General features: G+C 42.8%; 5 protein-coding genes, 1 long non-coding RNA gene and 1 pseudogene across 10 annotated transcripts in view; 2 read left to right on the plus strand and 5 right to left on the minus strand.

Moving 5' to 3' along the window:
• Nucleotides 1–15,508: 15,508 nt before the first annotated feature.
• LOC307176570 lies at nucleotides 15,509–41,597 on the minus strand. Its single transcript, XR_013824836.1, has 3 exons — nucleotides 41,337–41,597; nucleotides 30,738–30,824; nucleotides 15,509–15,696 (listed from the first exon to the last, which is right to left on the minus strand). It is a non-coding gene; the product is annotated as an uncharacterized lncRNA (long non-coding RNA).
• A 177-nt stretch (nucleotides 41,598–41,774) lies between these two features.
• On the plus strand, nucleotides 41,775–194,005 carry UBAC2 (UBA domain containing 2). Of its 3 annotated transcripts, XM_079902689.1 has the most exons (9): nucleotides 41,779–42,121; nucleotides 65,000–65,127; nucleotides 67,290–67,409; nucleotides 68,274–68,383; nucleotides 131,835–131,958; nucleotides 135,414–135,461; nucleotides 156,463–156,708; nucleotides 184,385–184,507; nucleotides 193,528–194,005. In XM_079902689.1, exons 1-9 carry the CDS (start codon nucleotides 41,917–41,919, stop codon nucleotides 193,633–193,635), a joined length of 1,212 nt encoding a protein of 403 aa, XP_079758815.1. In that variant the 5' UTR covers nucleotides 41,779–41,916; the 3' UTR covers nucleotides 193,636–194,005. The 3 variants fall into 3 exon arrangements, with proteins under 3 accessions (XP_079758816.1, XP_079758817.1, XP_079758815.1); XM_079902690.1 differs by lacking the exon at nucleotides 135,414–135,461 and having other exon boundaries at nucleotides 41,775–42,121; XM_079902691.1 differs by lacking the exons at nucleotides 184,385–184,507; nucleotides 193,528–194,005 and adding an exon at nucleotides 166,134–166,629 and having other exon boundaries at nucleotides 41,775–42,121.
• Nucleotides 63,493–64,703, minus strand: LOC307176488 (small ribosomal subunit protein bS18m-like). Its single transcript, XM_079902647.1, has one exon. The coding sequence runs from the start codon at nucleotides 64,482–64,484 to the stop codon at nucleotides 64,053–64,055; it is 432 nt and encodes a 143-aa protein (XP_079758773.1). The 5' UTR covers nucleotides 64,485–64,703; the 3' UTR covers nucleotides 63,493–64,052.
• Nucleotides 72,155–73,712, minus strand: GPR18 (G protein-coupled receptor 18). The gene has a single exon (XM_079903152.1). It carries the CDS (start codon nucleotides 73,538–73,540, stop codon nucleotides 72,524–72,526), a length of 1,017 nt encoding a protein of 338 aa, XP_079759278.1. The 5' UTR covers nucleotides 73,541–73,712; the 3' UTR covers nucleotides 72,155–72,523.
• Nucleotides 113,507–126,000, minus strand: GPR183 (G protein-coupled receptor 183). 2 transcript variants are annotated; one of them, XM_079903166.1, is made up of 2 exons: nucleotides 125,988–126,000; nucleotides 113,507–115,024 (listed from the first exon to the last, which is right to left on the minus strand). In XM_079903166.1, exon 2 carries the CDS (start codon nucleotides 115,004–115,006, stop codon nucleotides 113,924–113,926), a length of 1,083 nt encoding a protein of 360 aa, XP_079759292.1. In that variant the 5' UTR covers nucleotides 115,007–115,024; nucleotides 125,988–126,000; the 3' UTR covers nucleotides 113,507–113,923. The 2 variants fall into 2 exon arrangements, with proteins under 2 accessions (XP_079759292.1, XP_079759291.1); XM_079903165.1 differs by lacking the exon at nucleotides 125,988–126,000 and adding an exon at nucleotides 115,908–116,034.
• Nucleotides 194,006–208,965: 14,960 nt separating the features above from the next.
• Nucleotides 208,966–210,579, minus strand: LOC307176489 (G-protein coupled receptor 183-like; annotated as a pseudogene). The gene has a single exon. The product of its transcript is annotated as a G-protein coupled receptor 183-like (transcript).
• Nucleotides 210,580–268,858: 58,279 nt separating this feature from the next.
• The window catches only part of TM9SF2 (transmembrane 9 superfamily member 2), a 57,676-nt gene continuing 41,085 nt past the window's right edge, over nucleotides 268,859–285,449 (plus strand). The window contains exons 1-3 of the mRNA XM_079902837.1: nucleotides 268,859–269,072; nucleotides 282,875–282,942; nucleotides 284,992–285,085. Of these exons, the coding sequence (XP_079758963.1) occupies nucleotides 268,908–269,072; nucleotides 282,875–282,942; nucleotides 284,992–285,085 (327 nt within the window). The 5' untranslated portion in view covers nucleotides 268,859–268,907. The remainder of the gene's footprint in view (nucleotides 269,073–282,874; nucleotides 282,943–284,991; nucleotides 285,086–285,449) is intronic.

Raw genomic sequence — 285,449 nt, forward strand, 5'->3', positions numbered from 1 at the left:
TAAAATAAATTTATTTATTTATTTTTGGCTACGTTGGGTCTTCGTTGCTGCGTGTGGGCTTTCTCCAGTTGTGGCGAGCGGGGGCTACTCTTCATTGTGGTGCGCGGGCTTCTCATTGCGGTGGCTTCTCTTTGTTGCGGAGCACGGGCTCTAGGCTCGCGGGCTTCAATAGTTGTGGCACGCGGGCTCAGTAGTTAGTTGTGGCTCACGGGCTCTAGAGTACAGGCTCAGTAGTCGTGATGCACAGGCTTAGTTGCTCCGTGGCATGTGGGATCTTCCCGGACCAGGGCTCGAACCCAAATCCCCTGCATTGGGAGGTAGATTCTTAACCAGGGCTCCACCAGGGAAGTCCCCTATATGGATTCTTTTAATTACCAGTGTACTTTAAAGCCTTTTTAAATGGAAGAATATGAAATTCCTAAACATGAATCTACCTAAATGGGAAAGTTTGTATTTTATTTCCTGTGATACTTTACTTAATTTTGGAGGCTATACACTACAAATTAGTGAATTGTTAAAAGTTATACATAAAATAGCCAAATATAAAATAATTATAAAATAGCCAAGCAAACTGAAAGTAAGTGTAACTATTATTTATATAGAAACGTCTACATGACAAATTATATAATGCATGAGAAGTTCTTAAGAGAGGGTCTAGCACATAGGAAGTGCTTAATAAAAGTTCGTTTTTACTGACAATATTGATGCCTTTAATTTGCTTCATTTTAAGTCCATGAAATGCGTAATAAAGACTTAGTGCACTTTTACTAGATAAAAGTCCTCTTGCTAGGCTGTATGGGGGAACAGAAAATTGAAGGAAATATATATACCACAGAGAGGAACATCAGTTCTCCTAGGGATGGGGAGAAAGCAATTATATAAAAAAATAAATGACACGACAGAGAGTTACCCAAATGTTATGGAGATTCAGATAAATCAGGGGAAATTTCACAGAGGAAGAGGCATTTATCGTGGCTCTCGAAGGATGGATGGGATTTCAAGTGGTAAATATGAGGGAGGGAGATGGAGGGGGTGGGGAGAGCACAGATGCAGACAGAGGAGTGAGGGCAGGACCGGATTATCAGGTTTATCTGGAACACAGGACGGCAGCAGGAGAGTTGTTGGAGATCAGCCTGGAAAGGCTGGCTGGGGCCAGAGCATGGAGATCTCAGATTCTGAGAGGAGGGAAACCCTTAAAGTTGTTTGTACCTGAAAGAACATGACTAGAGGGGGACTTCCCTGGTAGCTAGTGGTTAGGATTCTGGGCTTTCACTGCCATGGCCCGGGTTCAATCCCTGGTCTGGGAACTGAGTTCCTACAGGCTTCGCGGGTGCACAGCCAAAAACATGACTAGAGAAAGTTTTTGGAATCGTGATCTAGAGGCATTCTGCTTCTGCTCTATTGAAATAAAGAGGAAAATTCCTTTCATATAGGAAAATGGTTAGTTTCCATTTCACAGATGTGGTCGCTGGCTCACCTTAGGCCAGAACCAACCCTTGGTTTTCAGACTTGAGGTCCGGTGTTTGTTCCGTTTCGGTTGTACTTTATAAGAGCTTGTCGCTGCCACTGTATCTGTATGGACCTGCAGACAAGGTGTCACCAGTGGCTGTTGGGTGGGCTTCCTGATGGAGTCTGAGAAATGGTTAGTAGAATCTGCATCACTCTGATGCTCTCCGAAGGCCCTGGCTGCCATCTTCCCAGGTCCTCCCCTCCCCCAGTCGTGCAACACATCTCAGTGTTCTGGATGGACCGAGAAAAAAGCTGGAGAAATCGCCAGCCAAGATGGTCCGTCTTGGTATGAGCTGTGCCAGTTTAGGGGAGGAGGGATGCAGGTAAATCAAAACTGTTCCTCTTAACATCTTCAGTGTGTCCAATCCCCATTTTTTTTTGCTTCACTGACATGCTGGAGCTCCTCTGCTGGACTCCTGGACTTCCAAAAAGACATTCTTGTCCATAGGCAACTGTCAGAATTGGTGTTCTTTAGGGGGAAGATGGTAGAAAACACCTATTCTTCCAGTTTGCTGACATCACCCCACAGGATCCCTTTTAAAGAATGAGAATTCCCCTGGGAAGATCTATTTACCTTTGTTTATTCACACCTTGCAGAAAATTATCTTATTTATACTTTGACTGTGTAAAATCTAAGCAACTGAGGGCATCTTCTTTAGAATCAAATTGATGGATGTCAATGATTGACATCATTCACATGTTGAATAAATTCAATCCTTTGAATATTGGCTTAAACCAGGGTGACTATGAAGAAATGACCTTCTTACTGTCTCTGAAGGGAATTCTAAGCGTGGCGGTCCAAAGAACATTTTTGAAAACAGACAGCACTACTTGAGTAAGATTTATGACCTCTTACAGAGCCTGCTTTGAAGGTCAGTCTGTTGGCTTTTCTCAAATTTAACAAATTTGTTTTCAAAACTGAGTTTTATTCTTTCTTGTAACAGAGGCTGTTAGAGCTCACCAATATCAAGTTGGCCATACAGCCAGACGGTACTTCCTGGGTCCCGTCGTCTAGGGGTGGTCATGTAACTAGTCTTGGCCAATGGAATGTGGCATTCCAAGTGATGTGTGGCATTTCCAGATGTGGTCCCTAATCCCTCCTTGGATTCTCTGTGTGTCCCTCTTGCCTTGTCTGTTGGCTGGATGCAGAGAATCTTCTGAGACTCCTGGGCTCTAGAGGATAGAAGGGCCACCAGATGAATGAGGCCTGAGTCCCTGAATGATTACATGGAGCAGAGCCTGCTCCCCACCAGCACATTAGACTGTGACTTTTTTGGTTAAGCCAGTTGGATTGGGCTATTTTATGTTATGGCTGTGAGCCCCTCCTGACCAATATACATGATTCCTCTTAGATTCTGATGAAGTTGCTAAGACTTTAGAGGTGACACCTATCCCATGTCTGAACCCCAAATCGCTAAAGCATTGGACACAGCTGTTGCTTTTGGATTTACTTAATATTAGTGTTGTGCTCTCTGGGGCCCCAGGCCAACCACTCCTCTTGATTTAGTTTCTGATTCACTGTCAATCAGCGTCAATCAGTCCGACCACCTTTGCAGGAGATTTCTCGAGGACAGCTAGCTGTGTTGCTGATGAGAAGCTTAGACTGTCCGGGGTTCCCTGCCATACAGTTTGTCTTCAACAGTTCTGTCAACAGGCTTTAGAACTTCACCACCCCCTGCAAAGTCCCAGAATCTTTCCCACATTTTCTTGAATGTGTGCTTAGAGATTGCGAACGGTTAGCACCCAGTAAAGCCTGACCCACGGTGCCAGAACTTTCGATAACATAACCAGCCCACTGAGTTCCCAGAAAATGAGAAATCTATTTTAACATCAGCCTCAAGTTCGCTTTTCGTGTCGTCAGGGAGAGAGACGCACACATTCATTCTATTTGGCTTGTAGAATGAGTCAGAGTGCAAACCAGTAATTTGACACAAGTGACCAAATTCTCATGTACTGGGCTTCAAACTCCTCAATAGACATAGTAAATGAATGAATTTCTCTGGCTGCTCAGACTTGCCAAATGTATATTTTTATGGAGTTAGCTACGTAGATTTATGGGCTTAGGAATAACTAAGGTGGACAGAGGTCTGGATATTGTCTGCACATCTCCTGGAGGGGCTCTGAAGCAAGGACTGGGTCTGCTAGAGCAGCGGCCCCCAACCTTTTTGGCACCAGGGACCGGTTTCGTGGAAGACAAGTTTTCCATGGACTGTGGGTCTGGGGGTGATGGTTCAGGCGGTGATGCGAGCGGACGGGGGGCGATGGGGAGCGGCAGATGAAGCTCTGCTGGCTCGCCTGCCGCCCACCTCCTGCTGTGCAGCCCGCTTCCTAACAGGCCACAGACCGGTGCTTGTTCGCTGCCTGGGGGCTGGGGACCCCTGCGCTAGATAACCCCGAGTGTAAGTGTGGGCTGGGATTCTGGGAGCTAGCGGCTGACAGCTGTGGTGAACAAAAATGTTTCATAATATTTTACTTCCAACAAAAGTGTTAAAGTGTTAAAAGTATAAAAGTAAGAGTAGCCCATGGGCATGTATTTTGGGTGAAAAGAAATGACTCAGAACCACTAGTCTAAATAGCCCTATTTTGAGATTCTGCATTCAAACATTTTTGTACATGCATTAATTTGAAGCACTTGTCCCTTTTTCAGAGCCACATTCCTTTTATGTGAGACATCAAATAACAGTTGACATGGTCAGCCAAGAGATGTTATTGTTCAATTTCCTCAAGTGACAGCCCCACACCTAATAATGCATGCAACTGGGAATAAAATTAAGTGTTCTGAGTAAAAAAATGTTAAGAGACCTCCAAAGGAAGAGATGTTATTGCTCGGATATTCACAAATGTAGGCAAAACCATGTCCCTGAGGATTAAATCAATGCTAGGAGGAACATAATTGCATAGAAAAATGCTCCATAAGCTATGAAGCATGATATTAAGTAAAGCTGATCATTGCTGCTTCTTTTTTTTTAGAGATTTTTTTGATGTGGACCATTTTAAAGTCTTTACTGAATTTGTTACAATATTGTTTCTGTTTTATGTTTTGGTTTTATGGCCATGAGGCATGTAGGATCTTAACTCCCCGACCAGGGATCGAACCCGCACCCCCTGCATTGGAAGGCAAAGTCTCAACCACTGGACTGCCAGGGAAGTCCCTGATCAGCTTCTTTTACTACAAATGTTTATCGTGCATCTACAATATGTCGGGCACTGTTCTTAGTCATTTGGATGCATCAGCAAACAGTTCCAAGTCCGTGATACATATTCAAATAGTGGACAGACAAAATATAATCTATTTCTAGAAGAAAATCAGGAGGTGACTGATTGTGCTTGATATAAAATAAAGCAAGTTAAGTATAGGGGGAGATGCAGGTGCTGCTATCTTACATAGTATGGTCAGGGAAGCCCTCTCTGAGGAGGTGATATTTGATGGGAAGGATTGAGCCAAGTGGAGATATGAAGGAAGAGGGTAAAGATGTGACGGTGGAATGATCAGCATACAGATGTTATTTATAGTCATGGACTCGGGTGAGAAGGGTTAGAGTATCCAGACAGACAAGTGAGGAGGGCACTCCCAGTCACTCTTCATGTAGAGTCTGCAAAGAGGAAGAGCTGGCAATGGACACCGAGAAGAAGCAACAAGCCAGGGACCTCCCTGGTGGTCCAGCAGTTAAGACTCCATGCTTCCCATGCAGGGGGCCTGGGTTCGATCCCTGGTCAGGGAACTAGATCCCACAAGCCACAACTAAAGATCCCGCGTGCCACAACTAAGAGCCGGTGCAGCCAAAAAAATTAATAAGTATTAAAAAAAAAAAGAAGAAGAAGAAGAAGCAATGAGCCAGATGGGAGGAAAACCAGGAGGGGGATGTCCCTGAAGCCAAGTGAAGAAAGTGTATTAGAAAGGAGGCTTGAGCAAGTGGTAGTCCACACAGAAATAAGCATCAGACTTAAATCCCCACCTCCCCTAACGTGCCAAAACAGGTTCCACTTGACCTACACGTGGAGAGCAACACTTAAGAACTTTTTGAAGGAAACAGAGACAAATATTTTTATGACCTCAGTCAGTGGAAGTATGTCTCTAAAAAGACATAAATAGCACATACCACAGGAGGAAAGAAGAAGACGTTTTATATTTCTGGTCATTAAAAAACAGTATTAAAAAGTAAAAAGACAGAGTGCAAACTGGGAGGAAATATTTGCAGCACATATAATAACCAGAAGCTTCTTAATAATTCAGAATAGAAAAAGAACTCCTACAAATTAGTAAGACAAAGACATATAATGCAATAAAAAATGCGCAGATGACATAAATAGGCATTTATCATTAAAGGAAGCTTGAATGGGCAATAAACATACGAAAAGATGTTCAACCTCATTAGTAATTTGCAAAAATGCAAATTTTAATCTGCAAAAGATATCATTTTACACCCACCAGATTGGCATAAATTTTAAAATATGACAATACCAAGTATTGGCAAGGATATAGAGATTGGGAAATATTATTCACCACTGGTAGGAGTATAAATTGGTAAACAACTTTGGGGCAATTTTGGTTTTATCTTATGAATCTGAAAATGCACATACCCTATGGCCCAGTAGTCTCCCTCTAGAGAAACTCTTGCCCATGTGCATCAGGAAGCCTGAACAAGAATAAGAATGAGCATAGAAGCACTGTTTATAATTTTAAAAATTGAAATAATTAATGTCATTAACAAGAGAATAGATCAATAAATTGTGATATAGTCATTGCAGTAGCCAGCCTCCAAGATGGCCACAAATGTCAACTCCTGGCATTCACACGCTTTGAGCTGTCCCTTCCCACACTGAATAGAGCTGAACTGTGGAACCAATAGAATATTTTAGAAATAATAGTGTGTGACTTTCAAGGCTAGGTAATAAAAGTCATTGTGACTTCCGCCTTGCTCTCCTGGATCTTCCTCTTTGGAAGAAGCCAGCTACCATGTTGCATGGATACTCAAGCAGCCCTGTGGTGATAACATCATGGCAAGGAACTGAGGCTGCTTCCAACAACCAGCACCAACTCTCAGTCTCCTGAGAGTGAGCCTCACTCAGTGAGGCTCCTGAGTGAGCCATCTTGCAAGCAAAGTCTCCAGCCACAGTCAAGCTTTAAGACGACTGCATACTTAGCCAATATCTTGACTGCAGTCTCATGGGAGATCCGGAGCTAGAACAACTAGGCTAAGTCTCTCCTAAATTCCTGCCCTACAGAAACTGTTTATTGTTGTTTCATACTTCTGAATTTGGGAGTAATTTGTCACGCAGCAGTAGATAACTAATACAGGCATGTAATAGATACTGCATAGCAGTATAAGTAAGCTGGGGTTACAAGCAGCATCATGAATAAATCTCATAAAAATAATGTGGAGAGAGAAAAAAGTTCCAAAGACATATGCGGTAAGTTTCTGTTGATGTAAAGTTCATAAAACCAAAAATACATACATTGCTAAAGAAATAATACATTGCTGGAGAAATACACATATATAATGAAGCCGTGCAGGATGGCAAGGGAATCATAAGCACAAAATTCAGGAGGATGGTTACGTCCAGGAGACAAGCAATCAGAGAAAGACACACGAGAGTTTCTAGTGGAAGTGCTCTACTTTTTAAGCGACCAATAGGTACATTCATGTTTTATATTAATCTTTATATCTTTTTTAATGTATAAAAAAAGTCACAATTTTTTTTAAAAAAAGGTGGGAATAATTGACTCTCATCAAAACCACTGAGAGTCAATTATGCTGAGGACAAAGGACTGACCGTTGGGTCTATTTTTCTCTTTTTAAAATATACTTATTTATTTATTTGCTTGCACCGGGTCTTAGTTGAGGCGGGCAGGCTCCTTAGCTGCAGCTCATGGGCTCCTTAGTTGTGGCAGGCGGGCTCCTTAGTTGATGCACGTGGGCTCCTCAGTCGTGGCATGCGAACTCTTAGTTGTGGCATGCATGTGGGATCTAGTTCCCTAACCAGGGGTCGAACCCGGGCCCCCTGCATTGGGAGCACGGAGTCTTATCCACTGCACCACCAGGGAAGTCCCTGACTGTTGGGTCTTGCCAGGCAGAGGCCATCAATGACCCTGATGAGCATGATTTCAGTGAATCATGCATCAAAAGTCTACCTGGAATGGGTTGCAAAGAGAATGGAAGATGAGGAAATGGACACAGCAGGTACCAGCTCTGAGATTTTTCGTAAAGGGGAACAGAAACATTGTGTGGAAGCAGGAGAATAAAAGGATATCTATTTGGGGGCAGGATATTTTTAAAGGATCTAATGAGAAGTGGAAAATTGTTGTTTCAAGAGAAAGTAAGAACTGTGTCTATTCTTGGATATTTGGGAGATAATGAGATACAGTTCAAAAGTGAAGGAGTTGGCCTTAGATGAGAGTACAAGAACGGTATATTGATATTATTCACAGGATACTGGTGGTACCAAGGCTGGGTGGGCAGCAGCCTTCATACTGCTGCTGAGAATAGAATACACAGACTTACATGGTCTGAATTAAGGTCAGATTATTGGTGACGGGGAAAACATCAAACCATCCCTGGTATCTTAGGACAGGGATAAAGACAAAACTATGAAGCAGATACATTGTTTCCAGGATCCATCTTTTGATTATTCCTTTGTCCCTATGGTCCTCTCTCCTTTCCTTTCTTTTCAGATTCTCTTCCCAGTCACAAACTTTCAGAATCTCATCTCAGTTAGTGAAATCACATATAAGAAGTAGCAAGTTCACATGGCTCCCTTTGGGGGAGCTTTGGCACTTTAATTCAATTCCATAGTTAAATCTGAACATAGTTGAAGTGGAATTCCATAGTTCCAGGGATTTTTTGTTTGTTTTTTTTGTTTTTGTTTTTGTTTTTTTGCAGTACGCGAGCCTCTCACTGCTGTGGTCTCTCCCGTTGCGGAGCACAGGCTCCGGACGCGCAGGCTCAGCGGCCATGGCTCACGGGCCCAGCCGCTCCGCGGCCTGTGGGATTTTCCCGGACCGAGGCACGAACCCGTGTCCCCTGCATCGGCAGGCGGACTCTCAACCATTGCGCCACCAGGGAAGCCCCATAGTTCCAGTTTTGAATCTCTAGGTCCCTCCTCCTCCTAACATTGTGTGACTCCATGAATTTGAAGTTCTTAGAACAAGTTAGTGGACATTGTCTCCACCCAATTCAAATCAATCTGGAAGGTATTAATATTATACTTTAAACGATGAAGTGTGAGACCCAGTTATGAGGGAGCCACCCTTCTTTTATTGTATAGGTATAGTTATATGTGTCCACTGTGTGTGTCCTGTGGTCATGATATTATACAGTTGGACCAATGTTAGGGCTGGAGCCAACCATCTCTATACTCAGGAACCACACCTGAGAATGGAAGGTAGGGATGGAAGGGGAATCCTTTCATGATGTCAAATACCCGGGAGAAAGGTAAATCTTCCAGGCCAGAAACTAGAATGGGGAGGGAGGCTGTAAGTGATGAAAAGAGACCTTTTCTTTTGGGTTAAATTACAAAGAGGTCAAGGTGTCCAGGAGGAACCTGGTGGTGGGAAATCAGCTGGGACCACCTAGAGAGACAAGCCAGGAGCACTCTCCTTTTGGGACCCCATGTGCAAAGGCAATGGAACCTAAGCCTTGAGGACAAAAGGAAAGCTGTGGTGGCCTTAGAGATTATTTCTAACGCAGACTGTATTTATATTCCTCGTATTCCCTGTTCATCTTCACTAGCATCCAGTGAAATCTTTCTGGGTCTAGCCTGTCTCAGCAATAATGGTATCTAACTTTACTGAGTACGTACTGTGTGCCAGAGACTGTATAAAGTCACCTGACAATGTGACTCCATGGGTTAGGGAACACTCAAGGGACAGAATTAAAGCCCCTATAGACTAGCCACGCCAATGCACCAGCTTCTAATTCTAGGACTAAACTTCAGAGGCACTGGTGCTTCCTTACACAGGGGATGTGAGATCCAAATAGCAGAGGATATTGCACCTGAGAGTTGAGAGAAACTGATGAAGTCAGAACTCGGAAAAGCTGTGATGGGAAAAGGCGGTGCAAGAAGATGTATTCAAAGGGAGACAATGAGAAACGGTGCTGAAAACAACGGTTCCAGGGAACAAAGTGTAGAGAGAGGATGTTCAGGGCAGGAGTGCGTCACATACATAAGTGGAACAAGCATTATCCTCCTAACAGCTCTAGGTGTTTGAAATTATACATTGGTTGCCTGCATCTTTTATTTGTAATATCTAATCTGCGGTACTAAAATCTAGTTTGGCAGTAAGTAGCTTCTGTTTTGTCAAGAACCGCTACCTTAAACAAACCATTCTACATTCACCCAACCAGTTTGGGGGGCACTAGAAACATTTTGCTGGTTTTAAGGTATTTTAAAAGGATTGTTTTATTATAGTTCTTGTAATTGGATCTTTTATCTCTGCTGCTTCCAATTCATCTAGACTAGATGCACGGACTAGAATCCGTTCCAGTGTCCTAAAATGAAACGAGGTCAGTCCAGGTGAAATTTTTGTTCTAAACATTTCAAAGTTTCTATTCTTGTTCCATCGGTTGGGGTTTGAAGTGTGGGGACCTGTGGGCTTTTTTTTTTTCTTTCTTTCTTTTCATGTCATAGGTCAGAAACTGCAGCATTTTTCTACGTCTGAGGCAGACAGAAGAAAGAAAAATGTGACACAAGTTTGGACCCAGCTGCCTCCACTGAGGGGCAGGGTCGTTTCTTGGCCCCAAAGTGTATCTGGTCATGTTCCTTCAAAGTGTCCCCTGGTCATGACTTTCTGAAATGGACATGAGATAACCATGGACCAGGGTGAGGGTAGTGATGAAGATCACAGAGCAGAGAGAAGCATGGGAGCAGAATTCCTAGCAGGAAACTGAACTGGCCACACTGGCTATAGCTGGCTCGCAGCAGGGCGAAAGCACTCCTATGTGAATTCAGGTTAATTGCTGCTAAAATTATACCAGATTTCTTTTTACTCTTTATTGTCATAAGAAAAAAATCTGGGAAATTCTGCAGTTAATTGCTTGATGAACAAAAATACAGCCTGTCAAAAAGTAAGTCTTTAGCACTCGTCCTCAGTAAGTCCTGTGACAGTGAGTTTTCTCCACCAGCAGACTCAGGCCTGCCCAGTTTCTGAGCCAACATCTATGAGTGTAGGAGTACATCAGTCTATCTTTCCTCACTTCCAACACCATCACTACCAGGCCAGGTCAAGACTCTGGTACACTGTTAAAGGCCTGGTATTTCCCGTGTGGAGTAGAGGCCCTGTTATAGGCTAAATTGTGTCCCCTTCAAAATTCATGTGTTGAAGGTCTAAATTCCAGTAGCTCAGAATATGACTGGATTTAGAGATAGGGCTTTTAAAAAGGTAATTAAGATTAAACAAGGTCGGGGAAGGCAGGGAAGGACAAATTAGGAGTTTGGGATTAACATATACACACTACTATATGTAAAATAGATAACCAACAAGGACCTACTGTATAGCACAAAGAACTGTACTCGATATTTTGTGATAACCTATAAAGGAAAAGGAAAAGAATCTGAAAAAGAATATATATATATACACACACATATATATATCTCTGAATCACTTTGCTGTATACCTGAAACTAACACAACATTGTAAATCAACTATACTTCAATTAAAAATTAAGATTAGGATTTCCCTGGTGGCGCAGTGGTTAAGAATCCGCCTGCCAGTGCAGGGGACATGGGTTTGATCCCCAGTCCAGGAAGATCCCACATGCCACGGGGCAACTAAGCCAGTGAGCCACAACTACTGAAGCCCACGCACCGCAACAAGAGAAGCCACTGCAATGAGAAGCCTGCACACTGCAATGAAGAGTAGCCCCCGCTTGCCACAACTAGAGAAAGCTTACACGCAGCAAAGAAGACCCAATGCAGCAAAAAATAAATAAATAAATAAAGATTAAACAAGGTCATTAAGGTGGGCCCTGATCCTAACCAGAATAGTGTCCTTATAAGAAGAGGAGGTTAGGACACAGACATACACAGGAAAAAGACCACTGAAGACACAGGGAGAAGGCAATCTTCTACAAGCCAGGAGAGAGGTCAGAAGGAACTAACCCTGCTGACACCTTGACCTTAGATTTCCAGTCTCCAGAACTGTGAGGACACAAGTTTCTGTTGTGTTATGCCACCCAGTCTGTGGCACTTTGTTATAGCAGTCCTAACAAAGTAATACAAGCCCCAAACGTTCATTCCACCAAGTAATATCTGTTTTCTTGTCCTCGTTCAACAAGCCAACATCAGTGGGCTTCTGTGAGGATCACTCTCTGTCCTGAACCCACCACTTAAACTAGGGGTTGGCAAACATTGTCTGTAGAGGGTCAGATAATAAAAAGTTTAGGCTTTGAATGTGAAGAAGCAAAAGAGAGAATGTTATGTAGCTGCTTATATAACCATTTAAAATGTAACCACTTATACCTGTACACCTACATTCATAGCAGCGTTATTCGCGAAAAGGTGAAAACAACCCAAGTGGCCATGGGTGGATGAACAGATAAGCAAAATGTGGTCTATACACACAATGGAATAGCCTTCAGCTTTAAAAAGCAAGGAAATTCTGACACACGCTACAATATGCATGAACCTGGAGGACGTTACGCTGAGTGAAATAAGCCAGACACAAAGGGATGAATATTGTGTGATTCCACTTATATGAGGTACTTAGATTAGGCAAATTCATAGAGACAAAGTAGAATAGTGGTTGCCGGGGGCTGGAGCGGGGAGGGGGGATGGGGAGTGATTGTTTAATGGGTACAAAGTTTCTACTGGGGATGATGAAAAAGTTCTAGAAATGCTTAGTGGTGATTGTTGCCCAACATTGAGAATGTACTTAATGCCACTGAATTGTACACTTAAAATAGTTAAAATGGCAAATTTTATGCTATGTATAGTTTATCACAAAACGGCTATCCCACCCCTCAAAATGCAACCATGGGGAAGTGGGAGTGGGAGCAGGTGGGTAGGAGGAGAAGCAGATTGGCCCATAGGCTGTAATGCGCCTACTCCTACCCTACACTGTTTGGTTAGGGCTCTGCCTCTATCTCTGTTCCCTGAGCGACAAGCATGAGACCTGCTCTAGAGAGACAGATCGCCTGGAACCATCAACATCTGTCATTAAGTATTATGACCACTGTCTGGAATGACCTCTTACTTTGCCCCTTCTAGATTGTGCCCTTTGCATAAGAAATCAAGCCCAAATTTATCATGTTCCTTTAGACATTCCTGGCTACTCACTTCTGGGGGTAACCCTGCACCTGGAAGGCCCCCCGATACCAGGAGCTCGGGGTCCTCTTTCTCCATCAGCCTGTGCTGCTGACATCTCTGCGTGCCTTGGCGCCTAATCCACCGAGGCTATGGATGGAGATGGTTGAAGGATACAAACAAGTTAAAGAACACGATTCTGCTTAATCGTAACAGGACCTGAAACAAGAAATAGCTGAGTTTGCTGCCTACTATAGTAGAGCTATGCTGGTTAGGCTCGGTATCTCTGAGCAGAGTACAGGGTTGGCTTATGTAGGGATTGGGGAGCATGGAGCTCGGGGATTGGGAGACTTTCAGAGGCATAAGCGGGTTGACATCATCTGTAGGAGCGTGATTGCTCGCTGAGCTATTGTTGATTGGTTGGCACTGGTGTATTTATTAAAGTGAGTTGATCTCTGATTGGCTGATTTTCAGAAGCTAGGGGTTGAACTGATTGATTAGCTTGTACAAGTGTGTCACTGAGGCAAGTTGTCATTAATCGATTAAAAAGGATGTAAAACTAGTTCGTTGGCTACTTGTTACCATGGTTGCAATCATTTTTTTCCTAGGTTGGTGGGAAATTTTTAATTTTCATGTATTATCTGTGTAGCTGTCTCTCCAGCCATTAAAAATTTGCCTTATAGGGCTTTCCTGGTGGCGCAGTGGTTGAGAGTCCGCCTGCCGATGCAGGGGACACGGGTTCGTGCCGTGGTCTGGGAAGATCCCACATGCCGCGGAGCGGCTGGGCCCGTGAGCCATGGCCACTGAGCCTGCGCGTCCGGAGCCTGTGCTCTGCAATGGGAGAGGCCACAACAGTGAGAGGCCCGCATAAAGCAAAAAAAAAAAAAAAAAAAAAATCGCCTTATCTTCCATGGCAAAGAATGTTAATTGCCAGAATTCCCTGGTGGTCCAATGGTTAGGACTCGGCACTTTGCCGGGGCCTGGGTTCAATCCCTGGTTGGGGAACTAAGATCTCGCAAGCCGCGTGGTGCAGCTGAAATAAAAAAGAATGCTAATTGCCTAGGTAATATCCATTCTCCCCTTCTTCCTTACTAACAGAACCCTGTTTTTGTCAAGTGTAACAATGTTCCCAACAAGTACCTTCCCCAGACAACCGTGCCGATTGGGTTGAGCACGTGACACAATCCTAACCAATGAGCTATGAGCAGAGGCGCTGGGTGCCCTTTGGGAAAAGCTCCTTCAAAGCCGAGCAGAGTCAGTGGGCATGCCCCGTCTCTCCTTCCTGACTGAAAGGGGGTCATGCTGGCCTGGGGGGCAGGTGCCATCTTGGATCCATGGAACTACAGCCATAATGATGGCAGATAGGAAGAGAGACGGAAAGAGACCCTGAATACGGTGGAGCTATCATATCAGCTCTGGACCGCCTGCCTCCCGTCTTGCAGGTGTGTGAGAAAAATCAAACCTCTATTTGGTTCAGCTACTGTGAGTTTTCTATTAAGTGTACCTAAACCTATGCTTATTTGATAAACCTGCCCTTCTGCTTTCCTTATGCTTCCCCTCACAATCATTATCAATGGCTCCCACGTGGCTTCACTGGATAGCAGAGTGCTCAGCACATCACACGATACACCCTCAGTATATATTTGTCGAGTGTGCAATTCCCAGATGAGGTTTTTGTGCTTCCAGATACGAGGCAAAAAGAAGTACAAAACATCACCTACAAAGCAATCTTGCCAAAAATATTTAACGTGAATTCAATCATGAAGAAACTATTAGACAAACTGCATGGGAGACGATCTAAAACAACTCACCTGGACCTTCCGAAAAGTTCCACGTGATAAAAACAATAACCAAGAAGGCGGGAGGGAGGATTATTCTAGATTAAAAGAGACTAAACAAACATAACAACCCAGCGCAATGCATGAACATCATTAAATCCTGGATCAAACAACAAAAGATATCTGCATCACCCAGTATACCTGGACTTACCTGCCAGAAATCCCGGAGGCAGCCACAGTGGCCTATGTGGTATGGAAAGGGCACTTTTCAAGGGATAGATTCCCCACTCAGAACCCCAAGCAGATGACTCAGATCAAGAGAGAAATTTGGAGAGTTATTTAGTCCCAAAACCACTCATGTAGTTGAGATAGAAATCCAGGAGTTTCTTTACCATTCTAAGCATCAATACAGCCAGAGAGGCTGAGGAAAACTCTGAAATCTATCAGGGATGCTCCTGCAGGGATTGAAAGGCCATTGTAACCAACATATGATAATCTTGCCACAAGCCTTGGAAGCCACCAGGGCTGCTCTGGGGATGCTCATTAGGGGTGTAGCAAAACTCAGCCACTTGCAGTGGTTAAGAATCTGCCTGCCAATCCAAGGGACACAGGTTCAAGCCCTGGTCCAGGAAGATCCCACATGCCACGGAGCAACTAAGCCCGTGCACCACAACTACTGACGCCCGTGCGCCTAGAGCCCGTGCTCCGCAACAAGACACTGCAATGAGAAGCCCGCGCACTGCAACTAGAGAAAGCCCGCACTCAGAAATGAAGACCCAAAGCAGCCAAAAATAAATAAATTTTTTTCAAAAAAGAACATGTTTAAAAAAACAAACCTCAGCCACTGCTGCCACTCGCTGTAGCAAACCTGGTGTGGTGCTAGGGCTGAAAGAGGGGTGTGCTACATAAAACAATAGAAGCATTATTAATGCATAAAGTAACGACTGTGAAATGCCTTCTTACCGAGAGGGAGAAAAGCTGCGTCTCCTACCTGAGGACCAGGTATCAGTGAGACAACGCAAGACCAGGGGATCCACTAGGGGGCGGTAGAGTCCACCGGTTAAAGGCACAGTCTGGAATCAGAGAACCCCATCAGTCCTGGCTTCTCCACTTCGCAGGTAGGTGACCTAAGGCTGGTCACAAGCCCTCTGAGCTTTAGTTTCCTCATCTGTGAAATGGAGATGAGAACAGTGTCTACAACAGAGGTTTGTTGTTGATAATAAATGTTCCCGGCATACTGTAAATACCCAATTCATATTAGTTATTATTCATTATTTACAATAGCTAAGATATGGAAGCAACCTAAGTGTCCATCAGTCCATCAACAGATGAATGGATGAAGAAGATATGAGATACACACAAAATGGAATACCAGTTAGCCATAAAAAAGAATGAAATTAGGTATAAAATAAGCTACAAGGATATATTGTACAACATGCGGAATACAGCCAATATTTTATAATAACTATAAATGGAGTATAACCTTTAAAAATTGTGACTTGCTATATAGTACACTTATAACATATAATATTGTACAGCAACTATATTATACTTCCATAAAAATAATAAATAAAAATAGCCAGTAGTTTAAAATAAATAAAATTTAAGTGTAAAAATAAAGTATTAATCCAAACTTTAACTGCAAAAAATGTATATATTAGTCATTATTTTCGTTCACTGAAATAACACATCGTTCACAGGAAAACTAGAAGGGAAGGCTGCACCTGCACATACGCATCTGGGTAGGAGGTGGGTGTGCAGCAGAGCAAACGAGGACAAAACCCGTTGGAACTTACGACGTAAAGTCTGGAAAATGCTGCGCATGAAGGTGAGTTGAGGAATGAATCACTGTGGGAAGATGCAGACCTGTGACACATCAGGTGAGGGGTGCCCACCCAGAGCCCCCAGCTGGAACCTTTTAGTTCCTTTTTAAAAATACATAATTGTGGTAAAATACACATAACAAAATTCACCACCTTAACCATTTTTAAGTTGCATTTAGTGCATTCACACTGTTGTACAACCATCACCACCATCCACCTCCGGAATACTTTTCATCTTGTAAAACTGAAACTCTGCACCCATTAAACAACAACTCCCCATTCCTCCTGCCCCTGGCAACCACTGTTCTACTTTCTGTCTCTATGAATTTGACTACTCTATACTCTAGGTGCCTCATATAAGTGGAATCACAATATTTGTTTGTAACTGGCTTATATAATGGCCTCAAGGTTTGTCAGTGTTGTGGTATGTCAGAATATTTTTTCCTTTTGAGGCTGAATTCCATTGTATGTATATATGACACCTGGTGTCTCCATTCATCTGTCGATGGATACTTGTAACCCTTTTTTAGTTCTTTTTGAACTAGATAGTCCATCAGGAATTTTCTGGGAGGGGACAAACAACCAAGGGAACCAGCAGCTGAGCCCTGGGATGAGAAGAAAGCTCCAATTCAGCAAGAGGCCGTAGAAATGATTCTCAGACAAGGGAGGAAAGAAATTCAGCCAGTATACATGTGTGTATAGTGTATAGTTTCTAAATGTCACCATATAGTTGAGGACTGGCTTCCCCATGATGGTCATTGCCTCTCAGCTCCAAACTCATGCTTCTCCACTTGGCTTCATGATGCTGGGCTGAGATTCTGCAAACCACACTTTGGGCTCTAACAATTAGGGATGCAGCAGGAAGGCTGCAAGCCTGGAGGAAGAAGGAAGGATTTGCAACGTCCTTTCTGCTTGTGGTTCTTCAGAGCAACACCCCGGCAATGCCTCTTCACGCGGCAGGGGCTGTGCCTTCCTGTAGCAACAAGTGAATCCAGTTTCCATTTGTTCCAACACCTGCAGGGACAGTGTCATTGCTCCCCGACCATCACCAGCCAGCCAGCACCCACTTCTCAGAGGACTGGGTCCCGGTCCCGTGGGACCACTTCTGCACGGTTTAAGGTTTTAGTAATTCCACCCACCTGCCTTGGTTTGCCCAGCCCGAAAGGTGGTAGCCGCCTCCTCTGTGATATCTTGGCATAAAGTTATAAAAGTTCTCTTTTAACTTTAATGTAGTTAACAGTTCTTCACATTTAGTTCTCTCTTTTCACATTGCTTTGGGTTTTGTCTCCTAGATTAAAATTGATGCACCCCCAACCACTATCTCAAAACTTTAATGGCCTCCCAGGCCCCGTGTTTAAGCCTAAACCCTTCACTCTAAGTAAGAATGACCCGTCCTCCCTTTTCATCCAGAAAATTAAAGCCATTATAAGTGACCTCAAACATGCCCCCGTGATCTATAAAAATGTCTATGGCCAATTTTCTCTTCTTCAGTCTCAAAAGATAAAGCATTTTCTTCCTATTTAATCCCAAATCTTCCAAGGGTGCTTTTGAGCCCAACTCCATCCCACATTCTCGGGGCTCCTACTCTGTCCCTATATCCTCTCTCCAATTCTTAGCAGGCTCTTTTCTGTAGCCTCCAGGGAGCTGAGTAAGGACAGGTCAAAGGACTGGTAGGTACTTCTCTTCCTCTCTCCTGTTAACCACATCCATGTTTTCCCCCATTGCATGTCCACCCCCCAAGTCTGAATTTCTGGACAAGTTCCGCATGCCCAGCACCCAGCACAGCGTCTGGCAAGGAGTAAAACCCTGGGTTATGAGTCAAGTCCATCTCACCTGCCTTCGCTAATCAAGGTCGTTTTAAGACTTGCATGGCCTCCAAGCTGTGTGTAGCCTAAACAATAAGATGTTTGCCAGAGTTCTGTTCCAGAAACTTGGAGTCAGCTGTGTCTACTTTGAGCTGAGCTGGTTAAGACCGGATAGGACCATGGACCCTCCAACTGGGCATGCGTGAGTGTCCTCGGGGTGACCTTTTGAACACACGGAGGCCTGCAGCCTAGTTACTCCTGCGCAAAAGGATGGTTACCGCACCTTTTCCCAATCACCTTTCCCCAGGCTCCCCACGCCTCAGCCCGCCCTGCTTCTTTATTCGTTATCCCATGCATACCCTGAGCCCCTTCCCTTTAAGGAGGCAGATTTGAGATTTGTTTCCTAGCTTGGCTGCCTTGCGACTAAACCCTCTCTTTGCTGCAGACCTTGGCGCCTCAGCATTTTAGCTTGCTGTGAGTTGGGCAAACCAGCTTGCTTCGGTAACAGGAGGAGGCTGCAAGATGACACTCAGTGTTTGCTGAATGGGTAAGATCAACAGAGGAGTCACCCCTTACCTGCTTGCTGAAGGGATCACTGAATAGCTGGGATTCTGTAGCTAGAGCTCATGGCACACCTTAGGGCCATGTTTCTCCCAGTGTGGCCCTTGGACCACCTGCGCCAGAATCACTTGGGGATTTTGCTAAAAATGCTGATTCAAAAGTCACGTGGCGGGGGGAGGGGTCAAAGTGACAGGAGCCAAAACAAAGCAGTATTGGGTTATAACCCAAAGTATAAAATAAATATCCGTGAGTCCATACTGATGTAAATAAATGGTTGAGTAAATAAACAGGGAGAAGAGACAAATCTTCTGTGCAGAAGAATTCCAAATAATTTCTGTGGATCCTCTGTCCCCAACAAGATGGAGCTTAACTCCCGCCTCAAGTGTGGGCTGCACATAGCGGCTTCCTTTCAAAGAGGACAGTATGAAAAGGCGTGTGTGTGTGTGTGTGTGTGTGTGTGTGTGTGTGTGTGAGAGAGAGATTAATTTGACAGTAGAGAAACCAGACTAACACAACCTCACCCAGGTGATCAAGGTCAACACAAACAGTGAGGAGTCAGATTGACAGTATGTATACTTGGTATGAAGTGATGAAAATGGCATTTTACCCCTGGGTCTTCCAACAATCAATCCATGACCTCAATCTTAACATGAGAAAAGTATCAGGCAAGTTCCAATAAAGGAACTTGACCCTACTCCTGACCCCTACCTGACCCTACTCCTCAAAATTTTCATGGTCATCAATACAAGGAAAATCTGAAAAACTGTCACAGCCAAGAAGAACCTGAAGAAATGTGACAACTAAATATGATGTGCTATCCTGGATGGGATCCTGGACAGAAGAGGACAATAGGTTAAAAAGGAAATATTATGAACTAAAGTATGGACTTTAGTTCATAATAATGTATCAATATTGGTTTGCTAATTGGGACAAATACACCACAGTAATGTAAGATGTTAATAACAGAAGAAATTGGGGGTGTAGGGCTTATGGGAATTCTTTGTACTATCTTCTCAATTTTTCTGTAAATCTAAAGCCTTTCTAAAAAATAAGGTCTATTGAAAAATGTTTGGTTCTTTAACAAATGCAAATTCCTGGGCCTCCCTTCAGAATCTCAGGTAATGGGCCTCAGGACTCTGCGCTTTAAACAAGCATCTTGTTGGTTTTGTACACACAAGTCTGAAAACCAGCGTCTTAGAGACTCTCTGCTCAGAGGTATCGAGGCTTCTTGCTTGTTGTGGTTTGGACCCATGCCACTGTGTTGCACAACCCCCAGGTCATCATTGGTACTGTGACCAAACTTACAATGTTAATGGCAGCTGTGGAGTGGACACCATGCATTTTCATCTGCTGCAGGCCTTCCTTTGGCCCACAGATATCAATATGAGCCAACAGTTAACAGCTGGGAAATGCTTCATCAAAGCCCAAAGCCCTGGGCTGCATTTCTGAATCCCCCCAGTCCCTTCTGGCATTTTCTCATAGGGCTCAGAGTGGCTCAGCTCTTCAGATGGGATGTGTGCTGATCAGTTCCACACAGTCTCTACCACACCCTATTGTTCCTCACACTTTAAGAGCTGTTATTATCATGACTGTGTTGTTGACTTTTTTTTTTAATTTTTATTTATTTTTGGCTATGTTGGGTCTTCGTTTCTGTGTGAGGGCTTTCTCTAGTTGCGGCAAGCGGGGTCCACTCTTCATCACGGTGCGCGGGCCTTTCACTGTCGTGGCCTCTCGTTGCAGGGCACAGGCTCCAGACGCGCAGGCTCAGTAGTTGTGGCTCACGGGCCTAGTTGCTCCACGGCATGTGGGATCTTCCCAGACCAGGGCTCGAACCCGTGTCCCCTGCATTGGCAGGCAGATTCTCAACCATTGCGCCACCAGGGAAGCCCCTGTATTGTTCTTTTTACAGAAAAAAAAAGTTCTCTGTATCTGGGTCACGCTCAAAAGTGGGAAAATGAAAGATACATGAAGTGAGCCTGTGTCCTTAAAAACTGGAGGAGAGCATCTTTATCTGTGTAGGTAGGAGAATCTTACTGCCTGATTAACATACAAGCTAAGTATGTCTGTTGATTGCTTATGTCCAGCCTTTTCCTTCAGTGATGGCCCATTAGGACCTCAGGCCAGCAAGAGATGCTGCAGCGATAAACAGACTGAAGGTGGATCACAGAGGAAGGAGGGGGAGAATGACTCTTCTCTCCCCTCTGTTTTTGCATGCCCTGGGAACACAGCGGGGAGAGCAACTCGACTCCCCAGAGAATCAGGATCTGGCGGAGCTAAGCCAGAACCTGCATTCCCAGGTCCTTTGTCAGATGGCGTGATCATACCGTTCTGGTCCTTATTTCTAATTACTATTTTAGGAACAAACTGTCTCATGAGTGCCCGGGCACAAATAGGCAGACTTGATTTTGAGAACTGTTTCAGCCTCCTTGCCAATGTTCAGAGTATAATTATGAAAATGACAATGATAATAATTGCAAGAAATTACTACAGGCAGGATCTGTTCAAAGTGGTTTTTCTTTTTTTTTTTTAAATTTTTATTTATTTTAATTTTGGCTGTGTTGGGTCTTTGTTGCTGCACGTGGGCTTTCCTCTGGTTGCGGCAAGCAGGGGGCTACTCTTCGTTGCGATGCGCGGGCTTCAGTAGTTGTGGCTCGCGGGCTCTAGAGCACAGGCTCAGTAGTTGTGGCACACAGGCTTCGTTGCTCCGTGGCATGTGGTATCTTCCCGGCCCAGGGCTCGAACCCGTGTCCCCTGCGTTGGCAGGCAGATTCTTAACCACTGCGCCACTAGGGAAGCCCTCGTTTTTTTTTTTGTTTTTTTTTTAATGTATTAACTTATTTAATGCCCAGAAGACCCCTAGAGGCAGATACTATTATACCACCATTCCCTGTTTACAGATGAGAAAATGAGGTGTGGAGAGTCAAGTAGACCTACCTGGGGGTCTACACTAGTTGAGAGTCCAGCTGGGATTTGAAGCCAGGCTCCCGGCTCTGAGCATTAGACCACCGCACTGTACTACCCTGTTCAACTCCCCAAAGTTGAACAGATACCTAGAGCTGTTCAACTCTTACAGTATATCAAGATGCTAGAGGACATAACTACCTATTTATATTTTAAGTACATAACACATTTGTGTTCACGTTTTAAGATGATGAAGAACATGCAGTGTATGGTAACAGTATACACATCATTTCTTTAAATAGAATCCCTGGACTTTGTAAATTTGGCATGATGGATTGTCAGCTGGAGTTCCTATAAACTACTGGTTGGTGGCAGGGGGAGCAGTTGTTCTGCTGTGAATTTGCCTGGAATAATTTTTTAAATGATACCTTTTGTGTTAAAACTTGAGGTAAACTATTTTCTTTATCCACCCAGCTCTTGAGTTGACTGGCAGATTGTATTAGAACTTCTTTTCCTTTCCTTTAGGAAGTCTGGAGTAAGGGATTAGACCTTGTCAGTTATCATCAGAAATATATCATGATCAATGATATTGTATGCCTCTCTTTTATATGTAGAGTCTCATATACCATTTGAACTCCATGGTGTAAGAATAATATGGAATATTGGAGAGGAATTTAAAAAAGAATAAAAATGATCAAAGGGTTAAAAAGTTATAGAAATATTTAGTCTGGAGAAGAGGAGGCTGAAGGTGTTTGAAAAACTCACTTCAGAAATGACTAAGGAAAACAACCCAATCCAAAAATGGGCAGAAGACCTAAATAGACATTTCTCCAAAGAAGATATACAGACTGCCAACAAACACATGAAAGGATGCTCAACATCATTAATCATTAGAGAAATGCAAATCAAAACTACAATGAGATATCATCTCACACCAGTCAGAATGGCCATCAACAAAAAAATCTAGAAACAATAAATGCTGGAGAGGGTGTGGAGAAAAGGGAACACTCTTGCACTGCTGGTGGGAATGTGAATTGGTACAGCCACTATGGAGAACAGTATGGAGGTTCCTTAAAAAACTACAAATAGAACTACCATATGACCCAGCAATCCTACTACTGGGCATATACCCTGAGAAAACCATAATTCAATAAGAGTCATGTACCAAAATGTTCATTGCAGCTCTATTTACAATAGCCCGGAGATGGAAACAAAGGCAGTGGTTTATTAAAGGGCACTCAGCCAGATGGACATATGCTCGTAGGCACGATCAAGGTCAGTGTCAGGATCCCACCACTCCTGTGGGCATCCCTTCCTCCCTGGAGTCAGGCTCCCTCATGCAGGGTCCACCTGAGTCCCAGTCTGTCCAACTGGCATGTTTGCACAGGTAAAACCTCCTTGGCCTGCACACAAGGACAGACTGCTATCAGCTAGTTCAGAAAACGCAGGTCTTTATTCTTTCATGTCTTTTTGGCCATTGGTAGGGCACTTGTTGCTGAATAATTTCCTTATAAATAAATCCAGCAGGTATAAGGACATAAATACTTGCCAGATCAGAACAATCACCTCACTTTAACATTTTAAACAACACCAGTTTCTAAACATACATATTATCATTGAAACAATATAAAGGAGAATGTTAAATGCCCTTGTTTATGCAGTTCTACCAGTAGACTCTATGAGACTCTCCTAGAACATAATTTATCTTACAATGACTTTGGAAATCCTTTGTCCATACCCGGTGGAGGAAGGGGAATGGAGGGATGGAAGGGAGGGAGGGAAGGTGGGGTTATCTTGAAACCTACCTGGGGTTTATTTTAATCAGGTATGGTATGGTGACAGCCACGGAGACAGCTGCCTTTGAAGAAAAGTTTATTACTACAATTCCCACGAGGAGGGGGACCCGCCACTCAGGCCCACAGCGGGAAGTACTAGGGTCAGTCAGGAGGTAGAAGGAGAGGGGAGAGAGCATGGTCTAGAGCCTTTACTGTGGTTTCTGTTGGGAGGAACAGGAGAAGAAGGGTGGGCAAATTTGAGCAAGTTTAGAATTGGATGGTTTGAATACTTTGGGCAGGCTCTGAGCAATAGGGGTGATCTCTAGTTGTATATTACCTGGCCCTGGGGTAATCAGGGCAGGGGAAGATTGCTTTTGGGTATGAGAGTTAGATACAGGAGGGGCCCGAGAGTGAGGGCTTCTACCTGGTTGGTTTGCATATGAAAGGCATGCTCCCAGGCAAGTTATTCACCATCTCTGGGAATCAGTAGCCCTTAGAGGAGCAGTCTTTCCAAGCCCCAGGATGTTAAAGCCTCATAAAGTAGGAAAAGCCCCACAATGAATACAGGAGTCTGGTATCCCAGAACCGGGTCTGAGTGACTCTGTGAAAGGTTGAGGGCAAGTCTAGGCAGACAGGCTGCACACACAGTCTGGGGAGAGGCGCAGCTGGCAACGGGGGTGCCTGTCAGAGCACAAGGGGTCGGGACTGTCCACTGATCACAGAGCATGCGGATAGCACAAGCATACTCTACTTAGAGAGCCAAGCAGACAGGGACCATCTCTCAGCAAGGGAGCTGATGAGCCCAGCATTCCCAGGAAGGTCACTGGTCCTTGAAAGTGGGTGGGATGGTGTACTGATCAGGGTTCTCCAGACAAACGGAATCAGTAGGATGTATAACTATATCTCTGCATCTATACGTTTCTCTGTCTCTCCATTAATAACTACCTATCTGTCTATCTATCTATCTATCTACCTGTCTAACCAAAGAGAGAGACTCATCATAAGGAATTGGCTTACGTGATTATGTCTGGAGACTTGAGAAGAGATGCTGCTGCAGTTTGAGTCTGAAGGCTATCTGCTGGCAGAATTCCCTCTTCTTTAGAGGAAGTCAGTCTTTTTTCTTAGGGCCTTTTACTGATTGGATGAGCCCCCCTTGCCCCCATTATGGAGGGTTGTCTTAGTCTATGTGGGCTGCTATAACAAAAATGCCACAGATTGGGTGGCTTAAACAACAGAAATGTATTTCTCACAGTTCTGGAGGCTAAGAGGTCCAAGATCAAGGTGCGGGCCAATCTGGCTTCTGGTGAGGTCCCTCTTCTTGGGAAACTGACACCTTCTTGCTGTGTCCTCACATAGCAGAGACAGAGAGATCATCTCTCTCATATCTCTTCTTACAGGGCACTAACTCTACCCTCATGACCTAATTACCTCTCAGAATCTCCATCTCCAAACCCCATCACATTGGGGATTAATGCTTCAACACATTTGGCAGAGGGATGGAAACATTCAGTCCATGGCAAGGGTCATCTGCTTTACTCAATGTCTACTGATTTAAACGCTGATCTCACCTAAAAAGTACCTTCATAGCAACTGCAGATGTGTTTGACCAAATGTCTGGGTATTGTGGCCTAAGCAAGTTGATACATGAAATTCACCGTCACAGACGGGGTCAGCAAAGTATAACTGTAAGTGTGAGAAGTCTGGGAGCACGGGGCATGCACTACTCATTCACTGGGGCATGAGATAGACACTGGATCTCGGGAAAAGCTGGAGCCCGCCCAAATGTAGAACTGGGGAAGCAGCAAGTGTGGCTCATTCACCTCATTCAATAAATATGTATATTGAAGCCCTACTGTGTGCCAATCACTGGGCCAAGATTTGGGGAAACAAAGATGAAAGACAGGCCCTGCTTACAGTTGAGTGGAGGAGATAGGCAATTACCCGATGAGTGAACTTAGTGTCTGCTGGCTTTGATAGAGGAATGTGATGCCCAAGGTGCCAAAGGAGTCTGAGGGCATGGAATCCAGCCACCCTCACAGAGCAGGGGACTGGAACCTTTTAAATTACTCTTACCCTACATCAGAATTAGACCTAGTGACAGGACCACAGGTTCATCTGCAGAGGGAGGTCAAGGTGGGAGCCGTGACTGTGGCAATGGTGGGTGTCAGGTGAAGAGGCGCTAAAGCCAGGAGAGTGAGTAACTGGTAGTTTCTCCTTGATGCTGGAGTGACCAGAAAACAACAGCCTTAACTTAAAGCAGTTTTAGATTTTGTGAGCATCGTGATCATGAGCAGAAAGATTTTATCAGTGCATTTCTGGGTTCATGGTCTTATCATCAGACACATGGCATATGGGATCAAACATATCGTCACCTTTGGGACAAGGGGGTTGTTAGAAAGAGCATGGTGAGCTGTGGCCCTGTGGTTGGCGGGCAGAAGTAAAATCTCATCTTTTACCTAGGTGGAAATGAAGAAAGAGGAAAGGGGTAACAGATGAATACCAGACGGAATAAGATATTTTAAAATATGAATTAGGGGACTTCCCTGGCGGTCCAGTGGTTAAGACTCCATGCTTCCAATGCAGGGGGTACAGGTTTGATCCCTGATCGGGGAACTAAGATCCCATATGCTGTGCAGTGCAGCCAAAAAAAAAAAAATCTATATCTATATCTGTATATGTATCTATATCTATATATGTATGAATTAAAGAGAAGAGTGTTGCCTAGTACTGCCACAAAAAGCACACAACCTAGGTGGCCTAAAACAACAGAAATTTAGAGCTTCCCTGGTGGCGCAGTGGTTGAGAGTCCGCCTGCCGATGCAGGGGACATGGGTTCATGCCCCGGCCTGGGAAGATCCCACATGCCGTGGAGCGGCTGGGCCCGTGAGCCATGGCCGTTGAGCCTGCGCGTCCGGAGCCTGTGCTCTGCAACAGGGAGAGGCCACAGCAGTGAGAGGCCCGTGTGCCGCAAAAAAAAAAACAAAAAAAAACCACAGAAATTTATTGTCTCACAGTTCTGGAGGCTGTGCTTCCCCTGAAACCTACACGGGAGAATCCTTCCCTGCTTTTTTCATTTTCTGGTGTTTTTCCAGAAATCCCTGGTGTTCCTTGGCTTGGAGATACAGCACTTCAATCTCTGCCTTGGTGGTCACATGGCATTGTTTCTGCGTCTGCCTGGGACATTTTCTTATAAGGACATCAGTCATGTTGGACTTTGGTCCCACCTACTGCATTATGACATCATCTTAACTAATCTGCAATTACCCTTTGTGCAAATAGGATCACATTCTCAGGTACTGGGAGTTAGGACTTCAACATACCTGTTTTGGGGGGCTACACAATTCAACTCACAACAGGGAGAGAACTGAAGATGCAGGTAAAAGAGAGTCCTGAGTTTAGTTTTACATAATAAAAATAGAAAAGCTAAAGTCAATAAGCAAAATTAAATGTCATATGATGGTCGTCAGTCTTTAGTACTTTATTTTGTATCTCCAGCTGAAATTTAGGGAATATTGCCACGTGTTCTCTCTCTTTTTTTTTTAACCAGCTGCTATGGTAATGATACTCTTCCATGTATGCATATTTCTGTTGTATTTCTATGGATTTACTATAGTAAATATTACTAATAATGGAAATAAGAGTGATAAGGAGTTTCCTACACAAAATTGTTATGATTATCTCAGCTTGGGAAAAGAAGAAATAAAAGATTAAATGAATATGACTTGTTTTAGAACATTATATTGAACACATCAAATCAATGTGCTATTACTGGTCAGCATGACCTGGCCATGAGATGCACAGCAAAATTAAACATTTGAGCCAATAATGACCCTCACATTTCTGAGTAAGCCAGAGACAGATAAGCTCCCGCTTCTTGATACAACCCTGGGGGAAGTAGATCCTGGGCGTTGGCCTTGCTGTGATGGACAGGAGGTGGCTGGGCAGTTTCATAAAAGGACATATCCTAGGCACGGGAGGAGATTATGAAGTTTCTCCTGTCTGTCCTGTTTTGATGATGCCCTGAAATCCAGCTTGCACCCTGTCAAGGATCCAGGGCAGCTACATCATGGTCCAAGAGAAGTCACTTACGTGGCATAAATCCCCAGCCACATCCATCTAGTCCCATAAAAATGTCCTGCCCTGGGGCCTGGGGTAAGAGGATAAGGGGAATTGGTCATTTGGCCTCACTTCCTTCTTTCCACTTTTAGCAGATGCTGGTGATGTCCCAACCATATCCTCTTTGTCCACGCTGAAGGTCACCTAGAGCTTCAGTGGACAATTGTCATAAAAAGACCTGTGTCTCTCTGCCTGAGCACTTTCTCTGGATGCAGGAGCATGGCTGAAAGTGCAGGAGGGTTTATAACCCCCAGGAGCAAACCTCATCCAATGAGAAAGGGAGTTGGTGTGAAATAGCCCAGCTTCCTTGGTGGTTGGTGAGACAGTTTTGAGGTATGTTTTTTTGTCTCTTAGGTCTCTAGTAGGACTTAGTTCCAAGTGCTCACAGTTGTAACCAACTCATTACTGACTACCCTCTTCCTTATCTCACTTCCCTAGTTCCTCATCATGCTTCCTAGGGTCACCTCTCAAGTAGAGAGGTGGGATTTGCACCCAAATCCTTGTCTCAAGGTTGGTTTTTTGGGGAACACAAACTAATAGCATTATATCCAATATCCCCTTTGAATGAGGAGTACTCAATTTGTTCAAACAACATGGATGGGCTAGGAAGTGAAGGCGTGGTATTGACAACCTTGCAATGGAAAGCTAGGAATCCGTTCCACTTTTATTACTGCACTGTACTATGAGCAAGAGCCCATCCACTTGATCAAAATTACCCTCAGAGAAGAAAAATGGATAAGGAATAGAATAATCCTGTCTGTGAACAATATGATTATAACTTATAAATATTCTAACCAATGGTTAGTGTTATGGAATATGTATGGTTGTATTAAGATAATTAAAAGCTTCTATGTCTCCTGTTTATAAGTCATATACCTAAAAACAAGACGTAAGAAAATGTCTTATATATCTGATATGTAATTTTGAAGATGACCTAAGACTGCATTGTCTTTATTCACATTAGGCCATACAGAATCCAATTCCAGTTTGTCAACTGTATGCATGGCATAAATTGTATACATCTAGTCTAATGGTTCTCAATCCTAGGAGACCCAACTCTCCCTTTTATAACAAATATTCTACAATTCTGTCTTTAATATCCTAAATGAAAGTCAAGAAAAATATGCTATACATAATTTTAATAATCAATACAACAAACACCCTTACTTTGATGTGATGAAACAAAGGAAAGAAATGTATAAGAAAATAATACATATTTTGATCTGTGGGTGTTGGGACATGACTACACTAGGAGACAAATGCTTGCATTCACCTGTAAATATATTAGTTTGTATATAAGAGAAGTAAGAAGATCAGCAGTGATGCCACACAGGATGTATAGAAAAATGAATGCACAGCAGAAAAATAACTAATGGAGGATGAGAAGGTACATGTGTGGTACCAAGAGACCAGACATGTTTGTATGTGACATGAGAAAGAGAAGTAACCTTCACTTAGCCTCCAAGAAAGAGCAGATGGTCAGGGTGGAGAAGACGAGGAAGTTTGACTGTCTCACAATCAGGCTCCTTATTAGTTGCTCTAACATACTTCCCTATGTTTTGAGGGGTAGTGATGAAGTTTGATAGAAAACTGATTTCCTGTTTTGAAATCCCACCACATGTTACAGCATAAGTTCTGTCTCTAAAACTCAGACCCTGGAGACCACATCCTTTACTATGTGATAGAACACAGAGATGAAAAAGGAAGAAAGAAAAAAAGGAAAGAAGGAAGGAAGGAAGGAAGGAAAGAACTCTAGAGAAATGATGCGGTGGACTTCTAAGGTGGGTACTGAAGACTGGAGGGAAAAAGGCACATCAACACATCACTTCTGTAAAAAAACCCCACACCCTGATTTCCATATGTAGTTTTCTCAGCACAGCTTTCTTACCATTGTGCTACACAAACGAGAAAGCCAGAGGCAGGACGGTGCAGTAGTGTCAGTGCCCTGTCATGAGTCCCAACTGCGTGAGAGCATACTTCCCAACCGCAGCGCTGGCTCTGCCACCAGAGCCTCTGCCCACTCATGTCAGGGGCTGGAAGTGCTGGGGAATTGCACCGCTTGGGGGTAGCCCTTAGTTACTGATGGGAGTCAGTGGATAAATACCCCAGCTGCCTCCCCCTCTGGCACCATGACTGTGGAGCGCTGGCTCAGTTGCCCACAGTGCTAATTTTTTTGATAATTCATCTCTATTGGCATCCATCCTTCCCTTCCCATTCTCCCAGTGGTCTTTTCTAGGACCACTGCCAGAGAAACTTGAAACTGAATTTGAAACTTTGCCTCAGAGTCTGCTTTTGGGGAGACCCAAACTGAAACAGAGGGTAATAATCTCAAATATTTTAAAAAATCTGATTGATGAAATTTAATGATGTCCTAATTCCGTTAAAAGAAATCTCAGATGGTCTCTTACATTCTGTTGCTTTTGCCAGAATTGTTTAGTGAAACTCTTCACCTAAATATGCCTTTGGAAATACTATAATAAATAACGTAGCTCTCATGTTAAAGGAGGATGAACGGAAGTCCTAGCCGAATCCAAATCTTTCCATAATTAAGTAATTCTTTTGTCCCCAAATCATGTTTTAGCCCAATTCACATTTTCTGCAAACATTGGCTAATACCTTTCACGATTTTCAAGTGGATTAATCACCAAATCTGATATTGTAGATCCATACTGACTTTTAGATCTACTCATTATTTTAAAATAGCATCAAAATTAGCAATATAATCCCAAACCAGTATCTTAGACCTAGTCTTATCTGCTATAGATAACGGAACTGGGAAAATTCTGGGCAAGAGAGCTTCTCTTAAATCAAGTAAGTTTGTTGAAAAATCTCAGGTTAATTCCTTCCTCTTTAATAATATCAATCTCGCTTGCAGATTAAGGACTTGATTTAACATTTCTGATACACATGCAATATATGTCAAATCTCTTCATAATATTTTGATGTCACTATTTAATTTTTACTGATTGAAAACAAAAATGCATGTTAGTATTAAAGAATAAATAAAATATTTTGAAACAATTTTCTTTGGAATCACCATCTTATTTCTATATGTAGGATAAGATAGTCAAACTCCTTTTCAATGTTATTGCAAAGTTTACAAAAGAATCTTTTACTCAAGGCATTAATTTAAATTTTATTAGTAGCAGTGATAACATTCACTGACTTGTGGGCCTTTCACTAAGCTTTTGGCGAGTGAGGTCGTCAACGAGTAATGCAGTGACTTACCAATGGGGCTGTTGCTACTTGTGAGATGTTTACAACCCTACTTTGCTGGCGGACTGTAGCTGCAGCTCCGTCTGCTGCCCAATGACACTGGAAAAGGAAAAAGGTCTTCCTGTGAAACATTTTTAAAGAATTTCAAATTTTCACAACTCTTAGGATCCAATGTCCATACATATGGAAATAAATTTTCTGCCCAATGGTTTTATTCCCATGAACCTTAACATTTGTGGTCAGTAAAGCTTCATTATCATAGAGGTTTCTTGCAATTCACTTGCAACATTCTTTTGACTGTAGATCATTTCAGAGCCTATTTTCTACTTCTGGATTTCTCATAGATTCTCCTACATACAACATTATTGCTCAATTAACAGAAGAAAACATTTAAGTTTCTTTCTCTCATAAAAATAACTTCTTATACAGCAGTTACAATTAATTTTCCCTTATATTGTTTGGATTTCCACAGTATCATTTGTGCTATTCTATAAGAAACGGTACCTCATATCCTTCAGATTGGATCAAAAAAACATCTCAAGGACAATACTATGATTTCCAAACTTTCCTTAAATCTCTGAAGTTTGTATCTTTGCCAACTCTGTGTCTCTCTTTATAAAATATTCACTTGGTCTTGATGGGTTCATCTAGATGAATTAGAAAAAAACTATGTTGCCAATGATATTTTCAAATATTCAGCTGAGTACTCTCAACCTCTTTTCTTAATATCTAAATTATATATAGTATTTTTAAAATAAGGGCTAAATTTGTACATCTTTGTGAAAAATATAGAAGCACTAAGAATGCCATAAACATAAACTGATACTGGTGACTCAAGTGCAACGAGTGGAGTTGTTGTAGGTGGTGTTGTTTTCTGAATTGGTAAACAGCTCCTGATTTTCAAATATCAACCAAAACAATATTAGTGGCATTCCTGGAAAATTCGCCGTGAATTAAAACTCTGCAAGGCATACATGTTTACATGTGAATTAGAATTGGTTCTCGACTCAAATAAATACAAACGAGCTTTTACCTACATAAGAAGCATGAGCTGGGAGAGTCAAAAGTTGGTTAGGAAAGAAAACAATTGGTTTTTTTGTAAAAAGGTTTGGTCTGGCATCAGTGGACCCCATGCAGTATTTCCCAGTTCACTGTGACAGCCAAAAATACGCTTACGTATTTCCCAAATGCTCCCTACTCATTAAACATGTATTATGAATATTACTGTATCATTGAAAAGGCGCAACTGCTCTTTAAAAAGCTTCCACACCTACTTTCTCATAAATATTGATTTTATAGATATTATATGCCGAAAGTGCATTTGAAGCAGTACGAAGCCTACTTTATCCAAGTACTGACCATCAACCCTAGTCATTATCTACTGATTCCTCCAAAAAGTAGCTGACTAGAATCCCTGGGAATTTGGAAAGGGGATCCTAAGCCAGAAAGTTGGATAGGTTATGGCCTAATAACCTTATGGCATGGTAGCTCTCATCTGTTCAGAACTTGTTACTTCGGAAGTTCGTGCTTCTTATTTTTGTTGTTGTTGTTGGCCCCCTCTGCTACTTAGTAATCTTTAGGAAAAGTCCAGTTTATCTCTGCTATTTGAAAGGAATACTATGCCAAAGGCAGGGTGAAACATATAGGAAAAGGGGCTTATCAGGGATTTTGGTCAGCAGCCTTCCCCCAGCGCTCACCTGGAGATTTTCTTTCTGATGCTAAAACCTTAGAGAAGCTGTGTTTTATTTTATTAAAGGAAGACAACACCTTCACATCAAGAGACTCAAAATGGGTAGGATACAACATTTGTACAACACATTCCTTGCCCGGGAAGGGGCTTACCCTCTCAAGTGTATCGCTATTACCCCAATGTAGAAAGTAGATCCATAAGACATAGCGAGGCAAATGATGATTCCTAGTAATTGACAGAATTAGGTCTCCATAAATATGATCCAGAGAAGACACAAAGTAGAAATATAGGCATGGACAACAGAAGTGATATACAGGAAGAGATCTGGGACTGTGTGATAAAGGTTAGATGAATTACACTAGTTACGGTAGGGTTTCTCCACCTGCACTACTGACATTTTGGGCAGGAGAATTCTTTACTGTGGGAGGCTGTCCTGTGTATTGTAGGATGTTGAGCAGCATCCCTGGCCTCTGCCCACTAGATGCCAGTAGCAGTCTCCTCCCCCAATTCTCACACCAAAATTGTTTCCCAATATTGGCAAGAGTTCCCTGGAGTCTAAAATCGGCCCCTGTTGAGAATCACTGCTTCTCAGACTTCAGTGTGCATAGGATCAGCTGGGAGTCTTCTAAACACTGCTTTACTAGGTCTGCGGTAGGGCCTGGCACTCTCTAGTCCAAACAAGATCCCAGATGAGACCGATGCTGCCTGTCCAAGGGCAACACTTGCTTCTTTTAAGGCAAACTTACAGCCTTCTACCAGTCAACACACACGGGTCATCAGAATGCAAAGGAGGTGTATATTCAGGGTATGGAGTGCTGAAAATACTTTCAAGCAAGAGCTGCATACCAAATTGAGTTATCATGTACTTAATTAAGCATGTTTAAGAAGTGAACATAAATAAGTGAGGGGTTTGTATTTGTTTTTTTAAACTTCAGAGTGCTTTATCTCCTAATTCAGCAGTTCTCAAAACTTTTGGTCTTGGGATCCCTTTAACACTCTTAAAAATAATTGAGAAGTGCAAGAGCTTTTGTTAACATGGGTTTGTATCTACTGGTATTTACTGGATTAGAAATTAACTAAGAAACTGAGTAAATTGTTTAAATATTTGAAATTAATTTAAAAATAGTATACCCAAGGATGCAGCCTTTGAGAAAGTAAGGCAGTGTTGACACCAGCAGCACTGAATATACGACTGAAACCTAGTTAGAGCCTCTATATAAACTTTTAAGATTCTGGTGGGCAGGTGCAGAGAACTACTTGTCTTAACAGCTTCAGGAGACAGTCTCTTACGTTCACAGGCCAGGGACATGCAAAAATCAAGAGCAAATGTATTTCCAGCTGTGTGGCTGACAGGGTCTTGGTGCTCCAGCTGGGCGTCAGGCCTGCACCTCTGAGGTGAGCTGAGTTCAGGACACTGGTCCACCAGAGGCCTCCCAGCCCCACGTAATATCAATTGGCGAGAGAGATCTCTGCCTCAATGCTAAGACCCAGCTCCACCCAATGGCCAGCAGACTCCAGTGCTGAAAGCCCCATGCCAAACAACTAGCAAGACAGGAACACAACCCCACCCGTTAGCAGACAGGTTGCCTAAAATCATAATAAGGTCACAGACACCCCAAAACACACCACTGGACGGGGTCCTGCCCACCAGGGAGACAAGATCCAGCCTCATCCACCAGAACACGGGCACCAGTCCCCTCTACCAGGAAGCTTACACAACCCACTGAACCAACCTCACCCACTGGGGGCAGACACCAAAAACAACGGGAACTATGAACCTGCAGTCTGCGAAAAGGAGACCCCAAACACAGTAAGTTAAACAAAATGAGAAGACAGAGGAATATGCAGCAGATGAAGGAGCAAGGTAAAAACCCACCAGACGAAACAAATGAGGAGGAAATAGGCAGTCTACCTGAAAAAGAATTCAGAGTAATTATAGTAAAGATGATCCAAAATCTTGGAAATAGAATGGAGAAAATACAAGAAATGTTTAACAAGGACCTAGAAGAACTAAAGAGCAAACAAACAATGATGAACAACACAATAAATGAAATTTAAAATTCTCTAGAAGGAATCAATAGCAGAATAACTGAGGCAGAAGAACGGATAAGTGACCTGGAAGATAAAATAGTGGAAATAACTACCACGGAGCAGAATAAGGAAAAAAGAAGGAAAAGAATTGAGGACAGTCTCAGAGACTTCTGGGACAACATTAAACACACGAACATTTGAATTACAGGGATCCCAGAAGAAGAAGGGAAAAAGAAAGGGACTGAGAAAATATTTGAAGAGATTATAGTTGAAAACTTCCCTAATATGGCAAAGGAAATAGTCGAGTCCAGGAAGCACAGAGATTCCCATACAGGATGAATCCAAGGAGAAACACACCAAGACACATATTCATCAAACTTTCAAAAATTAAATACAAAGAAAAAATATTAAAAGCAGCAAGGGAAAAGCAACAAGTAACATACAAGGGAATCCCCATAAGGTTAACAGCTGATCTTTCAGCAGAAACTCTGCAAGCCAGAAGGGAGTGGCAGGACATATTTAAAGTGATGAAAGGGAAAAACCTACAACCAGGATTACTCTACCCAGCAAGGATCTCATTCAGATTTGATGGAGCAATTAAAACCTTTACAGGCAAGCAAAAGTTAAGAGAATTCAGCACCACCAAACCAGCTTTACAACAAATGCTAAAGGAACTTCTCTAGGCAGGAAACACAAAAGAAGGAAAAGACCTACAAAAAGAAACCCAAAACAATTAACAAAATGGTAATAGGAAGATACATATCGATAATTACCTTAAATGTAAATGGATTAAATGCTCTAACCAAAAGACATAGATTGGCTGAATGGATACAAAGACAAGACCCATATACATGCTGTCTACAAGAGACCCACTTCAGACCTAGGGACACATACAGACTGAAAGGAGGGGATGGAAAAAGATATTCCATGCAAATGGAAATCAAAAGAAAGCTGGAGTAGCAGTTCTCATATCAGACATAATAGACTTTAAAATAAAGACTATTACAAGAGACAAAGAAGGACACTACATAATGATCAAGTGAGCAATCCAAGAAGAAGATATAACAATTGTAAATATTTATGCACCCAACACAGGAGCAACTCAATACATAAGGCAAATGCTAACAGCCATAAAAGGGGAAATCGATGGTAACAGAATCATAGTAGGGGACCTTAACACCCCATTTTCACCAATGGACAGATCATCCAAACAGAAAATAAATAAGGAAACACAAGCTTTAAATGACACATTATACCAAATGGACTTCATAGATATTTATAGTACATTGCATCCAAAAACAACAGAATACACTTTCTTCTCAAGTGCTCATGGAACATTCTCCAGGATAGATCATATCTTGGGTCACAAATAAAGCCTTGGTAAATTTAAGAAAATTGAAATCATATCAAGTATCTTTTCCGACCACAAGGCCATAAGACTAGATATCAATTACAGGAAAAAAACTGTAAAAAATACAAACACATGGAGGCTAAACAATACACTACTAAATAACCAAGAGATCACTGAAGAAATCAAAGAGGAAATCAAAAATACCTAGAAACAAATGACAATGAAAACACAACAACCCAAAACCTATGTAGTGCAGCAAAAGCAGTTCTAAGAGGGAAGTTTACAGCAATACAATCCAACCTCAGGAAACAAATCTCAAATAAACAACCTAAACTTACACCTAAAGCAATTCGAGAAAGAAGAACAAAAAAATGCCCAAAGTTAGCAGAAGGAAAAAAATCATAAAAATCAGATCAGAAATAAATGAAAAAGAAATGAAGGAAACGAAAGCAAAGATGAATAAAACTAAAAGCTGGTTCTTTGAGAAGATAAACAAAATTGATAAACCATTAGCCAGACTCATCAAAAAAAAAAAAAAAAGAAGAAGACTCAAATCAACAGAATTAGAAATGAAAAAGGAGAAGTAACAACTGACACTGCAGAAATACAAAGGATCATGAGAGATTACTACAAGCAACTCTATGCCAATAAAATGGACAACCTGGAAGAAATGGACAAATTCTTAAAAAAGCACAACCTTCCGAGACTGAACCAGGAAGAAATAGAAAATATGAACAGACCAATCACAAGTGCTAAAATTGAAACTGTGATTAAAAATTTTCCAACAAACAAAAGCCCAGGACCAGATGGCTTCACAGGTGAATTCTATCAAACATTTAGAGAAGAGCTAACACCTATCCTTCTCAAACTCTTCCAAAATAAGCAGAGGGAGGAACACTCCCAAACTCATTCTATTAGGCCACCATCACTGTGATACCAAACCAGACAAAGATATCACAAAAAAAGAAAACTACAGGCCAATATCTCTGATGAACATAGATGTAAAAATCCTCAACAAAATACTAGCAAACAGAATCCAACAGCACATTAAAAGGATCATACACCATGATCAAGTGGGGTTTATCCCCGGAATGCAAGGATTCTTCAATATACACAAATCAATCAATGTGATACACCATATTAACAAACTGAAGGATAAAAACTATATGATCATCTCAATAGATGCAGAAAAAGCTTTCAACAAAATTCAACACCCATTTATTATTAAAACTGTCCAGAAAGTAGGCATAGAGGGAAGTTACCTCAACATAATAAAGGCCATATATGACAAACCCACAGCCAACATCATTCTCAAAGGTGAAAAACTGAAACCATTTCCACTAAGATCAGGAACAAGACAAGGTTGCCCACTCTCACCGCTATTATTCAACAGTTTTAGAAGTTTTAGCCACAGCAAGTAGAGAAGAAAAAGAAATAAGGAATCCAAATTGGAAACGAAGAAGTAAAACTGCAACTGTTTGCAGATGACATGATACTATACATAGAGAATCCTAAAGATGCTGCCAGAAAACTACTAGAGCTAATCAATGAATTTGGTAAAGCAGCAGGATACAAAATTCATGCACAGAAATCTCTTGCATCCCTATACACTAATGATGAAAAATCTGAAATAGAAATTAAGGAAACACTCCCATTTACCATTGCAACAAAGAGAATAAAATACCTAGAAATAAACATACCTAAGGAGACAAAAGACCTGTATGCAGAAAACTATAAGATACTGATGAAAGAAATTAAAGACAATACAAAGAGATTAAGAGATAAACCATGTTCTTGGATTGGAAGAATCAACATTGTGAAAATGCCTATACTACACAAAGCAATCTACAGATTCAGTGCAATCCCTATCAAACTACTAATGGCATTTTTCACAGAACTAGAACAAAAAATTTTACAATTTGTATGGAAACACAAAAGACCCCAAATAGCCAAAGCAATCTTGAGAAAGAAAAACAGAGCTGGAGGAATCAGGCTCCCTGACTTCAGACTATACTGCAAAGACAAAGTAATCAAGACACTATGGTACTGGCACAAAAACAGAAATATACATCAGTGGAACAGGATAGAAAGCCCAGAGATAAACCCATGCACATATGGTCACCTTATCTTTGATCAAGGATGCAAGAATATACAATGGAGAAAAGACAGCCTCTTCAATAAGTGGTGCTGGGAAAACTGGAGAGCTACATGTAAAAGAATGAAATTAGAACACTCCCTAACACCATACACAAAAATAAACTCAAAATGGATTAAAGACCTAAGTGTAAAGCCAGACACTATAAAATTCTTAGAGGAAAACATAGGCAGACACACTCTATAACATAAATCACAGCAATATCCTTTTGACCCACCTCCTAGAGAACTGGAAATAAAAACAAACAAATGGGACCCAATGAAACTTAAAAGCTTTTGCACAGCAAAGGAAACCATAAACAAGACGAAGAGACAACCCTCAGAATGGGAGAAAATATTTGCAAATGAAGCAACTGACAAAGGATTAATCTCCAAAATATACAAGCAGCTCTTGCAGCTCAATATCAAAAAAAGCAAACAACCCAATCCAAAAATGGGCAGAAGACCTAAACAGACATTTCTCCAAAGAAGATATACAGATTGCCAACAAACACATGAAAGGATGTTCAACATCACTAGTCATTAGAGAAATGCAAATCAAAACCACAATGAGGTATCACCTCACACCGCTCAGAATGGCCATCATCAAAAAATCTACAAACAGTAAATGCTGGAGAGGGTGTGGAGAAAAGGGAACCCTCTTGCACTGTTGGTGGGAACGTAAATTGATTCAGCCATTATGGGGAACACTATGGAGGTTCCTTAAAAAACTAAAAATAGAACTACCATATGACCCAGCAATCCCACTACTGGGCATATGCCCTGAGAAAACCACAATTCAAAAAGAGTCATGTAGGGGCTTCCCTGGTGGTGCAGTGGTTGAGAGTCCGCCTGCCGATGCAGGGGAACGTGGGTCCGTGCCCCGGAGGATCCCACGTGCCGCGGAGCGGCTGGGCCCGTGGGCCATGGCCGCTGGGCCTGCGCGTCCGGAGCTTGTGCTCCGCAACGGGGGAGGCCACAGCGGTGAGAGGCCCGCATACCACAAAAAAAAAGAGTCATGTACCACAATGTTCATTGCAGCACTATTTACAATAGCCAGGACATGGAAGCAACCTATGTGTCCATCAACAGATGAATCGATAAAGAAGATGTAGTACATATATACAATGGAATATTACTCAGCCATAAAAAGAAACAAAATTGAGTTATTTGTAGTGAGGTAGATGGACCTAGAGGCTGTCATACAGAGTGAAGTAAGTCAGAGAGAAAAACAAATACCGTATGCTAACACATATATATGGAATCTAACAAAAAAAAAAAGGTTCTAAAGAACCTAGGGGCAGGACAGGAATAAAGATGCAGACACAGCGAATGGACTTGAGGACACAGGGAGGGCGAAGGGTAAGCTGGGACAAAGTGAGAGAGTGGCATGGACATATATACACTACCAAATGTAATATAGATAGCTAGTGGGAAGCAGCTGCATAGCACAGGGAGATCAGCTCCATGCTTTGTGACCACCTAGAGGGGTGGTATAGGGAGGGTGGGAGGGAGACACAAGAGGGAGGAGGTATGGGCATATATGTGTATGTATAGCTGATTCAGTTTGTTCTACAGCAGAAACTAGCACAACATTGTAAAGCAATTATACTCCAATAAAAATGTTTAAAAAAATAGTATACCCATTACATGTTAACATAACTAATAAATTGTCGTGAAAAATTACCGTACTTGCCCAAGCAAAAAATTATGGGGAAGAACAGCATTATTTAGCATTTTTGCAAATGTCTAACATCTGGTTTAATAGAAGACAGCTGGATTCTCATATCTGCTTCTGCTTTGGTTTTTTGTGATTCACTGTTTTTTTTAATAAATTTATTTAGTTTATTTATTATTGGCTTTGTCGGGTGTTTGTTGCTGCATGTGGGCTTTCTCTAGTTGCAGCGAGCAGGGGCTACTCTTTGTTGTGGTGCACGGGCTTCTTATTGCAGTGGCTTCTCTTGTGGCAGAGCACAAGCTCTCGGCGTGTGGGCTTCAGTAGTTGTGGCACATGGGCTTCAGTAGTTGTGGCAGGAGGGCTCAGTAGTTGTGGCATCTTCCCGGTCCAAGGCTTGAACCCGTGTCCCCTGAACTGGCAGGAGGATTCTTAACCACTGCGCCACCAGGGAAGCCCGATTCATTGTTTTAGTTTAAGTATATAAAGAAAATCTGGCCTCACACAGATATGAGGCTGGAAAAGGAAGCATTTTAATAGTCACTTCTGATAACATGGATATTCTTTTTTTTTTTTTTTTTTTTTTTTTTTTTGCGGTACTTGGGCCTCTCACTGTTGTGGCCTCTCCCGTTGTGGAGCACAGGCTCCGGACGCGCAGGCTCAGCGGCCATGGCTCACGGGCCTAGCCGCTCCGCGGCATGTGGGATCTTCCCGGACCGGGGCACGAAGCCATGTCCCATGCATCGGCAGGGGGACTCTCAGCCACTGCGCCACCAGGGAAGCCCGCAGATATTCTTTTTTGATATGACACCGCAGCTTAACAAATGGTAGTTTCTTAAAGACTAGTTGCAATGAGAAGTCTGAAACCCTATCCTTTGTACTGTTGACACCAAAATTTATTGGTTTATCTTGCAGTTTGAATTGATCTTTTACCCATGCATGATTTTGTAACACCACGTATTGGTCAACTGGAAAATACTAGCTCATTAAGTTATACAACTGTTCCGAATGTGCAGTGGAAAATTCCACTGGATACTCCAGAGCAATTAAGAGTAAAAACGACAAATAATATCTTTATATCATTGTAAAGATAGCTTTGGCCTTTGGTACTCCCTAAAGTGTGGATGGCAGTCCCCACACCTACCGTGAGAACCACTGTCCTACGTTGGCTGCAGCTGACAGCTTCTGCAAACATAAAGGACCTTGAGAGTACCATTTTACGGCAAAATAACTCAATTGGATGAATCTTAAGTTAAACATAAAACGTATTTCAAGATTGTGAACACGCTTCACGAATAAAGAAAAGCCTGAAGAAAATAAAAGTCACTTTATACTTCTGTCTTCTAGAAATAAATGTGTTAATATTTTGGCCCACTGTCACCTCTCCTTAAGGGCAGAGACTGTGTTTTACTGATCTACAAATTTCGGAGTTAGCATAATGCCTGGCCGTTATGAGCACTCAAAAAGAATTTTTCTTTTTTAAAAGTATACCGTACATAGTTTTGTAGCCTATCCTTTTCATTTAGCCTCAGAGTTGGTCAGTTTTCCCATATGCGTTCTATAACTACTGCATAACATTAAAGTTTTCAAGCTCAAACTCACTTTAAAAACCGTGACTTTGCTTTGGCAAGGAGTAAAAATTTTGCAAGGGAAAAAAATTTAAACGACATGGGTCCAGCAGGACTCCAGGGAAGAAGTTTGGGGAGCAGGATCGCTCCGCCACAGACTCACCGCGCCTGGGACACCTGGACACAGGCCACCGCGGCGGGGAGGGGTGAGGGTCCAGGGACCATGGCACTTGGCGCTTTTTCGGGGGCTTTCGCGCGGGACCGACATGCGAAAAGAGGGGGAGGCAGCTGGACGGTCCCACTCCCCACGACAGGGAGGGTCTTCCAGCTCCGGCTCCCCTTTCCTCGGAGGAGCTGCCTCTCCTGCACTTGTCTGGGCACCGGAACTCGAGACAGTTCTGTCAACAGTCAGCGGGAGAGCCAGCCCCCGGGACGGCCCAGAAAGACTGAGCATGCGTGGAACGCACCCGGCGTGCAATCCTGGGAGAGGTTAGAGGTCGCGAGGTACATCACGGCGCCGGCATTCCAGATGAATTAGCTGCTTTGGTGGCTCCACAGGGCGAGTGGCGCCGCTAAAGCACTAGTGTGCGGCTCCCAGGAGTTACACCCGCTCCTCCCACGCCATCCCACTCCTTTTCTAAGGCTCCCGCGGCCGTCAGAAAAACCCGGAGAGGCGGACCACTTTCGCTTCGCACGCACTTCCTTTCCCCGGCCGGAAGGGAAAGGGGACAGAGAAGCATCGCATGCGCCGTTCGCAGGCGGCCCCTGGAGTGGAGTCGAGTTGCTGGTTTCGTTGGCCCGGCCGGAGTGCGCCTGCGCGGTCTCCGGCTTCCCTCCACCTCCGCTTCCCCTCCCCTCCCTCCACCTCCGCTTCCCCTCCCCCTGTCCCCCGCGGGGCCTCTGGGTCCGGCGGGACCATGTTCACCAGCACCGGTTCCAGTGGGCTTTGTGAGTACCGGACGCCGCCATCCTGGCTGTCCCCTAAACACCACACTGGGTACCTCCTTGAGGAGGCTGGGGGCAGCGGGGACTCTCGGGGTTACAGGCGGTTTGGGTGTCGATCTGCCGTCCCTGTGCCGGAACCTTGGTAGTTCTTGCCCGGTGGGGGGCAGCGGACAACGCCCCCATTTCAGCCTGAAGGGGTCAGTGGGGACTGAGTCAGCCCCCAGCCCCCCACCTGTGAGCCCCAGGTGCGATGCTCAGATGCTCCTGGGGCTGCTGTAGGTGGGCTGGGCAGTTAGGGTCGGGCTGGGTTGCCCTGGTCTTATGGCCCGGCCCCCTGCCCTCAGCGGTAGGTTTGCCAGCTAGAAAGAAGAGGCTGTCCGGGTGGAAGCGATGCTGGAAGCCTGCTCCCTTCCCAGTCACCTTGCTCCATTCATTTGGGCTACAGAGGGACCGAACTGGCTCTCCCCCGGATGCAAATTCCAACCTCTGCTTCAGGAGCTGACCCCTTAGTTTTACTTAGATTCTTTTTTTTCTCCTCAGTCTCTCTTAGGAGTTTTTAGACAAACAAAAACTGATTAAAGTACTTCAAAGTGGAAGGAAGTTTGGAAGTAGTTTGGCAGGAAAGCAGAGACATTGCTGCTGGATGTTGCTAAATTTTACTGGAGTGTCAGCTGTGGAGTGTCAGCAGATAGAGGGCAGAGAAATATATATAGCCTTTTAAACGACTTTCTTTTTCTCATTGAAATGGTTTAATTGACTTTTGATAAGGTGGACTGTATGTTAACTAAACAGCGCTGAGATTAGGCACTGATACAGCAACAGTGAATTGTTTGAATAGCTATAATTTTTGCAATTGCTTGTCACTGTTAACGCTTCATATCTCTATACATGTGAAGTTAATCTTACTGAGTACAGAGGCAGTTGACATTTCCAAATATTAATGATCTGTTGTGAATGTTAGGAATCTTTTTCTGAGAATACATATCTTAGCCTGGGAGTAAGTTAGTATCAGGGCAACAGGCATAATTATAAATCTTCCTCACTTCTCAACTTCTCAGGTTCTGAAGTGGGTTTAATATTTGTGATTTCCCTTGTTTCATACTTAATTTGATTTATGGCATCTTTCAGGTATTGGCCTCAGAGTATTTTACAACTGCTAGGTAATTAATCTTCCCCAAACTACCCTTTAGAAAAAGAACATGACTGTTGAAACTGATACTCAAAAGGTGGTGTGATTTTCCTGGGATCTGTGAGCCATACACTGGTGGATATGAAATTAATGGTAGAATTCTTCAATTTTATTTGTTTTTTTTCTTCATTTTGACTTATCCTTCCTTGCTGACCAAAACACATTAAAGAATTAAAAAGGCAAGCAAAATCTGTTATTGGTTACTATGCTGTATTAGCTATTATGTTGGCAAAGTGTATTCAGATTTGATACAGGGTGACTCTGGGGAAGGTAGTAATATGTGATTACCTGTGGCACATGGTTGATGATTATTGAATTCTAGGAGCCAAACTGCTACCCAGGGAGAGGCCTAGGCCAAAGGCTTCTCCTTAGCTGTCTTGCCCTTTTTCTAAAATAAATGTATCCACAGCATAAGAATTGATGGAATGGCCATTCCTCAGAAGTCCATGTCTTATATGCTCATTTAACAAACATTTTGAGCATCTCGGAAACTGCGAGGGGCTGGGAATGAGACATTAGACAAGTCTTGGTCCCAGTGTTTGCAGAGCTTACAGTGGTGTTTAGGCACTGGTTTTCCAAGACTGGTCTTTCGGCAAGTCTGGGTGGGAAAATTTACTTTGCTTTGAAATTTTTCTTTCCAATGCGCCCCACTGAGAGGGAAGTGATTTCCTAGATAAGTTGTGTAGCCCTTTGGTAATTCAGAGTTCTGATCCTGAGTAAGTGTCCCGAGGATGAATAATCTGCCTAGCAGCACCCCCAGGGATGCTGAATAACATTCTCTTTTTAAGGGAAAAATCCTGGCCATTTCCTACCACTGGCGTATTTCCCACATCTGTGACTAGTAGATAGTGTATTTGTGTTATACTTGCTTTCCTCCCTCTCTCACTCATTCATTTATTTATTCAACAAGTGTCTGTTTACTACCCACATAAGCCACACACTGTTTGTGTATAGAGGATAAAGTGGTACACAGGATGAAGGAGACCAACATCCAATAAGTAGGTTATGTGTTTTCACATAGTGATAAGCGTTGTGAAGAAAATCTGAGGGTAGTGGCATAGACTGTGGTTATGGAGGACTTTAGCAGGACGCTAAAAGAATGCTAAGGATGCTGCTTTAGCAGGTGTGGTCAGCAAAGATGTTTGGGAAGGTGACCCAAATGGCGTGAAGGAACCCACCTGTCAGTTTTTGTTGAAAAGTGTGCATCAGATGGGTGCCTCTCAGTCCTTATCTTAGTGGAATGTTCTCTCACACTGGCCTTGATGAACACTTCTTTCTAAAATTCTTTTTTTTTTTAATTGAAGTATAGTTGCTTTACAATATTATATTAGTTTCAGGTGTATAGCATAGTGATTCAATATTTTTACAGGTTACACTCCATTTAAAGTTATTATAAAATATTGGCTACATTCCCTGTGCTGTATATTACATCCTTGTATCCTATTTATTTTACACCTAGTAGTTTGTATCTTTCTAAAATTCCTTGTTCTTTGACTTTTTCTTCATATCTCCTGACCACAGCTACGTAGTTTTTCACATCCTCAGGGTCTACTGGATTTGGCATTAAGTTATTGTTACCTTAAGAAGAGTAGTTTCAGTGGATTATTAAGGCCAAAACCTATTTTTGTTGAGGTACGGAGTGAACCAGAGGTAGAGAGTAGAAATAGAGACGACCGTTGGGATGGACAGCTGGCAGTCTCAGGGAGACACAGCTGGAGTCATCCCTTTGAAGACTCAGTACCCAGGATATCTTGCTAACTCAAGCCACACAGTCCTGAGGTGAGAACCAGTACAGACTTATCAGAGTGAGAAAGTTCTCAAATGAGCTGGAACTTTCCCTTGAGTGAAACTCGTTTTGATCCAAAACATTAGTTAGGGAGCCTAGAGTCAGGTGCAGTTAGGGGAGGTTGATGAATGCGAGGTCCAGCGGTGGCAGCCTATGGTGAGGACATTCATTTCGCTCTAGAGATGGGTGAGCCACAAGGACTGGTGGGTCATTCAGGGTCTGTAACCCCCTCTTCATTTCAGCTTTAGGGTACTGCCTTGGAGCCCGAAGGCTCTGTCCCCAGCATCATCCTGAAATGGACACTTTGCAGTTTCCCAGTGCAGCTGTGGTTGTGCTCCCAGGAAGGACCAAACTGTGTTCTGATTGATATATTCTTTCTTTAGGTATGTACTCAATGTGTTGAATACATAACTTGTGGGAGATGATTAAAATAAATCTTTATTTTTGTCTCTCACCATCTCTTTAAAATGCACTCAGCTTGGAAAGCCTTTTCCTTTTATGAGAAGGCATCAGGCCTTATGACTTTTTATTCACTCTTCAAGTTATTGATTCAACAGCTGTTTAATGAGCATGGCTCATTAGGTGAAAGACAAAAGGTGCGTTCAAGTGGCAGTGATCTTAGGGAACAGAAGTCACAAAGCATAGGCTCAATTTAAAAATATCCAGTTCAGTGTATTAATCAACACTCAGCCTTCATTCAAAGGTAAGAGTTTTTCTCCCTCTTTCTCCCAGTTAAGATTTGTAGTTGGCAACCACTTGCTGTCAGAGAAAGTGGTATAGTTGGCTTCTGTCCTTTTGTGTCCCCTCTGACCCCCCAGTTTCCTGTTTCTGACCTTACTGGGTTCTAGATAAGGTGGGGTGGGAGGAAGAAGGAATAGTGAGGAACTAGGATTGTTCTTACGTGGCTCTCTGAGCCTGGTACGTGGTTAAAGCTGACTCTGTGCTGTGGGCTTTTTAGAGTCTCTTGGGAGGCGCCCATTCCGGCTGCTCCCCTGACCTGGGGGGATGCATTGTTATGCTGGTGGGCTTTATTTGGTGTCTTTCATAGCTCCTAGGAACTTAGGTCCACCTACAGTTTCCTCCTTCTAGGGCCTGTTTGGCCTGCTTGAGGACACTGCTGGACTGATTGAAAGATGACCCCACTGTTGCCTCTGGCCTGTGGTCCACCTCTGCTTGCTGGAATTGCTGATTCTTTGCCCTGGTCATGCACTCTTATCTCAGTGATCAACATGGCTTCTCCTCCTCCTGCTCTCTAGAAACCCCGGTACCCCGCTCTCAGGGGTCACGTGTTCATCTCACTCACTAGGCCCGTTTCTCTCTCTTGACCACGGGGGTATTCGTAGGCTCATGATGAGTATAGCAGCTCTGCTTAGCAGTGGGGCTTATTTCCCAGCCCTTGAACACTTATTCTGGGTCCTGGCAAGTTGCTTTTTATTGCCCCCCTTGTGACTGCTGCAGCTGGTTCCTCGTGTGTCCGCCATGTTCCTTCTTTCAGTCCATGAGTCTCCCTCTTTCTTCCTAAAGCAGAACCGAGATCCAGTTTTGCTTTTACTAGAGATGTTTTATGTCCTAATTAGGATCTTTTTGTAGGAGCTAATGCACTATTGTTGTTTTTATTTGCACGTTTTTCTTTTTCCTTTATTATTATTATATTTCTCTTCCCTTTAGTCAAGTTATTATCTAACTTCTCCAACTTTTTCCATTCTCAGCTTGTGGCAGTATCAGTTTTAGTCATGAAGGCAGAACCTACCTTAAATCAAGCTACTTTAAAACTTGCATTTCTATGGAATTTTAATAAATACAACCTGATAAAGAGTATCTCATAAGTAATTTACTCCAGCATTTTTGAGGTGTGCTTTCTAGAACACACTGGTACTGTGCAGGGCTGCTTAAAATTTTTGTTTAATTAAAAAATATTTTTATTTTTAAACCCCAAATTTTATTGTTCAGTTTATTTTTTCCAGCTTTATTGAGATATAATTGACAAAAATTTTATATATTCATGTTGTATGTGATGTTTTGTCATTTGCATACATTGTGAAATGATTACTGCAGTCAAGGTAATTAAAATATCCATCACCTCACAGTTATCTTTTTGTGTGTGTGTGTGTGTGTGTGTGTGGTGAAAACATTCAAGATCTACTCTCTAGCCAATTTCAAGTATACAATTCATTATTCCTACCTATGGTCATCATGCTGTACATTGCTTAAGTTTTAGCCCTCATTTAAATTATAATTATAAATGAAAATTATCATTTAATCCTCATTTAAATCATGATTCTCTTTCCCAGACATTTTTCTCAAGATTTTTATGTTATATTGCAACTGTTCTCAGACATTTTCCAATGCTTATGTTACCTTAGTCCCTTGAATGCAGCATGATACAGTGGAAAGAGCACAGTATTAATATTTGGAAAGCGTTCAGAAGCCAGGATGTCCCTAATGTTGTTTTTAAAGATTGATGATGGAAATTAGCACTTCCAAGGCTTATGGGCCCTGCAACAAGGAAATTTAACTTTTTATTAACTCTTTGTTTCTAAGACTTAGTGGGAATGGTTTTCATTGTAGAAAATTTGGGAAGTAAAAGGAGGAAACATAAAATTCCATTTCACTGTGCTACCCAGATTTCATCCCTGTTAGCATATTGGTGTTCTGTAAATTTTTTCGTATGTATGTATGTAAACAGATTTAAAAGCAAAATTGGAGCTACGTACAGTTTCATATTCTGATTTTTTCATTTAACCTTAAATGAATTTGCCCCATGTTATTAATAATGTTCAAAGATGACTTTTAACATTTTTTTGTTTTGCCTTATTACAAAACTGAAACATGCTTGCTGCCAAAAAAATTAAAATATTACACAAATACGTAATATAGAAAGGAATAGTCACACGTTACTCTCCCACCCAAATAATCATCACTGCTATTTTAGTGCTCATTCTTTTAGATTTTTTTCTGTACAGGCTCTTACCTGTGCATTCTTTCTCTCTCAGACACCCACACATACGTGTTTTATACAGACATGGCATTCAAATAAACATTTTGTTGTGCTCCCCTAACATTTTTTAGATACAGAATCATGACTTTGAAGTATTACAACGTGTTATATTTCAGTGTTTTTCTCCAGTTTTTTCCCATTTAAACAATGTTATGGTGAACGTCTTTTAAGTTATTAATCACATCTTTGACTTCTTCCTAAAGAAATGATCACAAACGTGGAAGTATAGTGTCAAAGAATAGGAACATTTTTAAGCTCTTGATCTGTATTGCCAAATCCTTCCAGAAAGGATGTGTCACTTTACACTTTTCAGCAGTTTAGCAGAATATCTTTCTCACCAAACTCTTGTAACACTTGAGTATGATAATTTAAAATGATTTTTGCCAATTGAGAGATTGAAAAATGACATTTTATTGTTTTAATCTGCATTTCTTTGAATGCCTGGGAAAGTGAACTTATTTTCATCTTTCATATTTATTGGCCATTTTAATACATTTTTGAACTGATTTGACTATTTATGTCCTTTGCCCTTTTTTTATTGGAGTATTTGTTTTGTTTTTGTTAAATTGATTAGTAAAAGTCCTTTAAGGGTACTAGCTTTTGTCATGCTATATGTTACGAATATTTTAATCACTTGTCAGTTGCTTTTTAATTTTTTTTTTTTTTTTTTTCGGTACGCGGGCCTCTCACTGTTGTGGCCTCTCCCATTGCGGAGCACAGGCTCCGGACACGCAGGCTCAGCAGCCATGGCTCACGGACCCAGCTGTTCCGCGGCGTGTGGGATCTTCGCGGATCGGGGCACAAACCCGTGTCCCCTGCATCGGCAGGCGGACTCTCAACCACTGCGCCACCAGGGAAGCCCCCGCTTTTTAATTTTATTCATGAAATTTTTCTCATATAAAGTTTTTCATTTAAATAAGTCATTAAAATAAAGGGATTTAGCTCATAAATTTTATTTAGCCAAATTCATCCTTTTCTTTATTAAGTCCTGGGCCTCCTGAGATCTGTTAAATATTCATTTAATATTTTTGTATCTTATATTTTTCTGATTATATAGGTAATATATACTGCTGGTACAAATTCAGCCTACCCAGAAAAGGAGAAAGTGAAACGTGAAATTCTTTCTTCTCAGTCCCAGAACAGTTTGGAGAATATTCTTGTAGATTGTTTTTTGTTTATGAATCCTGTGTGTGCATGTGTGTGTGTGTGTGTGTGTGTGTGTGATTAATATAAGAGTAATATAAGCATATGGTAAAAATTTATATAAGGATATAATATGAATTCTCTTCACTAGCAGTAGCCACTTTTAAGTTCCTCTTTCTTTGTTTCTTCTGTTATTACAGCTTTAAATGATGTATTTATGCCTTTATTGATTTGTCAACTACTGGTTCTGCTTATAGATTCCACATAATGAAAGATGAGGAACTTGCATACCTCCAGCCTCTCCATGTTTTAGTTTTGGTTTGGTTACCCCTTGTAATGGTTACATTTATAATTTTAAACAATGGACAAAACCCTTTATTTTTTATTTTTATTTTTTTTATTTTTATATTTTTTTGCAGTACGCGGGCCTCTCACCGTTGTGGCCTCTCCCGTTGCGGAGCACAGGCTCCGGACGCACAGGCCCAGCGGCCATGGCTCATGGGCCCAGCCACTCCGCGGCACGTGGGATCTTCCCAGACAGGGGCACGAACCCGTGTCCCCTGCATCGGCAGGCGGACTCTCAACCACTGCGCCACCAGGGAAGCCCAATCCTTTATTTTTTGATTCATCAGTTTTTGGCACAGTCAGTAGACTACACTATGAAAATGAGAAAAATTAGCCCAAGAACATGTACTTTTTTGTCTCTCAGTTCTTGATTCGTGTTCTATGTGTGCTGTGTGTTTTTATAGCCTGTTCTGTAATGACAGTTAAGCCTTCCATGCTTTGTCTGTAGGTTGATTTTATATAGAAAATCATAACAATATTTACATTATTATGTTTGTGTATTCATTGTTGAACCAAGGTGTGTGATTGGTGTCATAGAAGAAGATAGAGCCCTAGGTCAGAAAACCTGTGCTACTTCAAGGAGTCTCTTAATTTCTTTTAATATTTCTTCACTACTTAAGTTCATGCTCAATTTTTGCTGTTTCTTGACCCTTACATCATTTTCTTCTCTGAGTCTTCTGTTTTCTCCCCTGGCATCCCTCCTGCAGTAAACGTTTTGGTGCAGAGGACACGGGGGTGAGCTTTCTGGATGCTCACTTGACCATTCTTGTACGTAGTGAAAGACTGGATTTGTAAGTAGCTGGTGTGGGTTTCCTCTTTATTTGTGGGTAGGTCTTTGTCCCCAACAGGCCCGAACCTCGGCTGGCAGGGCCGCCTGTAGGCTCTGTTCAAGTTTGCAGAGCTTGTGAACAGGCTGCTCTCCATATAGGGTGCAGAAGCGGGGAGCAGGAGATGGGCAAAGATGGTGAAAATCCCCCGCTGTGGGCCAGGGTAGCGGGCTTGGCTCTTTGTGTAAATCTTACTCTGAGTGAAGCTGCCCTTCCTCTTACCACCTGCCTCCCACTGTGCCACGTTACCCAGGCTAGCATCTGTTGCGGGCGTCTGAAGATGCCCGAGCTCTCTTCTAGTCTTTCTCAGCCCTCAGACCCTTACAATGTCCTCCCTAAGTAGATCGCCACTTTTTTTGTGCATTTCTCGGATTTTATTTTGGGGGCAAAGCCTTTTCTTTAGCTGGGGTGGTCAGATGAATGGTTGTGTATGAGGAAATGCAAAGGAGTGTGTCTGGTGGCGGGGTTTTGTGGAAGGGCCTGGCCCAGCTGCCACAGCAGGCACGTGCGCCATTTATACCGGGGATGGTTTAAACAGGATGTGGGCTCAACACTAAGGGCCATTGAAAGAAACTTAAGATAATAATTCCCTTTTCAGTTCTTTTTCCTCTTGATTGTAACAAAGAGAAAGTCTCAGTTAGCTGCTAGTCTGAAATACGTCTCTAATAGCAGCTAGTTTCCTCTGGTAACGTAGAGAACAGGAGGCAAGCCCAGATCTTTCTGCAGCAACAATATTAGTTAGAATTTAGTAAACTGTGTTTATTTTTATAGTTACCACCTACTGATGACAAAGTGACACTCGTTTTGCACTTATTATAGTGATATAAAGTTTCCTTTAAAATACATTTATTTAACTAAAACATAGTAAGATGATTTAAAGAAAAATATTAAACAATAGGATAGGTAACACTGGGATATAACAAAAATTGTGGCTCTGTAATGGGACTGACTGAAGTTTGAGAAATACTGTAAATTATTCTGTTGGGTAATTCTGTTTGCTCATCCTCCTCTCCAGGTCTTGGTATTTATTCATTAGTTCCCTGGACTATTTGGAAGGAGGCATTTCTCTGGTGTTTTGAAGGTCCTTTTATTTCAGTATGACTTTGGGAGGGGGGAAGAGTGGACAGGTGTAGGAGCCTGTCATCTTGAACTGAAATTTTGTTGAGCTGTCTTTTTGGTTTCATTGCTTTTATTTGATTCTTGAATCCGTTTAGCATTAATTTTAGTGTTTATAATGTTTAAGTGGGGATTTTTTGTCCCCCCAACCAGCCAGTCTCAGCATCAGTGGTTAAAGATGTTAGTAGCATCTCTACTCACAAATGGATTAGGTGCTAAAGGCCGTGTACAGGTCCAAACTTAAAAGGATTTAAGCTTGGTTCTCTATTTTAGTAGGCTTTTCCACCAGACAGGAGTGGAAGAGGTTCCTTGTATCATCAAACTCTAAAATCAGACTTGGGTTTCTCCATCTTGCAGATGTATGTTTTGTTTACGTCTTTCCCCCCAATAGACCCGTTTAGTCTACATTAAACATCTGCTGACAGGTAACTCCCTCTCCTGCTTACCTTCTCAGATGTTCAAGTGTATGTCTTTATAGGTGCGGTATCCTTACTTGTCAGTCTACTTTGGTTGATTCGAAGATTCATAGGGTCCTTGAACATATAGAACCATCCTTGGTTTGTTCTGGAGCTGTTACCATTAGGGCAGCACCTTCACCAGCCTTGGTCTTTACGACTCAGCCTTCTCTTAAATTAGCATTGCTCTGATAGGCATTCACCTCAGTGATGATTCTCTAGGCCAGACGTTGAACACTGGCAGGCCACACAGATGTGTTTTGTTTGAGCTGTGTGTTGGTGGCGAGGGTAGGGGGGTGGGAGGAGAGTCACCTTCCAACATTTTAAAATTGGTGTCTTTGAGACAGAAATCCAGATTCCTCTTAGTTCTTGAGATGATGATCTGCCACACCAGGGCTGAACTGTTGTGTGACAAAAATCCACTGGTACGTGCCTTTTGCCACCTACCTCCCCTGTTTCACTGCCACCTGCCTGGCCTCCTTAGGTACTTGAACTTACAACAGATCTTTTTTTTTTTTTTTTTTTTTTGCCAATAACCACACATTTTCTCTTAAAAATTTTTTTTTCTTTTCTCTTACAGTTTATCACATGGGTCTAGAACAAGCTTGTCTTGACAAGCTTTCTGATTCACTTTTTCAGAGCTGTTCCTACCGTTGAATAATTTATCATTATTTATGTGTAACATTTATAATTTTCTTCTTTTGGCTTTTAAAATTATTTCATTTTATTGTATTCCTTGTCTAATTAGCACTTTTAACAATGACTGCCTTTTTTTTTTTTACACTTAAGGAAAGGCTTTATGTTTGTATAAAATCTCCCTAAGAAGGCTAAACCCAAGTAGTGTCCAGCGTAGTGGCAGGACTAAAATTAAAGTGCGGGAGCCTGTTGCCACTGTTGCTGACGTGCAGATCTGACACACTTTTCTCTGGCGTCACGAGCCTTTGTGTTCGGCTCTGTTTTAGAACTTCCTTTTTCAGTTTTATTGCTCGTTCTTTTTTTCCCCCTAATTCATACTATTGAATATTTTAGATATAGAATACATTCTTGTCTCTAGAGGGCAAATCTTCCTCTTTCTTGCCTTTTTTCGGAGTTCTTTTCTGGAAACTTCCTAGCCTTTTCTCCTGTTCATTTTCCTGATGAGTTTTACAAGCGTTGGTCCAGTGACAAGTGTTCACGGGCTGCCCTCCCAAGCCAGGCCTCCGGGCCACCTGTTGGGTGAGGAGTGGTCAGTGTAGCAGATGCCCAGGGCCTTCACATTCTCCCCAGTGTGTTAGGAACAGCAGCGGGTTCATGGATGGCTTACAGTGTTTTACTTCTGAGCATCGTAGGTAATTGACTGTCACAAAAATAAACTTGGGACCTTTTGATTCTCGGGCAGTTTTATGAATGTCTTTGTGGAGACGGTCACCAGAACGCACTTGGTCACTGAGGGTGTGTTTCATCAGGTTTCCTTCCAGGAAGCTCATAGGCCCAAAGAGTAAAGCAAGGTGGATGCAGAAGGTGTCCCTCGTAGTGCACAGGTTTCTGCATTTTCGTGGACTTACACACGTTGGTTTAGCCCCTTTTTGATGAAAAGGTTTAAGGAAGTGACTTCATAAAACACCAGATCACCCCATTCTTGTGGAACCCCTGAGAAGTTTACCAAATAGTTGAGTAGTCAGAAATAGGAAAACGATCTGGTAGGGTATGGCAGCCCCTCCTCCAGGGGCGTGAACCACACCGGGGTTTTTGATGAGTATACTTTGACACGGTGACTTGTGGGGATGGGCAGAGTTGCTGGGTTACTGCCTTTTCCTTCCCCCCATCCCCACCCCCTGCATCTCTCCTCAGCTACGATGCTTCTGTAACAGCCCACATGGCTAAGCTTTGCCAAGACCTGTGGTTAGTATCTTTAGTACCTAAAAGATGCATATTTTTATTCAGGTAGAATTCACATAACATAAAATTCACCGTTGTAACCATTTAAAAGTGTACAATTATTGACTTAACAGCACATTCACATTGTTGTGCAGTCATCACCAACCACTCTCTAATTGCAGACCATTCTTATCAACCCCAAAAAGAAGCGCAGTTCCCATTAAGCAGTCCCTCACCATTCCCTCCCCTTCCCTGCCCCTGACAACCACCAATCTGCTTTGTGTCTCTGGATTTTTAAATTCTGGACATTTCATGTATATGGAGTCATAATATGTGGCTTTTGAGTCTGGCTTCTTTTGCTTAGTATAATGTTTGCAAGGTTCTTCCATATTGTAGCGTGTGTTACTAGCATGTGTCCTTTTATGACTAATAGTTCGTTGTCTGGATATACCACATTTTGTTTATTCATCTGTTGATAGACATTTGGGTTGTTTCCACTTTTTGGCTCTTAGGATAATGCTGCGATGAATATTCAGGTTTTTGTTTGAATATCTGTTTTCAGTCCTCTTGGGTATATAACTAGGAGTTGAGTTGTTGGGTCATGTGGTAATTCTATGTTTAACTTTTTGAGCAACCAAAAAGATACAAGTGAAGTACTAAAAATAGTAAGAGTGAAAATCCCTTTGGACCATGGACCATGATATAAAGATATCAGATTTCCTTGTTATATATTACAAAAACTTTTTCTTTGGAGTCAGGCAGAACTGGTCCAGATCTCAGCCTAACTAGTTGTGACTTTGAACCAATTATTTAACCTTTCTTAGCCTATTTTTCACCTAGAACATTCAGATAACTAAGTATTGCCTCAGGTTTACTATAAGCATTCACTGAGATGGTATTACACAGAAAGCGCTTTTTTTAGCACAGTGCTCGGCATGAAGTAATCCACATATACTGGAATAATTATTTTAGGATAATACGCAGTCACCATAGCCTGATTGCTATTCTTTGCCACAGAGAGATGGCTTCGTACTGCGGTCATACCAAAGAGGTGAATGACCCAAAAGGAAACACCTTAAACTTTGGTGTTTTATGTTGTCTTTACCGTAGATGTTTTGCATTTTTATTTTTATATTAATGCATTGTCTGTCATTCTCAAAATTTGTTACATCCCTATTTTCAAAAGTGGAAGGACCCATTGTAAAGAAGTGACATTTTTTAACCTTCCATTTGATCACTGCTTGGGTTCCTCATGTATGAACCACTTCCTGGCTCCACTCACATGGGGGGCCAGCAGATTGCTAGCGATTTGCCTTATCTCACTGCGTAAGGATTTAATGAAACTTTTAACTGAGTTAATAACTAGTTAAACAAAAATTATTTTTTCTAAGTCTTAAAATATTTTCATAAAAATTTAAAACCTCCCGTGAACAGATCATTCAGAGATTGCCACTGTTAATATTTTGATAGGTGCTTTTAAAAAACCCATGTATTTATGAACTATTTTTTTAAGAGCATTATTCAATATATAATAATGCTACTGGAAATATTGCACTTACTATTTAGGAACATATTTCCAAAGCACGAAATATTTTTCTACAACCTAGTTCTTAAAATTGAGTATTATTCCATTTTATGGATAGAACATAATTTATCTATTTTCCTTTTGGACATTGATGTTTCTAGTTTTTTCACTATCATAAACAATGCTGTGATGAGCGTCTTTGTAGCAAAAATCTTTGTGTATATCTGTGGTAATTACTTTGGGCTAAATTCCTAGATGTAGATTTTTTTTTGGATCAGAGGGTTTATATATATTTTTTAAACTTTTGATCAGTTTAACATTTAATAAGTACCCACCACTCTGTGTTGTACCCTCCCAGACTGCCGTCTTTTTATATCTCCATTCACAAGTGCATTTACTTCTGTTACAGAGGGTACCACCTGGATTTCTGTTATTGCTGTTTGTGACTATGTATGTCTTTCAATTAAAATCCACCATGCAGGTGACAGTCCCTTTGGACCATGGAGCTCCGTGGCCGCGCAGCATAGGGAGCAGTTTTATTTGTAGTCAGATTGTCAGGGTTTGTTCTTCCACTCCCTGGCCATTGATCAGACACCTCTTCTTGAACAGCATTCCTGTGTCCTCAGCCTCACCTCTTATTTCATGTATTTCTATACTCTTGTTTGGTGTAACCTGGTCTGATTTGGTAAAGCTTATTTCTCTGTTTTTCCCTTGGGGCTTCTTTTCTGTGGCCACTCTAGACGTTTGAGGGATGATGGATAAAAATGCTTTCCTGTTTCTTCCCTGGGTGATGGTTCTGAGATACATTCACAAGGCTTCTTAGAAAATCCTGTGGGACTCAGCACTTGACAGAAACATCTGTAACTCATAGAGGTGGCCAGCTTCGTAATGAATCCTTGTATTGACTCTCTCTGTGTTTCATTCCCAGTGTCCCTCACTCCTGCTCCCTGGAACCACATTCCAAAATAAACTACCTGCCGGCTAGTCTTTGTCTTGCCTTTTATTTTAAGTGGAACCCAGGCTGAGTCATTTGTGATCACGGACAGGTAACTCACTCTTTGAGTCGCAGTTTTCTCATATTATAAATTTGGAGAGGGTCATGTCTACCTCATATAATCCTTTCCTTCACCAGATACTTACTAAAACACTACTATATGCCCGATACTGTCCTGGGTATAGAAATATGTAGTAGTGAGCAAGACAAGGAAGACCCTGCCTTCATTGAGTTTACATTCTGATGAGGGAGACAGACACGGAAGGAAACAAAGACAAATTTCAAATAGTGAAAAGTGCTCTGCAATAAATAAAAAGTCATGAGGGAATGCTACTGTGAGATGCTGTCTGAAATGAGGACCGAGTGGTGAGGACAGGCTGGATGTGGGGAGAACATCTTGAGCAGAGGTGCTGTGAATGGGACTTTGCACTTGCCAAGTGCTCAATAAACGTTGGGTAGTATTAGGAGTAAGGTTAGATCAAAGGGATAACCTGTCATTAACTACACAGCAGTAGGTGACCAGTTTTGTCTCATGAATGGACAAAAATTGGCTTCATAGAATAAGCACATAATTGTACAGGATGTGAATAGAGTTGTGCAGTACATTTTTCTTTACCAATGTAGTGAGTTACATTGATTGATTTGCTTTGCATTCCTGGTATAAACTTCACTTGGTTGTGATGTATTATCCTGTTTATGTATAGCTGGATTCAATTTGCTAATATTGTGTTGAGAATATTGCAACAAAATATTAGCAAATTGGTCTGAGATATTGGTCTCTTGTTTTCTTTTAACATCTTTGTTTTTGGAATCAGTGTAATGTTGGCTTCATAAGATGAATTGCAAAGTGTTCTCTCCTTTCTACGTGGTGGAAGAGTTTATGTAGGATTGGTATTCTTTTTCCTTTAAGTGTTTGGTACAATTCTTCAGTGAAGCCATCAGGCCTAGAGTTTTCTTTGTTGGAAGACTTTTAACTATGAATTCAGTTTCTTCATTTCTATAGGACTGTTCAAATTTCTTTTTGACTTTGATAAGTAGATTGCATCTTTCAAGGAATTTGCCTGTTTCATCCAGGTTGTCAAATTTGTGGCTAAAATGTTGTTTCTGATATTCCCTTATTATCCTTTAAAAATTATTTTATTTATGATAAAAGTACATACATAAAATTTACCATTCTGACCATTTTTAAGTGTACAGTCCAGTGGCATTAAGTGCATTTCACAATGTTGTACAACCCCTTACTAGCCTATTAATGTCTATGGCATCTGTAGTGATGTCCTCTCCTTTATTCTTTTTTTTTTTTTTGCGGTACGCGGGCCTCTTACTGCTGTGGCCTCTCCCGTTGTGGAGCACAGGCTCCGGACGCGCAGGCTCAGCGGCCATGAGAACCTCCCGGACCGGGGTACGAACCCATGTCCCCTGCATCGGCAGGCGGACTCTCAACCACTGCGCCACTAGGGAAGCCCCCCTCCTTTATTCTTTTTTTTTTTTTTTTTTTTGCGGTATGCGGGCCTCTCCCTGTTGTGGCCTATCCCGTTGCGAAGCACAGGCTCCGGACGCGCAGGCTCAGCAGCCATGGCTCACGGGCCCAGCCGCTCCGCGGCATGTGGGATCTTCCCGGTTCAGGGCACGAACCCGTGTCCCCTGCATCGGCAGGCGGACTCTCAACCACTGCGCCACCAGGGAAGCCCCCCTCCTTTATTCTTGATACTGGTAATTGTGTCTTCTTTTTCTTTCCTGATCAGTCCTGCTAGAGGTATATCAATTTTATTGATCTTCTCAAAGAGTTAGTTTTTAGTTTCATTGATTTTTCTCTATTATATTTTGGTTTTCAATTCCATTGATTTCTGCTCATAATTCTGTCTTTCCGTATGATTGCTTAAGGTTTAGTTTGCTCATCTTTTTCTAGTGTTTTAAAGCTTGTACTCTTTATTGTTATTTGAGACCTTTTCTCTTCCTGTATAAGCATTTAATGCTATAAATTTCCTTCTAAGCATTGCCTTATTTGCAGGTCACAAATTTTGCTTGGTTGTACTACTTTTTATTCTATTTAACATATATTCTAATTTCCCTTGTGACTCCATCTTTGACCCAGGTATTATTTAGAAGTATGTTGTTTAATTTTCAAGTAGAGTTGACCCTTGAACAGTGTGGGTGTTTGGAGTGCTGACCCCCATGCAGTCGAAAATCCGAGTATAACTCTGTAGTTGGCCCTTCATATCCATGGTTCTGCATCCGTGGATTCAACCAGCCATGGATTGTGTAGTGCTGTGGTATGTACTTATTGAAAAAAAATCATATAAGTGGACCCTTGACATTCAGACCTGTGTTGTTCAAGGGTCAGCTGTATTTGGAGGATTTTCCATCCATCTTTCTGTTGTTGATTTCTAGTTTAATTTTGTTGTAATCAGGGAACGTACTTTGTATGATTTTAATTTCTTTAAATTTATAGAGGTGTGTTTTATGGCCCAGAATATGGTCTGTCTTGGGGAATGTTCCTTATCCATTTGAAAAAAAATGTGTAATTTTTTGTTGTTGGGTGGAGTATACTATAAATGTCAATCAGGTCAAATTGTTATTGTTTTTCAAGTCTTCTATATTCTTACTGATTGATATGACAGCGTATTACAGCATGGGTGGCTGGCTTAAACAACAGAAGTTTATCTACTTACAAGTCAGGAGATTGGAAGTACAAGATCCAAGCATTGGCAAGTTTGGTTTTTCCTGAGGCCTTTCTTCTTGGCTTGTAGATGTCTTCTCCCTGTGTGTTCACATGGTCTTTCCTCTGTTTGTGTGCATCCCTGGTGCCACTTCCTTCTCCAATAAGAACAGATTGGATTAGGGCCCCACCTTTGTGACCTCATTTAACCTTAAACTACCTCTTTAAAGACCCTATCTCCAAATATAGTCGAATTGGGGGTTAGGGCTTCAACATATGAATCTGGAGGAGGGCGAGGGACATTTCAGTCCATGACACTGATTTTCTGTCTACTTGTGTTATTGATTACTGAGAGAGGAGTGCTGAAGATTCCTACTATATTTGTGGATTTACCTGTTTCTATAAGTTTTTGCTTCATGTATTTTGAAGTCTTATCTCAGCTCTCATATTCTGTGATTCACTATTTGCCCACCTCCACAGTTGAAGAATGGTAAAATGAACACCATATACTTACCACCTAGATTCTGCAATTAACATTTTACATATTTGCTTTATTAAATATCCATTCTCTGTTTCATCAATTTGCCTTATTTTTTGGTGGATTTCAAAGTAAGTTGTAGTCACTTTATCTCTAAATACTTAAGCATACATGTTGTTAACTAGAATTTAATAATAATTTAAAGTTCTTTTTTTGTTTGTTTTGCAGTAAACTTCATATGGCAAAATGTACAGATCTTGAGTTAATCGGTAAATTCTGCTGTCCATAGTAATACTGTATACTTGTCCTGTGATGTGGGCCTTCTTGGACCATTGTATATTATCTGTTACTTTCCTCATAGGTTTCTGGGATCTGATTTTTGCTCATCTTAAGAGGAGGACTTAATGGTAGTGTTATCTGAGTTAAGTAATCAGGTCTGTATTTTTAGGGGTTTAGTCCTAGACAGAATTAAAATGATTGTATAAATAGTATCCATTATTAATTCAGTAAATATTTTATTTATTTTTAGTCTTTAATTGTGTAAAATACACATAACATAAATTTGCCATCTTAACCATTTTTAAGTGTATGGTTCCATGGCATTAAGCACATTCACGTTGTTGTGCATTTGTGGCTAGAACTCTTCATCTTGCAAAACTGAAACTCTATACCCACTAAACAGCTCCCTATTCTTCTCTCCCCCCAGCCCCTCAAAACCACCTTTCTATTTCCTGTCTCTGAATTTGACTCCTTAGGTACCTCATAGAAATGGAATCATAGAGTATTTATCGTTTTGTGTCTGGCTTATTCCCTTCAGCATAATGTCCAAAAAGTTTATCCATGATGTGGCATGTGAGAACTTCCTTCCTTTTAAAGACTGAATATAATTCATTATATTCTGCTGTATGGATATACCACATTTTGTTTATCCACTTATCCATCAATGGATGCTTGGGTATTTATTGAGCAACTCTTATATATCAGTCACCTTTCATTAGATAAACACTTGTTGACTGCCTTTATGGACCTGATCCTGTTATAGGCATGAGGGATACTGCAGCAGTGAACACAGGCAGACAAAATTGTTGCCTTCAAGAGGCTTATATTCTAGTGGGGACTGAGGATGGGAAGATGGACAATACACAGAGAAATGTATTTCTTGATTCCAAATTGCATTTTTTCACATTTTAGTGTTTCTAATATTGGGTTGTACTTTACAGTTGATGCCATCTTAGAATTATTTGACAGTGTTTCTTTTTTAGTAACACCTAAAATAATGGTATATCTTACAGTCAGTTTGAATCATAGATTTGGTGAATCACTATTAATAAGTCAATTGTTGATAAGTGCTGTGAAAAAATAAACCAGAACAAAGGGGATAGAGAATTACATGGGGTATCCACAAATAAGGTGACATTTGAGCAGAGCACGTGTTCAGTACAGGTGATATTTTTTTCATAGCAGGACTTCCTCCCTGCAGGACATAGTGTGTTGGTTCACGTTCTGTTCTCACTCTGGACTGGTAACAGCTTGTGGACTAGTTACTTTGAGCAGCATTGGTATAAAGGGTAGAGCCCTAGGAGGTGGTGGGTGGAGATGGGGGTTAGGGAACAGTTTGCAAGGTGGGCCCAGATCTTGTAGGCATGGTAAGGGCGAGGGTGACAGAATTTTCCATCTTAGGAACTGGCAACAGTTCTACTGGCTCGCCACAAAAACTTTGGGTCATCTTTGATTTCTCCATTTGCCCATACATTATACCCAGTTAGCCAGCAAATCCTGCTGCTGTACCTTCCAAACATACTCCAGTTCTGACCACTCTCACTACCCCCACCCAAACCACCCTGGTCCAGGCCATCATCATCTTTTGTCCGGATTATTATGATAGCCTCCTAACTGGTCTCCTTTCTTCTATGCTTGCCTTGCTGTAATCTCTTCTCAATTTAGCAACCAAAGCAATCCTTTGAAAACATGTCTGATCATGTTACTCCTTTCCTGAACATCCCAAGAGCATCCTGTCACTCTCCAAGGAAAGGTTAAGTCCTTATGGCCTATAGGGTTCTACACTGTTTGCTCCTCGACTTCTTTGGCCTTATATCCTGCCTCTCTGCTTTTTGCTTATTCTGCTGTTAGCTGCCTTGGCAGCCTTACTGTTTCTTGATCGTATTGAGTGTGTTTCTGTCTCACAGCACTTGGACTTGCTCTTTTCCCTGCCAAGAATACTGCTCCCCAGATATCTGCAAGGCCCACATCCTCAGGTGTCTGCTCAAATTTCACCTTGTCAGAGGGCCTTCTAATCATGCTATAAAAAAGAGCACCCTTCTTTCCCTACTAGCACTATGTTTTCCCCTAAACCAGGATAGGCTAGTTATGCTGCAGTAGCAAACGGCTCTCAAATGTCAGGGACCTGAAACGACAAGGTTTGTTTCTTACTGCAGGCGTCCCTCCATTGTGAGTCGCCTGGCAGGGCCTGTCCCGTGTTGTCTTGAACTCTGGCATCCGGCTCGTAGCATGGCCACCATCTTGATCATTGGCCAAGGGAAAGGCCATTCACTGGCTCTCCAGTATTTGCCTGGAAGTAACATCTATTATGTTGACTTGGCCAAAGCAAGTCACATTGCCATATGCCACTTCAGTTAGGGGCAGGTGTGGGTGGGTAGCAGTCCTATCTTTTATCTGAAAAGAGAGCAGGAAATCCATGGTGGGTAACACAGCCTCGCTCTTTACCGCTTAATTTTTCTATAGCATTTATTTGTATCTGACATGATATTTACCTTGCTTTGTGTATTTTCTTTTCTCTGCTGTCTAGACTGTAGGTACCACAAGGGGAGGGACTTTGTCCATCATTTGCTGCTATACCCCAGGACCTAGGATAATGCATGGTCTGCAGCAGTAGGTGCTTATTAATTGTAGAGATATGAGTGAGAACACCAAAGCAAACCATTCATTTGTTCATATGGCGACATGTAAGCCATTGGGAGTGTGGAGCAGGAAGGTTTGAGGAGAGAGCACACTTACTAGAGAAGAGCAGTAGCATTACTGGTCAGTGGAGAGTGTCAGTTTGAGATTTGAGACCATGAACCTACAGTGGAATCATGCAGGCAGCAAGGAAGAGGCAGGAATGAATAAATAATGGGACCCATTTCACAAGGATCGGTGAAGTCCAAGTTGAAGGAGGAAACCTTCAAGGTGCACCTCTGTCACCTCTGCTCCGTCTTCAGTCCTGTCGGAATAATAAGGGAGGAGCTTGCCTTTCACCAAGGAGGCCCAGTCTCCTGGGATTGTGACTGCGGTGGTTGGAGCAGTTTTCCCTATATTCATTCTTTTTTTTTTTTTTTTTTTTTTTTGTGGTACGCGGGCCTCTCACTGTTGTGGTCTCTCCCGCCGCGGAGCACAGGCTCCGGACGCGCAGGCTCAGCGGCCACGGCCCACAGGCCCAGCCGCTCCGCGGCACGCGGTATCCTCCCGGACCGGGGCACAAACCCGCGTCCCCTGCATCGGCAGGCGGACTCCCAACCACTGCGCCACCAGGGAAGCCCCTTATATTCATTCTTTATTTACTTCTCACTACTCTTGAGGTAGTGTCTCTTATCTTCATTTTACAGGTGAGGAAAACAGGCTGAAATTGCTTGCGTTAGGACTTAGGTTGGTCAGGCTCACAACCACGGTGCTTTCCGGTACGTTTGGGGTACTAGGTGGAGGGGACTCCACTTTCTGGGGGGCGGGGAGCTCCATTAGCTCTTAGATTCCCTGGAGCCTCGATTGCATCTTGGTCATGAAAATAGTATGCAGCCACTTTACCGATGGTTCCAGTTTAGCTGTTTGTAAGACCGTACCAGAGAGGAAGTAGTTGGGCTATTTTTATATATGCAAACAAGTGCAGTTACCACACTACCAACCATAACTAGTAGATTCACTCCCCATTGAAGTGCACCTCACACAATCTGAGAATGTCTCTGTCTGAAAGTGTCCGTGACGCTTTCCTGTGGTCTTGCCTGTTGATGATCTGGACATTTCATTCCCTCAAGGAGCTGTGCTAGGCTTTATGGCCAACATAGAGAAGAGAAGGCAGGTGGCCTCCCTCGGGAATCTTTAATGTAGTCGGGAAGGCGAAACAGGTTCCAGACCCTGACTCCTCAACTAGTACCTGGAAACGGGGATGCAGGTTGGGGGAAGAGCCCCTCAGGCTAAAATGGGAGAGACTGATGTAAGGAAGTGGGAACTGAGCTGTTGTTTGAAGTCTGCGTGAGATTTTTTTTTTTTTAAGTGAAAATCCCATAGTACCTTTTTTAAATTCATATGTATGGAAAATGTAACAAGTATTAACATTTTAAATAATCTGATTTACTTAATGAACATTCTGATATGGAGAGGAAACGTCACTCTTGAAACACTTTTTCCTCATATAATTTCAAATTATTAAGAATTAAAAACATAATACTTTATAGTTTGATAAGATTTAGCCTATCACTTCTCTACTCAAAGGTTATTAAATCTTACAGTCTGAGCCAGTATTACCACCACACAACTGTAAAATAAATTTATTGATGATAACTTTATAGAATTTACTCCCTGTATTTGATGTTACAAACTTTAGGGTCTTTGAGATATGCAGGATCCTTGCATGTAACCGGCATAAACCCCATTATTTGAGCTCTCTTAATTGCTTTTGTGATTTCTTTTTGTTTCTTCCCACAAAGACCTGCTATGTGCCTTCCATAAATGCATCTAGTAAATGGAGAAATAAACTGGGATAAAAGCTGTACATTCTTATAATCTACACGTTTTCCACACAAGATAGATTTTTTCAGAGGCTCCTTATAAGGATTTTCCATTGGAACAGGCAGGTCCTCATTGCTGGTTGCCTGTTTATATTGTGAACAACTTCTCCACAGCACTGCATGAGCCCCAGAATCTGTGAGGCAGACAGCAGCCGTTAGGAAGTGCGTTAACGTTCCCCTTCCTAGCCCACTGCAGAGGGCTACCATAGCTGCCATGGTTCGTTGCCCTTCCTCTGCGTGAGATTTAGACAAGGCTCCAGGGTGCCCGTGGTGGAAAATCTCAGCAGACCACTGCAGGCAGCAATGTTAGCACTTTTAACCGCTTCTTAAATTTCTTAAAGTAAATGTTTATGTACGTGAATCCCAATCATGCTCAGGAGCTAACTGATCAGTTTGATAGAAAACATACTCCCCTGTCTATTTCTCTATACTTTGGTGACCGTTTTCTGAAAAGGTATTCCATGGAAGTAAACTTGGTTTGGTCTCGTCTAAGAGCCAGATGATAGTGGAGCCTGCATCAGCCGATTTCGCTTGTTTTCCAGTGCCCTTTGATCACTTACCTCTGCAGGAAGATGCTTTGAAAATATATGTTAATAAGAATTAAATTCCAGAGTGTGTGAACTTTGTCTTCATTCTAATTCAAAAGAAGTGAATTCTCTTGCTTTTCAGTCGTGTGGTTTTTAAAATCTTAGGGACAGTCATTCTGAAAGCAGTTTTGTTTTTCCCTCCAGACAAAGCACCTGTGTCCAAGGGTCTTTTACTGGTCCCCAGTGCCCTGTCCCTCCTGCTGGCCCTCCTCCTTCCACACTGCCAGAGGTTCTTTGTGTACGACCTTCAGGCAGTCAAGGACGACTTCCAGGTGAGCTCCGCTCCACTGGCCTCTGGGAGGGGAGAAGGCAGGCCTTCTTCTTTGATTTACCTTTCTTCCTGCCATTCTTAGTCTCTCAAAGCCTCTAAATTTGTAAGAAATATTATTTATTATTAATATTCCACTAACAAGTAACTTCTCTAGTTGTATTTATTGATAATTTCAGCAAAGCAGATTATAATGAAGGAGTTGCAGTATTTCCTTTTACACATCTCTTTTCAGCTTCAGTTTTTACTCATGGGAATGCAATTTTTAATTTCAAGAGAATTAAACAATGTTAAATCTATTTTTTGTATGATTAGCATGCATACTTAACATTTTCAAAAACTTGCCTCAGTTTGAATATCTGTTAGAGGAGCTAAGCTCTCTCAGCTCTAATAGATTGAGAGTCTGTGAATTACTTTTATAGTGGTAGTTAAACCAAGTAGGAAATTTCTCTTGGGTTTCTGCTGGTGGGAAGAGCAGAAGTCTGTGGCTTTCAAGATTTATGGGTTGATCACATGAAAAATGCTGGTGCTGGGTCTTGTCTGTGAGCTGGAGTGCAAAAGGGGTATTCCGGTACCATTTCCAGCTTGACAGGGATTTCCCCACGCCAACAATAAGCAATTCTCAGACACCAACTTGGGTGTCCTACAGTTGAACTCAGTTCTGATGCCATCTTCCCAGAGAGCATCAGATTCCACAGGGTTAGGGCTCAGTCCCACAGGACTGCCCACTGTGCTCGCACTTCAGATGCCAGTCACCAGCCCAGGTAGTTACTTGGACTTCTGACCGAACGGCTATAAATCGGAGTTCCCACGACCCCCTCCCTGGGCTCAATTAATTTGCTAGAACAGTCCACAGAACTCAGAGAAACATTTTATGTACTGGATTACCAGTGTATTATTAAAGGATATAGATGAACATCCAGATGGAAGAGATGCATAGGGCAAGGTAAGGGGAAAGGGTGCGGAGCTACCGTGCTCTCTCTGAGCCCCACTCTCCTCAGATCTTCACATGTTCATCACCCAGGAAGTTCTCAGAACCCTGTCCTTTGGGGTTTTTATGGAGATTCATTACATAGGCAGGATTGATTAACACTGGCCATTGACAGTTGATCCACCCTCCAGCCCCTCTTCCTCCCCGGAGGTCAGGGTGTGGGACTGAAAATTCCCACCTTCTAATCACAAGGTTGGTTCCCCTGGAAGCCAGCCCCCATTCTTAGGTGCCTCCAAAAGTCACCTCATTAACATGACAAAAGACACCGTTATAGCTTTCTTCACTTTGTAAATTCCAATGGCAAAGACCAAAATATATTTCTTATTATAAATCACAATATCAGAGAGTGTTAGTGCAAATTATGGTTATAACCTGCCACTTTTCTTTGCTAAATACTTCATTAGCCATTTTAAGCATGATAATCCATTCTTGAGCACTGACATCTTTTCTTCATAGGGATGTCATTAATGCCATTGCTTCGGTGGGCTTTGCCAAGTTCCTGTGATTCAGTTATTTATCCATACTGCTGCTTTCTGTTGGAATATAATAGAGCTTCAGTATGATTTCAGTTGCTGTAATACAATGATTCTTAATCCTGTCTGCACAGTAGAATCACCTACATAAAGTGTTTTTTTTTTTTTTTTTTTTTTTTGATGCCAAGACCTCACCCTAGACCAGCTGAGTCAGGGAGCCTAGTGGTGGGGCCTGGGCATTGGTGTACTTTTTTAGAAAGATCCCCAGGGGATTCTAGCATATGGCCAGCCCTGAGAACCACTGCTGTAAGGCAATGTCAGGGCCCTGTGGCCCTGAGTTGGTACCTTTCTGTTTGGGGGGTTAATTTGGTTCACCTGGCTAAGTTGGCAACAGTCCCCTTCTCCTGCACCACTTTGTGGGCATTTGTGCTCTAGAGGTGGGACCTGCCTGGATGGAGGACAGTCACCCTCTGTCTAGGAGTGCAAATAGCCACACTCTCCTGGCAGAACCTCTTAAGGAGCCCTTAGTGTGCATTTCTAAGAGCTGCTACAGAGATATGGAGAGTTTCAGTTCTACCTTGGGGAATCTGAGCTTAGAGTATTAAAAATAAGCAGTATAATGTAAACGTAATAAATGTGCCAAGGAAGAGACCTGAACAAGTCTTACTCCTATTTGTTATTCTTTTTTAAATCCCCATCTAGATTTGGCGGTTGATTTGTGGAAGAATAATTTGCCTTGATTTGAAAGATACTTTCTGCAGTAGTCTGCTTATTTATAATTTTAGGATATTTGAAAGAAGATATGGAAGCAGAAAATTTGCAGTAAGTTTTTATGTATTTTCCCTTTGCTACTTAGGTGATAGAAAAAAATGTTTCTGTTTTCTTGTTTTTAAATAGTTTTATTTTGTTAAGCTTGGTGTTTCATTAACAATTATCTTTTTATTACATGATCCTCTGTCTGATTTGGAACATGGACATTAACCAAAGAAAAAATTTAAATTTAAGCGATTAGCATAATAAAATAATAATGATGATAACAGATAATAATATCAGTGTGAGTGGGCAATAACTTTTTTTTTTTTGGCTGCACTGAGTCTTTGTTGCCGCGCGCGGGCTTTCTCTAGTTGCGGCGAGTGGGAGCCACTCTTCGTTGAGGTGCACGGGCCTCTCATTGCGGTGGACTCTCTTGCTGCGGAGCACGGGCTCCAATCACGCGAGCTTCAGTACTTGTGGCTCACGGGCTCCAGAGCACAGGCTCAGCAGTTGTGGCGCACAGGCCCAGCTGCTCTGCGCATGTGGGATCCTCCTGGACCAGGGCTCGAACCTGTGTCCCCTGCATTGGCAGGCGGATTCCCAACTACTGCGCCACCAGGGAAGCCCAGCAATAACCATTTTAATAAGGATTTTTATTTTAATAAAATTCTAATCACTTATTTTGCTTAATGGTTTGTGTATTAGTTGTAAAAATAAGTCATGCTATAAATATCTTTTCTTCAACATACTTAGAAATTATGGAAGTTAATACATTTGACCAATATGGTTTTACTCCCTCACTTTGAAAAGTCTATTCAAACAAAAAACAAACTTTAAAAAATATATATATACCTGAGCTGGTTCTAAATAAATAAATGTTAGTTTATTTTTAGAAGACTCCTCTCTATAATGTTCTTCCTGTTTTATTTTTAGTCCTTTCTGCTGGGTTCCTGGGTTTTGTCGGCGGTGGGTGACTTTATCCTCGTTGAAGCTGTGCGGTATTCCTTTGGTATCACTGCAGCCAGGAATTTGCCTTCTGGATTGTAAGTAGCTCTCAAATATTAGCTTAATTCATAACTACTTAAATCTGACTTAAAGCATTATTATACATGAAAGTCAGTAAGAGAATATTTTAAACTTTTAGATATAGTAAAATTGATTTTATATGTAAAAATTCCAGTGTATACTTAACATTTTCATTATGTTCTTGACACAGAATCTGTTTTACACTCACTCTTTTTTTTAGCTTTCAAATCTCATATTTTAGAGAATTTTTAATGAATTTTCTCTTCTGGTCCTGAAGATAGAATTGTGTTTTCATAGTGAAATTTTGTCTTTGTAACTTTGTTAACTAATTAAACATAAAAATACAAAATTTAATTAATTAGATTAGGAAACAAAATTTATTTGTCTGAAGTTAAGCTTCTGAAGAATGTTGCTTTTCTTAAATTATATTGTTTATATATTTCCACCAAAGGTAAAAGAAAATCAGTATATAGGTTATAACTTTGTAGCCAATCTGCAGTGGGCAACCTAACTCATAGAGTGTCTGTGCTTTCATATTGTGTTGGTTTTCTTTCAAAACAAAATGAGAAAACATGTATTAGTTTATGAAATGATTGGCATTTAGGAGCAGAGTTGTTAGCACATATAAATGCCTTTAAAGCATCTCTGAATTAAGTTTCTGAGACAGTTTTTAAGATATGAGATACTATAAAATAAAGGTAACATATTTAAAATTTGTGTGTACTAACTTCAGCCTTATTTTAATTTTCAGTATATATTTTTGAGAACTGTTAGGCTATTGCAAGTACCTTGATTTAGATTCACTTTGTATCTCTATTTTTAAAATACGGTTAGTGATCTTATAGCTCTCACACTTACATTGTTAATATTTATGGTAATAGCTGTCCTTCGTGGGATTTACTGAATTATTGGCATGAGTATTGATGTTTAGTTGTCTTAATAATGTATGATTCTGAATAATATTTTAATGGAGACACATAAAGTTCTGTGTCATAATTATGCAGTTTTTTAGTTGTACGGGTTGTAATTGCAGTTAGACTAAGAAGTTTAAGTTGACTATTCTGCTATTGTGGTAAATAGTGTAGTCATTAGGAATGATTCCATGTTGATTCAGAAAAGAAGTAGCATTACTAAATCATTAGTTTTCCCCTAACGTTTCTCATTGAGGCCAATTCTTTTTGGTTCTTTATAAGGCCTACTGAATTGTAGAAGGGTTATGTGTATCGTGTATGTTTGTGTTAGAATAAATTTAGTGGATGGGTAGTAACATAGCTTTTAATTCTTATTTACATCGTCCCCTTGTGTGATGACTTTTATTTTCTATTGCACATAGAGTTGAATGACAGTTATTTCTTTGAATGAATGACACTTTTTTCTTTATGGAATCGTGACTGGTACATATAAGGAAGATTGATTCAATTTTGAAGTTGGTGGCAATGTTTTTACTAATTCTTAAGGCCAGGAGGCTTTTACCTATTTAAATCTTAGCTAGTAGCAAGAATTGAAAATTTGAGTAAATTCAAAAGTTATAGGATCCCCTTTGAAAGACAGTGTGAATGTTAATTCAGACATCACCTGAATGAGAATATATTTCTCTTTCCTTTTAAATCATGAAACATTATAATATGTCTTTTTTGAATCTTGACGCGTTCTCAAACATAGACTTCTTGGAACCTAAATCTTTACTTCAATAAACTTTGCATTTTGTAAATATATCTTTTATTTGATGGTAAGCAAAGCTTCAAAAACTCAGGAGAGGAAACTTTTTTAGTCAATGTGTTTTATAATTTGCAGTGTTTTCCACATAATGTCTTGTTACCTTTTTCTTTCTCATCAATGCCAAGTTTACCTGCACTTCCTGCAATTCTTCACTTCCTATTTAATTCTCTCTCTTTTTTAACCTCACCACTATTAAAACTTCTCTTATAAAGGTCACCAGTATCCAACTAATTTCTAAAGCCAATGGCTTGTTTTCACTTGTCTTATCTGACCTTTCAGTGGCACATTAAATGCTTTTGACATCCCGTTATTTCATGAAATAACCTGCTCACCTGAATCCTAGCACCCTACTCTCTCCTGGTCCTCTTTGACCTCCTTTACTCTTTGCAGCTCCTTTCTCAAGCTTACTCCAGGTGCTCTCTCTGTGCCGTCGCATCCACCCCCATGACTTCAACTACAGTTAGCATCTGTTGTTTGTTTCCCAGCTCTCTATTTCCAGTCCATATTGCTTTCTTGATCTTTCTTCAGTCATATTTCCTAGTGACTTCTAAGACTCAAGGAAAATTCATCATGTTCAGAAGCTCTTACCTCCTCTGATCACCTCTCTTTTTGCACTCTCATCTCCTCCTCCTTCTGTACTCCTTATTTTAATTAATGGCATTTTCATCTACTCAGTCATCCAAGCTGGAAATCTTTCCCTCTTCTCATCAGTGGCGTAGGGCACCGACTTTTATTCATTCGAAGTCCTATATAAGTCAGCTTTTCATCGCATCTCCTTGACTCCTTCTGTCATTATCCCAGTCTTAACTAGCCTTTTCTTGCCTAGATTTTTGCAGTAACTCTCCAACTAGTCTTCCTATCAATTCCAAAGTATTTCATGCAATGTTTTCAGAAGCTGTCTTTCTAAAATACAAGTTTGACCATGCTAATCTTCCTTTTAAAAACCTCTAAGTCCTTATTTTCTTCAGAATAAAAATCAAGCTTCTTCAAGGTGGCATCAGGGCCGTCTAGAATAGTACAGATGGCTTAGGCTTTGCCATCACATAGCCCAATTTACCTGAGATTCCAGCTCTGCCGTTTATTATTTGTGTGTCATCTTGAGCAAGTTACTTCTCTCAACTTCCCTCATCTGTAAATTGGGGCTCATACTCTGTAATTCACAGGGCAGTGGAGGGAACTAAGTAAGGTCACCTATGCAGACATCCTAGCAGTAGCAGCCTCCCCACCCCATATATTGTTGTTTGTTTCTTTCCCTTCAAAGCCCTCATAATCTGACCCCAGTCCAATGTTTCAAGCCACTCCCCCATCAGTCATTCAGCTTTCTTAACATGCTATGTATTTGTATTCTCGTACCTGCTGGTTTTCTTTCTGCACCCTGTTGCCCTTTGGCAGGACTAATTGTCCTTTTTTAAAATAAATTTATTTATTTTATTTATTTTTGGTTGCATCGGGTCTTCATTGTGGTGCGCGGGCTTCTCATTGCGGTGGCTTCTCTTGTTGCGGAGCACGGTCTCTAGGCCCACGGGCTTCAGTAGTTGTGGCACGTGGGCTTCAGTAGTTGTGGCATGTGGGCTCAGTAGTTGTGGCTCGTGGGTTCTAGAGCACAGGCTCAGTAGTTGTGGCGCATGGGCTTAGTTGCTCTGCAGCATGTGGGATCTTCCTGGACCAGGGCTCGAGCTCGTATCCCCTGCATTGGCAGGCAGATTCTTAACCACTGCGCCACCAGGGAGGTCCCCCCACCCCGACTAGTGTCAAGTAGAGTCTGGTGCATACTCGGCTCTCAGTAAGTGTTTATTGAATGACTATAGTCTGTTTCCAAAGGAAAGTGAATTTAGAGTAGGTGGGGGCTGATGGCAATGGCCTTTACAGCATCCTCAGGTGCTTGCTTCTGCAAATTTTGCTCTGCATCAGTAACAGTGATGAGTTGAACATAGTTGTTTGTGTAGGAATCATGGAAGTTTGGTGTTTAGAATACAAAGTACTGGATTTAGACCACCAATTTGGAGTATAAATTAGACCAAAGGGAGCTGCATCTAGTTGGAAAATAATTCAATCAAATTATTTCAAACAATAGCTCCAATATTTTGCCTGCTGACCTGATTGACATCATGACTCACCTGCACATAGAATTAAATCCAAAAAGTCAACTATGTATTTAGATAAGGCTTGAATATGAAACACGAATTGGATGCTTTTCTCCCAGTAATTCATGAAAATGTTTTATACAGGTTTTAAAAGTAAAGATAATGAATTTATTAAAATACTTTAGTGTATTTAATTATGCTGCCGCAATAATAAGATCTCACAAAGGAGGAAGAGTTCTTAAAGTTTATTATTTGTTTTCAGGAGAGAAGGGACTTGATGATATCATACAGAATATCCACTGACCCTAAGTTAGTAAAGTGAATTTAAAGAGATCGAAGACAAACAATGACCGTTCATAACATTTCACTGTTTATGTTGCTTAGGGACCGTAAACTACCCGAGCGGAAGCTCTTTCTGCGCACGCTCCGAAGATAATTGCGGTATAGCATGACACTAATGACTCGAGCCTGAAATTGTTTTGAAACAATGTAGTAGAGAATCACATCCAGACAGGTGCTGAGGTTCATGAGGAAGGTGGCAAAGGCTCCCCACGGGTTGTAGCTGTTCTCCTCCCCTCCCAGCATCAGGAAAGCAAAGCAGATGTGGAAAGGCATGAAGCAGACGAGCACCTGCACCATGAGCGTGATAATGATCCGTATAGACTTCTTCTTGACTTTTGGCTTCAGCTTAGATGTCTTACCGTGAAGGAGACTATGAATAATGACCAAGTAGCACCCAATCATGATGAACAGAGGAATCAAGAAAAAGAAAATCAGTCGAGTGAAGTTCAGCGCATTAATAGCTTTTAAGTGGATGATGTCAGAAATCTTGAGGCAGGTGGCAGGGTTGGAGGCTTTATCTGGGTCTTCATAGAGCAGTAGGAGTGGGATGGTGGTTGTCAGGGTCATTATCCAGACTCCCACACACGCTAGCATGGCCTTGCATGTGTTTTTAAGTTCCTTGGTGTATTTCGGCTGTACAATGGCCATGTATCTGTCGGCACTAATGAAAGCAAGAAGCCATAGAGCAATACTTGGATAAAACACTGTGAGAGCCCCAAGAATCTGGCAGAAGTACTCTCCAAACGGCCATTCACCTTTTGCGTAATAAAACATTCGAAAGGGTAAGCTCATTATAAATATCAAGTCCAGTAGTGCCACATTCATCATATAGATGGTTACAGTGGTTCTCTTCTTGGTGGTACAACTGAAAACCCATAAGGCAGTGACATTAACGAATAAGCCAGTTACGAAGATACAGCTGTAGAAGACAAGGGCTGCTGTTTTGTATTCATCTGGATATGGGTCGATAGAAGGGCCAGGTTGAGCTTGACTGTGAGGGGTGGTCATCTTATAGCTTGTTGTGGGCATGACACTTAGAAACTGTAAAATAGTTAAGAATAGGAGGAATAAAACTCTTGTTGAAAAAATAAATGCTTAACATTCTCACACTCGACTTGGCATATCAGTGGATTTTAATTTTGACAGTATTTTATGTCATAGAGTCAATATATGTGTCTTAGTATTTATTAAGAAATACACTCCCTAGGTATTATTACTAATATGTACTAACATATCAGTGTATTAAGATGGTCTGGTGTGTCATGATGCACTGGCAAATGTATTCATTTTCTCTCTGTAGTGTGAAATTGGGTAGCAATTGTGCCTATGGTAGGTATCCTTTGTTTGGGACTAATTGGGGAAAGGCCGTTCTGAAGTTTGAATCTTAGAAAATATTGATAGTTTGCCACCTTTTATCATCTTCATTCTGTTTCAATATTTGGTAACCCAGATTAGTAATGTCCAAATAATGAATTTTTACTCATTAAATATAATTTTAATATATAAATTATATATTAGAAAACTAATAAAAAAAAGCCATATAACTGGTTGCTTACTGAATATTCACAGTAATTCTCATTTGAGAGCAGGAACTTTTCCTTTTTACTGCTAAATCCCCACTGCCTGATGAGTACATAGTAGATACTCAGTAAGTAATATTTGCTGAATTGATGGATAAGTGAAGGAAGGAAACTTTGGCAGGGTGACCCAGAGCAAGCGCTCACTAGTTTGTCAATGAAGGCTTGCTTAATTGGCCATTAAACCATTTTGTTTTTTTTAAGTGGCAAACGCTTCTTCATAGTATTATGTTTTCTCTAGATTATCATAGGTCTAGAAACAGCAGTGTCTTGTGCCATGGTATACAGATCAAGAACTTTTACTCTCTCTGGGGTTTTTTTGGCCACACCTTGCGGCATGAGGGGTCTTAGTTCCCCGACCAGGGATCGAACCCCTACCCGCTGCACTGGGAGCACAGAGTCTTAACCCCTGGACTGCCAGGGAAGTCCCACAAGAACTTGACTCTTAAAACAATAGGTGGGCTAGTTTTTAATGCACATTTGGGAGTGCCTAATGCTGAGTCTTCCAGATGGTGTTTACCAGTGCCCCAGAAGCAGATTACACTGCTGCAGTGGTGCACGGAGAGCAACACCTTGAGAATAAGATATTGCTAGTATAGTAACTTTCACGCCCTCACTCTACCGAGATCCAGAAGCGTAAGTATTATTTGTCAAATTTAATTTTAAAAAAGGAATATCAAAGACAAATAGTTATTAGTAAGAAGTCACTCAGTAACTTTATGTGTTTGCAGAAACTAATTTCCACCCCCGCCAAATGCCCATTTCTACTGGAAGGGAGTTTAACTGTGACCCCCTCAGTGTGAAATTTCTATCACCCACGATATAACATCAACAACAGTGATTTTAAAAATAGACTCGCTACAAAGAGATGGAACCTTGTGGCATCCCCCTTGAAATATGGAGGTGTAAGAGAAGTTTCCCTCAAAAATGTCACTTTGCAGAATGGTCTCTCTCTCATTCAGCCCTGAGTCTCTCTTTAGTGAAAACTGGGGGAGGTTAGCCATCTGGTAGTGGCATCATGGGCTGTAATTTAAAATTAATTTGAGCAGTTGCTGAGGACAAACACAAGGTATGAATTTGTTTTCTTCTCCCTCTTTTCTTCCCTTCCTACCTTCCTGACTAGCGAGTTTGCCAGATATTTAGGTTAAATATGATTTTGGAGTAGAATTCTATATATTTAAAAGCCTGTATTTATTAAAATTTCCAAATATTGTGTTGACTAGAATATTAATTTCTCTAAAATGAGAAAAATACTACATAGAAAAATTAACTCTCTAGTATTATCATACAAAGGAAAATAATTTTAGAGACTTAACTCATTATTAACTTTCCATGAATTTTTAAATAGTAAAAATTGTAATGTAAATGACATTTTGTATCCTTTTTTCTTTTGTATCAGAACTCCCTCCACCCATCCTTATTCCCGAATTTTGTCACATAAATTCCTTACTTACAAACCATTTTTGAGTAAATCTTTTTCCCCTCATTGGGTTCAGGCTGACTTTATGTCACCAACAGTTGTGTTCATTTGCTTAAGGTTAACTAAAATACGTGTGATGCATGTGTTTTAAAGGCATTACCATACAGGTTGTACTCTGTACACACGGATAAATTTTTGGATAAATGTTGAAAAGTGATTGGCTTTTAAGTCAGCATTTTAAAAGCTTTAGATTCCATGATTAGCTATAGTCTTTTCTTAAAAGACTTTAAGTACATTCTGTGAAACAATGTAATTGAAACCAGGTGACAAAGACTCCTAAAGATATTTATGATTTATTGTATCAACATTTTCTTTAAGTTTAAAAAACTTACATTTACTATTAAGGTAAAACAGTATTGAAAATAAATGAAACAACATGTTAATAATGTAGGAAGATGACAGTATATCCCATTTGAGGGTCCTTCACCAACATAGTTTCAGTAATATATTATTAAAATAAAACAAGGATTTTGAGATTTAGTAAATAAGTACAGCATTATTTCTGATAATCTGTGATGAAGTTAATTAAATGCTACTTACCTCCTGTCCATCAAAAGGCTGTGTTTGAGAGGAACATTTCTCGGTATACCCAGTTCTGTAAAAGGGATTTCTTTGAGTTGCTTGTGTTAAAATAGCTCTTTCTAGAAATGGTATATTTAAGAAATGCTGTATTTCTTTTGTTTTAGGTTCTTCCGTTGCTTTAAGAAGTTGTTTCAAATATAATACTCGGTATACGAGTTGGTACTTGTTCAGCTGTAATTGCTGCTTTGTCTCTTTCAGGAAGTACTCTCTGAAATAAGGCTTTTTCAACTTATGACTTTGCCCTGGATGTGGTTTTTCTCTTTCACAAATGATTTGTTTATGAAGTCATGCTTCGCATAAGCTCCCCATGAAATGATGGCATATATTTAAGAGAATCATACAGAAAGGAGAAAATGTCTTGAGTTTGTTTACTTGGTGCTTAAAGTCTGCATCATCTGTTGAAAGAGAATGAGATTTGATGTTGACTGAATAGAATTCATAGTATAACTTAGTTTCTAAGCTGTGTGACTTTGTCTAGTTACTTAAGCACTCTGAGCCTTTGTTCCTGCTTAGTTTCTATAGTGCTAAAATAGAGATAATACCCATCTGGTAGGATTTTGAGGACTCTAAACCAGAGAAGTCCAAGGGCTAACCTGGCACCTAGTAGGTAACTTCCAAACAGCGTTAACCCTTTACTACAAAGTTCCTAAAATCATTGAATATCCACTTTTTACTGCTAAACCATTTCTTTTTTTTTTTTTTTTTGTGGTGTGTGGGCCTCTCACTGTTGTGGCCTCTCCTGTTGCGGAGCACAGGCTCCGGACGCGCAGGCTCAGCGGCCATGGCTCACGGGCCCAGCCACTCCACGGCATGTGGGATCTTCCTGGACCGGGGCACGAACCCATGTCCCCAGCATCGGCAGGCGGACTCTCAACCACTGCGCCACCAGGGAAGCCCTAAACCATTTCTAAATGGTAGAAATTTTGGGACCCTCAATTATTTGCTTCTGCTTTGCATATACCTTTACCTACTTTGGTTTGCTTTATTTATTAAGTCCCCAATGCTTCATATCCCTTTTCTGTCACATGGACGTCTAGAAGTAATTCCTTTTGCAAAAACATCCCTACAAATTGTTAAGAACTTTGGAAGTCTTTAGTGGAATAATTTACATATTAGGAGTATTTTAACCTAAGAAGGGAAGTGAAACCAACGAAAAGGGAAGTGGGCAACCCCAATCATTGCCTGCCTGCCTAGTTACATTAAAGTTTTTACTTTCTCTTTTCTTTAAAAAAAAATCATAATTTCATTTGCTTGTACTAAAATTTTAATTATCTTTATACTTGGTTATGCGTGATTTATCAGCCTTTAAAAGGTACATGAACTTAACTGGTGTTTTAATTTAAGACAGTTTGAGGGCACATGCTCCTTTTTTTTTTTTTCCTCAGACAAAACCGTAGTAAATCTGTGACTTATAAATTGTTTAAATCCTTTCCTTTGGTGATTAAAGTACTTTTGATTATGTTAATGCCAGAGTAATGGGTTTTAGAAGCACAAGCAACAGCCACAGCAACTATTTCTTGTGTAAATGAGGATTTGAGGCCCAGAGAGGGCCAGTGACTTGCTGCAGAACTCAGACAACCAGGCCGAGCCTCTTCTGTGCCAAGTTCAGGGCCCTCCCCTTTCTGCCCTAGCTGCTGTAAAGACTTCCCCTTGTGAGGTGATTACATTGACTTATTCACTAGACATGATTTGCTCCTTGCTGAATTACAGTAATCAGTTTTTTATACATGGAGTTATGTTTCATATGCAGGCTAGGAGTTTGATATTTCACTTGGAGATAGGAACCGCTTATCTGCAGATCCAATCTTTTCATTGCCTTAATTTCATATAGCCTGTGACAGGTCTTCTAAAATTCAGTATTGATTAGTGTTCTCTGTGCTGCTGAAATCAACAGGCACAGGGAAGGCAGATATCTCATTAAGACAAATCCCCTTGTACACAGGGAGATTCTTTTTTCTGACTTGCCAGTCTCTCAGAGAGAGGCACCCAGGGGCACAGCTGGAAGGTGGGTCCCGCCTTTCTCTCCCTCTTAGCCTTACGGGATTTCCTACTCCCGGCCTTTCACAGGCTGTCCCACCAGCAGCTGTGACATTCCTTCCCACCGCACTCCCATCTCTTGGCTTGGGCGGCGGCTATTTATCTGAAAAGTGTTAGCTTGGATGCTGCCTTTCCCAGGAAGTTTTCTCTGACCCCTGAAGCTGGTTGGTTATTCGCCCCTGTAAGGTTCCTTAGCACTGGATTCTTACCCCTGTAGTGGCTTGTGTTTGTATTATTATTGGGAGTTTATTTGCCTTTTATCCTTCACTACATTGAGGTCCTTAAGGGTTTGCATGTGTTGTATATGTATGTATTTAACAGTCAGTTAGTAAATACTGGTTGAATGTGTGACTGAAAAAGTAGGTGAAGAAATGGAGGGTCGAATTACTGAGCCCAGTGTCAGCATCAGGGACACTTTGACTTGCTAATGTGAGGGGAACCCGCCAGTCGCAAGGCAGACTGGAGGCAAGACCCACTGTCCTTCTCCCCATGACCCTGCAGCACTTAGCATTGTTGTCTGTGCTCCTGGCTCGTCACACAATAATTTTATGTTGGAAAAGAATTACAGTTAAAAAAAAAATTTCCCCCAAACCATTTGGCAGCAAGTAAGTAAACAACGGATCAAGAATTAAACTTTTGGGGCTTCCCTGGTGGCGCAGTGGTTGAGAGTCCACCTGCTGATGCAGGGGACGCGGGTTCGTGCCCCGGTCCGGGAAGATCCCACATGCCGCAGAGCAGCTGGGCCCGTGAGCCATGGCCACTGAGCCTGCGCGTCCGGAGCTTGTAGTCCGCAACGGGAGAGGCCACAACAGTGAGAGGCCCGCGTAGCAAAAAAAAAAAAAAAAAGAATTAAACTTTTATAGTGTCTGGTTTGCCTCTTTAATACTTGAACCTAATGAAATTTTTATTCAAATAGAGGAGCTTATCTCATTCGGGGACCAATATCCATGCAGCTTTAATTTCCTTACTTATTTTGGGATATGAATGAAAGAAATTTTTCACCTTGCGAAAGAGGGATTTCACAGAGTTTCCTTCACTTTATAAAGTCATCTGTTTTAGCTCCTTTTTTTTTTTTTTTTTTTTTGCAGTACACGGGCCTCTCACTGTTGTGGCCTCTCCCGTTGTTAATAGACACAGTAAATCCCCATTATAAAAACGTGCTCTTTGGGACTTCCCAGTGGTTAAGAATCCACCTTCCAGTGCGGGGGACACAGGTTCAGTCCCTGGTCGCGGAACTAAGTAAGATCCCACATACTGCGGGGCAACTAAGCCCATGTGCTCTAGAGCCCGCTCACCACAACTAGAGAGCCTGTGCACCACAACTAAGACCCAACAGAGCCAAATAAATAAATATTAAAAAAAAAAAAAGAAAACATGATGTTATATCAGAGATTTGTCTATGCCACAGATAAAATTGTATTTCTCGTTCTTAACACATTTCTCTGTACCTCAGCAAGTGTGAGTGAGCCTTATCCTAGTTCCTCAGACCAGTATTGTGATGAGGGGCCCACTGTAGTTACTGTTTATCTTTCCCAGCTCAGGTGGCCATCAGCACACACAGCCAGAGCAGTTGGTAGACAGCCAGTCCCCAGAAAGGAGAGGTGGTGAGGGACATGGAGGGGGCCCCAAACTAGGGTGAAAATCTTATCTTTTGGCCCTGACAGTCTCCCACTTTGATCTTATGGAATCTTGTGCCATACTCCTTTCTTTTTCAAGCTTGCATCTAAACTCACTGCTCTTTTTTTTTTTTTTTTTTTTTTGAGGGGCACATATATTGAATAGTGGTTTCTGGATAAAGAAAACTGAGATACTATTTGTTTAAATCTATTTTATTTTAAATCCAGCAACTTACAACTGTAGTCTTATAGCCAAATTAGTATGGACCTCGTTTCCACTTGATTTCCTAAATTGTATTATAAATTTAACATTTCCCAAATTCCTTTTCCTTGGCAATTTTTCTTCAGTTTCACAGACATACGGACAATCAGATGATTACTTACCTCACAGCAAGCAAGTTGAACCCAGATAACCAAAATGATAGATAATTCTAAAAATAAAATTGATCTAAATTGGCAATCAAAGTAGAGTTCCCTAAAGATATTAAAGATTCTTTCACTTAGAGGATCTTAGGAGAAGGCATCAACATGACAGTGAAATCATTCCTGGACCCACCGAAATCCCAGGCCAAGAGTTTGCAGGGTGACGTCTCACTAACTGCGTGGAGAGCCATTCAGTGGTCCCCGGGCACAGCCAATTAATTGGAACTCTCTAGTTATTGTGATGTACATGGCCACCTCCTACAGATTCTGGTCTCACAGTTAAAGGAGACATGTAGAGGGAGATGAGTTTCTAGGGGAAAATATCTAGTAATATGGTGAAGTAGCAGCGTAGAAGAAAAAGGTATTGTGGAGAGTCAGGATTGGTAAAGAAATGAGAGGTGTGTTATTGAGTTACTTAAATCCAAACTTGTATACTGGTGTGTGTGATGGAGGATTTTAGTATCAGGCATCTGTATACTAAAAAGTAACTACATGACTATAGGTTGAAGTTTGTTGGTTTAAAAAGTTACATAGGATTTTTTATTATCTCTGCTATTACTCTTATCTGTATTATCAGAGGTGAACAATCATTAAGCAGAGGTCTAAGTGCTTTACATGCTTCACTGAATTTAATCATTATGCCAACAGCAAAGTATGTTGAGGACACAATAGTTGTATGGATGGTGTAACCCAGGGATATTTACTCAGGAGTCTCAGATTGTGAGATTGTGTTGTACTCTTTCTGTATTATGGTATTGTACTTTGTTTTAGTAAATTTTGTTGAAGTTGGTCCTACTTAATGGAGAATAATCAGAATAGTAATTTGATCTGTAGCAAAAGAATCTTCTGAGGGAATAGACCATCCTTTCCTTTCCCTGTTTCTCACTAATGAGTTGATATTCCCAAGGAAAGATTTTGTAACTGGATTCTGTCAGCCTGTAAGTTTAATTTTGGGAGGGAGATCTCTGCCGTTCAGTGAGCCAAAGACTTTTAAGCACTCAAAAATGGGTATATCCAAAAGGTTGATAAACATGTATAAGTATGCTGGACCTCATAAGTAATCGGGAAGCGAAAATTAAAACCATAATAAGGATGTTACTACCCACTCACCAAAATGGCTACAGTGAAAAAGACTAACAAGAAGTGCTGGCTGAGTAGTATTCCATTATATATACTCAGCCAGCACTGGAATATTACTTGTCCATAAAAAGAAACAAAACTGAATCATTTGTAGTGAGGTAGATGGACCTAGAGTCTGTCATACAGAGTGAAGTAAGTCAGAAAGAGAAAAACAAATACCATATGCTAACACATATATATGGAATCTAAAAAAAAAATTGGTTCTGAAGAACCTAGGGGCAGGACAGTAATAAAGAGACAGACGTAGAGAACGGACTTGAGGACACGAAGGGGAATGGGGAAGCTGGGGCAAAGTGAGAGTAACATCGACACATGTACGCTACCGAATGTAAAATAGCTAATGGGAAGCAGCAGTATACCACAGGGAGATCAGCTCGGTGCTTTGCAACAACCTAGAGGGGTGGGATAGGGAGGGTGGGAGGGAGACGCAAGAGGGAGGGGATATGGGGATATATGTATGCATGTGGCCGATTCACTTTATTGTGCAGCAGAAACTAACACAGTATTGTGAAGCAATTATACTCCAATAAAGATCTATTTAAAAAAAAAGAAAAGTGTTGGTGAGGGTACAGAGCAACCAGGAACTCTTGCGCCTGGCTGGTGGGAGCTTAAATTTGGAAAACAGTTGGATATTAAGTACTAAAATGAAGATGCATACACCCTATGACTCACATTCCACTCCTAGGTAGAAATGCATGTTCCTGTGCACCAGGAGTTAGAGATAAGAATGTTCACAGTAGCATTATTTCTAATCGCTCCAAATTAGGGACAACCCACATGTTCAGCAACTGTAGAGTGGATAGATCAGTTGTGTCGACAAGCAGTTGACTGCTTTTCACAATCAAAAGGAATCACATAGAAGGCGCATGGAACAACACAGGCGAATCTTGTGCGTATGGTGTTAAGTGAAAAGAGCCAGACGTGAAGGAATTCATATTGTACGATTCCATTTATATGAATTTCAGAAAGCAGACCAAACTGAAATAGAGTTTAGGGATTCGCGCATAGGGTTGCGGGAGCATGTAATATGTAGGGCACACGGGAGAGCTCCCAGGATGCTGGGAAGTTCTGTTTGTTGACCTGAGTGCTAATTATTTTAGTGTTTGTTCTGTGATAATTCACTAATCTGTCTATTTTTGTTTTGCCCTTGTATCTATAAGGGTCTCAATAGAAAACAGATAGCACACTTAAACTAGAATAATTCAAGGGCTTATGTATAAAGATCTAATGACAAAAGAATGGAACCTAGTGACAAAAGGGGGACCTTTGGCAGGACCGTTTCCTTGTTGTGCCCACCACCTTTAGGCCCAAAGAGGTTAAGGAAGGGAGAGGTTACTAGAACCTGGAGGGGTCACCCCTGGAGAGTCAGCTGCCTTGGAAACAGTAAGTGTGAGGTAACAAGGAACAAGGGGAGTAAGTACCCTGGCCTCAGGCTCCTCCTTGCCCAGATGTCCTCTGAGGCGCTAGCAGAACTCGGCAGAAGCCAGGGGGCCCTTGAGCCTTTGGGTGGAATCTGTACCCTCAGCCTCAGGAACAGAGCAGGGTGGAGAAGAGAAAAGAAGCAAGTGGATTTTTCCAGCATGCTGGGTTTTTCTGTGTGAGTGTTACATTTTGTATCAAAGAGGTTTCTTTAAAAAAGCTTAGGCTTTGAGTTGGCAAGACTGGGTTTGAGGCTATCTGCTTCTTCTAAGCTGTTTCCGTGAGTAATTTTTTTTAAACACCTTGAGTCTCATCTCATCTGTGAATCATCTCTTCTTATCTATGAATCATCTCTTCTTATCTGTGAATCATCTCATTCTTATAGCTTGTGCAAAGTACATGTTTTAGACACCGAATACTAGTTCTCATTGTATTGTTCTCTACTGCCTCAAATACCTTTTTTTTCTTTGCAGCATATTTTTCCTGGGAATTTTCAGACTGGGAGTGAGTAACAGTGCAAGAGGTCTGTCTATGCTACTCATTAATTAGCTGAGTTATTGTTTTTAAAAGTTAGTTAATTTTCTCTGATCATGACTTTTCCCAGCTGGAAGAAAGGGGAATTTGGATGAGACTTTCTCGAAGGGCTTCCCACCTCTGGCATTATACAGTTCTAAGGAACTCTTCCCACTGCAGTGAGTACTTTATCATTGTCTCCTTTTGAATTTTTGTAGGACTGGAGATGAGAGACGTAGGATAGTACTTGGGCCTCTGTGCCCTCACAGCTTCTGGGTGGAACCCGAAATGTGTCCAGGAGTCACTTAGTCAGACCTCATTGCAGGGAGCCTTGAATGTGTTTGTTGGTATTTGGGTCCTACTTGAAACTCAGAGCACCCGGAACCCTGTGGGGTTCCCATTAATTCCTGGCCGTTGCCTTCCTTTCATATCCTTTATTGTGTTGATTTCTTTAGTGTGTATTTTTAAAAAATTTTTAAATTGAAGTATAGTTGATTTACAATGTCAGTTTCTGGTATACAGCAAAGTGATTCAATTATGTATATATATATATTCTTTTTCATATTCTTTTCCATTATGGTTTATTACAGGATATTGAATATAGTTCCCTGTGCTCTACAGTACGACCTTGTTGTTTACCTTAGTGTATATGTTTTAAATCTTATTTAAAATTTATCTTTAAGTCAACTTAATCTTCTTAACATATTTGATATTCTTTATTCTTTAGACATTTAAACATTTCTAGTAGACTGTTAGATTGTTCCAACTAATTTTCCTATCTGCTTTTTCCTTTTTCCTTTAACCATTACTTTTGTAAGTGGCAAGCAGGAAGTGCATCTGTGAGGATGGGCCGGGTCCAGGGCTGCCCAGCTCCTAAGCCTGCAAGGCTGCCCACTCTGTCACTTGCCCTCCGCCACTCTCTCAGGAGAGCTGTTGTTCTTCGTGGTGGAGAACCTCCTTGAGACATTATAATCAGCCTGCAGAGGAAGACATAAAAATTGTGCGGGCTCTTTGTTTCCTTGGTAATAAATCTGTACTCATCTGCGTTACTCAGAATTGTTGTTTACCAGAACTCTCCCTCTTATAATTAGTCTAGCCCCAGTGACAAATCAGTTGCATTTTTGCAACCATGGTATCTCCTTATTGCTAATGCTCTTCATGTGGATATTCTTTTTTTTTTTTTTTTTTTTTTTTTTTGCGGTATGCGGACCTCTCACCGTTGCGGCCTCTCCCGCTGTGGAGCACAGGCTCCGGACGCGTAGGCTCAGTGGCCATGGCTCACGGGCCCAGACGCTCCGCGGCACGTGGGATCTTCCCGGACCGGGGCATGAACCCGCGTCCCCTGCATCGGCAGGCGGACTCTCAACCACTGCGCCACCAGGGAGGCCCCATATGGATATTCTTTACGAGAAGTTTATGGCTTTTAACTCATATGGCCTCTTGCCATCAACAAGCCGTGCTATCTGTATAGTATCTTAACAGAAAAGGGAAGGAAGTGGGTGGGTAGTGCCACCCTCAGAGACCTGCAGGGCAGCCTGCTGGTGTGCATTTGGACGGAGGGACATAGATCCTTGGCTTCAGCCTTGCCTCTAGTGGAGGATTTATTCTTCTAATGTTAATGTAGTTCTTTATTTGGGGATCAGTAATCCTATGTTTTTAGAGTTGGGAGTTGGAGGTTTCCATGGCTCTCTCTTTTACAGTTGTGTTTTTATTCATACCTTGATCGTACTCTCATCTCATGTATTATTCTTCATATTTTGTGTCTGTCTTGTTGACAAGGACCTGGTGCATTCGTCTTCACATGTATCAGAGCACCTAGCATAGTGCTTCACACACAGTAGACCCTCAGTAAATAGGCTTTTTGATTTGACAAGTGTTTGTGTGTTTCTTTTTCTAAAGGAAAGAAAACTATACGGTGTACCCCCAAAATGAACGCCTAATGTTTCTAAATAGATATGATCACAAAGACAATATCAAGCAAAAGAGTGAGACAAGAGATAGATTAGAGTTGGTTGAGGAGAGGCCCTAGGGTGAAGGTATTTCGGCAAGATAAATATTTGATGTATCAGAAAAGTTAATACCATTTATTTCATGTAGGAGGACGTACACTCATGTGTAAGCTCATGTATGTTTTCCACTGTTCCATACTGATTGACATCCAAGGTTGTTTTGACATAAACACTGTGCTTTTACTGCCACCTACAGGTGACAGCGGGTCGTGGAGCTCTTCACCTTGACCCGATTTGAAGTCTTGTTGAGATTGAAATCAATGTTTTAAAAGCTGTTAATTGGTAGAAGATAATACATATATTTTAATGTTAATTTCTCAATATTTCTGTATTATGCAGAATTATATAGTAGACATATCCTTATTCCTCTAAAACGTTTTGGCTTAGAGACCATTTCTGCCTTCATGGGAAGCATTCTGTCGTTTTTAGGAAAGTGTTTTCCTCTGTAGGACCGTGTATTCCTGGGCTAGGGCCTTGAGAAGATGCCACTTTAAATGTTATTTGTGCCTGGTGTTCTACTAAGAGTTAAACATAAAGGTGGCCTTGGAACAAATTTGATATGGTTTAAATGTTTTTTAATTGTAGTAAAATGTACACACATGAAATTTACTCTTAACCATTTTTAAGGTACAGTTCAGTAGTGTTTGAAGTACATTCACATTGTTGTGCAGCCAATCTCCAGAACTTCTTTCCTCTTCCCAAACTGAAATTCCATGCTCGTTGAACAACTCCCATCCCTCCCTCTAGCACCTGGCAACCACCATTCTATTTTCTGTCAGTGAATTTGCCTACCCTATATACCTCGTGTAAGTGGAATCGTACAATATTTGTCTTTTGTGATTGGCTTATTTCACTTAGCATAATGTCCTCAAGGTCCGTCCATGTTGTAGCATGTGTCAGAACGTCCTTCCTTTTTAAGGATGAATAATATTCAGTTGTATGTATATATTACATTTTATTTATCCATTCATCTGCTGATGGATACTTGGCTTGCTTCCACCTTTTGGCTATTGTGACTAATAGATGTACAGACATCTCTTTGAGACCCTCCTTCAGTTCTTTTGGGTATATATCCAGAAGTGGAATTGCTGAGTCATGTGGTAATTCTATTTTTAATTTTTTAAGGAACCACTGTACTATTTTCCGTAGAGCTGTACCATTTTACATTCTCAGCAGCAGTGCACAAGGGTTCCAGTTTCTCCACATCCTTGCCAACACTTTTTTCTGTTTTTTGTTTTGATAGTAGCCATCCTAATGAGTTTGAGATGGTATCTCATTGTGGTTTTGATTTCCATTTCCCTGATGATTATTGACATTGAGCGAGTTTTCATGTGCTTGTTGCCCATTTATACATCTTCTTTACAGAAGTGTCTATTCAGGTCCTTTGCGCATTTTTAAATCAGTTTTTGTTGTTGTTGTTAACACGTAGGAGTTCTTTATATTTTCTGGGTAATGACCCTTTATCAGATACTATGATTTGCCAATATTTTCTCTTATTCCATAAGCTGCCTTCTTGCTCTGCTTGTTTCCTTTGATGTGAGGAAGTTTTGGGGCATGGTTTTAGGTCCACCCATTTATCATATTCTCATGATAAGGATGAATTGAAATGCTTTAAAATTTTAAATGTTAAGATAGGGTAGAATAGATTTTCCTCAGTAAAATCCATTTGTCCTTTAGAGACTTTCCCCAGTGACTTAATCTGAAGAGTATTTATCTCCAGTCCTCAACACCTTTCCTTCATCCGGGAGGGTGTGAACAGGGTGAACAGAAACAAGCTGTATCCCAGAATTGGCTCCCTTCAGAGCCTTCCACTTACAAGTGCTTCCTTCCTATGCTCTGGAAATTGTTTGTCTCTATTATTGCAATAATATGAAAATGAAAGAACATTTACCTTTCTGTAGTGTTCTTATTCCCTGCTGGGCCTGATTAATATGTATCAATGATTGCCTTGAAAATGTAGCATGTTTGCAAATGAAATTTGCAAATTACAAATGCTTTGGGAGATATTTTAATAATAGTAGAGCAAAGAAACCCCGGAACACAGTGGCTGAGAGAACACAGGTGTCTGTTTCTCTTTTGTAACATCCCTGGTGGGCAGGTGGGCTCTGTTCTAGGAAGTCATTGGGACCCAGCTGGTAGGGCAGCTCTGTTATCCTCACCATGTGCCCTCCAAGGTTTCCATTTCTAGCAATAGGGAGGAATCAGAAGGGAAGTCCAGGATAAGGGATTGCTCTTTCACCAGGTACTTTGGAAGTTGTAAATGTCACTGCTGCCCGTACACCATTGGCAGGAGCTTGGTCACGTGGCCACACCTAATCATAGGGGAGGCTGGGAAACTAGCTTTAGCGAGGGAGCCAAGTCCCTGGAGACAAGGGAGAATGGGTCTGAGGGGAACTGCTAGCAGTCGCCTTCAAAGACCAAGAGCTGTAATACATTAACTGGTTTAGCAAGTTATGGGCTCTGTGATCAACCTATAAAACACTGAAGAGAGAGAACATCAGGTCTTTCTCTTTAGCCTAAACAATCAACTGCAGAGTCACTGAACGGCAGGATTGTTGTTTCGGTAGTCGTGTGTCTGGGAAAGCTAAGGAAAGCCTGTGAGATGGCATTGTGATGTGACTGCCAGTTGACACTGATGTGCTCATGGATGCTGCAGGTAGTATGACAGGGCAACAAGCACGGCTCTGGTGGTCCTCGTCCGCATCAGAACAGGGAGGGGATGCAGACCTGCCATGTGAGGAACAGTTGAGAGAGCAGGCAGTGTTGATCCTGGAGAGGAGACGATGGGGCAGGAGAACAGTCTTCAACTGTTGAAAGGGGCTGCAGTATGAAAGAGGAGTTAAAAATTGGGGGGGTGGGGCATGGCCAAGGGTGAATTAAGACTTCAGAGATGCTGCAGGAGGTTATTGGGCTTGGTAAGCGGTAACTCAGAGGCACTCACTGTCTTGAGGCAAAGTGATTCCCTTGGGAGGTGCTGACTTGCGGACACTGAAGATACTCAAGCAGTGGCTGGAAAAGCACCAGGCAGGGATGTCCAGGAAATACACATTGGGCAGATGGCAGGAGTGAAATCTCCGTGCAAGCCCTTGAAACTCTGAGCATCTCTGCTCGTATGCTCTTCCTTACTGTGGGATTCGCTGGTAGGCTTAGAGAACTAGAGACATTAATAGGAGTCTAGCAGAGGGACAGTGTTTCCCAGGAAGTTCTGTGCAGCCCAGCAGCGGTATAGCAACCTTGTTCTCCTATTCTCTAAATAACAAAGACATAAGTGTTCATTAGTGGATGAATAGATTAAAAAAATATGGTGCGTGTACACACACACACACCCCCCGGAGTATTTATTCGGCTATATAAAAAGGAAATCCTGTCATTTGCAGCAACATGGACAGACCTTGAGGGCATTATGCTAAGTGAAATAAGTCAGACAGAGAAAGACAAATGCTGTATGATCTCACTTATATGTGAAATCTTAAAAAAGCTCATAGATATAGAGGATAGATTGACAGAGGTGGGAGGTGGGTGGCAAAATGGGTGAAGGGGGGGTCAAAACGTATAAAATAAAAATAAATAACTCCTGAGGATCTAACATACAGCATAGTGGCTGTAGTTCATAATACCGTATTGCATATTTGAAAGTTACTGAGAGAATAGATCTTAAAAGTTCTCATCAGGAGTTTTAGGGTTGGTGAACACACGGAGATTCAGGGAGAGTCGAGAGTGACTCACTTGGAGAGAGCATGGAAGCTCCATGTCCTTTCCCTATATCTTGCCCTATGCATCTCTTCCATCTGGCTGGTCCTGAGTTACATCCTTTTATAATAAACTGGTAATCTAGTTACAGAAAAAGTTTCATCACAAGAAAAAACAGTTTTGTAACTTTGTATGGTGATGGATGTTAATTAGACTTATTGTGGTGATCATTTTGCAATATATACAAGTATTGAATCATTCTGTTGTACACCTGAAACTAATATAATCTTTCATGTCAATTATACTCAATAAATATAAAATAACAAGAACATAATTCACTGTAGTAGATTATTATACTAGTGAAATAAACTATTTGTAAAACGAGGAGGTGTTTTTCCTATATAATCTAAATAATTGCTTTTGCTTATGAACAAAGAATATTTTTAAATTTTTGAAGTATATATACTTCCAGAAAATACTTTATAAATACTTAAAATTAAAGAGAAACAGAATGAAAAAAATCTTGAGAAAATTAAAATTTAGGGTTAAAATGACTAGACCTAAATAATGAGTTCGTAGAGAGGGTGACATCTTTGAAACATTTGTAAAATAAAGTATCCAAAATAATTTCTATTTTTCATATATTACTAACAATTCTTATAGAACTTTAATATGAACTGTTTAAGCTTCCATGTTCAGGATATTTTTCCCTTTCTGAGTGAGCCCATCAGCAGTTTAATTGGCTTTTGCCTGCAGTCGCGTGGTTAACCATTAGATGGCAGTGTTAGGCAGAATTTGATAAAAACGAAATTTACTCTGAAAAGTTATTAAATGGGACTCAAATGGTGAAATAGTTTTGTAATCAAAAAATACTAGAGAGATATTGTGGTTTATACAAACAGCTTGAACAGTTTGGATACCCTGTGACTGTCTTTAGAGCGTATATACAGTAGTTAGAATTTAAAATGGGTATTGTATATGTGTGTTTATTTATTCCTAAATTACATGGCAAATTATTTCAGACACCATTGGTATAACAATTGTAACAATCCTATGATAAAAACGTAAGAATAGGGTTTCCCTGGTGGCACAGTAGTTGAGAGTCCACCTGCTGATGCAGGGGACACGGGTTCGTGCCCCGGTCCGGGAAGATCCCACATGCCGCGGAGCGGCTGGGCCCGTGAGCCATGGCCGCTGGGCCTGCGCGTCCGGAGCCTGTGCTCCGCAACGGGAGAAAAAACCTAAGAATCATTTTAGGTTCTGATTATGAGTGCGCTCAATATAGCACAATTTCAAATTTATAATTATGCAAGATGAAGTAATACCCTACTTGGTCCCAATGCTAATCGTAAGAAAAAAAATACTCTTATCTGGGCTAACCAAAGAGCAGAGATTTTTGTCAAAGGGATACAGTAATATTGTTTTATGTTTTGTTTCTCTGAAGTCTTATATGAGGCACAAGCTATATTTTTACCAGAATGCACATGTATGTAAAAGTTAATAAGAAAACTCTTGGAATTTAACAGAGGTGATAATATAATACCATGTTATAGTCATCAGCTTTTATTTTCCCAAATAATGTACCTTAGCTGATTCTTGGGCACAGAATGGAGTGGTAGATTTTAATGCCTACTTCTAGCATTTTTATACAATATCCAAGGGTATAGGTATCGGCAACAAATAGAATATTTTCAAAGCCCATAAACTGAGGAAGTAGGAGATAAGAGTTTGCCCTAAGACAAACTATATAGTTTCTATATATATTTAGAAATTGATGGTTGATGGTGTGGACATAATAGCCTTCCAAGGAAGGATAAAAATAAGGAACAGGAAGCTGAACTGTGAAGGGTGATTTTTACTATACTGTCTGTGTACTTTTTATAACTTAGAAAATGTTCTAATGTTTTATCTAAGTTATTTTTTGAAAAGTCAGTTTTAGTCGTTTTTTTAGGAAATGAAGGAATAATTTCCACAGTAAGGAAAGGAATACCTTGACACTCCCTTGTATTATAAGGTAACACTTAGTAGTGTTTGAGCGTGCATGTATATATGCATGAATGAATGAGAGAATTCTACCTCATCTCTTGGAAGAATGATCAGCTTCCTCTGATTTCCCCATTTCTTCATTCAACACATTTATTGAGAACCTGCTTTGTGGTAGACAGTATGTGTTCCGGGCTCTGAGGTTCCTACACTGATCAAAACAGACAGTCTTTCTCATTGACTCTGAATTATAATCGGGGATAGTATGCAGTAAACAATATAGTATAATATATAGTATGACGGGTGATGATATATGCTGTGTAAAAACAATTCCACCTGTCAGCCAGCAGCGGGAAAGGGAATACCAGGGTGCAAGCAGGGTCGCAGTTTCAAACAGTATGGTCAGGAAAGGCCTCGGTGAGTGGGTGACATGTGAACGAGGACTCAAGGGGAGGGCCATGTGATCTGGGGCGGGGGGCGGTCGGGGCGTGGGGGACGTTGTATTCCAGGTGTAGGGAACTACCAGCGCAAAGGCCCTCAGCTGGAGGCCTGACTCAGGCAACTGTGTAGCTGGAGCAGAGTAGGTGGGGGGAGGGGATAGTAGGAGGTGAAGTCGGGGTAGGTAGGAGAGGTCACCAGGCTTTACAGGCCTTTGTACCAGCTTTAGCTTTTACTCGGCGAGCAATAGGGAGCCATTCATGATTCTTTGGGAGATGGAGGCATATTGGGCTATACTGGGTTTTTTTTTTTATTATGGTTCCTATTCCTGTAAAAAAGCGTGTAATCGTTTTGCCCATTTACACATTGTTCTGGTACTTGTAGTTCTCATATGACCAAATTCTTCCTTAGGGCATTCTGTTATTGCATCTTGTAGTTTGTGATTTTTCATTGTGAACTTATTTTTTTTTTAATTTATTTATTTTATTTATTTTTGGCTGCGTTGGGTCTTCGTTGCTACGCGTGGGCTTTCTCTAGTTGCGGCGAGCGGGGGCCACTCTTCGTTGCAGTGTGTGGGCTTCTCATTGTGGTGGCTTCTCTTGTTGCGGAGCACGGGCTCTAGGTGTGCGGGCTTCAGTAGTTGCAGCACACAGGCTCAGTAGTTGTGGCTCATGGGCTCTAGAACACAGGCTCAGTAGTTGTGGCACACGGGCTTAGTTGCTCCACGGCACATGGGATCTTCCCGTACCAGAGCTCTAACCTGTGCCCCCTGCATTGACAGGTGGATTCTTAACCACTGTGCCACCAGGGAAGTCCCAGCAAATGTTATTTAAATTTAAAAAATTTTTCAATGGTTCCTTGCTAGTATATAGAAATACAATTGATTCTTTTTTTCAAGTAAGATTTATTCCAGGAATACTGATATATAGTTCAATGTAAAGATATCGATACCTATTAGCATATATCATGTATTTCATTACATCAGTGGGTCAAAGGCAGCAAAAATGATCATATTACAATTCAAATATGACCAAGTCATGGCCATGCTTAAAACAGAAACCTGGCTTTCTATTGCTTTTTTTTTTTAATTGTGGTAAAACCCACATAATATAAAATTTATCATCTTAACCATTTAAGTGTGCAGTTAAGTCTTGTTAAATATATTCACATTGTTGTTCAACAGATCTTCATAAATTTTTCATCTTGTAAAACTGAAACTACACCCATTAAACAGTAACTCCCCATTTCCTACTCTCTTTTCAAGCCTTTGTACCCAGCATTCTACTTTCTCACAGAGCTGTTCTAGTAGCTGTTTTTTTTGGAGATCCTTTAGGATTTTCTCTGTAGATATTCACGTTGTCTGAGAATAGACATTTTTGTTTCTTCCTTTCCAGTCTGTAAGCCTTTTATTCATTTTCTTGCCTTATTCCACTGACAAAGACAATCCAGTATGATGTTGATTAGGTAGAGAGGGTTGACATCCTTGTCTTATTCCAGATCTTAGGGGGAAAACATTCGGTCATCATTAACCATGTTAGCAGAGATATTTCCTAGATACTCTTTATCAGTTTGAGGAAGTCTCTTGTAGTTTATAGTTTGCCTAGAGTTCTTTACCTTGAATAGACTGAATTTTGTCAAAATTGTTTTGCATCTGTTGATATGGTCTATGGTTTTTCTTATTTAGACTGCTTTATGGAGAATTACATTTATTTTTGAATGTTGAACCAACCTTACATTCCTGTGATAAACTCCACTTGATGTATTATACCTTTTATATATTTCTAGATTTGATTTGCTAATATTTTGTTGAGAATTTTTGTGTGTATATTCATGTGTAACATCAGTCTGTAATTTTCTTGTAATATCTTTGTCTGGTTTTGGTATGAAGTTAGTGCTGGTCTGGGACATGTTGCCTTCTGTGCATTTTCTTGAAGTGTTTGTGTAGGATAAGTATAATTTTTTTCCTAAATATTTCGTAGATTTTGCCAGTGAAGCCATCTGGGCCTGGAGTTTTCTTTTTTGGTACGTGTTTTTGTTTTATTCCTCTATGAATTCAGTTTCTTTTACATATTAACAAGTCAGAAGAACTATGCGGATGTTTATATACACACAGATGTTTATACACACACGGATTTTTTTGTAGGTTTACTTACAATTACAAAAACTTGGAAGCAACCAAGATGTCCTTGAATAGGTGAATGGACAAACTGTAGTACATCCAGACAATGGAATTATTCAATGCTAACAAGAAATAAACAAGCCATGAAGAGACATGGAGGACCCTTAATGTATATCACTAAGTGAAAGAAAGCAGTCGGAAAAGGCTACATGCTGTATGATTCCAAATATATAACATCTGGGGAAAGTCAAAACTATGAGAACAGTAAAAAGATCAGTGGTTGTCAGGGGTTAAGGGGAAGGGAGGAATGATTAGGGAGAATACAGAGGATTTTTAGGTCAGTGGAAGTACTCTATACAATACCAAAGTGGTGGACATATGTTATTATACATTTGTCTAAGCCTATAGAATGTCTGCCAAGAGTGGCCCATAATGTAAATTACGAACTGAATGATAATTTTATGTCAGTATAGGTCCATCAGTTTTTAACAAATGATGATGCGGAGGCTATGCATGTGTGTGGGATATCGCTGTGCCTTCCTTTCAATTTTGCTGTGAACCTAAAACTGCTCTAGAAAGAATAGTCTTTACAAGAAAACAAAAAACAGTTTCAGTGATTCTTCTCAACTTTCACTTTTCAGTGTCATAGATTTTTGCTTCTATCATTATTTCCTTCCTTCTGCTTGCTTTGAGTTAATTTGATCCTCTTTATCTACTTTCTTAAAACAGAAGTCTAGACCATTGATTTAGACCTTGCTTTTCTAATATTCAATATTAGATGTATTCAATACTTTACAATTCTCTTTATGCACTGCTTTAGCTGCATCCCACAAGTTTTATGTTGTTTTTATTTTCATTCAATTAAAAAAATTTTCCAACATCCCGTATGACTTCTTCTTTAATTCATGAAGTATTCAAAAAAGTTTTTAATTTCCAGGATTTTCCAAATACATTTCTGGTATTGAATGCTAATTTAATTCTGTGTAGTCAGAAAACCTACTTTGTACGATTCCAATTCTTTTAAGTTTGTTGAAGTTTGTTTCTTGGTCTACCTTGCTGAATATTCCAAATGCACTTAAAAAGTGTGTGTATTCTGGGTTTCCCTGGTGGCGCAGTGGTTGAGAGTCCGCCTGCTGATGCAGGGGACACGGGGTTCGTGCCCCGGTCTGGGAAGATCCCACATGCCGCGGAACAGCTAGCCCCGTGAGCCATGGCCGCTGAGCCTGCGTGTCCGGAGGCTGTGCTCCGCAGCGGGAGAGGCCCCAACAGTGAGAGGCCCGCGTACCGCAAAAAAAAAAAAAAAGTGTGTGTATTCTGATGTTGTTGGATAGTGTGTTCTACGAAAGTCAATTAGGTCATGTTGGTTGATGTGTTTTTTTATGTTTTCTGTATCCTGAGTGGTTTTCTGTCCACTTGTTTTGTTAGTTACAGAACAAGGAATGTTGAATACTTGAACTCCAATTGTGGATTTGTCTAATTCTCCTTTTTGATCACCCTTAACTTCAGCTTTCTGTAGTTCCCTCTTAATTCTTAGCGGGGTACTCTTTCTTTTCTTTATTTTAAAAATTTATTTACTTTTATATAGCAGGTTCTTACTAGTTATCTATTTTGTACATGTTAGTGTATATATGTCAATCCCAATCTCCCAATTCATCCCACCCTCCCCCTGCCCCCCTCTTTCCCCCCTTGGTGTCCATACGTTTGTTCTCTACATCTGTGTCTCTACTTCTGCCTTGCAAACAGGTTCATCCGTACCATTTTTCTAGATTCCACATATATGCGTTAATATATGATATTTGTTTTTCTCTTTCTGACTTACTTTACTCTGTATGACAGACTCTAGGTCCATGCACCTCACTACAAATGACCCAATTTCGTTCCTTTTTATGGCTGAGTAATATTCCATTGTATATATGTACCACATCTTCTTTATCCATTCATCTGTCAGTGGGCATTTAGGTTGCTTCCATGACCTGGCTATTGTAAATAGTACTGCAATGAACATGAGGGTGCATGTGTCTTTTTGAATTATGGTTTTCTCTGGGTATATGCCCAGTAGTGGGATTGCTGGGTCATATGGTAATTCTATGTTTAGTATTTTAAGGAACCTCGATACTGTTCTCCATAGTGGCTGTATCAGTTTACATGTGGAGTACTCTTTCCACGAGTATTTTCACAGTGTGTGGCAAAGCTTTGAGTCCTTGTATACATAAAGATATTTTTTCATTTGCTATCACTTTTAAATAAGTTGGATATACAAAATTTCTAGGTTGAAGTTCTCTTTCTTCAATATTTTTAATAGTATCACTGTACTACCTTATTGAATCCCGTGTCTTTGAGAAATTTGAGGTTGATCTTATCGCTTTGTCAATTGTTTATTCTTTGCCTTTGGAAGTTTTTCGAATTTCCCCTTGTCTTTCTTAAATATCACCATAATGTGTCTATGTATACGTTATTTTTATCTCAACTGTATAGCTAAGAGACCTTTAGTTGAAATATGTGTGCCTTCTTAAAATGACTTATGGGTTTCTTAAAAGTGTTACCTCCATGTCTTCTCCCTGTTCAGCCTCTTGTGCTGACTTCTGGTAGGATCCCTTAGTTTATTTTTCTAGCTTGGTAATTTGTTCTTCACCTGCATTTGTCCCATCTGTTAAGTTTTTCATATTTAATGTTTCCACGTAGTCTGATTTCATATTTTTAATATTTTCTCTTATATTAGTATAGGTATTAATACATATTATAACTTGGGGTTCATCTATTATAAAAATTCTGCTTTCATTAGTAATATTGTTCAGTTTGTTCTTTCTCTTTTGTTGTGATTGTATTCTAAGGATGCCTAGTTAGTTTGGCCTCTGAACTTGTGCTCCCCTGAGGCGTATTAAACATTTTGGCAATGTCAGAGCAGATCCCTGGGGCAGTGAGCCCCCGCAGGATAGAAAACCCAGTCACCACAGAGCCCGTTTGTTACCCATTCCTGTTTGCTGACATCCCATCAGGCATGCAAGCTAGTTGGGGATTCACCTTCAAACTCTTAGAAATAAACAATATTGAGAGGAAGCAGGTTTTTTAATATGGTCATTTGTCTGAGTGGGGAAGGGAGGATGTAAAGGAAGAAATAGGTGAGGGAATGCTACCTCTTGTCACCAGTACCAACCTTGCAGTGTTGCTGTTGACAGATTGAGTGGAGATCTGCTTATTAATACTTTGTGACAGTTTGTGATGAGGTGCTTTCATCTCTTTTGGTTCTACACCTGGTGGACCCTGTCAATCAGGGAAGTCAGACATTCTCGTTTTGAATTTTTCCTGAATTATTTTGATTATTTCCCTTCTATTTTTTTGGTTCTCTCTTTCTGAAAAATCGTACTATCCGGGTGTTCAGCCTCTTGGACGAGTCTAGTTTTAATCTTTTTTTTTCTCTTCTCTCCTTTTTCTTTCTGTCTTTTTGTTCTCCTTGCTAGGAGATGTCTTGGGCTCTGTCTTCTAATTCTAATTATCATTTTAATATAAACTTTTATTGAAGTACAACATGTACATGGAAAAGTGTACATATCCTAAGTTTGGAGCCTACTGAATTTTTACAAAGTGACACCCTTCTAAACACTATCCAGATGGAAAAATAGAACATCACCTGCCTCCTAAAAGATGCACGTGTGCTGCCTCCCAGTCACTACTTCCTCCCTGAGGTCTGTCCTGACTTTTAGCCCTGTTCTAATTTTGTCTGGCTTTGACCTCTATATAAGTGGAAATGTGGACTGCTGTACCTAGTGCCTTTCTCTCAATATCATCTTGATGTTGCTGTACTTTGCAGTAGTTCGTGCTTTATTTATCCTTGTAGAGTGTGTTTTGTTGTATGAATTACTGCTGTTTATTCATCCTATTGTTGATGGACATTGGTATTGTTTCTGATTTGGGATGATTATAGACACTGTTGCTGTGAACACCCTTGAACATGTCTGTCTTTTGTTGTGTGTATGTATACATTTCTGTTGGGTATACACCTAGGAGTTGAAAGCTGAATTGTAAGGGGTACATATGTTTAGCTTTGGCAGATGCTGCCAGTTTCCCTGTGGGTCAGGAGTTTGGGAGCAGCTTAGCCGGGTGACCCTGGCCCTGAGTCTGTCATGTGGTTGGAGTCAGAATGCCAGCAGGGACCATGGTGGTTTGGAGGCCTGACTTGACTGGAAGACCCTCTTCCATAGTAGCGCACTCACGTGGCTGTTGGCAGGAAGCCTCAGTTCCTCACCACGAAGCTGCCTGAGTGTCTACATGACCTGACAGCTGATTCCCCCAGCGCAGGAGTACCAAGAGAGTTAGCAGTCCTTTTCATTTCAGTCATTCTAGTGAATGTGTAGTGATATATTATTGTGGTTTTAGTTTGTATTTCCTTTATGACTAATGACATTAAGTACCTTTTCATCTATTGAGTACTTTTTAAATATTTTTGCTATTCTAGTTTTAATTTCCATTAGTTCTTTTTTACTTTTTCAATATTCATTTTTGCTGGCATCCTGTTTTTGTTTCATAGATGTAGTCTTTTTTCTTGTATCTTTTATGATATTAAGGATAATCCTCCCTCAGCCTCAGGGTTTTCATTTCCCTGCACAGTTTGTTTCTTCTGAGTTCCTTTTTTCCTCCTTGTTTTCTGCTTTTGATGTTAGGGGCTTTCCTTAAATATCTCTGAGCCTTTGGTTACCTGTTTATATTTAAGAGCCAGTTTCTAAAAAAGCTGATTGAAAAAATGGATTGTGTGCGAGGGGCTGAATGACCCTTATGGACTTCATGGTAGGGTCCCCTCTTTGGGATGTTCCACTGTGAACTCGCAATATCAGGGTCTATAAATATATGCCTTTTTTTCCCTCATGAACTGTCAGATTCCTCAGGGCATGCTCTTCAGCCTACTACCTGTAGGGTGTAGGTCTGGGAGTCTCAACATTTCATACATAAACTTTGATTTCCAGTATTGTATTTGTGTTCTCAACCGTGCATAGGAGTCCCCTAGTCGCAAGGCCCTCCTTGTTACCATTTCTAGATAATAACCCCACCCCGAGTTGTCTGCCGGGACGGAGAGGGGCAGTCACCAGGTGGACAGAGTGCTGGGAGGGGATCAGTGCCCTGACTGCCTCTTCGCAGTTCTGGAAAAACTCGGTGCCACTGATCCTGCAGCCCTTGGGAAGCTTGGGTGTTAATCAGTTTGCATCTCAGATTTCACCGTGGCTGCTTTAGTATTTAGTTTTCTCAGGTTTGCCAAGTTAGTTACTACTCTACTCTTCTCACCCAATCCCAGCAGCTGTGAGCATCTTTTCAAGGCTGTTCTCTATTTCTTTGCACAAATTGTGTTTTAGGCATCTCCACACCGGTCACTTGTAATCTGCTGGAGTGCTGGTGGGAAAGGAGCAGGGAGGGGCCTGCTCAGTCTCAGGATCTGTCTACAGGAATTTATTGTTCTTCTCACTTTTGCAAATACCCAGTTTCCAGCAGGATAAATTTCCTGTTAGTCTTATCATAGAGGGACCTTTCCTGATGTCCTTGATGATCAGATTATATGTTTGACATAGGTCTAATTCTGCCTCATGATATTGCAAAGGATAAAACTTTTTAGGACTGGACACAGCCAATTCAGGAGGCTAAGAAACAAATATTACGGTGCTACCATATTTATTTGGTGGACAGACTTGGTTATTTAGACCTATTTTTAAAAATCAGTCATAGATATTTAATGTAATTCTTTCTTAATTTTGTTGCTGTAAATGAGACTTTCATTTGGACCCCACTGTTACTGTAGTAACAGTTGGTACCAAGAGGTAGTGTTAACTTTTAATCTCAAAAGTGCTAAGGGATTGAGTTCTCTCCAGCTGAGGGCCAATTGGAGAGTAGCAGCACACCTATAATCATCTGTGGGCATCTTGAACATCAACCGTTGGGATATTTTAAGGGAAGTGGGTATTGTGGGCAGAGTTAACAATAAGTGACAGTTAGCTTTGTAAGTTACTTGTCCCTCTGGTTTGAACTTGGGCTAAATATTCAACACGTAAATAATCATCACAGCTTGAATAATGTCCAGTGCCTTTACTTTAGAAGTAAAGTGATATTTCTCAAAGATAGAGCTGCCAGGGCCTCCGGATTTGAAGTGATCACATTAATGTGTTTAGATTAATAGATTAGATGAGTTGAACTAACAGATATTTTAAATATCTTATCTCCTTTGATTCCCATTTTAGAAAGTACTTTGTGAAATTGGTATGATTATCTCATTTTATTGGTAAGAAAACTGATTCTCAGAGAGACTAAGAAATCTGCCAATCTTGACATATAAGTCAGTTGGAATTTTGACCTAGATTACTCCACTCTAAAAATAGAATGCCTCATAATCAAGATAAAGCAATAGAAGTTGACAGGCTGCTAGTTCATCATGTTTATCAGTCTGCAGAGGATTATGTTTCTGAGTGTTGGTCACAGCAAAAATGTAGACATTCTTTCCTTAATGAGTCCCTCTTTATAAAGTCTGCTGTTGTGTAGCTAAAGCCTTTGGAGCTTGAGCCCTGTTATCCCCCCACTCCTTTTCCCACAATCCCCACTTTCTCCTCTTTCCCCTTCTCTTATCTTTTAGCTTCTGCCCACCCTGCTCCGTTTAGCCTCAGTCCTCCTCTCCCCTCCCAGCAATACCTACTGGTTTGGTTAAACTTACCAGGGATTTTAGGAAGTAAGTACTTTAAGTGACTGCACAAAAGCGAAGTTGACTAATGAAAGAGAAGTTTCTCAAATCTTTATTTAGAATGAGAGGTGTGAGATAGTAAATAGCCTGCACTCCAGGGCTTCAGGACGGGCTTAAAGGACACTTCTCAAAGAAACTTTCTTTGACCATCCCCACCCTGCAGTTAGGTCACAGTCTCTTGTGATGCGCTTTCTTAGAATATTTCTCGTAACACTTGTCTCCGCAGAGATTAAATAATTGTGTAATAGACCATTTAATATCTGTCTCCTACACTAGCATGTAAGCTCTGTGCAAGTGGGAGACCGTGCCCGTCTTACCCACTGATCGTGCCTCAGCATAGGGGCTCCCACATAGTCGGCACTGTGTTGGATGGGTGGGTGATTGGATGGGTGAACGGATGGCGGGTGGGCAGATAGAGTAAATAAATGAATGAAAAGCCATTGGTCTTTGGATTCCAGTTCATCTCCTTTTGTTTGGACTATTGCAGTAGCCTCCCAGCTGTTCTTCCTGTCACCAACTCAAAGCTATCATCTGCACTGTCCCCCCACCTCCGTAATTTTATCTCCAAAAAGATCTTATCTTATTCCTTTACACCTTCATAAAGCTGTGACTTCCTACTGCTGTTTTGTAAAGTTTAACTTGTTAGTGAGACACCTCAGAGTTGAGTTCCCACCAACCTTTCCAGCCTCGTTTACTCTCATTCCCCACTTGTGCTCCTCACACCAGCCTAATCACATTATTTACCACCATCTGTCACCCCTTGTCATTTCGCGTCTCTGAATCAATTTATTAATAAATCAGACGGTTCTGAGCACATCATTTCTCCCCTTTGGCTGGCAAAATTCTGCTTGACCTTCAAGGCTCACCTTGGACATCTCTGCTCTATGAAACCCTACCCCAGCCAGAAGTGATCACGCCTTCCTCTGTGCTCACAGATGACTTTATGCTTACAAGTTACGTATAATATTTATTACTTGGTTTTGTAATTGTTTACCTAATTGACCCCTCTCTCAACTTAGTGCTTTTAGGAACAAAATCTTACTTCCTTTATTAAAGCTCCCTCAGCGTGGAGCATCTGGGAGACGGCATGGAGCAGTGAAAAGAGGGTTCTTAAACACCAGAGAGACCTGGCTGCGACGGAAATTTTGATCTGCCACATGCTAGTTACTTCAATTTTTCTTTTGTACTAATGCCCTTTCCTTTCTTCTTCTTTTTTTTTTTTTTTAAATTGTATTTTATTTATTTATTTTTGCTGCACTGGGACTTAGTTGCGGCACACGGGATCTTCCTTGCAGCGTGCGGGCTTCTTAGTTGCAGCATGCGGGATCTAGTTCCCCACCAGGGATAAAACCTGGGCCCCCTGCATTGGGAACATGGAGTCTTACCCACTGGACCACCAGGGAAGTCCCGAATGCCCTTTCCTTTCTTTTCTTTTCTCTTCCTTCTTCTTTTTTTTTTTTTTGTAAGTCACCTCAAAGCTGTTACAAGAAAAATGTAAAAAATGAATTTCAAATTTGTGTTCAATGATATGTTTAAAGGATTGAAATGTTGTAGATTTATAAAATCATTCCCAGGATCTTACCTAAAGGAAAACATATACTCCATCCATTCTTATATTCTCAGAATAGCTCTTTTCTTAACCAGAAAGTTCTCAAACTTCCCATCAGTTTAGTTTCCGGGTGTCTAGTGCTGTGTGTCTGATGTCATGCATCAGGAATCAGCACACGCCATGCCTGTCCAGACACTATGCCCACACACTGATGTCACTGTAACCCTCTGTACGGTGAGAACTGTCGTCTTCTTTGAGGAAGCAGGCTCAGAAACCTTGAGCACCATTTTCTGTAAAGTGGTGAAAGAAAAATCATGATGATATTAGAAGATGCATAAGGAAAGGAAGTGGCTTCTGTTACTTCACTTGTGCATTTGACATTGTCTAAGGAATGATTAGAAATGATCAAGGTATTAGTAATGTTTGAAGCCCAGTGTCTTCCGAATCAAATTAAGTGGCATAAATGGCGAGTTTCTTACGCTTGGAGATTGCTGGTTGATTGTGAAAGGAGACTCAGGTTTTTTGCACTGCAGGGATTTCATTGACAGTTTCAGTGGCCAGAGCATCTTTCCAGGGAACGGATTTAATGTACTGTATCTTGTTCGAAAGACGTTGTAAGCTGTCATCAGAAGGTATGTAAAGCCACACGATCAGTGATTTTATATTTGAATGTGAAGGGCAGCGATACAGTTACCCTAAACCAGAGTTTTCTCAGCCTCAGCTGGCGCTTTTGGCCGCACAGTTCTTTGCCGTGGGGGACTGTCCTTTGCATCGTGGGATGTTGAGTAACACACCTGGCCTCTGCCCCAGATGCCTGTAACACCCCAGCCCAGTCATGACAGCTAAAAACGTCTCCAGATAGTGCCAGATGACATTTGGGGCTCAAGATTACCCCTGATGGAGGGCCACTGACCTAAACCAAGCTTTTACAGAGCTTATCACCTGTTTTGAAATCCCACACCATGCATGGTGCTGGGTGGTAAACAGAACCTTGAAAAGAGTTGGCGCACACCCTTGAGGAGCCGATGACCTATGAAGCTTGAGATCTTTTGACTAGGTAGAATATTTCTAGTTACTTGACTGAAATAGCTTTGGTTGAGGCTGTTAGTAAAAATTTGTTTCAAAGAAGTTTAACATCTGTTTTCATTTCTGCTTTTGTAAGTTGCTTTGCTACTCAATTCCTGTATTTTAGCTGTCTTCCTCTTAGGACTTAAAATATTTGAGTATATGTCAAAATTTCTAGTTTGGTAGGAAATATGTTTTATTCAAACAGAAGTGAAAATGTTAGTAACTTTAAATTAGGATAGAATGGTGAAAAGTTTAATGTTGTTAATCAGGCTAGATGACAGCAGAGTAGATAATACTGAAGGGAACTCAAAGTCTGGTTCTATTCAATATTCACTTCCTGTTTTTTTTTATCATTGGTTGGAAAGTTGCACCTTATGAAAGATTTTAGATTCAGATCATCGTATTATTCTAAGAAGAAAAATTCAAAATGCTAACCACGCCTTGGTAACCATAGCAAAATATACAACACACAAAAATAATCTCATACTTATCTTAGGGTTGAATTTTTTTGTATATGGTATATGTTGGGTTCTGAAGTATCTAATTTGCTTCTTTTATCTGAGGTCAAAGGAAAAGAGGCTTTCTCAGTTACAAGACACAGGCATACCTGTTAGTTGAAGTAATAGAACCGACTCTGGCTTCTTTAGCGGAAAGGAGGTTTATTATTAAAGTAGTTCAGAGACTATTTGGGAGGGCAAAGATCCGGTCTTTGATGCAATAAAACCATAATTAATACTTAAATTTATCCCCTCCCGTAAGCTGATGTTGTTTGGGTATTTAATGTTTAATGTTGGCTTATAGAACATAAGATTCATGAGGGCACCTTGGTCTTTGTTGTTTTCAGCTCTCACATCCTGGTACCTAGAACAGTACCTAGCTCATAGTAGGCCCTTAATAAATATTTTTTGTATAAGTAAGTTACTAGACAGAGGATATGTTCGTTAGTATCAGCAACAACATGGAGAAAAAATACAGTGGTGTTGAAATGTTAATATTATACATTCTATTGGGAGGGGTTTTTTTGGCAGCAAAACTTATTCTTTTTCTTTAGTTATCTTGACAAATAAATATCGAACGACTCTTTTGTACCATAGAGCCCTATTTTACATATGTTCCTGATTTAAATGAACATCCACAGCAGTCTTGCAAGAGGAGATATTGATATGGTTGTATCTTTTGTGAGAAAGTGGAGGTTCTGAGGATTGATCGAATCATCAGGGTCACGGCTATTTAAGTGGCAAAGCCTAGATTGAAATTCATGCCTGTCTGACTTTTAGCACAGACATGCCCCTCTGTGCAACACAGCCTCAGTGCCGCTTTCTTTTTTTTTTTAGGTTAAAAAAAAAATCTAGTTAATGGTCACCTGTTCATTCTATTAGAAAGTAATTTGAGTGTATAGACTCATCAAACTGAGGCTTCCTATTTGGATTTTCAACTACAGTGTCGCAAATGTTTATAAAAGTAAATGTTAGTCTCTAAAGACAATGTTTATGATTACACTCAAATTTTGCTGCTAAAATGAGAAGTACAAAAATAATCCCCCATGGAATGGGATCTGAAAAAGCACTATGAAGTACTCCAGTTACTTAGCTCTTAATATTCATTTTAATTTAATAGACAGAAAAAAATCTGTGCTGTTTCTCTTTAGAGCTTCCGAGTGCTGCCACTGTGTTTTATACTTTTAAAAAAAATTCTGAAATAATTCAGGCCTTATAGGACAGTTACAGGAATAGGACCCTAAACCCAGATGCCCTAGTTATTAATGTTTTTTACGTTTGCTTTATCATTTTCTCTCTATGTACACATGGTATTTTTTCTGAATCATTTGAGAGCAAGTTGGAGATGTAATGCCCCTTTACCTCTGAATACATCAGTATGTATTAACATAAAATTGGCAATTATCCAGTTTTATCACAAAAAAGAAAAAAAAAATCTGGTCCATGGGACATCTCAGAATTACATCTTATGTTTAGTTGTTATGTCCCTTTACTCTTTAATGTGGAACAGTCCTCATTCTGTCTTTGTCTTTTGTGTTCTTGACATTTTGAAGAGTATGTTAGTTACTTTATAGAAGGTGGTACTTATTTTAATAATGTGGTAAAATTAAAGATTTTAAAGGAAGCATTAGATGAAAATAATTTGTACTTCCCTTGTTTTTTTTTGGTATAACCTGTTAAAGATTTTTATTATGAGAAATTTCAATCACAGAAGCAGAGAGAATAATAAAATGAGCCCTATTACCCAGAATTAATCATTAACATTTTTGCTCCCCTTCCTTATTCTTATTCTCTTCCCCTAAAAACTAAATACTTTTAAGCATTTTGAGGCAATTTCTAGACATCGTAATATTCCATATTTAAGTAAGGTCTAAAAAGTAACAACGTTTGCTTATATAAACATATTACTTTAACCTAACAAAATTATTTATAATTCCTTAATATTATATACTACCAAAACTATATTCAAATTTCTCCTATATTCATTTTTTCTCTTTGCAAAAGCCCTTTACATTTGGTATTGCATTTGGTTGTGATAGCTGTTAAGTTTCTCTCTCTCTTTTTAATTAGACGCTCCTTCCTCCCTTTTGGTAGAATAGTATTTTTTATGGTATAGTGCATATGCCCGGATTAGCTTGCTCATTATCTTTTCCAGGGTCCTCTTAGTGTATATCCACATAAAGCAGAGGTTGGAAAGCTGGATGCTGTCTCTCATAAAGTCCCTTGCGTCCAGAGTGCTGCCTGTGATTCAGGTTCTTGTATGGTGCTTGAGTTCAGTGTGAGCTGAGGCAGTAGCATATGAGATGCCCATTTTGCTGGTCCATTTCTACAGACCCAACAGGGCCCTGGAGGTTACAGTGTTCAGACAACTTCCTGATCCCTAGACTCTGTTGAAATGACGTAATGACTTCCTGATTCCCAGCATCCTGAATGTGGCAGAGGAAGCAGTCTTCATGGTAGACCAGTCCTTATGTGTTTTTCCAGGAGCCTGTTCCTGGACGCAAAGCCTGGATCTGCCCTTCTGGCCCTTTCAGGAATTTCACAAACACCTAGGTCTGTATATTAAATCTTTTTCTGCCCCAAACAGCTGGAGAGGTTTCTATTATCTGTAAGTGAAACTTGACTGACAGAACTGGTAATCAAAAGAACGTAACTTTTATCTTTGACTTCAAATGTATATGTACAAAGCAACGTACCTGAATCTGAAACATTCAGATTTGAACTGGGATGTGGTTTAAGGGAAAGGAAGCAGCTCTTTGCCCGTGTGTGTGTGTGTTTATGAAGCCCTGACAATCTTTTCATGCAGATTCCTGGTGTAACCTGTTCTTTGCTGGTGACTTTGTCAACAAAAGCCATCTCTTACTAGGACTTCTTGTAGGTCTGTTGACACCACCCTCCCCTGTGCTCCTAGGATATGAACGTGGCCCCATGTGTCCCATTCCTGTCTTCCCAGATGACTTGGGTTGTGTGGCTGACTGGTGAGAGATGGAGGCCAGCAGCCGTGTGACCTCCACCTGCCTCTGCCTCTCAGTCCCCTGTGAATCCATTCCTGAATTTCTGCTTCCACCCCTGATGTAACAGCAGTATGGGAAATGTGTTGGCGACTGCACTTACCATATTTTAAAATTTATTACAGAAAATTTCAAACATACATGAATGCAGAGAGAATAATATAATGACTACCATGTACCCATCACCTTATCAGCATTTTGTCAAACACACAAACTTCAAATAATTTGACAATTGGATCCCTAATGGTATACTTTTTTTTTCTTTCTCTTTTCCATTTTACTATTTGCTTTCTAAATTCTTCATGGCCAAGACCTACAGTATCTCTCAGCCCTGCCCCTGCCTTCAGTTGACCGGCCTCTCCATGGCTCTCTCCCCCTGGGGTCTCTCCCTCCTCCCAGGGTTTCCCCTCCCTGGGTCTCTGGGGACCTGAGTGCGTGGGTTCAGGCACCATCATAGGCCCCGTCTCAGGTAGAGCCCTTACCCTGTGTTGGGACTCACAACAGGGACTGCATTGAATTATAATATATGATAGACCAATAATATTGTTTGCATTGATTTTTTTTAAACTCTAACACAGGCAGTAACCCCATATATTTTCACTACATATTAAAAAAAAAAAAGCAGATGTTTCACTGTAGGACTTAAGGGGGAAATTGTGGAACTGAAGTCGTAAGAACACATCAAAATGTTACTTTTTTTAGAGTAGGATTAAAACCTTTTGCAGACTTTGTGTAGTTTCATTCTGACACACTTTTTTTCTTCTCAGCCTGCATGGGAAAAATCATTCTTACAAGATATGGAAAGAGAAATAAATGTTCTCACACTCTGAGAAAACTGTTAAAAGCCTGCCAAAAACTACTTGAGTTCTTGGTTCAGATCCATTGCGGTAGGTACCACATGAGACAGAAGGTGGTGCAGTTCCTGCCCAGGAGTGACTTGCAGTTCACTCAAGTAGGCAAGACAGCTGAAGATTGCTGTTAACAACAAGAAGCAAAGTAGTAAGTGTGCAAATAGAGAAAGCAGGTCTTTACAATTTGGGGGGAAGATAAACTATTGAAACATCATAGCATGTACTTTCCCATGTACAGACCCTCTTATACAGTTTCTTCCTTCTAACAATTACAGTGCTGCAGAGATTTCTCTAAGTTTGAAGAGTCTGGATGTGCATTATCTGGGATAAATTAAGTAAATGAGAGTAGTCCTCTGTAGCTTCCTTGTATGTGGAAGAAGAAGGAAAGCTAGTGGCACTCCTCTTATACTTTCAACAGAAAACTTTCTTTTTGGAAAAGAAATCTTGGCTAATTTAAATGTCATTCCAGTTTCTGATTTCATGTATTTTCCAGGATTAGTATTTCAGTACTGAGCATCTATTAGTTATCTGTTACTGCCTAACAAACTACAACACACAAAAATAAAACCTCTCATCCACATACTTGAATAGTACTAATCATAAAGTGTCCTCCGCTAACATTTGATGACCTGTAGTCAACATATATATTTTTGAGCATTATCTCTGTGCAAGGTGCAGTGCTCGGAGCTACCCAGGATAGGAAGAAGTAAAAGTCAGGGTCTCTGCCCTGATGGAGTTTATGTTTCAGCTGAGGGATATAAGAGTGATGCACGTGAAATAACAGACCCTGGGCTGTTTGATGGTTAGCAAAGAGCATACATATTCTGGAGTGCCGTTATTTCGTTGATAAGATAACGGAAATCTACAAAGGCTGAAAGATTGGTGATGAAAGAGGTGATGTAGCTGACATGCAGTCAAACCAGAACCAGGTTTCCAGGCCAGTGTATTTTTTCTCTCCCTTTGTTTTCAAGATAATATTTGTTTAAAGTTAAAACTATGTGGCATAGGCTGTATAAAAGCCAAATAAGTTGAGGAAAGGGAAGATGCGTGGCTTTGAGTAGTCAAAGGAGAATTAAAGGAGCAGGTATGATTAGACTATGAGTGTAAAGAATAAATGGCAGAAGCAGAATAATCCAACCAGGAGAACCAAATATTTGTTATATTCACAGCACAGACCAACTATACTATCTTGAAAGGTACATGTTGGGCAGTGGAGGGAAATGAGGTTGCAGAGGCTTGAAAGTGTGGGAGAAGAATTTGGACTTCATGTGGTAGTCCGTGGGGAAATACTCTCAGTCCTAGAGCGTGAAATGACACGATGAAACTGGGATTAAGGAAGATTATGTTTGTTTGCCGGGAGAACTGCATCGTGTGTGCATTTTTCTTTTCTTACACTCATTGTATTGGTCAGTTGCATTCTAAGTAGGTTAAACACTGTGTTGATCAGAGGCTAGCCTGTGTTGTGGCCACAGTTAACCCTGAAATCTCAGTGGCTGAATACATAAATGCATTTCTTATTTGCGCTACTTGGCCAACACAGGTGGATAGCGTACAGGGGTGGGGAGTTCTCCATTTACTCGTTCAGGGACCCAGGCTGACCAAAGGTCCCACCACTTAGAACCTCGCTGGTCGCTGTGGCAGGAGAGAAGAGCAGTATGGAAGCTCCATCGCTGCTCTCCAGAGCTCCAGCCTGGAAGTGAGTGACCTATATCATTTTTGCCCCCAACCCATTGGCCAGAGGTAGTCATGTACACCCCCAAAGGGAAGTTGAGGATATTCGAGCAGTAAGTGTCTCTTCCAAGGCTCTCTGAGGACCTGGGCATATAATTCTACTTGCTTAAGAGAGACAATGTAGTGATTAAGAGTGACAGACCCTGGAGCCGGACTGCCAGAGTCTAGAGCCTGCCTCTCCACTTACTAGCTGTGTGGATCTGGGCAATTTACTGAACTTCTCTGGAGCATAATTTCCTCATCTGTAAAACAAGGATAATAATGGGACAAGCCTCACAGAATTATTATGAGGCTTGATTATATATAAATTGCTTAGAGCATTATGCCATGTAATTGTTAGGAATTATTTAGTATTGCTGTTATTATTATTATTATTTTTTTTTTTTGCGGTACGCGAGCCTCTCACCATTGCGGCCTCTCCCGTTGTGGAGCACAGGCTCCGGACGCGCAGGCTCAGCAGCCATGGCTCACGGGCTCAGCCGCTCCGCGGCATGTGGGATCTTCCCGGACCGGGGCACAAACCCGTGTCCCCTGCATCGGCAGGCGGACTCTCAACCACTGCGCCACCAGGGAAGCCCATTGCTGTTATTATTAATCTGCTGGCTTCCACTATAGTACCTGAAAGGAAGGTTGAAGTTTCTGATTCCAGTTGATGGGACCAGTGGGAAAGAAGTTGTAGTAATTTAGGTGTGTGATGCCAGCATCCGGACTAGGATGATGATTTGGGACAAAGAAAAGACGGGCAAGAGTGAGTGCAAGAGGAGAAAACCCAAGCAGGGTTCACTGGCCAAATACCGTGGATGAGAGAGGATGATCAGGTGTGGGTGACCCAGAGAATGGAGCTTGAGTTTGCAGAGAAATTAGGGGGCCCCTGTGGAGAAAGACGATAAGCTGAAAGTCTGATGTGGTGATGGGAAGTGTCTGAGGCCTGGGAAGCCACAGGAAGCGGAGGAATGGAGCCATCTCTTAATGAACATGTTTCTGTAGGAGGTGACATCCTTGTGCTCCAAGTCAGGCTACAGGCACTGGGGCCAGTGCCTGTAGTGCACTGGATTGAGTCCCCAGCTCCACGTCTCCGTGGCCTGGCACTCCAGTTTCCTCATCAGCAAAATGGAGAAAAAGTTATACCCACCTCTTAAGGTAATGAGGATTAAATGAGATAATGCCTGTCAGGTGCTCAAAAAAGTGGCGCATAGTAAACAGTCAGTAGTCATTCCTTCTCAGCTAATTGAGCTTTTAGTTGAGTAGAAATTTGAGGATTATTTTTTAAGTGACCAGTTCTTCAGAGTTTAACATAAAACAAACTTCCGGTGACATCGGTTCTCATGAGTGCATTTAGTCTTCCCTGGATTCAAAAGAGTGGGCTGTGTTGTCACCAGATCAGCTCTTCATTTTTTCACTCTCACCTGAATAGTCAATGAGCAAATGTTTTTAGCTTTGCAAAGAATAACAAATTACAGTGGGCTAAGAGTGACCAAAATAGACCATTTTAAAGGCTAATTTAAGGTCAATGCTTCCTCTTTTAAAATTGCCTGGTACTTTTTACTGATCGGTAAGAGTCACTGCCCTGGCCTCTTGAAATATAAAATTGTTTTCAAGCAGAACATATTTGTGTATCTAGATTTAAATTGGCTTCTTGGGAAATTAGTTCTGTTCTTTAATATGTCTAGTTTATATTGCAGGGTCTTAGAGGGTCTTTGTCTTCAATTACACAATTACATATTCTCTAGCATATGTAATTAAGCATTTAGAGTGTTTCTTTTCATTTCATTGAAAAATTAAGAACTTCACAGATATTTCAGTAGGGCTTTAGTATTTTGTTAGTAATAGTACAAAACAGGTGCTATTCAATTAGATGGATATCTGAGAGCCTTCTGTGGGAGAGGCTCTGTACCACGTGCTGTGTATATAACCTACGACATTCTCATCCTCAGGGAACTCATAGCCTGAGTTTGTAATCTACCTACTCTTGGTTATTTGTCCTATTTAAGGGTTAGCTAACTTGCTGGCCTATAACGAAACAAGCCTTGTAATACTTTTTTCAGGGTCTGTGTGTGATTCAGTTCTGTCTTTTTTATGGCTGGGATATGAAGTTAGGGTTACATTCCTGATGCTGCCTCTAGTTTACCAGGTGCCTTTTCTGAATTTAGGTTCTTTATAAAGTGTGGGTGGCACAATCTGCTCATCCTGTCTCACAGGATTGTGACACGGAAGACATTGCATATACTGCATGGACTATTTTCGTGAACTATCGCACTCTTCACATATACATGATGTCATTTCTAAAATCTAACCTTTACTATACTATACTATCTACTCTGTACTATCACTGAAGTGTCTACATGTTTATACTGACTCAAATTAAGTAGCTTTGAGAAGTTTTTTTAAATTAATCAAATGATCCTTTTAGAAATAAAAATAAAATTATGGAAGAGGTAAATATGGTTAGCTGCCATGTAACTATCAGCTTTCCTAGATGATTTTTCCTAGCTACATGTTATTATTTAAAATTGTTAATAATATATCACCTGACTGCTGGAGAAAATATTTATAGGTTGTGATTTTCAAATAATGTATTATATATAAGGCCACCTCCTTATTTCTGTAACAGAACACAAAATTATACAGCATTGTCCCTGTTCTCCAAGTTTACCTACTCCTGAGGGAAATGCATGAGAGATAAACCTAAAGCCAACTAATACTACAAGACCCTGGGAGGGTGCCCCAAGGCCGTGTGTGAACAGTGGCTTCATGAATGAAATAGGAAGTAAGGTCCTTTTGAAGGAGAGCGAATAGCTGAATTGACTAGAATACAGACCTTTTTTTTTTTTAAAAGATTGATTGGAAGTAGGTTTAAAGTTTACCTTCTTGGCAGTATGGCTACTGATGATTGGATAAAATCATTTGCGCAGACTTGTGATATAGTGGAAGAAGGAGGGAGAAAACTACTCATTCCTTTGTCAAGTGACATAGGTATTTACTACCTTGTTTGGAGGATCTTAGGAACTGACCATTAGCACCGAGAGGCCTCTCTTATCTGCTATGAAACAGCATGTTGGCTTATACATACAATAGTCTATGCTGGAACGTAGTCATAGAGCTAGTGTGCCATGAAAATGATCTGAAATTCAGGAAGCTTTGTTTCTGGTTTTCCTTCAGCAACTTTCACAATGGTTTCTCTTTTGGGATCCAACTCAAATGACTACATAAGTGCCACCCTGCATAAAATTTAGTGTTTTGCCCTTTTTTCTCCTTCACTTGGAAATGTTTATTAGATGGAGTGAAGGAGAGGCCCTAAGTTCCTGACTTGCATCCTTGTGGTCTCACCTGTCTCCGTAAGGTGAAACAAGGACCAGTGCCTATTTTTGACAGTGGCTTTTTTTTTTTTTTTTTTGCGGTACGCGGGCTTCTCACTGTTGGGGCCTCTCCCATTGTGGAGCACAGGCTCCGGACACGCAGGCTCAGCGGCCATGGCTCACAGGCCCAGCCGCTCCGCGGCATGTGGGATCTTCCCAGATCGGGGCACGAACCCGTGTCCCCTGCATCAGCAGGCGAACTCTCAACCACTGCGCCACCAGGGAAGCCCTTGACAGTGGCTTTTTAAGGTCAGCTAGCTATCTATGAAATTAACAAAATACAAATCAGAAAGCACTCAGTAAATGGTGCTGAATCAACCATTAAGATTAGTTTTCTTACAGGATAAAAGTTGAAAATGAGTAAGAGAAGACTTTGAAAGAAAATATTTCCAGGATATAAAGCCTAATAAAAATTTTAAGTATGACTCATGACACAGCATTTCATTTCTTTAGTTCCGTTATCAAACTTGGTATCATTGCTAACATGGATACTGTATTGGGGTAATTTGGGGATTCAATAAAGCAAATTTGAGCTGGCAGATGGGTGATTGTATTTGCAGAGGTCATGCTACTCATAAAAAGGTATTTATTTATATAAAATTTATATATTTATTTATATAATGTTGTAAAGAATCCTGGCTACTCTGAAGTTTATGATTTTGCATTTTACTCCCCATCTTCTTTAGGCAAGTGACAACTACACCCCACTGCTCATCCTCCCTACCCTTTCTGGTAACCGAAACCCCTGAAATACAGATACAGGGTACTGTCAACTTCTGTATAAATAAGAAACCATCCCCTAGGGACCCAAGAAAAACCAAGGCTATTTGTATACTTTTTTATTCTCAAGGAGAATTTAGCACGTGGTGCCTCCTTGCACAGGAAGTCCTCGTCATATTCCTGAGCAGTGGCCCTTGAATGCTATGCTGGCTGTTTGGGAAGAGCTTTCATTGCATTCATCACCATAATGTTGCTGTCCAAACTCTGTCTACTGCTAATTTTATCCTCCCTGTAACTTTTGCTGAGAGTTGACAGTGAGCACTGAAGGACATACTCATAATTTTGTAGCATCCAGCTCTTTATTCCAAAAGAGTTTTTTGAAACAAAAATTTATGACTCAGAACAAAACAAAACAAAAAAACTTATTATCGAGGAGATAAAGTCTAAGATTGAAAGAAACATGAACTGAAGAAATACGTTATCAAAAAAAAAGAAAAGAAATATGTTACAATATTAACATTTCTACACTGGCAATATACAATTTTAATAGTCTTTTTTTCTTTTGCCAAATTATTGGCAGGAAATATTAATGATTAAATTTTTCATTAACACAAAACTTTTCTTTCTACACTGTGAGTTATTAAAATATGCTCCCTTTTGGTGTAGTATTTCATTTACAAATTAGAACTTTGCTTAATGTTGTTCTCGAGTGTAAAAAAATGCATATATATCAATTTACTTCCAAGTTGGAGGTGAGAAATATAGTGCCCAATGAAAGGAATTTAAAAGAATCCTAATTAGAAGTTAAACAATCATTTTGATTTATAAGAAAAGTCCTGCAAAGTTTGTCATACAGTTTACTTTGCTATAAATGCAAGATTTAATTCCTTTTTACTTTCCATTTAAAGACTTGGAATGTATCATCATTTGAGTTTCCGTCATTTCACGTGAGTTTTCTTCAGGGGCTGACCTCACGGCACTGGAAATTGATACACTGACTTGACGTTTCAGCATCTTCATGACCTTTCTCTTGTACCCTTTACATGCAAAGAAATATATAAAAGGGTCCATGCAGCAATTGAAGTTCATCAGGCATACTGTGAAGTGCAGAGATATCTGAAATGAATATCTTTGGCTACATTCCAGGAGATCAGGAAAACGAAGCTTCTTAATCATGTGTTGAATAATTGCAATATGATAAGGTGTGAAACAGACAACAAACACAACAATTATAAAAATAATTGTGTTGAGAGCCTTTTTGTTTACACCAGATTTCTCACTTAATGGGTTCTGTTTGGCAGTTTTAAAGAGCTTGCAACAGATTTGAGAATAGCAGATAAGAATGATTACCAGCGGAAGTACATATCCTATGAAACATGCACCAAGCAGAATCCAGGGAAGAGATTTGGTTTCTTCAAAGTTTGGATATTCCATGCACGTAGTCCTTTCAGCCTCCTTCTTTGACATAGGTTTTATGAGCAGTGGGAGTGTTTGAGCAAATACGAGAATCCAGACAAATATGCAAATGCATTTTGCATGTTCAATTCTTTTCATCTTGTTGTACCGCAGCGGGTGCACCACGGCAAAGAACCGGTCAATGCTCAGGCAGGTCATGAAGTTCACGCCTGCGTACGTGTTGATGTAAAACACGAGAGCAGTTATCCTACACAAGGCCTCGCCGATTCTCCAGTCAAAACCCAGTGCGTAGTAGGCTATCCGTGTAGGCAGAGCGGTGGTGAACAGTATGTCTGAAATCACCAAATTGGTTGAATATAGAGTGGTAGAGTTGATTTTTTTCCTGTTTTGAATAATGACTGTCAAGGCCAATAGGTTTCCCACGAGCCCAATTATGAAGACGATGCTGTAATGCAGAGGCATGAGGATCCTGGCTGTGCGGTGGTGGGCGTAGAGGTCACAGTCGCTCTCCAGAGGAGCTGCAGAGGGTGTAGTAAAGTTGTCCATTTTTATATCCATCAGCAGTGTTCAAGGTCTCTAACAAAACCAAGAAGGGTACGTTTAATTAAAAAAGCATATTTAACTAAAAGCGATAAAAACTGCCTCCTATAGATCTAACTTTTAAAATTTCAAGATTGATATAATTTTTTATAATCTGTGATACGTAATGTGGTTACATACTATATAGTAACAGAAACAGCAGAGAATAAAATTTATGCTTTTACTCTCACAATTTGGTGGTTTTAGCAAAGCTCTGGCAAAGGAAATAGAACCGTTTAAATAGGGCAAATGTATTTTTGCGAGAAGAGGGAATGCACTAACTTTTTCGGCAGAAATTTCCCCTTCCTTTTTCTGAATCATTGTCTGGTTAAGAGTAAAAATCATGTAAAGCACCCCACATTTCAGGAAGCGTAACACTTTGCTTTTAAATTGAATATCAGTTGGACTTTTTTTTTTCCGCCAAATGCATGTCACTGCCAGGAAATGAAGTCAGTCACACATTTATGTAGTGAAATATGGACTCACCACAGTGATCTGATTTGTGTTAACCCCAAAATTGTGAGAAACAAGCTAAGGCCTTTGTTAGGTTCTCTTAAAAAAGAAAAGAAAGAAAGAAAAGAAGACGATGACCACAGCAGCCCCAACAAAAAAGAAGAAAGAGAAACAAAGGGAAAAAATGTAAGAGCTTCAAGGGGAAACTTCAAAATTAATGCAGACACCCCGCTGATGCATCAGTATGTGTTCCTACATGGACACACTGTAGGACGCATTACACATGTGGTGTTCTGTGTTCTGCCTTATTCATTTACCATGTTCATGGATCAGTGTAATCTATATTTTTGTCCTATGTGTAGATCTTATATAGACATTTGATAGATATTCTGCAGTATTACAGTGTGTTAATGCATAATTTGCTTACCTACTCCCTTTATGAATATCTGGATTATTTCCAACTCGTTTCTTGTTATAAATAACGTCTAAGATGAAATTTCAAGTCCTCAGTTGAGAATTGGAAAACTCCTACAATAAAACTCCATTTATGAGGCTGAACTTGGATAAAACTAAGGAAGAGAAGAGCAACAAATTCTGTGAAGTTATTTTTAGAAGAAAGATAATTTTCTGATAGGTCTATCTCTATGCACAAATCTGAAAGTCACCAAAGCTGAGGGAAAAGTTGAATATATCTAGTGATGATGGTACTGTATGTTAAAGGAAAGAACTCTATCCCTAGCCTTATCAAAGCAGTGACTACAAATCTACTTCTCCGACTGCGGTATTAAATGAACTGGAGCTCTGCTAACTTAGTTCTAACCATCTTAAAACAGTGATGCTGACGGACAAGGAGGGTTCTGAGAGGATTGCACTAATGTCATAGGTGTGCATTATCTACAGTGTTGATAGGTTAATCATGAAAATATGGGAATACAACCTAAAGCAAAAGGAAGCAACAAAGGAAGTAGAACTTTTTATTAATCAAGGGAATACAAGAAAGGAGACTGGGAAGAAGCAAAGGATGAGGATGATAGGTAGAAAACACAAAATAAGAGGGTAGGAAATGCGTCACAACAAATTTAAATGGCTTGAACTCACCGATTAGAAGACAGAGACTGTCAGTTTGGATTTTTAAAAATCCAGCTGTATGCTGCTTAGAAAAGAGGGAACTCAAAGCGATTTGGAAAGTTTGAAAACAGGCACGGGAAAACGCATACCAGGCAAACCCCAACCAGTGGAAAGCCAGAGTAGCAATATTAACATCAGAAAAAAATAGAATCCAAGGCACAATCAATATTAATAGGGGTAAAGAAGGTCGCTACACAAGTTAAAAAGAACAGTTCACCAAGGGCATGAAAAGAATCATGAACTGTATGTGTAACAGCAAAATTTGACAGAATCTAAAGGAGAAATGGTCAAATCCACAGCCATAATGGGAGATTTTAACATATTTTTATTAGAATATGACAGGTAAAAAAAAGATTGACCCAACATGACTTAAAAGCTAACAGAATTTGTGCTGAAAGCACATTAGAATTATTTGCAAATTTAACCATGTACTAGATCATGAGAGGTGTCTCAGATTTCTCAGAAAATCATTAGCTAGCAGCTCACATTCCTTGTGAGTAGTACAGTGCAACTAAGTTAGAAATCAAAAATAAAAAGATAAAGGATGCACTTGGAATCTAAAGATATATTTTTCTGAGAAACTCATGGGTTAAGAAATCACAATGCAAAATTTGAAGTGCTTAGAACCGAAGGACAAAAATACTACAGAACTGTGGAATGCAGCTAAAGAGTTAATCCGAGATTGATGCAAAACCTTGAATGCATTCATTTCTTAAAAAATTGAAAATAGCTAAGTTAAATATACAGCTCCAAGAAGCTAGAAAAGAACTGAGTTTGCCCCAAAAAAGTACAATAATAAAATTAATTGGAGATATTAATGAAATAGAAAACAAAACAAACAAAAACCAATAAATATGGACTTTATATTTTGTGCGGGGGTGGGGGGATGGAGTGATTCTTGAAAGGGAAATTGTGTAAATTGCAGTTGTGGAATAAAAGTAGGAAAACTTTTTGCAGTTAGTAGGGAAAGGCTTCGCTCGTGTGAGAAGTGGCTTTCAGGAGGGAGAGGTGGAAATTCCAGGCACGGGTTGCAGTTTAGGAACAGGCATTAAGAGCTGCCTTTATTTTTCTAATTTTTGTGAAAAAAATGTTTTTCTGAAAATCTCAATATGTAAATTTTATTTCGAGGAGTCTTCCAAAGCAGGTTCCTGGGAACTGCCTTTAAAATACATGGTGGGGGAAAAAATACACTGTGGAGTCTGCTAATCCTCCATCTGAATAATAATTATTGTAGAGATTAGGAAAGTTACACTAATGTATGAATCAGAGAATGTGCCATTGCCTACCAGTTGCAAATGCACGCCCAGCTGCTTCACTGAATGAAATAAACCCAGTAGCGTCACAAAAGGCAGTGTTTTCAGAACATTTTAAGTTAAGAAAAAGATGTTTAACACAGTGTTAATTTTAAGTGCGAAAATTTGCAACCAAATCGAATGTCCGTCATTAGGGAACTGGTTAAGTATTTTATGGCCGTATAGTAGAATACGATGCAGCCACTGGAAATGGCAATGTAGATGCCTATTTCCTGACAGAGGATGATGTTAAGTAAGGAAAGCAGATTCCACAACAGGCCACTTTGCCGGTAGGAAAAGCAGCTGTTCACGCACACATCCCTGCATGGATATATAGGCCAAAACATAGTTCACAAGTACAAGTAATTTTTGAGTTTCATCATATATTCTAAATTTTTAACACCAAACATGAATTGACTATGAAATGAGTAAATAGGTAAATAATTTTTTTTAATCTGAAGAAATCTTTTTTGAAATTCAGTTCTTCTTGCAAAAGCCTTGTCCTCTGACATACTTTTCAAAGCTAGTGCTCTTTATTCAGATTTATGCCTTAGTTTTCGCTAGGTGCCTACCTTAAGTCATGTTTGGAAGAACCGTCCCAGCAGCCCTGCAAGCCAGGTGTTGCCATCACGCACCCACTCTCCACTCAAGGAAACCTCTGTCAGAGAAGGTAAGGGTCATGCTGGATCCTTCTCTCTGCCAGCCTGGCTTCAAGCCTCCTACTCTGTCCAGTCCTCGGCAGGGGCAGCTGCTTCACGCTGCCTTTCCAGAACTGAGAGTTTGTAGTTTCAAACTGGTCTAGGCTTCAGGGCCATCCTCACCTGTACACAAACAGCCGGGGCACGTGTGGCCTAGCCGTTCCAGAGCAGGGAGACGATTCTTCCAGAGGACAACGGGACTCCCACTCCAGGAGAGGTGCCTTCCCAAGTGGGAGGCCAGACTGGTGGACGCTGCGTCATGGAGCCCTGAGGGGGAGACTGGGGAAGGGCTGTTTGCTGCCCGCCCCTGCCCCGAGTCGGTCCAAGAAAGGCACCTGCACAACGTGGATGTGTAAATGGGCTGACCCAGAGGATCTCAAGTAAAGGAGACTCTGGGCTGTTTTGAAATGTGTTCTTTTGGATATTTAGTAACCTCTGGAAGGTTGATTCCATCCGTCAACAGCTCTAGTATATTACCTTTGGTGTTACTTATCCTGTGTTACTAATGCTATAGTTTTAGTCCATTTTATCTTTTCCAAATTGAGAGAAAGCCACTTTCACATACTTGACTGTTGTTATCCCGTTCTTATATCAACCAATCCCAATTTATTATCATCTTCCCTCGGAAATATTATTTTATCCCTTCCTTTAATCATTTTAGGATTCAGGATTACTTTCCTGAACGTTGACTTACTCCATTCTTTTATTCAGCAAAAATTGGGTTTAGTGCCTCCTCTATATGCTAGATCCTGGAAATTCAGAAATGATACCTTTTAATGTCTGAGGACCTCAAACTGAAGGATGGATGTTGGGAATGTGCTGTTGTCTGAATGAGGTGTTATCTCAGTATTTGCTATGTTTCTTCTCACACACACACCCGGGTTCTGCTTGCTCTTTGCATTACAGTGCTCCTTTACTAAGCTTTTGATTGCAAATTCCCCTTTTAACTGTATCTAGTCCTTCCTCTTTTAGTCATAACTAAATCCTTTCTTTCTTTTTTTCACTATATTTTAAGTATTTGTCGTAATTATTAGACAACAGCGTCTGACGTGGTATTTAGGATAGATATACTGAGTTGTACTTGAAAGTATTGAAACTATGGCTCGTCATTTTGTTGCCTTAAGAAAAGCATAAAGAAATGTTTGTTCTAAATTTTTTTTCCTTAGAATACTTGTACCTGTAATAATTATAATTTCCTCATAATGCTTTCTGATGAAAGGATGTACAATGTCCCTAAGTTGTCCTTAGTGCCTCACAGCTGAGAGACAAGAATGAGGATTGCAAGCTTTGCCCTGAGGGCACAGATAGTACCTGGGCTGCGGGAAGTGTGGGTTCTTATTCAGGTTCCACCCAAGGAACTACGGGGCAGCCATCTGTGCCAGTTCTCTTAACATTTTTGTTAATAAGCAAACGAGGCTATCTCAGGTTTGTCTCTGTAACGCAATATTGATCCTTTTAACTTTACTATTATCCTAACGTGTAAAACAGCAAGTTCTTCCACAGCAAAATATCCTCCGAAGTATTTTCACTTACATTTTTGAAAGTGGGCCTGTGTGTGCTTTTCTCTAGAATTGATTTCCTCACTAATAGAGTAGCTAGTGTTTCTTAAGACACTATCGTGTCATTTTTGCATAACCAGACATGTTGACATGAACTGTCAAGTTCTTTCTAGCCACAGAAAGGAAAAAATAAAAGGCCCCCTCAAAACTCATTTATTAGTATTAAAGAAAACTAAGAGCTAATGTGATTTGTACTCTAGAACTATTTAGCCTGGATACCAACTTGGAGGCATTTGTGACTTTTCACAGGGTACTTCTGCAGTCCCAATTTACTTGCTTGGATAATGATTTATTTGTGGCAGAAACAGAATAAAATCCTCATTATATTCAAAGATTTAGTAAATGCTAGAATACCAGCTTTTAGTGTTTAGCTTTAAGATTCCTGAAATGTCCTGGATACCCCTAATATTTATTTGCTTAATAATCATCAACACTTAAAAGTAAGAAGGGGTTAAACTTCTAGTAATTTTGTTTAAATTCAGTCCTTAGCAATGAATCGAATGGGTCAGGTCATGCTGACATGATCATTAATAAGAGGTGACTTCTCTGTGAGATGAAGTCTGCTCAGGACCATGTTTACACGTTGAGATGCTGTGACTCAAAGTGCCCACAGTGGCCTGCACCAAAGAGGAAGTTACAGGAGTACACTCTCAAAAACAACCCAAGAATGGACGTGCAGATACAAGTGATACTTGTCTGTTGTTAAATGATGAGTGTTGTTGTTTGATCCCATTGTTTGTCTGATTTCTGTTGCTACACTGTCCTTTGGTTATTTTGTTGAAGAGGGGTAAGATTGAGGTAAAATTTCTGGAGTGGGAAAATAAAGTCACTGGGAAAGGAGGGGGCAGAGGAAGGCTCCAGGCTCAAAGGAGCAACAGGGATTTGGTCTCCCGGGAAGCAGATGAGCACAGATGGATCAGGACAGCAGGCTGGGGCTGTCTACTGCCTTTGAGGACAAACATACCCCGTGGAAGAAAGAAATCATTGCTGCTTCCTACTGTTACCTAGTTTTATACGTATTTGTCAGTTGCTTGAAAAAGCCTCCTTGTTCTTGAAGCTGAGCAAACAGGGACATCTGAGTTTGGTCCAGTGTCACACATACCGGGGCCTAGCACTCAACCAGTCATGTTTCTCACCTGCTTTACGGTGACTCAACAACCATCACCTGAGCAGTTGTGTGTCCCACTGGCCTACAAAACAGGCAGGTGCGAAACAGGCATCCCTGAGGCACAGACGGGCAGTGACCAGCACAGGCCCAGCCTCGCGTCCCTTCACTGGTGCAGTCTGATGGCCGTTCCAGACTACTACCCTGCTCTCAACCGCTCTGACGGCCAGCACACACCCCGATAACCTAGTCAAAGAGATCTTCCTACACTATCAGGTGATACCTTTTTTTTTTTCACTAGCTTTGAGTCCTAGATTGATAGCTGTGTCCAAGATTGATTTTTTGGGAGACTGTATAGGGAAGATTGTCCAGAAAGGTGACCACTGACAGGTGCCCCCACTTTCTCAGATGGAACCTCCCACGTGCCAGAGTGTCTGTGTCAGGAGTTGAGTCGTCTGAGGGCACCTCTCTTCCCTGTCTCCTAGGGAGCTCGCTCGCTTGCATCCTCCGGCTTGTGGAAGGGTGACCCTGCGGCTCACCCCAGGACACAGCCTGGTCCTGCCCACCTCTCAGTAGGTCTGCACAGGGTCATGTGCAGGACAGTGCACAGGGAGCTTCTTCAGAACAGGAAAAAAAAAAAAAAATACAGCATTGGCCCATCTGCACTTTCCTCTTTGTGCCTCGGCGGTGTCCTGAACCCAGTGGGCACCCGCTAAAGACACTTCACCTTCTGTAAACACGTACGTTGGAATTGATGGGAAAGTGAAAGGTGCCTGACATTTGTGTTACCTGGTTAAACACCCACTTGCACATTTGGGGTTTTACACAGTCTGGCTAGTTTTCTTTCACCTTTCACTGATTATTTATTCCTTGTGTGGCTGTTGGCAGCTTGAATACTGACTAGGACGGTATGAAAGTCTTCAGAGATGAAGACAGAGGAGATGGTAGCACTGCGGACTTGAAGTATATGGCATAATGTTTAGGAACTGGAAGAAAATATAATCCCACCGTAATACTCATTTCAGTGTAAGGAAGACAAATACTGTGTTTCCCTGTGGCATGATTTGACCTGTATGTAGGATAACCAACTGCATAATATACAAAGACTCCTTATAATGAAGGGCTGAGTCAGTATAATCTTTATCCTCTGAATCCAAATTATTTCTAGAAACAACCCTTTCTCCTTAAAGTTCAAGCGAGTTTCAGATCTTGATTTTCGTCTCTATTACCTCATAGAACTTAGTCAGAAACATTAAATATCCTCATTTTATGGATAAGCAAAATTCAGGAGAGATTGGATCATTTGCTCAGGGTCCCCCCTCAGGACAGTTGCCAAGCCAGGGACCACGCAGGCCTCCGTGTCCTCGTCCCCCGCTGCCTCCTGCCCTCAGCCCGCCGGCCCCCGGCCTCTCCTCTGCACGCCCCCTTCTGTCTGTCCGTCTCCCTGTGTGCGTGCTGCTCCCACTGCCCTGCCTGCCTCAGGCCGCCTCACTTCTCCGTGGAGCTGCAGTTGCAGCACGCGCCGTGCCATTCAGATGGTGCCCAGGCAAACTGCAAGCCGTCTGTCACGCCACACGGTCTCCTTCGTGCTCGGGGTCTGCTTCCCTCTTCAGCTGGATCTCTAGCCGTCTTCCATCCTGTGACCCCCTGGCTCTGGCCCTACTAGATTGCTTGCTGTCTTTTGATGTCCTGTGTTCTCTCACAGCTCTGTTCCTTTCTGACCCTCTTCCTTCTCTCTGGAGCCTCCTCTCCCCGGTCCTGGATCCTCAGCTCCTGCTTTCCTTCAGGGCTTCGCTCAGAATCAGCTGCTCCCGGAAGCTTCCCTGGTTTTATCCTCTCCTGCTCCCCCGACAGCACCTCCCCCTGCCCCACAGAAAGGCAGCGTGGGGTGTCCTCACCAGGGCACTGCCCTCTGTACTGGCATCTGTACTGTTTGTTTTGTTTCTGTTTCCTACTGGCCTGTGAAGTCCTGAGAGTGGGGGCTGTGTTGTTAATTTTGTGCATCTCCAGCTGACCCATGATTGATGCTCAATAAATATCCATTAAGGAATAGCAGAATCCCAGCTTTCTTGATCCTCAAAGTTTCTTATCAGACTGCAGGATACATTTGATTGATAATAGTAACCAGTATTATTCAGCATAGACTGTGTCCCAGGCACTGCCCTGGGCACCTTATGTATGTTCACTCACTGAATCTCACAAAACTTTCCCAAATCCATTGCCACGGGTGAAACTGAGGCACAGAGCACTTATGAGTCTTGCCTAAAGACACAGCTGTTAAGTGTCAGGATTTAATCCAGGCAGTTTGGCTCCAGAAATCACATTCAGTGTAGTATGTTTTAGCCCTAGCTCCTATTTCCAGCATGCTCTGAGGTTATTGGTAGGAAACAAGTAAAATAGGAAGACATCTCAAAACTTTAACGCAAACCAACTCATACACCTGTCTCAACCAGAGAGCAGAGAAGGGCTAGGGAGGTGGGGAGAGGGAGGAGGGAGGGAAGGAGGGAAATATGCTGATATAAATCAGGAATTCATTAATTTATTTGTAGCATATTTCAAAGTAAGTAAAAGTTTTATAAATAAACTTAGATTTTTACTATTTTTAACAAGATGTCTATAAAACAGTTTGGACTAAAATTTCCACTGAGAGAAGATGGTGAAGACCTAGGATAGCTCTTATGCTGTTAATTTATTTTTATACTGGTATTTAAATATTTGCAGATATTTAGCAAAATATTTTTATTCTTCTCTTTGGGCTTTCCAGATACCACAAGGATCTTTGTTACCTCTGTCGTTTTCAGAGGATTTTAACGTGTGTTATTTCATCTTACATTGAAGCCCACTATTTTACAAACTTCCTGGCAAGCTAAGAAGGATACAGACTGGAGGGTACTGCACATCCTCAGCACATACACAACCAGGGCATTTTAACAACTCCAGGAGGCCCTTAACCATAGCAGAGAGAAAGCTGTCACTAGTAAACTCCTTTACTGGATGGTGAGCTCTTTTTTTAGATGTAAACTTCTTAAGGATGATGGCTTTATCTCATTTTATCCCATAGAGTGTTTCAGAGCTGGCCAGCAGCAGATATCTAGTAAATGCCTCTGGAAAGCATAAATGAATGAAAGTCATATTTATTCCATTAAATGACTGGTCATGTTACTGAAAAGCTCTCAGAAGCTAGTTGAAAGTGATTTATAAAAGGAATTCCCACCACCACATGATAGGTGAACCTTGTGAGTGAGAATGCTTTCTGGAGCGGTGTGCTCTTTGCAGTATTATGTCCAAAACTATGATTAACCCCCAAGAGAAAACATGCACTGAAATACTCGCAAATGCAAAGTCCAGACAGAAAACACAGTTAGATGTATAATCATCCACAGACTCGGTCTTTATGTAAAATATTTTCTAAAGATCTAGAAATAAGTTCAAGAAAAATAATTCCCATAGAAATGATAGGGCAAGGAAACTTTGCATGTTGGATTCATCCTTCCGTGGTTTAATGGGCAGAGGGAAGAGAGAATGGTAACAGGCAGTTTTCCAGCACTTACTGTGAGAGCCAGTACTGTAAGACCTGGGCAGTATGATTACTCCCCATTTTACAAATGAAGCAGTTGAAGCCTGGGAAGTAACTTGTCCAGAGTCACGCAGCTGGTAAATAATGGAGCCCCAGTTCAAGCCTGACTCCAGAGCCCATGCTCTTAACCACTACACTATATTGTACTTAAAGTGAGACCACCTCCCCCGCCAAAATAAAAAAAAAAACACACCCTCCTTTAGAGGAAGTCTCTGCACAGCTTATATTTTACCAAGTTTCTGTTACCTCCATTCCCAACCTGGACGTAAATACTGGCAATTCACTGCATATAATTCATTGTTTTGTGATATTTTTTGGGCACACAGAAGTTCTAGAAAAAAATACGGAGATGTGTTTAGTCTTTCTGATCATCAAATAAATATAAAGCAAAGAGATGTTCTTTTTTCACTTGTTAGATTAATAGTTTATATTTAGAATTAAAATACTCATGTTGGCTGAGAAGCAGTGAGGCCCAGACTGTCACTGGTGGGAGAGTAAATTGGTAAAATGTTTTTGTAAACTGAAAAATATCAATTTATATCTGAAGTTGTTTTTTTTTTTAGATGTGTACCCTTTGCCCCAGGAATTCTACTACTGGGATTCTATCCTGAGAAATAATAGAAAGTATAAAAGTAGAGAAATAATAGAAGTATAGGAAAGACTTTTATGTGCTTACATATGTGGTCAAATAGTAACATGTACTAACTCTTTTATTTTAAATTGTGCTGTATAACTTGTTATAAGTACATAAGTACATAAGTACATTTAAGTGTAGGAATACTCCATTTTAAAATAACTTTGTTCCTTTCCTTCATAAAGTATCCTGAAATACTGGCAGTATTTGATGATTAATATTTGATACTGTTTTTTTGTAATTGTGAGTTCACACAGAAGTACAAAGTTAGCCCTGTTTTTTGGCAAAGATATTTCTGGCATGATCCATTGCTTTCACCCAGCTTAGTATCAGCTTATTAGAACTGCCTGTCACCAGAGAGTCTCAACTATATTAATGATAAAATCTTTGTTAGAAATGTTTATAGCTTTTTGTTGAACAGATTCTTTACCTTTACCTTCAACCTTAATTAGGGTTTCAAAGTTTTTCTTAACTCACAAGACCTTGTTGAAAAAGCAAAATATCTGGTACTTACCTCTTAGTGCCTTGTTGGGACCTCTGTGTGGTGGCAGTCAGTATTCGCCCAAACTGAAGTAGGTTAACCTTGGCACGTTGTTTTAAGGGAGATTATGCAGACATCCTTTTATGGTGGTGGCTTTTTTTCTGTCACCCTGTGACTGAGCACAGTAATGATCAGTTAGCCTCATGTGTGCGTGTGCACTTTTTTTTGTTAATAGGAAGTGAAATTTTTCTGTTAGTGATTTTTTAAAAAAGAGTTATCCAAAAACCCCTTGGAATTTATGTATTTTTGATATCTATGGAACTTTATAAATTTTTCTATAAAGATTTAAGTTTAAAAAAAATCCTTTGGAAGAGACTGAAGCAATAAACCTTAACCAGGAAAAAAAAAGAATCATAGTTATTGATGATTTTGTATCCATATTATGTGTAAAGTGTGAGTTTTTAAAGGTTTTAAGGGAAAAAATGTCAATTTTGACAATTCTGTCTGCCTGGAAACTTGGTGCAGGGAGTAGTTCACTCATTCTGTATCTTATCAACAGCTTAATGAGAAAGAAACAAATTTCTGTGGTGAGTGGAGAAAAATGCATGTGTACAGTGATTAGTCAGTATTTTCAGGCGGGAGACCAACTGACTGGATCGCTGATTGCATGGACACATGCATGACGAGGGAAGAGTTGAAGGGGGCATCCTACAGCTAGAATTGCCTCTCGTGCACAGGATGAAGGAGACCTGTGCTGTTCACCTTCAAGCCTTAATGGACTCACTTTAAACCAACAGTGTCACATGGCTATCAAAATGCAAATTGATTTGCAGGCTAAAATAATGGAAATATAGCACTCAGAACAAGAGAGATGATCTGGCCATTCCCAGTGAACTCAGGAGGCTGCGTTTTACAGGGCACGGATGACCTTAGAGCATGGGTGGTGAGGGGTCTAGATGCCAGGTCTTAGGAGAAATGATGGAATAAACTGAGCATGTCTGGGCTTGGCAGGGACGTGATCATTACCCTCACGTGTTAGGAAGCTCTCATGGTAAAGGGTTTAGATTGTATGTGTTAGTCTTCCTAACTCCAGAGAGTAGAAGGAAGGCCTTGTAAGAGGAGGTTACCAGACAGCTTTCAAATCAAAATGTGAAAGTAGATCTCAAAAGTTGAGATCATAAAAAAATGGCATGTTGTCTCTTATTCAGGTGCTTGCATAAACAGGATGACTATTTTGAGGGATGTCGTAGAGAGAATTGAATCATTTGGTAGGAATTTGTAACCCTGTGACCTCAGAGGCCCTTCACTCCAGGATTCTGTCCAAGTGGCTGAGGACCTTTAGCCTCTCAGCGGTGTGATTCCATTGAGAGGCTTGTTAGGTTCTTATAAGCTCTAAAGTGCTGAAGATCTGTAGAGAAACCTTGTCAAACAGAAGAGCTACAGCTCACCTAAATTCTTTGGGTCTCCACCCCATTATATAAAATAAAAGTATTGAACTAAATGATCACCAAGATAATTCCTAGTCCAATAATTCTGTGAGGGGGAAATACAGAGATTTTATGATTTGGTGGATCAATATGATAAAATCCTCTAGAACTATTTCCTTTAAAACTTGGATTGAAGAATCCTTGAAGAAGACACTGTTGAGAAGAAGTTTTTCAATTTGTTGAAAAGCCATCCTGGTGGGGTTTTTGAAATAGTTTTTATTAAGTAAAACGTTGTTATATCATGAAATCTAGGTAAAGTAAATGTTCTAGCAAACTGGATCTCCCCCTTTTTTTGGTATTAGAGTAGTCAAGTGTATAAAGTTTTTGTGATAGGGTAATTGTCCTCTGAGATGCCGTTGAGGTTTAGTGTGAGATAATTTCATGAGCTCACAAACCTTATTTTTATTGTTGAAAGTTACCAGGATTTCTTTAGTTGTACTGTAAAAGTGGAGTCCATGTCCTTTTCTGTAGAAGAGATGGACGTTTGTGACCTGAACTGAGAGTTTCTACTATTTTATTTGTTCTGTCAAGCACAGTTGTGAGTATAGAGTAGATACTCAATAAATGTTAGTGACGTTAGTGAATGAATTCTTTATGAACCGTGTTCCTCTTTTCTGAACCTCAGCTCTATATGCTTAAGCCAGATAGGACTTCCAGAAGTTAGCTGTTCACAATACAAAAAGGTCAAACTGAGTTGTTGTTGCCAATATAAGGAAAAAATGTTGTCATAAAATAAGGAAAAGAGAAAAACTGGTCAGTGACTAAAAACACTCAGTGTGTATAGAAATAGCAATGGAAATTTTCTACAAAACAACCTGTGTAACCGTGGTCTGAACTATGTGCTTTTTGTATTATGGGTAGATGTGGTTTAGTGTTTAGTCATCACTTAAAACTACACAGTGATGAATAACTTCTAAGGAATTTTGAAACTTCTTCTATTTTGGTATATAAGATATGAGCTGGGGTCATTAAAATTCCTATCAGTATTTCTTAGTTTACATTGGAATGTAACCTCAACAAGAACTCTGCGTCAGATTTTATTATAGCTTCACTCTTTACACTTCATTGCTAAATGTAAACAGAAGACCTTCTATAAGTTAGGTACCTAAAGTCATGTTCTGTAGTGAGAAACTCAAGTGCAACCAAAATAGAGTTTTCTTATTATTACCAAGAGAACAACAGGCCATATTTTGAGTATATCTATGAAACTGTATGTTTCAATCCCATTAAAAACAGCAAAACAAGAAAAGGGGTTCTTTAAAACAAAAGACAAATTCTGCTGTATGGTTTTACCATTTTAAAGAGAAATTCATTGATTCAGCAAGTACTCACTGAGCAACTACCCTGTGCCAGGCCTGGTTCTAGAGAGTGGAGGTAAAGCAGCAAACAGACTGACAGAGATCCCTGCCTTCGAGGAGCTTCCATCCTAGTCGTGGAGACAGATGATAAATAAGCCGCATAGTAAATTCGGAGGTTATTGGTGCTGTGGGGAGAGGAAGGAGAGAAGGCAGAGTAGGGGTGGGGCTGTGAGGTGAGTGCGGGCTACAGTTTGGAGTGGGGTGGTCAAGGAGGGCTTCTTGGAGAAGTTGCTATTTGAGTGAAGACCTGAAGGGTGTAAGGCAGTGAGTGATGCACTTGTCTGTGGGAAGATGGCCAGGAGAGGGGGAAGCAGCAGCACGCGCCCTGGGGCACAGTCCTGTGTCCGGGGAGCAGTGAGAGCGAGTAGGGGGAGTCTACGGAGTAGAAGGCAGGTCGGGGTGGGGGACGCAGGGTCTTGTGCGTGTTTGTCACGACTTTGGCTTTTACTCTTGGCTGGCGGTGGGTCATTGCAGGATTTTAAGCCCAGGAGCGATTAACTTGTTCTTTTTAACGAAAAGAATGCACAGCTGCTTCATCAGCTGTGTTTGTGTGTAGTATTGATATTTAGAATGACAATTTAAATAACCCTCTGTTAAAATTGCTTTCGTTAATTTTTTTTTTTTAATCTAACAAATGTTACCGGTCGATTACGGGTAAGTGTCCGCATTAGGCACTAGGGGGATGCAACGCTAAATAGAACGTGGTGCTTTCTCATAAAATGAATAATCTAATGGGAGGTTTTTTAAAAACCCTATGTAGTTAGTTAAGATGTAGATCATACAGCTGTTCAGGAATAAGACTTGTTTCATTGCCCCACATTTAATGAGCTTTTCTCCTGTGCCAAGCACTGGGTCCAATGCTGGGATAACCACAGGCATGTATCTCCTTCCCTGCCTTGGGATGTATTCAGCCCAGGAGGAGGGCCAGAGGAGTGAAGCATTCCAGACCTGTCCGCCGAGCTGTCTGCAGACCTCTGCTGCCCTGTCCCTGCCGTCTCCTTACGAGACCGCGGGAGGCTGCATCTTACCTGTCTTCGGGTCTCCGGTCCTGACCAGGGCCTGGCGCTCAGCTGTTCACTGGTTGGGGTTTTCCCTCTTCTAGCATTTACTACATTCTTATAGCTGCCTGTAGATGCTGCTGCCATTTATCACATCTTCAACCTGTGTTTGGTTTGGTTTTGTTTTTAATAGAATCGAGAGGACAGTGAATAATTTTTTACATAATTAAATACATTCTCTATCGAAGATGGGAAAATGCACGAGAGGGACCTGTTGTTTCCACAGAGATGATAATGAGAACATTTCTTTGTGGAAGTGAAAAATATTTCTTGCATTTTTCTTATGGTAAAAGCAGTCGTTCTTTGTACGATGCCACTTATCCAAAACATGAGAAAATAAAAGACTAATTAAATTAAGCCGTGAGTTTAATGAAGAATGGGTGTAAGTGTGTGTCCAGACCACATGCCTCATTCATGTCTCCCGCCTCGCCCTCGTAGGAATGTGAGTTCGCCGTCCTGGAGCTCTAGTTCCTTGAGGTTCGGGGCTGCTTCTTACTTAGAGATGTGGACGGAGCTGCTGTGGCTGGCCCATTGCCTCTCACACAGATTCACTCAAACAGTGAAACTGAGGGCTTCCCTGGTGGCACAGTGGTTGAGAGTCCGCCTGCTGATGCAGGGGACACGGGTTCGTGCCCCAGTCCAGGAGGATCCCACATGCCACGGAGCGGCTGGGCCCTTGAGCCATGGCCGCTGAGCCTGCGCGTCCGGAGCCTGTGCTCCGCAACGGGAGAGGCCACAACAGTGAGAGGCCCGCATACCGCAAAAAAAAACAACAACAGTGAAACTGGGGTAGCTGTGAGGGTGAAGGACAACAGCTAACCAGCAGGAGGGTGGAGGAATCTCTGGGAAGAGGAGCTGAGCCCTGTCATACACCGTAAGTGTAAGTTTCCTAAGCAGAAAAGTGCAACCGACACTCTTGTGTTGAAACAATAACCTGTGTCAGTGAATAGTCATCAGAGCCTAAGGTGCCCAGGGAGCATCTGGGCGGGGAGGGGGTGAGAGGGGATGGGCCAGATCAGGGGAAGGGAGAGGAAGACGGTTGCAAGGAACTACACTGGTAAGAAAGAATCGCAGGACTTTGCTCTTTCGTGCTGATGTTTGGATTTCCTCTTTGGATACTGGCAACCTGTGGAAGGAAGGGTTTTAAACAAGGGTGTGACATGATCAGAGTTGTATTTGGGGAAGACAATACTGTTGGCAGTGTTAGCAGATGGATTAGAGAGAAACAAGACTTTAAGTAGAAAGACGTTTGTGACTTTGGAATATGTCAAGTTGAAGGTATCAAATCGAGTTTCATAGCCAAGGTGAGGGGACAGCCGGACAGTTTGAGGACTCACTTCATTTTTTTAGTTGAAGCCATAGAAGGGCTTAGGATTATACCAGGAGAGACTGGAGCAAGAAGAAAAGCCTCTAATGGAACCCTGGAGAGGGTAGGCGAGGAGTGGTGGGAGACACATGGGCAGACCAGCAAGAAACAGGGTTTAAGACAAAAGCAGGAAGGAATTTGAGGAAGGGAGGACAGGAGCAGCGTGCCTTGTCAGGTGCTGGGGTGAAATGTAATTGGACAAAGTCTGAGATGAAGATTTTGGATTTGACTGTGATGAATTGTAATGTTTCTTGCTTTTGGTTCATCTAGTCTCTTTCATCAGATTTCATTTCATTCGTGAGAAGAAAACATAGCATCAACTTTAAATTTTCTCACAGTGCTGACAGTTCATTAGTAGATGCTGAACCACCTCTCTGCAATAGTTTTGAGAGGGTCGACAAGGGTTAGATAATTAGAGGTCTCATAAAATGTATATATGTACAAATTATTTTGGATGTGATGTACGTATAGAAACCCACTTGTGTATCTAAGACCATGCTTTCAGACTGAAATAAAATGATAAGCAGTGTTCCTTCAAATATGCATTTACCATGGTATTTTAAATCGGGTGCTACACCATAGTGATTTTGTTTGTGTGTTTGTTTGCATAGCCTGGCACCTGTGTTTGCTCTGTTTGTACCGTTTTACTGCTCCATCCCGAGAGTCCAGGTGGCACATATTCTGGGCCCGTTGTCCATCACAAACAAGACGCTGATTTATATATTGGGACTACAGGTACAGTATGCATTTTTATGTTCATGTTTCTTTAACCAGATCTCTCTCTCTCTTTTTTTTTTTTTTTTTTGGTCTTTTTCTCATTTGATCTCCTTGAAAACAGTGTGTTTTTTTCCCATAAGTTTGGCTTCGTGATCTATATCAAACGTTCAAAGGAAGTGTTACAGAACAAGAACGTCAAGGTATATAAGATACTAGAATACTTTCATAGCCTTCAGAAATCTGATAAGAGCTTTCACTGTAATTTGTATCGGTGGAAAATATTTTAATTTCATTGTACAATTGCGTTTAAGTGTCTTTTAAAAATCATAGTATGAAGTGGAAACAAATGAGAACAGTCAAAAGGTGGAAAGTGGAGAACCACTGTCAAAATTCATGTATTGAATAGAGTGTCACAAAGCTCTGAAGCGGAACCAGATATGCTTTGCCAGCTTCATAGCTCCTGCGCTGCACGGGCCTGATTGCACTGTCACCATCCACTAGATGGTTTGAGACGAAGGCCATTAGAGGACTGACTGTTCGACTTAAATTGAAAAAGAGTATCTTCACCAATATTCCATGAATATTGATTGCTCTCTGCTGGGTTCCAGGCGCAATGATAGAAGATACATGTGATTTTCAGTTTTCAACCTGTAGTACCTGTCACTTTTCTTTCACTCTCACACCTTTTGATGTAAATTTTTATTCTGCTGTTTCCTGTGGTACCGTGTGTAGCTTGGCCTTTCGATCCACCATTATGCTCGTAACATTCCTTACCCCACGCATGTGGAACCGGATACCAGTGTCACTGTAGAATGCCCTGCTCCCTCCCCTTTTAACCTTCAGCATTTCCTCTAACTTCTCTAGTCTGCTGTCCTGTGTTAGCAGTGACTCATCTGGGGTGGGTGTTTCCTAACCAGTTTACAGCCGTTTCTCATGAAATGTGTTTATTCTTCATCTCTCAACCTATATAGCGTCACACTCTCCCTTATCCTCCCTGGTACTCGTATAACCTAATAGCCCATTTCCGCATTTTACTCTTACTACTAGGATTTGCTGTGGCATGTTTAATTTTTTTTTAAGATGTTACAACAGAAGGCAGAATGCAACGGTAGAAGAGCACCCTGGATGGGGGGCAGGAGACCCAAGTTCCAGTTCTGACATTGCACACATTACCTTGAGACTTGGGTCAAGTTATGGAAGCCTCTAAGCCTCATTGTTGACTCTAGTTATAGAGCATCTTTGAGGGTGAAAAACATTGTTTTATTAATTATGGAGTAGGAATTCAGTGGAGCATTGTGGAAAGTCTTTGGAGTCACGTAGACTTTGGTTTAATTGGTTGCTCTGGTAATTATTTTCTTTCTCTGTCACTTTTTCTGAGCCCCCATTTGCCCATCTGTAAAGTGGGGACAACGATATCTATCTTACAGGGTCATTTGAAGGATTAGAGATTATAGCATTGAGTTTTTAGGGTAATCTGAACAGATAATAAGAACTAAGTCAATTGGTTCCTATTATTAATTAATCATTTATGTCTCTGTGGCTGCCACCTTTGGTTTTTCTGAGATTGTGAGTGGGTTGTTTTTTTTGTTTTGTTTTGATTTGTTGGTGAGGTAGAAGCTGGTGTCGGAAAGTAGAGGTGGAAATGCCCCTGGCTTCTTGATAAAATCTGAAGTCCTTAGCATGAATGGCATCCAGGGTTTCTTCTTGCCTGTCCCATGTCAGCCCCCACCCCTCCCCACCTTGACATGAGCGTGAACCTTTTGTTCCCAAAACTTCTGTTCTCTCCTTCCATCCCTCCCCTCTGGATCTTCGCACATGTTTCTGTGCCTCTGTCTCTTACTCAACAACTTCTTAAAACCAGGGACGTTTGACGCATGAATGGATGAGTGAATGAATGGCTTTAATCATGATCAGGAGAGCAAAAATATTTGTGAAGGGTCATTTAAGTACACATGGCCCAAGAGCCAGTCATGTAATGCCCGGTGCTGGGGGCTGTGGAGGAGAAAATGAAGCATGAGATGTGGCACCTGCCCTCAAGAAGCCCAGCTAGGAGAGGAGGCATACAGTAAGTGCTGTGAAAGTATTAGCTGTTTTATTGTTCTCTATACTTTTAGAAAAAGACTACAGAAAAATATTTTTCCACATAATTCTCATCCTTGTTATTATCAGTCATTCACACTGAACAAGCATCCATGCTAGATCAAAGGATTAAATTTTAGATCAAGGGATTAAATTTGAAGTTGTAGCCAGTGTTCATTTCCACATTAGCTAACAGAAGAGCACAGCTTGTCAGATTCTTTTTTTACCTGTGCTTTGTCATCTCTTACCTTTGTCGTCTTTCTGTGTATCTTTTTTTCTATGTATCCTTGATAAATGGGCGCCACTTTGAGGTTTTCATGTAGCACAGTGTCAGCAATGAACCCGCTTCTTTCTCTACAAGCAGAAGTGCTTAAACTCCCCATCTAAAGATCTAAATGTGAACAAACGCGAAGCTACAAGTCTTTTTTTTTAATCTGTATATGTGACTTTATTTTATTCCCTAAATATTTCAGTGTATATTTCCTATAAACAAGGGCATTCTCTTACATAACCATTGTTCAGTTAACAAAATTGGGAAATTAACATTGATACAATCTTATTCAAATTTATATCTTATTCAAATTTCTATCTTATTCAAATTTCACCAATCGTCCCAATAATATCCTGTTATTAGGCTACAAATCTTTTCTTTCTTGCAGGAACACTTTGAGATGTCTTGTGACTTTTTTTTTTTTTAAACCCTGAGCACACCCTTGGAGGTAAATGATTTGGAAAACAAAGGGAGAGGTTTCATAAGACCCAATTCTAACTGCTTTTGCCATTAATGAACTTTGATACCATTACTTAGTTTGCTCTTTCTTGGGTAAACTGGAATGAGAGTGTCAGCAGTTAAGCAGAGCAGCATTGGACATGGACCTGTATGCTGGCAGATGTCTTCCATCTAAAACTAGAGTAGCAATAACAAGAAATTGAAATGAGAGAATTATATAAACTAATATTACATGTCATTACTTAACACCAAGCATTGGATGGTGACTACATATTTTGTATGTTGTTAATGCTAATAATTTCTTTCTATATAGTATTTTACTTTGTTTAAGCCAATTAATGTCCATTTGTAATTAAGAATATGCTTGAATTTCACTTATTTTTCTTTGCACGGGAGTGGGCTGGGTTCAACCAATCTGTTTTAGGCTATTGAAAAGCTGAGTTAGGTCTTGGTATAAAAAAAAAGAAAGAAAAGAAAAGAAAAATTAGTATGTTGTTTTCTTTTATATAACAGAATTGATATTTATTAATTTTCTATTTGTTTATATTAAGATATATATAATTAAGACTTAACATAAATGGTTATGGCTGGAGTTATGTAAAAATAAATATGCTGTGACTGGCAGTCGAATTTCATTTTTAGTTGCCTTTTTTTTCTTTTATAGCTTTTCACCTCTGGTTCCTACATCTGGATTGTAGCCATAAGTGGACTTGTAAGTGTGATTCCCCCCTCCCCCAATTCCCCCTCTTTTCTGAACAAACTTTAGGAAAAATGTCATATTTAGATCATGGGTCATATTCAGGTGTCAGATTGCATCTCAGAGCTACCTTAGTGATGAAAAAGCCAGTTGCATGGATAATTGAGATGAAAGAAGCCAGTTTGTCTCAGTTTTCAAGGTAATTTTAATGAAAGTTTTAGCTGAGTTTTTCAGTGTTATTTTTAAATTACTTAGTAGTTGAACTCATAGTAGGACAAAATGGCAGAAAAAGAAAATGAAGAAGTTGGATTTACCAAAATTAGTGAGAGATATTCTGCTTGTTTCGGAAAGAGACATGGTCATGCAAGGGGAAAAATAAGGTTAAGTGGAAAGTCAGGTGGATTGGAACTGATGGAAGATTCATCAGGGTGTGTGGCCAGAGAAGGAAGAGGGCGGCGTCTCCTCTGTGTGCCAGACCGCCTTCATCTTCCCCATCCCCACCCTGCTGTATTGTATTTTATTTTATTTTAATAAGCATATAAGTTTATTTTAATAAACTCTATGAGGTATTGAAAGTGAATCTAAAGCATGAAATTGAGCTTTATTTTTCATCCATGGCTTAAATTTGAACTCCCAAATTTATCTAAAAATAAGTTTATAACTAGTATATGTGAAATACAGTTTTCAATTTCTTTCTTGGAAAAGTCTAAGAAAATTACAGACTGGATTTATAGTAACATGTATAACATCAAAGGGAAAGGATTTGGAAATAACTGCATTCCACTGCAGACATTTTAAGTAAGTTATCACTACTTATTCTTGTTTCCTGGGTGAATGGTATTTTGAGACACTGGGTCATTACTTTAAGCCTGCTCACTTCTTTCCTTCCTTTATGCTGTCTGTTTTATTCCTTTTCTATGTTTATTCTTTTCATATACAACTTAATCCTTCACTCCTCACAACATCCAACCAGAATTCTGGGGATTGAAGTCACTTTGTTTCCCCCTCCCTAAACATTTTTCCGAGATGCCCAGATTTGCTTCAGGAACACAGAGCTGAACTCCATTGTGGGGTCTTCAAGCCATCTGAGCCACCTGGTATTCTTAAGACTTGTAGTGATTTAAAGGACAGCCTGGGGTCATACTAATCCTGTGGGGCACAGTGGCCAGGCTCTGCCCAGTCTAATCTCATCCCCACTTGAACTGCCAGCTTGATTGGCAGGTACTTAACCAGCCTGCAGACAATAGGTAGTTCATTGCTTTCATAATGAAAGCAGCATGAGAATTCACTCTTTTGTTCATGATAAAGTTCTGTTTCTCTTAGCAGTGATAATCTTGAGCCCTTTTTTGGATATTTTCCTAAAGCATTCAAAAATTTGAAAAGTACCTTATTGTGTTATATTTCATTGTGTTAGTTTACTGTTAATTGATTTGCTCACATTATCTGAACCCCTCTTTAATAACTCATTATGTGACTCATTTGTTTTAAGGCATCCCATTTTCTTTCTTTATTCTGTTTTCAGATTCCTGGTTTTAAAATAAGTTCTTGCTGTCACCTCAGAAAGTTTCACTTTGTGACATTCGGTGCTCTAGAATTGGAGGTTGCATTTTTTATCTCTTTCTAGTCTTTTTAAAATCTAAAGTATGTGTGTTGTGATCAGTCTTTTCTCGTACAGACGCTTAACAGGTGGTAAGGTGCTTGATTTAATTTTTTAAAGGATCAGAAGTTTAACAAATGTTTAACATTAAAATTCCTAGTTTCAGAAGAGTGAATAGAATTGCTCAGTACTTGAAATATAATCCCCAGATGAATGTAGCTAGCATTTGAATAATCCCACTATTAGTAAACCCCTTTGAGCCAATTGAATCTTCACTTTATAGTAACTAATTCAACTAATATTACTGACCTCCTACCATTACACAAATCTGATAAATCTTCACATCAGCCTTGTTCTTTACTATTATTCCACCATAGTTAGATGATACTGTGTTTACTTAAGATGATTAATATCAGGGATAATTACACCAGTTTTCCTTCATGCTATACCATAGATGTTAGTGCTTGTTTTGAATTTAATGAATATTTTGTTTCTGACTTTTTCCAGAAAAATCATACATTTGTTATGAAATATTTAATATAATATGGTATACTTTAGATAAGGATAATTATAAAGGAGGATATTCAAACTATTTGTGAATGTTTGGTTTACACACCACTGATTGAGGGATGGAGATCTGAGATTGACAAAGCCACAGCTTGTCCCAGATGTCTCTTGCTCAACCTGACTTCTCCTCTCCCTGTGTTTATCAGGCAACTTCCCTTTTTTGTTTTTGTGGCGGCGGAGGGTGGGGGGGGTTGTTTTTATCCTAAATAAAATACTAAAAAGAAAATAAAAGTTTTACTACCAGAAAGAAATGCACAGATGGTTTTCAGTGTTTTGGAGGAATGTTAGAAAACCTGTTGATAAAATAATCACCTTTTAGCTCTGAAACCAGTAGTTCTCCTAACATACTATATGTAGTAAGGAAGTAATTTTATTTCAATCTGTGTTTTTAAGAGAAAGAGCTTTTTTTTATAAAAAGACATTTGTATAAACCTAAGTCATGTGTTATCTGCTGTCATAGAAACCAAAACCTTTACTCATGTTCTTCTGAAAAGCTGCCAGCTTTGGGTTTATTTTATTTAGTTATTGGTGGATTTATTTTGCTTAGGCTGCTTTTTCTCTCTGCTTGTGTCACCCATTCTTTCATGATTAGAAATGTTTCTGAATACATAGCTTAAAAATATCCCGCTGACTAAAAGAGGAGGAGGAGATAAATTATATCAGGACAGTATTTTGCTAGGTGGGAGTGCACTTTCTGTCTTCAGTGATGTCACAGAAAAGAATAAGGACTAAATATTTTTCCTGGGTGGAGGGGGGTTGGGGAAGTGTGTTTAGCTTATGAGGAGCAATAATGAGTTAATTTGACTAGGACAGCTGTCTCTCCACAGTTCTGTTTTGTGATCCCTCAGGGATTCCAGCTGCTGCCAGAAAGGATAAGGGTCGTTCGGTTTACGTAAAGATTAAGATTACAGTAAGTCTCCTACATACGAACCTTCAAGTTGCGAACCTTCAAAGATGGCAGTGCGCGTTCACATGTCCAGTGAAGTTAGTTCACGTGTCTGGCGTACATTGTCACGTGCGTGCATCCTCTACAAGTGGTTGTGCTTTTGTGTCCTTTACGGTACTGTATAGAGTACAGCACCGTACTCTATACAGTATCTGTACAGTAGTACAGAATCTTTATTTCAAGCCCAGGATGTCAGGAAGCAAGCGTAAAAGCAGCAGTGATGTAGCTGGTACTTGCCTGTTCCCTCGATGCCAGCGCCTGTGTGGCAGCTGTTGTACTGTACTACTGTACTTTTCAAGGTGCTGTACTGTAAGACTAAAAATGTTTTCTTTATTTTTTGTGGGTTTTTTTTCATGTATTATTTGTGTGAAGAGTATTATAAACCTATTACAGTACAGTACTGTATAGCCGATTGTGTTAGTTGGGTACCTAGGCTAATTTTGTTGGACTTACAAACAAATTGGATTTATGAATGTGCTCTCGGAACAGAACTCGTTTGTATGTAGGGGACTTAACTGTATTCACACGTACCATTGATACATGTTTTAATGTTGCGTTGTTCTTCCTTTGACAATTCTGGCTTCTAACACCAACATTTTTTTTTTTTTTGGCTGCATTGGGTCTTCGTTGCTGCGCACAGTCTTTCTCTAGCGTGGCAAGTGGGGGCTGCTCTTCGTTGCGGTGGCTTCTCTTGTTGCAGAGCACAGGCTCTAGGCGCGTGGGCTTCAGTAGTTGTGGCTCGTGGGCTCTAGAGCTCAGCTCAGTAGTTGTGGTTCATGGGCTTAGTTGCTCTGCAGCATGTGGGATCTTCCCAGACCAGGGCTCAAACCCGTGTCCCCTGCATTGGCAGGCGGATTCTTCCCAACACCAACATTTTTTTTTTTTTTTTTTTTTTTTTTTTTTTTTTGCGGTACGTGGGCCTCTCACTGCTGTGGCCTCTCCCGTTGCGGAGCACAGGCTCCGGACACGCAGGCTCAGCAGACATGGCCCACGGGCGTCCCCTGCATCGGCAGGTGGACTCTCAACCACTGCGCCACCAGGGAAGCCCCCAACACCAACATTTAATATCTAAACTACGACTGTTTTCATGAAAGTTTGCAAAATTGTAATTGGAAAGCTTGGCTATTGTAGCCAAGTGAAATATTTCAGTGTAAGTGAGTGCTTGAAAATGTTAGTATACACCTACTTTCATCATATTCGCACCTCATGTCTAACTACTCTTCTTCACGTCTTTGGTGAGAGACCTTCAAAAATTGAGCCCACTCTATATGTTCACAGTTCCTCCAGTCTTGTTACACATTAATACTTTTTTTTCCTTAAAGAAAATATTGCTGTCTTATCGAACTTTATTTAAGGTCTTTTGTGGTTCTGCAGAAAGTCTTCAGGCCCTCCGTATCCTTGCACTTCTTCATTTTCTGCCATCTTATGAATCATAGTTATGAGTCATTACCCCTGGGATGTACCCTAATTCTCAAAAGCTGATGTCTCGGGCCTGAGCTGATTCTAGCACGATTAAAATAGGAGCCTGCTTTTGCCAGTTTTTCTCTTTTTACAGTTCACATATTTATCACCATTTGGTCCTCTTTCAAGCTGTTCCGCAGCAGATGAACAGACAGACCTGTACTTCTCAGACTCCAGGCTTCTCCCCTTCAACCTGTCCATTTACCATCTAGTCATTTCCTGCATTTGTTACCTGTTCTGTACAGTATGTCAGACTTTGATTATCTTGTGATCAAGCAACCTTAGTGTGAAAGAAAATCTGTCCTACTCAGTAACAAGATTAGAAACATAGATTCACACCAGATTCGTTAGGACTTTGGATGTGGTCTGAGTTTGTATTTTTATCTGTAGGCAGTGAGGATCTTTAAAGCTTTTCAAACAAAAAACTTCACGATGGTGCAAGATTATAGAAGTCTTATTAGGGTTTGTAAGTCAAAGAAGGGGGGAAGGAGAGAGTTGAGCAACCTTGAAGGAGTCAGGATGGCTCATTTGTGGGCTGTGATTTGTCTGTCTGTCTTCCCCCAACAAGAGTTTTAAAGACAAAAAAAAATAAAACATTGTCTTATGGTAACTGTAAAAGAAAAAGCATCAAACAGAACCTTATGTTGATGGGCTTTCCAAGTCATGGTATATCATCAAGGAGAAAGCTTAATGGAATTAGCATAATCTGCTATGGAAATCAGAACTTCTTTGGAGTAAGTTTTCGAATCCTGACCTGCATCTCGGGTGAACGAGGATGGGGAGTTGGGTCCTCTGAGCCTTGCCCTGCTTTTCACGTCTTTCTCTGCTCTTCATGCTTCCTTTTCTTCTTCCTTATTCTTGCTTCCCTTAGATTTCTTTTCCCAATTCACCAAAAGAAGGGTACAGTGTAGCAGGTCAGGTAACTCATCTGATGCCCAAGGTTTTCAGTTGAACTTTAGGGACTAAGATGATTTTCTAGCAGTTCATTGAAAATGAGGGCAGGGCTTTCCTGGTGGTGCAGTGGTTAAGAGTCCGCCTGCCAATGCAGGGGACACAGGTTCGAGCCCTGCTCCAGGAAGATCCCATGTGCCTCAGAGCAACTAAGCCCGTGCGCCACAACTACTGAGCCTGTGCTCTAGAGCCCGTGGGCCACAACTACCGAGCCCACGCACCACAACTACTGAAACCTGTGCACCTAGAGCCCGTGCTCCGCAACAAGAGAAGCCACTGCAATGAAGAGTAGCCCCCGCTCGCCACGACTAGAGAAAGCCTGCACGCAGCAACGAAGACCCAACGCAGCCAAAAATAAATAAATAAATTTATAAAAAGAAAAAGAAAATGAGGACAGAAGCTGCAGAGGGAGGTCAAGGCTGGTTAGAGCTGTGAGGTGGGTTGGACTTGTGAAAGAACCTAGTGTAGAAGTGGAAGATGACAGTGGATCCTTAAGAAACAGCCATATTTAGAGGGTGCTTTCACCTTCTTATATAACACAGTATTTACAATCCCAACACCAAATGGAGTGCTTATCAGTCCATTGTACATCTCTCTCTCTCTCGTTCATTGATTCATTCATACCTTCTCTCTCCCCCCATTTTCCCTCCCTTCCTCTCTGTGCCCCCTTCCCCTGTCCCAAAACCTTCTGTCCTCTGCCTTGTCATGACAATTACAACTCAGTCCGGGGCTGACAGAATGTCTTATTAGACAAGTGTTACACAGGGAGTGACTAGTAGACTTTTAAATGTTCACTGCAGAACAGATGAAATCATGCCAATGTCTTGATAAAACTGTCAGAGAAGTGCCTCATAAAGTATAGCTATAAAATTTTCATTACTGTAGCTTACCTTCTACTAACTTACCTTTCTTTAGGCAAAAACCTTTCGGAGGCTTTCAGAATTAGGCCTCCTCAGGCCCCTCTCTCAGCCCTTTGGACCCTGTGCTCCAGGGACACTGAGCGTCTTGCTCTTCCCGGCACCTCGTGCTGTCTCAGGATTCTGTGCCATCACTTATTTGTCTTTAACAAACACATGGCTCTTACTATGTACCAGGCACTTGTGGTAGATGATGTTGTTTCTTCAACTGTTTTGTTTGTTGAGAATATTTGCTGCCCGTCTCTGTGGGCACCTCCCTGAAAGGCCTGCCTCTACGTGCCCTGCTAACATCAGACTCTACTGTGTGACTTACATGAGCCACTGGACCATGAGCAGAAGTGATGAATGCTTCACAAGCAGAAGTTTTAAGAACCATTGTGTGGCTCTGCCATTGCTCTGTTCCTTCTGTCATGAGAAAAGCATGTGACGTATAGAAGCTGCTCCTTCAGCCCAGACCCCAGAATGAAGAAGACACACGGATCAGGGCTGTGGCCAACATGTAAGATGAGTGAGGGATAAACCTTTGTTATAAGCTACTGAAATTTGGGATAATTTGTTACCACAGTATAACCTAGAGAGAGCAGACTAATACAGCTCTTTTCTAAGCAGTTTACTAATATTATTTTATTAGTCCTCCTGAAAACCTGATGATGTAGGAACTGTTGTCCCCGTTTTATAGATGAAGAAACTGAGGCACAGAGAACTTAAGTTATTTGCCAAGAATAACTGATAAGTAGTGGAGACAACATTCAAATGCAGGTACTGGAGCTTTGGTGTCTGTGCTCTTAAGAGGTGGCTTTCCATAACCATATGCAGGTTCTTCCAACTACATCCATTCCTTCACCATTAGATGCCTTCTTTTCCTAGAAAAAAACTTATTCATTTAAGTTCTCACTCTGAAGCCTTTTCTGAGTCTGCCCTTTCAGTTTAGAAACTATACATTATTCTTTATTTTATAATCCCCAGTGCCTAGCAAAATGTCTGGCATTTTATCTTTAGTCTATAACTAATTGTTGAGTTTCAGAATTCAGTATTATCAAAATAATTATTTCTGTGCAATAAAACGCTGTAGCTCTTTGTGATCGTTGGGATGCTGTCAGCGTGTACTGCCTCACTAGGTTCTTGACACTCTCTCTACGGCGGTGGAGAACCTGGGCTTACCATCTGAAAGATGAGGAGGCTGAAGTTGAGGTTGCACAGCTGATGGATCATAGAGCCAGGACCAAAGGCCAGGTGTTCTGGCAGTTCAGTGGGTTCAGTGCCTTCCACTGCACATTTCAAGGCTCTCATCCATGTCTGTTTCAACCACAAGACACTTAGGTACAAAGCTGTTCTTAGATCTTCCCTTGACTATACCACCAAGATGAGGCCCTGATCATCGTCAACGGAGACACGATTCTGGAGGGAGATCTTGGTCATGAAGAAGTTTTAAAAGTACCCAGAGGTGCTGAAAGACACATATCCACAGCAGCTTCCTGCAGCCTTCATTAAAAATGTTGTGGGCCGACCAACATCCAAGAAAACTTTATCCCGTTGGCAGCCTCTGCCTTCTCCCTATTATGAAGAATTCTGTCTATAGCTATACTGTACTTTCTTCTCTAATATCATCAAAGATATTTAACTGGTCCTCCATATGATGGATTAAAAATGCAGCTCAAACCTCACCTTCAACAAACTCTTTGTCTTGTGTTTCTGGCATTGTCATGTACAAGAAAACGAAGTAAAGGATGGCTTTGAGAAAGCGTAAAGGATAGTATAAAACATATTGAGCTGGGTCAGTACTGCTGCTGGTCAAAGGAAAAAGAAATGGAGATAAGGAAGAGGTTAGCAAGAAAAACACGCATGCATTTTCATTTTAGATGATTACTGGTAGATTACATGGGAGTTGCCCCACAGAGCATTTTCTCGCAGGGTCTTTACGTTGTTTTCCTATCAGGAGATGGAAAGTCTTGAGTCGGTTTTGATTATCTCTTTAAACTGATTTTTTTTAATAGAAATGTCCAGTGTTCCTTCTTCTTTGCAGCTGATTGTGTTGATATTTTTCCTATATCTTGACTTTAACCTCTGGTAAAGAACTATGGTAAAAATCAGTGCATGAGATTTTGAATATATTCATTATAAACAACAGCATATTATCAGAAAGTCTTATGTTAGTTTATGTTAGCTTGGAATATTTTTAAGGTATCAGAAGTTTTTTATTGCTAAAGATTGGTTTTAGTCTCCGAAAATCCCACCTCTTTTATAAAGTTTAAGAGGAGAATTATACATCCAGAAATGTCTTAATCTTTCTAGATCTTCACATTTACTTTTTTTTGAAAAATTTTTTTCTTTTTTGTTCATTAAAGTGTTACATGCAATAAAATTTACCAATTTGAATTGTACAGTTTGGTGAATTTGGGTCCTTGTATACAGTTTTGTAACCACCACAATCAGGATAGAAAACAGTCCCGTCACCCTAAACATTTTTTCATGCTGCTGTGAAGATCTGTATACACATTTATGTGTGGACATATGTTTTTACTTCTCTTGGGTAAATGCCTAGGAGTAGAATTGCTAGAATTTATCATATGAAAAATATATGGTACCATATTATTTTACAAAGTGACTGTGCCATTTTGCATTTCCACCGTCAGTGCGTGAGCATTCCAGTTCCTCCGCCTCCTTGCCAGAACTCCGCATTGTCAGTCATTTTAAGTTCAGTCATTCTAGGTGGTGTGTAATTATATCTTGTGGTTTTAATTTGCGTTTCTCTAATGACTAGGGATTTGGGCATCTTTTCCTGTGACTATTAGCCATTTGTATATCTTCCTTTGTGTTGTGTCTGTTCAAATCTTTCACCCACTTTTTCGTTGGGTTACATTTGTATTATAATTACATCAAAAGAGTTCTTTTTATATTCTGGATATAAGCCCTTTGTTGGATATATTTTGTAAAAATTTTATACCAGTCTGTGGTTTGCCTCTTCGTTTCCTTAACTATGACTTTCAATAAGCAAAAGTTTTAACTTGACTAATTCAGTGTTTCAGTTTTTAAAATAGTTTGTGCTTTGGTATCTTAAGAAATATTTGTTAATCTGATGTCACAAACATTTTGTCCTATGTTTTCATCTAGAATTTAATGGGTTTTGCTGTTACATTTAGGCCTAAGATCCACTTTGAGTATAATATTTGTGAAGTTAAGGGTTGAGATGTATTTTTTTCCATACAGATATCTAGCATTGTTCCATCAGCGTTGAAAAGACTCTTTTCTCTTTTGCGTATTACCCTAGCACCTTTGTTGAAAGTCCGTTGACCAGTGTGAGTCTGTTTCTTGACTTTCTTTTCTATCTCAGTGATTTATATGTTTGTTCTCATGCCAGTACCATACTGTTTGAGTACTTTTGAGTATGGTAAGTCTTGAAACCAGGTAACGTAAGTATTCCAACTTTGTTCATCTTTTTCAAAACTGGTCAAGCTATTTTAGGAACATTGACTTTCCATATGCCTTTTTAAATCAACTTATAATTTCCTTCAAAAAAGAAAAAATACAGTTAATATTTTGCTTGAGATTGCACTGAAACTATAGATCAGTTAGGAAGGATTGCCATTTTGATATTTTAAAATATGGCCACAGATTATTTTATACTTCAAGAGATGGAGCTTAATTTCCCTCTTCTAGAGTGTGGGCTATACTTAGCGATTCACTTATAATGAATAGAATATGGCGGGATGGAGTGTGACTCCAAAAGGCTGATGATAAGAGGCACGTTACTTCTATCCTGCTCCCTCTCAGGTCACTCATTCTGGGGGAAGCCAGCTGCCATGTCACAAGGGTACTGAAGCAGCCCTGTGGAGAGGTCTGCAAGGCAAAGAATGATGGCATCCTGCCAGCAGTCAGCACTGACTTGCCAGTTGTGTTTCTGAGCCACATTAGAAGCTGGTCCTTCAGCCCCAGTCAGGAGTCCCAGATGAAGGCAGGTAGGCTGACATCTCGACTGCAGCCTCATGAGAGACCTTGAGCTACAGCCACCCAACTAAGCAGTCCCTAGATTTCTGACCCACATAAACTGTACATATAATAAATGCTTATTGTTTTAAGCCACTGAGTTTTGGGTAATTTGTTAGTCAGTAATAGATAACTAGTACAACTATTTTAACAATATTGGGTCTTCCAATTCATAAACATAATATGTCTACATTTTTCTAGTAATTCTTCAATTCCCCTTTTTAATTTTTAAATTTTCGATGTACAGGCCCTACACATCTTTCATTAAATGTATTCCTTTTTGTGGGGTTTTGATGCTATTTTAAATGGAGTTATTTTGTTTGCTGCTTGTATATAGAAACGCAGTTGATTTCTGTATATTGCTATTGTATACTGTAGTTTTGCTGAATTTGTTGTTTCTGTGGATTCCTTATGGTTTCCTACATATATGATCAAGTCATCAGGAAATAGGTTTGGTTTATATGTTTTACTTCTTCGTTTCTAATCTGTGCCTTTTATTTTTCTTGCCTATTGCACTAGCTAAGACCTCTAGTATAATGTTAAATAAGAGTGATGAATAGACATCCTTGCCTTGTTCCTGGTCTTAAAAAAGGATTTCGTTTTTCCCTGTTGAGTCTCTATCTGTAAATGTGTAAGTTGTTCTTGATCTTTACATTCATTTTTAATTTGTTATTTTTAGTCCAATGTAAGAAGCAAATTTTTAACATAAGCCTGTTTTCCCCTCGATTTTAGTTTGTTGAATCAGTTCATGAAAGTGAATATAAGTTTAAAGGGAGGTGGTCTCCTTGTTGAAAGGGAAATTCAAAGGTATTTACATTTTAGCATTTGATTAAGACTTTTTTCCATGTGCTAGAGACTCTAGCTGTCTCCCAATGTATTTTTTTCCTTCGTAACAGAACCTTCATCTTATTTGAGGCAGCAGGGCCGCCAACTAAAAGATCACGTTTTCCAGTCTCCTTTGCATCTAGGTATGGCTATCAGACTAAATCCTGGCATCCTGGCTAATGAGCTATAAACATACGTATTGGTGGGACTTCTAGGAAGGCTCCTTAAAGTAGCCTTTTGTCCTTTTGTTCTTCCTCATTTTCTTCTCCCCGCTGCCTGGAATGCAGTTAAGATGGTTGGAGCTTTTCTAACCTGAGGGAGAAATAAATTTCTGTTGTATTTAAGCCACTGTTATTTGCAGTTTTCTGCTTTATGCAGTTAACCTAATCCTCTTGACGCATGATTTTCTGAAAGAAAAAGCTTAGAGCAGCTTTCTAAGACAATTTGTTAGAAACAAATAATCTATTATTAGTTTAATTAATTCTGTTAATTAATTCTGTTATTCTTATTCAACTTTTCAAGAATCAGAAGGATACCCAGTGTTTAAATAGATACTTTAAAATAATATTGAAAGAGAAAAGAGGGCTATGGGAAATTCATCTGAATCACTCTTGTACTTGACAAAGAACAAGATAGCAAGACTCTTTCAATAAGTGCTTAATGCCACATGACTCTGTCACGAAAACAACAGTCATTTCATAATTAATCACAAGTGGCACAAATAACTTGGGGCGTTTCTAACTTGTGTACATACTCTTTGCATAATAAAATGAGTAATTTCCAAAGTTCCTTCCTTCTTTCTTTAGTGTTTTTCAGTGAAGGAGAAGGAACAGGAAAATGTAAGGTTCGTTAGAGCAGGGCTTTTCTTTGTTTTGCCTCCTGCTGTATCCCAGTGTTTAGAACACAGCCTGGCACCTTATAGAAGTTCAGTAAAATATGTGTTGAATGAATACGTGAGGCCTCAGTGGGCCTGGTTTCCTCGGGACTTGAGTGAATATGAAGTCTGCATGAAAGGGTCCAGATACAAGGGAACATTTGTTCCCTCAGCTCCTCTTTATCTTGTGACGGCAATGCTCTCCCCCAGGAAAGCAGCCCCTTGTGTTTGTCCTACTGTCCCATTAGATGACAAGTTTCTTGAATGTTGGGACTGTGGTTCACTAGGACCCTGGCAGTGTAGTTTGCCAGGCAGGCTTTTGTTCAGCCACAGGTGACTGGAGAAGGAGATCAACAGAAACCTGAGTGCTGGTGCCAGGTCATGGTTTCTCATCTCCGCTGGCTGTGGTTTCATGCTAACACTAAACAAGACCAGAGGACAGTTGAGGTTTACTCTCTGTAATCAAGGGAGTTTCACATGTTTCCACACAGCAAATTAAATTCTTTATTCCCTTTGGCCTGGACTTTCAACTGCAAGAGGTCCGGAATGCTCTCTGGTTGCTTCACCTCTGGGACCCTTTACCTGGCCGGGGTTCCCAACTCCTGCTGCTTGAATGCTCTGGTTCCAGCTCTCCCTGCCCTTCACAGACACAGCCCGCTTGTTCATTTCCACTGTATCTGAGCATCCTGGCCCTGAGTCCTGGCCTGCCCGAGATCACTGCCACTGCTTCATCCCTTGCCATTGGGCCTCTCAGCTTGATCTTGGGCTTCCGGGCTCTGAGGGCCTGCCAGACCTCTCCCTTAGGATTTCCCCTGGCCTCTTGACACTGCAAATCCCAGCAGGTGGTCTATTTTTAAAGCCTCTTTTTTCACAAACTCTGGGGGTTTCAAGAAAACTATCATTCAGAAGTCCCAGGATAAGAAGGGTTGGTAATGTGATTATCAAATATTTATAGGAAACTAAATTCTTAAAGCTCTTTATATTTTAATCCTTTGTGTGAATACCTGTGTTGACCAAAAAATTAATCAATAGTCAATCTAAGAAAGCATGGAAATTTTTATCTGAGCCAACCCAAGGATTATAACCCAGGAGACAGCCTTTCAGAGAGCTCTGAGAACTTCCGCAGAGAGAAGGGGGAGGCCGATACACGTGTGACTGTGACGAAGGAGCACATGCAGTCAGGCACACATCTTACTAGAAGGCTCCTGCTATTTGCAAGGAACAGATACCTTAGCTAATGGTCTTAGTGTTTTTCTAAGTATGCAGAGGTGCAGGAAACTAAGTTTACAACAGTTTCTCCTGAAATATCTAACTGTCTTAAGATCCAGTTCTGTCAGTTTTCCCAGAGCACAAAGTGCTTCATCCTGAACTTCGCCTTGAAATCCTTTCAGAGTGTGCTGCTTGCTGTAGGTCAGCGACTGCAGTGGCTAATGACTTGATTCTTGGAGAACTGGATGGTGGGCAACTTTGTTTATTCTACAGTCCCTTCCCTTTCAGTCTTAGTATTGACTAAGGTTTGGGAGGCATTTCGTGACCAGTTTTTCCCACTGTGCTTAGGAATGCTCATTCCCAGGTCAGAGGAGGATTTCATTGATAGGCTACTCAGTGCTATTACTGGACTAGGCCCTGTTAACAGTAGCCAAAAGCCTCTGGACCTCCTGTCTCACTAGTCTGTTATGGTCTAGGAAATGGTTCCCTCTTGTTGCTTCTTCCCGTATCCAGAGTCACACTGTTACAATCATTGATCTTACAGGACTGTATGTTTGGTCAGTGGTTTCAAGTCACCTAATCATCATTTATTTTAGCACACATTTGGTAATGCAAAAAAACAATAATCTTGTAAAATAGGCAGAATACAAGTAATATAGCCAGTAAAATTAATAAGGTCATAAGTCAGTATCTAAACTAAGAGCTAAGGTGCAGCCCAGTATCTCCCCAGGTTGTCTGACCAGTCTATTCTGCACCAATCTCTAAGGAAAATGATATGTTGGCATTGTACATAAAGTTCATCTAAGGTGTCTGCGTGTACAAGGCAAGTGGTGGGTCACTGTGACCATTTACAGGATTGAGTAAGGAGTGTTATCATCTGAGGAGTTACATAGTAGCGCCAGAAGGAGAAAGATTGAGCATTGTGGTTGAGCAGGTATTTCTGCCGTAGGGTAGGTCTGGCTAACACATAATGCAGATGCACAGAGCACACTAGAGGAGGTGGAGGAGGACAAAACGGGCAGAGAAAATTTTGTGTTTAAATTTTTCTTTTCTTGCCTTAAAATATGAATTTTAATTTCACCACCTGAAACATTTTACAGTAGCACTTTATTTGTCTGACAGCTTGGGGTCATGCTGGTGTATCAGAGGTGGGGACAGGTGAATTCTACCTTTTTGTCACATGGGAAATATGAACTTCGGACCAAAAAAGTGTGTCTACTGGCACCTTTCCAATTTTCTTTAAAAGAATCTGAGATGACATTTTGGGGGTTTTTTGGACTATTCATTCATTCACGATTCTCCCAGCAGGTGCTCTTCTAGGTGCAGAGGCAAAACAGTGATCAAAACCAACCAAAATTCTTCCCCTTCCAGAGCATACATTCAAATAAGTAACCCTTAGAATAGAACTTTAAGCCAATGAGCACAAAAGCCCTACTTTATCCCCGCCAGAATTTGCAGCCGTGCATTTGTTTATTACTGGGTAGGATGTCCTACATAGGACGTTCCTACTAATATTGAACACATAATTTCATAACTGTATGTGTGATGGTGAGGGGATAGATATGGGCAAGAGAATGAAAATGTTCGGCCTTCATCAATTCCCTGAAGGAATCTATGACCAAACCCCCCCCCATTAAGAACCCGCCCCCTTACTAAATTGTGAGCTCCTTAAGTACAGGCAACAATTATACATTGTCGTTATTTTTTTCTGTATTTCTTTAAAAGGTATATGATTTCATAAAGCATAAATAACACTGTATTAATGGGTTTATAACGTATATAGGTATAACATAATTAAGACAGAAAAGTAGCACAGTGAATGGGGGTGATGTTAAATGGAATTATACTCTTGAAATTTCCTATATTTTAATTGAAGTAATTCAGTATTAACTCTAAACACATTATGTGTGTATTGTAATCCCTAGAGCAAACACAAGAAAAAAATATGAGATATTGCTAACAAAATTCCATTAAACAAATTAAAATGAAATACTAAGAAATATTTGCTCAACACAAAAGGAAGTAAGAAAAGAGGAACAAAAAGCAAATGAGATAGAACCAAACAGCAAAATTCAACTATGTCCAGGTAAGTATATTAAGTGTGAATAGGTAAACACATTAATTAAAAGGCAGAGATTGTCAGACTGGATTTAAAAGTAAGAAAGTGCTATATGGCGTCTACAAGACACACTTTAAACACAGACACAAAAAGGGTTGAAAAAGAATGAAGAAAGATTAATCATGGAAATAGAAATCTGAAATGGCCATATTAATATAAGACAAAATAGATTTCTATATGAGTATTACTCAGAGCAAAGAGGGATTCTTTATTATGATAAAAGGGGCAGTGTATGTGTGCCTAATGACAGCTTCCAAATACACCAACATTTTCCAAATACATGAAGTTAACACAACTATGGACAAGTGGACAAATTCACAATCGCTTTGAGACTAAAAAATACAAGTGTTTATTTTAATTTTTCACCTAATTCAAATCTCACAGTTCTGATTTGATCAATTTTTTTCATATTTCGTTATATTTATAACAACATTTTGCTATCTTCAGCTAAATCAGTGTGATTTTGCTGTTATACAGGTCCATTTTCTATCTTCCTTTTTATCCAGATCTTCAGAAAAGGAATCCTTACTTCCTCGCCTCCAATTCATTATATATTTTTGCCATATTTACTTCCTGTCTCTTTCTTTATTACATATATATATATTTGTTACAGAGAGTGCTGCCCCCGACGCCTCCCCTTCCTTCTTCCCTTATCATCCTGCTGCAGAAGAAACCACATTCCGTGGTTCTGTACTTACTACATGAGTATGTGCCCATAAGCAGTAAATACTAGCATGTTGTGTTTTGAAGTTTTGCAAAAAGATGAATACAATATGTAATACCTTTTTAGAAACATATTAATACATGTACACCGAGTGTATTTAACTGCTGTTTAGTATTTTGTGGGATGAATAAACCACTCTTTAACCATTCCTCTCCTGGGACACTGTTCCCTAGCTGTTACACAGAGCTTTGCAATTGAGAATTTCCTGAAATACACCTTTGGCGGCTCTGCTGGGTATTGTCAAATTGCTCTCCCCAGTGGTCAGGCCACTTTGCCTTCCCTCAGGACTGTGGGAGAATTCTCAGTTCCCCCTCATCCTCACGAAAACTTGAAACCAGGTTTTTCCATTTTTTGCTAATTTTTATTATGTTTAACATTGTTCAGTGAAGATTTGCAGTTCTCTGAAGGCAAGTGAGGATAAACGTCCATTCATGTGCTTGTTGGACATTGGAATTTCCTTTTCTGAAATTGCCTTTTCATCTGCTTTATGAGTTGGGTTGACTGTCTTCTTACAAATGGATAGTTTCTTTATGTTCTGACGCTACCTTTCTTGAGGACAAGAATCCTAAGGACCTTCTCCCAGGCTCTTGTCGTGTTTCCCTTCATTTATGGTAACTTTTGGCCCCCTGTAGCTTTTATTTATTTGTTTGTTTGTTTTTGGCTGCATTGGGTCTTTGTTGCTGTGCACGGGCTTTCTCTAGTTGCGTCGAGAGGGGCTACTCTTCGTTGTGGTGTGCGGGCATGCAGTAGCTTCTCTGGTTGAGGAGCATGGGCTCTAGAACGCAGGCTCAGTAGTTGTGGCGCACGGGCTGAGTTGCTCCACGGCATGTGGGATCTTCCCTGACCAGGGCTCAAACCCGTGTCCCCTGCATTGGCAGGTGGATTCTTATCTACTGCGCCACCAGGGAAGTCCCCCACTGTAGCTTTTAAATTGTAAAGTAGATGAATGTGTGTTTTCTTTTATAGTTTGGGCTTTATGTTTCTTATTTAAAAATCCGTCCTCATCCCAGTGCCAAAAAGATGTTCCTTCTGTATTTTGTGCAGAAAGATTTACAGTTTTATAAATTATATTTGTGTCCTTAATCCATTGGGAATTTATGTGTGGTGTCAGGAAGGGAGAGCTGTTTTGTCTTTATCCTTATGTGTGGCCCGTGTATGTTTTTTCCCGTTTAACGCACCCATTTCTGCTGTGAACCAGGTGCCTTGTACTCGAGTCTTTTTCTCTGCTCTTGCTCTTTACATCGATTTGAGTAGCTCTCCGTAAAGACCACACTGTTTTAATCACTCAGACTTTATAGCATACTTTGAAATCTGATAGGCCTTATTATGTTTCCCAAAAATTATCTTGACTCTTCTGGATCACTTATTCTTTATGTTTAAATCTTTTTATTGTGATACATAACACACACCCAACTGTGCGTCAACTATAAATGTTATGAAGCCAAACAAATCACTATGAAGCGGACGCACCCGCAAAACCCTGTGCAGGTCAGAGCACTGCTGGCCCCCGGAGCCCCGGTGCCCCTCCCTTCTGTGACTGCTCTCCTGGCGCACCGCAGATGGTCATCACCACCATGCTTCGCTGTATGGTTTTTCCACTTGACTGATCCATTTACAAAGTGGGGTCATAATGTATGCAATCTTTTGGGTCCAGCCTCTTTTTCCCAACATTATGTTTCTAAAAATTTAAACCTTAATATTCCATACAAATTTTAGGATTGTTATTTAAGTTCCAACCAAAAAACCCCAAGAGTCTCTTTGGTATTATATTGAATATATATATTAATATGGTGAAAATTGATGTCTTAACAATTTTGCCTCTTCCCATTCGTAGATGTGATGTTATGATATCTTTGTTTATTACTAGAGGTTTTTTTTAATGTCCCTTATTATAGTTTTTTAGTTTTCTATAAAGGCCTTATATATTTTTTATTAAATTTATTCCTAAGTATCTCATTGTTTTTGTTGCTGTTGTCTGCTCGCAGCTCATTGTTTTTCCTTCCTCTAGGCAGTCAGTATTTGATCTCTGGTTACTTTTGTTGACTTAAAGAAAAGCGCACAACATAAGAGTTGTGAGTTTAAGGTTTATTCAGCGTCTTACTGAGGACTGTAGCCTGGGCCATAGCTCTGAGGAACCGCTCCAAAGAAGTAGGGGAGGCGCCAGTATAATAAATTATGAATTTTTTGGCTGTGAAATACATCTAGTCAAGCATACATCTCAGTCAAAGATTACCGCCAATCAGAAAGAGCAGAATCTCAAGTTAATTTTAGTGCTTTTCTTTGTATGTGAAGGTGCAAGAATCTGGGGTCATTGAAATTCTTCCTGAGATATGCATCTAGCCCTCTAGGGGCGTGTTTATCTAAAGCACGGAGTGCCTCATCCGGATTTTTCACCCTGAATTCTCCTCAGGGTGCGCTGTCAGCGTGCGACTGCTGTGGGTTGTGACTTACCCTTATATAATGAGCTACGCTCTTTTGTTCTTTTTTCTTCACACTTTTAAGGATTTCTTTCTCTGTTTCACTATAATGGATCTAGATATAAATTTCATTATGTTATCCACCTTGGGACTATTGCATTTTCAATCTGAGTATCTATATTCTTTATTAATTCTGGAAAACTCAGCTATTATCTGTTGAAATATAGTCCCTTTCTTCCTATATTTCTTCTGTTGTCTTCTTCTGGAAGTTCTGTGAGACATACACGGAAGGCCTCTCTGTCTGTATGAAGTCCACATGTGTAGAGCCCCCGGCCTCCGCTGTTGGCCTGCTCTGCCCGCTCCAGAGCCTCTTTGATGCAGGCCCTGCAGAGCTTTTACCTTCTCCCCGTAGAGAAGGGAGAGGGTAGATGGGGGCTCTGCTGGGTGAGGGGAGGCATTGGAGTTGCTTCTTGCACAGAGTTCTGTGACCTTCCACTTCACTCCCACCTTCACAGTACCTGGTGCCTCTAATCCCTGAGTCCGTGGCGGGGGGTGGGGGCGGTGGGTGGGACCCTCTCCCTCGTTTGGATTTACCCTTCTCATATGCTAAGTATTTCTAACTACTCAATGTGTTTTCCATTTTGTTAGTGTGGTTGAGGATTACAGATGCTTTCTAGTTTCAGTGAATGTGAAGTTTGTTTCTGTTTTTGTTTTCTTAGTTGTTTTGTACCATTTTTGAGAGAAGTAGCATAGAAATTATTTGAAACCAAAAGTCCTTTTCCATTCACTCTTCAACCTCCTCCAGTGTGTCTTTTGCTCCTACCACTGCACCAAAACGGTTCTTAATGTTGCCAAATCCAACAGTCATCTTCTTCCTCTCTCTGTCTTACTTGAACTCTGGGCTACGTTAGACATAGCTGACTATTCCCATCTTAAAACACTGTTCTCTTAGCTTCAGTGGTACTAAACTCTCCTAGTTTTCCTTCTTCTCACTGGCAGCCCCTTCTCAGATTTCTTTACTGGCTTCTCCTACTCTGTCCATCCACAAAATGCTGGTGTACCCTGGGTTCAGTCCTAAGTCCTCTTCTTTCCTCTGTAATAACGTCCCCCGCCCTCATTATCTCCTGTAGTCCTGTTGCTTTAAACACAGTCTTATACCACTGACTCCCAAATCTTTATCTCTGCAAACTTTTCTCTTGAGTTCCAGATTTTTATATCCAACAACCCTCTTGATAGCTCCACTAAGATTTCTAATGGATACTCCCAAGCTCATTCCTGCATTGCACTCACTGTTTTCTCTGCCTGAAACGTTCTTCCTCCAGTTCATCAAATCACTGACACCTCACTATCCTTAAGAACTCTGCTCAAGTGTCACTTCCACCCGACCTAAAGAAGGTCCTTGCTCCAAGTCACCTTATTTTATTTCCTTCATAGATCTTGTCTGGAATTGTTTTGTGTGTTTGCTTGTTTACTGTCCAATCTCTGTATTGATTACGATTACCTCTGTAAGAGTAGGGCTTTATTTATCTTGTCTTCTGCTATACTTTAAGTGCCTAGAACAACACCTGGTATATAGCAGATGCTCAATAAATTTTTGCCTAATTAGTTAATTTAAGTTTTATTAGTAAAACATTAAAGTGTACTTTTCTCTTGTTAGACAGAAATGTGTCAAATATGTTCTAATTTGGTGTGAATAACTTATCCTAAGAATCAAATTCACAAAATTAAAGATTTGTCTTTAACAAAGGAATAGCCATTCTCATTTTTACCTAGGAAACCATAGAGACTCCTGAGACTTCTCTTACCATATAAATTGCCTTAAAGATGAAAAATAGCCTTATTCGTAAACAGAATTGTTAATTGCTAACTATTGGCAAGGATTTTAAAATCTAGGAAAAATACTTGCAAATTTTATTAAAACAACTGTATACATTTTAGGTAGTCTTTATTTTCTGATAAATGTATTGTATTTACATATTTGATATTGATGCTGGGTCACATCATCGAATATCAAAGTTGTTTTCTCTCAGTATCTCTCTCTGATGGCCATCTGCCAATAAGAATAACCACAGAGTTAGTACAGTGTGAAAGTGTTTTGATAATCAAATATTTCATGGCTTTTTTTCAAAAGACAACATTGTTTTTTTAAATATTGTACCAGTACTTTGAGTGTTAAATAGTTAGGATTTTGCTGTCTCTTCTAACTTAATAAAAACACATTTGTTTACTGAGTAAATTCATTTTTTTGTTGGTTTGTGCTGCTTAGTATCCTGCAACCTGGTAGGAGTTCTGGTTGTCACCTAACACTACAACAGTGAAGGAAAACACCATCTGAAGTGTTTTGCGGTTATTGATTTCTATGTTAAATATGTTCTTTAACATTTTATGACATTTCAACAATCCAGTTGAACGCTTTTTCTTTTAGATTTCCGGGCTCTGCTACAACAGCAAAATGTTGCAAGTTCATGAGGTGCTCTGCGTCCCCAGCTGGATGGCAAAGTTCTGTTCTTGGACACTTGAGCCCATCTTCTCATCTTCAGAACCCACCAGCGAGGCCAGAATCGGGATGGGGGCCACGGTAGACATTCAGAGACAGCAGAGGATGGAGCTGCTGGACCGGCAGCTGATGCTGTCACAGTTTGCACAAGTGAGGCGGCAAAGACAGCAGCAGGTAAACAATAACCACAATGGAAAATTCAGAAATACTCAGGGGCCTGCGTAAACTTCTCCTTTGAGACTCTATGTGTGGTAGAGTCTGCATTTCATTCCTGTGCATTGTATCATAGATACCTTGACATGTTTCCAAGTGGAATGTAGGTCTCTGATAGTGGCTATTGTTAGTGTTTTCTTTTTAAGGTAAAAAAAGTAACTTGCAGCTGAAAGACTGGTCAGACTGGACATTCTTGCTCCACTTCTATTAGATAAGCATGATTTCTTAGAGAAACACCAAGCATAGTTAACAAGACGGGATATTTATCTGTTTTTATCATCTTGTAAAAGCCACAGTGTCTTCCTGTTAAAATGCTTATTATTGTGTGCTCCGGACTGAAGAGCAAATGTCAAACTTCTTGATTTTCCTTGGTTGCAATGGAGAATATGAAGGTAAGAAAATTTTCAAGGGAACAACCAACAGGTAGATCAGATAAATTCTCTGTTTTCTTAGCCTTGTCGTTAATCGTCAGGAAATACTGAGCATTTATCCACAAAAACTGCTCTATCCAAGCAATCCAACACCACACTGGTCTTCCCAGGGTTACTCTGCGTCAGGCTGAAACCTCATACCTGGTCCTTCTTTGGCACTTCTGTGATCCAGTGCATTGGGTTCCTCGTTTCTTGTCTCCATCCCCTTTACCCTCTGGGGTATGAGAGAGAGTTCTGTTCTCTCCTGCCATCTCCCGATCTCCTGCCTGCATTGCGTGTGAGAAGTAGGTCTTCATCGCGTGTGGTCTGGAAAGTGAAATCAGATGTGATGTCCCTGGACGTCAGTGGAGAGGTGGGTCCCAGAGTTTCTATCTGGGGTGGGAAGAAGGGGGCCCCTTATCAATGGGCCGAGTCTGCAGGTAAAAGAGAGAAGTGAAGGCTATTCCCTACAGGTGTATTTGAATTTGAGGTGACTCTGGAACATACAATAAAGGTGCCCCTGATGTAGTTGAACATGGAGGACAGACATCACTCTTGGAGAGGTCAGAGCCGTAGGTGCAGATCATGGATTAAGTGTGTAGGGTTGGGAGGTGAGTCCTGTAGGAGAATCACATCCAGGATGAATGTAGGCTATAGGCTAAGCCTGCATTTAGCAGGAGGAAGAGGTAGATCCTTTGAGGAAACAGAGGAAATAATGAAAAGTATGAGAACTCAGAACAGCCGGTGTCCAAAAAACTGAGTAATAATGAGTATAAATATTTTCTGATAGAATGGACAGAGCTATGAGGGAGAGAAAGAAGTAGTGTATGATCCTGAGGTTTCTGGCTTAGCCAAGGAGAGAGATCAATGACAGCACCATCCCACCAACATCAGAAGAGCAGGCGATGGGAAATACATTGACTGAGGTACCTTCAGGCTACCTGGGGGGAGATTCCCTGGTAGATAGCTGTGGTCTTGTGCTCATGAGCAAAATGAGAGGTTGTGTTTCTGAGGTTGGTGTCCCCAGGCAGACTCTTGTGTGTGAAGTGAATCGGAGAATGCCGTCAGGATGAGCATCTTTGGGGGGGGGGCGGTGAAGGGCAGAGGGAGACTTCGAGCCCCAGTCACAAAGAAGGCCCGAGCTAAGCTTAAGGTGCCCAAGCCCCGGAGTTGCGAGAGACCTTCCGAGTCGTCCCAGATTCAGAAAGGTGTTAGCGCAGATTGCAGGCGCCTCTCCCCAGATGCACGCCATCCACAGAGCAGATGTTACTTGAGAACCATCAGGTGCCCGCCCCCCGGCAGCAGGAAGATGGAGCGCTGGTCCTGAAGGAGGGGGAGGATCTGGGTCACAGACCCGTCCAGAGTATCCGCCCCTCGTGCTGCTTGGATCTTCTTGTTTTACTTAAGTTCTCGGAGCAACACCTCCAAGATTGCAGTGGTGCTTTTTTCCCAGGAGAAACCTTCAAGAGGAAGGTCAGCAGGACAGACTGCATCCCCTTCTGCTGAAGCCGGTCTCGAGGATACACTGATGACCATCTCCATCGTCTGTTGTCCACTTGAGAGTCCCCACCCTTGGCTGGAAGGCTTACATGATGAAGCGACACATGCTGTCATCCCTGTGGGGTCTGGGTCCCCGGTCCCCAAGCACTTCCCAGCTGTGGCTGCTGCACTTGTCTGTTTACTGTAGAAACTGGGTGAGGAAGTACAAGAGATGCCCTCGCAGATCACCCGAGTGCCGCCCATGATCTTCCCTCCCCTTTTTGTGCCCGTGGCCGTAGCTTTTCCTGGTGGTCAGGATTAATTACTCCTGCCGGGATAATGACTCCTTTCCGTGCCTGCCGGTCTTTTTGGCACAAGAGCCCAAACTGGGCAACAGCTGTAACTTAAGATGTAACGGTATTCTTGCTTCGTCCCCGATGGAAGCGTTCCCTTCCTGTGAGCCGAGCTCTGTAAACCACGGAATCCAGAGTTGTGGAACAGGAAGCCCAGATTCCCCAAGTGGGTCACCTTGAGGGAGGATAGTCAGGGCAACTTCTCCTTCCATCCCTTGTTTACAAGAGCCGTGTGTTCCGCCTACTGGGGACACAGCACCCGTGTGAAGGTGGTTGATTTAGGGTCTGTACTGCACACTAGAGCCTCAAGCGCTGTCCTTGGCGGGTACCATCTCCAGGTTGGCGTCTCACTCCCACCTTCACCTGGCTACCCATTGGTCTGGCAAGCTGGTAGCGCCTGGGTCGTGCTGTGTGAGGGTCAGTGTATCCCGTGGTCTTGGCACTGCCGCGCCCTCTTTGCTAGAAGCGGGCCTTGTGGTCTGATGTGATGTCATCTGGAACCCTGGTCGGTACCTCATGCCCTCTGTCAACCCACAGAGGTGGTGCTTAGCGACAGAAAGGGCAGGCAGCCCCATAACCAGAAAAGGTGTCAGTTCCAGGTAAAATGAATTGCTGCCTGTGATAGTCAACGCAGGTCGCCCGAACAGAGTACCACGGACTGGGCAGCTTCAGTAACAAACTTTTCCTCATTGTTCTAGAGGCTAGAAGTCCAAGATCAGGATACCGTCAGGGTTGGTTTCTAGTGAGGACTGTCCTTGGCTCGCAGGCAACCACCTTCTTGCTGTGTCCTCACATGGCCTTTTCTTGGCGCCTGCGTGTTCCTGGTGGCCCTTCTTATAAGGACACCAGTCCCATTGGATTAGGGAGGGCCCCATCTTTATGACCTCATCTAACCTTAATTACCTGTTTAAAGTCCCTGTCTCCAAATACGGTCACATTGGGGGTTAGGGACTTCAGCCTGTGAGTTTTTGGGGGCATGTTTCAGTCTGTAACGGTGCCCCTTCCAGACTGAAAAGGGCCCAATATAGTCTACCTGGCTCTATGACTGTTGGTTCTCCTTGATGGGTGGTGGCATACGTATCAGGGCTCAGCACTGCTCTCTGTTACCCTGGAAGCTAAGTCCACATTAGTGAGTGGGGCCCATGCACAGTGGGGCTCCTTCCCGGCCATCTTGGCTGCTCTGTTCACCTGCCAGCCCTGGGATGGCCGGTGACAGAGGCTGGCTGACGTCAGTCTGCCAAGTCATCCTGTCTCTCTCTTCTGTGCTGGATGTTCACAGTAAACACTGGAACCTAGATGTCACGCTTCATGCCTGTTCCTTGGCTGGACCCACATGACTCTTCCCAGGCCTCCTTGTCCCCTACCTTCCCATCCCCTGACCACCTAACCAAGTCATTCACCACGTCCAATGAGTCCCTAGGTGTTATTTACCTCAGGCCACCTCTCTTTCCATGCAAAGCGGGCGACCAAATGCACTGCCCAAGCTCTACCCATTGGGAGCATTTGTCCCCGTCACTGTTCTTCAAGGTGACCCCTGAGTGGAGCTGTAGTGCAGCCACGGTCTCTTTTCAGCTTTCAGTTGTGTACCAAGCCAACCCATCCATGAACCCAATTTGGCCATTTTCCTCCTTGTCACTTGGTGGTTAGGGACCCACCCCCATGTAGCAGGAGGTGTGAACTGGAGAAGAGGTTTTTATGCAACAGAGGTTATCAACATGGTGGTCTTGGTGGACCTGCTTGTGCAGCTCGCCTGCCCCCCGCCCTGCTCGTGCTGACCCTGGATACACCACTTACGTCGGACGATGGCTTTCTTTGGTCGCACCTGACCACAGAACTTGGTAGGTCTCACACTTCTGACCATGCGCTCACTCTGTACCCGTGGTCAGGCACTTCCCGTCCCCCAGGGTCCAGCAGCAGTGTTTCGAAAGTGTGTAATTCTCTGCTGTGTATGTGTGCCCGTGCTCCAGTGCCCTGGACGTCCGCATCATGGTGGTCCTCTGTGGCTCACTGCAGACTCCACCCGGTGTCTTCCTCACCACAGATACTTTGAATATCATAGTATCTGCCGGGTTGCAGAGCCCAAGCATCCATGACCGAACCAGACCAAAATCCCCGCCCTCTTGGAGAGGGCCTTCCAGCCGGGCAGCTGTGAAGTGACGTCCTTTGGTCTGTGGCTCTCCCCGCCGCGTGGCAGGCTCTTCCACTTTCCGAGGTCAGTCTTGCCCACAGTTCCGAATCCCAGCCCCTGGGCTCTTGCCTCAGACTTCTCATCGTGCTGGAGAGAAGAGCGTGTGGTTCTTTAGTCCGGGGCTTACTCAGCGCCCTCCTCATTTCTTCCCAGCGTCGGCCTCGAGAAACACAGCTGTCTCCTCCGTGTCCCCTGAGGCTCGGGGATGCCGGTCTGCCCAGAGACACACAGCTGCCGGCAGGGCTGCAGACTAGGGGCCCAGATGTGTCCGATTCCAGGGCCTCTGTGTGTGTGTGTTGTTGTTGGTTTTTTTCCTTTCCTTTTTTACTTCGGCTGTCAGGACACTCAATGCCAAGTTTAGTGTTCAATCAAAGTTAGAACTTGTGCTTCCATCTTCTATGTTTTTAAAATACCTTTTTTGATTGTTTTAGTGTCCTTGTATCTTACTGTAGGCCTTCTCAAATTCTGTTGTTGCATTTAAGATAAGTCTGTCACTTGTTAACAAACTGGGTTTTCAAATGTTTTTCATAGAACCCAGAATTTATTTGGTCAAAAAACCAATCACTTCCTAGTTACTGTACATTAGATTGATCTGTTTGCAGTTTTTAATTGCGAGCACTCCAGAATAACGCCGAAGTCTTGTTTGAGTGTAATTCCCTTGCGCGTCTTTTGCCTGCTTCTGTCTCGCCGCCAGGCAGCTGCTGCTTTGTGCTCGCTGTCGCCTACCCGCCTGTGCTCCGCACTTGGCTCTGCGGTCGCAGTCAGCCAGTGGTCATTATTGAGACAGTGACCAAGACTGGTGGGGACTCGGTTGGCACCTAAGAAGTGAAAAACCTGTCTTTTCCCTTAATGACTTTGTGATCAACGTCAGGGAGCTCAGCAGATACACTTGAATTAGAGAAATATCCAAGAACGATGAAATATAGACCAGAGTGCGCGGGGCAGTAAGACACCCAGGAAGGCGCCACTGGGGGTCCTGTTACTGTGAGAGGAGGTTTCAGGGGCTAGAAGGATGGGCAGGATGTGGCGCGGGTGGAGAGGATGAGGCAGGTCATCCCAGAGGAGAGGACCAGCCAGAGGGAGGGAGGCGTGGAGGTGATAAGGAGGCCTGAAAGGGGAAGGCCTCGAGGAGACATGGGGGGCTGAGGTGGTAGGGTACCTAGTGACAGAGAGAAGTAACACAGCGACTGTAATCGAGGGAGGTGTTTTTCAACCCGACGGCAGAGTTGGATTTTGACATTGGAGGCTGTCAAAAGTGGTTTAGTCAGTTGTAAAGGTAGGACAGGTATCTCAGAGAAATTCCTTTCATTGCAGCATGTGAGATGGGTGGAGAAAGGAGAGACCATGGAGGAAAAGACCAACAGGAGATTTTAGAAATCCAGCGCTCTGCTCTGTGAATGCCTGGCCGGGATAATGGCCAGCTCCTCACTGGGCTCCTAACCGGCATTGTCCGCTGAGGTCCAGCCCGCTGATCTCTCCCCCCGCACACTCGCAGTCCATGGCTCTCCCCTCTGTGCTAAGCTCATGGCTCCCAGACTTAGACCTATGGTCTAGACCTCCTCTCTCCTGGGCTCCAGACCTAAATATCCTACTGCCTGCCGGGCATCTCCACTTGAATGCCCCACAGGCACCGGAAATTTACCCTTGCTTTGCTAAATTGGCTTCTCTGTCTCACTCCCTCCCGGATGGAAAGCACCATCGTCCACCCAGGGGCCCAAACCAGAACACTGTGGCTTCCCCTTGGACTCTTCCCTCCTGCATCCGTGTCCCTCGTGTCGCCTCCCTCACCTGCACCCCAGAGAGTCTACCTTCTCGCTGTAAACCCACCACTCCCTCTCTCTTCATCCCCCTGCCTTAGTTCAGGCCACCGATGTCACTCACCTAATAAAAGCTTGTCACAACTGCCCCCCTCTCCCGGCCCTGCCCCACACTCCAGCCCCCAGGGCGAGCTCTGTGAAGACACAAACCTGATTGTCTCACTCCCACCAAAGTCCTTCCGAGGCCCTCCTGAGCCTACAAGGCAGTTCTGCTGGCTACACAAGGCCCCTGCCTGCTTTTTAGCCCCTGCCTTCCCCCGGCCCCCAGCAGCCTCGGGCTAATCACTCCGAACTGTTCACAGTTCATCTCAGCCCCGTGTTGTTTCTCACTTCTTGCCTCTTCATCTACCCTTCCCTCTGCCAACAACAAACTTCCCCTGTACCGACTTCCCCGCTGCACCCCATCTCACCCACACACGGTCTCTGCTTGCCCAACTCTTGCTCACTCTTGAGTAAACTTTCTGAAATCCCCTCCTCCAGCCTCCCGGGCAGCACTGACCCTCTGTCTGTCCTTAGAGCCTCTGGCGTCTTTCCTGACCTTGCCAGTCCCGCCCCTCACCATTGACTCACGTCCCATCTGTGCCCGAGGTGTGTCTTGGGGTGGGGGTGGGGCTTTTCCATTGTGTCTCTAATGTGTGAATAATGCCTGGCATGTGGTAGGCACCCATACATTTGGAGAATTAGTGACTCGATATGTACATAATAAATATTTACAGAATTTCTTAATGTACTGAGCCCAGCTGAATACAGGTGGGTAGTCCTGGCTGGAAACTATACAGCTATCCTCTGAGAGGACAAACCACTAAAGACAGCCCGAGACCCATGTTCAGGGAGAGCAGAGAGGAGGAAGAAAGGAATTCCAGGGGGCGGGGAGGGATCCGGGAGAGTTCAGTAGCACAGCAGCCGGGAGAGGAGTGTTTCAGGAAGAGTGGGAGAGGGGGTGCTCAACAGATTCAGAGGCTACCCTCCCACCCCCCAAAAAACGCCAGGCAGAGACAATGACGAGGAGAAGATCACAAGAGTCAGCAAGAGTTGGCTCGCTCTTGAAAGGAGTTTCAGCGGGAACGCACGCACCACGTTAAGAAGTAGTGCAGGGTTTGGAAGCAGAGGAAGGGCAAGCATCACTTGTGCCCTGACCAGCCAGCCTCATCCTAGGACATTGCCACGGGAGTCACATCTTGGTTCTTGAAAGTGAACTCTGACGTTGCACTTCTGAAGCACTTGTAACGTGCTCTGCAGCGAATACACCTCCATGGCTCTAAAGGGCAGTGAGCAGTGTGATGGCTCTGCAGACCTTGCTTCATCTGCAGCTTACAGGGTCAGTGCACAGTGTCCTGAAGTTCATCATCAGGCCCAGTGACATGACCTTTCTGGACACTTCCACGGTGGTCACTAAGCAGAAACTTTCGGCTCGTTGGCTTATGGACTCACTGTGATGAGGGCTGAGTGGACGACATAATAACGCGCGGTCCCTTGCTTCCAGCTCTCGTCTCCCCCCACGGCAGAGCTTTCCCACTCTTCTGTACATTGATGTGGCGGCGGCGTGCCAGTCACACGTTGAGTCTACTCCCACCAGCTTCTTGCTCTCAGGTTCGCTCCCCGCCCCCAGTAGGGGTGCTGGCTCCATGGTCGGTGACGTTGCCGAGTCATTTTGGTACCAGCAGCTGCGGAGCATTTTCCACTGCTGGGACCGTTACATAACTTTTCATGGGTTCGTGCTTTATTCATTCACCGCGTAGCATTTGAATTCTTGAAGGACAGGAGCTGTGTGCTCCACTTATTTGTGCCTCTCTTGGTTCCACTGCAGTGTGCAGCCGTGAGGGAGAAAATGGCGCTGCCCTGGCTTCAGGAAGCCTGCAGCCCCTGGGGGAAGAGAGATGAGTCAAGGCGAAGTGCTAGGTTTCTATTGGAGTTTGCGCCAGCAAAAGAGTCCTGGTTCTCCCTGAGGGACTCAGCAAAGCCCTGTGTGGTTGAGGGGAATCTGGAAGAGACCAGCACTCGGGCAGGCATTTCAGGCCTAGAGAACGTGTGAGAAAAAGCACAAGGGCTTGAGACAGCTGTGGGAACACAAGTGATTGCATTTGCCTAAGTTCAGGGCTCCCCTAAGGAGGAAGCAGTGAAAGAGAGGCTGGGGAGAAAGCCGAGGCTAGGACATTCGGGGGTCTTGGGGGTGCTACACTGAGGGGTGTTTTTTCTTTCGTCCTGCTAGAAGTAGTGAGTCAGTGAAGGCTTTAGGCAGAAGAGTAAGTTAGATTTGTCTTTAATAAAGATTACTTTGGGGACTCCCCTGGTGGCGCCCAGGTTCCATCCCTGGTCAGGGAACTAGATCCCACATGCATGCCACAACTAAGAGTTTGCATGCCACAACTAAGGAGCCCGCCTGCTGCAACTAAGAGCCAACGCGACCAAATAAATAAATAAGACTACTTTGGCCATGACATGAATACCCTTGAGAAAGCTGATACTGGAGGAAGAAGACCAGTCGGGAGATGGTGAGGATTCTCTGAGTTCTGGTGGTGAGGCAGCGTGTCCTCACTGCATGAGACTACATGGCCACAGTCAAGCTCTGCGAGCCTCTGTGCGTTCACACCTCTAGAACAGTCACTGAAATGCCCTGTAATGATGAACATTTGAACAGCAGGGTTGCTGCAGGAGTCTCTGCAGCTTCTTAGCATGGATTCCCCTTTTTGCTGGTCATGATGCCATCACGATAGAAAAGCAGAATATAAATGAAAAGGGGAAGAAATTTGCAGTTAAGGAATCAACACTGGGTTGACGGGGAGATCTGTGCACAGTCTATCTAATAGGGTTGTCATGAGGATAAAATAATTTATGCAAAATTACTTGATATACCAGAAAGATCTGTCAAATATTAGTTATTCTGATTGCATTGGGATCTGTTTTTGGGCTCTCAGGAAGTTTGAGAGAGAGTCCTGATTTAGGAGCTAATTGGATAGTTACTACTCTTTAAAACTTGTAACCTTTAGAACAAGGGTCAGTAGGCTATGGCCCATGGGCCAAACCCGATGCTAAGAATGGTTTTTACATTTTTAGTGGCTCTGTAAGCACCTACATAATATCTTTGATTTTGCCTATTGGTCTTCAAAACCTAAAACATTTACTACCTGCCCTTTTACAGAAGAACTTTGCCCACCCCCTGCTCTAGAAGATTATGCAGCCAGCAGCTTTCCAAGCAGCTCTGTTTCCCGGGAAGTCTGTATTCTCCGAGATGTGATCGTCTGTTACTTGTATGACCCCTATTCTCTCTGTTGGCTGGTGGTGGTAATGCCATCACATACCACAACATAAACTTGGTGATAAGACTTTCTAAGGTATTTCTGTAAAATGTCCATTTACTCTAGAAGTAGAATTACCGTGAAGCCCACTAAGAACGCATCATGCTTGATATGAGCCAAGTGGGAATTTTGTCAACAAAGCAGTGAAGTCGTTTGTACTCGTTTTTTTTCATTAGGTCTTCACTTCCTCCGGCTGCCCGTGTTTCCTGATTGATTATCACCTCTGTTAACAATAACGAGCAGCTTATTTGACCTGCAGGGAGAGAAGATGTTGATGCCTACAGCAGCTCACCATTATTCACACATGCACTTCAGTTATTTTCTCAGTATTTGGTTGAATGGTTAGCTAAGTTTCTAAGCGATGGTGAGGTGTATTCTCTCACCCTCACTTAGAAACATTTTGCGGCTGTGAAAATTTTCTCTTTATCCACCCCAGCAATCGTTGTTAGGTAACATCTAACATATACATTATTATGAGTCACATCCCCCTTGCAAATGATGTGAGTTCCTTTTATTAATCAAGGATTTTTAATTTAGTAAAATATTTTTAGTGTATTGAAAGTTCTCTCAGGTTCTCTTTTTTTTTTTAAGTTTTTTAATAACTTTATTGAGATCGAATTCACATGCCATATAGTTCACCTCCTTAAAGAGTACAGCTCAGCTGTGACAGGGCGAGAGAGAGTCATGGGCATATACACAGTAACAAATGCAGTAAGGTAGATAGCTAGTGGGAAGCAGCCGCATGGCACAGGGATATTGGCTCGGTGCTTTGTGACAGCCTGGAGGGGTGGGATGGGGAGGGTGGGAGGGAGGGAGACGCAACAGGGAAGACATATGGGAACATATGTTTATGTATGACTGATTCACTTTGTTATAAAGCAGAAACTAACACACCATTGTAAAGCAATTATACCCCAATAAAGATGTTAAAAAAAAAAAAAAAGAGTACAGCTCAGGGAATTCCCTGGTGGTCCAGTGGTTAGGGCTCCACACTGTCACTGCCAGGGCCTAGGTTCGATCCCTGGTCGGGGAACTAAGATCCTGCAAGCTGCATGGCGTGGCCAAAAAAGAGAGTACAATTCAGTGGATTTTAGTGTACTCACAGAGTTATCCCACCATCACCACACTGAATTTTAGAACACTGGTATTACCTCAAAAAGAGACTCTTCCCATTAGCAGTCAATCCCCAGTCCTACCACCCACCTCGCCCTGAGCAACCACGCATCTATCTTCTGACTCTCTAGATTGGCCTATTCTGGACATTGAATCTAATCATATACTTTTGGGTCCTTTGTGACGGGTGTCTTTCACATGGCCTCATGTTTTTGAGGTTTGTCCATGTGGCAGCATGTCTGATTGTCCTTCCTCCTGGCAGGTGCCACCCCACGGAGCCAGTGTCCATCAGCGCCCCTGCATCTGGTCTCTGAGGAAGCTGCTTACTCACCTCTTAGTTTCCATGAGCATCCTTTCCACAAGATTTATTTAGTGTTCAGCCAGGCTCTGGGGAGCAGACAAGACAGCACAATCTTTCCTCTCCCTGCGCTGAGAGTAGGAAGAGGCAGTTACAGCAAAATGTCACAAGTCCTCTTCTAGGAGAAGCCCCTTGCCCAGCCATGGAGGGTCAAGAAAGTGTGTCTGGAGTGGAGCCCTGAAAACTGTATACCTAAACCTGTGTGTGTGTGTGTGTGTGTGTGTGTGTGTGTGTGTGTGTGTGTAGCAAAGGAGTCCACCTTGAATCCAAAGGGAGCACGTGTGTGTGTGTGTGTGTGTGTGTGTAGCAAAGGAGTCCACCTTGAATCCAAAGGGAGCACGTTCTCAGCCAAGATGAACCCAAGCAGCCTTGAAGACAGCACACGGGCCTGTGGCATGCTTCTCAGCACTTTTCCTTTTTAGCTTTGCTCTTTCACGTTTTGGTGCAATTTGATTTAAAAACCATCCTTTTCAAGTTGCTGTGCTGCCTTGTCAACAAAGCAATCTAATCAGTTAGAGTTAGTTCTTTTATGACTTTTTTCTTTTGTGAGTGTGAAGTGTATAGTATCAGGTGCGGAGTAAGTTACTAGTGCTTGGTTGATAAAAATCTGCAAATTAAATGAAAATTAGGTGCAAGAACTCTATTTTCAAGTGAAATTAAAGCTAAGCTGTTTATCTCAATCTGTACCGCCTTGCAGAAACTACTGTTATGTATTTGGTGCTCTTGTAGTTGGTCATACTGACCTTTTTGACAAAATTCAGAACAGAAAGATAGGATCAATATAAATTCTAATCCCTTTCCAAGGCTGACTCATTAAGTGACCTCGAGAAAATCATTTCTATTTTCCATTCTGCCTTGGTGTTCATGAGAAGGGAGAGTGTGGTACAATCTCATGGTACTTAAGGAAACAAGTAAACGATGATGACATACCTGGTATTTTGGAGAGATAGAAGTTATCAGCAATCCTAATTCTTTTCATAATTTTTTATTTTTTATCACTTATTAATCACTTTTTAAAACCATGAATGAATTTAGAGATGTACCTTGAAGCAGACATAATGTCAAACAGGGGAATATTAGAAAAATTGTCCCTATAATCATTTTGTAAATTTTTCCTCCTCAAAAAAAGTCATCCCTGTGGGTTTTAAAACCAGAATACGGGGCTTCCCTGGCGGTGCAGTGGTTGAGAGTCCGCCTGCCGATGCAGGGGACACAGGTTCGTGCCCCGGTCCGGGAAGATCCCACATGCCGCGGAGCGGCTGGGCCTGGGAGCCATGGCCACTGGGCCTGCGCATCCGGAGCCTGTGCTCCGCAACAGGAGAGGCCACAACAGTGAGGGGCCCGCGTACCGCAAAAACCAGAATACGATTCCAGCGCAGGACAGACCCCTGGACCACCTGTGAGTGTCTCAGCAAGAACCCTTCTGATCATCTCAAGAAGCCTTGAATTTCATGGAACCCACCCCAGCTTCAGACCCTGCAGTCTTTCGCTGTGGGTGACAGATGTGGCTTTGTGAAGAAAGCAGGAGTACAGGAATTTCCGGACTCATGAGTCATGATCTCCTGTCCGAGATTTAGAGCACAGATTAGCGATACCAAGATTTTTTTTTAAATCATACTTTTTTAAGTGATGGTGGTGTATGCACCCTGGTTGCGCCTGGATTCCCAGGGTGGAGTGAGGGGTGCAGGTGCAGGTTTCATTGATAGTTCAGAACGTGGGCTTTGGGCTGTGAGAGACCACTGTGAGAGTTAGCACTTCATTTCCACAAATCCACATTCCTCATTCGTAAACTGTCCATCGCTGCCGTCTAGTAGGGGTGGTTGCTCAAGGATCCTTGATCATTAGAGATGCTCGTTAGAGCTCCTTGATCAGTGCAGGTAACACTCATAAGCAGTACTGGAGGTTATAAAATGGAGGGTGTCTAGACCAGTGTCTGTCTGGGCATCCCTCCTGCAACAGCTCTGGCAGGAGGCCACTGGGCTTCTGCTGCAACAGTGAAGGTCTCTTTTTGAGAGAGAACTGCTTGACTTTCAAGACATTCTTTAATATACTGATTAGGAGGAAGCAACTAATAATTATTAGTTTAAGGACCATCTAGTCCAGTTTTCTGTTTTACAGATGAGGAAACCTAGACTCAGTGTTACATTCTCTTAGATTGGCAACTTGACCTAGTTCTGTAGAAATTCAGCGGACAGGGAGACCAGTAAGGATTTGGATTGTCAAGAAAGAAGCCAGTTAGAGGCACAAAACAAGAACTGGGCTGTGTACAAACCTGTAGGGCGGCAGATGGTCGTAGGGGACAGGGGAGGGCATTTTAGGTAACAGACACGATTGGAGCAAATGTGGTCTGAATAAGTGAGGGACACAGTCAGTGGAAGGAATATGCAGGGAAGAGGTAAGAAGTAGTTAGGGTGAGGCTGGTTTTGGAGGACGTTCAAAACAGGACAGAATAATCTAGATGTGATGCAGTAAGATTTTCAGTTGAGACAGTGGTGTTGTGAAAGGCCTTGGTGGGGTAACTCACGCACAACTCACCCGCCATGGTGTGCAGGTTGGATGGACACAATACAGGCACACCTTGGAGACAGTGCAGGTTTGGTTCCAGACCACCGCATTAAAGCAAGTATTGCGATGAAGTGAGTCCCACGAATTTTTTGGTTTCCCAGTGCATTGTAAAAGTTATGTTTACACTACACTGTAGTCTATTAAGTGTGCAATAGCATTATATCTTTAAAAATGTGTATACTTTAATCAAAAAATACAGTATTGCTAAAAAATGCTAACCATCCTCTGAGCCTTCAAGGAGTCATAATCTTTATGCTGGTGGAGGGTCTCGCCTCGATGCTGACGGCCGCCGACTGATCAGGGCAGTGGGTGCTGAAGGTTGAGGTGGCTGTGCAATTTCTTAAAATAAGCCCCCAGTGTTGCTATCACCCCCAAACAATTACAGCAGTAACGTCAGAGATCACTATCGCAGATCACCCTAACAAATGCAATAGAAATAAAGAAGCTTGAAGTATTGCGAGAATTACCAGAATGTGACACAGAGACACAAAGTGAGCAAATGCTGTTAGAAAAATGTCACCAATAGACCTGCTCAGTGCAGCATTGCCAGAAACCTTCCATTTGTAACAAATGCAGTTATCTAGGAAGCACCGTAAACCAAGGCCTGTATTAGTGGCAGTGAGGTCATCTAAGAGGCTGTTGGCTTAATCTCAGAGGGGGACGACAAAGACTTAAACAGACTCCCTTGAAGGAAAAATCAGTGGTACTTGAGAACTGGCCGGATTTGATTTATCAGGGAGAGAGTTGAGTCCAAAAGAGTCCCCGGGCTTTCAGGCAGTGCTGTCCACCCTGGCCCAATGTTGGTTGAAGGACGAGTAAGGGAGTGAGAGGTGATCGCTGAAGGGCGAAAATGAGTGACAACTCTGAGGGAGGAGATGTAAAAAGAGAGGGGAAATCCTGAGTAATTCCCAGTCTCATTTTTAATAACAAGTTTCACCTCTTCTTCTCTCCAAACATTTACTGGTAACAAGTACCAGAACTAATTTTAATTTTGACTTTTATTTGGTAATTGCTGCATAGAGCTAAGGTTAAGGAGCAGAAGAAATGACCAGAACATTGGCCGACAAAGAAGGGAGGAAACAAAAGATGTAACGCAGACATCGGTCATCCCTGTGCCAGAAGGTGCTCTTTCCTTCGTATTTTCAAGGAAGCTGTATCTTATCCTGTGCAGTTCTTACTAACTTGTGTTCAGTGTTCACAAGCACGTAAATGAAATTAAGAGACTAAAAAAGCCTTAAAGCAAGAGAGAGGTGTCATCTTCCTACAGCAGATGTCCCCAACCTGGGGAGCTCACTGCCCCTCCCCACCACTGCCTCCTCACAAGAGACTGAGCGTTCCCATTCTCTCCCCAAATCAAAACCAAACCTCCCCCCAAAAGGTGGGGACACCTTTGATCCTGACTGTCCATGGAGGAGAAGGTCCCCTTCAGAGGAGAGTCAGGCAGCCTTCGGGAAACACGGCAGACATGAGCACTGTCTGGCTCAGCGTGTTCCCAACACCACCCTCCTTCCTCGCCCCCCAGAGGCGGGGAGCCCGTTGCCAGGGAGAATCTGAAGCCTGCTGCTCTTTCTCCAGAGTCTCCTTTCCTCTGCCTGTGGTAAAAACCATACCCATGTCTTGGGAGAAGTAGGATCAGCTGTGGTGGGAGGCCCCGGCCCCTCAAGAGACAAGTCATCACTCAACACAGAGGACGCAGGAGGCACGTCTGGTGGCGCGCACAGTTGGAGTGTTCCTTGCAGGGAGCAGTAGTGGCCGGGCCTTCGAGTTGTGTGTTGGGCTGTGGCACAGATTCCTGATAGTAGACTCTCTGGATGCCTCCTCACCGCCTCCTCGGTTCAGCCCCTAGACCAGCACCTCCGAACCCAGCGATGGGGTGGACAGACAGTGCCGTGGTCCCCAGAGCCCTGGCGACCAGAGCGAGGAGGAGCCGTGGCAGAGAGCTGCAGCATCTTCTGCTTCCTCACCTCGCTGCGCAGAAACTGCTTTGTGTTTTGCTGCGAAGGATAATACAATACAAAGTGTCTGAGCCCCCCAAGCTGGCCGATGAACCACAAAGAAAAAGTGGAACCGAGAGCTGTGAAACTAGCCTGGGACTGTGTTCAAGTCACCATCTAGTTTCCCTCTAGCTGATTATTTTCTCCCAACACCTACTGAGACGGCTCACTGCCCGGCAGCCCAGAAGGATACTCTAATGACTGTTTCCGTGGCGTCTGTGCACACGTGAGGACGTGGCACCTCACACGCCGTGGCCAGCTTCCGTCTCCTGCGTGCTTCTACTGTCCGTATTCCTAAGGCGTGACCCTTGAATTGCTTTCCACATATGTGATAGGATTTATTCTCGGCCTCGTGATCGTCCCTCCATCTTTCATCCGTGTGATGAATGTATGGCTAGTTTGCGGGAGTGGTGGTGGTAATGGGGTTTGTTTTGTTTTTCTTTCTTTTCCTTTGTTTTCGGGTTTTGCCATGAAGCTATCAGCTGATGACAGCAGCCTCTGGCAGTGTTTCTCTCCTCTATGTTGGTAGTGCTTATTGTTAGTTCTAAGTCTAATAAGACACCTCTCACGTAGCCCTTGGTCACACGCTGCCATCTTCAGTGCCTCTTGTTTACTTTCTAATTGTGCCTTTGTTTTGTCAACTCAGCTAAGCTCTTCCAGGGCCGTAGGAAATTAGTCATTTCTCTGTGTGTCACAGCGCTCTTTACCTGGCCCCAGTACAGTGCACTGCAAGTAAAAGATAAAGGAATGAAGCCAAGCATATCCGTAGTTACACTGTGAGCTGTAGCCGCCAAGGGGCACTCAGGGCAGTCCAGTGCGTTCCAGATGCCCCCTTCTGCGAGGAGTCCCCATCTGCAGTCTCCCAGCAGTGGTCCTTTGAAACTGCTGGTTCCTGTGTTAGAGGGAGAAGGTGCCTCGTGCCCTTAAAGACCATATCAGCCATGCGGTGTGCTCTGCTCTCTGAGCCTCCTTGCGTCATCCCCTCCCACCCTGTCCATCCTGACACTAGGGCCTGTGTTACAACGAGCTGTGAGGTCTTTGCTGAAGAAAATCCCATAGAACTTATCTCAGCAATATGCTTTGCTGTGTATTTGTCCACGATTTAGTCATTCAGCAGCTATTTCTTATGTACTTGAATATGCCAAGTGGCAGGCAAGGCTGGGCCTGCAGAGAGAAGATGAATAATCTCAGCCTTCATGGGGCTCATCACCTGCTGTGAGATTCCTACCAGGGAGCATGTCACTGAAGGGTAATGTACCAAGTGCTGTCCTTGCAAAGGTACAGTGAGATGTGAGGGTACATGAGAGGAGCAGCTCACCCCAGACTCAGGGGAGTAGAGAAGCCTTCTGGGCAGGAGTCGAGAATGTGAGTCCGGAATGGTGAGGAAAACCATTGGAACGGTGAACAGGAGGCTGGCGAGCCCTGGTGAGAAACCTGAATTGCACCCTAAAGCCAGTAGGGACTTGAGTAGTATCAAAGAAGAATACCTACACTTATCTGAAAAGGCTCTTAATATACTCCGATTTTTTTTCTAACTATATATCTAGACATGGCTAGACTTTTTTATATACTTCAGAAGCCAGAGTAGCATGTAACAGAATTGACTGCAGAAGCAGATACGAGAATCCAACTATATTTCGTTACGTCACACAAAAGAAGTTTACAAAAATAGAAAATAATGACATTCTTCTCATTAATTATTTTTCTGTTTTGGAAAACGGTTTTTTATAAAAGTATGTCACCAAATAGTGATTTTTGCGATTGCTATTAATGAAGAAAAAAAGTATTTTAAGATTAATGAAAAGACAACGGGGAACCATTGAAGAGTTTTTAAGTAGATTCTTCATGACATTTTTTTTTCTTAAATTCCATATATATGTGTTAGCATACGGTATTTGTCTTTCTCTTTCTGACTTACTTCACTCTGTATGACAGACTCTAGGTCCATCCACCTCATTACAGATAGCTCAATTTCGTTTCTTTTTATGGCTGAGTAATATTCCATTGTGTATATGTGCCACATCTTTATCCATTCATCCGATGATGGGCACTTAGGTTGTCATGATGAGCTTTGTATCTCAGGATAATCACTCTGAAGCCATGCCCGCCCTTGATGGCCATCTAAAATAGGACAGTGAGAGTCAGGATGGAGAGAAATGGATGGATTCCAAAGGTATTTAGGAGTTATAATTACCAGAGCCTGGTGAGCTGGCTTGTGCTGTGGAAGGACATTGGTGTCATTCCCCAAGACTGGGGACAGAGGAAGAGGTACGGGGTTGACGACGAGTGTTGTTTGGGATGCGCTCCATTTGACATGTCTCTGGAACACCTAAGGGGAAGCATCAGGAGAGTTGGTCGTGTGGCTCTGAGGGGCAGCACCTGGAGGGGGAAAGCGGGTAGGAGTCTCCACCACACGCAGGGAGACTAAAACCCTGGGGACAGACGTGGAGAGAGAAGAGGAATAATCCTAACAGAACCTTAAGGGACACCAGCGTATAAAGGACATGAACCGGAGAAGGCGTCTCTGAGGGACGCTCAGACCAGACGGCTTGAAAGACCAAGAAAGTGTGATTCCACAGAAGCCAGAGAGAGGTGTCGGGAGGGGAACAGTAGGGCCCAGTGCAGCCAGGGGTCATGGCGGGCGGACAGCGGAGGAGGTACCACTGATCAAGCAGAGGGTGTTACGAGTAACCTGGAAGAAAAAGAAAAAGCAATTTAATGGTTAGGATACCAGACTGGGAGCTTCGAGAAGGCACAGACATTGTCTTAGTTCTCTTTTTAGCTTCATGGCTTCAGGTACTACCAGGTACTTGAGGAGACACACAACAATTCCATTGATTTTTACCTTAACTGATGCACCTGAAACAATCTGGTCTCCTCTGCGTCTCAACTCCATGATAGCCCGTCCCCGGTGTAAATTGCTCACGTTAAATGTACAAGTATTTCCTTAAGGTCTGTGGCAGAACTTCCCGAACACTGTGTCACGGTCACAGATGGCCTGATGAGGTGTTGATCCCCTCAGCCTTTGGGGCAGCTGGGAAGGGCCTGAAGCTGCCAGGCTGATTGCATGCAGCTTTCTCTGTCCTGTGTGTCACACAAATATATCTTTCTGTGTGTGCCATGATGTGGAAAATACTGGACAGCCATGGTCTATAGCAGGGTTAGTAGTTCCTGTATAGGTGCCACCTCGCCTCCTCCGTGCCCAAGGCAGGTATCACTAAGCAGTCATGTCACTGTTTCCTGATGAACCCATACCCTCCCCCAGAATCTTCCCGACATGGTCCGCAGGCAGCCACAGACAGTGCCGTGGAGGCGGCCCCGCCTGCTTTACAGTTCAAAACGTAGCCCTCTGATAAAGGGCTCCAGATCACCAAAGATGGAGAATAAAGGATGCATTTTTTTCCCCCAGTGACTGACCTTTTAAAAATAAGATGAGGATGCTTTTGGAAAGAATTTTAATTGTCCTAAACCATCACATTCATTGTGCCTGCTCTGTAATCATTCTTTGCTGGGGATTCAGCTCAGGCTGCACTGAGCTGAGAGCTGTGCCGGCCACCTGGGGAGTTTCATGCAAATCTTACCCCCAATGCAGCTCTCCAGGGTGCTATAGGCTAGCTGGGAAGACAAGAAATACCACTGTAAGATACAATGCAAATATTGGATAGTAATAATAGCTAATGTGTATGTAATAAGGTTTTAGAAGTTTTCAAGCTCTGTTTTAAATGCTTTACATATATTAACTCATTTATTTCTCATATCCTTATGAGGTGAACGTAGTTATTATTCCCATAATACAGATGAGAAAACTGAGGTTCAGAGAAGTTTAAAAAAAAAAAAACTGAAGCCTAAGTTCACATAATAAGTGGCAGAGCTGGGATTTGAACCCAGGTATTTTGGCACTGGAGACTGCTCTCGGTCACTCAGCATCCTCTATTTTTCGTTCCTCTGTTATTTCTCCTTAGCGTTGCTTTGGCCCTTGAAGTAGGAATAAACCCATTCTCAGTCCCCTGTCTTTGAACAGGCTGAAAAAAATGCCTGGTTCTCCTCTCCATTGTTGAAATCATCCTCATCCTCTAAAACTCCGCTAAGCCCCCATCCTCTTTGTAGTTCTACCCCCGAGCTTTGGCCGTGCCCTTTAACTGATGCCTCGTGGCTTCCTTCCTGGTTACAGGCCATCTTGCCTGCTTCTGGCTTTTCCCTTTCTGGATGTCATGCCTTCCCCGAGGAGATCAGGAACTCCATGGGAGCAAGGACCAGAACGTGCACCTTGCTCCTCTCTCCCGTGGGAGCTGCAAGTGCCCCCAGAGGACCCTGGGGGGCTCTTCTGACCAGGCTTCTCGGTATAGACACTGCCTGACCTGATCGTCCCTTCAGAAACCCGCCAAGGCCTTTAGAGGTGGAGTTCTACTCCATGTGACTTCCACTTGATGAACCGTTAACAAACGTTTACTGCTCTCAGTTGGAAAATTAGTTGTTCATTAATTTTCATAAGAAATTTTACTTCATTTGAAGATCTCCTTACAACTAATAACATAAAATGGCTGTTCAAAATGCAAGCTGTTTCCTTCTTCCTCTTTTGAATATGTGGTTATTGCTTTTGAAGAAGACAAAGTGAAGGAAGCGTTTCCTGTTTGCAGAGGCTCAGGCTGAACCTACAGAAAGAGCAGATTAGTGTCAAAACATCCCAGAACCTAGAGCTCCTGTAACTTTCTGCTTTTTAAGCACTTTTTTACTATCACAGCTTGAGGTTTAGTTTTGTTTTGTTTTGCCTACTCTTTCACTCTCCCTTTGAAGAATAAAATGTTACAGAATCAGCCAAAGTTTCATTCCTCTTCCCAGCGTTCCATAGCAGTTGTGTCGTGTCTGATGCTTTTGTATGGTATCTACTGCCGGTGCGTGTTTGTATCTTCGCCACCTGTGAGTATATATCAAGGCTTCTCAGCCTGGACACTGTGGGCATTTTGGTCCAGGCCATCCTTTGTCGCGGGGTCTGTCCTGTGCCTTATAGGATGTTTAGCAGCATCCCTGGCCTCTACTCGCTGAATACCAACAGCACCACCATCATGTCCCCAACCTCCCACCCCCAACCCAAGACAACCAAAAATGCCTCCAGACATTGCCAAATATCCCCTGGGAAGCAGAATCACCACTAATTGCCGTATGTATATGTGAACTGTGTATATGTAAACTATCCGTAAAATAGTTTAAATAGTATACTATTCTAAATATATTTTAATTTATGTAAATGGTATTGTACATCCATATTCTTATACAACTTTCTTTGTTCATTGTATTTTTGAGATTTATCCATTAGATCTAGTTTATTTATTCTAGCTGCACATATATAATAGAACCACTTAATAATTTGTTTCCCTCTTTAGGGACAGTTGAATTTTTTACATTTGCTTACTTAATATTATAATCAGTGCTTCACAGAATATCCTCATAAATGCCCCATTAGGCACTCATAGCTCCCTGGAGATGAAATTCCTAGATCAGAACATCCTCAGTTTTACTAGATCTTGACACATTGTCCTCTAAAGTGTTTGTGCCCATTTAAACTCTCATCAACAATATATGGAGTTCCTATTTCCTTCACATCATCCGTATCCTTGGTATTGTTAGACGTTTTATTTTTGCCAGTCTTACAGGTATGAAATGACTTATTGCTGTTTTAATTTGCATTTCCTAATGCTAGTGGGGTTGAACATCTTTTCTTATGTTTATTGACTCAGGGTTTCCTCTTCTGTAAATTGTTTATTCATATACATTTATTCATATACGTCCGCTTTTCTCTTGTATTATTTATTTTTTCTCATTGATTCTTTACATATTCTGGATACTGTTTTGTCAGTTATATGTTACAAACATTTTCTCTTAATCTGTACTTTGCCTTCTAGCTTTATTTTTTTTAATCATACAAAAGTTCTTGTTTGTAGTAATTGTTAGCAATCCTTTTTTATGATTGATCCTTTATATTTTTGTTTTAGAAATCCTTTCCTATCCCAGCAACATAAAGAATGCCTCTTATTTCTTCTAAAATTTTTAACAGTTTAGCTTTCCAGATTTAAATCTTTAATCTATGGGGTTTATTTTATTTTATTTTATTTTTATATTTAGTCATCTTGGCTGGTTTAATCACATTGTTGTTGTTTATTTTTTGGCTGCACGACGCGGCGTGTGGGATCTTAGTTCCCCGACCAGGGATCGAACCCGCACCCCCTGCATTGGAAGAACGGAGTCGTAGCCACTGGACCACTGGGGAAGTCCCTGTGGGGTTTATTATAAAATAAATTTGTTTTTGTATACGATATGAAGTAAAGGTCAAATTTTATCTCTTTTTTTAAATTAATTTATTTATTTGGTCATGCCGCACAGCATGTGGGATCCTAGTTCCCCAATCAGGGATCGAACCCATGCCCCCTGCATTGGAAGTACAGAGTCCCAACCACTGGACCACCAGGGAGGTCCTCTCTTTTTCCATCTCTATAACCATTTGTCCTAGTACTGTTCATTAAGTGGTGTGTCTTTTTCCTGCTGACTTACAATGTTTCCTCCATCATATACCAAGTGCCCATGTTTACTTTTGATTTGTTGACTGTCTCTCCTGTTTCTTTGACCTGTTTACCTATCATGTGCTAATACCGTCCTACTTTCATTCTTGTAGTCTAACAGTAAGTCCTAATAACTAGTAGAAAAAAAAACCCTCCCTTATACTTCTTGAAAATATTCAGGTCTAGTCTTGACCCTTGAGGTTGTCTCGTTCAACCAAAGCGCACATGCGCGTGTGTGTGAATTTTGAATATATACCCATTAGGAATAGGTTTAGCTCCATATGACAGAAAACAAAATCACAGAAACCTAAACAAGGCAGAAGTTTGTCTCGTTTAAAAGAAGTCAGAGGTTGATAGCCCCGAGCTGGTGGGGCCCCTGCATGAAGTTGCACCCCGAGGCTCCTTTTCTCTGGCTCTTGCCCTGTCCTCAGCCCGCCTGGGCTCCAGGAAGGAGGAGGAAACAATGAGGAAGGGTGCATCCCTCCCTTTAAGATCTCTTCTGGAACGGGGTGGGGGAAGGATGGATTGGGAGTTTGAGATTAGCGGATGCAAACTAATTTTATAAGATGGATAAACAACAAGGTCCTACTGTAGAGCACAGGGAACTATATTCAATATCCTGTAATAAACCATAATGGAAAAGAATATGAAAAAGAATATATATATGTGTAACTGAATCACTTTACTGTACAGCAGAAATTAACACAACATTGTAGATAATTTTTTTTTAATTTAACTCATTTAAAAGAAATAAAAAGAGATCTCTTCTGGAGGTCCCAGGTGCCCTTTTTGCTTGCATACCAATAGCAGAACTGAGTCCTCGTGGGGGAAGCTGAGAAATGTACTAACTGTGCGTCACTCCCCCCCAAAAAAGTCCTATTTTTAAAGGAAAGGGAATGTGGATATTGAAAGTCAACCAGCAGTCTCTGCTACAGCCTGGAATTGGCCGAGTGTGAAAAGATGACAGTATTGAGTCTTCCAGGCAGGAATGTGCTATCTTTCCACTTATTTAGGTCTTCTGATATCCTTCAATCAAGTTTACCATTTTTCATAGAGATCTTGCAAATTTTTTGTTGGATTTAATTCCTAAGTACCTAATGGTTTTTATTTCTCTTTGTAAATAGGAATTTTTTGCACTTATATTTTCTCAGTGATCACAGGCAAGGAATGTTACTTTTTTTTTTTATTTTGTACTCATTGGTTCTCATTTTCTAGGTAGACAATCATCATGTGTGATGACAGTTTCTCCCTTTCCATCCTTCTGCATTTTCTTTCACAAGTGGTTGGTTTCATCCTCATTATGCCATGACTCATGTTGAATGCAAGTGGTGATAATAGGCATTCTTGTCTCTTCATCAAGTTGTATTAAATTATTTTTATATCTGTTGAATGTGAGCATTTGGTTTTCCTCCTTTAATCTGTTAATGTGTGAATTACATTACTATATTTTCTAAGATTCCTGAGATAAATCCTAATATAGTATATCATAATGGATAAGATGATGATCTTTTTTGAACATTGTTGGATTGAGTTTGCTAATCTTTTATTTAGGATTATTGCATCTGTCCATAAATGAAAAATAGATTGTTTTATAATTCTTCTTTCTCATAATAGCCTTCTCTGACTTTTGGAAACAGCGTTATATGGCCTCAAAAAATTAGGTGGGGAGCTCTTCTTCTTTTCTGTTCTCTAGAACAACTTGTGTAAGATGGCAGGCCCTCAGAATTTTCATAGACTTCACCGTAGATTTTTGGTAGGTAGATTTTTAAGTATTATTTCAATTACATTAATGGCTAAACGTCTAATCAGGTTTTCTACTTCTTTTTGTAACTTTCTATTGAAGTATAACATACAGAAAAGTTAGCATTATATAAAAGTAATCATACAAATGTACTTTTTGGTGTTTATTTTATTTAACATTTTATTTGAGAGATTTAGTCATATTGTTGCATATAATTGTAGTTTGTTCATTTGAACTGCTATATAATACTACATCATGTGACTATACTATAAAGTATCCATTCTACTTAATGGGCATTTGGGTAGTTTCCAGTCTTTGAGGTTTACAAGCAACACTGCTGAGAACGTTCTGGTCCCTGCCCTTGGTGAGCATGTGTTTGCATTTATGTTGCCCAGGAATGGAATTTGCTGAGGCATCCACGTATGTGCAGCTTTAGTCGACGTTCCTGAACAATTTTTAAAACTGATTACCAGGGCTTCCCTGGTGGCGCAGTGGTTGGGAGTCCACCTGCCGATGCAGGGGACAGGGGTTCATGCCCCGGTCCGGGAGGATCCCACGTGCCACGGAGCGGTTGGGTCCGTGAGCCATGGCCGCTGAGCCTGTGCGTCTGGAGCCTGTGCTCCACAACGGGAGAGGCCACAACGGTGAGAGGCCCGCCTACAGAAAAAAAAAAAAAAAAACTGATTACCAATTTCTATTCCTTCTTGAGTTTTGGCAAGTTATATTTTTCTAGAAAATTGTCTATTTCATCAAAGTTGTTAGCACAAATAAAGTATTCTTATTTAATATCTGTCATTATGTTCCTTGTGTTATTCCTAATATAATTTGTGCTTCTTTCTCTGTCATTTCACTAAGCATCAGGTTTATTCATTTTATTTGACTTTTTCAACAGTCAGCATTGGGTTTTCATTGATTCCTTCTGTTGTGTCTCTGTTTCCCACTTTATTAACATTTGCTCTGTACTTCATTCTTACCAATTTCTTTAGACCATTGTTACCTTCTCTAACTTCTTAAATTGTATTTAACTGTTTAATTTTCAGTCTTCATTTTCTTTAAGTGCAATATTTTAAAATTACATCAACTACTTAATTATATCCCACAAGCTTTGATTGGTAGTAGTCTCAATTTTATTCACTTTTAGATGTCTTCTAACTTCCATTACGATTTTTCATTTTTGATCTCAAATGTGTGCATTTTTGTTTGTTTTATATTAATTATAATTTTGATATTTACTTTTAGTTGCATTGTAGTCAGAGAATATAGTCTGTATAATATTTATGTTTTGGTATTTGCAGATATTTTATATAGGACTTAGTGCACTGTCACTTTTTTAATAAATAATTTACTTATAACAGAAAAGAATGTATATTCTCTAAAAATTGAGTGCAGGCTATATATGTCCATCTAGACAAACTTGTTATTTATGTTCTATATTGTTATTAATTGTCTGTCTGCTTGATCTATCAGTATATGCTAAAAATTAAATATATGTCTAGATGTTTCCACTTCACTTGTAATTTTGTTAAATTTTACTTTCTGTATTTTGATGCTGTAATGTTATATATAAATAATATCAATGTATTTTAGTGGTTTTATCCCTAATAATGCCTCTTTTGCCCTTGAGGTCTGTTTATTTGACATGAATATAGCAACATCAGTTTGCTTTAATATTTCTTTTTCCATCTCTTTACATCAACTTGTCTATGTCTTTATATTTTCAGTTTGTCTATTGTTGGGTTGGGGGGAATGGGAGAGATTTCAAAACTGACAGTCTCAGCCTTTCAGCTTGTGAGTTTGTCAATGTATATTTAGTGTGATCATTAATATATTTGAATTTATTTCTACCAGTATCTCTCCAGAACAGTTTTGCATAATATCTCTATTTTTAGTTTCCCTATTTTTTAAAAAAACTATCTTTTTTTTATAGTGTCCTATTCTTTTTTTTTAACTCCTTCTGTATCTCAGTCATCTTAAAACTTCTAATTTTATAGTTTTTCTCAGAATGTTGTAAATTTGAGTCCTTGGGGATCTAATCCTCCTGTTTATTGTACACACTGACTCCTGCTCATGATGGGTGTTTTCCTCATGGGTTTTGTAGTTTGGGGTCCGAGTCTTCCCCCACTGGAGCTGTATCTGTGAATCCCATCTAATTCATCTAATTCCAGGATGAGAGAGTGTCTCTCCAGAATAACTTTAGATTTGCCTCTGCTTGGCTCCTTAGGTGTATCCATCTCCAATCCCAGAACGAATTTTATGTACTTTTCGATGGGTTCTTAGAGCAGATATGTGGTGTAACTTGAACCCCAAATTTCCCTACAGTTCTCACCTCTCAGGCAGACCGAGATTTCTGCTCCCTCCCTCAGGAAAATCTGCTCTTTGGTTGGTTTTTTTCTCATCCTCTCTCACTAGGGGTGCTGCCATTTGAGGTTGTGCCTTTAAGGAGGTAATGAGCTTAAAGTCACTGCCTCTTTCAGACCCAAGGCCTCCTCTCCTGAACCCAAATAGGTGATAAAACCCAAGTAGCGGGCTTCCCTGGTGGCGCAGTGGTTGAGAGTCCGCCTGCCGATTCAGGGGACGCGGGTTCGTGCCCCGGTCCGGGAGGATCCCGCATGCCACAGAGCGGCTGGGCTCATGAGCCATGGCCGCTGGGCCTGCGTGTCTGGAGCCTGTGCTCCGCAACGGGGGAGGCCACAACAGTGAGAGGCCCGCGTACCGCAAAAAAAAAAAAAAACCCAAGTAGCTCTGGACTAGCAGGATGTGCTCCCCCTCGCACCATATCCTCTCTTCTTTACTGCCCTGGTTTTCTAGAGCTTGTTTCTGGCACCTTGGGGCCTCCATCTTCCCTTTATGTTCAGCTATGCATATGAAATATTTTTAAATTTTATCTAGCATGTTTAGGTATTATAATTTTCCTGTATTATAATAGGAAAAATTTTAGGTTTTCTTAGTCTCTAAATCTTCCAGAACTAGAAGACGTCCAGAAACAGATTTAAGTTGATAAATTTAAAAGGTGGCATATAGGTAAAAAAGTCAGGTTTTTAAAAACATCGTGCAGTGCTTTTAAAAAGCAGTGCATGCGGTGGAGGAGGCTGCCTGTCTAGCCACATAGTGGCTTTTTTTCATTGATGACATAGAAAAGGCAAGAAATGACATCGCCACCAATGTGAAGTTATCCATAAAGCCACACAGAGGACAGGTGTGAACCTCTTGTCCCTGTGTGTAAGGTTTACCATCACATTCCCGAGCCTGTCCCCCAACCTGGGTTTTATCTCCACCTGCAGTCTCTCTCCGTGGACCTTGCTCAGAATTTACTCAAATTTTAAAAAAGAACAAGAACAGGGAGAAGAGGAGCTGGAGGAGAAAGGGGGAGAAGCACCATCTTAAAGAGCTGCTGAAGGAAGCTCCAGGTTTCTGGTTGCCAGCCCTGAATTAGCCTCCACTCGCATCTTCCCAAGTCCAGCGGAGTTGGGACAGTGTCGGTGGGGACACCACGGGGCTGAGGTTAGGAGTGACTGCATGTGTCTTCCACTGCCTTCTGGAGTCAAGTTGCACAAATCCCTTTGGCAGTACCTGCTACCTTCTTTGCTCTCTGTGCACCTACTGCAGGCTGCCGATTTTAGCCTGTTGATTCAGCTTGCACTCAGCAGGTCCGTCGGACATTTTATTTCCAGTCTGCAGCTGTGACTGCATTGCAAGAGAAAGCTCTTTAGTGCGTTACCATGTTTCTGCTCCTCCCCTGTCTGATCGCTGTGCATTGATCTCTTTTTAGGGAGGAATGATCAACTGGAACCGTCTTTTCCCTCCTCTACGTCAGCGACGAAACGTAAACTATCAGGATGGTCGGCAGTCTGAGCAACAAGCGTCCCCTCCTCTAGAGGTTTCGGAGGAGCAGGTAATCAGTAACACCTGGTACTTACCCTAAACCCATGCGTCACACTCCAAGCAGTTTTGGTGAACGAGACTGGAAAGAAATCAAGCATATAAGTACCAAGATTTTGGTATCAGGTAAACCAGTGATAGATACTTGGGCCCTTTATTGGCTACTGTGGTTCTTATGAGTTTGAGGAAGGCATAATTTGAAAAAAAAATGCATTGTGATCGCTTATTTTTAAATCTGTGATATTTCATGTTTACTGAAGTTGGGTCACTACGCAGGCTGGGAGAGAAGGAGGCAGAAGGACAGGGAACTTCTCTGTTTGTATGGTTTTCACTTAGGAACCAAGTTAATGTTTTACATACTGAAAAAGCAAATCAGCAATGGGGACAATCATAAAGCTAAAAAGAAACTGAAATAAATGTTCCAGCTGTATCTTAAGTGAATAATATTATCAAAAGGGAGAGGGAAAATTAATTTCGGTAACTTTTGAACATAATATGCCCTCTTAGAAAAAAGAAAACTGCAAACCTCAAAGTCTTCATGGGTTTATCTTTCATGGTGGTATGAGTACAGCAATTCTGAAATTATATTGTATGTATTGTAGATTAGAGGAAACGAGGAAATAGGATGATCTAAAGGGACAGGATGTATGCAGCTTAATCTCAGGTGGCTCAGGAAAAATAAATGGGAGTGTGTGTGTGTGTGTGTGTGTGTGTGTGTGTGTGTAGACAGAAAGCAACTGTGGCAAAGTAATAATTGGTGAATGTGGATGAAGAGTAATTGGGTTCTTTGTGCTCTTCTTGAAATTTTTCTAGAAGTTTGTAATTATTTCACACTGGAAAGTTTCTGAAAACCTAAGCTAGTAAGTTGAGAGCACTTCAGTAACAACCCTTTTAAATTTCATACTGCAAATGTTGCTTTCTTCTCATAAAAGCAAATCAAGGTCAGTGTTTCATAGCAAGTCACCCACTTTCCCATCCCCTGTTCCCAGAGCCAACAAAAGCCAGTCCGACCCAAGGCACTCGGTCTCTGTGGCAAAGCTGTATGTATCCTGACTTTTTCTGGAACTCAGGAGGGGCTTCTGGGCAGGGCCCCCACTGGCACCTCTGGGTTAGGCCACCACAAGTGAGAGAAACCAATGGAATATGCCTGATGAGCTGACCCAACCCCTCACCCTTAACTTCTCAGCTCAGACTCATCCTTTTAGCAGCTCGTTAGGGTTGAGAGATGGATTAAGGAGCCTATAGTTCTCTTCCACCTCCATTAGTGAATTTCCAAAAAACTGTTAGCCCCACGATTAGAAAATAAAGCCGAGTAACTCAGCATTTGTAAGGCATTTATAATAACAGATTAAAAAATAAACTAATACTCTCAAATTCAGGTGAAAAGAAAGTTCTGTTATATTACTGTTTCCTTGATAGAACCCAGGTCACATCCCTCACAACAGAGCAGCCGTTGATGATAGAAAGTATTTAAAGGTGAAATAGTTCTTAGTTTTGACACTTGAGGGAAAAAAACTGTCAAAAAATGATAACAAGGTGAATGTGTGTAACTGAAGTCTTTAGGGTTGTTTTTTTTTTTAATGAATCATTCTCCTTGATCCTCCCAGAATGACGAGAGCGAGGTTAACACGATGTCGATATCAGTTCTAAATATCATTTACTTCTTCTTGGCTCTGTTATGAAAAGATGTAAATACGTGAGAGGTTGTTTTTAACGTGCTTCCTAATTCATTGACTTTTCCAGATCTTGTCTTTTCTATTTCTTGATTATCCCGAAATGGCCTTACAGACTGCCCCGCATTAAGACACAGAGGTCCCCCTCAACATTATCTCTGTAGACCCTCAGTAGTTTTTGTGGTAGGTGCTCAAGAGACTGTAAAAGAGAAGAAGGATGTTGTTCTTAGCTCAAGACATTTACAGTAACGTTTACAAGTGTATAGTTACATATAATCTCTTGGTTAGTTGGAGGCTAGACACTGTCTAAAATATTATTTGGGGCTTCCCTGGTGGCACAGTGGTTGGGAATCCGCCTGCCAATGCAGGGGACGCAGGTTCGGGCCCTGGTCCGGGAGAATCCCACGTACCATAGAGCAGCTGGGCCCGTTCGCCACAACTGCTGAGGCTGCGCTCTGGAGCCCATACTCCGCGGTGGGAGGGGCCCCCCCAGGGAGAGGCCCCGCGCACCACGACAAGGGGTGACCTCCGCTCATGGCAACTGGAGAAAGCCCACGCGCGGCGACGAGGACCCAATGCGGGCAAAAATACTTAAATAAATAAATTTATTTTTTAAAAAAATTATTTGTTAGTAACATTAAGATAGTTTGAATTAACAAAACCTTTTTATGCTTAATTTTTCAATTAGACGTGCTGTACTTTAAACATCAGTCATGTGATTTAAATGCATTTAAGAAACTTAGTAATTTTCTAAACCAAGGAAAAGAGAAATGATTATTTGAGTTTTTTCTGATGTGAGCAAATACTTCAGGAATTTTAGTGAGAGTTATTAAAGATAGGAAATGTAGTCCATCTATTTTGAAAACAAAGAATATTATAAGAAAGAATGTGCATCCCCCATTACATCTAGTAAGACTCTAACATACGACCATAGAAATCTTTGCCACCTTTTCTACTATTGCTATTAAGTTTCTGGATTTTTAGTTCTTCACGATCCACTCCTACTATTTTTCAACAAGCACCTTTGCCAGTTCATCATCCCTTGCAGATGCCACCCCAAACCCTACTAGTATCTTAAAAATAAGTGTATGCATTACTGCTTTTCTGTCTCTTTTTATCTTTTTCTTCTTAACCAAGGATTTTCATATTACACCCATACGCAAAATTAACAAATAATGAAATTTTGTCATATTGGCCTCATTTTTTTTTTGTTTTAAATCAAAAAGGAAAAAAGCTTCCCAAGTTTGTCTCTCTTAAGCCCTCCCCAAGCTTAGAAGGTGTCCCTTCAGTTTATGCTTAATGGGACGCACAGGTGAAATCGGACCAGGAAGTTAAACAGGACTAACTGAGCCAATGCTGGCATTTAACGAAAGGAGGACAAACATGGACTTCACAAATGTTGGCTTCCTCACTTCCAGCCACGTCTTTCCTTCCTTGTAGTCAGCCAGCAGTTATCAGCTGTCCGCTCTGCCCAGTCTAACTACTGGGCTAGGTTCTTGAACTACGGAGATAGGTAAGGCAAGCAATTCCTGCCTGCACGTGATGCAGAGCCCAGCGTGGAGCCTGGCTCAGGGGCAGCTCTTGCCAACTGTGAGCAAATCTTCCGATGCTGCTGAAGGATTGCCAGTGTGGGAGGGCGGGGGGCAGTGCTCTTTGTAAAGACGTGGCCTGGTGAAAAGCACATCAGATCTGGGGAAGCACAGGTGGATGAGGTTGGAGCGGAGAGTGACTCCTGGGGCACGGGCCTCACGTGGGGAAGAAGTAGGGAGGCTTCCCAGTGGTCCTCAGCGGGGCATGGACCTCTGCTTCCGTGCTGTAGGCATTAAGGAACAATACAGGATTTTAAACAGGGAATCCCAGTGTCGGATTTCCCTGGAGGATGGACTCGATGTGAAAGAAGGGGCATGTTATGCTCATAACCACGTATGCAATGTCTTCCATCCCTGCCCAGGGAGCATGTTACAGTGCAGGTGCTTATGAGACTCTTGCCCACTCGAGATATGGTACCACTTCGTACGTTTATAATACGTGAGACCCGTTGTGTGGATTCCATTCATGTCCTCTGAAATATCCGTCGGCCCAAGAGAGATGGCACACAGACCCTCGCAGTCATAGTGGATAAGTAGTGAAATGTATTCAGTATGAGAGAATCTGAATCTCGGTGAGTCTCTCTCCTCATCTCTGGAGTCCTCACCACTGCCTCTGAGAAACCTGTCTAAACTCCAAAATGCTCACCTTATGAAAACTTAGTGCTTCTGCTCTGAGTATCTGGACCACAGTGAGTTGGGTGTTGGTATAGAGACGCCCATGTCATCTGGTTCCCTGGCAGACGGTGAGCTCCACGAGGGCCAGTAGCATCTCTTCCACGTTTCCCTCCTGACACAGAGCCTGACACACAGCAGGTGCCCCAGTGGCGGTTAGAGCAGGGCTGAACGTGAAGGTGTGGTTGGAGGGCTTCTTTTTCAAAAGAACAATTTTTTTCACTTAAAAATGTGTTAGAGGGTGGTCCTTCGTCAGACCTTTCCACCTCTAATCTCTAGTGCTAGTGTTAGAACATGTTATCCATTAGAATGAAATATTGAGTGGCAGTCAAATAAACCAACTTTCGGGGGTGCCTGATTCTGCTGAGTACTGAAAGATGCAAGCAAACGAGCCCCCCCAGCCTGTAGCAAGGGCCTTCTCAGGACTAAACCCTGAAGCTAGCAGGAGAGTACAAAGATGAGGGGCCGCTGAGCCACCTGCGGCCGGGCGGGAGCGTAAGGTAAGCAGGTCCAGTCCGCTCAGCCAACCGTGGGATCACAGGAGTTCAGCAGTTCCAAGGAGGAGAGAGGGGGTCAGCTGATAGGGAATGAGGGTGGCACTGACCCACAGGGGTCTGGCATTGAGCTTGCCCTGACTGGTGACAAATGACAGCTATAATGAGGGCAGGGAAGGGCAAGCCTACCTCCCAGGGCCTCTCTGGGGTCACTCCTCCCGGCAGGGTGCGCACATGGCCTGGGAAGCGGCCAGCCACCATGGGCAGCCCACAGGGGCCTGGTCGGGACTACCTTTCAGGTGGGCGTTGTTTTCTGCAAGAGTCAGAATTGGGGAAGTAAGAACCCCAAAAACGATTTGTTTCTGACACCCTTAGCTAAAGGGAAGTTAAAGAAAACCACAGTCTTTGAACAAAACAAGCAAAGGAGTGTTTCAAACTGAGAGGAATTGCTATAAATCTCATTGGAATGAATGTCCTACTTCACTTGTGTCAAAGAGTAGCAGAGTGTTAAAGTGGGGTTTTATTCATTTTCTTGAGTAAGAATTACCTTGAGGTAGTAGGGGCACAAGTTCCAACCACGGAGGACCACGACGGTGATTCTCGGTGTCCACCACGGGGGCTGCAGCTGTCTGCTGCGGCCCTTACCGTCCTGGCCGTGCGCTGCTGAGCCCCTGAGGAAGGGCAGCAGTGGGAGGGAGGCACAGCCCCCTGCCTGGCTGCGGCTGCCCCAGCCAGCGCTGTCCTCTGCAGGATGACGGGGCAGCAAGGAAACACCGTCGGAACCCCTCTCGCTGTCCTTCTGGTTTTCTGACATTTTTCCTCATACCCACGCCCGGGCGTGCCATTTCATTTTTTGTAGATGTTTACAGTTTTGGACACTAAAGGAAACTTACAGATGCCCTTTCTTCCTGTGCTTGTTCAGTTTTTAAATAGCGTTAACACTGTTTCTACTTTGTGAGCTTTCTCATCTGGTCAAAGTACCAGGTCATCCAGCAGGGAAAATCCTCTGATCACACTCGTCTTCTCACCCCTGAAGAAATGCAAAAGGTTCCAAAGCCAGCTTTAGGCAAAGGGCTGCGATGGCCACGCAGCCACTGCCTGCACAGGACAGCAAACATCCTTTTCAGCGGAGACCTGAGAAAAACCCAGCTCAGCTGTCAAAGCCAGTGACGGCACGTGTGGTTGTGTTTCTGAAGAGAGAATGAACCCGGAGGAAGCCTTGTGTGCAGAGAACGCGTTTCTCCTCACACCAGACATCAGCCCCTCGGGGGCGGCCCGGCCAGAGCTTTTCCCTCGGGGCCGCAGTGCCGCGGCTGCTCTGCTCTGTGTGTGCAGCAGCCTGTGCTCAGCATCTCCTGGATTTCGGACCAGACTCGGGAGTCGGTGGAGAGAGAACTCCAGTACAGTTGGAAGCTGTGGCTGGCAGCCCCGCCCAGTACTAGCGCCGGGGCGAGGCTCACACGGCATCAGCTCCAGGCTATGAATCGTGAATTGCCATACAGGTGGATTTGCTCCTCTCGGCTGGGTGCAAAGGAGTAGCCAGGCGTTAGCTATGCTTGAAGTACTAGAGGTGACAGCGAGTGTAGCATTTGCCACACTGTTCACCGTCACTGAGAGCGGCCACATCGTTGGCCCGTGGCATCATGTCCGTGGGTGACAGAGAGAAGGCAGGCAGAGCTGCCCACCCCCTCACTGGCCACGTTCACTCCACTAAAGATAGTGGTCCTTAACCGGAAGTGACTGGAATAAACATCGTAAAAGGTCATTTCCGTCCAGGAGCGTATGAAATAGCCTGGCCACAGTACCCAGACCAGTGAGGTGGTCTCTCCCTGTTGACGCACATCCAGCGGGTCCCCGAGTGCTGCTCAGTGTGAAATGACCCCAGGGAAAGGCCAGAGTGTGGATTCTGATCACTGAACGGCAAAACTCATGCGTCCCGTGTGGCAGAAGCCTGAAATAGATGATCGAGGAGATGCTTGCGAGAGGTAAAGAGCCTTGTGGTCTGAAGGCACCAAACTGATCCTGTTGACACAGGATGCCACCAAGACATGTGCACTTCTTGCCGCGTTGGGAGAGAGGGTAGTGACATTGCGACAGATAATAATATGAAGTTTGAAACTGGTTAAAGTTCAAGAAGCCTGTTGATGAGCTGCTGGATGGAAAGGGGAGGGCTGGTAAGTGCTGGGCCCTGCCTTTGCCCTTGAATGCTTGGCATTTTAACTTGAGTGACGTGAGTTGTAGAGCTTAGCAAGTGTGCTAATCAGATGTGGGGATGATAGAGTTCGAGGGAGCTAGCACAGGAAACAACAGAATTTAAGCTGACAGTAGTTTTGGTTGGCTAGAAAACGATCAGAGGAAGTTCGACAGAGATGCTCCCAGTCCCTGGAAGAACAGATACAAACGTACTCGGAGGCCCAGCCTGAGCGCATTTCACTCCGGGTTTATAGCAGGCCTGCTAACTCACCACCCCAGGATGCTGTAGCTACACACTCGGGACATGTGTACACGCACACACGTGCACGCACACCCACTGTGCCAAGGGCTGGGGTGGCACCGTCTAGCCGCCCTCTGCCCTGGGCAGACCACGCCAGCAGTACCATATTCTGCAGCAGCACAAATGGACGAGCGCTGGAAGGGGAGGGGCAGGCTGGAAAGTGCTGGATTCTGAAACACAGGGATGAACGAAGGCAGCCAGGGTCCTTACAGTATGGTGGTAAGGAGAAGCTGTCGGCCCTCAGTCACAGCTGGGAGGAGCACAGGACAGCGGTCAGTGGGACCGCGAGACCCCTACTCTGGGTTTCTCCTCGGCTGGGAAACGTGGGAAAGGGCCACAGGCCGCGAGATCAGTGGATAAAGACGAGTTAACCAGGCCAAGGGCAAAGGGGAGAGCCGCCCAGCAGAGGACACACCGGCAGCAAAGGTGGGAGACACGGAGCCACACAGCCTGGGACGGACCAGGAGCTGCGTGCCTGCAGAGGTGGGGAGGCCACTCGAGCGCCTCGTGCAGAGAAGGGAATGGGGCTGTTTCCTGTGGCTTCAAAAGACAAATTAGGGCCTTTGAAGTCCCACGGGCGGTAACTAGTTAGACTCAGATTCGGCTCCCTTGAGGAAGAGCTTTGCATCCCGGCCAGTGCATGAAGAAGTGTTCCTGAGACTCCCGAAAGGGCCACTTTTTCCCAGAGCGGGAGATGGAAGCAGGGATCCCTGCCGTTCTGCCCACGCCAGCAGTCAGTCGGTCCATTACCCCCGGAAGTTGAGCTGGAAGTCGGCGGTCTCCTCCCCCAGGCCGGCCCTTAGGAGGCGTGTGTGGAGGTGGAGAACTGGAATGAGGTTCCTTAGAGGGAGGACCCTCGCTGTGTACTTTTTTTTAATCCTAGTCTCAACGATCCACTGATGAGGGATCAGAGCGTCAGTTTCAAAAACCACCAGCTAGAACCCCAGCTTCTGAAAAGTGGGCCGAGTCTCCTCCCAACCGGTTAGCCTCTCCCTAAGGCCCCCTGAGGGACGAGGAGTCTGGGGTCTCAGTCACCCCTGCGGCCACCCGCTTGACCCACCTGCCCTCGCCCTCCGTGCACACCCCCCTCAGCTGGGGGGAAGGAGAGGCAGCGGGGCTCTGACCACTGGGGAGCCCCAGGGCATCGCGTTCTACCGGAAGGAAGGTTAGAAGTGGTGACTAAGTCCCCAGCCCCTTGTCAACTCACACGTCCTGGAAATCTCAACATTTGTTAAGAGCATCACTTTTCACTATATATTATTGCAAATGTAGTATATTTCAAAATAAGTAAAAACAAAAAACACCACCACCTGCGGCTAGTCCAGGGTCATAAATGTTTTTATAATACATTTTAAAGTGGGAAAACAGGTTACGAATACACTGTAGTAACACTGCCTGTTTTGACCTTGGAGACTGCCTGTATGTAAAAGTACAGGAAACCTCTACGTTCACAGACTCGGGATTTGTGGTCTTAAAGATGGAGGCCTCGGCCTCCCTGCCCTCGGTGGCTTTAGCTGCCTCCTCCACGCTGTTCTGCCCGGGCTTCGCCCCCTCTGCGCAGCTGCTGCCCGCAGGCCGGCGGGGACTCCGGGGACGCTGCACCTGCCGTGAGACGCTGGGGGCGGGGTTGGGGGTGGGCTCCCCAAGGCCGTGCTCTGCCTGAGCCAACAGGAACGCAAAGGCGCGTGCACCCTCGGAGCCCGCCAGCCTCAGGACACCTGCAGCTTGGATACGCTCTTCCTCGGGAGTCAACTTCGACCCTGAAGGAGTGTGGCTGGTGCAGACCTGCTTCCCAGGCCCCGCGCCACAGCTCGGCCACCCTCTGCTCATCCTGGCGGGTCACTGACCCTCAGAAGCCCCCTTCCTCGTCTCTAAAGTGAGGACTCAGTGAGGAAACGCGTATTTATCGGCTGTATACAGTGAGCACCGTGAAAGGTGAGCCGGTTGTAATTTTATAAGCATCAGATTCCACACTAAAATGGAAACCGGTTGTGTTGTCGTTGCTCTTTAATCTGTCCTGCAGAACGCACACGAGGAACATTTGGGGCTGGTGGGTCAGTGGCAGTGTCGTCAGCCTCATCAGGCTTTTCTGGTTTTGTTTCTGTTTTCAGGTTGCCCGGCTCATGGAGATGGGATTTTCCAGAGGTGACGCTTTGGAAGCCCTGAGAGCTTCAAATAATGACCTTAACGTGGCCACCAACTTCCTGCTGCAGCACTGACAGTCCCAGCGGACAGCACAGGGGCCGGCGGGCTGCTGACCACAGCAGTGCCGTCCCGCTACCAGCTCAGCCCCAGGACCTGGCACTCTCTGGCGAGATGTCCTCCCTGTCCTCCTGAGCAAAGGGTGGTCCCCGCTGCTCCCTCCCTTAATTCCAAGATCATTACCATTAAGTATCCAAGATAAGTTTGCCACGAAGGAAGCATGTATTTTCTATCTTTATTTTTTTATGGAGTATTTTCCTTGGTTTGGAGAATTCATCTCCCATTCCTAATGTGTTTAAAATGCATTAAAATTACAGATTTCTGCAAGCAGTTGAACAGCACTCCAGATGGGAAATTACTGCTCTTGTCATATTCTTTTTACTATAATGCATCTTCCTACATTATATCTGATCATACGCGCCGGAAAGGGGACTGGTACTCAGAAAGGACCTGTCAAATTTTCTTTATGGACTTTTTTCATTGCTTTTTTTTTTCCCCCTCAAATTTGCTTTCAAACCCGGGTGGCAGTTCAGGGTCCCCACTCCCTAGGGATGAGCAGTTCATATCTGCCACACGCAGAGTTGGCCAGACCCGGCCAATGAAGGAGAGACGGGGAACTGAACCCTCTTCCACCTGTTCCAGCCCGCTCCAGTCTAGGGGATTTTTCCCAACTACTCCCTGCTTCCATTAAAAAATAATAGGTACCGATTCGAGGTTCTGGAATACTCCATGAAACTTAAGTGGAGTTAATTTTGCTTAGAATATGCACAGTTAGCCACTCAGGCTAGGAGTAAAAATGGGACAAAGAGAAGAGTGGGCTCACTGGAGCAGTACGGGGCGTCCTAGCTGCAGGGCCAGCCCCTCTGGAGGCAGGTTCCGCCTGGCCCTGGGGTGATCGGATATCAGCCTGAGGCAGGGTAGACTGACCCCACCGTGGGGAGGAGGGGGTGGCCGGAGCAGATGAGCCTGAAAAGATCTAAAGCAAGATTTAAGGAAACTTGCAACTATTGTGTTCTGCAAAGCCAGCAGAAGTGTTGCAAACTGATGCAAATTTAGACATGTGTGGTACTTACAATAAAGTTTTTAATGTGTTTTACTTTTTGGTGTTTCTTTGTTAGACTTACCTAAATAAAACTTTGTTCTAGTCTGTACTATTCTTTACGATCCAAACAAAAAAAAAATGTTTTTTTTATCAGACTGCTCATCTTTCTTCAGAAGATTTGGGTGCTTTCTTTGAAGCGAGAGGAGTCCTTTGATTCCTTTAAGTAGGACTGGCCCTGTGAGGCCCCATTCTGAGGCTTGTTGGGGCTGTCAGGCTGCTCAGAATGGGGCTGAGGTGAGTTTCTGGGAGCCTAGCTGGTCCCAAGCACAGGCCCTGACTTGATCCGAGTGTCCCCATCTCAGGTGTAAGGACAGTTGACAGTGATGGGACGTCCTTGACCACGGTCACTGGCAGGGCATGACTAGAGGGCCAAAGAGTGCGGATTTGTGTATGACCTCTGCAGCAAATCTAAACCCACCCTCTGGGCTTCCAGTGCAAAAAAGAGCGACCGTATCCAGAAATACACCATCTCCTGAGTTCCTTCTCACCTCCAGAGAGTGCCTAGTGAAGCGAAATCAAACCAGAGGCAAAATTCTCACTCGAGACTTTTCACTGCTTCTCTCTCAGAGGATGGGGAGCAGAGAGAGCCCGCTGTTGGGATCACAGGGTGAGGTGCAAAGAGGATTCACCACCCCAAGTTCTTGTTTGTTTTCTTGTCAGGATTCCCTCCTAAATGAGAGAGCCTTGTCCAGCTGAAAAGAGCCTCGGTGACCCTCGACTTCAGTCCTTTACTAGAAATCAAGGTCCGTACAGGTGGCGTGACCATTGGACATGCACCAACGGTGGCAGAGCCAGGACCCCTCAGGTTTGTCCTGGCTTCTTTCAATCTCTTCCAGTTCCCTGCGGCTGCCAAGGTCTCACCTTCCCAGCGGTGACCCGTTATTTTAAATCCTTTTCCTGCAGCTTCCAGGCCGTTGTCCCCCTTCGTCTGTCACCACCCTCTAGGGCGTCCCTGACCCCACCCACACCCCTGCACACCCTCCACGTCTGACTTCACTCTCGGACCAGTTGCTGCAGTTCCCACCCCTGACCTGCTCTTGCTTCCTGCACATTTGACACAAACGGCACCCACCGCCGGAGTGTGAGTTCCTGAGGACACCCACACCTCTTGTCAAGACACCCGGAAGTCTTTCAGGCTGATGGGACCCCTAAAGGACCCCATTTGCGTTCATGCATGGGGACGCGTGCCGTAGGGGTGCATCAGCGAGCCACTCGGTTTGGTTTCCTAAGAAAAGATCATTTAGGCTTTTGATTTTGTGCAAAAGTTATCCGATTGGGCCTGATGTGCAAGTGAGCAGATTCCAGATTGTAAAATAAGAAAGAAGAAATTGTCCACAGTGAGCCACCCCTCCCCTTCCCAGATAAAGGAAACCCTGCCTTCGAAGTCCTGATTCATAAACCTAGACTGAATTCGGATTCAAAAGGTAAACATTTTAGGGAACTTGAGCACCTGTGCTCCAGTCCCTCAGTCCCTGCCCAGGGCTGCTCCTGGAATCGGGTCACCCCTCCCACAGTTAGCATCTGTCCCTCTGGCTGCTCTAGAGCTGGGCTCTGATAGCCTGCTGGGAAATTCCAGCCCCACATGCAACCTGCAGGGGCAGTGGGAGGAAAGAAGGAAAGTTTCATGTGTTCCACCTCCAGACTTTCCCCTGGGGACTGTCCTGGCTGCCTGCCTCCTGCCCCACTCACCCCAGCTCCGACCATGTCGGGGCCACTGTGCGAGGCCAGGATTCCTCCTATGGGGCCAGAATTGTCTTTCCAAACCACTAAATGTCCCCAAAGCCAGGTCCACCCAGCTCTCCCCAACTACCCGGGGTTCCTGGGAAACCGCAGCTGCTCTCCTAACACTGTCAACATTCAAGGTAAGGATGTTGACCCCCCAGACTTCTCAGGAGCCTTGGTGGTGATGCAGTGTCTCCCCGTGAGATTAAATTGGCATTAAGGTCAAGTCTCCTTTTCAAAAGTGGCCCGGTAGACTGGCCTTGATGGCTAAACAGCAGACTGGACTTGATGTCTTTCGGGGTCTTTAACCGGAGGCCCTGGGTTCCTGTGGTGCCGCCTCACAGCCTTTGTAAACCCCTTATTCTGAATTTAGCACTTGAGTTCAGTAGGAAGATTGTGGCTGTCAGGTAATCCCTGGGACGCTTCCCCCTCACTTCCAGGCCAAAGGTAAAGGGGAGGAGTTATCAGAAGGCCGCAGGGAACCCAGGGGCGAAGGCCTGTGTTGTGGTGGGAAACGGGGTCCCAACTCCATGCTCCTCGGCCTCTCTGGTCCCCCTGCCCCTGCGGAGATGCACTGGGCCCCCTGGGTGGGCAGTGGGGGACCCAAGCCCAAGTGTCTGACTTTTCCGTCCTACAAGATTTCCATTTCATTTCTTCACAGGGGACCGTGGTCAGTTTTGCTCTTTTGCTATTCTAAGAGCTGTGTGTGCGGAGTTTTTATTGTAAGATTATGCAGTGACGTTCCACAGAAGTACTGTGTTGTGTCTGAACATTGCTCAGCCTAGTACTCTCTGTGCAAATTTTGTAAAACCCTTATTTCGGTAGCCTGTACCTGACCCCAGCCTTTCCTGTGCATCAAGCCGCCAGGGTCAGAGGTCCTTTCAAAACCCCCCAGTGGGCATGGACGGTCAGGGCTCCCTCCTCAGCAGGCTGGGTCCTGTCCAGTTTAAATCTACACAGACATAAATGTGACACCTAAATCAAGTGTCCATAAATCAACACCTGCTGGTGCCTTAAGGACCTGTTTAAAGGGGCAACGCTCACTTGTTTTGTTCAAGCAAAACAGTCAAGCAAATAATTGGAAAAGCCAGCCCCTCAGCAGAGTGGACAGAGACAGCCCCGGTGTCAGCAGAACAACAAATAAAGCCCAACACCCACTCCCAGCCTGTCTTATTTCTGAGTGTTTCTATGAGGGGCCATTTTAAACATCTATGAAATTTCTAAATTTGGAGCTCAAAACCACTCCAAATTTGAGGATACTGTTGCTTTGGGCAGAGGAGGGAAGGAAGTGGATATATGGGAAGAGGGCATGGGGCATACAGGGTGCCTGTTTCACTCTTGTTTTTAATATTTTACATAGATGCTGTACGTAGTATAGGGGTTCAGAATGAGCTATAATGAGGATTATTTTGAGCTAAAGGCAGTTGAGATCCTGTGGGTTCAAGGGAAACTACTGCCCTTCCCCTTACTACCTAGAAGAGTTGAAACTGGGCATTTTTCCCAGGAAAGAATTATTACCAGAGACAAATTTCACCAAAGTGGCCCCATCTGTGTGTCAGGACAAACATCTAATTACCCAACATCTGCTCTTCTTCTCGTCCTGTGAGTGACCCTCCCATCCTCAGAAGCCCCGACCCCGTTCCTCAGCTCAGGATGGCGTCTAGACCTCATTTTACCTTTCTGTCTCTGACCCTCTTGTGTATGTGGGCTTCCTGTACATACGAAAAACTAAATTGTATTTTCTCTGTCTAATGTCAATTTAATTCTTAGACCAGCCTGAAGAACCTAGAAGGTTAGAGGAAACCTAACCAACAGTACTCTTCTGTATTACAAAATATTCAACAAAAAGTTGAAACTCTCCAAAGAAATCTCGCATCCCCCCTTAAGAGCTTGCAGACTTCTTCCAGAGGTTCAGACCAAGAGGGCCTAGTGCATCCCCTACATTGGGAGGGCCCCAGGGCCCAGGCTGGCAGAATGTGGCTGCAGCCCCAGGGCATTAGAATGGGGGTGGTGGGGGGAAGACAGCATCCTTGGGGAACTTCTCCTACTGTGCCACTCATTTCACAGTGAGGACACTTCCAGCCGAGCTCCTGGTAGAGATTTGGGGAGGGCACAGCATGTCCTCAGGACTTTCCATGGATTCAGACACTTTCCGGGAGATTCCTTACATGGTCCAAACCTTATCCCACCTGTCCAAAGCTGGTGGATATCCTCAGAGTGCCAGACCCAGGCCTCCCCTGGACTGTGACATCTGGTGGGGCTTGTGGCTTGGGTGGGAATTAATCCATTTCGGTCCCATCTATGCTCCCAGCCTAACCATGTTGGGGTCCAGTTGAAACAGGAGGGAAGGGGGCAAGGCACAACCTTTAAAAGAATGACATAGCCATAGGACATGACAAAAACTGGTTAGAACCAACTAGGTCCAAGATGGCGGAATACGACTTCCAGTAACCTTGAGCCTGACTATACGCTCATTGTAATACATTAGCTGCTAAATGCCACACCCACCAGCGCCCTGACAGTTCTGAGGCCAACCATAAAAGGCCAAAAGGTGGGCGGTGGCCCAATACCTGGAAATCTCTGCCCCTTCCCCGAAATAAGTGGAAGAATCCTCCCACCCATTAGCCGGTGAAATTACCCAGCCCATAAAGACTAACCACGCCATGTTTCGGGTCTCTCTCGCCTTCTGAGATGGGCCACACTCTGTGGAGTGTGTTTCTCTCTGAATAAATCCACTTCTTACCTATCACTTTGTCTCCCACTGAATTCTTTGTACGAAGCAAGACATCAAGAACCTCAAATTCACTGGGAACACAAAAGCGCCTCAGGTGCAGGACAAAGACCTGCTGGGACTGAGGACTGAGGAAGGGGCTGTCCCGGGGCCTGGGGCCAGCACCCCACAGAGCAGGATGCCGTGTTCCAGAACCAGCTGCAGCGCTCCAGGGGACCCTCCCAGAACCTGAGCTGAGTGATGCTCCTGGTGAACCTGGCAGGTAACCAGCGATTCTATGAATGCCAGTCATTCACCACTGCCTGCCTCACGCACCAAGGGATGGAATAACCGCACTAAACCCCTGTGGGCAAGGGCTTCGCCACCAGCTCTGCCCCAGCTTCGCCCACTTCCCTGGGGGTCCGACGAGTGAGTGAGTGAGGATGCGAAAAATTAACAAAATACAGTCTCCGCCATCTGGGGGAGTGGCCACTCTAAAGCATTCCTGGACCTACGTGTGTGTGTGTGTGTGTGTGTGTGTGTGTGTGTGTGTGTGTGTTCCCCACATCGACAGGACATTCTCAGATGCCAGCAGGTGTCCAAGAATTCAACTCAGTTCTAGCACAATCTCCTGGAGATAGAATCAGATTCCACAGGTGAAGGGCTCGGTCCCACGAGATGCTTCCACTTCAGGTACCAGTCACGAGCCCAGGTTGTTACCTGTACTTCTGACCACCTGGCTATAACTCAGAGTCCCCACAACCTCCTCCTCGGGTTCGGCTAATTTACAAGCACAGCTCACAGAACTAGGAAAACTCATTTGCTCACTAGATTACCGATCTGTTTTAAAAGGATATTAAAAGATAGGAATCCACAGGCAGATGAAGAGATGCATAGGGTGAGGTAAGGGGAAAGGGTGCGGAGCTTCTGCGCTATGTCTGAGCCCCACTCTCCCTAGATCTCTACGTGTTCACCAACCCAGAAGCCTCTGAACCCTGTCCTTGGGGTTTTTATGGAGGCTTCATTACATAAGCACGATTGATTAAATCACTGGCAATTGGCCGTTGATTCGACCTCCAGCCCCTCTTCCCTCCCTGCAAGTCAGGGGGTGAGACAGAAAGTTCCAACCCTCTAATCAGATGGTTAGTTCTCCTGGCAATCAGCCCCCATCCTTAGATGCTTCCAAAAATCACCTCATTTCTCATAACAAAAGACACCTACATCATTCTCTACACTTAGGATATTCCAAGGGTTTAGGAGCTGTGAGCCAGGAAATGTGGATGCAGACCAAATATATATGAGAAATAATTTGGGTCATCTGAATGACCAAATATATATATTTCTTATGACTGACAATATTGCTGCACTATTTTTAATACAAAAGGCACCTGCCAGAAGCCCTCTCATCCTAGGCTGGGAACTGGTAGTCAGTCAGTTAATCTTAAAAAGTTGGGTAAAATGCAGAACATATATACACACACAAACGGGCCCTGATTTACAGTAGTTTGACTTATAATTTTCCGACTTTAAGATCATATGAAACTGATACGTATTCAGTAGAGACCGTACTTTGAATTCTGAATTTTGATCTTTTCCTAGGTTGGCAATATTCTTTTCAGTCCGATCCTCTTCCATGATGCTGGGAGTGGCAGCCGCAGCTCCCTGTCAGCCTTGTGATCACAAGGGTCAACAACCATTCTGCACCCAGACAGCCATTCTGCTTTGCACCATCAGTACAGTATTCAGTACATTATATGAGGTACTCAACACTTTTTTTAAAAAGTAGGCTTTGTGTTAGATGATCCTGCCCAGCTGTAGGCTAGTGTAAGTGTTCTGAGAACGTTTAAGGTAGGCTGAGCTAAGTTGGGATGTTTGGTGGGTTAGGTGTATTGATGCATTTCGACTTAGGATATTCTCAACTTACAGTGGGTTTATCATAAAGCAAGGAAGACCTGTATATATACATACATACGTGCATACATACATATATGCTTATGTATTGTGTATATATACACAGAAGCCCATATATTAAATATTTTAAGTTAAAACTTGTCAATGTAATTAATTCACCAGTCTTCTGGTGTTGATGTCGCCAAGGCCTTTTTTTATTTTTTTAATCATAGTTGTACTAATTAGAAACTTGTGTCTTTCATAATCCACACCCATATTGCATCATTTATGAGTTCCAGTTCGGATTTTTTAATTACAGTTAGCCCCAGAACTCAGCAAAGCAATCAGATTGTGCGTCATCTTGGATTTTTACATTTCTTCCAACGTCCTATAAATGTTACACTCATATCTATTTTGACAGCACATTTGGTTTTGTAAGCAATTCACCTTTATCAAACTTTCGAAAGCGTTCAACTGAGTTCTTGTAACAACAACTCTTTCTTTTTGCCTTTATACTTTATTGGTTTATGTAATACTTATTTAATTTTGATAGCAACTGATGTGAAAAGGTTTGGGAACAAACACAGCTGTCTCTTGGGGTGCACAGGGCCCCAGTTGTGGGCACAGAAGAACAGGGGCTGGGGAGAGGCCACCAGTCACAAGCAGGCTGTGAGTGGTGGGTGACCCTCAGACCCACACGACTCCTGAGATGGCTAAGTGCGGTCCGCTAAGAGAATTTCTATCGTAGCATCAATCAAGGATAACGAGAAAGGCATTCATATTAGGAGAACCGCCAAAGAGGTCTCCCAAAGGGCGGCAGTAAGAAAGTTTAGTGGCCTCTGCCCCTGATTCCTTATTCTGCTGCCTAGATGGCCCCCAAAACCTCACTGAGCTGGAACAAGTGAGTAACAGGGTGTCACCAGTTCCAGTGCCACGATTAGGGGACAGGGTTTCTTGCTCAGCATCCCAGGCGCAGCAAGCCTGTCTCCCAGCTCCCAGCTTCCCTGCCTCCCACCGCGAGGTCCTAGGAAGAGCACTGTTTGGGAGGGGGGTTTCCCCCTCTGACCCTTCTTGAGCTCTTGTGGCTGGACTAATAATAAAATTGACCCAAGACAGACTAACAGGAGAGAAAGAAACAAATATGAATTCTTACGCAGGGAGGTCTCATAGAAACAAGACCTAAGAAGTGGCCAAAGGAGGCAGCTTCTATACTTTTTAGACAAAGAAACAAATTTGTGAGGAAATGACAGGACAAAGACACTTTGGCTTTGGTGCTTAATTAGTGAAATCTAAACAGAATGTGGGCGTGGGGTAGTCAATGAAATAAGTAACAAGTTTTGCTTATCCAGGCTTTCTGCCCGAACTCTCCCTCTCTGGAGTTTAGGGTGTCCTTCTACTTCCAGGTGCAGGGAGTGGACCTTTCATAGGAGAGATTTATTTCCTGCCTTCAGGGAGACAGAGACAGGGTCAGAGTGTCCCTCTTACATCAGCTCTTTCTTAAGTAACTTTAATTCAAAATAACCAATATGCCATTGGTGCACATTTGGGGACACATTTGGGGGACCCCTGCCCTGGGCCCTGACAGCATCGACCAGACGTTCCGCGCAGTTGATGCTGAGCGGGGCGTCCCCAGCCTCCCTCTCCCTGGCTCTGCCCTCCTCTCTCCTCCTCCCCTCTCTTTTCAGGTTTCTCTCCAACACTGTTTGATACCAGCCCCACGCCAGCCATTGTTTTCCCAGATGAGGGCGGACACCAGCCTGAGGCTAAACCTCTGAACTGAATCAAGTCCCCCCACCGAAGTCAAAACGAAAGCTGCCAAAGATACACCAAGACAGGCACCGGGCAAACCCCACGGACTCACAGGAAACCAGGCTGCGCCTGCCGGGCTTACCCGTCTCGCCCGCAGAAATCCCGGTGCTCAGAGCTGGAAGGACATCAGCCGGCATCTTGATGAACATCCTCCTTTCGCCCTTGAGGCCAGGTTCTGGAGCTGCCAGCAACTCACCGAGGCTGCCCAGGGCCCAGTAGGCCTTTTAGAGAAAGAAAGAAAACCGGTGAGAATAATAACATTCACTGTGTCTTGGCTTCCGTCATTCTTTCAACAGGTGGTAGGAGGTGTGAAGTTTGAAAGAGACCAGGATCCACTTACTTTCCTTAAATCAGGTGGAGAGATGAAGACTACTGTACTGTCTGGCGGGGGCTGCCACGAAGTCCCACAGGCTGGGGGGCTTCAAGAACAGGAGTTAATTTCCTCACCGTTCTGGAGGCTGGAAGTCTGAGGTCAAGGTGTCGGCAGGGCTGGTTTCCTCTGAGGTCTCTCTCCTTGGCTTGTAGATGCCGTCTTCTCCCTCTGTCTTCACATGGTCATCCCTCTGTGTGTGCTTGTGTCTTAATCTCCTCTTCTTATAAGAACACCAGTCATCTTGGATTAAGGCCCACCCTCATGACTTCATTTTACCTCTTTAAAGACCTTGTCTCCAAATACAGTCCCATTCCAAGATATTGGGGGGTTAGGACTTGCGCATATGAATTGGGAAGTGGGGAACACAATTCAGCCCCTAATACCTTTTCTAGCTTCTGGATTGTTGTTCTGTCCCTCACACACGCACATACACACAACTGCCTCAGCAGACCTGGAAGGAAGTACACTGATAACGGTCACCTGGCCCTTTCCTGACCTTTGTATTTGATTCTGAGCTGGCAGCACCTCTGGGATTTCCTTTGTGCCTCAGAGTGTTGTTTTGTGCCTCAGAATCCATTGCTTTGATTTTGTCAAAAATGTCTCCCAGGCTTCCCTGGTGGCGCAGTGGTTGAGGGTCCTCCTGCCGATGCAGGGGACGCGGGTTCGTGCCCCGGTCCGGGAAGATCCCACGTGCCGCAGAGCGGCTGGGCCTGTGAGCCATGGCCGCTGAGCCTGCCCGTCCGGAGCCTGTGCTCCGCAACGGGAGAGGCCACAACAGTGAGAGGCCCGCGTACCGCAAAAAAAAAAGGACACGACACTGACAAAATGCCCCTCCTCACCCGACTCCACAGTGATGCAGAAAGGAGGCAGGTAACCTGCCTCATCGCACCTGAATAATAATAAAACCTACATTTTAAAGCAGACCGTCCACTCTCCCTGGAAATAACATCCACTTCGTGCTCCCCAGTCTGACTGAAGTCTGACCCTAGACTTCTCTTCTAGGCTTCAGGCCTTAGATGTCCTGCTTTGTACTGTACACCTCCATACGCCCGTCCCAGGGGCACCCAAGCCCACCTTCTCCCTATAGCTTCTCCTGTGTTCCCAACTTTGGGAGTGATACCACCATCAATCCAACTGTCTATCCCCAAACCTGGGAGTCCTCCTGGTCTCCCCAACCTCTCCTCCTGTAGTTCATCAATCTCCACTGGACACTTAGCACATTGTGTGTCCTTGTCTGGTTACAATTGTATGTGTCACCTTCTGGTCTGTGATCCATGAGTTTTAGGGGCCGTGGCTCCATTATCCCCACTGTATCCTCAGAGCCTAGGCTAATACTTGATAAATGTATGAATTAATGAAGAAGTGAATGTTGGGGAGGAATCCGGCCCCGAGACAGAATTGTAAGTTACAAGAGAAGCGGCGTGTCGCCAGCCTGTCCTTTCTGCAGGGCTCTCTCCCGTCCCCCTGAGCTGCCACCTACTGTCAGGGGCAGCAGCAGATAGAGCTGATGAGTGTTCCTGGGACTGAACGTCTGGCAATGTCCTACCTCTGTCAGTTTCTGGGACTTTACCCTTTATGTGCAGCCGGCCAAAGGGAAAATACTGTGAGGTATTAGCGTTAAGCACACAGACAGACACGCAGGAGGGCGCCTCGCTGGCTTGGGACGGGCCACCTCCCCTGCCTGCCCCACTGCAGAGCTACTAAGGCAACAGGGCACATGTCCGGGCTTCCTGGAATCAAAGAATGTGAGCACTGGAAGGTGGTGTAGACCTCAAGATTTCAACAATTACAGAGGAAACGGCATCCCTGTCATGAGGGATTCATGTGGCCTGAGGTGTGACCTGACCTTCAGGGTTGGAGTCCCCACGGGGGGGCACAGCCCATCCCTGAGCCTGGGCCCACAACCCACACACACGCCAGAGGGACTTTGTCTCTGTGTCTGCCCCATATGCAGTCACTTGGCGAAGAGAGAAAACTGTAGTGAAAGCTGGACCGTGGTTAACTTGTGGTGTGTGGCGATGCCAGGGGAGCAGGAATTCTCAGTGAAAATGAGATTTCTGGAGAATGCCGAGAGCCCGTAGAGACATTTGGGTATCTACCAGCTCAATTTATGAAACTCCGTTCTTCCTCCTTAAAATGTCAAGCAATTAAAATGCTTAGACATCATCACGAGACCCTCCACCCAAGGGGAGAATCTCCCCGACACCTCCTCTGGTTGTCTGTGCCCCGGAATGGGACTCGGGGGTCCTCATTACAGAGCCCATACCTACAGGGCTGCCCTGGGCCCTACACATTCCTCTGAACTCAGGTCCCACATGCAGAGTGAGGGGACCCTCCGAGGGGGTCACTCTGATGCTTCCATTTTGACATGAGGTTGTCTTGATTGGACCTGAAAAACAAACCATGGCAGTTCAACTTTTTTTGGACCAACTAGTGTTTAAAACAGACCCCTTTTACTCCTTCCTCCAAGACTCATCTTGGACATGGGGCTCTGATGTGGTATAATAGGGGCTTAGAGCTGGAGAGGGGTCAGGGATGGGATGAGAGTCAGAGAAGAGTGTCTGGAAACAGGGGTGCTCAGAAATGGGTGGGTGTTATAAGTAGGATTTTGTCCCCCAAAATAAGATTAAGTCCTAACCCCCAGAACCTGTGACTATGACCTTAATTGGAAATAGGTGTAATCAAGTTAAGGTGAAGTCTTGGCAGGTGTAATCAAGTTAAAATGAGGTCATAAGGGTTGGCCTAATCCAAAACGACTAGCCATAAAAAGAAACGAAACTGAGTTATTTGTAGTGAGGTTGATGGACCTAGAGTCTGTCATACGGAGTGAAGGAAGTCAGAAAGAGAAAAACAAATACCGTATGCTAACACATATATATGGAAGCTAAACAAAAAATGGTTCTGAAGAACCTAGGGGCAGGACAGGAATAAAGACGCAGACGTAGAGAATGGACTTGAGGACACGGGGAGGGGGAAGGGTAAGCTGAGATGAAGTGAGAGAGTGGCATGGACATATATACACTACGAAATGTAAAACAGATAGCTAGTGGGAAGCAACCGCATAGCACAGGGAGATCAGCTCGGTGCTTTGTGACCACCCAGAGGGTTGGGATAAGGAGGGTGGGAGGGAGACGCAAGAGGGAGGGGATATGGGGATATATGTATACATATAGCTGATTCACTTTGTTATACAGCAGAAACTAACACAACATTGTAAAGCAATTATACTTTCTTTCAATAAAGATGTTGAAAAAAAAATGACTGGTGTCCTTAGGAAAAGAAGAAAATGCCGCATGAAGACGGAGGCACGTGGGGAGAGGACCATGTGGAGATGGAGGCGGAGATGGGGCGATGCTTTATAAGCCAAGGAACGCCAACAGCTGCCAGCAAATTGCCGGAAGCTGGCGGTGACCTGGAACTGCCTCCCTCACAGCCTCAGGAGGAACCAGCCCTCCCGACACCTTGATTTTGAACTTCTGGCCTCCAGAACTGCAAGAGAAGGTTTTTGTTGTTTTAAGTCACCCGGTTGATGGTACTTTATTACAGCAGCCCCAGCAAACTCATACCGTGGGCGAGAGAGATGCTGGCGTCTCCAAGGACCCCTCAGGCCAGTTTTCTCAAGCCTGAGCTGCAGCAGGAGGGCTTGTTAGGACACTGAGCACTGGGCCCCCCCCCAGACCAGCCGGTTCAGCAGGTCTGCCGCGTGGCCCAAGAATGTGCATTTCTAACAAGTCTCCAGGTGGTGGTGACACTGCTCTTCCAGGGACCACACTTCGAGAACCCCTGCTCTGGGGGCCTGGGTGTGGCCTGGGCATTGGGACCTTGTGGTCCCGGTAATGATGAGATGTCTATCCCTGCTGATATGGGTTGTGCCAGCCCACTTGGCAAACTTCCGTAGCCACGGCCAGTTTTCAGTTAAATGCTTTCTGTAGTTTTGAGTGGTTTACACAGGTGCTGGTTCATGAAACACCACCTCCACCACACACACACTGACCCCATGTGGTAGATGTCATAGTCCCTATTGTTACAGACAAGGAAAATGAGACGCAGGCGTGGGTGTGAGTCCTCAGCAGGACGCTTCTCCCTCCTGAGTCCCTGAGCTCGGGCGTCTGCGCTCTGAGCCCGGCTCTGGAACATCCCTGGCTGGTTCAGTCCTCAGAATTCAGATTTCCCTCTTTGTAAGTCACACCCGTCATCGCCTTGTCTGAATACAGAGCCATCACCCTCCTTCTGCGGCAGTGCTGGAAGCCGGCAGTGCACCGGGCCTCGGCTTTCCCCGACCCATTGTTGCTGCTTCCGGCCGGAGCTCACGATCTCGTCCTCTTTCCTGATCCTGTTTGGTTCCCAATTGCCCTCCGGATGTGACTTCCTCCTTTCTGTTTCCAGGTGCTCAGCACAAACCAGCCCCAAGCAGCTTTGGATGTGAGGAGCCTGGCGAGCAGCGAGGACAGGTGATGAGAAATGCTTGGGAGGATGGCCAAGAAGGATTTGTAACGTCCGGAGTCAGACAGGTCTGCAGCCCTGCTGGCCTGGCCGCTCTCCACGGAGGAAGCCCCTGGCTGTGAGGGCAGCAAACTGCAGGCTGGCCAGGCCCTCTCTTGCCACCTCCATGCCCTTTGATGAGGGCTGGGTTAGTGCAAACAGGGTGTGTGAGCTTTTCACCCCAGCCAGGTGTGGACATGAGCTGTGGGCTCCTGTGAGAGGTACTCAGGGTGCAGAGATGGGCCTTTCAGCTGAGGTTCTGCACCTTCAATCCACAGGCCCCAAGAGCAGACTTGCAAATTCTTCCAGCCTTTAAACACCATTCCTGCCCCAGCCGCAGGCAGGAAGCACCCTCTACCACGAGCACCACGTCCCCAGGATCGATGTTCAGTGCTGGGACCTGTCTGGCCACAGGGGCCACAGCTCCGTGTCTGTGGGTCACTCTGGAGCTGAGTGTCCTCCCGTCCCCGAGCCCAGCGGAGCCAGAGTCGGGGGCTGGATGGAAGAGAAGCGCGCCCAGAGCCTCGACATGAGCCCCTGAGAGCCTCTCCTGGGACACAGCAGCGTGAGAAGAAGGAAGCTCATCAGCTCAAACCAGCGAGGGCGGACTGAGCACCAGCTCCCGTCCCAGGAGTAACATGGACTGTGATGCGGGGGGCTGAGAGGAGGAGGCCGTGCCCCGGACGTCTCAGGAGCTGACAGTCTGGTGCCCCGTGAGACAGCCCCCTCTCAGGAGAGCCACCGTGAAGCTCTGCGCACGAGAGTCAAGTGCCCCAAACTTGGAACTTGGGAGGTGGAAGCAGCTGATCGTCTGGAGCAGGAGGCCACTGTCGGTCAGGGACCAGGGACGACCTCAGGGGGGACCCGTCTGGAGCCGGAGCTTTGGGGTAGGGTCAAGGGGGCGCCGCGGAGGCCGTGAGCATGTTGCTTTGGGCCCGTGCCGCGGAGACAGACGTCACACTGGCCCTGGTGCTCCCCGCACGTTGGCAGGGAAATGCGTGTTTTATTTTACAGAACTCAAAATCGCCCAAGTGGAAACGCTCTGTGCCTTGTTTTAAAGTCAAGAAAGCGCCGGAAAGGTTTGTTTTGACCGAATGGAAACAACACTCCCCTGGATAAGCACTTTCTGACACACACAAAACAAACGAAAAGCTCGTGCCCACTTTCCTGACTTTCTCCCCCAGCGATGTCCCCAGTCACACATGTCGTAAGGGGCTTGGGACCAGATTCAGACTCTTCCTGCAAAAGTGCACAACACCCAGTCCCTCGCCCCACTCCCCCGACGCCAGAGGCGGCTGGGCCAGTAACTTGGAGTCAGTGCGTCCTCCCCATGTTTTCTGACTTTCTCAGGAGAACCTTGGCATTTTTGTAAACGTTAGCGCCAAGCTTTTAGAAATTTTGGGTTTTTTTTTTTGAGGGGGGGAGTATTTTTACTCTTTCCAACAACTTGCCACCACAATTTGGAAACCTTGTCTAAATTGTGGATCTGGTACTCAGCCAATGATTCTTTTGGTTGTGACTGCATTTGCTGTGAAAATATTCTTTTCCTGGAAGAAACCGCACACCCTTCAGAGGCCAAGGACGCAGTGGCGTTTGTTAGGATACATCAGAGGTCGGTTCACCGTAAAGCTAATGAGTGCAAGCTCCAGGGCTCCTCACTTACCATCCAAGACCTTGTACCTAATTTTACATCTATTGTTTTGTATTCTTTTTCTTAAAGAACCCACACCCGTCCAAATTGTATAAGCTTTGAGCCCCCAACCCTGGACCCCCTACCCCCAGATGCAGTCTTAAAGCCCACGACCTATTAGACCTCATTCTCCTCTAAGGGCAAGGAGCCTCCAGTCTGGCTGATATTTTGTGCTTCTGAGGAACTTTTTCCCGGAGCGGGGGAGTCGGAGGATGTGACGCTTTGAGCTTCCAAATGCTGAGGAGCCATTTCCTGTAACGCGTAGATGCGAAGAAGTAAATGATGGGGTCGATGCTGCAGTTCAAGTTCATGAGGCACACCGTGAGCTGAAGGCACAGTTTGAAAGCCCTCTGCTCGGGGCAGGTTGGCTGGTGGAGCACCTTTCTCACCATGAACCGGATGACATTGAAGTGGTAGGGGATGAAGCACACAAGCACGGCCACCAGCACCACCAGGGTGAGCAGGCAGGCCCTGCGGTGGTGCCCCTTCCCGCTTGTCAGAGGGTTGTCCCGGGCCGTCCTCACAGCTTCATGGTGATCCTCACGTAGCAGAAGAGAATGACGCCCACCGGCCCGCAGAAGCTCAGAGCGGAGATCACTAGGACCACGGCGGGCAGCGTGAGCACCGGCTGGACGCTGTCATACTCCATGCAGGTCAGCCTGCCGGCCACGAGCTTGGTCATGGAGAGCAGGAGCAGGGGCGCCGTCTGCAGAGACAACAGGACCCACACAGCCACACAGATGAGCCTGGCCCGCCGGGGTCCGCGGAGCCGGAGACACTGGTGGGTGCGGACCACAGCCACGTAACGGTCCACGCTCACGCATGCCATCAGGTAGATCCCTGAATAAGTGTTCACGTAGGATATGAAGGCCGTCAGCCTGCAGAGCCCTTCACCGAAAGGCCAGCTGAAGTCCAGCACGTAGTAGGCGATCTTTCCGGGCAGGGCCAGGGTGAACAGGAGGTCGGACACTGCCAGGTGGACCAGGTAGACATTTGTTGAGTTGATCTTCTTGCCCTTTTGATAAGCAAGGCGAAGGGCAAGGATGTTTCCCAGGGTGCCGAAGACCAAGAGGGCTGTGTAGAACAAAGAGAGCATCACGCTGGCCACCCGGGGTGGGTGGCGAGGAAGGCAGGAGTCGGCGTGGTGGACGAGGCTGTCTGGGTCAGCCGTGCAGGAAGCCATGTCATAGAGGTCCTTGGGGAGACAAAAAATTAAAATGTAACATTGTATCTGTGGGGTTAACGCCTCTGTCGAGTAATACTTAATAATTTGCTGAAGCCACATGCCCGTGAAAAGCATATATCTTTATTTTTAACTTTTATTGGATTATAGTTGATTTACAATGTTGTGTTAGTTTCAGGTGTGCAGCAAAGTGATTCAGTTACATATACATATACATATATTCATTCTTTTTTAGATTCTTTTCTCATATAGGTTATCACAGATGGAGTTCCCTGTGCTTTACAGCAGGCCCTGTTGGTTATATCTTATATATAGTAGTGTGTGTATGTTCATCCCAAGCTCCTGATTTATCCCTTCCCTCAGTGTTTCCCCTTTGGTAACCATCAGTTTGTTTTCAATATCTGTAAGTCTGTTTCTGTTTTGTAAATGAGTAAAGAAGATGTGGTACATACAAGCCTACCTCTTTTGAAGTAAATTTATGTGGACGTGTGACATACCATTCCACTCACTGTTGCTATGTAACAAATTACCCCCAGAATTTAGCAACTTAAAACACTTTATTATTTTCACGGTCAGGTTTTGAACAGGACACAGTGGGATTGGCTTTTCTCTGCTGCCCACTGTTGGGAGCCTCAGCTGGGAAGAATCGACAGCTGAGGGTTACTCAGTGGCAGGGGCTGGGACCACCCGGAGGTGATTTTACTCAAATGACGCTGACTTTGGGCCGAAGCCTCAACTGGACTGTCAGCTACAGCACCTGCACGAGGGTTCCTCGTGAGGCAGGGGCTTCCTCGCAACATGGTGGCCTGCAGGTACCTCAGTTTCTTACACAGTAGGTGGAGGCTCCAAAAGAAAGTGTCCCGGAAACCAGGTAGAATCTCCGTCTATTAACCACGTCTTTTATTTTCTATATTCTAGTGCTCTGACATCTTGGGGCCTGGCTGACCCTGGAGGGGCTGCCCTTCCCTGGGTTAACCAGTCCCTTGAGTGTACTTTTCAAACGCAAACCAACCACTCCCACCACCTGCCCTAATCAACCCAGGGCCAGGTACCAGGGGCAGCCCCTGTGTCCCAGAGCCCCCTGAGATGGTTCAAACAAGCCTAAGCCTGCTGACCCTGCCTTGCCTGTTCCCTTCCACCGAAACCACAGTAGAGGCTCTTGCCCACATTTCTGCTCCTCTGGCTCTGTCTCCTGACCAACCCCAGCTCTCCCCCTGTGGCCCCCCGTGATGTGGCATGGCCCCTCTTCTTGGGGTCTGTAAGTAACGAGCTCTCTTTTTCAACAGCAATCATCCCCTGATCTGTGGGCCTTCCTGACCCTCAGATTTTCTATGAACACACTGTACTCAGAAACACTGCATCAGCTTTTCTAAGCTGGCCCGGGAAGTGTGGTATCATCATGTCCGCCTTCTGCTGTTACAAGTGAGTCACAAGCCCACCCAGAATCAAGAAGAGGAGACATAGCTCCCATCTCTCAATAGGAGGCAGGTCAAAGAATTTGCAGCCATTTACAAATCACAACACACATGCAAAAGTGTGCACAAATCGTGAAAGTAGAGCTTGACGATTTTCATAAAGTGAACACGTCTGTGTGATTAGCCCCCAGATTAGGAGACACCTCACCAGCACCCCCAGAAGCTCTCCTTTGCCCCCCCCCAGCCTCTACCTCCACTCAAGGGTAATCAATATCCTAACTTCGAAAATCACAACTCAGTATGCCTGCTTCTGAACTTTAAGTAAATGAAATCATACGCCATGGGTGTGTGTATTCTCACCCACAGAGCTCCTCTGGGTCAGCATTAGTTTGTGAGATTCCCCCATGCTGTGGTGTAGTTGTGGTGTGGTGTAGTTGTGGTTTGTTCCTTCTCATTGCTGTCTGATAGTCCATTGTATGTATGCATCACCACCTATTTACATCCATCCTACTGTTGGTGAACATTTCTGTTATATCAAGTTCAGCTATACATGTTCGTTCACATGTCTTTGATGACACATAAATATCTATTTTGCTGAGTACTGTACATAGCTAGGAGTGGGGCTGGTGAATCACAGGTTCTGCACGTTTCATTTTAGTAGGTAGGTCCTGGCCATCACTTTCCCAAAGCAGCCGCTCTGCGTACTCCCGACAGCATATGGGATTCCCGTGGCGCCTCATCCTCACCAGCCCTGGGCATGGTCAGTCTTTTTCAGGTGAACCAGTCTGGTGGGTGTGCAGGGGTATCTTCTTGTGGTTTCAATTGGCATTTGCCTAATGACTACTGACAGTGAGCACCTTTTCACAGGTTTACTGGCCATTTATATATCTTCTTTTTTTTTAACATGTTAGACATTATTACTATTATGATTATTGTTCTATTACTACTACCACTACTACTATCATTATCTTTTTCTTATTATTTTTAAAAATTTCTTATTGGAGTATAGTTGCTTTACAATGTTGTGTTAGTTTCTGCTGTACAGCAAAGTGAATCAGTTATACGTATACATATATCCCCTCTTTTTTGGATTTCCTTCCCATTTAGGTCACCATGGAGTGTTGAGTAGAGTTCCCTGTGCTCTACAGTAGGTTCTCATTAGTTATCTATTTTATACATAGTAGTGTATATACGTCAATCCCAATCTCCCAACGCACCCCACCCCCACTTCCCCCCTTGGTATCCATAAGTTTGTTCTCTACATCTGTGTTTCTATTTCTGTTTTGCAGATAAGTTCATCCATACCATTTTTCTAGATTCCAGATGTGGAGAAAAGGGAGCCCTCCTACACTGTTGATGGGAATGTAAATTGGTACAGCCGCTATGGAGAACGGTATGGAGGTTCCTCAAAAAACTAAAAATAGAGCTACCATATGACCCAGCAACCCCACTACTGGGCATATACCTGGAGAAAACCCATGCTCTCTGTGCAGCAGGTGGAGCCTGGGTGACTGTCCCTGTGAGGCACACGTGAGCACTGTGATTGCAGAGGGTGTGCTGTTTACCCAAGGGCCACAATAGCTCACGGGACCAGAGATCCAGGTGGAGGTGCTGAACTTCTGCAGTCACGTGCTGGCTTGAAGGGCACCAGCTCCGTGAGCCCCAAAACCTCACTTGAGTCAGGACACAGCTGTTCCCTCCTTTACCGATTTGGGGCTAGCTAGTAGGGACCCTGCTGTAGATTATGCCTCATTGCAACCTATGCATATAGAGAGCTCTGTCTCTATAAGCATAAGGGCCTCCATTCAAATGGAAAGTAAGAAAAGTGCATCTGAACAGTAGAGAGAGGAACACTGAAAAGTCCTTTGAACCTCAGGATGATGGATGGATGGATGGATGGATAGATGGAGATGATATAGTGAGGATGATTAGATAGATAGATAGATGGTTAGATAGGTGGGTAGGTAAATAGATGGTAGATAGATAATAGATTAGATAGATATAGAGATGGTGACTAGATAGACAGATATAGATTAATAGATAGTTAGATAGAGATAGGTGGGTAGTTACGCTCTCCCAGGGGTCCTGCCAGCTCTGAATCCAGAGGGAAGGCTCTTCTTATTCATCCCTTCACTGAACAATCCGGTCCTCAGGTTGCACTGAGGTGGGAGCTGAGGGGATGGGCTCTGTGCCCCCAGCAGGGCGAGGAGGGTGTCTCAAGGGGCCAGTTTAGCTCAGGAGGGTCTCAGCCACAGGTCGACTCAGCCGCTGGAATCACTGGCGATCAGTCACAGAGCAGCGGTTTGACGCCTGTTGGAACTTTCTGTGTCCCTTTTCCTGTCTGTTCAAGACTCACTGGGCACAGGGGTGGGACTGGCTCCTAAGGAAACACCACCCTGAGCAAGTGTCCCCCGCTTCCTGACTTTCCTGGGCCTCTTCCCCAGGGCAAACCACACGCCGGCCCGCAGCCCAGGGCGCCGGGTACACCGCACAGCCCCAAGGCCCCACCAAGCACCACTTCCTCCCCGAAACCTCCGGTCTCTGCAGCAGCCCCCACACCTGGTGCTCGAGCATCTGAGGGCAACTCACAGGTACCTGCTCCCCGTGACTCACCCCTCAACACCTTAGCAACCTCCGTAACCCCGTGCCCCTCGGGCCTCTCCGAATCTTCTTCCTGTTTTGGTATTTGGCACAAAACAAGCTGTCTGGATGGTGGGTGATGCTGGGAGCCCTGTGGTCCCCCTTCCCAGGGCACCCACGGAGAAGTCACATCCACATCCCGAAGAGGGACAGGCGGGTGCTGTCACATATGTGAGTCTGGGGAGATCAGACCCAAATGAGGAGCCGTTGAGAGAGGGGCCCTAACGCCTCGGACCTGCCGCTCTGGCCTTCCTGCTTGTCGATGCGGGTGCAGACCTCCGCGTGAGCTTCCCTTCCCCAGCAGGAGCACTGACTGCCCAGTGGCTGACCGCTCGGTTGCTCTGTGCACCGTGGGCTCTGGCCCACACCTGCTGAAGGTGTGCTCCTTGGCCCCTTTCTGCCCCTCCCCCCCGCCCCCCAGGTTCTCCCCCCACAAGCGCAAAGTATCCCATTTCTCCAACTCCATCCCATCTGCTCTTAGGAAATGACCCACTGTTGGTTTGTAGGGGAGCAGAATCTGCCACCCCAAAATACACGTGTTTGGCCTAAGGATTCTTTTAAGCTGGTTATTTTTAAGAAGGCACAGGCACAGAAGAAGCTCTGAAAGCCAAGTCGAAGTTGCCCTTTGTAAAAGACGCTTATATTTGTAAGAGTGTCTCCCTTGTCGTACCAAGAAGAGGGGTAATGACTCAATCTGTAGAAACTCTAGTCAACGCAGAAGGCAAGGACTTAAATCTGCAGAGCTCCCTTACCCTTGTTTACTGTGCTTTTCCCGCTCGCCTCTCATCTCTAGCTCCCCCACTCCTAACATCTTCTGTTGTCTTCAGCTGAGGAAAGCATTTAAGGTGACGGTTTTGCCCATCTTGGCGAGTTACTCAGTTTTCCTGGGTCTCTCCCACGTATACACGTTATTCAGCTTTTGTTTTTTTTCTCCTGTTAATCTGTCTCTTGTCAATTTCGTGATGAGGCCAGCCAAAGAAGCCAGAAGGGAAGAAGGGACATGTCCCCTCCCCTACAGTCTTTTACGTCTTAACATGAAGCTACTGACGCATTTCCCACTCACAAGAGTATGTGCCTTTTGAGACTCACCCAGCTGTGACTGTGGAGGGCCAGGTGTGCCCCTGTTAGGGGTTATCAATTAGTGTAGGGAAGAATGATCCAGAGAGCTTCCAGAAGGTTCTAAGGGTCTGCATCCCAGGGTGTGGTCCAGTGAAAGCAGCCCAGTTCTGTCAGCCGGTTTTGCTCCGTGACATGAGACTGACACTGACCTTTGGTCCTCCTGGCCTGACGTGTCCTTCCGCCCGGTCAGGCACGGCAGGGGTCCTGGCTGGTGGCTGGGGTCGATAGGGATGCTCTACCTGTTCCCAACAGAAGCAGAAAGAGAGGGTGTGTGAAGAGCAGAACAATCTCTCTGAGCCCCAGCAAGGCACGTCCTTCCCGCGGTGCCCGAAAAGACTCACCTCTGGTCGACTTACCTCACTCACCGAGGGTGACGCCAGGGAGCCTGGCGGAGTCTCGTGCAGCGGCCAGCTGCCTTCCCAGGGGGCCCTGGAGCATCGAAGGCGCCCCGAGCACTCTCCCCTCTGCAGGAATTGAATCAGTGCACCGCACTAGCCTCCGCACTCTTCTTCCCTTCACCCACCCCTGCTGAAAAAAAAAAAAGAAAAGAAAGAAAGAAAGGGGAAAAAAATCCACCCAGGGTATCAGCCAAGGTGATCTTCCTGCCACAGGACAAGCTCGCTCAGACACATGGCCTCCCACGCAGGCCTGTCTCCCACGCCTCCCGAGAAGAAGGGAGTGGGGGGATGTTGCTCTAGGAAGCGGTTTCCCTTCTGTTCCATTTCTTTGCCCCCCACAGGCAGGGGTTTAGGCCATAGGTGTTACTCCCAAGCCACCAGAGTCAGGAACTTCAGAAGCAGCCAGCATTCTCTACCCCCCCCTCCCCCCATGAGGGGGTGATGAGCGAAGTAAAGCAAGAAGTACCGTCTGGGGACCCTGCCAAGCTCAGGCTGGGGGTCGGGAAGCGAGGGGAGACTCGGCCTGGCTCGGGATTCCCTGGGTTTGTGATCCAGGCGAGGCGCTCTAACGGAGCCCGAAAGCCCACGTGCAGCTCCGATGGGCCGCACTCCCAAGGGCTGCACTTGGCGGTGGCTGGACGGCAGGTGAAACCAGGGTGTTCCCCAGCCACCCCTTCTCCCCGCGCCCCCCTCGTTTCCCTACCGCACAGCTGGCGAATCAATGAGGCATCAGACCCACCCCCGGATCAGGGCTGTAACGCTGCCAAGTTGCCGCCCCAGGGATGTGAGCGTGAGCTTCTTTCTGAGCTTCTCTGCACGTGGAAGGAAGGCGCTTCCGTCAGCAGCCGGCTCTCCAGCCCGGCCTTGGACCCCAGCCCCACCCCCGAGCTCTGTGTCTCTGGCGTGACATCCCTCACGCCTCGGTTCCCCGCCACCCCTCCCCTGTCTAGAATTTGGGTCAACACGCCCCCCAACTGACCTCCCACTGATGAAGGCCATGGGACCCCATTTTTCCCTTGTGTAGACTGGTCCCTAAAAGATGTCCCCCAAAGCTCCAGATCAGTTGGAGAGAAGTTTGGTAAAGAAGCCCTGTCTAACCTGCACCTTTTACCATCAACTTCCCTCCCACGGCCCAGAAGGAAGAACTAATGCCGTTTCCAGAGGTGCCTGACTTACACACAGATGGCAAACCCCAGGAGAACCTTCCTTCGTGTCCTCAAGACATTTAGGGCTCTCCCACTAAAAGGGCAGACTAGCAGGCCTACGAAGGGCAACAAACTGTGGAATACCCTCACCCCACACTGTTCACTCATGGGTCGTTCAACAAGCGTTTACTGAGCGCCAGCTTCGAGCCGGGAACACATACGTACCTGTGTGTGCTGGGAGGGGAAACTTTTCCTCTGCCCTCCCGGGTTTAGTGGCTGCAGTTGTGTCAGTTAATTGGACAAGAGACTAACAAACAGGATGAACAAACAGGAGAAGAGCGCACACATTTTATCTGACGTTAACAATTTTACTCTGACTTGGCCCGGGAGGCTTCACAGAAAAGAAGTGAGGAGCCAAAGTGGATAGGAATAAGTTTATACAGCATTTTAACAAAGAGCAGTAGGGCTTCCCTGGTGGCACAGTGGTTAAGAATCCACCTGCCAGTGCCAGGGACACGGGTTCGATCCCTGGTCCAGGAAGACCCCACATGCCACGGAGCAACTAAGCCCGTGTGCCACAATTACTGAGCTCACGAGCCACAACTACTGAGCCCACATGCCACAACTAGTGAAGCCCGTGCACCTAGAGCCCATGCTCTGCAGCAAGAGCAGCCACCGCAACGAGAAGCCCGCGCACTGCAACGAAGAGTAGCCCCCGCTCGCCACAACTAGAGAAAGCCGGCGTGCAGCAAGGAAGACCCAGCGCAGCCAAAAATAAATAAATAATTTGTTTAAAAAAAAACAAAACAAAGAGCAGTAAGTGGTGGAAACTAACAAGACAGAGGAAAGCAGGGAGGGGGTGTGGGGATGCCGTAATAGATGGGGAAAGGAGTAGAAGATTGAGGGCTGTCTAGTAAGGTTTATCATGCGCCTTCCTCTCTTGGCTCTGGGCTAAGAGACTAGAGTCCTCTCAGATGATTAAGAGTTGCTGTCTTCCTGGTAAGGAAGGTGAAATGCCTTTACAAATGGAAATTTCTATCCTGCTTTTAGCCAAATAGGAAGAAGGCAGAGATATTTTTTCCTTCTCTTTCTGCTATTTTTCTTAGTTGCCTTCAGCTCAAAATAGTCCTTATGCCAAAGAGGCACAAGTGGGTGGCATATTCTGGTCCCCTTCGTGTGTACACATGACTGAGAAGTACATGGTGGGCTCTCCTTGTGTTCATAGAAACACATCGCTCAGTCCCCTAGCACGTGCTTGGCCTGGAACCTAGCAGATCCCTTACAAAGTTACCATCTCTCCTGCCCTTTTATGATCTTGTCCAGTCTAAGTAGCAGCCCTCACTGGCCGCCATCCTGTGCTTACCACCTGTACTATGCATGGGATTTCACGCTCTCAGGGGCTGTTCTCCAGTCACTTCTTGGGCAGGGGTGTTTCATTTCAACCAGCTGTTGAGTTCCTCAGCGGTAGGAAGTGCAGCGGCTCTTTTATCTACAGGGGCTGCTACAGTGGAAGGTGTGGGAGACCTCGCCTAGTCCCTGGGAGGCCAGGATTCAGGAGGCCTGTGAACCTGGGTGGGAGAACAATTACCTCTTTATTTTCACTAGGCTCTAACTGCAACCTGTCAGCCTAGGCCCTGGCAGCCGGTCACAGTGGAATGAAGTATACCTGTGACTCTGTCACTGACAGAAATCATGACTCTCTTCATAGCCCATTACAGGTGATTCAAGTACCTTGAAATATGTTTGCACATCACTGCTTTGAGATTACAGTTGTTATTACTTAATAATCATATGGAAGGAACATCATATTAGAAATCTGGTTTTTAACATTTGGATAACTGTATTTTAACATGAGCAGTTTTTTGTCATCTTATGTACTTTACTTCATACATTTTAAACCATCACCCTGAGGAAGGTCCTTAGTTTCACCTGAAGGGTCCATGGCACAAGAAAAGGTAGAGAACCCTTGATCTAGTCTGACATTTTTGTCTTCCAAGTGAAGAAACTGACACATGGGATTTTTTTTTTCCCCCAAATCCTCCTGGCTTTCTCCAGCGAGACGGGACCAGAACCCTCAGCTCCTGGTTCCTTTTCAGGGCTCTCCTCACAATGCAGAGCCCTTTAATCCCTACACCCACCTCCTCTCAGCCCCAAACACATGATGACTCAGCAAATACTGTCCCCCAAAGGCTAGGATTTGGACCTATGGTACGACTCCCTGACCCACTGATTGTCCTGATTTTTTCTCAAGGTGGCTTGACAACTTCCTTCCTTGTAATCTATAATATTTGTCATCTTCCACCTGGCCCAGAAAATCAATACCAATGACAGTAATAGTAGTGGCACCCTTGATTGAGGACTTACTCTCTGTCGCCCTTAACTATTATATATTTATTTACACCTCAGTTCATCGACAAAGAAGCACTATTTGTCCCATTTTACAGATGAGGAAAATGAGGCTCAGAGAAGTTAAGTGATTTGTCTAAGGCCACACAGCCAATTTCATCAAAGATCCAGGTGCTTCTTCGGATAGGTTCAATTTCAAGGAGGTTGCAGCTGGGGCTGGAGGTTAAGGAGGTGGCCAAGGGATAGTATCACCCAGATATGAAGGACACAAAGGACTCGGTGCTGCTGTTTCTGGGGCGGGTGGAGCCACTGCAGCTGAGGCTGGTGATGTCTGAGCCTGGCGACCGCCCTGGGTGTTACCCTTAAAGCAGCTTCACAGGGCATTGATTTCTGATGTGATCTGTGCCTGCCCAAGGGAAGCAGGGGTGCACCCCTATCTCATCTCTGTGGTTTGCTCTGTTCCATGAGCATCTTCAGCCCCAAGCATAAGCAGAGAGGCACCACGTGGCTTAGTTCTGGGTACAGCCACTGCTGGGGGAGGGGAGCGGGGGTCTGTAAAACTAATGCCTTTTATCCTTTTTTTTTTTTTTTTTTGTGGTACGCGGGCCTCTTACTGTTGTGGCCTCTCCCGTTGCGGAGCACAGGCTCCAGACGCACAGGCTCAGCGGCCATGGCTCACGGGCCCAGCCGCTCCGCGGCATGTGGGATCTTCCCGGACCGGGTCACGAACCCACGTCCCCTGCATCGGCAGGCGGACTCCCAACCACTGCGCCACCAGGGAAGCCCTTTTTTTTTTTTTTAATGATGGAGGAGGAGAAGGATTGGGGGTGGTTACAGATGTATTTGTTTCTTCCTCCTTTTTAAAATCCATTTAATCCTTGATAGACTTCTAGACACTTGAGTAACCTATTTATTCCCTCAGGTGGAGTGAATGTCTACATTATGCTGAACTTCCAGAACCAGCTAGAGATACAACAGCGACAGAGTCCTTCCTTCTGGTGAAGTGGACAGATGAGCAGGCAGGCAACCTCTATGGAGAGACAGACGCAGCTGAGAGAGTGAGTTCAGGGCACTAAGGGACCACCCGAGGGGATGCTTGTCCTGGTCCCGAGTAGTCAGGGAGGTTTCCCAGAGATGAATGGTGAGGATGTGGAAGAAAACTTCCCTCTGCCTTTCTAGGTTCTTCTGGCTGGTCTAAGAATTAAATTGAAATAAGACAGATTAACAGGAGAAAATCACATTTAGTTTCATATATACAGGAACCCCACATACAGGAGAAGGTCAGAGACCCACACATACATGAGAGGGTCAGAGACAGAAAGGTAAGATGAGGTCTGTACGCCATCCTGAGCTGAGGAATGCCATCAGGACCTGGGGTTTCCAAGGACGGGAGGGTCATTCATGTGGGGATAAGAAGAAGAGCAGATGTTAGGTAATTAGATGCGCTTTCCCTGACATACAGATAGGGCCACTTTGGTAAAAGGTAACTCTGGTAACAACTCTTTTTCTGGGAAAAATCCACAATTGAAATTCTTTTAGGTAGTTAGGGGAGGGGCAGTAATTTCTCTAGAACCTGCAGGGTATCGATTGCCTTTAGCTCAAAATAATCCTCATGCAAAAGTGACACATTTTGGGGCGGGGGGTTCATTATGAACCCCTACGAAATGCACCCATGTACTAGCAACTAGATAAAAAGCCCAGAAGAGTCTATGCACCCCAGCAGCCCCATCCAGTCACTGACTCCCAAGGTTACTATGTTAGTGATGATACTAGATTATTTTTGCCTGGTTTTGAACTTGATATAAATGGAATCACACGGAATGTGTTCTTCCAGCTCTGGCTTCTTTTGCTCAACAGTATTTTGGTGCAACTCATCCATACTGTTAATAGCTGTAGTTCATTCACTCCCATTGCTGTCTTTATTCCTTTGCTGGGATAGATCAGTACTTAGTTATTCATTTTCCTGCTGATGAACATCTGAGTTGTATCCAGCTGAGGCTGTTACAAATAGTGCTGCTACAGACATTCCTGAGCACATCTTCGGGGGAACATATGCACTCATTTCCTTTGGGATATGCCCAGGGCAGAATTGCTGGGCCACAGAGTATGCATGGGTGCAGTTTTAGTTGATGCCATACTTAGTTGATATTTAAAAGAGAAAAAGAGAGCAAGGGAGAAAACATTTTTAATTATCTGAAAAAAAAATTAAGCTTAATGAACGTTTTATCAAAGAGGCACTTTTCCTCTGTGATTGCACAATTAGATTTTAAAAATAATAATTGGAGGAGAACTCAGGGATGGTGTAGCCCAGTGTTTTTCAGCCATTGTAAAATTCACAATGGGTTTTTCAATTTTTTTATTACGGTAAATATACATAACATAAAATTTACTATTTAACCATTTATAGTAAGTTTTGAAATTATTTTAGTTGGTCATGATCAAATTTTTTTTTTAATGGAACAGAATTTTTAAAAAGTGTCACAATAAACATAAATACTATTGAATATTTCATGGGACTTCTGTTATGGGTGTGTGAGCTCTGGGTCAAAAAAGCTTGTAAAACACGGGTCTAGTCCAACTTTTTAAATTTACAGAGTGGAAGGTACACTCAGAGATGTAAGTGATGTTTCTAAACACAGCTTGAACTAGACCATGACATCCTGGCTTCCAGTTCAGTGTACTCTCCAACTTCCATCTCACCACCTGAGATCACTGCCGCTGATCTTGTCAAAGTTACAGGCTAGATGGTGCTGTGTGTTTGTGGCCCCGTACTTTACCCACGAGAAAGGATCTCAAGTCCCCTGACCCTTGAGTTGGTCCCCAGGAGGCTGCCAGAGCCAGGACCCAACAACCAGCACCTTCTGAACCATTAAAACTCGGGGCACCCATTTGACCCTTTCTACTTTAGGGTCAACCAGGAATAGTACAAACCTAGAAACTTGAAGAGTGGGGAAAGAACCTGTGGTTTGACATTTTTCAGAATTTTTTTTCTCTTTTGTGTGTGTTTCAAGGACATCTTTCAAGTGCAGAGATCTGGAGAGGAAGCGCTATAAATAGAAGGGGCCTCGAGGTGGGGGGGAGGGGAAGGGAGGGCTGGGGGAGGAGGAAGTGCGTCCCCAAATCTAGGGCCCTGGCAGGGCTTTTCAGGGGGCCCTTCCTCACCATCAAAACCAGGGCTCGCGCCAAGTGCGCTGGCCTGGGTCCCCACGTTCCAGCTCCAGCCAATCCCCACCACCACGTCCACCAAGACAGCCCCTGGGAGGAAAGGGATCCATCTCACCTCGGACCTAAGTTCCCGGGGCCACTCGGCTGAAAAGGGCTCCCACGTCATTCGCCCCTCACCCATCAGCGGTGTTATAACATCACTTGGGTGTGTCTCACCCTAGTCAAACCTCAGCAGTGCCTTCCCAAGGTCTTAGAATAAACCCCGCCCCCAGCCCACCGACAGCAGATTCATCATTTTTGACCAGGTAGACGCAGCAGGAAGGGAGAGGGTGGAGAGCAGGTGACGTGAGGCTGTATTTGCACGGCATCCCCTGTTTTTCCGGGGAGTGTATCTCTCCTCGGGGGCCTGGCTTTGGTGGGAAGAGGCAGAAAGGCCGTGGAGGTTGTTGGGGGAGGGGCTAGATTCCCCCTCCCCCCCAATCACTGACCGCCTTTCACTCCTCCCAGGTGCACCTCCTCACCCAGGGCCTTCTCTCTGCTCCTCACCTAGAGCTCCTCTCAGCCTTCCAGCCTCCACCTCAGTATCACCTTGTTGGGCCAAGTGCTCTTCAAGGACCCTGTAAATTAGAACCTCTTGTTGCCCGATGGGCCCTTCCTTCCAACACCTTATGTGTGTGTCAGCGTTTGATTTGTGTGATTATTAGGTTAATATCTCCCCCAACGAACTGTGAACTCTGAAGACAGGTCCAGGTTGGCTTTGCTCACTGCTGTATGCCCACCTCCTAGCTCAGTGTCTGCACAGGAGATGGTGCCCAATACCATACAGGTGGGAAGAGGGAGGGTGGAGGGAGGGGAGGAGGTAGGAAAGAGGGGAAGGGGAAGGAGAGGAGAGCAGAGGGGATGCCGGGAGAAGATGGAGGGGAGGGGGAGGGGAGGGGGAGGGGAGGGGGAGGGGAGGGGGAGGGGGAGGGGGCCAGTTATCATTAAGAACTGAGCAGCTCTCTCCCTCTGTCACTCCCTGAAAATGGGTTTACAGTTTCCCCTGTTCTAACCAGTCAGCTCGGGAGCCAGTGAGTGGTGTGCCCTCGGGTTGCCGCTGCCCTCGGAGAACAAGCCTCACGGGCTTCACAGGGGCACCTGACACTCTGCCAGAGGCCAGTCGGGCAGCTGTGTGGACCTGGTGGAGATGCAGAGCCCGCCGCCCTCGGCGGGAGCCCTGTCAAAGGTTAAAGGTTAGGAGAGGACCTCCGCCAAGGTGACTGGGCACAGAGAGAGACCCCAGGGCGCAGTGTAAAAAGTTGGGTGGGTCCAGCTGGCCTAGGGCTTTGGTTTGGCTGGGAGGGGTGTGTGATTTGGGAGCCAAGGCTGAGCTGTTTGAGATGCTAAACTGCACCCTTCCCCCAAGCAGCCATGGAACCCCAGCTGTCTAACATTCTCCAACAGCATCCATTTGAAAGAGGGCTTAATGCTACTCAGTCTGGTGCACTCTGGAAGTAGGATCCGTATACCATAAAAGTGCGATTCAGTGGTATTTAGGTGTTTAGTAAATTTAGAGTTGGGCAACCATCACCACGATCCAGTTCCGGAACATCCCACCTGTAAAAAATGAATGAGCAGAAACCTCGATTAAATAGTCAGAAGGGGCAGCTGTCATGTCCTGTGGCCATAGCAGAGCCCAACAGGAAGGAAACAGACTCCTCTTCTTTCTTGGCAAGAACTCAGCCAATGAAAAGCCATGGACTCTGTTTACAACAGCAGCCCTCCAGACTTCCTCTTCCCCTCTATAAAAGAGTTCTCCTTCCCTTGCTGTGTGGAGACTTGCACGTGGCTCGCCATGGCTGCAGAGGCGGAAGTGTAATTCTCTGCTGATCCCAGATAAACCCATCTTCGCTAGAGAAATATCTGGCAGTTGGTTTGTTTCAAGTCAGCACCTCCAGGAGATCCCTTGTGTCTGTTTATGGCCACCCCCTCCCATTACAGCCCAGACCGGCCAACCTCTAATCTGCTCTCTCTGCATATGTTTTTGCCTTTTCTGGATGCTTCATGTAAACGGAATCATCCACTACATGGCCTTTGGCATCCGGCGCCTTTCACTGAGCATAACGATTTTGAGGTTCATGTGTGGCATGCATGTTTCGGCAGTTTGTTTCTTTTTGTTGCTGAATGGTCTTCCTGGGTCTTGGTTTCTTATTAATGGAAGGGAAAGATATTTTTAGTCATACAGAAACCATGCCTTCCTCCAAGGACCCAAATGAATGAGAGGTTGGTCCGGGTGAGGCTTCTGTGCCTAGGAGACAGAGAGAATGTCCCATCATGGTGATGGAGACGCAGGAAGATTCTCTGGATGGAAAAAGTTAAAACACATCTCAATGGGATAGAGTGATGAGCAGAAACCAGTTAGGTCAAATGTCAAAAAAGCCTCTCCTTTGGTTTCAGATATCACTTGCATAAGTGAGAAGTGCCGGACTAGGTAGCACCTTGAGGGCTGTAACAGGAGAACAGAGGAGCCCTGAGTTCAGAGAGATGGCCCAAGGTCAGGGCCACCCCTGCACCAAAGAAATGGGAATCCCCTGGTGCAGATTAGGGTCAGGAGCTTGTCAGTCCTCACACGGGATTCCAATGTACAGCCAAGGGCAAAGTCAAGGATGACTGTGCTAAAGGTTACGGGACGCCCAAAGTAACCGACTGCTGTACCAGAAGGGAGGGTCTCAGGTGGAATCCTGGTGTTCCCTTAACAGCCCCACGCAGACCTCCTCTTCTGGAAGGCCAGCAGGAGGCCTTGTAACTATCGTCCTCACCTCCTCCACCGATGCCCTAATGCTGGCTCCACAGAGAGGACCTGGTAGGTGCATAGACAACACCAGCTTGTCACAGGACTGAGAAAACTGGTTCTTCCTACTTTATTAAAGCAAAAAAAAAATCCCAAGTATTACCTGAATACATTCTCATAGAAAATTCATAAAGGACAGTTCCCCTAGGACAAATCACAACGGTCTGATATGCATACTTGTAGACACTTTTCCATGCATTTACCTCTCTAGGTAATATACAACTACATAGCTTTTATTTTGCCTATAAACAAATGAGATTATGCTCAAGGAATTATGTGAAAACTTGCTTCTCAATATATCACCAGGATCGTTGCACGTCAGGACGCACAGCTCTGATTCGTCTCTGAAACAGCTGCAAAATGGGAGGTGACTTTCCTCACTGAACCATGGGTTTTATCCTACATCGCTCTCAACGTTGCTCACTTCTGCAAATGTCATTTCTGTGGGCCTCCTTGTACATATGTACCCAGGCACATGTCTACACTTTTTGTTACTAGGACAGATTCTTAGAAGTGGAGTGAGGGGGAGTTCTGGACTCTGCATTCAGCTTTGTTCATTTATTTGCCTGTAGAGCTACAGTGACTGTAACAGGAGAGTCAGTGGTTTCAGTCTTGGTTATATTATGGATTCTGTTGCTCTTGTGAGTAGGATCCCTTTCCCCTTACCTTTTCTAATAAGTTAGAGTTAGTGATTAAGAAAACCATAGATTTTTAATTGTGGTAAAACACATAAAAGGTGAAAATTGACCTTTTTCACCCTTTTTAAGTGAATGGTTCTGTGGCATTAAGTACATTCACATTGTTGGGCAACCATCATCACCATCCAGCTCCAGAATTTTCTCATCTTCCCAAACAGAAACTCTATACCCATGAGACACTTACACCCCAGTTCCCCCTACTTCCAGCCCTCAGCAACCACTGTTCTACTTTTTATCTTTATGAATTTGATCTAGGAACCTCACACAATATTTGTCCTTTTGTGTTTGGCTTCTTTCACTTAACATAATGTCTCCAAGTTTCGTCCACAGCGTAGCACTCCACTGCTTTTTATGGCTGAATAATAGTCCACTGTACATGTATGATGTATGTCACATTTGTTTTATCCAGTCATCTGTCAATGGACACTTGGGTTGCTTCACCCTTTTGGCTACTGTGAATACTGCTGCTGTGAAGAGTAGGAACCCTCAGTGTACAAACATCTGTTTGAGTCTCTGCTTTCACTTCTTTGGTTATATATCCAGAATTTGAATTTGAACTCCTTGTTTAATTTTTTGAGGAATCATCACACCATTTTCCACAGTGTCTGTACCATTTTGCAGTCCCGCCAGCAATGCACAGGGAGCCAATTTCTCCACATCCTCACCAGTACTTGTTATATTCTATCGTTTTTTAAAAACACCCACACAAATGGATGTGAAAGCCATTGATCTGTGTATGTTGGTCTTGTGTCCAGCCACCTCCCCAAATTCTCCCATTAGTTTTTCATTCGGGGTCTTGGATTCTCTAGGTAGTTCATCACATCACCTGCAATAGTGACAATATTTTTCTTCTCATTTTAGATTCAGGCCCTTTTGTCTTATTTTCCTACATTGTCAAGGATCCACATTACAAGGTTGAAGAGAAGCGGTGATGGCAGGTACCCCTTCTTTCTAGTGTTTTACTGTTACATGTCATGATTTGTGCAAACTTCTGGTAGACCCTGGTTAGGGTTAGGAATGTGGCCTCTGTGCCTGCGTTGCTAAGAGTTTATCAACAATATCCAGCTTGTCAAATGTTTTTGGAGTGCCTACTGAAATAACTATGCCTCAATTCCGTGAATTACACTGATAGGTCCCCTAATAACCAATTCCTGTATTTGTTGGATAAACCTACTTGTCATGAAGTATTTGTGTTTAATGTAGAGACTGAGATATAGTAGATCACCCCAAATGAACAGGAGGCCAATGGCTAATGAAACAGAAGAGATAGTGACAGATACGGATCGTATCTTTGTTCCAAGAAGGGCACATCAGTGGGGGAAAAATCCCAAAGGAGCAAGATTCTTCAAAGAACCTTTGACCCTGTTGTAATAAGATGGAGAAAATTGTATTCAACCAAGTTAATATCGAGGAGAGTTCTAGGTGCATTTGGAAGAAACATTTTGATAAACAGTTTGCAATTGTTGAAATGTCTACCCAAGAAGAGCCTCATGTTGGGCTAAGAACCTGAGCTGCTGGGATGGGCAGGGCTGGGACAGAGCTGACTTGTCTCTGGCATGAAAAGGAGAGGAAGAAAAGGTAGAAGGGGAAAGCCAAAGAGACTGGGCAGTGCTGGGGAGAAAGGAGAAAAAGAAAAGGAAGCAAACCCTGGCATTGGGGCGGCCAAGGAGGGCCACTGGGGAGAAGGGATTGTCTACTGGGCTATAGGTTGTTTGGTGTAGTTACCTGCGACTGATGCTTTTGCACATCTGGGGCCCAGTGGGGGAGCAGGGAAAGGGCCAACTTCTGTCTGCAGCTGGAGGATGCCATGCAGGTGGAGCATAGGAGCTGAGGGCATCTGACTTCTAGATCAACCCAAGGTTTGGGAGGTGACAGAACCTTGCACCCGAGCTGGCTTGGGGGTTACAAGGGGAAAGGGCTAAGTACGACTTGGGGGATGAAACTTCTGGTCTGGAGGATCTTAATCACATGTATGTGGATCCTTCAAAGAACCTATGACTAAAACTCAGAGGGTTCATGAACTTAAATAGGAAAAATTTACATCTTTATTTTCCCTAACCTCTCACTGAAATTGAGCATTGCCTTCTATTATGAACACAGGCAACAATCCCTAAGGTTTAGCCGTGCCGAGAGAAATAACAGATTTTCACACCACACTTTAGTTGTTGCCAATATCTCAAAATATTTTTTATACTCGTTGCTGCTTTGAAATCACGTGGTCATAGACCCACCATCTGGGCATCAGAAAGAGTATGATGGGGCTTCCCTGGTGGCGCAGTGGTTGAGAGTCTGCCTGCCGATGCAGGGGATGCGGGTTCGTGCCCCGGTCCGGGAAGATCCCACATGCTGCGGAGCGGCTGGGCCCGTGGGCCATGGCCGCTGAGCCTGCGCGTCTGGAGCCTGTGCTCCACAACGGGAGAGGCCACAGCAGTGAGAGGCCCGCGTACCGCAAAAAAAAAAAAAAAAAAAAAGAGTATGATGGTGCTGGACCCTAAGGACCAGACCGAAGGCAGGGTGGAGGTACTCCACCTGGTTTTCTGTTTTGTCATTTAATCCAGCACATTCTCTGTGCCAGACACTAGTAGCCCTAGGGCAGGTACATAGACAGTAAGGCAGAGAGCCTGCCCCGTGGAACCCAGGGGCTGGGGGAGGCGTACAGCTCATCCAGACAAACAACCGCACCACACGGTGACACGCTGCAGGAGCACAGAAGCAGGGCTGGTGGGCTCAGACAAGGTTTCGTACAGGAAGTGACACTTGAACTGAGTTTTTCAGAGTATATTAAGAAATGCACACAGGACATAAAACTTTCCTCTGACCAGAAAAATCCCTCATCAAGCATGTGCGTGTCTCAGCTTAGAGTTCAGAAGAGCAAAAAGCAGAAATTTCCCCTGGCTGTGGGGCTGAAACAGGAAACCACCCAGAAACCCTCAGCAGAGGAGGCCGGGAGTCCCCAGTTCCCTGGGACGGAGTGGACATTTCACAGGAAACACTTCTGGGTGCAGCCCGAGTCTGTTCCCATCCCTCTGTGTTGGAATAAAGGCTCCATGAGCTCATGGGTTGTCTGTTTCGCTGGTGAATGAATCACAAGCACCTGTGCCTGGCGCAGATCTGGCCCCTGCAGAGTTCAGTTGAATGAGTGAATAAATCCAGCTGCAGCCTTCTAGAGCTGATGGGGGGCAGCCGGATAGGGCGGCCCTGACTGCCTCTCTGCGTGGCATTTGTGTCTCCAAATCACCATGGTGCCCTGCACTCTGGATGACCTGTAAGACCCCCTCCTCCCCACCCCCAAACTCCTGTGGATACAGAATTGCTTCAAGGCAGTGGGCAGGTAGAGTGCCCATCACCTGGGTTGCTCTGGTGTGAATGTCTCTGCCCTCTTCCAGGACGGCAAGGTGTTGTCGCAGAGATCTGCAGGGTCCTAGCGGGCATCTGAGCTGCCTGGATTAGGGATCCCTTTCCTCAGAGCATGGTCTGAGCTGGAAGCATGAGTCCCAGTTAGTAGAAGCAGAGGGCTGGGAGCATCCGCACCGGAGCCTCCATCCTGAGCTCACAGTGGGTGGAGAAAGTCGCCTCCTAACGGGGCCTCCCATAGGCTGATCCCTGATCCATAAAGGATAAAGCAGAGCATTTCTATGGCATCTCTGTTCCTCCCAGCAATGTTATTGGCTGAACTGTGTCCCCCCACCCACTCAAATTCATCTGTTGAAGCCCTAACCCCCAGCACCCCAGAATGTGACTGTATTTGGAGATAGGGTTTTTAAAGAGGTGATTAAGTTAAAATGAGGTCATATGGGTGGACCCTAATCTAATATGACTAGTGGCCTTATAGGAGATTAGAACACAGGCATACACAGAGGGAAGACCACATGAGGACACAGGGGGAAGACGTCCGTCTACAAGCCAAGGAGAGAGACCTCAGAGGAAACCAACCCTGCTGACACCTTGATCTCAGACTTCTAGCCTCCAGATTTGTGAGGAAATAAATTTCTGTTGTTTAAACCCCCCAGTCTGTGGTACTTTGTTACGACAACCCTGGCTAACTCATACAAATGACCTCATTCAGTGAAGTTTCTCAGTGGGCTCCCTGAGGTGACACCCACACTCTTGTCACCACAAAGGAGAAGTAAACAGAAGTGCTTTCAAAGACTCATAGGTCAGAAAGGCCTCAGGACTCAGGGATGGGTTATTGGGTTATTCGGTGACCTTACTGTTTCTCTGTAAGAAAAACAGGCTTCAGAGCTTGAATTTCCGAGAAGAACAAGCTGCTCCTTGCTGATGTCAGAAGACTCACGCTCAGCAGTAAGCTGATGTTTGCTCACGTAGATTTTACACACAGAGAAGGAGAACCACAGACCCTGAATCAGGTTAAAAGTCTGACATCTGCGGGGAGGTTAGTGGGTTTTAATGTTTAAAAAAAAGTCTTATGGGGCTTCCCTGGTGGTGCAGTGGTTGGGAGTCCGCCTGCCGATGCAGGGGACGTGGGTTCATGCCCCGGTCCGGGAAGATCCCACATGCCGCGGAGCGGCTGGGCCCATGAGCCATGGCCGCTGAGCCTGCGCGTCCGGAGCTTGTGCTCCGCAACGGGAGAGGCCACAACAGTGAGAGGCCCGCGTACCACAAAAAAAAAAAAAAAAAAAAAAAAAGTCTTATGCGTGCCTTAGTCTTTTACCGGGTTTATTAGTGCAGTGCCTGAATTTACAGCACAAAGAGAACAATAAGAGTAAGTCCAACTTGGAATTCCGTTTCATAAGGTACTCGGCAGCCAGTCTTTAAGCTTTAAGTGCATTTCACTGATTACTTGGCAATGCCTCCAAGGGCTTTGGGGACACGTGGCCATCCCACCTCTCACTGCCCCTCCCCCACCTCCAGCTCAGTTTGCCTTCAATTGCCAGGCAGGTAACAGCCTCCAGCTGGGCTCTGCCTCCTGAGAAAGTCCAGGCGGTTTTGGTTGGTTTTGGTCGGTAAGTGACTGAAGGGCACGCTGGGTTATGCCGCCTCCTGCTGCACCCTCTGCCCAAGGTGAGTGAACTCTCATGGGCCCGGAGTTGCCAGGGTGGGAGGTGCAGGGTTTGCTGCTACCTGGCCCAGTTGCTTCACTTTCTGGGCTTCCGTTTCCTTCTTGTAAAGTGAGAAAAATAACAGCCCACCCAGCGGGTTTTTGCAGGAGTTAAGGGAGTAACATATGAACGGACTGTGTCTGGGATCTCGTAAATACTAAGTGTCCATTCCCTTTTTTTCCCCTGTCCTGTCTCACCCAACACCGTGCTGGGCACACGCTGAGGTTGGGATAAAGAGTGTTGATGAATTGATGTCCTGATCTCATCCACATCCCACCTGTCACTCACCTGTGTCCATCTCAGATGGGATTGTCTTTGAAGAACGTGAACTTTAAAACTATTTTTCTGATAAAAGTAACTGATGCTCCTTGCATTCAGTTTGGAATATGTACTCAAGCATAAAGAAGAAAAGAAATATTATAGCCAACCCTAACATACAGAGATAATCATTGGTTAATATTTTGCGGTCTTTCCTTCCAGTCTCTTTTCTATGCATATGTGTACCCAAGTCCCTTTTACTCAACTGCCTGAACGTTTGCCCCGAGCATCTTAGAGAAACCCTTCAGCACCTAAGGCCTCAAAGACAAGACCTTACTTATATAGCAGAGCTACGTTTGACAGCTCTTTCTCTCTCCATAGTTGATGTGCCTGCACACACCAGGGCCTGTCGCACACTTCTTACAGAAGTAAAATCACTCTCCTATCAAAAACGCAACAGAGAAAGCTGCTGGGATACTTCCAGCCTCGCAGCTTGTGATGAGTGCCTTTTAAGTTAGGCAAATGATTTAGAGAAAAGAATTTCTCTGGGTTTCTTGACCTCTTCTTCTGTGCTCTGTTATTTAGATGAAGAAATACAGTCATCTAGGTTTTAGTCTTGTTGAGAAGAAACTAGCTGCTGGGACCTCTGGCCAGGTCATTTCCCCAGATCAAAGTTTCACGGAGGAAATCGGAGGGCAGGCTGTTGGTTCCCGGCACCCCTGCACCACTCACCTGTGCAGGTCAACCAGGGCGTCCAGCCGGGAGGTGAAGTGGGCCTGCAAGGCTGGGCAAATTAATCTGATCCAAAGCATTTTTAGGAAATAACAATGCAAAAAGCATTTTGCTCAGGTGTAACACATTATGGAGAGCAACAGGGCTGGCACGCATCCTCCTGATTTGATACAGGGTCCACAGTTTCACACTGGAAGTGTAAACAGAACCATAGCTGTGATTCTCACATAACTGAAGCTTGACTTGGTGGGTGACTTTTTTTTTAATTGGAGTATAGTTGGTTTACAATATTGTGTTAGGTTCAGGTGGACAGCAAAGTGATTCATTATAGGTATATATATTTTTTCAGATTATTTTCCATTATGGGTTATTACAAGGTATTGCATAGAATTCCCTGTACTATACAGTAAATCCTTGTTGCTTATCTATTTTATGCATGGTAGTTTGTATCTGTTAATCCCATACTCCTAATTTGTCCCTCCCCCCTTCCTTTCCCCTTTGGTATCCATAAGTTTGTTTTTTATGTCTGTGAGTCTGTTTCTGTTTTGTATACAGATTAATTTGTATTATTTTTTAAAGATTCCACATGTGAGTGATATGGTATAATATTTGTCTTTCTCTGTCTGACTTCATGAAGTATGATATTCTCTAGGTCCATCCATGTTGCTGCAAATGGCACTATTCCATTCTTTTTATAGCTCATATTCCATGGTGTGTGCATATATATGGCATCTTCTTAAGTCAATTTCTGTTGATGGGTACCTGGGTTTCTTCCATGTCTTGGCTACTGTAAATAGCACTGCTATGAACATTGGGTTGCATGTGTCTTTTCAAATTAGAGTTTTTATTTTTTCTGGGTATATACCCAGGAGTGGGACTGCTGGATCATATGGTAGCTCTATTTTTAGTTTTTTAAGGACCCTCCATACTGTTTGCCATAGTGGCTGCACCAATTTACATTCTGCTGGTAACTTTTGATTCCTGAAATCTGTCCTTGGTAACTGTGACCCTCCAGCTGTGTGCTGATGAGCCCAACTACCCTTCAGATATATTTGTGTGTGTGATTTTGTGAGAGAGTGTGTGTGTGTGTGTGTATAAAGGGAAACACTCCAAGGTCACAAACCTGAGTTACACGCGGACCCCTTTAAATGAAAAGACTTCCTTGTGAACCAAAGAAAACTGAGACTTCTCTGAGAAACAGCGTTACAAGTAAAACACTGTAAGCACCGGTGATCTCGGGCGTCATCGCAGCCATCCACATATCACAAAGACCCCCCTGCATGGGGCTTCCCCAGATGGAGTCATTCAGTTGGTCCTATCTTTTTTTTTTTTTAGATTATCACTGAAATGAAAACATAGCTAAATTTAATTCTTAAGGGCCATGTGCCTCCTTCATCAACCGTGCCAACTATTTTTAATAAACTCCTAGTCCGAGAAATGCCGGTTTAGAATGTGTGTAAAGAAGGGAATGGTTGGTGTCACGCTGCCCATTTGATAGTGCTCATGAGACTGTTCCTGATTGGCTGATCCTTTAATCTCATATTTTTTAAAATTCCGTAAGGCTTTGCTTGGATTTCACTTGAATCCAAGTCTTGGAGGTACAGACTTGCCTTTGCCTTGGGGGGACTCTGCCTGAGCTGAGACAAAGGTTGTGTGCTGCAGGTAATTTGGTTGATGGGACGTGATCCCAGACGGCAGCAGTGAAGGACGGGTGAAGGGAAATAAGAGGAGGGAAAACCATAGAAGGCGGGCTTGCGAGTTGCCCACCAGAAGCCTCTGCAGAGGGCATAGGATGATCTCAGAGTTGTCCACCTGCCCAGGGAGGACTGAGAGAGTGGCACCCCTTGCTTAGTTCACTCTCTGGCCCCCCACTGGTTGAGGGGGCCCCTGGGGGCCGTAACCCATGCCTGCCTAGGCTGTCTGCTGAGTGCCAGCCTCTGGAGATGCCCTGGGAGATCCATTCATTTCCTGCTGCTGCTGTAACAAAAGCACCACAAACTGGGTGCCTAACAGACATTTTTTCTCTCATACCTCTGGAGGCCAGAAGTCCACCATCAGTTTCGCTGGGCCCAAATCAAGGTGTCTTGGAGATTTGCTCCTTCTGGAGGCTCTAGGGAGAAATCTACTCCTTGCCTCCAGCTTCCGGTGGCCACGGCGTTCCTGGGCTCGTGGTCGCATCTCTCCAACCTTTGCTTCCACCTTCACGTTGCCTTCTCCTCTGTGTGTCAAACCTCCCTCTGCCTCTTTCTTACAAGGACATGTGATGGCAGTTAGGACCCGCCTAGGTCATCCTCCTCATCTCAAGATCCTTAGTCACAACTGCAACGACCCTTTTCCCAAAGAAGGGGACATTTACAGGCTCCAGGGACTGCAACATGGAGAGATCTTTGGGGGCCATTTTTCAGCCGACCACAGGTGAGAAGCAAGAGGCAAGCCTCGCTTGCTGCAGGTGAGACCCATCAGGGCCGAGCAGAGCGAAGCTTGTTGGAGCTGCTCACCCTCCCTGGGGCTGGAGGCAGAGGTGAGGCTGACATCACCAGGACAAAGGGCATCTGATAGAACCAGATGCCCTCTGGTTCTATCAGATATGGACACCTCTGACTGACAGACCAGGCCTGGCAGGATGACGGTGCAGGCAAGTCGCTGCAGGCCTGGGGAATTCTGCAGTTATGTTTCAGTGCTGGTGAATGTTTTCCAGGTGTTGTGGCATCTGCTTGATTTATTTCTGCGGGAGAGCGGTTTCACATATCCCTGTCCAGGGATGCGTAATGAAGAGAACCTGGGATAACACCTCGGTCATCTTTTTCTACATGTGCTTGCTTTTCACTCATGTGGAACGTTACTGGAAAAGTTGCAGTAGGTACCTACCTCGTATCCCTGCCCTCACGTGCTCCACCCTAGAGAACTTTATCTCCAAAAAATCTGCTCACGCCCCACCCCGGTCAGGCCCTTCAGTGGTTCATGGTGCTGCACTGGGACAGCACTGGGATGGCACTTTGTACCACAAGCCCTGCTTATTTTAGTCCCCTGCTTATGGGGAGGGGACATTTGAAGACACGAGAGACTGACAGAGATAGAGAGATACAGAGACAGAGAGAGACACAGAGGAGACTGACAGCATCGTAACTCACTGAGGTTGCACTGTTGAGAATTGGTCACCATGAGTTGGGGAAGGGTTTCCAGTGGGACGTTGTCCATCCTGAGACGCCTGAAGCTCTAAAGACCTGTGAATTGGAAGCAGCTCTCCCAGGAGAGCACGGGGCCTTCCCACTGTGCTCATGTTTCTGCATAACTACTGGCTGAATGAATAGAATGAATGGATAAGCAAAAGTAAGTTAATATCAACACTTGCAATTTGAAAATCTTACCAAAATGCAGTCTGCTTATTGCATAGGTCATGCACCCACAGAGTTGGAAATTCACAAGGTGCAGAAAGATGCACACCCCCCACCATCCAGTTGCTGTAGAGGCAACCAGAGCTGTCTGCCCCATGTGTATCCTTGCAGAATGCTTTATGCATAGATGAGCCAAAATGTGCATGCATCATTGCTTTTTCCATTTCATCATATCTTGGAAATCATTCCATAGTAGTTTTTAAGGAACTCTCATTCTTTTGTCTTATGAAGTTGCCTAGCATCTCATTGTATAGATCTGTGCCAGAGGTTATTTAACGTGCTCTGTTAATGGACATTCCTATCATGTCCAATCTTTTGCAAACAATGGAGCAGTTAATGACCTTTCACAAAAGTAATTTCTTGCAAATATATCTGTAAGATAAAGAAGTGGAACTTCTGGGTCAAAAGGTAAGTGTGCTTACAGTGTTTATAAAATATTGCTAAATTGACATCCACAAAGATTACACCAACTTACACTGGTATAAGATATTATACCAATATATTCTTATATTATAAGAATGTCTATCCCCCCACACTGTTACCAACAGAGCATATTATCCAATGTTTTGATCTGGGTCAGTCTGAGAGATGAAAATGGCATTTCAATATAACTTAATTTGAATGTTTCTTATAAGAGTGATGTTGAACGTCTTAGTATATGTTTAAGAGGCTTTTCTATTTCCTTTCTGTGTACAGTTGAGTCTTCTTTGACCATTTTTCTTGTTCTTTTTTCTTATTGGCTTGTAGAGCTCTTTATAGATTAGGAAAATTAAGACGTTGCACGGGATATGTCAATGATGAAATAGATATTGCAAATCATTTCAGCAGAAACTTTTTACTTAATTTTATAAATAGTTCATTGTTAATCCACATGTAACTTATAGTCAGCCCTCTGTATCCGAGGTTCCCCTACATCCTTGGATTCAGCCAACCACAGATCATGTAGTACTGTAATATTTACTATTGAAAAATATCTACATACAAGTGGACACACGCAGTTCAAACCTTAGCTGTTCAAGGGTCAACTCTAATTGATCACACCAGGCAATTTTATTTCTGGGAATTCAATTAATACTTTTGATTATAATGATATGTTTTTATAATTGGTAAGCTTTTCCAAACTTAATTTTTAGGCTAGTTGACTATTAAATCTTTTTGGGGTGTCTGACTTTCTTTCTTGAGGTTTTATTTTAGCTCATACCATTTCCATGGTCTGACACGTGTCCTGATGATTCACATCTTGCGGCCATCCTAAACCCACATCAAGTCCCAAGTCCTCAATAAAACTTGCCCAGCTGTCCCACGCATGTGACCTCTCCCAGTTCTCAGTCCCTGAGCCCATAAAGTATGAAATTCATCCCACAATGTTTCCCAGTGCCCTATATTGCTTTCTGGTTGCTCTACAGGTATAAGTCTTATCCCTTCTAGGAAGCTGGGACATCTTTCACGTTCTTCTCAAGACTTAAGATTCTCCTGGGAACAAAGTATGAACGTGATAAATACGTATTAACTGGAAATAACTTTTAGAGGTTCTTAACCTATGTTCCATGGATAGAATTCAGGGTGTCCTGAATTAGACTAATCTATTATATCATATTATATTAATTATATTACTGATGTTCTTATACGAAGAGAGAGATTCACACGGCCACAGAGGGAAAATGGTCATGTGAAGACAGAGGCAGATGTTGGAGTGACATTGCCATCAGTCAAGGAAAGGCTGGGACCACCACAAGCTGGGAGAGGCGAAGAAGGATCTTCTCCTAGAGGCTTCAGAAGGAACATGGCCCTGCTGACATCTTGATTTTGGATGTTTAGCCATCAGAACTGTGAGACAAAAAATTTCTGTCGCTTAAGCCACCCAGTGTGTGGTACTTCATTATGGCAGCCCTAGGAAGTGAATACACACACTACCTAAAACTTTGTCACCAATAGAAATCACAGATACTTTCATGCAAGTTTATGTTTGCTAAAAATATCTCAGAATATTGCTTAAGCTCATCACTATTTTGAATTACAGTAATTAAACCCAAAGCTGGATATTTTTATTTAATTGAGTAATAAGTAACTTATAAATTAATCTTAAGCTATTTTTATATCCTCACCACTATATTTCAATATAATTATTTTTAATTTAATTTCTTAATTGAATTATAGTTGATTTACTCAATATAATTATTTCCCTTGTTATTCTCTTTCATTTATTTTATGCATTTGAAAACATTATCCAGAGAAAGAGTTTGTAGGCGTGAGCAGAATGCCAAAGGAGTCCGTGGCCCAATAGTTCAGCCTCACTTGCAGTACTCAACTGTGTCCAGCAGGAGACACTAGAGCACTTACGCAAAGCTGCACATACAATGCTGCCTGTTTTACTGTGATTTTTCCCCCATTGGAGAAACAAAAATGTCCTTTAAATTCATATTATTTTTAGAATAGTAGTAATGTATGCACAGTGATCAGAATATGGAAATACTTACCGGCCTGCTATCCTATTTCTTTGTTGACTCTTAAAATTTCCATACCGTTTTTTAAATGCTTAAATGAACAGTTGGTACTAAAGCTATTTTTAAACTGTATCTTATAGCTGGAGCTACTTTGAAATTTCTATGTCCTATATGAAAGAATGCAATGAGCACAAAATGGAAATTAATATAAAGAATAACCTGACCACATTACAACTACAAATATATACAAAATGCCAAATACTGTGATCCATAGTGATCACGGTATGGAAGGGCTTTCTAGGTCTTTGGCCAACCCAGCTAGAACATTATCTAAAAGCTTCCTAGTGTACATAATGAAGTCATTTTTTTTCTTGGCAAAAGAAACCCTTTCCAACTGTCTTTCTCGGAGAGTCTGATCACCCTGATATTTGTTAAATTATCCAACAAACTGCATGCTGGGCTATTCAATTGCCTATTTTACAGAACAGTTTTGACAGGAGGTCAGTTTGAAGGCAAGACCTGTTTGCCCTTCTCTTTCTCCCATCAATAGTCTAACCCCCAACTCACGGCCCTTCACAGACAGCAAACTTCACAGACAGCTTTCTGCCTGGTTTTCCTGGTGAAGCAGGATCAGAGAATGAGGGAAATGCAGTAACCGGTGAACCCCACCTATTTCTCCTTTTGGCGTTGGTAAGGCCTCTCCTCTGTTGAACAAATTAACAACAGTCTCCTCAGTACGCCAGACCCGTATCCTGAGTATCCCTGTGACCCAGGACATGGCAGAGAAATATTCCTCAAACCTAAAAACTCTACACATGGCAGGGCCACCTTCTCACACTGGATGGCAACCGTGTGACATAATTTGGGGCTTAGAAGGGTATGACTTCAAATCTTAACTGCAAATCTTAAGTGATATTTGTCAAATTACTTATCTTTGAACATACTCTCTGAATAATAGTTATCTCCGATGATACTTATCTCTGAATAGTATTTATCTCTGAAATTATCTCTGAACATGAGTTGTCTTCTCCATAAAATGGAGTAGCAATTGCTGTTTCCTGGGATTGTGCATATTCAATTCAATTTTGTTTGTAAAGTAGCAGGTGCACAGAACATATTCAGGCAATGTGAGCCCCCATCCCTTCCTGCTTCCCCAAAACGCATGCTTTCCCCTTGGAGGGGCTACACAAACCAACTTGAGTGTTTACTTTATCATCCTAGAGAGACTTAGAAAGTGGAGGCTGTTAAAGACAAATTTCAGGAGAAGATAAACTCATGACTCATTCAAATAAAAAAAAAACGGACACATGTCAGAGATACTATTTAGCTCCTCATTCAGTGAGGGAATCAGGCAGATTTTATGGCTGTTTCAATTAAGAAGTCAAGAAGCACAAATATACATGGAGTAAAAGCAAAGTTGAAATGAATAGTAAAGGAAGCAAAGCTGTTTTTTTTTTCCACCAGCAGAGGAGGGGGAGTCAGCTGGACCTCTTCCAGTTAGGATGGAATTTACATGGCTACCAGTTATCTGCTGCTCTTAGAGTCGTCAGATAGCTCAGAATCAGAAGTAAAAAATCAGAATCTGCTAAGACAGAGGGTATGTTAATAGACAATGCATCGTTTTCCGTTAGAATGCACTTTTTTTTTCCCCCTACCGCTGAAGATCTGTGCAGCAGTAATGGGCTCCGTTTTTATTTCCTACTTCCTAGAGCTAGATCATACAGAAACTACCCTGCTATGGCCCAGGTTGTGAAATCACTAAAAATCAAGGTCCCGGGTCCTGGAACAAAGCTACGGGCTCCAGAGGCAAACAAAGCATTTTGCTAAGAATCAGTGCGTTGCAACAAAGTCCCAGCAGCGCACAGCCCATCAGGCCCCCAGAGCCCGTCTCCCGCGTCCGGGCTGCAGCCGGGGCAGGTGGGCTGCGCGCGGTATCGCCCTACGGGAAGCCGCAGCCTTCCGTCCGCTGGCAGGAAGGTTGACCTGTGTGGCCGGCTCCGAGTCAATTTCACGCCCAGCGGGCTGCTCAGGTAAGGCACTCCGCCCAGCAGAGCGCCACCACTAGCTCCCAGTTTCTAGCTCCAGTGGTCTGCTTACTAATACAAAACCAATTCTTTCCACAACGTCTTCTCCGATTCTTGAGACTCGCCAGAAGGCCACGCCACCTAATTTGGGACCCTCCTACTTCCATTCCTGAGCTCGGGAAAATGTTAGTCCTAATGTGGCTCCTCAACGTTGCCAGTGGATGGGCATTTGCTCTGTGACTGTCATCGCCAGAGAGTGCCTTGCTTATCAATCGGGGTTAGTAATTAAGTACGCAAGGGAAGTGATCCGGAACTATGATTTTTATTGATTGAACCACCTGGCTTCTGTGTTGAATAGCAAGTGGATTCAGCTCCTGTTCCAGACTTTTTCTGCTCCAAATAGGTCCTCCCTTCGGACTTCCTACTTAGCAGGGTAGGTGAGTGAGGCATTCACTCCTACTGCAAAATTTAAGGGGCATCAGCGTGCAAAAAATTCCATAATTCAGATAAATAATATTTTAATACGATTTTAGGAAACCAGAGTCAATGCAAAAAATCCATGATGAACAAAATGTAAAAATTTTAAGTAAAAAGAGGATCCAACTTTACATGCAGGACCCTGAGGGTGAGTCCTGGCCTTGCCACCGAGCCTAAATAAAAGCAAATCAGGCAAGTAGCACCTTAAACTTTGCCCCGCTGGTGCTTAAGAGTCTAGGCTCTCACAGGTAAATGTGCATTTTCTTTTTTTTTAACATCCTTATTGGAGTATAATTGTTTTACAATGGTGTGTTAGTTTCTGCTTTATAACGAAGTGAATCAGGTGAATCAGCTGTACATATACATATATCCCCATATCTCCTCCCTCTTGCATCTCCCTCCCACCCTCCCTATCCCACCCCTAAATGTGCATCTTCAAAACAGTGTATGTACACTTAAGAGTTGCATTTCATTGAAAGTAAATTTTACACTAAAATAAAAAAACTAAGCAGATATTGAACTCTGCTTAATTAAATACTTAAGGGAAAGTGTACTGATGTTTGAAATTTACTTTGTCCCCCCCAAAAAATAGAATAGGTTGTAGATGAGTGGAGGAAACAATAAAAGGATAGATATTGATAAAATATAATAAAATCTTAGTAGTAGAAGCTAGGTGATAGGTATATAGGTGTTCACTGTAAAATTCTTTCAACTTTGTTATATTTTTGAAATTTTTCAAGATAGTTTTAGAAATTTAAAAATAATTAGAAAAAGCATATGAAGTAATTTATATATTTAGTGTCTACCATGGTAAATGTGGGTCACCAGCTCCCAAGTTAGGGATCTTATACTTACTATTTTCCCTTGTCCTTTAATGAGTAGAAAATGTTAAGGATTTGACTCTAAGTAAACAAAGTTTACTGTCCTCAATGACATGTATTAGACCACACCCCAGTCCTGCCTGGCAAAAGTCTCCAATGTTTATGTAAGGACAGCTATGTGCTTTTATTTTTTCTGAAGCCCTGACATCACCTAGGGTGTGATAATATGACACAGAAGAGTTTCTAAAGCAACTAAAGATCCCGCAGACTGCAACGAATATCCTGCATGCCTCAACTAAGACCCGGCACAGCCAAATAAATAAATAAATACTTAAAAAAAAAAAAAAAGATGGACAGAGACAAACGGTGGAGTTTGAAGGAGCAATATTCTTATTGGAGGGTGGAGGAGCAAGGTCTGGAAGTGGCAGCAAAGAACTATGAAGATATATACGTCTCTCCCCGCGTGCTGGACGAGGAGCCTGAGGCTGAAAGTCCTTACATCTGGGCAGTGCAGAAGACAGATTCTAGGGCATCCCCCAAGTTCAAGCCATGTGTAATCCCTTTCACTTGATGAATGGTGGGCAGGGACTTTGACTTGCTTCTAACCAATACCCCACTTGATTAGGTTATGTTATATGGTAAAAGGGGTAGGGCGTCACTCCCATGATTACTTTATGATATACATTGTACAATTATATCACTGTATATACAGATATATATATATACACACACACATAAGGTGTTACCTTGCCGGCATGAACTACAGAGGTTGTCCTTGATGGTTTGATGAAGGGAGAAGCCCTGCTGAGGAAGTCCATGGGGCAGGGAACTGCAAGTAACCTCTAGGACCTGAGCTGACAGCCAGCAAAGGCCAGGGACCTCAGTCCTATACCTGTAAGGAAATGAATTCTGCCAACAACCTGAATGAGTTGGAAGTGGATTCTCCTGCACTGGAGGCTTTATGTGGAAACACAGCCCGGCAGACACCTTCAGCGTAGCCCTGTGAGACCCTAAGCAAAGGACCCAGCTAAGCCAGCCTGGACTCAGAAACTGTGAGCTAGTAAGTGTGTGTGTTGTTTGAAGCCATGATGTATATGGTAATTTGTTACCCAGCAACAGAACACTAATACAAGCAGTGATGAAGGATACAGAGATGTAAGACCAGGTAGGTTCAGCTGGAATTATTTATACCATCCTAGCATTTGCCTACATCAAAGTTGCCTTCTAAGCTGAAACTCTGATCATAGCTCTCCCCTAAATAAAGATCTTCAGTGGGTCCCCGGTACCCCTCAGATCCAGGGCATTCAGCTCTCCAGCCTCCTCTCTTCCCGCCACAGCTTCCTTCTCCCCATCGTCACCCCCCATCCCATCTCTTTCTTTTCTGCCAACCATTCTCAACCACTGCCTGAGCTCCCCCAAACCCACTGGGCTTCCTCTCTCCTCTGGCTATGTTGCACGCCATGTAGCTCTCCAGCCTCCTCCCTCACCAGTTCCTACTCTTCAGTTCTGACAACACTTCCTCTTCAGAGCCTTCCTCCAGGCCTGTAGGGCGAGTCAGGGCCTAGGCTTTGCGCCCCAGAGCTCTATCATTGTATTTGTTACTTGTGTTGTAACCACCAGTCTGCTCCCTTTCTAGCCTGGAAGCTCTTTGCAGGAGACTGAGCAGTAGCCCAGCTGGTGGAGCTCTTCTGGGGCTCAGATTAGGAAAGGGAATCTCCTACCTGTGGCTGCAACAGATGCCAAAGTCAGAGGGGCTAGCAGACCCAAGAGCCACGTGGGAAGTTGAAGATTAAAAAATGTAGGTATCGAAGGTTGGTTTTCTGGCACGGGTTCCATCCCTGGTTGGGGAAGTAAGATCCTGCATGGCATGCCGGTGCAGCCAAAAAAAGAGAGACAGATTTCAGCTCAATATGTAGATAACATTTTAATATAAAACTGTCCAAATGGAATAGACTGTCTTAGGAAAAGGTGAGTTCCTCATCTTTTAAAATTTAAGCACAGTTGAAACGACCATTTGGTGGAATGTTAAAATAAACTTTTATGAACTGAATAGTTCCTCAGATTAGATGACCTTTGTATTTCCTTGCATGGTTTTTAGCTCACCCATATTCTCTTCTATACCCTGTTTTGTTATTTAAGTATAGCAGACCATAGGAAATCTGTGCATATAGTAATCTAAAAATCAAAAAGAGAAAAAACATAGAGAAATTTTTTTAAAAGGTTGGTTTTCTTTTTTTTAACAATATAGTTAAATTCATCCTGAAAAATGGAATATGGAAACCTAAGATTATGATTAGCACATTTTATAGTAAACTACCCAGAGCTTGGAGATGTCTTTTTTTAAACTGAGATATAATTGGCATACAATAAACTGCACATATTTGAAGTGTACAGTTTAAGTTTGTGTGTGTGTGTGTGTGTGTGTGTGTCCCTGAAACCATCCCTGCAGTCAAGATGGTGACCATCTCCATCACACCCCAGGTCTTCTCATGATGCCCCTTTGTAATCTCTGCCTCTCGTCCTAACCCCCCTCCCTAGACAACAACTGATCAGTTATCACTATAGGTTAGTTTGCATTTTCTAGTTTTATATAAGTGGAATCATATCGTTGTACTTTTTCTTTGTCTAGCTTCTTCCATTCAGCATAATTTTTCTGAGATTCATCCATGTTGTTGTGGGTATCGGTAGTTCATTCCTTTTTATTCTTGGGTAGCATTCCACTGTATGGATGTACCAAGACTTGTTAACCCATTTGTTATCCATTGGGCTGTGTCTTAGTCCGTTCCAGCTGCTGTAACAAAATACCGTAGACTGGGTGGCTTAAACAACAAGCCCTTTATTTCTCATGGTTTTGGAGTCTGGGAGTCTGAGGTCAGGGTGCCAACATGGCCTGATTCTGGTGAGAGCTCTCTTCTTCTGGAGAGAGCTCCCTCTCTCCTCACAGGGCAGAGAGAGGAAGCTCTATTCTCTTTCTCTTCTTATAGGGGCACTAATCCCATGATGGGGGCTCCATACTCGTGACCTCATCTAAACCTAATAACTTCCCAAAGGCCTCACCTCTTAACATTATCCCATTGGGATTGGGGTTTCAACATATGAATTTTGTGGGTAAACAGACATGCAGTACATAAAATGCTATTTCCTGTTTGGGGCTCTTACAAAGGTGCTATGAACATTCGTGTACAAATCTTTGTATAGACATATATTTCCTTTTCTCTTGGGTAAATAGCTGTGTGTGGAATGGCTAGATAATATGACTGGTGTCCGTTTAACTTTTTGAGAAATTCCCAAAGTGCTTCCAAACTTGCTATACCATATTACGTTCCCACTAGCAGTGCACGAGTGCTGTAGTTCCTCCACATCCTTGTCAGCACTTGGTATGGTCCGTCTTTTAAATTTAGACCTTTGAATAGGTGTGTAGTAATATCACATTATGGTTTAATCTGCATTTCAATAACAACTAATGGTGTGAAACATCTTTACATGTACTTATTTGCCATCTTATCTTGATGCCAGAAATCTGAGGGCCAAGATACAAAGGCATGTTTGTGAACATAAGTGGAGGGTGACCTGGGAGATTTCCTAAATAACCACACTTCTTAGCATTTCTTAAAAAAAGTAAAAGCTTTATTGAGATATAATTCACATACTGTAAGATTTATCCATTTAAAGTATACAATTCAATGTGAATTTGCTATAGTCACACAGTTGTGTAACCATCACCACAATCAATTTTAGAGCATTCTCATCACCCTGCAAAGAAACACAATACCCTTTAGTTGGCATTTCCCAAACCCTCTATCTGCACTCCCTCTACCCTAGGCCACCATTAAGCTACTCTCTGTCTCTGTAGATTTTCCCATTCTGGATATTTCATATAAATGGAACCATAAATATATGGCTTTTTCTGACTAGCTTCTTTCACTTAGTATACTGTTTCAAGGTTCATCCATTTGTACTTCCATGAATCAGTACTTCATTTTTTTTAAAAGCTAATATTCCATTGTATGGATATAATACGTTTCATTTGTCCATTTATCAATTGATGGATATTTGGATTGTTTTCACTTTCTTACTATTATGAATAATGCTGCTATGAACATGCATGTACAAGTTTTTGTGTGGATTCCGGGGTTTGTACCTAGGATTGGAATTGTTGGGTCATATGGTAATTCTATGTTGAATCTTTTCAGGAACTGTCAGACTGTTTTCCACAGTGGCTGCATCATTTTATATTCCCACAGTTATATACGGGCTCCAATTTCTCCACATCCTTGCCAACACTTGTTATTATCTGTTTTTTATTATAGCCACCTTATACCAGTTGGCTATTATGTAACAGGGATGAATTGATGAAAGTAGCGAAATAGGAAGCTTGGGGTGGAACAGACATCTACCCTGGGCTCAATATGTGTTGAGCACATGGCGGGAAGTGTCTGAATTTGGGTTCCCTCAGAATCAGACACTGAGACAAAGATCCCAGTGCAAGTAGTTTATTTTGAGGGAAAAGAAAACACTAGAAGGGGAGTAGGGGAGGGAGACTCAGAAGGCAAGGCAGCCAGTATGGGGTCAGCAATCAAGCCAGGAGCTACTGTGGACAAGGAGAACTTGGTCTCTCTAGGGAAACTCTTTGAGAGTCAGTACAGAACACACACCTCCAAGGGCTCCTGAGAAGTGAGAGACTTGGGGTATCTATACACTGTGTCCAGTCAGCCATTGGTTAGGGCTGCTCCCAGGGAAAGTTAATTCCTTGCCCCTGCCATAAAGATAGCCCAACAGCCCTCCACTTAAAAAGGAAACAGGAAGTTTCCAGCAGTTTGAACTTGGGCTGGCATGCGCTGAAATGGTTTGAACAAGGAGAAAGAGACAGGACACTGAGAGAGTGTACTGTGTACAGGGGCTATGAAATTGTGCCTACCTACCCCCAGGGAGCTTAAGTCTCAACAAGGCAAGATGTGACTACGTGGCAGAAAGAGACAGCAGTCAGCGGAATACATTGCCACGTCAAAATGATGATCTGAACGTTGTGAGGTCAGAAAGACAAAAACGATGACCACGTATTGTGAGAATCTATTTACATGAGATGTCCAGGAAAGGCAAATCTATAGAGACCGAAGGCAGATTCGTGGTTGCCTGGGGCTGGTAATGGGGGCGGGGAACCAGAGAGTGACTATAAATGGGCTGGGGGGCTTTTTTTGATAGATGTGTTCTCAGATTGGATTGTGGTGATGTCTGCACAATTCTGTAAAAGTTTTAAAGATCATTGAATCATACACTAAAAATTAGTGAATTTTATGGTGTGTAAATTATACCTTAATAAAGCTGTTTTTAGTCAATGGTATAGAGAGACTGAAAACTGCCTCGGGTGCCTGGATTCAGAGCCAGGCTCCATCCTTTGTCACTGCATACCAGGCATCGTGCTGCCCTGAACCAGAATCCAGGTGGTGCTGGGGCAAAATTACTTTGAAGTTGGAGATCCATCAGACATTGACTGCCATGAGCTGGATAAGTTACCCAGTCTCGCTGGGTTTCCTTTCCTTCATGCGGACAGTGCTGGGTGTTTTCTAAAGATCACAGAAGTACCTAGCAGATAGTACTGGATTTGTTACCTGTGCCATTAATGATGACTTCTTGGCATTATGAGGCCTAAATGCGGTAATGGGATAGCCGTCCAAACAAAAATGGATTGGAGAAGCATCCTAGCCCCAGGACACTTATAAAATGAATGGGACTTTTAAAATGAATAATGTAACAGTGCTAACAAAGAAGAGTACAGTGTAGGTCTAAGGAAAAGTGCATCAAGGAAGAAAATGGCAGTGAATAGCTTTCTGGGTGTGAGGCTTTTAACAATTTATACAGTTGGTAGAAAATCTGGCTTCAGGAAACCTCTAACTCAGCTTGATGAAGAATGAAAGGAATTTCCATTAGTTACTCCAGCTCCTATTCAGTCCTTCTGATGACAAGAGAAAATTGAAACCACTGAACCGTGCTTTATATAACCAAGATTATTGATTTGATTTAAGCAGGTAATAAACTTGGCAGGAATGCCGCACGTGATTGGTTGAATCAGGCTGTACAGTCATCAGTTTTAGTCAAAGTCTCTTTTAAATACCAGTCGAGAAATTTCTCGTGCGTTAGACATCTCTCAGCTCAGCTTTCTATCACAATGTTCCCTCAGTACTTTTGCAATCAGCTGTGGTTACTAGAAGTGTTTTGAGATGGGACTTTATTAGCTGCCAGCAAAATTAAGTCAACTGATTAAAGCTATCTGGAGGTGGGTTTCATGACATATCTTATGGGTAGCTGATTTTCAGAATGAAGCTTAGCAGAGCAAGAGAATCCTGTATATGACCAATCTTTCAAATGAGTTTGCCTTTAGAGTCATTTTCAAACGACCCTAGTGGTGATTTTTATGATCTTTTTTACTTCTCTGAATTTTATGAATATTATAAAATAAATTGGTATTATTTTAATTGTAGGCATTTTAATTTGTTTAATTATGCTAAACAATACAGGAATATATTCTATTCATAAAAGATTCAAACAACCCAAAAGTGTTTAGAGTAAAAAGTAATATTTGAAATATTTGGGAACAAGGGCTAATTGAGGCTCGAGTGCACCCATCCATCTTTGCTGAAAACGTGGATCTTCCTGCCTCCTTCCCTTCTATGGATTTTCTTGCCAATCATCTAGTTTTTCTAACAGTTCTTCAAAAGAGACTAGGTAGCCACAAAAGCTCTATGGTGTCACGTCATGCTATCTTTGAAAATATATACATGTGGGCTTCCCTGGTGGTGCAGTGGTTGAGAGTCCGCCTGCCGATGCAGGGGACATGGGTTCGTGCCCCGGTGCGGGAAGATCACAGATGCCGCGGAGCGGCTGTGCCCGTGAGCCATGGCCGCTGGGCCTGCGCATCCGGAGCCTGTGCTCTGCAACGGGAGAGGCCACAACAGTGAGAGGCCCACGTACCGCAAAAAAAAAAAAAAAAAAAAGTTTAGGAGAGAGAGAGGGAATCAAAGTATGCCTATTCCATAGAAGGGGGTCCCCCGAACTTGGCAAGCGTTTAAAACAATTGAGTAAATTACTTAACTTTCTGATTCTCGGTTTCTTTATCTGTAATATGGGATTAATGATACCTCTCTCATGGAATTGTGTCTTAGTAAGGGGTTCCAAGGAAAATACTCTTTTGTCTGCAAAACAAATACCTGTTTATAATGGGAATTTTTCCCCCTCTGGTTACTGAGGTAACTCTCCGAGTATTTGGGTTTAGATTAGTGCATAAGGGCAGAACCCTTGTGATGGGATTAGTGCCCTTATAAGAAGAGACTCTGGAGCTGTCTCTCTCCTCCTGCAGGTACAGAGGAAAGGCCTTGTGAGCACACAGGGAGAAGCCAGCCATCTGCCAGCCAGGAAAGAGCCCTCACAAAGAACCGTATCTGTCAGTACCTTGATCTGGGACTCCCAGCCTCCAGAACCGTGAGAAATATATGAAATATAAGCCCTCCAGTCTGTGGTATTTTGCTATAGCAGTCCAAGCTGATGAAGACAATATGCTTCTGCCTATGAGTATATTTCTTCATCCAAGTCTAAATGCACGTGTGTTTGCTTATGTCTTGTGCTTGTATCTATGTGTGTTTCTCCTTCTTCTGGATGTGGTTTTATCAAAAGAGCCTGAAGTACTTTAGGCATTTCTATAAACCAGAGGTAATGATAGCACCTATTTCATAAGCTTGTTATAAGTGTTAGATATCATTATTTTACGTTTATCGATCCCTAGATTTGAAGAAGTTTGAATTTACCTTATTTTAGACCATCATTCATAAAGGCAATTTTATGGTTAAGAATGGGTTTGAACCTCAGCTTTACCCACCACTTATCCATCCATCCAGAGCCTCAGTTTCCCCATCTGCAAATGCACAGAATAAGAATATCTTCCTAACAGGATAGGATGAAGTAATCCATATAAACTGCTTAGTACAACGCCTGGCACATAATAAACACACACTAAATGTCAGCCACTAGAAACAGCACAGCGTTCTGTTGGAAATGATGGTGCTTGTAGGGAGAAAACCCACAGACGTGAGTGTTGATGAGGCTGCAGTGTTCATGACTCTGGGGGCATCTTCACAAGGCTCCTTTTCCTGGGAAGAAGAAGGGGATGAGCCACATTGGGCTTGTAATGGAAACCCCCCACTCCCCATGATGGGTGAGACGGAGGAACTTGAGTAACAGGCATTGGCTTCCTCTACCAGGAGGGACTGGGCCTGTCATAGCTAGAGGGGATCCCTAGGCTGCCTGTTCCCCTCCAGAACTCATCTGAACACTAATCATTCTGTGCACTATGTGTAATGACAGACCCTTGCTGATCCTTTTTTGTGCTTTTCAGCCGTGTTTCTTAACACATTCTTGATACCTGGAAGTAGGTATCTGTGTTTATAAAGTAAAATGAACGACACACAAGAAAATGCATTTACCAAAAAAAAGTAACTTACCAAGTTGAGGAAGGTACTTACTCTCTTGGAGCTTAAGTTTTCTCATGGATAAAATGAGAAGGTTAGAAGATCAGCTGTAGCACTGTGTCTACTTTTCTGATGTGTACGTGGCACCCTTATTGGAGTTTCCTAACTCCTGGCCCCTGTCCTCATTGTCTAGGGAAATGTATTTCCCTGAATGTTGTTTGGAAGGACAGTGCTGACATGAAGCAGCATTTCCCAGGTTCAAGTCCTTGCTATTTCTTCTTCTCTGTCCCCATCTCCACACCAAAGACCAGAGGGCTGCTGAGCTAGGCAATACCTGATGGGCAGATTTGGGGGAAAGGGACAGCGAAATTAAGGGATAATAAACCTCTTTCTGTAAAAAAAAAAAAAAAGAAAAGAAAAAAAGTGTGATGGGCACAACCCTACTTCCATACTCTCCTGGTGGAACCCCTAGGCTGTGTGCTTTTTTGCTTATTAATAAGAACAAAAGTGAAATCAGGAATACAGCACTATTACAACAGCCAGTGTGTATGCAGTATTTACCAGGTGCTGGGCATTATAGTCAGCAAGGGCTTTAAAAGCATCATCTCATTCTCTTTCAGGATGGTTCTTAATCAGGAGTGCTATCTGCTTGCAGGCACTGGTACAGCTGTACCGGTTGCCAAAGTGTGGAAATAGTACAGTGCTGGTTGGTTACTAGGTGATGGCAGAGTCCACCCAGTGCTTCACACCCACCCCACCCACTGCTCTGGTTCCAGATAAGGCATCGCTGGGGGGCATCTACCCACTAGCATCCTGCTGGGACTGCAGCAACTCCCAACCCCCAGACCCATGGGAAATGCTCAGTGCAACCCGGCTTTGCAAGGCTGTGTTTACCTGCCACCATCTGGCTCGCTCTGTAATTATGGGAGCTTGTTGGAGCGGCCTCCGTGGTGTATGATACCAGTTATTCAATATTTTTAATGTCACTCTGCCTTTCTTTTTCTTTTTGTACCAACTACAGCAAGATTAAAGCAAACCCGACTCAGAGATCTTTTAAAAATCTCCCCAGAAACCAGATGTTTTTCATTTTGTCCTGCTGTCTTGGAGACCACGTTCATATGTATCCGTAAGTATTACACAGTCGTAATCACAAAAAAGTTTTTTTTTTAAACATCTTTTTTGGAGTATAATTGCTTTACAGTGGTGTGTAGCAAAGTTCATTTTTGTGTCTTGCTTCTTTTGTGTAATATGACGTCATAAGCATTTTCCCAAATTTATACATAGTTTTCAAAATTATGATTTTAATGATTTATGAGCTCTTACTTTGATTTAAGTCAGATGACTATGCTATAAGTGGTGGGTGCAGGAGGGAGAGAGAAAAGAACGATACAATGTCCTGTCTCCCCACTTACTGGGACCTTCTGCAGCCTGTAGATTTCCCCAAGAGGCATGAGATAGCTAGACAAAGTATGTATCAGTAGCTCAAAGTTCTCCTACTGGGCTGAATTCATAGCCCTGGAGAAGGAACTCCTGTAGAAATCACAAACAGCTGTAATTGCAACTTTGCCAAGATACCCAGTTCTCCCGTCCCTTACTTGTGTTATGGCCCTTTTCTTGAGGAAGTTCAATCCCCATGATGCCTCAAAGCCTTTCGTAATGCCCTAATGAAAGTAGGGCAACTAGAACAAATGGTTAGTTTTGAAAACAGTCTGTCCATTAAGTTCTAGAAAAAGATCACTAATTTCTCAGCAATATCACTTGATCTCAAAGTGACTAACGTGCTTACTTTCAAACATTTTTTAAAACAGGGTCATCCACCCCCATGCCCTGAATCGGTTGTCTATATATAATTCCCCATGTCTTCTTTCAAGTTGGAAAAGTAAGAAAGAAAAATAAGAGAGAACTTGATAACACTAGATATTTGACACATTTTCCTGTTGCTAAGGCTTAAAAAAGTTTTTTTTTTCATCCAACACAGTGTTATCCCGTGCTTCGCTTGCCGCAAGCAATTTAGCAACAGGATTTACCTAATAGGGCAGCTTTGGCTTGATCTAATTTTAGGTAATTCCCTCTCTTTTCAAAGCTTGTTTCCATAGTACTCCTACTGGTCCTGGTTTGTCACACAGCAATGTTTACCCCAGGATCTCCTGCTCATAAGGGAATAGAAAGAGCAGCTCAATTTCCTTCATCAAATGTCTAGCATGAAATGTAAGTAAGTGTGTAAAATAAGGAATTCCACACCACTCAGAAAAATCTATCCACAAACAGGTGGAGAATGAAAAAACAAAACCTGAACCAGAATGCCTCAGTCAATACAAGATTTCATAAAACCAAGCAAACGCTAAAATTACTGACAGCTGGTTATCCAATCTGAGGCATTACCCAAATAGGGCGCCCTTCTCAATGTTCACCGAATACTGGGTATTTTCAATCAAAAGGCTATGCCTTCCTGGGACTGGGTGTGCTAACGCCTTAATAAAGCTAGTAGCCCCTGGAAATAAAGAAGGAAGTCTCCCAGCTCCTTAGCTTCCTGTCTCAGTTTTGGGAAAACCTTTTTCCTTTTAGAGCCTCAGTCTTTTTGTTTGAGCATGTTTTAAAATGCTTTACCTCAAAGAGGTACCTTTTCCAAATAAAGAGGTACCTTTTCCAATAGAGAGGGAAAATATTATTTCTTTAGGACCTCTGTGCCAGGCACTGAATAGGTGCCTTTTGGGTGTTTTCTCATGGAAACCAAACTCTGAAAACCGCCTCAGTGACTGCAGGTGGGAACTATAATAGCTTCCCTGCCGTCACACACAAGGCTTTGTGAGGACCAAAATAGGGTAGTTGTGGGGAGATGTCAAACTCCTAAGAGAAATCACCTGGGTGGGGTAGGAAGCTACCTTTTATTTTGAACATTTTTAACATTATGCAATACTTTTGAAGCAATCAACTTTTCAATCGTAACTTTTCCTTTACGCATAGCGTCCTAAAGTTATCTTCAAGTCTGTAACATATTATATTAAAATAACAACTAGCGTTATTCACTTCAAATTTAATGATTCCACTCAAACCTAATGAAAAAACCTGAAAATTCCATTTTAAAATAAATAGACTATTTTAGGGCAGTTTTAGTTTTACAGAAAAAAATTAGCAGAAAATACAGAGTCCACATATACCCCCCTCTTCACCATACATATTTTTCCTGTTATTAAAATGCTGCATTAATGTGCCATACCTGTTACAATGGATGAGCAGATGTTGATACATTATTATTAACAAAAGTCCATAGTCTACATTAGGGTTCACTCTTTTTTTTTTAATTAATTATTTTATTTTTGGCTGCGTTGGGTCTTCGTTGCTACGCTCAGGCTTTCTCTAGTTGCAGCGAGCGGGGGCTACTCTTCGTTGCGATGCGTGGGCTTCTCATTACGGTGGCTTCTCTTGTTGCGGAGCATCGGCTCTAGGTGCGTGGGCTTCAGTAGTTGTGGCACACGGGCTCTAGAGCACAGGCTCAGTAGTTGTGGCACACAGGCTTAGTTGCTCTGCGGCATGTGGGATCTTCCTGGACCAGGGATCAAATCTGTGTCCCCTGCATTGGCAGGTGGATTCTTAACCACTGTGCCACCAGGGAAGCCCCAAGTTTCACTCTTGGTGTTGTACATTCTGTGGGTTTTGACAAAGTATAATGACATCTATCCACCATGACAGTATTATACAGAATAACTTCACTACGCCTGAAGTCCCCTGTGCTCCACCAAGCTTCTGGTAACCACTGACAGTAATTCTCTCCAAATTCTACCCAGGCTCCTCTGAGCCCTCTTCTCCACCAGGCCTCAACCTTGGCCCAGGAAGACTTGGTCAAACACTATCATGGTTTCTAACATCTCAAGTTGGTATCGCTAGGATGATCCTACCCCCTCTTAAAGTGCCTGCCTGAGAAAACTCAAGGTTGCCCAAAGAGGTGACTGTTCCAGCCAACGTCTGAAGATAGGGCCCCCTTCTCCCAGCCTCTGTGGGAGGGAAGGAGCCTAACTTAGCAAACCCAGATGGTTTCACATGGACCCACCCGTCTCCCTCCTCCCATCTTCATTCTCCCTTTAAACACCCAGTCACCTCAGCATGGATCAAGGTCAAATTCAATCCACGCTGGGTTCTTTTCCCTTTTGCAACTGACCAAAATCCTTATCACTTGAACTAGCATCAGGCTTTGTTTATCTTTCACGTCACTCATCTTTTTACTATCTCCATAGTTTTGCCTTTTCCACTGTGTCATATAGCTGGAACACACGGTATGCAGCCTTTTCAGGCTGGCATCCTTCACTTAGCAATACACATTTGAGGTCCCTCCGTGTCCTTTCATGGCCTGACAGCTCATTTCGTTTTACTACCAAATGATATTCCATTGTCTGGATGGACCACAGTTTGTTTATCCTTTCACCCGTTGTAGGATAATTTGGCCGCTTCCAAGTTTTGGCAACTGTGACCACAGCTGCTGTAGACATTTGTGTGCAGGTTTTTGTGTGGACAGTTTTCTGGAAATGTAGTGTTCGGTTTTTTCTTTTACCTGACACATGATCTCTAGTCACCAGAACACTTCAGGATAAGTAAAACATGGTAAAACCTGAATGAACTGGAGAATGTTACATGTGCAGTGCTCAATTAACTAGGATATTTTCCTCTGCATTTGACTTTAAGTAGAGAGCGCAAATATATAAGAAAACAACTTATAAACTGGCTTTATAAAATTCATCTATATGATGGGCTTTCTTGCTACGTTGTGCAATTTTGAGATATCTTAGAATGCTTGCCTTGGGACTTCCCTGGTGGTCCAGTGGCTAAGACGCCATGCTCCCAATGCAGGGAGCCCAGGTTCGATCCCTGGTCAGGGAACTAGATCCCACATGATGCAACTAAGAGTTCGCATTGCTGCAACTAAAAATCCTGCACGTGGCAGCAAAGATCCTGTGTACTGCAACTAGAACCCGGCTCAGCCAAAAAAAAAAAAAAAAAGCTTACATTGTCCATATATCCCTACTAAAGAGATCCCTGTATGTAGGATGCCATGCTTGGTACCAGGTGGTTTCACAGTGCACCATGACCATAGCCACACTGATTAGATGATTATTAGGGACCTGGTCCAATGGCAGGAAGCAGTTTTGGAGGTGGTCTTTTGTGAGAACTCTACCCACCAGGGACAAGGTAATAGGTATCTTTTGTTTATTCCACCAAGAAAAATATCCTCCTTCTTTTGAGAAACATTCCTTTTGACCATGTGGCACGTATTTGGAAAGAACTGTGACCACAGCAGTTAGTCTAGGGGTGGGCTCTGAAACCACATCAGAACAACACAGCCCTTATCCTGAAATGTTTTAATTTGCAGCCAGAGAATCTATTATTCATCTCTTCTCTGATGATGGAAATGTGGATCTCTGGAGCTGTCAATCATCACATCCCCTGCCCTGTGGATGTAAACTGTATGAAAGAGAAGTAAATGAAGCTGTTACAGAGAAGTAAAGACCAGAGTCAAGGTGGTCCTCCAGGCTCTGGTTTCCACTGTCCCTGAGCCCCTGTCCTTCCTGAAGATCTGCAGTAATATCCCCTTTTAACTTAAACTGTTTTGATTTGGGTTTGTGTTATCAGTTGAATTGTGTCCACCCAAAATTCATAGTTTGAAGCCCTAGGCTCCAGTACCTCAGAATGTAACTTTATTTGGAAATAAGATCACTGCAGGTGTAATTAGTTAAGATGAGGTCATTAGGGTGGGCTCTAATCCATTAGGACTGGTGTCTTTATAAAAGGGGGAAATTCAGTCACAGACACATATAAGAAGAGTGCCATGTGAACATGAATATGGCCATCTGCAAGACAAGGAGAGAGGCTTGGAATAGATCCTTCCCTGGCAGCCCTCAGAAGGAACCACCCCTGACGATACCTTGATCTCAGACTTCTAGTCTCCAGAACTGTGAGATAATGCATTTCTGTTATTTAAGCCACCTAGATTGTAGTACTTTGCTAGGGCAGCCCTAGAAAATGACGCAGTTTATTACATGCAGCCAAGAACTCTGACTACCAAAAGAGCCCTCTACTGGACAGCGATGGCTAAATCAGTTCAGTCCTCTCAAGGGAGTTAGAATGGCAAGACTCAATGAGTTGACTGATCAATAATGACGGGAGATTAATCCTTTGTCAGTTGCTTCATTAGCAAATATTTTCTCCCATTCTGAGGGTTGTCTTTTGGTCTTGTTTATGGTTTCCTTTGCTGTGCAAAAGCTTTGAAGTTTCATTAGGTCCCATTTGTTTATTTCTATTTCCATTTCTCTGGGAGGTGGGTCAAAAAGGATCTTGCTGTGATTTGTGTCATAGAGTGTTCTGCCTATGTTTTCCTCTAAGAGTTTGATAGTGTCTGACCTTACATTTAGGTCTTTAATCCATTTTGAGTTTATTTTTGTGTATGGTGTTAGGGAGTGTTCTAATTTCATTTGTTTACATGTACCTGTCCAGCTCAATAACAAAACAACAAACAACCCAATCCAAAAATGGGCAGAAGACCTAAATAGACATTTCTCCAAAGAAGATATACAGATTGCCAACAAACCCATGAAAAAATGCTCAACATCACTAATCATTAGAGAAATGCAAATCAAAACTACAATGAGGTATCACCTCACACCAGTCAGAACGGCCATCATCAAAAAATCTACAAACAATAAATGCCGGAGAGGGTGTGGAGAAAAGGGAACCCTCTTTCACTGTTGGTGGGAATGTAAACTGATACAGCCACTATGGAGAACAGTATGGAGGTTCCTTAAAAAACTAAAAATAGAACTACCATATGACCCAGCAATTCCACTACTGGGCATATACCCTGAGAAAACCATAATTTGAAAACAGTCATGTACCAAAATGTTCATTGCAGCTCTATTTACAATAGCCAGGAGATGGAAACAACCTAAGTGTCCATCATCGGATGAATGGATAAAGAAGATGTGGCACATATATACAATGGAATATTACTTAGCCATAAAAAGAAACGAAATTGAGTTATTTGTAGTGAGGTGGATGGACCTAGATTCTGTCATACAGAGTGAAGTAAGTCAGAAAGAGAAAGACAAATACTGTATGCTAACACATATATATGGAATCTAAGAAAAAAAATGTCATGAAGAACCTAGAGGTAAGACAGGAATAAAGACACAGACCTACTAGAGAATGGACTTGAGGATATGGGGAGGGGGAAGCGTAAGCTGTGACAAAGCGAGAGAGAGGCATGGACATATATACACTACCAAACGTAAGGTAGATAGCTAGTGGGAAGCAGCCGCATAGCACAGGGAGATCAGCTCGGTGCTTTGTGACCACCTAGAGGGGTGGGATGGGGGGGTGGGAGGGAGGGAGAAGCAAGAGGTAAGAGATATGGGAACATATGTATATGTAAAATTGATTCACTTTGTTGTAAAGCAGAAACTAACACACCATTGTAAAGCAATTATACTCCAATAAAGATGTTAAAAAAAATAGTTACGGGAGAAATGGATGAGGAGACGCTGATGAGTATCCATGGGAACAGGGCCCTAACCTAGGGGACAACAGACTCTCAACTTCCGTGTCTTCTGAGCTCCTAACACATGATTTTCGTACTGCTTTGATTTCTTTGAAACCTACTGGCTTTGATACTGAGACATTTCCCTCATCCAAATTGTGCATTCCCTAGCACTCGAGCTACTCTTGAGCGTGCCCTTGTTCCTTGCAACCTGAAAGATCTTGAATCTGCAAAATGAACAATATTCATGCCACTGCAACTAGCAAGAAAATATTAATCTTTGGGTAAATTGCCTTCACTTTATTACTAAAGAGAATCATGCAAAGAACTGGAAAGAACAAATGAACTAAATGAATAAATGCATTAGAGAAGAAAGTTTTCTCTAAAAACAGATGTTTTTCTTCAAATATAGAATGACACACCATTATTCTTGGAACTCTATTTTCTGAGAGACACTGAGTATATACATGTAATTTTAGTAATGTCTTTTACAATAATATCTTAAGATTTAATAAAGCGAAAAATACAATTATATGTATAAAAACTAGGATCATATTAATTATTCCATTACTTTTTTCTTGTCAGACATGTCAGATTGTACCCAGAATAAAAATAATAGAATTTAAGGGCATCATCAAGGAGTCTAATTTTCTTACTTGGAAATTCTGAATACTTACAAGTGGGATGTATTTAATAGCTATGTTTTTTTATTTTAGTGACTTGCTTTCTCCCTAGTGGAACATTTGCCCCTGTTTCTTCTGTGAACTGCTATTGCCTTTAGCTTAACATAGTACCTCATTCTCCTGCACTGAATCACTGACTGCAATTTCCTAATGATAGGTCATGAAATATTCTCATTCTTGATTCTCCTGAAAAACAATTCCTTAATGACGGAAAGAAGGAAGCAAAGAGGGAGAGAAAGGAGGAAGGAAAGAAGGGAAGAATGGAGGAAGGGAGGGAGGGAGGGAAGGAAGGAGAAAAGAAAGAAGCCCCCTGCTGCCTTTCTGCTGTTAGCATCTTTGAACCAGTTCAGAAGCAAGCTTCTCAAAATGCTAAACAGTGACCCAACTCTTCAGCTTTCTTGTGAGATTGATTCTTTAATTCAGTCTCTTCTGTGGGAGTTATTTTTAAAGGGTTTTTTTTGGCTGTGTTAAGTCTTCATTGCTGCACGCAGGCTTTTCTCTAGTTGTGGCGAGCAGGGGCTACTCTTCGTTGCGGTGCGCGGGCTTCTCATTGCAGTGGCTTCTCTTGTTATGGAGCATGGGCTCTAGGAGCACAGGCTTCAGTATTTGTGGCACATGGGCTCAGTAGTTGTGGCTCGCAGGCTCTAGAGCGCGGGCTCAGTAGTTGTGGCGCACAGGCTTAGTTGCTCCGCGGCATGTGGGATCTTCCTGGACCAGGGCTCGAACCCGTGTCCCCTGCATTGGCAGGCGGATTCTCAACCACTGCGCCACCAGGGAAGCCTGTCCTGTGGGAGTTATTAACTTCATACACAGTACCTCTTACGATGTTCCCCTAAGCAGACCTCAGGGTATTCTTTGTTATGCTGAAGCTCTACAACCCTCTGTTACCAGGTCTGAATCTTTGATCCTGGTGGTCCTGGTTCTTGTCCTACCGGGGCTGAATCCTCAGCGCCCCTCAGTCACACTTATCCTGCACGCACCAACCCAGTTAGCAAATCCTCAGAAAACTTGCCCAGATAATTTTGTCACAATCTCCCCTCCGTTCCCTCCTCACTTTGCACTTCTTTACGGAATCTGTCACACTGAATTACCGTCATTGGCTCCCTCACTAAACAGTGAGCTCTTCAAGGACATGAACCTTTGAAATCCCCCCCACAGTGGGGAGTCAGTGAAAGCCTGACGGTGCCCTTTCTTTTCACTTTCTGCCAGTAAAATGCTGCCACCTTCCTCTCGGGCTGACACACAGATTCTGTGAAGTTCTTTCTTAAAGGTCTCACCTGGCTCTCAGTGTGTTTGCATGAAATCTACATGGTGTATTCCCTATTACCTGAGTTACCATTGAATGTGCCCCTCTTCCTTGCAACCTGAAAGATCTTGAATCTTCAAAATGAACAATATTTAGGCCAATGCAACTAGCAAGAAAATATGGTGGTGACGGTTCGGCACCTATCCCCTGCCCCTCGCCCCCAGCTCGCCTTCCTGCCTCCATGGACTGTCCAGTGTATGTCCACCCTTCCAGATGTCATCTCTTTCCTTCAGTCATGTGGTCACTCTTTGTTCTGGATCTTTTTCCACTTCTCATTCACTCAGCAGTTAGAACAGAAATAATCCAATGTGAGAACTGTTGGATCAGTAGACCATCAAACCCCATTTCTCGAAGCTTCTTTCCCCAACTACGAAGCTACCTTCCCTATTCAGAGTTACTCAGAGCCTAATTCCTTCTTCAGGTGCTGTGTTCGCTTCCAGATTTCCATAGTTAAGGAGAGAATGAAAGACCCTCATTTCTCTCAAATTCTCCTGTCCTTAACTCCTTCAGAACAACTGCTCTTATAAAATGACAAAGTGGTGAATTTATCAATCTTTCCCCACCCCAGAAGAATTCTAAGACTTAAATTACTTTAAATTACATAGATAATATAAGTTATAAAAACTTCAATAGTTACAGACAAAGTTAAAGTCCCCCCACCCCCCTCAAGCTTACTATTGTTACTTCTAGATCATTTTCTATGCATGTACCTATATATTTGAGTAGCAGTGGAAATATACAGAATTTTTGGTTCTGGTTTGAGTTCTAGAACTGTTAATGGGAATCAAGACCAAACCCCTAAAAAGTTATAACCTGCCTGTCCTAGCCTTTTGGAATGTCCTTGCCCTGCATGGTATAGCTCTCAAGACAGCCAATTGCTCACAGTCAAGCTGTCAGACAGAGGCTCAGTGTCCGATAACAGCTGTGGATTTTTGAGAAACAAGTTGGCCTGTGGGATGCCTGTGGCCTCACTTCCTGCTGGTGGCCATGGTAGGAATAGATGAGGGAGGCTGGGATCCCTCAAGGAGTGGTTAGAGTGTTGATCTCCACAGCCCTGTAGGGGTCTGCTGCTCAGTCTGCGGTCAGAATCTTGGGCTTCTGTCCTGGATGAGGTAAATAATGACTAAGGAGGCCTCATGCACTTGGTTTAAGTTCTCCTCTAGATTTTTGGATAAAGCCATTTAAAAACTTCACCTAGCATAACTTGGTTACTTTTGTAGAGCAAAGTCACATAAGCCAAGTGCTGTTGGAATGCCTGGCAGCTTCCTAATGCTTAATTCTTGATGAGAACTCTGATCCATTTGTAAGACACACTAGAATGATGTGAAAGGGAAACAAATACAGTACTTAGTCTATGATCACATCATCACACCAACATTTTTCCATTTCAGAAGGAATTCTGGCCTCATACCACAAAGTGGAAGTTGTTGGTTAATGGATGCTAATGAGAAACCTAATGGTGCAGCAGAGGCCAGTATACTGTGCTATGGCCCTGGGCAGAGCACAAGATTTATGGGAAGATGAGAGCACTGCCAGTTCTTTCATGAGTAAAAGAAACATCTTATCTAAAAGATATTTTTCCAATAGCACGGTGAAGTTTCTTTGCCTCCAAAAGGCTGAACCAAAAAGAAATAATGGCAGGTATCACTGAAGTTTTCCTATAAAAAAAATCTTTCTACATATCTATGTAAATATATATAATATATATTTATGTGTCTAAATACATATAACCTGTCTATATAAAATATTTTTACAGATGAAACATATGTTCATTATTTTTAAAAATGGAAATACTGCAGAACTGAGAGGGAGGAAATCACCTGTATCTGACTGCATAGAAATAACCCACTCTAAGAATTTTCACATGTGTCCTTCCATTCTTTTTTTCTGTTTATATATTTTTCTCCATTTTTATTTAGTTATTTAATTTTGATTGGAGTATAGTTGATTTACAATGCTGTACTAGTTTCTGCTGTACAGCAAAGTGAATCAGTTATATATATATACATATAGTCACTCTTTTTTAGATTCTTTTCCCATATAGGTGATTAGAGTATTAAGTAGAGTTCCCTGTGCTATACAGTAGGTTTTTATTAGTTATCTCTCTTATATATAGTACTGTGTATATGTCAGTCCCAATCTCCCAATTTATCCCTTCCCACCCCTTACCCCCTTGGGAAACATAAGTTTGTTTTCTACATCTGTGACTATTTCTGTTTTGTAAAAAAGTTCACTTGTACCACTTTTTTAGATTCCATATATAAATGATTTTTTTCCCCATTTTTCAACACCTATTTCTATGAGTTTTAACACATGCATATATTGTGTTACCCCCACCAAAATCAGGGTACACAATATTATCACTCCCCCAATTCCCTCATTATCCCTTTGTAGTCATACCTTCCCTCACCCCTCATCCCTGGAACTAGCAAGCACTTGTCTGTCACAATAGCTTTGGGTTTTGGGAAATGTCATAAATGGAATCATAGAGTCTGTAACCTTTTGAGATTGGCTTCTTTCACTCAGTGTGTATAAGATCTATCCAAGATGTTGTATGTATCAACAGCTCATTACTTTTTATTCCTAAGTAGTATTCCATTGTACGAATGTACCATGGTTTGTTTATGTATTTACAGATTGAAAGACATTTGGTTGTTTCTAATTCTGGTGATTGTGAATAGAGCTGTTATAAATATTTGTGTACAAATTTGTGTGTGTGTGTCTGTGTGTGTACAAATTTTTATGTGAACAAAAGTTTTCATTTCTCTAGACTTTAAATACCTAGGAGTGGGATTCCTGAGTCATATGGTAAGTGTATGTTTACTTTGTAAGAAACTGCCACTGTTTTCCATAGTGGCTGTATCATTTTGCATTCCCAACAGCAATATATGAGGTTTCCAGATGTTCTACATCCCTGTCACCGGTTGGTATTACCAGTGAATTTAATTTTAGCCATTCTGATAGGTGCTAGTGGTATCTCATCATGGTTTTAATTTGCATTTTCCTATTGGATACTGATGTTGATCGCATGTGCTTATTTGCAAGCCACACACCCTCTTTGATAAAGTGTCTGTTCAAGCCTTTCATCATTTTTTAATTGGGTTGTTTGTTTTCTTCCTGTTGAGTTTGGAGAGTTCTTTATATTGAAATCAAGTCCTTTATTGGCCAGGTGATTTACAAATATTTTCGCCCAGTCGATAGCCTGTCTTTTCATTCTGTTAACAGTGTGTATATATTTTCTAAAAACAAAACTGAAATCAGAAGGTGCATGCTGTTTTATAATATACTTTTTTCATTTAGCAATGTATCTTAAACATCTTTCCATGTTATTACTTCTTCTCAATATAACTTTTATGGCTGTACAGTATTGCCTTGCATGGGTGTACTACTGTAATTTATTTAACAAACTCTTCTGTTGAACATTTAGGTTGTTTTTAAATTTTTTACTTTTAAAAACATTACACTGGTGAACATACTTAGAGCTAAATCTTTTCACATTCTAAGTATTTCTCTAGGACAGATCCTGAGAAGCAGAATTGTTCTTTCATATTATATACATTTTAAAGGCTTTAAAAAAATACACAATGCAAACTGTCCTCCAAAAAGGATATTTAAGTCTCATGATCAGATATGAAATCACATGGGGCACTATCATTGCTTTTTAACTTTGCTTCCTTGGTAGCTTAAAAAGAAAGTATGTCTTTTTTCTAATATGTTATTCTTTCATTACAAATAATGCTGAATATTTATTTAAATGCTTTTTGCTGTTTGTATATCTTTGTGTGTGAAGTGTCTCTTCATGTATACTTTTATATAGGGGTAGTTCATCTTTTTCTTATTATTCTATAATAACTATATTTTATTGCAAATGTTTTCCCCTGGTTTTATTTCAATGTACCTTAATTGTGCAGGCCCCTTTTGAGTCCTTGTTCAAATCCTTGTAAATCAAAGATCCATCAGTGTTAAGGTCACTGGATTTGGCAAATAAAAACAAACAACAAATAGTTTTTAAATAAATATGCTCCAGATAGACATGGGACATATGTACTTATACTAAAAACTATCTGAAGTGTAAAGGTAACTGGGCACCCTGTATCTTACCTGCAACCCTAGCTAAGAGTCAAAACTGCATGGAACATGGCTGAATTGCATGTTGGATTCTAAAGTCAGCACAATTGGCAAAAATTGTATAAGGCTGAAACTGCCTTTAAAAGTCCTTTAAGTAGCTTTCAAAGTTCAGAATGCATGGAGAATTGCCTTCTACCTTATATGGTAATTCTTATGCTCCATGACATTAAGAACCTCTCAGGAATAGGAGAAAAGTCCCTGGGCGGATGGCTGGTCATTAAAACCATTTCCCTCTTGTGTCAGTAGGTATGGGGAGGAAAAAGGGGAGGATGTTAAAGTGTTCCTGTCTGCCTACAGGCTTTTTCTGTTTTGTATCAGTCTTCTAAAATGTTTAAACAAGTGGTTATTGGTAGTTGTGGTGGTTCAACAAGATTCAATAGTGAGGTTCATCCCACATGGGTATTATGTTCTAAAGTTAGTGCTCAAGGAAACATGACCACACTGTGACTCCATTGAATTGTTTTTATACAGTTACCCTTCAATCCACACTCCCCAACTCCCTCAGTCCACATTTTATTTTCAGTAAACATTCTAACCCCAAGTTACTCAAATATTTTTCTTGTGGGGGAACTTGTATATTTTGGATCATTCAGCAGCTACTTAAGAGTAATCATGGTGACAGGCCTCATATGGTTTGTTGGGCAATCATGTCCTATTTCCTGCACGCTTTCTCTTCATTTCCCTTTCTGGACATTTTTTTCTGAAAACTTTGTCCAACATTTTATTTTAGGGAACTATATACCTAGTGATACTCAGAAGTTTCAAATCAATCATTAGTCAGGAGTCCAAAGCAAAATGAACAGAATGATGTATTTATTTCTCTCAAACACAATTCACAAATGACATTCAAATCTCATTTATTTCTAGCATATTTAAAACATTCCGATGAAATAAAAAAATTGTAATCCTTGCCAAAGTTCATTTTAATAGGATTTGACCTGTAGTAAAAGACATTGTCATATTGTCTCCTGTTCTCTTCATTTATATGTATATCTATAATATATATTCAACATATTTCCATTAATACGTGTATAAAAATGTTCACTCAGGTTGTTTCACATATTAGATATATTGCTTTCATTGGTTAATACTGTCTAAATACGCTGAACTTCTTTAATGCCAATTTCCAAATCCAACACGGTATAAAAGAATTACATGGCCCTTCTCATATTGCTATGGTTTCTGGAAAATCTTATTCACTTTTTTTTTTTTTTTTTTTTTTTGCGGTACGCGGGCCTCTCACTGCTGTGGCCTCTCCCGTTGCGGAGCACAGGCTCCGGACTCGCAGGCTCAGCGGCCATGGCTCCCAGCTGCTCCGCGGCATGTGGGATCTTCCCGGACCGGGGCACGAACCCGTTACTGGGAGAAAGGGAGCGTCACACTCAAGGGCAGGATGGAAGCAAAACTTCATTTCTTCCTAGTTTGGAACTAGAATCCCCACTCAGCCTTTCTGCGTGGCAGCACCCAGGGTAAAAGCGCCCACAGGGAAGGGATTCCATTTTGCCGCCTGGCTGAGGAGCGCAGCGATTTTCCCACGCCAGTCCCGGGATACCTGGCAGACAGCGACGCCAGGTAACCGAGCGAACGCGGGGCAGGCCGGATCCGGAAGTAAAGAGTTCGCTCCGCCCCGAGGCCGAGCCCCGCCCTGAGGCCCCTCCCACTAGGCCCGGCCTTGCGGGATGACGTGTCTGAACTCTGGAGGCGGAAGCGGGGAAGAGGTCGCCGGGGTAGGAGCTGGCGAGGTGCGGCTGGTTGGCCGTGCGCACGCGTGATTCGCGCAATGGGCGGACCGGATTGCGGCTGGAGTCCGGTGACCATTTTTATTGAGGAAGACTCCACTTCTCCGGGTTTTTGCTGATGCTGAGCTCGGCCGATAGGGGCGGCGGCTTGGTTTGGAAGGAAGAAGCTTAGGGACCACCCGCCCTTAGACATCCCCACTGCAGCGGGCTTGGTCTCAATGAGTGGCCGTTTGACTGCAGGCAGTCAGTCCCCCTTCTTTCCTCTGTGAATAGAGGCGGTTAAACGTGTGTGGAAAACCTCAGGTTTACTTCGGCGGTGAAGTCCGCGATTCTAAATTCAGATCTAGAATTTATGGGGTCCGGCCAGTACCAGTCCTGTAGTGCTTTGCGGTTACTTGCCCTTCCTTTATGTGCTAGACGCTGCTCTAGGCTTGGGGTTATAGAGACGAGGTCCTTACTCCCATGGGGGTTTACGTGTAAACAGGGAGTGAGACAGTAAACAAATAACCACGTTAAATCCAGGTAGTGATAAGTACTGTGGGGTGCCAGGGTTAAGCAGAAGAGTGGAATTGAGGGATTTAAAGATTTTATGAGATCGCTGTTGTCAAGAGTGGAACCTGAGAGGCTATAGCAGAAAGTACTAGTGCAAGAGAACTAAGATTTTGGCTTGGACTAGGGGGTAGTTGTGGACATGGAAAGTATTGAAAGAATTTAGTCTAGTTTAGCGGCCCAGCGAGCACAACTTGTTGAAGGACTGTATGTGGGGAGTGAGGGAAAGAGAAATTTAGGTTACCTCCCAGGTTTTTGGCCTGAGAAGCAGGTGGGCAGCGGTGCCCATTTTCTGCTTTGTGGAACACTGGAGGAGGAAAAGGTTGGGATGGGAGCGGTGAGATAGTGAAGATAAGTATTTAGTGGCACCAGGTAACTAGAAGATAGCGAACAAAAAATGTTGTCTTGCCCCTTTCCTTTCTAAATGGAGAGACCATTGCTTCCTCTTATTATGTTGGAAATCTCTATGACTTCGAGTATAGGCATATTATAAATTCTTTTCCCTGGCCCAAGTAAGTTCAACAAATATGCTAGTTGATTTGCTCGAGGGAGAAGTGACCTAGACACGATCCCACTGCTCAGGCCCCCCTCACCTGCCTACCCACCCTCACCCCCGTTTGGGTTATAAAAATGGCTGCCTTTCCTCTGCCCAGCACTTAATGTACATCCCCCCCACACACACACCTTAAACTTCACAACAAACTAAAGAAGATGGACATCCTTTTCTCTCTACTTCCCAGTTCTCCCCTATTATCTGGGACTTGGTGTATTAACTTGCTCAAGATCCACATAACTAGATAGTAGTGTTCCAAAGCTGGAGTTCATAGTGCAAACTACCTTTGCAAGGAGGAATTCCTTCATTGTTCTGGTTACGCCACAGTATAGAACAGTGGGTCTTAGCCTTTTTTTTGCAGGGTCATAGATTCCTTTGAAAACTTAATAAATGTTATAAACTTTCCAGGGGTAAAAATGTGCACATCCCCACAAGAATTTAGATAGGATTGCACGGGTCTCCACATTTTTCTGAATTGTCCACTTAGCAAACTTGCCAATTCTTTTTTTTAAAATAACTTTATGAAAGTTTAGTTTTATTTATTTATTAAATTTATTTATTCTTGGCTGCATTGGGTCTTCGTTGCTGCACGCGGGCTTTCTCTAGTTGTGGCGAGCGGGGGCTAGTCTTCGTTGCGGCGCGCAGGCTTCTCATTGTGGTGGCTTCTCTTGTGGCCGAGCACAGGCTCTAGGCTAGCGGGCTTCAGTAGTTGTGGCTCGCGGTCTCTAGAGCACAGGCTCAGTAGTTGTGGTGCTCCGGCTTAGTTGCTCTGCGGCATGTGGGATCTTCCCGGACCGGGGATCGACCCCCGTGTCCCCTGCACTGGCAAGCGGATTCTTAACTACTGCACCACCAAGGAAGTCCTGACTTGCCAATTCTTGAATTCTGAGCGGGAGGTAGTTCTGGGTTATGATTCCTTGCTTATGTACTCTAAGTTGGTGTCCTCTCTGCAGATTCGATTGAACTCTAAAGCTCAGAGGAATTGACTTTATAAAGACTGTTGCCCACCAGTCCAGTTCTACAAGGATCAAGCTATTCGCTACTGCAGTCGTGCATCAACAGTGCACCCTGAGGGGAATTCAGGATGGAGGAAAAAACAGGAATGTTCTGTGCTTTATATAGTGGCCCTGGATAAAGATGCATATCTAAGGAATAATTTCAGTGAACTCAGATTCTTGCATCTTCTCATACATACAAAAGCACTAAAACCTTTAACTTGAGATGTCTGTTTTCTGTGTTTAGCAGTAACCTTTTGATGTTGGCCTACCTGTTTTTTTCCAGCCAAAAAACTCCTATATATCCTGGCTCCTCCCTTACCTCTTCAGAACAGTTCCTCAGAGCTATCTGAGAGGTGGTCTCCTGTGCTATGGTCCTCAGTAAAGTCCCTGAATAAAATTTAACTCACATCTTTTATGTTGTGTGTTTTCCTTTGTCACGAAAAGCAAGTTTCTCCTTGAAAAATACTCAAAACGCACCACACAAACACACACAAGTACGTCTGTGCATATACAAACGGACATCGCATCACTTCAATAGGAAAAGTGACAGAAACTTGCCCAGGGATGATCATACCAGATTTCTATTTTGCTGGAACTACATTTCTCACTGGGCTCTCAGGTGTGCTCCTGTCTTCCTTTGCAAAGAAATGTCAATACTCCCTTCTCCTATTTGTCTACTCCCATTTTTCCCCTCACCTCATTTCCACTCACCTCTTTAAAGAGATCTTGTTTAGTCTATGCAAACAATCACTGTCCCACGCAAGAATGAGCCACCGCATCCAATGCTGGGAACCTGTCCGTGCACACACCTCTGAGTAGCTGTCTATTTGAAGATTTGTGACTAGTTCCTCCCCATTGGTTTCCTTATCCTGCACTCAACCGTCTCCCAAACTTCTTCCCTCCACCAACTCAGCGTTCATCAGCAAGTACTTTTTGGAGCACCACCTCTGTAATAGGGGCTGGTGTGCCTTGGGCACTGTAGTGAGGAAACCGGGGAAAACCGGGGCAAGGCAGCAAGCACGGGGCGCTGGGCAAGTGAGACGCTCCACGACGCCCCAAGGGGGCTCTAGATCGGAATTTGGAACAGGAACGGGAGGGCTGGACCCTCTCCCGCGGCAAACACCCCAGCCGACCAGCTGAAAACCTGGCAAGTGGATTTCCTCCACTCTCCCTCCCGGAAACTCCTCAGGGCGCTTGCAGCCGCTCTCACTGAGCATGTGCAGGCGGCGCTGCGCATGCTCCGTCGAGGTCCGCTTCGGTGTCTGTTGCGGAACCCGCGGTGTCTCCTAGCGCAACCGGAACTATCCGTGGCGGGGCCGGCCTGCCTCAGCTCCGGCGGACTGGTAGTCGTCGCCGAGCCTTCCCGTCCCTCCTTCCCTCTTCACACCCCGCGGCTCTGCTGCCGTTCCCCCGAAACAGCCGTTATGAGCGCGAGGCTGCCGGCGTCGTCTCCACCTCGGTGGCAGTTGCTGCTGTCGCTGCTCCTGCTGGGGGCGGCCCCGGGCCCGCGTCGGAGCGCAGCCTTCTACTTGCCCGGCCTGGCGCCAGTCAACTTCTGCGAGGAAGAAAAAAAGAGCGACGAGTGCAAGGTGGGTGCGGCCTGGCGGACCCCCCGGTGCACAGTCGGAGGAGGAAGCCTCCCTCTGCCGGGGGGGGCAGCCGGCGTCTCAGGGGAAGGGGGCGTAGCAGTGGGTGCGGTCGGGTGTCCCCAGAAGCGCGTGGGGTTGGCCGCGCTGTGGGGCGCAGGCTCTGGAACGGCCTCCGTACCGGCGTAGATTCTGGCGAATTCGGCGGGCCAGGTAGCACGAGCAGGTGGGTTCAGTTTTCCCGGAGCAGGGACTGTGTGTGTATGGCGCTCGCTTGGCGTTGGAGGCGTGCAGGTCAGCGAGCGTTCCACGGGCGAGTGTCCGCTCACAGCCCCGTGTCCCGCCTCCACGGAAGGGGACGGCCAGGTTTTCCAGTAACTTGTAATTTCATTGCTTCTCGTTTTCTACTTTTCTGGAACCCTGATTGGTTATGAGGACTTGTTCTTTCTAGGACTTGGGTGTTTTTACCTCACGGTTAGCAGTCGCTTCCTTGTTTGTGGGATTTAACACCCAGAACCGCGTAAACTGCATTAATAAGGAGTTGCTGTGATGGTTGAGACAGTTAATGTCTACCATTTAAGTGTAAAAAAAGAAATTTAATATGCAAAAAATATGTAAGATCCCACTAGTTTCTCCGAGATTGTTTTAAACACTTAAAAGGAGCAGACAACAGGAGAAACCGGCGTTTTCTTCCTAGGGCAGATCTTGAAAACTTTGATCTCTTACCACCTTAAACTCAAGGTTTTCAGTTTAACCACTAGTAAAAGAGACGTAGGTAGAGTAACCTGCTTTTAGGTTATTAGGTAGAGGGCAGGAAAGTATACATACACAGTTATTTTAGGTTGCTAAAACTTACCCTTTGGGGTGCAAGAAACTCTTTGAAACCGTTAATACTTTTAACAGTTAGGATAATCGTTCAGCAAACTTTTACAATCTATAAGTAGGTTTATTTACTAAGCTTGGTTTTTTTAAGCTGGTGTTTATTTTATTACTGCTAGCTTTACAATAGTTGTGAATTTTGAGCTCATTTTAGGGCACTAAAGAAGCTATTAAACTTTTCATGGCATTTTACAGTTTCTGTTTAAAAACTTGGATTTCTAAAAATGTCTAAGGATCTTTCAGGTGTACTCACATCAACAGTTAGTGCTTGAATACTGTAACTCATACCTTGCAGTGCAAGAAATTTTCGCTCTTTGAGAGTTCTGACTGAAAGAAAATAGTGCTTCCAAGTGGAAGAGAGCTAGTCTCACAAGCACACAGGTTTTTCCATTAAATATTTTAGTAATCAGCCTTTAAAGCTTAGTATTTGGTCTTTAAATTTAAATTTAACAGCAATCGTATATTGTCTAACTAGTGCCTTAGACACAAAAAAGATATTCCTGTCTCCTAGGAACCTCAAAGATCATAAGCTTATGACAGATTATCAAAATCTGATATGTTATAATAGATGGCTGTCCAAAGTGCACTAAAACACAAATGAGGAAACATCTGCGGATTGGAGTCTTCAGGGAAAGCTACAGAGAGGAAGTGACATTTGAGATGGACTTCAGACATGAGTATGAGTGAAATTTACAGGTGGTCTGCTAGTTAGATAATTTTGTTTCCTCAACAGGTCCTTCTTTAGGTAGTTCCTTTTAGTTAACTTTTGATTAATTTCAGGGAGTCCTTTTGGATTTTTAGTTTTTACAAGTATAGGGATGAAACAGGCAAGACAGATCATTTTTCTGAAGTGTTTGGATTTCATCTTTGTTGCCAGCTGCTTTCACATCTTGGTCAGTGGAAACAGATCTTAGACCAGTAGAAAGAGGCACTTTTAGCAGTTTTCCCCTAGAATTTGACTAACTGGTGTAGGGAATTTGAAGTACACTTTAATATTTCTTCTCTTTGCTTCTCAAAGGAGAAAAACAGTAAACAGTTTAAATTTTCATTACTTCAATCAGGGTATTAATATTTTTTTTCTCATCCATTCCATATTTGTTAAGGAAGACAGTCTTGTCTACACTGTCAGAAAAGTTGAAAGGACTTATTTTAAAAATTGGAAGTGGGAGTTGTGAAATGGGAATAATTATTTCCAGAGATGCTTTTAGGTTAGGGAATCAGGAGTTGGATGAATTGGGTAGGTCATTGATACTATTTCTATCAGTTTTTCCATCTGTAAGATAGAGATAATCATATTTGCTTACTATATATTCCCCTTGAAAGATATTTTGCCCTTCCTGGAGGGAAAGTACAATATTTATTGTTGCAATATTATACAATATTCATAAGTGTAAAGATGAACCAAGTTTATTTTCAGCATAAGTGTAATTTATGGAGTATAGTCTTTACATATCCTGTGAAGTCCATGTCCTGTATTTAGCTCACCATGTATATTGAGAGACAATCAAAAGAACCCTGAGGATTTGGTCATTTTCTCCTCTCAAAATTATTTTATGTTCAATTTACTGGCATAGAAACAGTAGTCCAGTGAACATACAGTCATATTCATATTCCTTTAACTTCTGATTTATGATCTTCATTAGCCTTAATAAACAGTGTGACTGTGTTCTGTGCCTTTTTTTCTTTAGCTTGCTGTCATTACAGGTACATTTGAATATCAACATAGTGCACATTTTCATTGGCTATACAGTATTTCATTGTAGTATTACAATACTATGGTTTGCTGAGCTGTTTCTTGCTTGTAGGGCATCTAGATTGGTCCCGATTTTTCTATATTGTAAATAACTTTGCTAGAATGTATTTAGCAGGAATTCATTGCATATTCACAAATTACTAGGTCAAAGGCAAGAAGCAATTTTATAGCTCTATTTAATACCACCAGGTTTCTTTGAAGAAAGGTAGGTTTGATTTACAATGCCATTAGCTGAATGATTCCATGTGTCTTCACAGTATTTTATAGTTTTTATTTATCAAGTTAATAGCTATGTGATGGTACCTAAACATTTTTTAATGCTGCATTGCTTTTGAGGTTTCTCTGTCTTTCAATTCTCTTATTTGTCTTATTTTGTTAGTTTTTCAAACCACAGTATTAAAGAACTGAACCATGGTATTCCTTTCTGCTAGCATTTTCCTTTCTTAAACTCAGGGGATAATATGTTGACTGCAGTAAGTAGAGTAAGCCTTGGTCAGAAGTGAATAGCTAAATGTGAAGTTACCTTTAGATTGAGTCTTAAGTGTGCTAAGTGGCATTCTAATGGCTGGTAACTGAAGATTAGTGAGCAGTTCACCCTTGCTGCTTTTAACTTTCAAGCAATTATGTAATGGCTTGTCAACATGAACAACTAACTATAGAAAACATTTGCCACTTTTTTACTGTTTGATGATGTGTGTGCATGGACAGATCATGTTCTTAGATGAAAGAGTAAGATTTTCTTTCCTGTCCAGTAAGGAAAATGACCAAATATACCCCCCTGGTGTTTAAAAAAAAAAAAGTTTAAATGGATTAGTTTAACAACTTTTTTATAAAAAAGAAAATCAGAATCACACTTTTAAATTTCCTTCATCAGTAGTTACTTTTAGAAGCTTTTAACAAATTCTGTGTCTATTATTTTGGGAGCAGTTGCCTATAAATATGGAATTAGTCAAATTTAAGAAAACGGTTCTAAATGTTGCTCTGAACAAACACAAGAATGAATGTATTATTTACCTGTTTTAACTTGACCATAGAGATTTTGAAGATTTTGAAATATTTAAAGAAAAAATATAATTTACATGTGTACCTAACAATATAATTGGTATATATTTATTGATATTTAGTTTCATGTTTTCATAGTTTTTTGTTTGTTTGTTTGTTTTTTGCGGTAAGCGGGCCTCTCACTGTTGTGGCCAGGCGGACTCTCAACCACTGCGCCACCAGGGAAGCCCCATAGTTTTTTTCTGGAAGAAGAGCATTGATTCTTAGCTACTGGAAAGTAATCAGTGTGTGAGGGTTACTGATATTGTTTCAGGTATGAAATCTGGCATTGGAAAGAATGACTTTGGATAAATTCACGTTCCAACGATTGTTCTTTGTTCCTGTGAAAAAGTACATGGAACTGAGTTAGAAGGTTTGCATTCAGAAATTAAATTTTCGAATAAAACTATTTTAAAACTGTGATCGTTCATTATAGTGGATGTGAGAGCTAGGATTAGGAAAGCAAGCGTTGTTGATACAGATAAAATACTGTCCTACTGCTCTCTACAAAGGGAAGCCCTTTTCAAGAGGTGTGTTCTTGAACATCTGAAACAAAACCACAGACAGGTGCTCCACATGCAGACACACCTAAGTTCTAGAAACTGGTTTGAGCTCAGTCAGCCTTAGAGCCCAGTTCCCCAAACCCCTACTTCTATTCTTCCTTGCAGTTTTCTATTGCAGTGTCCTCGTAGTAAATGTTGTACTGTAGTTAATTGTAGCTACCTAAATATACACACTCTACAAAGCCATTGGTTATTGCCATGAAAATTAACTAAGTGTTGATGAAAGGCTTTGTAAGAAATTTGTGAAATATATTTTTCTTTGTTCTTCTTACTCTCACCTTTCATACCTATTTAGTGCCCTTTGCTAATAACAGTGATAGAAACTACAATTTGTGTACTTTATGTGTGCCAGTTATATATTAATCTTAGTTAATCCTCCAACAATCCTGTGGTTTTTAGATGGGGAAACTGAAGCTGGGTAGGATGCAGTACCCTCTCAAGCAAACATACCTCATAAGTAGCGAAGCTAAGATGCAACTCCAGGAGTGTCTGAGTCCGAAGTCTAGGCTCTTCACCACATTGGGGTACTCCTGGATCTTCTAGGCTGAGCGCCGTACCTCTTCTCCTGCCCTGTCCTGCAGATCCTGGGCTGCTTGTAATCCTGGACTTGCAGTTATTGCAGTTACAACAAAAAGCTCTTTACCTATGTCATCAGTTTTTAACCAGTCACATTTTATGTTTATTCCTTTCTTTGATACAGTTTAAAGTTGAAATTTTATTTTTTGATGGGAGGTGGAGGAAGAACCTTAATATCTAGGAGATCAGCTTCTGGGCATTGTTGGTCAGGTAACTCGAAGCTCATGAACATCCATTTGTGAGTTCCAGCATTTCTATTGGGATTTTAAAATTATATCTGAGCTAAGGTTTTCCTTCTTTGGACTTTTTCCCACTGTGGGCTTCTCCAATATTAAAGTAATGGAAGCTTCCATAGTTTTCCTTTTCTATGGCTGTACCTTGGTATCTCAGACACTTTTGTGACTAGTCACTTGCTTTGATCCTTGTACAAAGTCACATTTCTTCACTGAGATTTCTTTCTACCTTGAAAAACAGTTGTACGTGTCGGTTGGGACATACATGATGGCAGTTGTAAAAGCAGAATCAAAACAAAGGAACAAGGAAATGGGGGGAAATGCAGTACTATAGCATGGCATGCTTTGAAGTAATAAAGTAGCGTGTAGTTGTGACCAAAGTTGGGATCAGAAGTAGAGTGGGCAGTTGGGGACTAGAAATAAAATTGTACATTTGGGAGGAGAAGGATTTAGAAGGGAGACGATAGAACTCTAAATTAATTAAAAGCATTTCCGTAAAAGGTTTCTTAGGGTGGTATTGTAATCATTCTTGTTTCGTCTATGTCTTGCTTTAGAATTTACAGTCTTGCTTTAGGATTAATCTGTACCTTTCTTAAAATGGTTAATGTCACAACTTTTCATGCTTGTAATAACTCATTTTGGGACAGTTGAAAGTGGGAATGTGAAGAAAGTAACCTTTAAGGCTCTTTTGAGTCATGTAAGTGATATCTTGGAGTTGGCTATCTCCAGAAGGAGATGCACGTAATTAACTCTTGGATGGGGAATAAAGAAGATGTTTAGAATGGAAAATGACCTTAAAGTTAATCAAATATTGCTCTCTTACAGCGATTGCTATTTTAATAAGAAAACTAAATCCCACTAGCTACCCTAGGAACACATAAATAGCTTTGCCACTTTGCCCTTTTACTTCCTTGAATGTGTGCCCTATCTCCGCATCTGGATTATAAATTCTTTGAAAGGCAGCCATTCATGGGTTTTATATTATTATGGCATTCACGGTTTCTAGTACAGGACATTATGGGCTTTGAATAAATGTGTTGATTGAATGAATTTCCCATGGTTTTTCAGAGTTTTTTGTTGTGAATCTTCCTGGGTTTTCACATATATTGCAAATTCTATTTCCCCCTATTTATTACTTCTTTTGAAGTCATCTTTCCTGCTTCTAACATCTCCCACACTAAACTTTACTCTTTAGTCTTTATTTCTTATTGCTTTGATTTGGCTTCTGTCACTTCATAATATGACTAAAGTCTACTCTCATCTTTAAAGCCTTTTCTTTTTCCAACTTTTAATTGTGACAATTTTCAAAGTTCAAAAAAGTTGAAAGAATAGTATAATGATCACCTGTATATCCACCTAGACCCTTAGAGCCAACAGTTGTTTATGTTTTCTTCTATTTGTTTTATCTGTGTGTATATTTATATTTTTTAGGGACGAATGTCATGTTTGTAACATACTTTTGCCCTTCATGAAACCACATAAACTCACTAGCAGTCTCATTTCCTTTCTTCTTTCTTGTTTTTTTTTTTTTTTTTTTTTTTTTGCGGTACGCGGGCCTCTCACTGTTGTGGCCTCTCCCGTTGCGGAGCCGGACGCGCAGGCTCAGCAGCCATGGCTCACGGGCACAGCCGCTCCGCAGCATGTGGGATCTTCCCGGACCGGGGCACGAACCCGTGTCCCCTGCATCGGCAGGCGGACTCTCAACCACTGCGCCACCAGGGAAGCCCTTCTTTCTTGTTTTTAACATTTGTCCTACTGTCATATTACGAGGATCTCGTAATATTATTTTTATAATACTTATAATATTTTTGAAATTTTCCTCTTTCACTATAAGGGTCAATATTTAAAAGAGTGTTGTAAATGTAGCATATTTACAAATACATTGTAAATTGTTCTATTCTGTGTTAAATTTATCAGTTTAAATTTGCACTTCTTAGCATGTTTTAAATGAGATAAATATTAAATTTTCAAATTCGCACAGTTTAAAAAAGGAAGAATGAATGAAAGTGCTACAGAAATAGCCAAAATGAACTGAATATCCAAGGTGTGTTTTGATTAGTTCACCAAGCGACGGAAAAAGGTCCACAATTTAGTGGTGATATCTATGATGGACCAACTTTCCTGTAAAAAGTAAGTGTGGAAAAGTGTCAGAAGAGACTGGAAGGAAGAAAAGTGGAGGACTGAGAGCAGCAAAAATTAAAAGTGGTAGCAGCAGTTGCGTTTACTCACTTTTTTGAGCCAGCAGTCCAGTTTTTGAACTTATTTGTCTTAAAGTAGAGCAAGTAATCCCTAGCTCATAAGGTTACTATGAGAATTGTGCTTGATAATTATTATCTTCCCCTTCCCTAGACTGATAGCCAAGAAGGGAGTAATGAAGAGGCATAAACAGTAGATCAGAAGCCACTGTCCTTAGTGTCCTTTAATGGGAGGGAGGAAGGAGGGCCTCTCACAGAAACCCTCAAGGTTATCCTTATACTAATACATATTTGGATTGAGGAAGGTCCAGCTTCTTTAAAATAATAGGTAATAATAGCTATCTTTATCTAGCTTATAGTTAAACATTTAACTTATAGTTATTGTGTGCCAACTATAAACCAGCTTCTATATCGTTTGTTTTATTATTACGTCATTTATTCCTCACATTCAAAATTACTTGTCCATAAGCACATATTTATTAGCAATAGACCTAGGATTTGAAATGAACCCAGCTGTCTGACTCTGTTCTCCCTCCAAACTGAAGTTGTGTTCTCTGTTTATATGCTGTGTGTGTTAAAATTAGTTTTGTTTTTAGGTCAAAGATAATGTGAGAAGAATTGTTTTTGAATTTTGCTGTCAATATTTTGGAAAATTTTGTGGACAGACCTTGATAATTGTAGACATCCTTATAAATCACACAGGAAGGCTGAAACATGCTTCTTCAGTGACGTTAACATTTTTGTTACTAGAAGTAGAATTTGAAGCTACTTCACCAGATCAGGAAAAGTTGATAGATACGGTAAATTTAATGGGGAGTTGATAGTAGACAAAATGCCAAGTGTGAGAAGGATAAAAACTAATAATGTACAAATAAGAAAATAGGGAGGGAGGGTGTGTGGATCTTTGGGCTATAGACTGAAATGGAATAAGTGTAATAATCAGTTTAAATGATACTAAATTATATAATCAGAAGACTAGCATGGTGTCTAAAAGAGAAATTTTCCTGGCTTCTAGAGTTTGCTTCAGAGACTTGAAGTAGACTTAGAGGGAGCCAGTGAATTTGATGTCTAAAGTTTTGACAAGATTGTTTTTTAAAAAGGTTAAATTGGAATTTCAAGTGGTATGGGTTAGCTTAAGGGCGAGCGGAGGTAGGGAATAAACCATGGGGAATAGTAAAAATGGAGACAGACTTCCAGAAGTCCCTGAGGCTAATTTGGATCTTAAATTTAGCAAAAAGAATGAATGTGAAATGTTTTAATTAGCTAGTAGTATTAAACTCTTGTATCAACATAATATAAAGCCACTGGGAATATACTTCCAGAAGCTCTCTTAAAGTTATATGAGAGAACAAAAGGTAGTAAATTAATTTGGTCATGGACAAGTTAAAGTATATTTGAAGAAAAAGTTAACAATTATATATTTGAGGTGATGAACTTTAAACTATCAGTTACAGAACATTGGAAAGAGATGAAGAGTGTCATTGAAGAATTTATGCTTTTGGCCAAAAAGGCTAATGAAAAGTAACAATGTCATTCTATACATATATGAAGCTTTGATGTCTATACCTTGAATTCTGCCTGTAATTCTCAGTGCTATACCTTTTAAGAAAGATGTGAGAGTAGGGCAAGGTCCCGAGAAAAGCAGCTGGCATGATCAAGGAGATAGATGATTCAAAAGATTAAGACCTTTCCGTTTTGAAAGATTAAGACTCAAAGGAGAGATGAGAGAAGTCAGAAAATGAGAATACGGTTTTCCTTCAATCTTACAATCCTATAGCTAAGAGATGTACCATGAAACTTCAGAGAGAACATCATAGGCTAAGCAAAAATTCTTGCCTCATCCATTGGGTAGAAATGGAAGAAACTTTTACCCTAAATTTATATGCTCCTCAACAGTGTCCTAAAAATTTTTTTTAAATGGCATCAAATCTCTGAACCTTTTGCCCTGTTTTGGGTTTCCAAAGATATGAATTTAAAGAACATTGAAAAATACCTAGTAAACAGAGCTCAAGGATGAACTAGGAGTCCAGTCAAGCTTGCTGTCTGTTTTGTAGGGTCCTCAATCTAAGAACTGTGTTTACATTTTTAAGTGATTAGAAAAAAATTAGAAGAAGAAGAATATTTAGGGATGAGTGAAAATTACATGAAAATCAAATTTCAATCCCCATAAATAGTTTTATTGGGCTACAGCTGGGCTCATTCACTTATGTAATGTTTGTGGCTGCTTTTGTTCTACAATGGCAGAGACTGCTTGTCCAGCAAAGCCTAAAATATTTACTCTCTGGCCCTTTAAGAAAAAAATTTGCCAACCTCTGGGATAGACTAACATTCGAGTTATTTTTCCAAGTAAAGGGAAGATTGCAATGACTAGAGTAAAATATTAAGTATATGAAGAGGGTTTATAAAGGGTACTAAGCAGCATTTTATTCTTTTCCATTACTGTGCTGTCCCATATAGAAGCCATTAGACGCCTGTGACTATTTTTTTAAAATAAATTTATTTATTTTATTTATTTATTTTTGGCTGCATTGGGTCTTCGTTGCTGCGTGTGGGCTTTCTCTGGTTGTGGTGAGCAGGGACTACTCTTCCTTGTGGTGTGTGGGCTTCTCACTGCGGTGGCTTCCCTTGTTGCGGACCACAGGCTCTAGGCTTGCAGGCTTCAGTAGTTGTGGCTCGTGGGCTGCTCAGTAGTTTTGGCACACGGGCTTAGTTGCTCCGTGGCAAGTGGGATCTTCCTGGAGCAGGGCTCGAACCCGTGTCCCCTGCATTGGCAGGCGGATTCTTAACCACTGTGCCACCAGGGAAGTCCTCCTGTGACTTTTTTTTTTTTTTTTTTTTTTTTTTGGTGGTACGCGGGCCTCTCACTGCTGTGGCCTCTCCCGTTGCGGAGCACAGGTTCCGGACGCGCAGGTTCAGCGGCCACGGCTCATGGGCCCAGCCGCTCCGTGGCATGTGGGATCTTCCCGGATCGGGGCACGAACCCGTATCCCCTGCATCGGCAGGCGGATTTGCAACCACTGTGCCACCAGGGAAGCCCCTGTGACTTTTTAAATGTAAAATTAAATAAAAATTTAAATTCAGATCTTCAGCCACACTGACCACGTTTCAAGTGACTAATGGCCCCGTGTGGCTAGTGGCTACTGTATTTGACAGAGCAGATAGAGTATTTTCATTGCTTGAAGTTCTACTGGACATTGCTGCATAATAGTAAATACTTACATAGTACTTTGTGACAGGCACTGTTCTCGACTCTTCTCAAAAACCAGTTGCAACAGGAATTATTATTACCTCCATTCTACAAATGAGAAAACCAAGGCACAGGGAAGTGAAGAAACTTCCCCAAGATCACACAGCTAGTAAATGTCAGAGCCAGGATTTAAACCCAGGCAGCCTAGCTTCAGAGTCTGTGTTCTTAATCTCTTTGTACTGAGAGTAAGGAATATGCTTAATTGTGGCACAAGGGAGTTGGCTTATGTGATGAAAATGTGGATCTGTGGATTTTGAGACTCAAAACATAGAAAGTTGTGTAGAGTATAATAGGTGCATTCCTCCCTAGAAAGAAATCTAAAGATGTGAACTGGATTAGCTTTTTAGGAACTTTCAGTCTTCATTAAGATACATTAAATAGGGCTTCCATGGTGGCGCAGTGGTTGAGAGTCTGCCTGCCGATGCAGGGGACACGGGTTCGTGCCCTGGTCCGGGAGGATCCCACATGCCGCGGAGCGGCTGGGCCCGTGAGCCATGGCCGCTGAGCCTGCGTGTCCGGAGCCTGTGCTCCACAACGGGAGAGGCCACAGGGTGAGAGGCCCGCGTACCGCAAAAAAAAAAAAAAAAAAAAAAAAAGATACATTAAATAGAGCGCTTGGATTCTGGTATATCTTCATAGCAGTGTTGACCCCTTATAATTAGTGAAAATTGTTTTGGCAGAGTAAGCTATCAACGGGGAATTTTGCCTTCACAACAGTTATATAAGTTTGTGATAATTACTCAAGCATTCTGTAAGCTTAAATATCATGTCCCATTATCTTCTTAGTCAGAAAGACCAGTGATATAGTCTTCAATATTTTGTACAAGGAGACACAGTTAAACTTTTTTTTGTGTTTGAGACAGTGTTACCATTGAGTTGTCATTTTATTTCAGTACGGTTTTAGGGGTTTTATGTGTGTTTTCAGTACCGTGTACAAAGGCTAATGCCTTCCATTGTATATCATGAATATTGGATGGACATTTTAGTGGATGAGCAGTGTAGTTTAGGCATTCCCTGTTCTGAATATCATTAAATTTATTTGGTTTCCTTTATTTAACAAATACATAGCACTTCATGTATTAGGCACTGTTTGACATACTTTATAAATGTTAACTCATTTAATCCTTATACCTCTGTGAGGTAGTTACTGTTATCCCCATTTTGCAGATAAAGAAACTGAAGCACCCATGAGGAAACTGAGATGCTAAATAATTTGACCAAGTGTAAGTGGTAGAGCTGGGATTTGAACCCAGGCAAACTGGCCCCAGAGGTCATCTTTTGCCCACTGTGTTTTGCTGTTTTTCAAATGACAGTGTATTATTAGTTTTTGTACATTGAACATTTTGTCTCACTTTTGGGGTATTAACAGGTATAGAGGACTGCTGACAGCACTAGTAAATGAGATCAAAATGGCAAATGTGGCTTTATGCTCTTCCAGGTAGCCTCAGATCAGAGTCCAGAGGCAGCCATAGTGATCTAACCCTGTAAAATACAGGTAAACAGCTCCTATTTAATTGTTTTTGGTTAGTACCAAAAGTACTTCAGGGCACAGATTACTTACTGACATTTTCATCTGAAGAATTCTGTATTGAGTAGCAATGAGCCCCTATTGGGAGAGCGGGTACCTGGGTACAAGTTCCTTTGGAACTTCAAATATACGTTGAAGAAATCCTGGGAGCTTCAGTAGGAAGGTGTGGCTTTGAGTTAACCCATGTTTCCTAGGAAGTTGATACAGCTTTTCTCCCTCTCCTCTGTTGTTGAATTTGATTTGGTCTTTATGAATTTCTTCTCTGTTACTACCTTTGTAGTTAAGCATTCTCAAATTGATCAAAGCAGTCCTCCAGAATTAAACCGTGTTGTCATTGTCTGTCTCCTGTCTGCTTAAGAGCATGAGATTGTGTTTCTAGTACAATTGATCTAGAAATTTCTTACCTACCTGGCAACATTTCTTTTTTTTTAATGGTCCCATGGTGTTTAATAGCTAATTTACTATCAACAGGCATACTACAATATGTTTCTAGTCTTTTAATGAACAAGTCTGCAGTATACATTCTTATACATGATCTCTTGTGCACACATGATTTTATTCCTAGGAGATAAGTTCTCATAAGTAGGATTGCTGGGTGGAAGAATGCATGTATTTTGCTTTCCGAAAGGCTGTAACCACTTCACATTTCAAAGAGCCACAGGTGATATAGCTTTTGAAAACTTTTAGCCAGAGTTTAGTGGTCTCATATTGAATTTAATCGCAGATGTGTCTCAAATTCATATCTCCAGATTTTTTTTCTGAATGCCATGACTGTTTATCCTTCTACACTTAGGTATCTCAAAGGCACTTCAAACAAAACATGTCTAAAGACAAACTCATGATCTCTTCCCTCAAACCTAATCCTCTTCCAATGTCCCTTTTGTTACTTGTCAAAATCAGAAAATTAAAGCATCTCTTGTCTTTAAACTTAGGGCGTGTGTTATCTTTACTCTCACATAAAACCAATCAGTCCTATCAAATTTATTTTCAGAATATTTCTTGGATGCATCCATTTCTCTTTTTCTTCTTCTTGACAGCATTCCTTGAATGCTGTGAGGATGTTTTGTGGGTTTTTTTAAATTTATTTATTTATTTTTGGCTGCATTGGGTCTTCGTTGCTGCGCACGGGCTTTCTCTACTTGCGGCGAGCAGGGGCTACTCTTTGTTGCCGTGTGCAGGCTTCTCATTGTGGTGACTTCTCTTGCTGCGGAGCACGGGCTCTAGGCACTCGCGCTTCAGTAGTTGTGGCTTGCGGGCTCTAGAGCGCAGGCTCAGTAGTTGTGGCGCACAGTCTTAGTTGCTCCACGGCGTGTGGGATCTTCTTGGACCAGGGCTCGAACCCGTGTCCCCTGCATTGGCAGGCGGATTCTTAACCACTGCGCCACCAGGGAAGCCCCGAGAATGTTTTTTTAAAACTGTTTAAAAATAAAAATTATCTTTGTGCTGCAGAATGAAATACTGAATTTGAAAACCAGATTTTTAAAAGCAATCTATATTGATGTAGTGAGTGATACCTTATTTAATTTAAATACTTATTTAATGTTCTAGAAATTTTTAGAACTTAAAGCATTTAGAAACTATTGGAGACATTTGCAACTGAAAATTATTTTATTGTAATTTAAATGCATATAAATCTACTCAGTGAATGGATTTATAAGTAAGTCTTTAAAGTGAGTTGGATATCATAAAATTTCTCATTTCAAAAGTCAAATTCCTTTTTAATGCTAAGCATGACCTAAGTTTTGGTCTCTAGTTGTTTATATTCTAATTCTGTGTTTCTTCATTTTCAGGCTGAAATAGAACTATTTGTGAACAGGCTTGACTCAGTGGAATCTGTTCTTCCTTATGAATATACAGCGTAAGTTTTTCAGCTTGGTTTTTATATGAAATTTTATGACTCATCAGAATTTTGTACATTTAGAACTTTTACTTTCTCCACAGTTATGGATAAATTCATATGCATTTAAAAAATGTACAGGGCCTGAAAACATTTTTAAAAGGGGTATTGTTTATTTCTAAGGTAGGGTTAAAATGTGAAATGTGATCTGCTGATGTCACTTTGCAATGCAACAGAAGCACCAACGAAAACAATGAATTCCTTTTTTTACCTGACTGGACAAATAGCCATTTTGTTTTAATTTTTTTGATTATTAAAAAACCCACATAGTTTTCAACAAAATCCATATGTCCCACATAATCAGTCCCCAGAAATAACTGCTTTGTTGTCTGCCGCCTGCATTTTTTCTCTGCTTATTCTAACATACACAACCACATTTATACATTTTTTAAAAAATTTATTTATTTTTGGCTGTATTGGGTCTTCGTTGCTGTGTGTGGGCTTTCTCTAGTTGTAGCAAGCGGGGGCTACTCTTCGTTGCGGTGCGCGGGCTTCTCATTTCAGTGGCTTCTCTCATTGTGGAGCATGGACGCTAGGCGCACGGGCTTCAGTAGTTGCAGCACGCGGGCTCAGTAGTTGTGGCTCATGAGCTTAGTTGCTCCGCGACATGTGGGATCTTCCCGGACCAGGGATCAAACCCGTGTCCCCTGCGTTGGCAGGCAGATTCTCAACCACTGTGCCACCGGGGAAGCCCCATTTTTGTTTTAAATGAAAGCAGGTTTATATATTTTATTTGCACCTTGTTTTTCTCACTGAATCTGTTTGGACATCTTTTCTATATTAATACACAGCTACCTCGGTCTTTTTAGTAGCTGTTTATTATCCCTTTGTAGAGATCATATAGAGTCTGTGTATGATTTGTTTCCCTAATTCTCTATTTATGAGCATTTCATTATTTCCATTTTTTGATATTATAAAAAATGCTGCATAAATATCCTTTGTTCATTTGAGCACTATATTCCATATTGGGTATAAAATATGTTCCTAAATTTTAGTTGGCTTCTAAATTTCTCTGGTATCTAAGAGTTTTGAAAGAAAATATGTTTACTGTAGAAAACACACACAAAAAGTTTGGCTATCCTACAAGAATCCATGTGCCTAAACGTGTAAGAAGAGAATACAAATTTCATGAATGAATGGACCATAATTTATGTAACTTTGGAGACTTTTTCTAGTTTTTGTTTTGTTAAATAAACAAATCTCTCTCCTTAAATCTTTGTGGCTATTCTTGGGAAAACTCAGTGAATCTCTTATATCCAGTAGATGGAGAATCTTCATTTGGGGACTTCCCAGCCCCAGTTTTTTATCACCCAAGATTCATCTTCCTCTTAGGGATCTAACTGGTCTGTAGCCATCACTGTGCCGGTCTCAACCATAGTGACCATGGTGAGCACAGAACTGCCCTTTAATATTCTATAGCAAGGCTGAAATTAGGCTGTAACGTTCAAACAAAACTTTATGAAAACTTGGTTAGTAATACAAGGAAATTATAGCACAGAGAGAAGCTTACAGCTGCCTGGTTATGGCTTCTCCACAGCTCCATGTTCTCGGAGGGTCTGTCTAGCCTGCTTTTCATGTTGGCCAGTATATTGGGATGAGACAGAAACCCATGTAGTTGACACATCTTCTTGAAATGGCATTAAGTAAATATTTGAATTAGAAAGATAACAAAAGGAGGTGAGTTACGCAAAATTCCCTTGAAGACTAGGGTGTAAATAATTTTATCATTGAAATGAACAACAATAAATTATAATGTGTCAATTTTTTTAATTCTATAATTTCCATCTTAATAAAAGTATTATTTAAAAATCAAAGCATTCTAAGGCATAATTTTCAGGTTTTTTTTTGTTTGTTTTGGGGAGATGTGGTACATGGAACTTGGAGTAGGAGTATATTTCTTATTCATCTACTTAGAGTGATCAGTACCTAATCTGTCCTCTAGGTTGGCTAGGGGTTTGATATCTCATTGCTTCCTTTTATGCTTAAAAACTTAAATATTCTTGCCCGCAGGTTTGATTTTTGCCAAGCATCAGAAGGAAAACGCCCATCTGAAAATCTAGGTCAGGTATTATTTGGAGAAAGAATTGAACCGTCACCATATAAGGTTTGTATTCAGTGTTATATAAAAGTTATTTAGTTGCATCTTTTTTCTTTTTTCTCCCCACCTTGTAGAAAAGCCTGTGATAACTTAGCTAAGAAGGAATTCATTTCTCTTTTACATCCAGGAAAAATTTCTTAAAGTCACAGTTTAGAAGTATCCCTCCCCTTCTCACGATATGTCTGTCATAAATAAGTTTGTTCAAAGGAACATTTCCTACAGTCAGTATTATATCAATAAATGATAAGGTGGTGGCCTAAAAGTGCTCAGACTCCCTGCCTCACCTTACAGAGGGACCTGGAACCTAGCTTTCAGTTATGAAGAGTTGTTCCAGTAACTTCATTTGGGAACAGAATCCCTAGAATTTCCC

Source organism: Stenella coeruleoalba (genome assembly GCF_951394435.1).
Source record: "Stenella coeruleoalba genome assembly, chromosome: 18".
In the NCBI taxonomy this organism is placed as follows: Eukaryota; Metazoa; Chordata; class Mammalia; order Artiodactyla; family Delphinidae; genus Stenella; species Stenella coeruleoalba.

Coding starts and splice junctions, on each gene's coding strand:
- UBAC2 (XM_079902689.1), top strand. CDS start 41,917: ATGCGCCGTTCGCAGGCGGCCCCTGGAGTGGAGTCGAGTTGCTGGTTT. Junction 42,122..64,999: donor CACCGGTTCCAGTGGGCTTT/GTGAGTACCGGA, acceptor TTTTCCCTCCAG/ACAAAGCACCTGTGTCCAAG. Junction 67,410..68,273: donor ATGGAAGCAGAAAATTTGCA/GTAAGTTTTTAT, acceptor TTTTATTTTTAG/TCCTTTCTGCTGGGTTCCTG.
- LOC307176488 (XM_079902647.1), bottom strand. CDS start 64,484: ATGGCAGCTATGGTAGCCCTCTGCAGTGGGCTAGGAAGGGGAACGTTA.
- GPR18 (XM_079903152.1), bottom strand. CDS start 73,540: ATGCCCACAACAAGCTATAAGATGACCACCCCTCACAGTCAAGCTCAA.
- GPR183 (XM_079903166.1), bottom strand. CDS start 115,006: ATGGATATAAAAATGGACAACTTTACTACACCCTCTGCAGCTCCTCTG.